Here is a 288358-nt window from a genome sequence, read left to right as displayed (position 1 = left end):
ATTTTTTCCGCCATTTAACCCTTTAATTTAATAGCTAGAACGGCCAAATTTTGCATATACACACTGCTAACATTAGTAGTGTGGAATATGCAAACAAATGGAGATATGAGATGGTTTACTGTATGTAAACCATGTCTCATATGTCGGGTTTAGGAAAGAGATAGCAAAAGCCGGCAATTGAATTACCGGCTTTAAAGCTATCTCGCGCTGTATGAAATATTAATATATATACATATATGTGTCTACTGACATATATATATATATATATATATATATATATATATATATATACACAATGCCTACAAGTAGTATTCAACCCCCTGCAGATTTAGCAGGTTTAATAAGATGCAAATAAGTTAGAGCCTTCAAACTTCAAACAAGAGCAGGATTTATTAACAGATGCATAAATCTTACAAACCAAAAAGTTTTGTTGCTCAGTTAAATTTTTATAAATTTTAAACATAAAAGTGTGGGTCAATTATTATTCAACCCCTAGGTTTAATATTTTGTGGAATAACCTTTTTTTGCAATTACAGCTAATAATCGTCTTTTATAAGACCTGATCAGGCCGGCACAGGTCTCTGGAGTTATCTTGGCCCACTCCTCCATGCAGATCTTCTCCAAGTTATCTAGGTTCTTTGGGTGTCTCATGTGGACTTTAATCTTGAGCTCCTTCCACAAGTTTTCAATTGGGTTAAGGTCAGGAGACTGACTAGGCCACTGCAACACCTTGATTTTTTGCCTCTTGAACCAGGCCTTGGTTTTCTTGGCTGTGTGCTTTGGGTCGTTGTCTTGTTGAAAGATGAAATGACGACCCATCTTAAGATCCTTGATGGAGGAGCGGAGGTTCTTGGCCAAAATCTCCAGGTAGGCCGTGCTATCCATCTTCCCATGGATGCGGACCAGATGGCCAGGCCCCTTGGCTGAGAAACAGCCCCACAGCATGATGCTGCCACCACCATGCTTGACTGTAGGGATGGTATTCTTGGGGTCGTATGCAGTGCCATCCAGTCTCCAAACGTCACGTGTGTGGTTGGCACCAAAGATCTCGATCTTGGTCTCATCAGACCAGAGAACCTTGAACCAGTAAGTCTCAGAGTCCTCCAAGTGATCATGAGCAAACTGTAGACGAGCCTTGACATGACGCTTTGAAAGTAAAGGTACGGGCTCATCTGGAACGGAGACCATTGCGGTGGAGTACGTTACTTATGGTATTGACTGAAACCAATGTCCCCACTGCCATGAGATCTTCCCGGAGCTCCTTCCTTGTTGTCCTTGGGTTAGCCTTGACTCTTCGGACAAGCCTGGCCTCGGCACGGGAGGAAACTTTCAAAGGCTGTCCAGGCCGTGGAAGGCTAACAGTAGTTCCATAAGCCTTCCACTTCCGGATGATACTCCCAACAGTGGAGACAGGTAGGCCCAACTCCTTGGAAAGGGTTTTGTACCCCTTGCCAGCCTTGTGACCCTCCACGATCTTGTCTCTGATGGCCTTGGAATGCTCCTTTGTGTTTCCCATGTTGACCATGTATGAGTGCTGTTCACAAGTTTGGGGAGGGTCTTAAATAGTCAGAAAAGGCTGGAAAAAGAGATAATTAATCCAAACATGTGAAGCTCATTGTTCTTTGTGCCTGAACTACTTCTTAACACTTTAGGGGAACCAAACAGAATTCTGGTGGGTTGAGGGGTTGAATAATAAATGACCCTCTGAAAAGACTTTTCACAATTTAAAAAAAAATAAACAAAGAAATAACATTCTTTTTTTGCTGCAGTGCATTTCACACTTCCAGGCTGATCTACAGTCCAAATGTCACAATGCCAAGTTAATTCCAAATGTGTAAACCTGCTAAATCTGCAGGGGGTTGAATACTACTTGTAGGCACTGTATATAGACAGTATATATGTTTTTATGTTTTTTTTTTTACACATGGATCCCTTGTACAGTGGGGCAAAAAAGTATTTAGTCAGTCAGCAATAGTGCAAGTTCCACCACTTAAAAAGATGAGAGGCGTCTGTAATTTACATCATAGGTAGACCTCAACTATGGGAGACAAACTGAGAAAAAAAAATCCAGAAAATCACATTGTCTGTTTTTTTATCATTTTATTTGCATATTATGGTGGAAAATAAGTATTTGGTCAGAAACAAACAATCAAGATTTCTGGCTCTCACAGACCTGTAACTTCTTCTTTAAGAGTCTCCTCTTTCCTCCACTCATTACCTGTAGTAATGGCACCTGTTTAAACTTGTTATCAGTATAAAAAGACACCTGTGAACACTCCCAAACAGTCTGACTCCAAACTCCACTATGGTGAAGACCAAAGAGCTGTCAAAAGACACCAGAAACAAAATTGTAGCCCTGCACCAGGCTGGGAAGACTGAATCTGCAATAGCCAACCAGCTTGGAGTGAAGAAATCAACAGTGGGAGCAATAATTAGAAAATGGAAGACATACAAGACCACTGATAATCTCCCTCGATCTGGGGCTCCTCGCAAAATCCCACCCCGTGGGGTCAGAATCATCACAAGAACGGTGAGCAAAAATCCCAGAACCACGCGGGGGGACCTAGTGAATGAACTGCAGAGAGCTGGGACCAATGTAACAAGGCCTACCATAAGTAACACACTACGCCACCATGGACTCAGATCCTGCAGTGCCAGACGTGTCCCACTGCTTAAGCCAGTACATGTCCGGGCCCGTCTGAAGTTTGCTAGAGAGCATTTGGATGATCCAGAGGAGTTTTGGGAGAATGTCCTATGGTCTGATGAAACCAAACTGGAACTGTTTGGTAGAAACACAACTTGTCGTGTTTGGAGGAAAAAGAATACTGAGTTGCATCCATCAAACACCATACCTACTGTAAAGCATGGTGGTGGAAACATCATGCTTTGGGGCTGTTTCTCTGCAAAGGGGCCAGGACGACTGATCCGGGTACATGAAAGAATGAATGGGGCCATGTATTGTGAGATTTTGAGTGCAAACCTCCTTCCATCAGCAAGGGCATTGAAGATGAAACGTGGCTGGGTCTTTCAACATGACAATGATCCAAAGCACACCGCCAGGGCAACGAAGGAGTGGCTTCGTAAGAAGCATTTCAAGGTCCTGGAGTGGCCTAGCCAGTCTCCAGATCTCAACCCTATAGAAAACCTTTGGAGGGAGTTGAAAGTCCGTGTTGCAAAGCGAAAAGCCAAAAACATCACTGCTCTAGAGGAGATCTGCATGGAGCAATGGGCCAACATACCAACAACAGTGTGTGGCAACCTTGTGAAGACTTACAGAAAACGTTTGACCTCTGTCATTGCCAACAAAGGATATATTACAAAGTATTGAGATGAAATTTTGTTTCTGACCAAATACTTATTTTCCACCATAATATGCAAATAAAATGATAAAAAAACAGACAATGTGATTTTCTGGATTTTTTTTTCTCAGTTTGTCTCCCATAGTTGAGGTCTAACTATGATGTAAATTACAGACGCCTCTCATCTTTTTAAGTGGTGGAACTTGCACTATTGCTGACTGACTAAATACTTTTTTGCCCCACTGTATATCCGTATGTCGGTTTTGCAAGCCTGCGAGAAAAACACGCAGTACGGATGCCATACGGATTACATACGGAGGATGCCATGGGCAAAATACGCTGACACACCCTGCCTACGGAGGAGCTACGGACCACTATTTTGGGGACTTTTCTGCGTATTACGGCCCTAATATACGGACCGTATTGTTTTACGCCGAGTGTGATGCCGGCCTTAGCCTTCTGATTGAGCACTCCTTGCCTTAGGTGTTGCAGCAGGGTTCTACTCCTCCACAGAGATATAGACTTCAGTCCAAGAGAGGATTCATATTAAGATGCTAGAGAGATGTAGACTGTCTAAGGCTTGTTTCACACTAGAGTTTGGCAGGGCTGCGGACTTCCTCCGTGAAGCCCCACCCACTGTCACACCTCTTCATTGAGCTTCGCCTACGGCTATCTTTAACATTGGGTACGCAGGCCATGCGGATGTATGCGGATGCCTCCACATGCGTTGTTTTGAAGCTGCGCCGACCGCAACAAAATTCTAACATGTTGCGTTTTATGCAGGTCAGCGCAGCGTCAAGATGACGCATGTGGAGGTATCCGCATACATCCGCATGGCCTGCGTACCCAATGTTAAAGATAGGGTACGCAGGACGCATACCGACGTAGGCGGAGCTGAATGAAGAGGAGCGGCAGTGCGCAGGGCTTAACGGAGGAACTACGCAGCCCTCCGCAAATGTGAAACCAGCCTAAGAGAGGATTGGCATTAAGTCCTGGCAACGAGAATCGCCTTAACAAGGCTGCCAGGTACACGTGAATTGGCCAATTTATGCGCTAAGCATTCTCAAGTTTTCATATTTCGAGTGTAGTAATGCAATTCAATTTTCATATTTTATGTTTGCATGCTATAGCGCTACAGAGTGCTACCTTATCTGTTTGATTGTATATGAGTTGGCGACTCTAGGTAAGCACCTGTTCAGACCTGATTTATGTTTCAATGTGATGGTCAGTTTTTTGATATTTATAAACTTCTGTGAAGCACAGTGCTTCAAAGTGCTCACCACACATCTAGATAAATTCCTTGGGGGGTCTAGTTTCCAAAATAATGTCACTTGTGGGGGGTTTCCACTGTTTAGGCACATCAGGGGCTCTCCAAATGCGACATGGCGTCCGATCTTAATTCCAGCCAATTTTGCATTGAAAAGGTCAAGCGGCGCTCCTTCCCTTCCGAGCTCTCCCATGCGCCTAAACAGTGGTTTACCTCCATATATGGGGTATCAGCGTACTCAGGACAAACTGCACAACAACTTATGGGGTTCAATTTCTCCTGTTACCCTTGGTAAAATGAAAAAAATTTGGATCTGAAGTAATTTTTTTTGTGAAAAAAAGTTAAATGTTCTTTTATTTTTAAACATCACAAGCCCCACGCGTATTGATGCTGTTAGAGCATCTCATCAGGGGAATACACAGGATGCGTTACATCCTTTGTGATAACTAATAGGTCAGTTGGTAGCAAATATGTGGTGGTAATATTAACATTCCTGCTGATTGATTATGGACCAATGTTTGTACATTTAATCGATGCCCTGTGTATATCAACATAAACTTATCGCCCTGCAGAGACTTTCTTATGGCTCCTTTAGCCGTTTTTTGGTGTTTTAAATGATTTCAACCGTGTGTTTTGCTTTGCCTTTTTTGTATTATTGTATTTAATAAAATTTATTATTGAAGGTCGATCCCATTAGTTTGCATATCTTTTTTTCTTTGTCTTTTTGTAGTGCTTGTCTATATGCAAATGGTTGATCCCTTATTTTGAATATTTATGTGGTGCCCGCTACTCCCTTTTTCTACTGTGATATTTTACATACTGAATATAAGTATTGAAAAAAAAAAAATCACCTGCGCTGCAGCATAATCAAATGTATAATATGCATTTAATTATTTTTTTGCTGTCAAATTTATTCAGAAATTTTTTTTTTCTCAAAATGGCGCCGGCCGCAACTGCACAGTAGCATTTATCAGATCACCGATAGATGGTACTGGGCAGGCGCGGCTGGCGCCATTTTGAGAGAATTTTTTTTCTGAATAAATCTATATCAGCAAATAATTAAATGCATGTTATACGTGCGATCATTTTGCAGTGCCAGCGCCGCCTCCAGCGCCTGGTGAATGTGTTTTACTTTTTATTATTCAATACATATTACATTCAGTATGTACAATAGGGGGCAAGTCCCCGAGGGATCAGTGACCTGTCAGCAGGCTGCATTATGAATACCTAAATTATCCTATCAAAAAAACTGGAGAACTCTATAAAATAGACAAATCTTTATTGGACACAATAGCAATTAAAACATACATTATAAGGTAGTACATGATTAGACAACACATGGTGCATTCAGGTGCGAAGTGGTATTAATAGTATAAAACATTTTTTAGATAATTTTTCTCAAAAAAGGCTGAACTCAGTGTGTAAATATAGAACAGTACATTATTCACCCACATGGATATATTGTTAAAATACTAATATAGAGAAAGAGGAAAATGTGCATTCGTAGGTCTCTAATTTCATAATTTATTCAAAATCATAGAAAAAAATGCATAAGATGGTCACATTTTTATTATACTGCCATCTACTGAAAAAAAAGGAATACGATCTTATTAATAATTCAGAACACACATCTTACTTCACAATCTTCCCTCTAGTTCCTTATATGCGTTTTGCAGAGACTTCGTACTTTTTGCCCAGCTATAGGATATTTATTATGAATACCTAATCTGAGCACCACATGAAGTCACCCCCCTTCACCCCCTTCCCCCCCACAGTCCCGTTCCAGAGCACAAGCATATAATTAATTGAAAATACAGATTAACCCCTTAGTGACAGAGCCAATTTGGTACTTAATGACCGAGCCAATTTTTGCAATTCTGACCACTGTGACTTTATGAGGTTATAACTCTGGAACGCTTCAACGGATCCCGCTGATTCTGAGATTGTTTTTTCGTGACATATTGTACTTCATGTTAGTGGTAACATTTCTTCGATATTACTTGCGATTATTTATGAAAAAAACGGAAATATGGCGAAAATTTTTAAAATTTTGCAATTTTCAAACTTTGTATTTTTATGCCCTTAAATCAGAGAGATATGTCACAAAAAATAGTTAATAAATAACATTTCCCACATGTCTACTTTACATCAGCACAATTTTGGAAACAAATTTTTTTTTGTTAGGGAGTTATAAGGGTTAAAAGTTGACCAGCAATTTCTCATTTTTACAACACCATTTTTTTTTAGGGACCACATCACATTTGAAGTCATTTTGAGGGGTCTATATGATAGAAAATAATGAAGTGTGACACCATTCTAAAAACTACACCCCTCAAGGTTCTCAAAACCACATTCAAGAAGTTTATTAACCCTTTACGTGCTTCACAGGAACTGAAACAATGTGGAAGGAAAAAAATGAACATTTAACTTTTTTTTGCAAACCTCTTAATTCAGAACCATTTTTTTAAATTTTCACAAGTGTAAAAACAGAAATGTAACCATAAATTTTGTTACGCAATTTCTCCTGAATACGCCAATACCCCATATGTGGGGGTAAACCACTTTTTGGGCGCACCGCAGAACTTAGAAGTGAAGGAGCGCCGTTTGACTTTTTCAATGCAGAATTGGCTGGAATTGAGATCGGACACCATGTCACGTTTAGAGAGCCCCTGATGTGCCTAAACAGTGGAAACTCCCCACAAGTGACACCATTTTGGAAACTAGACCCCTTAACGAAATTATCTAGATGTGTGGTGAGCACTTTGAACCCCCAAGTGCTTCACAGAAGTTTATAACGTAGAGCCGTGAAAATAAAAAATTGCTTTTGTTTACACAAAAATGATCTTTTCACCCACAAATTCTTATTTTCACAAGTGTAACAGGAGAAATTAGACCACAAAAGTTGTTGTGCGATTTCTCCTGAATACGTCGATACCCCATATGTGAGGGTAAACCACTGTTTGGGCGCACTGCAGAGCTTGGAAGTGAAGGAGTGCCGTTTTACTTTTTCAATGTAGAATTGGCTGGAATTGAGATTGGACGCCATGTCGCGTTTGGAGAGCGCCTGATGTGCCTAAACAGTGGAAACCCCCCACAAGTGACACCATTTTGGAAACTAGACCCCTTAAGGAACTTATCTAGATGTGTGGCGAGCACTTTGAACCCCCATGTGCTTCACAGAAGTTTATAACGTAGAGCCGTGAAAAAAAAAAATTGCATTTTTTCTACAAAAATGATCTTTTTGCCCACAAATTTTTATTTTCACAAGGGTAACAGGAGAAATTAGACCACTAAAGTTGTTGTGCAATTTCTCCTGAGTACGTTGATACCCAATATGTGGGGGTAAACCACTGTTTGGGCGCACCGCAGAGCTTGGAAGAGAAAGAGAGCCGTTTTACTTTTTCAATGTAGAATTGGCTGGAATTGAGATCGGACGCCATGTCGCGTTTGGAGAGCCCCTGATGTGCCTAAACTGTAGTAACCCCCCACAAGTGACCCCATTTTGGAAACTAGACCCCCCAAGGAACTTATCTAGATGTGTGATGAGAACTTTGAATGCCCAAGTGCTTCACAGAAGTTTAGAATGCAGAGTCGTGAAAATAAAAAATATTTTTTTTTCCACAAAAAAGATATTGTAGCCCCCAAGTTTTTATTTTCACAAGGGTAACAGGAGAAATTGGACTGCAATAGTTGTTGTCCAATTTATCCCGAGTACGCTGATGTGCCATATGTGGGGGTAAACCACTGTTTGGGCGCACGGCAGAGCTCGGAAGGGAAGGAGCGCCTTTTTGGAATGCAGACTTTGATAGAATGGTCTGTGGGCATTATGTTGCGATTGCAGAGCCCCTGATATACCTAAACTGTAGTAACCCCGCACAAGTGACCCCATTTTGGAAACTAGACCCCCCAAGGAACTTATCTAGATGTGTGGTGAGAACTTTGAATGCCCAAGTGCTTCACAGAAGTTTAGAATGCAGAGTCGTGAAAATAAAAAATATTTTTTTTTTTCACAAAAAAGATATTGTAGCCCCCAAGTTTTTATTTTCACAAGGGTAACAAGAGAAATTGGACCCCAGAAGTTGTTGTCCAATTTTACCGAGTACGCTGATTCCCCATATGTGGGGGTAACCCACTGTTTGGGCGCACGGCAGAGCTCAGAAGGGAGGGAGCACCATTTGACTTTTTGAGCGCAAAATTGGCTGTCGTGTTTGGAGACCCCCTGATGTACCTAAACAGTGGAAACCCCCCAATTCTAGCTCCAACCCTAACCCCAACACACCCCTAACCCTAATCCCAACCTGATCCATAATCCTAATCACTAACCCTAACCATAATCACAACCCTTACCCCAAAACAACCCTAATGTCAACCCTAACCATAACCCTAATCAAAACCCTAAATCCAACACACCCCTAATCCTAATCTCAACCCTAACCCTAATCCCAATACACCCCTAATCACAACCCTAACCTTAACCCTAATCCCAAACCTAACCCTAATCCCAAGCGTAACCCTAATGCCAACCCTAACCCTAATACCAACCCTAATCCAAACCCTAACCCTAATCCCAGCTCTAACCCTAACTTTAGCCCCAACCCTAGCCCTAACTTTAGCCCCAACCCTAACCCTAGCCCTAAGGCTACTTTCACACTTGCGTCGTTTGGCATTCCGTCGCAATCCGTCGTTTTGGAAAGAAACGGATCCTGCAAATGTGCCCGCAGGATGCGTTTTTTGCCCATAGACTTGTATTGCCGACGGATCGTGACGGATGGCCACACGTCACGTCCGTCGTGCACTGGATCAGTTGTGTTTTGGCGGAGCGTCGGCACAAAAAAACGTTCAATGAAACGGTTTTTTGTACGTCGCATCCGCCATTTCTGACCGCACATGCGTGGCCGTAACTCCGCCCCCTCCTCCCCAGGGCATAGATTGGGCAGCGGATGCGTTGAAAAACTACAGCTGCTGCCCACGTTGTGCACAATTTTCACAACGTGCGTCGGTATGTCGGGCCGACGCATTGCGACGGCCCCGTACCGACGTAAGTGTGAAAGAAGCCTAACCCTAAATTTAGCCCCAACCCAAACCCTATATTTAGCCCCAACCCTAGCCCTAACCCTACCCCTAACCTAACCCTACCCCTACTCCTAACCCTACCCCTAATTTTAGCCCCAACTGCTGTTCTCCTGCCGGCCGGCAGATGGAGACAGATGGCGGGCGCACTGGGCATGCGTCCGCCATGTTCTTCTGCCGGCGGCCAGGAGGAGCAGCAAGAGGATCCAGGGACACAGGTGAGTATTGTAGGGTCCCCGAATCCCCCTATTTCTCTGTCCTCTGATGTGCGATCACATCAGAGGACAGAGAATTACACTTTACTTTTTATTTTTTTTTTTGCGGTCGCCGGTAAACAGTTAATTACCGGCGATCGCAAAACGGGTTGGTAAAACCGACCCCGATCATGCTCTTTGGGGTCTCGGCTACCCCCGGCAGCCGAGACCCCAAAGACTCTCCCGGTGCCGGCCGGCGGACGCACTGCGCATGCGCCCGCCATTTTGAAGATGGCGGCGCCCACCGGGAGACACGAGGAGCATCGGGGGAGATAGGTGAGTATTGGGGGGCCACCTGGGACCCCTTTTCTCTGTCCTCCGATGTGCGATCACATCGGAGGACAGAGAAATTAAAAAGAGATCGCTTTTTCTTTTTTTTTTTCTGCGATCGCCGGTAAACGGTTAATTACCGGCGATCGCAAATGCGGGGTGGGTTAAACCCCCCCCGAATCATGTTCTCTGGGGTCTCGGCTACCCCCGGCAGCCGAGACCCCGGAGAAAATCGGCCTGTGGGGGGCGCTATTGACTTTTTCCACAGCGCCGTTAATTAACGGCGCTGTGGTTTAAGTACCCTTAGCGGCCGCCGTTAAAAGGCGTATCGGCGGTCGCTAAGGGGTTAAACAACCACCACATGACGGATTTCATCTCCAGGTATCATTGTAATCAGTATAAGACCGGTGTCACACTTGCAATTGCAATGTGAGAAATTTGCACGAGTCTCTCGCCTCAATACCTGGCACTGCCGCCAGCACTCGGGATCGGAACGTTCAGCTGCATAGAAATACAATGCTCAAAAAAATAAAGGGAACACTTAAACAGAATATAACAAATTAAATCAAACTTCTGTGAAATCAAACTGTCCACCTAGGAAGCAACACTGTTTGACAATCAATTTCACATGCTGTTGTGCAAATGGAATAGACAACAGAATGAAATTATTGGCAATTATCAAGACACACTCAAAGGAGTGGTTCGGCAGGTGGGGACCACAGACCACATCTCAATACCAATGCTTTCTGGCTGATGTTTTGGTCACTTTTGAATGTTGGTTGTGCTTTCACACTTGTGGTAGCATGAGACGGACTCTACAACCTACAGAAGTGACTCAGGTAGTGCAGCTCATCCAGGATGGCACATCAATGTGAGCTGTGGCAAGATTTGCTGTGTCTGTCAGCATAGTGTCCAGGGACTGGAGGCACTACCAGGAGACAGGCCAGTACACCAGGAGACGTGGAGGGGGCTGTAGGAGGGCAGCAACCCAGCAGCAGGACCGCTACCTCAGCCTTTGTGCAAGGAGGAACAGGAGCACTGCTAGAGCCCTGCAAAATGACCTCCAGCAGGCCACAAATGTTGATGTGTCTGCACAAATGGTTAGAAACCAACTCCATGATGATGGTCTGAGTGCCCGACATGCACAGATGCGGGTTGTGCTCACAGCCCGACACCGTGCAGGATGCTTGGCATTTGCCACAGAACACCAGGATTGGCAAATTTGCCACTGGCGCCCTGTGCTCTTCACAGATGAAAGCAGGTTCACACTGAGCACATGTGACAGACGTGACAGAGTCTGAAGACGCCATGGAGAGCCATCTGCTGCCTGCAACATCCTCCAGCATGACCGGTTTGGCAGTGGGTCAGTAATGTTGTGAGGTGGCATTCCTTTGGAGGGCCGCACAGCCCTCCATGTGCTCGCCAGAGGTAGCCTGACTGCCATTAAGTACCGTGATGAGATCCTCAGACCCCTTGTGAGACCATATGCTGATGTGGTTGGCCCTGGGTTCCTCCTAATGCAGAACAATGCCAGACCTCATGTGGCTAGAGTGTGTCAGCAGTTCCTGCAAGATGAAGGCATTGAAGCTATGGACTGGCCCGCCCGTTCTCCAGACCGGAATCCGATTGAACACATCTAGGACATCATGTCTCGCTCCATCCACCAACGTCACGTTGCACCACAGACTGTCCAGGAGTTGGCAAATGCTTTAGTCCATGTCTGGGAGGAGATCCCTCAGGAGACCATCCGCCGCCTCATCAGGAGCATGCCCTGGGGTGTAGGGAGGTCATACAGGAACGTGGAGGCCACACACCACATCCTTTTCTTGTCTTGAGGCATATCCACTGAAGTTGGATCAGCCTGTAATTTGATTTTCCACTTTGATTTTGAGTATCATTCCAAATCCAGACCTCCATGGGATATTCATTTTGATTTACATTGATCATTTTTAGGTTTTATTGTTCTCAACACATTCCACTTATGCAATGAAGAATGATTTGCAACTGGAATATTTCATTCAGTGATAGCTAGGATCTTGTATTTTAGTGTTCCCTTTATTTTTTTGAGCAGTGTACATGCAGCCACACACTCCGGTCCAGAGTGCCAGCGGCAGTGCCGGGTATTGATGGGCGAGTTTCTCGCATTGCACTAGCAAGTGTGACACCGGCTTTACAGCTTCCATTTCTGTACTCCGTTTTCTCTATCCTCCTTGCAGCTGTACATGCTTTATCCCCTCTCGTAATGTGTAGAATCCCCTTCATGCGTTAATCTCCATGACTTTATTTAGACATGCTTCTATTAGTCATACATGAAAATCAGGCCTATTCTTCCCTTATGCCCGATGTGCTGCATGCATTTTTGGTCTGTTTTTACAGTCAGTGTTAGGCCATGTTGACACAGTGCGTTTTTTACTGCGGAACCGCCGCGATTTTGCCGCTGCGGCTCCGCAGCTGTTTTCCATGCAGGGTACAGTACACTGTACCCTATGGAAAACAGGAACCACTGTGCACAAGCTGCGGGAATTAACTAAAAAAGCCGCGCTGAATAGCTGCGGTAAAAAAGAAGTACCATGTCACTTCTTTTTGCGGAACTGCAGCGGTTCTGCACCCATAGACCTCCATTGTGAGGTCAAACCCGCAGTAAAACCCGCAGATGAAAAAAATATCTGCGGGTTTTCTGCGGTTTGTGGTGCAGAACCGCTGCAGTGTGGCTGCCCCCCCCGTGCCCCAATCCCACCCCCCCATGCTCCGATGCCACCCCCCGTGCCCTCATCTCCCCCCCTTATACTTACCCGGCCTCCCGGTGTCCGTCCGTCCGTCTTCTCCCTGGGCGCCGCCATCTTCCAAAATGGCGGGCGCATGCGCAGTGCGCCCGCCGAATCTGCCGGCCGGCAGATTCGTTCCAAAGTGCATTTTGATCACTGAGATATAACCTCTCAGTGATCAAAAAAAAAAAAAAAAAAAGTAAATGACAACCCCCCCACGTCACCCCCATAGGTAGGGACAATAAAAAAAATAAAGAATTTTTTTTTTCCCACTAAGGTTAGAATAGGGGTAGGGGTTAGGGTATTTTCAGCCATTTTAACCCTAAAAAACTTCCTAGAAAACACAGACTCTGCATAGAAAACTGCATTAAAAAACGCACTAAAAAACGCATCAAAAAACGCACCAAAAAAAGGACCTGCGTTTTCTGCCAAGAGCTGCGGTTTTTAGTGCAGAAAAAACAGCAGGGAAATCAGGAACGTGTGAACATGGCCTTATAGGTTTGTTTGTTTTTTCTTTTAAAAGCTACCTTCTCACTGTATAGACGTAACCACAGTTTTCCATTAATACAGTGCCAGCCCAAATGCAGGAATATTACACCACCAGTATCTATATTTTCCTCTGATTTAGAACTTGTACCTCTCCAGCCTTCTTCAATCCAGCGCTCTTCCACCATAAGAACAGATGGCGGCATGACTGTGTGAAGCTGCCACCTGCTGGCCAATTTAATAATGTCTCCTTTAAAACAGTTTGGCTTAAAGAGAGTGTCCAGTTAGTAAAATATGCAAATGGTCTCTTCATAGAAGATTTGAACTGTAGTGCCACCTATTGGAAGTAGCGATCCTACAACTCATTATGGACCCTTTAACGAGCCTTGCAATGTGACTTAGGATAAAGGCCAAACCAGAATCCCAATTTGCAGACAATGTTTCAGGGGTATTGCCCCTTGTCAGTGCAAAGTAGGAGAACGGATTTGGCTAGGTGAGGGGCTGGGATCTAAGAGGTAAGGTTTCGAGGCCAACACCCCAGAACACGTGTCTGCACATGGACAACTTGGTGTGGCTTTTTATTCTAAGTTATGTGGCAAGACTAACAGGGTCAATATTGAGTTTTAGGATTTCTACCTCCAAAAAGGTGGCACTAGAGTCCAGTCCTTTTCTCTTCTGAAGATATTTGTGCATGGTGCACCATGCTTGTGTGTGATCGGCGCCCTATACAAGTCTTGTCCCTGTGTGTTCAGAATACTGGGCAACCCATCACGAATGGTCGGTGTACGAGTGGCTATTTTATCAGCATTTTGCACGTATTTGGGGCTTGCTGCATCCTGTAGTGCATTACTGTTGTGACCAGGTATTGGGAAGCGTGGCTGCCTTTTCTAATCAATGTCTTTAGATATGGCGTATTTTTCAGTAAATTACACTGTATCTTTAGCCACCAACACCACCATGTTCCATGATTGTTTGTACGGCTTCTCAGTTATTTCCCCCCCAAATGATTTAAGGCACAAGATCCAGGACTGGAAAGGGTTTATTTAAATAGAAACAAAAAAATCACAAGCTCAGAACGATACACCCTTCCAGAGGTCTTTCCCGCTGCATCTCATGTCAATAAGACGTTCATACATAATACTTTCTAAATCATTACTCCGCTAAGTGTGTTGTGTCTTGGTCATCTCTGTAGTTCTTCAGGCCCAACAAATTCTATTCAAGAATAACATTCTTCTGACAAAGCAAATGTGCATTAGAAACCTGCAACAAACAAAACAAAGTGTAAAGATGGAGACACGTATTTTTTATTTTTTTTTTTAAACATAAGGTTAAAGTGCAGTTAACTCATTAAAGGGCCACCGTCACCCCCTCCAGCCGTTATAAACTAAAAGAGCCACCTTGTGCAGCAGTAATGCTGCATTCTAACAAGGTGGCTCTTTTAGTTTTTGGTTAATGTATTCCCAAAATAAAGCGTTTTGAAACTTATCCAAAATACCTGTCTTTATCCATGGAGGCGGGTCCTCACTCCCCTGCTTGACCCACCACTCTGCCGTCACTCAAATCTTCAGGGGCTCTGTACACCGCCCCCTCCGCTCTGTTTTCGCTTGAAATCCAGCGCCTGCGCTGTGGTGTTCTTTCTTGTGCAGGCGCAGTAAGCTCTGGCCATCTGACGTCCCAGCCAGGCTTGCAGACTGCGCCTGTGCGGGCAGTGCGGCCACCCACCTTGGTAATCCCTGCCCCGCAGTGTGTTATGCATTATGCACAGTGCGGGGCTGGGATTCATAGGCAGGGCAGCCGCAGTCTGCAAGCCTGGCTGGGACGTCAGATGGCCAGAGCTTACTGCACCTGCACAAGAAAGAACGCCACAGCGCAGGCGCCGGATTTCAAGCAAAAACAGAGCGGAGGGGGCGGTGCACAGAGCCCCTGAAGATTTGAGTGACGGCAGAGTGGCGGGTCAAGCAGGGGGGTGAGGACCCACCTCCATGGATAAAGACAGGTATTTTGGATAAGTTTCAAAACGCTTTATTTTGGGAATACATTAACCAAAAACTAAAAAGCCACCTTGTTAGAATGCAGCATTACTGGCTCTTTTAGTTTATAACGGCTGGAGGGGGGTGACAGTGGCCCTTTAAATGGAATCGGCCCCCAGGTATTGCCAGCTAATGTAAAAGCTGCATGATGTAGGGGCAGAGACCCTGATTCCAGAGATGTATTGCTTAATGAGCTGCTTGCTGTAGTTTTTGATAAAATCACTATTTTATCAGCAGGATATTAGCATTAGAAGACTTGTAATACAGCTGCCATGAAGTTCCTAATATTTAAGAACTCTGTATAACCTCACCAACAAGGATAGCACCTTTTTGCCGAAGTGTACACAAAGCTTTTAGTGATGTGGTCCAGGGGTATACAGAGCTCAGCATTCAGAGTACAGGTAAATCTGCAGCACAGAAAGCAAGGATTATCAGATCTGCAGCATGCAGATACCTGAAATAACAGTCTCTGCCCTGCCATCATGCTGCTCTCAGATGGTGTAGCGAAAATCTGGTGACAGATGGGTTACATAGCTGGCATCTGCCTGCAACAACAGCGACAGGAGCTTGCTCTAACTGCTGTAGTTTAAGCATTTAAATGCCGCTGTCAATCTCTGAAAGAGGAATTCAAATTACATTACTTCCGAAGTGCGCGGACACAAGTTCCTATCAGTCTCACTGCACCTTCATCCATTACTCTGCAGTAGGTAGCGCAGACTGATTGGCAATGATATCATGGGGGCGTGTTCTTTCCCCTGTGTTGCTGCTTGCTTATGATTGGCCAGCATTACACAGAGGAAGAAATACATCATGCCACTAGTGAAATCTTATATATATATTTTTTTTTTTTTACTTATAAAAAGTAACAGTGCCAATTACTTTAATATCTGATATCTCTATATCTATTACTGGATGTGAAATCCAAAACAAAAGCAAGGTTTTCTTTAAACAATCGCAAAAGTTACAAGTCCCCTGAAAAATACTAAAAAAAACCCCAGTAAAAATATAAAGTGGTTAAAAAAATTAAAAAAAAGTTGAAATCGCTCCACACTACCCATCCCCCTACCCTCCCCCAAAAATTACAGAAACACAATTAAAATGTCATCCCAAAATGGTACCAATAAAAATGTCAGCTGAAGGCTCAATTAAACAAGATCATACACAACTAGAAATATAAACTATAACAGTACAGGTCAGAGAAAATGTTGTAAAAACAAAACCTAACAAATCAATGGCAGAATTGTGGGGGATTTTTTCCCACCATTTCATTTGGATTTTTTTCCCTTTTCCAGTATATTGAACTAGCTATTGAACCCGTTCTACGCCCGGGTGGCAAGCATTTATATTGGTATATGGTCTCCATCCTGCGCCCCCATCCTGTCATGAGCTGCTCCATCCTGCGTCCCCATCCTGTCATGTGCTGCACCCATCCTGCGCCCCCATTCTGTCATGTGCTGCTCCCATCCTGCGCCCCCATTCTGACATGTGCTGCACCCATCCTGCGCCTCCATTCTGTCATTTGCTGCTCCCATCCTGCGCCCCCGTTCTGTCATGTGCTGCTCCCATCCTGCGCCAGTGTTCTGTAATTTGCTGCTCCCATCTATATGCCCCATACGCTGCTCCATAAAGGTTTATGGCCCCCATAAGATGCTCCATAGTATATGCCTCGTACACTGCTCCATAAAGGTTTATGGCCCCCATAAGATGCTCCATATTATATGCCCCGTACACTGCTCCATAAAGGTTTATGGCCCCCATAAGATGCTCCATAAAGGTTTATGGCCCCCATAAGATGCTCCATAAAGGTTTATGGCCCCCATAAGATGCTCCATAGTATATGCCCCGTACACTGCTCCATTATGGTTGATGGCCCCATAAGATGCTCCATAGTATATGCCCCGTATGCTGCTGTGATATATATATAAAAAAAAAAATACCATACTCACCCATCGTCGCTGGGCACCGAGAGCTGGGGGGCCTGAGCAGGCGGGGACACCGGCGCGCTGTGGGGGTCAGGTGCCGGAGTCGCCGCTAGCTCAGGCCCCCGACACTTGCTATATTCACCTGGCCCTGATCCACCGCTGCGTGTCGCTTCTTCCGGGTCCTCTGGCTGTGACTGTTCAGTCAGAGGGCAGCGCGCATTAAGCGCGTCATCGCGCCCTCTGAACTGTGAACGTCACAGGCAGAGGACCCGGAGGACAGAGCGGCGGGCAGCGCTGGAACGGGACAGGTGAATATAGCTCATACTCACTCTCCTGGCGCATCCCTGCTTCTCCGTTGGAGATCGCGGTGTGCGTTCAGTGCTTATGCATACCGCGATCTCCTGGGAGCATCACTGTGGGATCCAGACTGCGCCGGCGCTTGCGCAGTCTATAAAGGCTTCGGACAGAGTGACGCTCCCAGCCTTATATTATAGATGGTAAACGGTGACATTCCAAACTCCAACTCATCCCACAACAAACAAGCTCACATACACCTAGATGCCAAAAGAAAAATACAATTATGGCACTTGAAACAAAATGAGGAAAAAGCACAAAAATAAAAATGTCCATGTCTATATGGGGTTATTATAGGATTAAAAAAAATATCTGTTGTCATCCCTGTCTGAGTTGTGTTTGATACCGTATCTCAGTTCCAATGAAATACACCAAGGTTACTTACTGGTAGCCGGTTTTCCCGGAGCCCATGACAGCACACCTGAGAGAGGGATCCGCCCAGTCGGGACAGGAAACCTACTGAAATAAAAGGGCGGTACCTCTCCCTCGTTTCAGTTGGTTTTCAGAGCATGAGAGGCCCCTTTGGTTAGTACACATGGCAATCTACCACCACATTATAATAACAAATAACACCCAGCTAAAAAAGTGCGCACCAAAAGGGTGAAAAAAGAAGGGAGGGAATATACAGGTGCTGTCATGGGCTCCGGAAAAAACGGCTACCAGTAAGTAACCTTGGTGTTTTCCCGTCCCCCATGACAGCACCCCTGAGAGATTTTTGGAGAAAGACACCTTAGGGAGGGAACACCGCTTGTAGCACCCTTCTACCAAAGGTAAGGTCAGTTGAAGAGGATAGATCTAGACGGTAGTGTCTAAAGAAGGTAGACGGTGAGGACCAGGTAGCGGCCTTACAAATTTGATCAATCGATACCTCTGCTTTTTCTGCCCAGGAAGTAGCCACAGCTCTGGTGGAGTGAGCCTTGATGCCTTCAGGGATCGGGGCACCACGAGAAGCATAGGATAAGGAAATGGCCTCCCTAATCCACCTAGCAATAGTACCCTTGGATACCCCATATCCCTTCCTACTACCCTGGAAAACTACAAATAAGAATTGATCTTTCCTCCACTGACTAGTCAAAGATATGTACTGAAAAATAGCTCTTCTTACATCCAGTGTATGAAATTTCTCTTCCCCTGGGTTCTTGGGATTATCACAAAAAGAGGGTAACAATTTCCTGGCTTCTATGGAACTTAAGTACCACCATCGGCAGATATGCCGGATCTGGTCTGAGTACTACTCTGTCATCAAATATCTGTGTGTAAGGAGGGGAGATAGACAGGGCTTGCAAGTCACTCACCCTACGGGCTGATGTTAACGCTACCAGAAGTACTGTTTTAAGAGTGAGTATTTTTATCGATGATTCCTGCAAAGGTTCAAATGGATCACTAGTCAGAGCCTCTAACACCAGATTCAAATCCCAAGGAGGAACCCTCTGAATTATTACCGGTCTAGACCTACTACAGGATTTTATAAAGCGGGACACCCATCTATTGGAGGCCAGATTACAATTATACAAGGCTCCTAATGCCGACACTTGTACTTTGAGCGTATTAGTTGCCAACCCTAGTTGTAAACTCGCCTGTAAAAACTCTAGAATAGTACCTACAGGAGCCTTGTCCCCCAAAGGTTGCCCTGAAAAATCCAGAAACTTTTTCCATGTTCTACCATATATCCTCTATGTTACTGGCTTTCTACTTTTCAAAAAGGTGGAGACTAACCCTGGCGAAAACCCCCGCCTACTCAATAATGCCCTCTCAAATCCAGGCTGCAAGATGGAAGCCCTTCACTTGAGAGTGGCATATTGGACCCCGAGTAAGCAGGTCCGGAATTTCTGGCAGAATCCATGGATCGGTTACTGACATTTGTCTCAGGAGGGAGAACCAAGGTCTTTTTGGCCAAAATGGAGCAATCAAAATTACTCTCGCCTGCTCCATTCTGATCTTCCTTACCACTGTCAGAATCATCGCTATCGGTGGAAACACATACGCGAGACTGAACTTCCATTGTATTTGAAGAGCATCCACCGCGAAGGGTTTCTCTCTCGGGTCTAATGAACAGAAACGCTCTACTTTCCTGTTGTTTAGGGTGGCAAATAAATCTATTACAGGTAAGCCCCAAGCCTGCACTCTCTGTTGAAACATATGGGGATTCAAAGACCACTCTCCTTGTCTCAGTGTCTTGCGACTTAGGTAATCTGCTTTCGTATTCTCGACTCCCTTTATGTGGAGAGCCGAGAGGGATAGTAGGTGGCGCTCTGCTAGCTGTAGGAGGACAGACGCTGAATTCATCAGGGAAGGGGATCTCGTCCCCCCTTGGTGGTTGATATACGCCACCACTGCGTGATTGTCTGACATGACCCTGGTATGGTTACCCTGAAGGATGGGAAGGAAATGTTTCACAGCTCTCTCTACAGCCCATAACTCTCTTAAATTTGACGCCTGTTGTGATTCTAGTTGGGACCAGGATCCCTGAACCGAGAGAGTCCCTAAATGAGCCCCCCATCCTATACTGCTTGCGTCTATGGTGATGATCTGCTCTATCGGAGTTATCCACTGGACTCCCGACGCCAAATGATCTCTTACAACCCACCATTTTAGGGAATCCGTTACATCTAATGAAAGGCATAGCATCCCTTCTAAATGCCCTTTTAACCACTTTTGTGCTGACAGGACCTCCCACTGTAACTGTCTTAGATGGAACTGTGCCCATCTTACTGCGGGTATACAGGACGTTAAAGAACCCAACAGGGACATTGCCTTTCTCAACGTCATTATAGGGTGCTGAATTGCTGACTCCACAAGATTTTGAATTTTGACAAGCTTGTTTTCTGGTAGGAGACAAAGCTGACGCCTGGAGTCCAGAACTAAACCCAGAAAGGACTGAACTAGCTCTGGCGTTAACCTCGACTTGGTGAGATTTATTTTCCACCCCAACCGCTCTAGCGTTGACATGACTTAGTAACATATATATGAATAGTATGGAGGGCACCATAGAAATATAAAAATATAGACAATGGGATCGATCCCACAGCGTACAAAAACAGTAAACCAATACGCAAAGAGAAAATAATACGCTGATAGGGAGATCACCAAACAATTACAAAATATGGCTTTTATTAGAAAAGTGCACACAGAAAAACAGTACAATAAAACCACTTAAAAAACACATACATGAAAACAATGCCCTGTAGATAGTAAGAAATCCCCCTCCTCCCCCCATCCAAACTGAACACTCCCGCTGATCTGGCAAAAGTTACAACCCAGGAAGGTATACATGCAGGTGCTGAGTGCATAAACACTAAACTAAAGCTCCTAACCCCAATATGCAGTAATCTAACATGAAGCGGTCAAACACATACCACCTGAGAGTCCGACGGACTAGTGAAATGTAAATAACCCTATCTAACACTGATAGTGTAATGTCTGCTACCTGCACACATAAATAATGAACAGTGAGCAATAAACAATGAACAGAGTAACTCTTTCTGCCCCTGACGAAGCTACCTGTGTGTAGCGATACGCGTTGGGCTTCGGCCCCCCTCCTCTCTCCTGACTGACACCCTGGCTTCAGCTCCGTCACACCTCCTGGCTGCCTGCGGCTCTGCAGCACCTGTGTAACGTATATACCCTCTGTATCTCTTATTTTGTCTCCCACTTGCTCTGATTTAGACATTGGTCGTGCTCACTGTTCATTATTTATGTGTGCAGGTAGCAGACATTACACTATCAGTGTTAGATAGGGTTATTTACATTTCACTAGTCCGTCGGACTCTCAGGTGGTATGTGTTTGACCGCTTCAGGTTAGATTACTGCATATTGGGGTTAGGAGCTTTAGTTTAGTGTTTATGCACTCAGCACCTGCATGTATACCTTCCTGGGTTGTAACTTTTGCCAGATCAGCGGGAGTGTTCAGTTTGGATGGGGGGAGGAGGGGGATTTCTTACTATCTACAGGGCATTGTTTTCATGTATGTGTTTTTTAAGTGGTTTTATTGTACTGTTTTTCTGTGTGCACTTTTCTAATAAAAGCCATATTTTGTAATTGTTTGGTGATCTCCCTATCAGCGTATTCTTCTCTCTTTGCGTATTGACTTCGTAACATAGTAACATAGTTAGTAAGGCCGAAAAAAGACATTTGTCCATCCAGTTCAGCCTATACTCCATCATAATAAATCCCCAGATCTACGTCCTTCTACAGAACCTAATAATTGTATGATACAATATTGTTCTGCTCCAGGAAGACATCCAATCCTCTCTTGAACCCCTCGACTGAGTTCGCCATCACCACCTCCTCAGGCAAGCAATTCCAGATTCTCACTGCCCTAACAGTAAAGAATCCTCTTCTATGTTGGTGGAAAAACCTTCTCTCCTCCAGACGCAAAGAATGCCCCCTTGTGCCCGTCACCTTCCTTGGTATAAACAGATCCTCAGCGAGATATTTGTATTGCCCCCTTATATACTTATACATGGTTATTAGATCGCCCCTCAGTCGTCTTTTTTCTAGACTAAATAATCCTAATTTCGCTAATCTATCTGGATATTGTAGTTCTCCCATCCCCTTTATTAATTTTGTTGCCCTCCTTTGTACTCTCTCTAGTTCCATTATAGCCTTCCTGAGCACCAGTGCCCAAAACTGGACACAGTACTCCATGTGCGGTCTAACTAGGGATTTGTACAGAGGCAGTATAATGCTCTCATCATGTGTATCCAGACCTCTTTTAATGCACCCCATGATCCTGTTTGCCTTGGCAGCTGCTGCCTGGCACTGGCTGCTCCAGGTAAGTTTATCATTAACTAGGATCCCCAAGTCCTTCTCCCTGTCAGATTTACCCAATGGTTTCCCGTTCAGTGTGTAATGGTGATATTGATTCCTTCTTCCCATGTGTATAACCTTACAGTTATCATTGTTAAACCTCATCTGCCACCTTTCAGCCCAAGTTTCCAACTTATCCAGATCCATCTGTAGCAGAATACTATCTTCTCTTGTATTAACTACTTTACATAGTTTTGTATCATCTGCAAATATCGATATTTTACTGTGTAAACCTTCTACCAGATCATTAATGAATATGTTGAAGAGAACAGGTCCCAATACCGACCCCTGCGGTACCCCACTGGTCACAGCAACCCAGTTAGAGACTATACCATTTATAACCACCCTCTGCTTTCTATCACTAAGCCAGTTACTAACCCATTTACACACATTTTCCCCCAGACCAAGCATTCTCCATTTTGTGTACCAACCTCTTGTGCGGCACGGTATCAAACGCTTTGGAAAAATCGAGATATACCACGTCCAATGACTCACCGTGGTCCAGCCTATGGCTTACCTCTTCATAAAAACTTATTAGATTGGTTTGACAGGAGCGATTTCTCGTAAACCCATGCTGATATGGAGTTAAACAGTTATTCTCATTGAGATAATCCAGAATAACATCCTTCAGAAACCCTTCAAATATTTTACCAACAATAGAGGTTAGATTTACTGGCCTATAATTTCCAGGTTCACTTTTAGAGCCCTTTTTGAATATTGGCACCACATTTGCTATGCGCCAGTCCTGCGGAACAGACCCCGTCGCTATAGAGTCCCTAAAAATAAGAAATAATGGTTTATCTATTACATTACTTAGTTCTCTTAGTACTCGTGGGTGTATGCCATCCGGACCCGGAGATTTATCTATTTTAATCTTATTTAGCCGGTTTCGCACCTCTTCTTGGGTTAGATTGGTGACCCTTAATATAGGGTTTTCATTGTTTCTTGGGCTTTCACCTAGCATTTCATTTTCCACCGTGAATACCGTGGAGAAGAAGGTGTTTAATATGTTAGCTTTTTCCTCGTCATCTACAACCATTCTTTCCTCACTATTTTTTAAGGGGCCTACATTTTCAGTTTTTATTCTTTTACTATTGATATAGTTGAAGTTGGGATTAGTTTTACTCTCCTTAGCAATGTGCTTCTCTGTTTCCTTTTTGGCAGCTTTAATTAGTTTAGATAAAGTATTCTTCTCCCTATTTTTAGAGCTTCAATGGTGCCATCCTGCTTTAGTAGTGCAAATGCTTTCTTTTTACTGTTAATTGCCTGTCTTACTTCTTTGTTTAGCCACATTGGGTTTTTCCTATTTCTAGTCCTTTTATTCCCACAAGGTATAAACCGCTTACACTGCCTATTTAGGATGTTCTTAAACATTTCCCATTTATTATCTGTATTCTTATTTCTGAGGATATTGTCCCAGTCTACCAGATTAAGGGCATCTCTAAGCTGGTCAAACTTTGCCTTCCTAAAGTTCAGTGTTTTTGTGACTCCCTGACAAGTCCCCCTAGTGAAAGACCGGTGAAACTGTACAATATTGTGGTCGCTATTTCCTAGATGCCCGACCACCTGCAGATTTGTTATTCTGTCAGGTCTATTAGATAGTATTAGGTCTAAAAGTGCTGCTCCTCTGGTTGGATTCTGCACCAATTGTGAAAGATAATTTTTCTTGGTTATTAGCAGAAACCTGTTGCCTTTATGGGTTTCACAGGTTTCTGTATCCCAGTTAATATCCGGGTAGTTAAAGTCCCCCATAACCAGGACCTCATTATGGGTTGCAGCTTCATCTATCTGCTTTAGAAGTAGACTTTCCATTTCTGTTATATTTGGGGGTTTGTAACAGACCCCAATGAGAATTTTGTTACCATTTTTCCCTCCATGAATTTCGACCCATATGGACTCGACATCCTCATTCCCTTCGCTAATATCCTCCCTTAAAGTGGACTTTAGACAAGACTTTACATAGAGACAAACCCCTCCTCCTCTCCGATTTTTACGATCCTTTCTAAACAGACTGTAACCCTGTAAGTTAACTGCCCAGTCATAGGTTTCATCTAACCATGTCTCGGTTATTCCCACTATGTCAAAGTTACCTGTAGATATTTCTGCTTCTAGTTCTTCCATCTTGTTTGTCAGGCTTCTGGCGTTTGCGAGCATGCAGTTTAGAGGATTTTGTTTTGTTCCAATCTCCTTGCTGTGGATTGTTTTAGAAATGTTCTTACCTCCCTTCTGAGTATGTTTTCCTGGGTCTTCTTTGTTCGAGTAATGTTTTTCTTCCCGTCCCCTCTTCTTCTAGTTTAACGCCCTACTTCATTTATTTGTCCCCGGCAATGTGCTGCTGAGTTCCCTATTATAAGGAAGTCGTCCAGATACGGAACTATAACCACGTTCTGAGAGCGGAGGAAGGACATGACCTCTGACATCAGCTTGGTGAATATTCTTGGCGCTATAGACAGGCCGAATGGGAGGGCAGCGTATTGATAGTGCCTGAGACAACATTGGACATAAACTGCTACCCTTAGGAATTTTTGATAGTCCCGATGTATTGGGACGTGGTAGTAGGCGTCCTTTAAGTCTATGGCTGCCATGAAGCAACCTGGGAACAAGAGTTTTATTGCTGAATTCACAGACTCCATTTTGAAGGAGCAGTTTACTACTGACTGGTTTAGATTTTTTAAATTGACAATGGTTCTCAGTGACCCGTCCGGTTTTCGTATTAAAAAAAAGAGGGGAGTAAAAACCTTTTCCCAGCTCTTCCCCCGGGACCTCCCTGTTCCAATACCTCTGCTTCCAAGGCTAGCTGCTCCTCCGGGGTTTTTCTTTGGGGCGTTAAAACAAAAGTTTGTCGCGGTGGAAAAACAAAATCTATTTTTAGGCCGTCTTTGATGACTTTCAGAGTCCAATGACTAGGGGAGATGTCTACCCAGGCTGGGAAATAAAGATGAAAGCCTTCCCCCCACCTCCGGCCTGGCGGAGGGCTTTTTTGCCGATGTAGAGGGACCTTTAAACATATATCCAGATCCCTTCCTGTCTCTGGAATCCCAATTCCTTCTGTTCCCCGGGGGGCGGCCCCTACTAAATTTGCCCCTCCGAAAATAAGGCCTTCTGAAGTCCACAGGAAAGCGAGGAAATCCCTTTTCCCTATCTCCTGCTTTCTCCAAAATATCTTCTAATTTTTGACCAAAGAGGAAATGGCCATCACATGGTATAGAACAAAGTCTATTTTTTGAAGGTAAATCGCCCGGGCACCCCTTCAACCAGAGAGCACGTCTAACCGCGTTGGATAAACTTGCCGCTCTAGCCGCCAGCCTTACGGATTCTGCCGAAGAATCTGCTATAAAGGCAGCTGCTCCTTTAGCCAAAGTTACATTTGTTAAAATTTCATCCCTTGGGGCTTTAGATTTCAGTTGCTCTTCTATCTGCTGCAGCCAGACGATAAGGGAGCGAGAGACACAGGTCCCTGCGATTGCTGGTTTTAACCCCCTGCGGTCCGCTTCCCAGGTGTGCCTTAGGAATGCATCCGCTTTTTTATCCAAGGGATCCCTTAACACACCAGAGTCTTCTAAGGGAAGGGATAACTTTTTAGACGATCTAGCTACCGCACCATCTATTTTCGGAACTTTATCCCATGTTTCCGAATCTTTCTCCTCAAAGGGGTAACGTCTTTTAGAAGCCGAGGGTAGATTACCCGATTTCTCCGGCTTCCTCCATTCCTTTTCTATAAGGGCCTTTACCCTGAGATTAACTGGAAAGGTGCGCTATCTCTTCTCCTCTAGACCCCCAAACATTATGTCCTCCAGGGACTTGGCCGCTTTCTCATCTTTTAGGCCCATTGAAGCTCTAACGGTTTTTACTAGTTTGTCCGTGTTCTCGGTTAGAAAGCACGGACAGCCTCCAACATCACTATCGGAAGAGGAGCCAGAGGATTTAGAGGAAGAGGAGCAGGGAGATAATGGTTCCTCCTGACATTCCTCGTCAGAAAGAGAAACCTCGGAAACCGAAATTGGTTCTGGGTTTTTACTACCTTTTTTCTTAAGGGATGCTTTTACAGAGCCTTGTACTTCTGCTCTAATTATTGCTCTAAGACTATAGGCAAAGTCAGGGGTCTCTTCCTGGATAGTCTTTTGGATACAATCTACACAAAGACTTTTCTGCCACAGGACTGCCAACGGAACTCTACAGAGGGCACATTCCTTATTCCTTGACTTGGAGCTAGCCTTCCTCGGCGCCTGCCAAGTAAACAGAAAATGTAGCCCATTACCACCAGGGTGACATTCATGTAGATCACTCACCATCCGCTGACCATAAAGGGTACCGGATTCCGAGGCGGACTAGGAGCACGGGGAACGTTCCTCCTGGAGGCTGAAGAGTCTTAAGATGTCCTACTAGGATGATTGCCACTCCTTCCACTCGAGCGGCTATTCTTCTTAGCACGTTGGTGAGCCGGTGCATCACCTGATAAGGGCTCTTGCTGCTGCTATAACTGCTGCTGCTGCTCCATATGATCCTCCATCTCTGGAATCTTGTATGAAGATGAGCGACGTTCTGTGCAGCCATCCCCCTAATAAGGGGTCTTCCACAGTGCTCCCCGCCTCTTCCGGTAACCATTTTGCTCCTCTCCCCCTCCTGTACACCGCCGGGAAGTGTATAACATTACCGGCGTTTCTTTCCATGGGCGCCGCCATCTTGGATCCGGTGCGCCTCTCTGACGTCACGCAGGCACGCCCATTCCCAGCGTGCCTTGCACTGAACGCCAGCCGCGCGCCCGGAAGATGCAGAATGGCCCCCAGAGTCCGGACTGCGCTGGACCGACACCTGCACAAGAGCCCGGAGGATCTGCGGACGGCGCTACCAGCATCCCGAAGGCCGGTATACAGGCGTCCTGCCTGCGCTTCCAGTACTGGGACGGGAGTGGGTAAGTGGATCTTCAATCAACAATCAAAAAATAAAATACCGCCGTGATTCCAGCACAAGGGTTCCCATCAGGACAGGAAACCCAACTGAAGCGAGGGAGAGGTACCGCCCTTTTATTTCAGTAGGTTTCCTGTCCCGACTGGGCGGATCCCTCTCAGGTGTGCTGTCATGGGAGACGGGAAAAAATGCAATACCATACACATTCTGTAGACAAGCATGGCACAGAATCTGTCAGTAGGCTCAACCCTCCTAAGCCGTCTATATGGGCATGTAGGTGATAGGAAGCGGAATAAAGGGGTACCTTGATATCTGCAATCTGATTCCAGAGAAAGCCATGTATTTCTTATATGTAACTGACCTCTTACAGGCTCTCGGGAGGATGCTGCCTGGAAGATAACTCTGCCTCTAGAGCTTACTTCACATTTAGGGGAGTTACTAGTGCGAGACAAGTCACTAACACAGAACAGCAGAAAGGAAATTTGTATCCTTACAAACACATTTTTTTAAGCTCTCTGAGCTCTGTTGTATTGTAATATTGGAACTCTGCCTATGAGGTGAAAGCTGAGAGGAACCTGCATGTGTGTTATTTATAATACACACAGCTCTGCAGTGAGATCAGAGCAGAAAGCAGCCATTACACATCACAGTGGTATCGCCCACTTCACGTAAAATAAGCACTGGAGGCAGAGTTATCTTTACAGGCACCCTCCTCCCCATATCCTGGAAGAGGTCATTGATATAAAGAGATAAAAGATGATTTATCCACAGCAAGGCATCTGATATGAGGCATACAGGTATTCATCATTCTATAACCTGTATGCCCACATTAATAGTTTATTAAAGGGAATCTGTCATCCCATTTTAGGCCTATAAACTAAGGCCACCGGCATCAGGGGCTTATCGACAGCATTCTGTAATGCTGTAGATAAGCCCCCGATGTATCCTGAAAGATAAGAAAAACAAGTTAGATTATACTCACCCAGGGGCATTCCCGATGCGGTTCGGTCCGATGGGTATCACGGTCCGGTCCGGGGTCTCCCATCTTCTTACGATGACGTCCTCTTCTTGTCTTCACTCTGCGTCTCCAGCGCAGGCGTACTCTGTCTGCCCTGTAGAGGGCAGAGCAAAGGCACTGCAGGGCGCCGGGCCTCTCTGACCTTTCCCAGGGCCTGCGCACTGCAGTACTTTACTCTGCCATCAACAGGGCAGAGAATTACGGCTGCGCAAGAGCTGCAACAGGAAGGAAGTGGACGTCATCGCATGAAGATAGGAGGCGCTGGACCGCGGCACTCATCGGACCGGACCGGGACCGCCCCTGGGTGAGTATAATCTAACCTCTTTCTCATCTTTTAGGATACATCGGGGGCTTATCTACAGCATTACAGAATGCTGTAGATAAGCCCCTGACGCCGGTGGCCTAAAGGTACCGTCACATTTAGCGACGCTGCAGCGATATAGACAACGAGCCGATCGCTGCAGCGTCGCTGTTTAGGTCGCTATAGAGACGTCAAACACCGGCAACAGCTGAGCGATGCAGGAGCGATCCAGTGACGTACTTATCGTTCTCACTGGTTGTTCGCTCCATTGAAAACCATTGCAGGCATCGTTGCTTTTGCTGTCAAACATGACGAATCACGCCGACCTGACGACCAAATAAAGTTCCGGACTTTCAGCAACGACCAGCGATGTCACAGCAGGATCCTGATCGCTGCCGTGTGTCAAACACAACGAGATCGCTATCCAGGACGCTGCAACGTCACAGATCATTGTCATTCTCGTTGGAAAATTGTTCAGTGTGAAGGTACCTTTAGCTTATAGGCATAAAATGGGGTGACAGATTCCATTTAAGATCAAATGGCTGGGCTAATGGCCATCCCTCATGCTGTAATTTAGGAACCTGAGACAGCGCACGGTTTGGATCTGCAATGCGACCATGCCACTGGACTGAACTGTCAATATTCAGGAGCAAAGTAGGAAGCCTGGGGCAGTGAGGTGATGAAGATAAAACATTAGAACAGCCTTTTATATATTTTGCCTAGCAGCATTAGATCAACGTATGAATTTTTGGAGGTGCAGTCCATGTCTTTTTTGGTGTATAATATGTTCTTTCCTCTTTCTTGGACCAGCACTCTTCCCATTTGGCACAGGTGATTTTAACCCTCCGTCACATACAACTGATCTGACAGGCGCTTCTCTTTTACTTTCATTTCTCCTTCCTCACCAGATTGTGAGGAAACCCCCTCCCTCCAGGTAGTCTCCTGTCTCTTGAAGGTCTGTGAAACGTGATATCAAAGTTGGATTTCAGAGCTTCAGGGGAGAGGATATAGCTGCACAGATCTCTCAGGCTCATTGTATGTGAATACGTCACATTCAGTAAGGTTGGTATTTTATGTTTTTATTCATCACAATAGTTTATTTAGCTTGTTTTATGAATGTATAGCACACAATGTGAGGATATTTCATAGAAATAAGGGAGATTTTATAAAAGAAAGTGTGCTGCTCAGGCATATACAGTAGTTCCCTAACATATTCCTTCTCTTGCTTCAGATTATCTGCTGAAATGGAGAGGAAAATGTACAATTTATCCAAACAACTTGATGTTGAGGAAGTAACAAACATGCTGTTAGATGATAGAGACCTCACACTGAATGAAGATTTAGGAGAGGAAAGTGGTTTACAAGTTGTGATCTGATTGATTATCTGAAAATTCAGAAGCTGTCATATGTGGGAACTGTAAGAAAAAACAAAAGGGAATTGCCGCCACAGTTTGTAAGTGTGAAAGAGAGACAACAGTACAGCAGTATGTTTGCATTCCATAATGGAAAGGCTTTAGTTTCCTATGTACCACATGCCAAAAAAATCGTACTTCTTCTATCAACACGTCATGATGATGCTGCCATCGATCCTGGGACTGGGGCAGAAAAAAAACCGGAGATAATTACATTTTACAATGCCACCAAAGGGGGTGTGGATACAGCAGATCAGATGTGCTCCACTTTCAACGTCAGCAGAAACATCAAACGCTGGCCAATGGTCATATTTTTTGCTATGTTGAATTTGGGTGGTATAAATTCACAAGTAATTTATCTTGAAAACAAGCTTGAACCACTCCGTAGACGATTGTATCTGAAAAAATTGGCCCATGAACTAGTACTTGGAGAGCTACGCAGGAGAAGCGTGAAAACAATCGGTATCCCCTCTCGCCTTCAAGTTCAGCTCAAAAGGTTCCGCCCAGAAGATGATGGTGAAAAGTCACCATCTGCACCACCTCACAAAAGAAGGAGATGCACCACCTGCCAAACGGAAAGCGGAACCAGAAGGCTTTCAAATTATGAATGTCTCAAATGTCATAAAGCAATTTGCCTGACACATGCAAAAATGGTGTGTAATTCTTGCTATTTGCTCTGCAAGTGTGACTTTTCTGGGGAAACCTCAGCATCTACTTCTGATTGAATATGTTTTTAATAGTACTTAAGGTATCTTAAAATTAAGTTTGTTCAAAAATTTTCTTTGTACATTTTTTTGAGAGAGTCGAACTGGGGACTATTTGGCGGGAGTTTTGAAAAGTTTGTATTTCATAGTTGTTAGTTTTATGTTAAGTAAATGTTTTTTTTTGCAACTGATTATGTGTAGTCCCTTTTATTACATCCCTATGAAGGTCACTGATCACTTTTAGAGCTCTGAAATTGCAAACATTAGATATTATAGGTATTTTTCCAGCAGGCGCCTGACAGGCACATTGTATGTGAACTCGTTAGTCCGAATATTGTATGTGACGGAGGGTTAAATTAGCAGGAGGCTGCAAAGAAACGGGTCTAGCCTATTTTTGCTCTCAGTTGAGGAAGGTGAGTTTCAATGCTCCTTTCATTTGGTGCTGGTGCTGTGTGGCGGCCATTGTTGCTGTGATTTTGTGCTGGTGGGGCGGTGCGGTCTGGAGTCGTGGGGACTCAGTCTTGCAGCATGCTGGTGCATTGTTGCTGCGGCCGTGATTGCCGCACGGCTCCGCTCCGTTAGGACCCACTACGAGGTTTGCCGTGACGTGGCAGTGGGCTTCATACAGTCTGATCGGATTGCTAAACTGAGAACCTCATGTTCAGTTGCCTAGCAGCATTAGATGAACGTATGAATTTTTAGAGGTGCGGTCCATGCTCTTTTTTGGTGTACAACCCTTTAACCTAGTGTGCGCGCTCTGGGCTCCTCCTTTGTACTTCCGATGGAGAAAGTTTGGGCTTTATATGTAAATTTCTGTATGCTATATACCAGTCATTTTTGAGTGGTTGTCTGACACTGGCCGTCCAGGCTCCCATCACAAAGATCTTCCCAAATATCCTCACTCACTGGAAAATGAAGTCGTATACTAGGTGCTCTTGCCACCCAATAATGTAATGCTTTATGAATGTATAATTAGGTTCGGATCACTTCTAAGTTTTTCTTTGTTCCTAGAGCAAACCAGAAAAAGTGACCAACACAGGTGTGAACAGAGCTTGTATTTTGTTCTGCTAAGTCTTACCATTTGCAAAGCGGCATTGTTTGAGCACCTCCGAGAAGCCCTCACACAGCTTCAGGTCACCCTGGTTCTGAGCACACTCCAAGAACTGCTTAAGCTCATACTGGCAAGGAGAGTACTGAGACTGCTGCTGCTGCTGCTGGTACGCTGGCTGGGGCGCGACAGGCTCCTAGAAAATAAAAGCACGGTTAAAGATGGCTACTAAGTTGGACAAAAACATCAAGGGATTTTCCGTGTTGTATAACCCCATTTTAGAATGCAAGTGTTTGCTGTCATGTTAAAAGGTTTTCAAGTTTTGGGAAAACTATCTCCTAGCGCAGTGTTTTAAATCGTGTTCTCCACTGGTGCTTCCAGTGTCTGTAGAGCAGTCATCACACCGACAGCACTGCAGCTAATCACGGAGAGCGGCTGTGAGCTTGTTGTGTACAGCTGCTGAACTTAATTACTGTCCGCAGTGCTGTCGACATGACATCTGCACTGCAATAAAAAAAAAGGTACATAAAGCAGAAGCGGAGACTGAGCTGGACCTGGGGTGGTTGATTAAAGCACAGTTGGTTTTTCAAACAAACAACAGCCAAGAGATAGTTTTTCTAAAACCGGACAAATCCTGGCAAACCAGACAGGCAACAGCATAATTATCCCTTTCACTACCAATGACTTATCAGAGTCTGGCATAGACAGGGTTAAAACATCATAAGCATTAGATTTCTCTCCCCCTTTTCACAAGATATTAAAAATTGATGTGGCTGATATTGTAGTTAGGGGTCCAATTAGATCTGCAGATAGTTGGGAAATGAGCGTTCCTAGGACTAGACCCTGATTATTGGGCCTGTCTAAACAGACCGGTAAAGATGCAATGATCAAGCAAAAAGCTAATGTCGGGTACGATAATTGTTAACCCCGAATGACCGAGCCAACTTTGGCATCCGTGACCAAGACATGAGTCACGTCACGTGGTAACTTTGGAAACTTTCTTCCGATCCCAACAATAGAGAATATTGTTTTCATGACACTTCGTACTTCGTGGTAAATGTTTGGAGTTTATGAAAATATCTGAAATTTGATGAAAATATCGAAAAATTGCCAATTTTCAAACTTAATTTTTATACCACAGCACCAGATCACTGAATTTTAGAACATTGGGCCGTAAAAAACCAAAAACACTTTTTTTTCTCCTAAAATGATGTTATAAGTACTTTTTTTTTTTTCAGAAGGGGTAATGGGAGAAAATGGCCCCAAAATCTGAAGAGCACACGGCAACACCCCATATGTGGTCATACACTACTGTTTGGGCACACTGCATGGCGTGAAAAAGACAACATAGTGCCATTTGACTTTTGAAATGCAAGGTTGGCTTGATTCGTTTGCAGGCACCATGAGCAGAGCCTCAGAGGTGGCAGATCATCAAAAAAAAACCAAAAGCGATCCCAAGTTGAAAATCACACCACTCTGGGAATCCTCTACGCCTGTTGGGACTACTAAGACTCCATCAGTGTTTTCCCAGAAATAATCAAGCAGTGGATATTGCTGAATGAGAATTGCAGATATGCCAGCTTAGTGCCCAGCTTGTGCTTTCAGGAGACACACACGCCCAGTAACTTGTAGGTGGGCTCTCCCCATTACCACAATGCCAAACATGGGGATGCTACCTGCATTGAGCGCACTTCAGGGTCTAGAGGGGAAGAGGTCCTTTGGCTTCAGGAGCAGATTTGGCAGGGCTGTTTTTTGGAGCCATGTCTCTTTTGAAGAGCCCTTGTGATACCACGAAACTGGACTTTTTATATTACTATAATGGAATAAAAAACCTGAGCACAAACTGCTAGTGTGAAGTGAGTCTAAGCAAACTTTCGGTTTATTAATATATTATATAAAGTCTAACTTTAACATGCACTTTAAAATACAAAATCCCACCAAAGTCCCAAGGCAGTTTACAAGCATTACCTGGTAGGTGATGTCTGCCCTCGCAGGCTCAGAATTGTTTCCGCCACCAAAGCCACCAGTCATGGCATGTCCTATGGTGTGACCAACCGCAGAACCAACTGCTACTCCAGCCGCTGTGGTTGCCATTTGTGCCATCAGGCCTGGCTGTCTAGGTGCTGCCGCCGGTCCGAGTGCAGAAGCAGCAGGTGCCACAGGGGCAAGAGGACGTGCTGCAGGTGGCGGAGGAGGCCTCATCACAGGTGCCCGGCTGAGAAACAAAGCAAGCATTTGAAACCTTACCAAACATCTAACGAATGTGGGCAACTTCTGACTGTATTGTTTCTTTACTGCAGTTTCACATGTATTTATTGCAGAAATCTCACCAAAATGTCACAGATTTTGTACAAATAATGGCAATAACTGCACTTATTCTTCTTAAAGTTTAGTCCCAGCAATTAGGAAGGTGTCCCAGATTTTATGGATAGGAGATAACTTCCATACTTGGTACAAATCGAGTGTACATGACGTCTAAGCTACACAAACAATAGTTTGGGTGTGCTCCATGGCTGGTATAAAGGTCATGGAGGTCAATAGAGACTTCACACAACAAACAAGCAGCTATCCAGTTTATAGCTAGATGTAACAAGCGGAGTGTGTACCCTGAGTTGCCTCATACCAAAGACATTTTTATTTTTTTTAACCCTTACCGGCATCGGACGTACTATACCGTCCGATGCCGGCTCCCCTGCTTTGATGCAGGGCTCCGCGGTGAGCCCGCATCAAAGCCGGGACATGTCAGCTGTTTTGAACAGCTGACATGTACCCGTAATAGGCGCGGGCAGAATCGCGATCTGCCCGCACCTATTAACTAGTTAAATGCCGCTGTCAAACGCAGACAGCGGCATTTAACTACCGCTTCCGGCCGGGCGGCCGGAAATGACGTCATCCCCGACCCCCGTCAGATGATCGGGGGTCGGCGATGCTTGTATATTGTAACCATAGAGGTCCTTGAGACCTCTATGGTTACTGATGACCGGTGGCTGTGAGCGCCACCCTGTGGTCGGCGCTCACAGCACACCTCCATTTCTGCTACATAGCAGCGATCAGCAGATCGCTGCTATGTAGCAGAGCCGATCGGGTTGTGCCTGCTTCTAGCCTCCCATGGAGGCTATTGAAGCATGGCAAAAGTTTAAAAAAAAAGTTTAAAAAAATGTGAAAAAAATAAAAAAAACATAAAAGTTTAAGTCACCCCCCTTTCGCCCCAATCAAAACAAATCAATAAAAAAAAAAATCAAATCTACGCATATTTGGTATCGCCGTGCTCAGAATCGCCCGATCTATCAATTAAAAAAAAGTATTAACCTGATCGCTAAACAGCGTAGCGGGAAAAAAATTCGAAACGCCAGAATTACGTTTTTTTGGTCGCCGCGACATTGCATTAAAATGCAATAACGGGCGATCAAAAGAACGTATCTGCACCAAAATGCTATCATTAAAAACGTCATCTCGGCACGCAAAAAATAAGCCCTCAACCGACCCCAGATCACGAAAAATGGAGACGCTACGAGTATCGGAAAATGGCGCAATTTTTTTTTTTTTTTAGCAAAGTTTGGAATTTTTTTTAGATAAAAAATAACCTAGTCATGTTAGGTGTCTATGAACTCGTACTGACCTGGAGAATCATAATGGCAGGTCAGTTTTAGCATTTAGTGAACCTAGCAAAAAAGCCAAACAAAAAACCAATGTGGGATTGCACTTTTTTTGCAATTTCACCGCACTTGGAGTTTGTTTCCCGTTTTCTAGTACACGACATGCTAAAACCAATGATGTCGTTCAAAAGTACAACTTGTCCCGCAAAAAATAAGCCCTCACATGGCCAAATTGATGGAAAAATAAAAAAGTTATGGCTCTGGGAAGGAGGGGAGCGAAAAACGAACACGGAAAAAAGAAAAATCCCCTGGTCAAACAGACAGGTTGTCAGGCCATGTTCCCATGTGCTTTCCTGCTCAGGCCTCCAAACAAATGCAGCGGACCTGTGTAGTTAAGATGGTGGAAACACCGGCGCAGCAATACCGATGAGACAACCACTCACAGCCTACCAATCCCAATGGCGAGGGTTACGAGCTTGCGTATTTTGTTCAAAATATCAACGAATACCTCACATTTTTTATGTGCTTTTTGCACTTTATTATTCAGGGTGCAGTTGGGCCCATTTGGCCTTGTAAACGGTGGTGCTCATTCACATGGGGTGCATTTGGATAGCGCTGGGCAGCCCGCCTGATCTAATAGAAGGGTGTCACTACTAGGCTGTTAGCCTGGATGCTGTGCATCTCCATTGTGTGAACAGCGCCACATACAAGTCTATTGTGCATTTATATACCAAGGAACCACCCCCCATTGGGACTGGTAGGCTGTAAGTGGTTGCCTCATCGGTATTTCTGCACCAGTGTTGCCTCCATCTTAACCACATGGGTCCACTGCATCCTGATAGTGCATTTGTTTGGGGGCCTGGGCAGGTAAGCATCGCTGTCTTTTTTTTTTTTTTTTTAATTTTTGGAGGTTCTCTGAAAACTCTTTGTGCTATATTTGTTTAATGTTCCCATGTGCAAAAACGTTGCTTCTTTTCCCACTGCATTTTATCTGCAGACATCCACACCAAAATACATAAGAGTAATCTGTTGCGACTATTGCATTTTTTGATGAGTTTTCCTCTTTTTTTTGTGCAAATTGGAAGACTTTTTGTAACATGTTGCCTAGAGCAGTAAACGCCAGGGTTCAGCTCTGCTCCGCCTACTGATAATGACCACGGACGGGTACTGCACATCCATGTCCTATTGATATGAATAGGGGGTGAATGGGCATTACTCAGCTGTGGCCACTATTAGCAGATGGAGCCGCCAGCACATAGAACAGCTGATCGGTGGGGGTGCCGCATGCTGCACCCCCACCAATCAGACATTGATGACCTATCCACAAGAATAGGTTATCAGTGTTATAGTAGTGAACAACCCTCTTTAAAGAAGCACTCCCATCGAACTTCTATCCTCTTAATATATTGCAATCATTATACGGCACGGTGTACTGACAATTGCTCATTTTGCCCTTCTACCCAGCTAATTCTTCTGTTTTCCATTAGGTTTATGACATTAATTTGATTAAAAGGAATCTGTCAGCAGGTTTTTGCTATGTAATCTGAAGGAGGCGATAGAGGCTGAAATACAGAATTCAGGGAAGAGTCACTTGTCAGTTCTTTACCAACTGTGAAAGATTAACACTGCAGCAACTAAGCACCTCACTGTCTATGGACTTTGCACACAGAAAACCTGGAGTGGGCGGGGCTAACTTTCTCAGCTCTGCTTCATTCTAAATCTAAAAGCTCGATTGTGTCAGAACTACTGCACCAGGTAATCTAAGTGATACATTGTTGGATTCAGGCTCTCTTTGCTCATACCATGCTGCTCTCAGATGAGAAAAACCTGCTGACAGATTCCCTTTAATAACTAACTAGCTGAATCCCCTTCTAAACTCTATGCAGAAACCAGAAGTCAATTTTGCCTGTAAGGCCTCTTTAACACTTGCGTCGTGTGGTCTCCGTCGCAATGCGTCTTTTTGGGAAAAAAACGCATCCTGCAAATGTGCCTGCAGGATGCGTTTTTTTCCCATAGACTTGTATGCCGACAGATCGCGACGTATGGCCATACATCGCGTCCATCGTGCACTGGATGCGTCGTGTTTTGGCTGACCATCGTCACAAAAAAAGTTCAATGTAACGTTTTTTCGTGCGTTGAAAAACTGCATCCGCTGCCCACGTTATGCCGAATTTGCACAACGTCCGTCGGTACGTCACGCCGACGGTTTGCGACAGCCGCATACCGACGCAAGTGTGAAAGTAGCCTAAGACTGATCAGTCACTACGAAAGTCCATGACAGAGGGGAGGGAGGAGCAACTGGATAAGGTGTTCAAGAGGAATAACTTCTGCAGAGACAAGAGACTTGATGTTTCTAAATAGAGCAGAGAAAAGAAGAATTAGCTGGGTAGAAGGGCAAAATGAGCAATTGTAAGTACACAGGGCTATATAATATGATTATTGCAATTCACTGGGAGGACAAAAACTGACTGGAGTGCTTCTTTAAAAATGCAACAGTTCTTTTTTTCTTCATGTTTCAGGCTCCCTACAGAGGCCAAAAATGCACCCAAAAATGGAGAGTTCAACAGCAGCTTTAAAGGCACAGGGGAGTGAGTTTTCATGAAATAACATCCCTTTTGCTTAAACAGTTACATTCAGCAGATTTTCTGTATAAAAAAAGCAGTGTTCATGTTATGCGGGAAAGTGACCTAAAGGTGTTTTGTAAGCGCTGTGTATAAAAAGGATCCAATATGGCCACATCAGCAGGCTGCAATACATGTTACCTATGTAGAGGGGATTGATGGGTATCCGACACTGACTTGCGTAATACACAGCCACTGCTCTCATGTCTGCACATGCTTCAAGAATAAGGGGAAATTAAGAAGCACTTGCACAAAACTTGTTATTGCCTAAGCCAGTGTAAGTGTATATGTAGTGTAAGTGTGTTAATGTACACCCAGAGCACAGTCTTCACAGGTTTCCAGTGCTGCTGCGGGCCTCTTCTCACTTACAGGACTTCTATTCCGACTCGCCAGATCACACTGGGATTTGTGTATGAGCCGGATGTCGCCGTTACAGTGTAGGTGTATGGAGCCTTTTCATATCACTTCATAGCCTTACAACCGAAAAAGAGATTTCTGGCTCACAGAGCCCAGTATGATCTGGTGAGTGGGAACAGAAGTCACGTGAGAGAGAAGAGGACCGGTGCTGGAAACCGAGGAAGACGGCGACCTCTAAGCAAACACAAGCCCTTCTTTGGATTTTTTGAGCTTTCTCTCCATTGGAATTGGAAGCAGTTGCGATTAATGTCACTGCATGCCATTCAGTCTAAATCGTACACATGTATAACCAGGGTACTATTGCCTTAGTCATCAGAGGGGTATCCCCAACCTGAACAACCATGACATGTCACAGGATATGCCATAAAGATTTGGTAAGTGTGGGCCCTAAGTGCAGATCTTAAGTGGTAAGTGAAAGGAAGGAGCTACGGAAATGTATACCCCTCCTCCATTTATCTGCCCCTTGGATGTGATACATCAGGTACAGGCCAGTAGCTTCTCACCATCAACTTCTGCCATCCGCTCCTTCATCCACAATGGCCCAGGGCAGGGGTCCCCAACTCCAGGTCTCGAGGGCCGCCAACAGTGCAGGTTTTCAGGATTTCTTTAGTATTGCATCGGTGGTAATGTGATCATCTGCACAGGTGATGATTCCAACCTCTGTGCAATACTAAGGAAATCCTGAAAACCTGCACTGTTGGCGGCCCTCGAGACCTGGAGTTGGGGACCCCTGGCCCAGGGTGTGAGCAGCAACAGGCAACATCCAAAGGACAAAAGACAACGGACACGGGTGTCTGATTACAGACTGATGAACTGCACAACCCAGAACACCAAGAAGCCAGGTAAAGCTGGGATCTGTAGTTCAACACCACTAGTGCTACAATGATAAATACTGGTCACTGAAGATGACAACAGTTTCTGCTGCTTTAGTTAGAAGCATGAATACAGCGGCCGAAGTCACTGACAATTAGGGTATGTGCACACGTTGCGGATTTTGCCACGGATTTTTCCGCAGCGGATTTGGAAAAACCGCAGTGCAAAATCTCTGCGGATTCCTCTGCGGATTCCACTGCGGGTTTTCAACTGTACTTTCCTATTGGTGCAGGTTGAAAACCGCTACGGAATCCGCAGAAAGAAGTGACATGCTACTTCTTTTTTTCCGCAGCGTTTCCGTGCGGCTTTTTCCGCAGCGTGTGCACAGCGGTTTTTGTTTTCCATAGGGTTACATGGTACTGCACACCGCATAGAAAACTGCTGCGGATCCGCAGCGTCAAAACCACTGCAGATCCACAGCAAAAACCACAACATGTGCACACAGCCTTATAGCCACACAGAAAGGGAAACCATCAATATCTGCGACCTGATCCACCCTGATGTCAGAGGGCTATTGGTCTGTCACCGATGGCACATTTAATATCCAGTCACCTCAGTAGTCCCCACAGACTTGGAATAAGGTGACCAATCACGGGAGCAATCACCACTCCACTGAAATGGGCTCGGAACTCAGTGATTCCTGTGTATACATGATTAATCGAGATTCTGAGAAATACTCAAAGGGAACCTGTCACCCCTAAAATGGCCTATAAACTAAGCCGACCGGCATCAGGCACTTATCTACAGCATTCTGGAATGCTTTAGATAAGCCCCTGATGTATCCTGAAAGATAAGAAAAACAGGTCATATTATACTCACACAGTTGCGGTCTGGGTCCGATGGGCGTCGCGGTCCAGCGCCTCCTATCTCATGTGATGATGTCCTCATGTTGCCGCGGCTCCGGCGCAGGCGTACTTTGTCTGTTCTGTTGAGGGCAGAGCAAAGTACTGCAGTGCGCAGGTGCAGGGAAAGGTCAGCGAGGTCCGATGCCCGCGCACTGCAGTACTTTGCTCTGCCCTCAACAGGACAAAGTACGCCTGCGCCGGAGCCGCGGCAGGAAGAGGATGTAATCGTATGAAGATGGGAGGCACCGGACCGGACCTGGACGCTCATCGGACCGGACCGCAGCGGGACCGCCTCTGGGTGAGTATAATATAACCTGTTTTTCTTATCTTTCAGGATACATCGGGGGCTTATCTACAGCATTACAGAATGCTGTAGATAAGCGCCTGATGCCGGTGGCCTTAGTTTATAGGTCATTTTTGGGGTGACAGATTCCCTTTAAAGGGACCCTATTGCATTGTACATGTAGTCCGATCTGTCGTACTCAGTGACCGACAGCTGTGTATGTACGAGTCCAGTGGGTGGTCCTACTCAGTGACTGACAGTTGTGTAAGTATGAGTCTGGTGGGCGGTCCTCAGTAATTGACAACTATGTCTGCAACCATAATCATACAGGGAAGATTGTCACACTGAATAGGACCACCCACTAGACTCACCTGCCTGTAAACACCAGGAATTTCAATTAATAAAATGCAAGGTTTACGAAATTTTTTCCAAAATCAAAAGCATCAGTCTGATCATTTCCTCCAGCCTACAGACTAGATTCTTTTTTCTCCCTATGGGGCCTTACCAGATATGGATCTCCGCAGGTGATTCTCCCGTTTCCTGTGACGTCATGTCAACAAAGCAATTCTCTCCTGCTCTGTGGATGAGGCGTCACTGCTGACCTCATGCTCATTGACAGCCGGCTACCTGCACTTAGGCTACGTTCAGACTAGCGTTGTGCTAGTGTGCGTTGGGTTAGCGTCGGGCGACGCAGCGGCGACGCAAGCGTCATGCGCCCCTATGTTTAACATGGGGGACGCATGCGTTTTTGTTTGTTGCGTTGTGCGACGCATGCGTCTTTTTTGCCGCAAGCGTCGGACCAAGAAAACGCAACAAGTTGCATTTTTCTTGCGTCCGATTTTCGGCAAAAAAGACGCACGCGTCGCAAAACGCAGCGTTTTTGCGTGCGTTTTGCCGCGTTTTTGCGTGCGTCGCCGACGCAGCGGCGCACAACGCTAGTCTGAACGTAGCCTTAGAGCAGAAAACAAGCTGCTCTGTCAACGTTACGGCCAAGGAAGCAGGAGCATCGCTGGCGGTCCATGCCCGCTCTGAGCTGCAGGAGACCATCGCCGGGCAGACCAGGCAGGTACTGCTGAGAGCCCCGGCGACTAGTTGCTCTGGGCACACCTGTATGACCAAAAGCCGGCGGCTCCCTGGAGAAATGAAGTTCACTTTCTCCCTGCTGTCACACAGAGGACTGCTAGCAGGCACCTCAACAATGTTATTAACCTTATAGCTACATGTTAGTAACATTATCGCACTTGACAGGTTCCCTCTGGGATGCTTTTAAGATATTACTATGGGCATCCAGGTAATAGAATGGTTAACAGGAACCTGTCACAAGGCTTGGCCGATATGACATGAGGCCACCGCCTTTCAGGGCTGATATACAGCATCCTATAATGCATCCTATAATGCTGTATATAAGCCCCCAAGCCGACCTGTAAGAGAAGAAAAATAACTTCTTACACTCACCTGGGGGCGGTCCGGTCCGATGAGTGTCGCTCTTCTTGGTCCAGCACCTCCCATCTTCTTATGATCAGTGTCCTCCTCCTTGCATCATTCACACACAGTTTCCCCGGCATTGCGCTCCTGCGCAGGCGTACTTATCTGCCCTGTCGAGGACAAAGTACTGCAGTGCACATGAGACAGGACTCTAACGTTTCCCGGCGCCTGCACACTGCAGGAGTGCGGTGCCGGGGAGACATCATCCACACGAAGCAGACAAGGAAAATGGTGTGCACTCAGGTCAGGGACAAGGAGGTGCTGGTAAACTGACCGTGAGGTCAAGTCAATCATTCAAAAAAGATTACCGCACACTCAAGACTGGTAAGATGCAAAAGGTGTATGCCAATTTTATTGAAGAAAACAAAACAAAAGAAGTGGTTGCCACATTCATATTCATTTGAAATAGACAAAAACCCGACGTTTCGACCCTCCCGGGTCTTACTCATGGGGTTACTTATAATAAAGCCAGTCCGGGCAGAAGTGTCCCGGGAGCACAGAATCTGGGTGGTGAGGGCCGTTAGACACCTAGTGGGTCTGAAAAGGGTCCCTGGGAGGATTAGCAGCGCCTTGCTGCGATGTGCTGGGGGGAGACCCGGAAAGACTTTCCGGGTCTCCCCCCAGGACATCGCAGCAAGGCGCGGGATGCGCTGCTAATCCTCCCAGGGACCCTTTTCAGACCCACTAGGTGTCTAACGGCCCTCACCACCCAGATTCTGTGCTCCCGGGACACTTCTGCCCGGACTGGCTTTATTATAAGTAACCCCATGAGTAAGACCCGGGAGGGTCGAAACGTCGGGTTTTTGTCCATTTCAAATGAATATGAATGTGGCAACCACTTCTTTTTTGTTTTCTTCAATAAAATTGGCATACACCTTTTGCATCTTACCAGTCTTGAGTGTGCGGTAATCTTTTTTGAATGATCCACACGAAGCAAGCAGGAGGGCGGCATTGCAAGAAGGGAGACCCTGGACTAAGAAAGATGAGGAGAAATGGAGTTTTATTCTTATGTTCACGATCTCTTCCAGGCCGCGGGGCATGCATTGTCTGGAAGAAATCCTGCCATCATTACCCATGTACGTCACACTGACCAGTGAGGTGCAGGTGTGGCGCTATAATCCCGCGCCCTGCACTCGCCCTAGCCCTTCTGTGGGCGGAGTCTTCATCCTGCTTCTGCGCAGAAGAGTCACAGCTACAGCACAGCGATTCACCAGGAGGAAGACTCCGCCCACAGAAGGGCAGATAAGGTACGGATAATAGGGCGAGTGCAGGGCGCGGGGTTATAGCGCCACAGCTGCCCCTCACAGGTCAGTGTGACTTACATGGCGGGCGCTATGGTAATGATGGCAGGATTCCTGGAAGAGATCATGAACATAAGAGTAAAACTCCACTTCTCCCCAACTACAACGCAGCTATGAGGAATACGGGTGACAAGATTTCTACCATTCTATTACCTGTATGCCCACAGTAATAGGTTAAAGGCGTCCCAGGGGGTGAGAGATCGCCTTTAATGTGAGCAGAATAAATTGGAGAGAACAGGAAGAAGGCTGCAGCCAATCATGCGGAGACCAGCGGGGGAGCATAGGATTGGTTTATTACAATACCCTGGCGCCATTAATAACAGCTTTTAAGGTAGTGGAAAATCCCTTTAATAGATGACACATACGGGGCTCAGTAACCAGCACAGAAGGGAGACCATGCTGCAGGCACACGTGACGCCAGAGAAGCCGGCGAACATGGAGTCCTCCCTCCCCCGTATCACCAGCTGAGACCCCGAGCCGTGCTGCCCCTGCCCCGCAGCACACGGTACCTGGCCGGTGGCGCCATCCGGGACGTGCGGCTGCGACTCCCTCTAGGCATAGCTGCGACCGCTCGGTGTCTGGATTCGGTGTCTCTACGTCCTTCACCGCTGCGCTTTCAGTGTGATTGCGTCAGAAGACGCGCCGGGCGCTTATATCACTTCTGACGCACAACGTAGCCACGCCCCCACGCACAGAGACGTGCGATTAACTCCGCCCAGTTAGCGTCTGCAGTGTCAGCCATGTGAAGGTCACAGCGTGACGCAGCAGTTGTGTAACGCGAACGCGTGACGTCATAAATCACATGAGCTTTATTAGTATAAGTGGACAGTATGGCGAGCACATCACATGATATAAAGGGCAGTATCGGGACACAGCCCAGGGTGACACGTCCTGTTCAAGGGGGGTTTCCAGCTACAGCATAGTCTGAAGCCTTAAAGGGACACTGTCACCTGAATTTGGAGGGAACAGTCTTCAGCCGTGGAGGCGGGGTTTTTGAGTTTTTGATTCACCCTTTCCTTACCCGCTGGCTGCATGCTGGCTGCAATATTGGATTGAAGTTCATTCTCTTTCCTCCATAGTACACGCCTGCGCAAGGCAAGATTGCACCTTGTGCAGGCATGTACTACGGAGGACAGAGAATGAACTTCAATCCAATATTGCAGCCAGCATGCAGCCAGCGGGCAAGGAAAGGGTGAATCAAAAACCCCGCCTCCATGGCTGAAGACTTTTCCCTCCAAATTCAGGTGACAGTGTCCCTTTAAAGAGGCATGCCAGTGACTGACGTTACTCCATTTATCCTCTAGGATGGGTGCCTACTCCTTCCTACTGGGATACTGCCATGTTCATGCAGTGATGCAACACCGAACTTTAAAAAAAAAACTTGAAAGACTTGTTTACCTTTTATAAGAACCTTTAAAAAAATGCTGCAATAAAAGTGCATGTTGCTGCTGTGAAGCCGAACCTGAGGGCCTCCGCTCCAACCAGGCATTTTTCTGTCGAAAGGCTGCAAAAATACTTCAGGAAAATAAGGGCATGCTCACACTGAGGGCCCGATTCCTCAGGGAAATTAAGGGTGTGCTCGCACTGAGGGCCCGATTCATCAGTAAAATAAGGGTGTGCTCACACTGAGGGCCCGATTCCTCAGGGAAAATAAGGGTGTGGTCGCACTGAGGGCCCGATTCCTCAGGGAAAATAAGGGTGTGCTCACACTGAGGGCCCGATTCCTCAGGGAAAATAAGGGCGTGCTCGCACTGAGGGCCCGATTCCTCAGGGAAAATAAGGGCGTGCTCGCACCGAGGGCCCGATTCCTCAGGGAAAATAAGGGTGTGGTCGCACTGAGGGCCCGATTCCTCAGGGAAAATAAGGGTGTGCTCACACTGAGGGCCCGATTCCTCAGGGAAAATAAGGGTGTGCTCACACTGAGGGCCCGATTCCTCAGGGAAAATAAGGGCGTGCTCGCACTGAGGGCCCGATTCCTCAGGGAAAATAAGGGCGTGCTCGCACCGAGGGCCCGATTCCTCAGGGAAAATAAGGGTGTGGTCGCACTGAGGGCCCGATTCCTCAGGGAAAATAAGGGTGTGCTCACACTGAGGGCCCGATTCATCAGTAAAATAAGGGTGTGCTCACACTGAGGGCCCGATTCCTCAGGGAAAATAAGGGCGTGCTCGCACTGAGGGCCCGATTACTCAGGGAAAATAAGGGCGTGCTCGCACTGAGGGCCCGATTACTCAGGGAAAATAAGGGCGTGCTCGCACTGAGGGCCCAATTACTCAGGGAAAATAAGGGCGTGCTCGCACTGAGGGCCCGATTACTCAGGGAAAATAAGGGTGTGCTCACACTGAGGGCCCGATTCATCAGTAAAATAAGGGTGTGCTCACACTGAGGGCCCGATTCCTCAGGGAAAATAAGGGTGTGCTCGCACTGAGGGCCCGATTCCTCAAGACTGCCATTGCCCATGCTGGAGTGAGTGGCTCCTGATCCATCGGGGTCTGGCATATGGTACTCATTACCTGGAGTAAGATCCTGGCCTAGGGATGAGCGGCCCCTGCAGGTTGGGGTTCTGGCACCCACACCAAACCTTAGTCCACAGTTCAGTGCAGATACCAGGCCTGTACCCGAACCAGAACCAAACCTCATTATATACAATGTGGACCCAGGCTTTTGAACCGGAAAATCCACTCTCTTTGCTACCGGGAAACGTCAGTTTCCGGCGTAAAGCACTAGACAGTAACTGTCCGATACAAACACTGTTCGGGTCCGTTCATCCTTACCCGTCATCAATTTGACAAGCGGCGGGTGCCCCACTCCAGCTTCTCCCATTATGTCAGAGCTCAGCAAAAATGACAAAATCACCACTTGCCACAAATTCAATTTCAACCCAGAACACTCGCGTAAAAGCTTTTATGATTTGGGCCTTATGTCTTTTTGCAGACCAAAAATTACAAATACCTTTTCAAAAACTTGGGAGTTTCCGCTCCAAAAACTCAGCAAAAAACTGTGTTAGGCCGGTTTCACACGTCAGTGGCTCCGGTACGTGAGGTGACAGTTTCCTCACTTACCGGAGCCACGAACACACGTAGACACATAAAAATCAATGCATCTGTTCAGATGTCATTGATTTTTTGCGGACCGTGTCTCTGTGTGCCAAACACGGAGACATGTCAGTGTTCGTGGGAGCGCACGTATTACACGGACCCATTAAAGTCAATGGGTCCGTGTTAAGCACGTACCGCACACGGACGTTGTCCGTGTGCAGTCCTTGTGCCGTGCAGGAGACAGCGCTACATTAAGCGCTGTCCCCCACACATGGTGCTGAAGCCACGATTCATATCTTCCCTGCAGCAGCGTTTGCTGTAGAGAAGATATGAATAAGTGTGTTTAAAATAAAGATCTATGTGCTCCCCGCCCTCCCACCCCCTGTGCGCCCGCCCACTGTTCTGAAAATACTCACCTGGCTCACTCCCTCGCCGGCGCTGCTTCCTCTCCTGGCCGCATCTTCTCCTGTATGCGGTCACGTGGGGCCGCTCATTTACAGTAATGAATATGCGGCTCCACCTCCCATAGGGGTGGAGCCGCATATTCATGACTGTAATCGGCGGCCCCACGTGACCGCATACAGGAGAAGATGCAGCCAGAACAGGAAGAAGCGACAGCCAACGAGGGAGCCGGGTGAGTATTTTCAGAACAGCGGGGGGGGGGGAAGGCACATAGATCTTTATTTTAAACACTATTATTCATATCTTCCCTGCAGCAAACGCTGCTGCAGGGAAGATATGAATCGCGGCTTCAGCACCAGATGCTGGTACGTGTGGTACCCAGCACGGTGCGTGTGGTACCCAGTGGGCACACGAGCGGCACACATGTGCCGCACGTGTGCCACACTGATGTGCCACAAAAACGTAGGGGCACACAGACACGGATAATTCCGCTACCGATTTTTTTCGGTAACGGAATTATCTGGACGTGTGAGACTGCCCTTACGCACCACCCTATGTGTACACGGAGGGCTGACTCCAGGTTTTTGTGGGCCCCTAAACACATACCACAATTCATGATGCACAGATACGGCAGAGAAATATAGATATAGTACAATGCCAAAGATTTCACTTCTTACATTACATGAGTGATATCTATTGTAAATTCTACAGCAGCTCAGAAACTGGTAAATCCTCACAGCGCACAGTGTATGTACTGTGGGGATTCAAAAGTCTGCAGTCAGAATGACCTGCAGACCTTTCATTTTAGACCGAACAGTATAGTCCTCCATACAGTATTATGGGCACCACATAGTCCTCCATACAGTATTTTGGGCACCACATAGTCCTCCATTCGGTATTATGGGCGCCACATAGTCCTCCATACGGTACTGTGGGCACCACATAGTCCTCAACTTAGTTTAGTCTTCAACTTAGTATTATGGGCATCGCATAGTCCTCCATTTAGTATTATGGGCACCACATAGTCCTCCATTCGGTATTATGGGCACCACAGTCCTCCATACAGTATTATGGGCACCACAGTGCTCCATACATTAGTATGGGCATTACATAGTTCTCTATACTGTAGTATGGGCACCACAAAGTCTTCCATACAGAATTTTGGGCACCACATAGTCCTCCATTCAGGATTATGGGCACCACATTGTCCTCCATACAGTATTTTGGGCATCACATAGTCCTCCATTCAGTATTATGGGCACCACATAGTCCTCCATACAATATTTTGGGCACCATATAGTTCTCTATTCAGTATTAGGGGCACCACATTGTCCTCAATACAGTATTAGGGGAACCACATAGTCCTCCATTTGTTATTATGGGCACTACATAGTCCTCCATTCGGTATTATGGGTGCCACATAGTCCTCCATACGGTACTGTGGGCACCACATAGTCCTCAACTTAGTTTAGTCCTCAACTTAGTATTATGTGTTGTGAATTCTGTTGTCGAGCTCCCTCCTGTGGTCGTGAGTGGTACTTCGGCGGGTTCTGTCCATGGACTCCCTCTGGTGGCTGTGAGTGAAGCTGCTGCTTCTGAGGTTCCTTACACAGGTGACTTGGTTTATCCTTTGGTTGGCTGCTCTATTTAACTCCACTCAGATCGTTACTCCATGCCAGCTGTCAATGTTCCTGCATTGGTTCAGTTAGCTCTTGGATCTTTCTGGTGACCTGTCTTCTCCAGCAGAAGCTAAGTTCCTGATAGTTATTATTTGTTCATTGTTTCCTTGTCCAGCTGGTTATCATGATTTTGTCTTGCTAGCTGGAAGCTCTGGGATGCAGAGTGGCATCTCCGCACCGTTAGTTGGTGCGGAGGTCTTTTTGCACACTCTGCGTGGTCTTTTTGTAGTTTTTTGTGCTGACCGCAAAGATACCTTTCCTATCCTCTGTCTCTTTAGTGAGTCTGGCCTCCCTTTGCTGAAACCTGTTTCATTTCTGCGTTTGTGACTTTCATCTTTACTCACAGTCAATATATGTGGGGGGCTGCCTTTTCCTTTGGGGAATTTCTCTGAGGCAAGGTAGGCTTTATTTTCTATCTCTAGGGCTAGCAAGCTCTTAGGCTGTGAAGAGGCGTCTAGGAAGTGTCAGGAACGCTCCACGGCTATTTCTAGTTGTTGTGATAGGATTAGGACCTGCGGTCAGCAGAGCTCCCACATCCCAGAGCTTGTCCTGTGTGAGTTTAACTATCAGGTCGTGCCGGTGCTCCTAACCACCAGGTCCATAACAGTACAGCTGGCCACTTTAGTTTCTCCTTTTTTTCTGTAATTCTGGTTTCCATCCTCGTTTCTCTTCAGGGCAGGTTGAGCCTTCGGACTGTCCTGGTGTGGAAACGGTGGTGGACAGGTTGCAGCAGATTTGGACTCATGTGGTGGACAATTTGACATTGTCCCAGGAGAAGGCTCAACGTTTCGCTAACCGCCGGCGCTGTGTTGGTCCCCGACTTCGTGTTGGGGATTTGGTTTGGTTGTCATCTCGTCATGTTCCTATGAAGGTTTCCTCTCCTAAGTTTAAGCCTCGTTTCATTGGGCCATATAAGATTTCTGAAGTTCTTAATCCGGTGTCATTTCGTTTGGACCTTCCAGCTTCCTTTGCCATCCATAATGTGTTCCATAGGTCGTTGTTGCGGAGATACGTGGCGCCTATGGTTCCCTCCGTTGATCCTCCTTCCCCCGGTGTTGGTCGAGGGGGAGTTGGAGTATGTGGTGGAGAAGATTTTGGATTCTCGTGTTTCGAGACGGAAACTCCAGTACCTGGTCAAGTGGAAGGGTTATGGTCAGGAAGATAATTCCTGGGTTTTTGCCTCTGATGTTCATGCTGCCGATCTAGTTCGTGCCTTTCATTTGGCTCATCCTGATCGGCCTGGGGGCTCTGGTGAGGGTTCGGTGACCCCTCCTCAAGGGGGGGGTACTGTTGTTAATTCTGTTGTCGAGCTCCCTCCTGTGGTCGTGAGTGGTACTTCGGCGGGTTTTGTCCATGGACTCCCTCTGGTGGCTGTGAGTGAAGCTGCTGCTTCTGAGGTTCCTTACACAGGTGACTTGGTTTATCGTTTGGTTGGCTGTTCTATTTAACTCCACTCAGATCGTTACTCCATGCCAGCTGTCAATGTTCCTGCATTGGTTCAGTTCGCTCTTGGATCTTTCTGGTGACCTGTCTTCTCCAGCAGAAGCTAAGTTCCTGATAGTTATTATTTGTTCATTGTTTCCTTGTCCAGCTGGTTATCTTGATTTTGTCTTGCTAGCTGGAAGCTCTGGGATGCAGAGTGGCATCTCCGCACCGTTAGTTGGTGCGGAGGTCTTTTTGCACACTCTGCGTGGTCTTTTTGTAGTTTTTTGTGCTGACCGCAAAGATACCTTTCCTATCCTCTGTCTCTTTAGTGAGTCTGGCCTCCCTTTGCTGAAACCTGTTTCATTTCTGCGTTTGTGACTTTCATCTTTACTCACAGTCAATATATGTGGGGGGCTGCCTTTTCCTTTGGGGAATTTCTCTGAGGCAAGGTAGGCTTTATTTTCTATCTCTAGGGCTAGCAAGCTCTTAGGCTGTGAAGAGGCGTCTAGGAAGTGTCAGGAACGCTCCACGGCTATTTCTAGTTGTTGTGATAGGATTAGGACCTGCGGTCAGCAGAGCTCCCACATCCCAGAGCTTGTCCTGTGTGAGTTTAACTATCAGGTCGTGCCGGTTCTCCTAATCACTAGGTCCATAACAATTATGGGCATCGCATAGTCCTCCATTTAGTATTATGGACACCACATAGTCCTCCATTCGGTATTATGGGCACCACAGTCCTCCATACAGTATTATGGGCACCACAGTGCTCCATACATTAGTATGGGCATTACATAGTTCTCTATACTGTACTAAGGGCACCACAAAGTCTTCCATACAGTATTATGCGCACCACATAGTGCTCCATACAGAATTGTGGGCACCACATAGTGCTCCATACAGTATAATGGGCCCCATATATTGCTCCATTCAGTATAATGAGCTCAATATATTGCTCCATACAGTATAATGAGCCCCAAATATTCTTCATACAGTATAATGATCCCCATATATTGCTCCATACAGTATAATAATCCCCATATATTGCTCCATACAGTATAATGTGCCTCATATAGTGCTCTATACTGTATAATGAGCCCCATATATTACTCCATACAGAATAATGGGCCTCAGAATGGGCCACATATAATGTACCATACAGAAAGAGCGCCATAAAATGCTCCATATAGAATGGGCCCCATATAATGCCCGATGCATTGAATAGCATATATAAGCCAACCTGAGAATAAGCCAAGGCACCTTATTTTGCCATGAAAAACTGGGAAAACTTATTCACTTGAGTATAAGCCAGGTATGCATTGTCCCCTCATCCCTATCCTTGTATGCATGGTCCGTCATCACCATCATTGTCTGCATGGCTCCTCATCCCTATCGTTGTATGCATGGTTCCTCATCCCTATCCTTGTATGCATGGTTCTTCATCCCTATCCTTGTCTGCATGGTTCCTCATCCCTATCCTTGTATGCATGGTTCCTCATCCCTATCTTTTTATGCATGGTTCCTCATCCCTATCCTTGTATGCATGACCCCCATGAGAAAAGCATTCAGAACAAAACAAAAAAACAACAACCTACTTACCTTCCCTGTGCGCCCTCACTGCATTTTGTTCTGATGCCCGCAGCCCGGCGATCACGTGTCCCTACTCATTAAGGTAATGAATATTCACACCACTCCATGCCTATGGTAGTGGAGAGAGGTGAATATTCATAACTCTCAAGTAGCACGCACCCGTAATAGACCGGTTGCTGCAGAAAACCGGCAGCTGCGGCTGCCACTGTGCGCGCTATTACAGAGAAATGAATATTCACTGCCAGCGCAGTGAATATTAATTTCTCTTTAGCAGCGGGCACAGGAGTTAGCCGCTTACAATAGGGTGGCCGATCAGCATTGCAATGCTGTTATCTTGCAGATTAACCATATATTTACAGGTTAACAGCATTTGGGGACGTGACAGGTTCCCTTTAAAGACATACTTAGGGTATGTGTACATGTTAAGTATTTACAGCACATATTTCTGCACCAAAATATTTGTGTTTTTACAACGATTTTGTTTGCGTTTTTCATGCATTTCTTCCCTATTTATTGGAATGGGTAAAAAACACTGAAAGAATTGATATGCTGCAGATTTGAAACGGCTTCAGATCTGCATGGAAAAAATAAGCAGCATGTGCATGAGATCTCAGAAACCTTAGACTTTGCAGGTACAACAGAAAGCTGTGTATTTTCATGGCAAAAAAAGTACAGAAAAAAAATGTGGAAAAATGCAACGTGTGGACAAGCCCTTACTCTTCCAAAAGTCCTCAATGACAATTCAGGATAAGAACGTTTGCTTCTGATTGAAAAATGTCCCTTTTCGGACAATTTAAAAAAACTCCAGACACGTTTCTTTTTAAGACACGTTTTATGTCTTGTGTTACCAGTTGCCATTTTTTTTTTTTACACCAAATTTTTTAGTTTCAGTAGGTTTTACTTAGATATTGAAAGTATACAACAGTTTGGGTACGTTCTCCCACGCAGGGTGGATGTAAATTGCAATAATAATGAAGAAATACAAAAATTAACATAGGGGGAGACAAGAAAAAGATGGTGGGGGGCAGTACAAAGGGAAGACAAACAGGTAATCCACAGTGAGTTGTACACCAGTTTACTATCTACTGTTGCACGCAATGCCATCAACATAAAGTAGTCAGAATTTCAGATTCAGATTGGGTCATACAAGGAGTGTTAACTTAAGGTAGAGAAAGAAAGAATATCATTTATGATAAGGTCTACTCAAGCGGAGACATGATTAAACCCCAAATATTTTCTTGGGACATCTTCCTTACGTGCTTCAGATCCTGTCTCATCAGGGTGACAGATGTAGGGAATGATTTAGCTGCGAGTTCGGATCTAGATGTATCCACGGGTTCCATATCTTAAAGAAGGGGTCCCACATGTCAGATCTGGTGGCTTGAGTACGCTCATATAGCATGATAGCATTCATTCTCTCTCTTACCAGAGAAATTCCACCAAATTTTTTAAGATGGTGCACGCGGTTCATGAATTTTACACAAGGGCAAAAATTAACTTTATTTTTGTCTTTGTCTTGCAACTATTTTGTGCAAAAAAAAAGCATGTTTTGCAACATAATCCGCACCAAAACACTTGGTATTCATAAAATCACTTCAAAGGGTAAATTCAGTACATTTGCAGAAATTTAGCAATTTTTTCAAAAGTTGCAATTGATGAATCAGCTGAAAATATCTGGAATTGCTAAACTCCCCTACAATGGTGAACATAATATAAATGTAGGCGAAGACATATAAAATCGACTTTGAAAAAGGTGTAAATTAAAAATTAGGTACAAATGAAAAATAACTCCTTAACTCTCCTGCCTACAGTGACACCGCTGTCACTTCACCACCACCGGAGCTGCCGCAACCCACCAACCCGTCTCCTTTCCCATTACCCTGCAGAATGTAAGTCCGCGAGGGCAGGGCTTCTCCCCATTGGTCAGTATATCAATGTTATCTTGTTCTCTGTAATTTTATATTTGGGTTTGTATGTAACCCTTTTTCACATGTACAGCACCATGGACTCAATGGTACCCTAAAAATAATAATAATAAGTTATCCCCTTAGTAACAGAGCCAATTTGGTACTTAACTTAAGGAAGTTATAAGGGTTAAAAGATAACCAGCGATTACTCATATTTACAACAAAATTTTCAAAGCCATTATTTTAGGGACGATCTCACATTTAAAGTCACATTGAGTGGTGTACATGACAGAAAATACCCAAAAGTGACACAATTCTAAAAACTACACCCCTCAAGGCGATCAAAACCACATCCAATAAGTTTATTAACCCTTTATGTGCTTCACAGGAACTGAAGCAACGTGGAAGGAGAAAATTAACATTTAACTTTTTTTTACAAACATATTACATGAAAACCAAATTTTTTTTTTTTCACAAGTGTAAAAATAGAAAATGATCCACAAAATTTGTTGTGCAATTTGTCCTGAGTATGCTGATACCCCATATGTGGGGGTAAACCACTGTTTGGGCGCACGACAGAGCTCGGAACGGAAGCAGTGCAGTTTGACTTTTTCAATGCAGAATTGGCTGGAATTAAGATCGGACGCCATGTCGCGTTTGCGGATCCCCTGATGTGCCTAAACAGTGGAAAACCCCCCACAAGTGACACTATTTTGGAAGCTAGACCCGTTAAGGAGCTTATCTAGATGTGTGGTGAGCACTTTGAACCCCCAAGTGCTTCACAGAAGTTTATAACATAGAGCCGTGAAAATAAAAAATCGGATTTTTTCCACAAAAAAATCTTTTCGCCCCAAAATTTTTATTTTCACAAGGGTAACAGGAGAAATTGGACCACAAAAGTTGTTGTCCAGTTTGTCCTGAGTACGCCGATACCCCATATGTGGGGGGGACCACTGTTTGGGCACACATCGGGGCTTGGAAGGGAAGTAGTGATGTCTTAAAATGTAGACTTTGATGGAATGGTCTGCGGGTGTCATGTTGCATTTGCAGAGCCCCGATGTACCTAAACAGTAGAAACCCCCCACAAGTGACCCCATTTTGGAAACTAGACCCCCCAAAGGAGCTTATCTAGATGTGTGGTGAGCACTATTAACTCCCAAGTGCTTCACAGAAGTTTATAACGTAGAGCCCTGAAAATAAAAAATCATATTTTTTCCACAAAAATGATCTTTTCACCCCAAAATTTTTACTTTCACAAGGGTAACAGGAGAAATTGGACCACAAAACTTATTGTGCAATTTGTCCTGAGTATACTGATACCCCATATGTGGGGGGGTACCACTGTTTAGGTGCATGATAGAGCTCGGAAGGGAAGGAGCGCCATTTTGGAATGCAAACTTTGATAGAATAGTATGCGGGTGTCATGTTGTGTTAGCAGAGCCCCTGACAGGGTCGGACTGGCCCACCGGAGAACCAGAGGATTCTCCGGTGGGCCCAGGCACGGACACCTGCTGGCATATTGGCCAGCAGCTGCCCAGTGCCCCCACTGCTCCAGGGGCCCCCAGCCAGTGGAGTGTCGCTAATAGCGGCTCACCCAGCTGCTTTGGGGCCCCTGAGTCAAGGGGGGCCCTTCTGGTGCCAGAGAGCAGCAGATGGACAGGAGCTTGTCCCCGCTGCTAAAGAGAAATGAATATTCACGCTTCCCCACGCCCCCATGGACGTGGAGAGGCGTGAATACCGTTTCACTTTAATGGCGGGCAGCATTAGCCACAGGCTGAGGCTAACACTGCCCGCCGCTGCTGCTGAATGGGGGGCCCTGGAGGTGGGCACCTAAAGAGCGGCGATCCTTGATTGCGATCCCTGCAGCTTGGGACCAGAGCGGAGCTGCAGGGATCCACGCCGTCCTCCTTCCTGCCCAGCACTTCCTGTCTGAATCAGCGCGGCTGGATGACATCATCATTCAGCGCAGCTGTTTCAGACAGAAAGTTGCCGGGATGTGCTGTGACTGCTGGGAACGTGCGGAGAGGTGAGTGGGTGCTGTGTGTGTGTGTGCGTGGCTATGTGTGTGTCTGCGTGTGTGCGTCTCTGCCTCCATGTGTGCCGCTGTGTGTGTGTGTGTGTGTGTGTGTGTGTGGAGGCAATGATTATGGTGCTGGAGGCAATGATGGTGGTGGGGGCAATGATGATGATGGTGGTGGGGAAATGATGATGATGGTGGTGGGGGCAATGATGATGATGCTGGAAGAAATGATGATGGTGCTGGAAGAAATGATGTTGATGATGATGGTGCTGGAGGCAGTGATGATGATGATGGTGCTGGAGGCAATGATGATGATGGTGCTGGAGGCAATGATGATGATGATGGTGCTGAGACAATGATGATGGTGCTGGAGGCGATGATGATGGTGGTGGGGGCAATGATGGTGCTGGTGGCAATGATGATGATGATGGTGGTGGGGGCAATGATGATGGTGGGGAAGAAAGCAATGATGGTTGTGGTGTAAAGGACAAAGATGGTAGTGGTGGAAAGGACAATGGTGGTGGGGAAGGAGGCAATGATGGAGGAGGTAATGAGTACAATGGTGGAGGGGGAGAAAAATGATGATGGTGGAGGGGGCTGCATTATACCCTTTCAGGGGGGCTGCATTATACCCTATGAAGGGGCTACATTTTAATTCTGTGGGGGCTGCATTATTCTCTGAGGGGGCTACAGCATACTATATGAGGGGAGCTGCATTATGCCCTATGAGGAGCTACAGTATATTTTATTGGGGGCTGCCTTATGAGGGGTTGGCATTATACTCTGAGGGGGCTACATTATATTCTGTGGAGGGGCTGCATTATATTATATGTGGGGGCTGCATTATTCTCTCAGGTGGCTACATCATACTATATGAAGGGAGCTGAATTATGCCCTATGAGGGGGCTACAGTATATTCTATGGGGGTTGCATTATACTCTGAGGGGCTACATTAAATTCTGTGGAGGGGCTGCGTTATGCCATATGAGGGAGCTGCATTATACCTTATGAGGGGGTTGCATTATATTTTGTGGGGTGCTGTATTATACCCTATGATGGGGGCTGCATTATATTCCATGAGGGAGGCTACATTATATTCTATGAGGGATCTGCATTATATTCTATGGGGGGCTGCATTATGTTCTGTGGGAGGCTACATTATATTCTATGACGGGGGCTACTTTATATTCTATGAGGGGGCTACCCCAACCCCTGCTACATAATTAAGACATGTACTACCTTATATTATGCCCTGATATTAGCGTGTTTTACCGCACAATTGATGGTCTTGAATGTATTTCTATGTAGCTACATAGTGGGCCCCAAGAATGATTTTCTCTGGTGGGCCCAAGGTGCTCAAGTCCGACGCTGGCCCCTGATGTGCCTAAGCAGTAGAAACTCCCCACATGTGACCCCATTTTGGAAACTAGACCCCCCAAGGAGCTTATCTAGATGTGTGGTGAGCACTTTGAACGCCCAAGTGCTTCACAGAAGCTTATAATGCAGAGCTGTGAAAATAAAAAATATTTTTTTTCCACAAAAATTATGTTTTAGGCCCCAATTTTTTATTTTCCCAAGGGTAACAGGAGAAATTTGACCCCAAAAGTTGTTGTCGAATTTGTCCTGAGTACGATGCTGCCCCATATGTGGGAGAAAACTACTGTTTGAGCACACGGGGCTCGGAAGGGAAGTAGTGATGTTTTGGAATGCAGACTTTGATGGAATGGACTGCGGCAGTCATGTTGCGTTTGCAGAGCCCCTGATGTACCTAAACAGTAGAAACACCCCACAAGTGATCCCATTTTAGAAACTTGATCCCCCCAAGGAGCTTATCTAGATGTGTGTTGAGCACTTTGAACTCCCAAGTGCGTCACAGAAGTTTATGATGCAGAGCTGTGAAAATAAAAAATCTCTTTCACAAAAATGATTTTTTAGCCCCCAATTTTTTATTTTCCCAAGAGTAACAGGAGAAACTGGACCCCAAAAGTTGTCCAATTTGTCCTGAGTACACTGATGCCCCATATGTGGGGGTAAATCACTGTTTGGGCGCACGGCAGAGCTCAGAATGGAGGGAGCACCATTTGACTTGTTGAACGCAAAATTGGCTGGAATCAATGGTGGAGCCATGTCGCATTTGAAGACCCCCTGATGTACCTTAACAGTGGAAATTATAACTCCAACACACCCCTAACCATAATCCCAACCCTATCCATAATCCTAATCACAACCCTAACTCCAACACACCCCTAACCCTAATCCCAACCCTAATCAAAACCCTAACCCCAACACACCCCTAACCCTAACCATAACCCTAACCACAAACCTAACCCTAATCCCAGCCCTAATCCCAATATTCCCTTAACCCTAATGCCAACCCTAACCATAACCCTAATCCCAAACCTAACCCTAATCCCAACCCTAACCCTAATCCCAACTCTAACCCTAACTTTAGCCCCAACCCTAACCCTAACTTCAGCCCAACTATCTTTAGCCCAACTGTAACCCTAATTGGAAAATGGAAATACATACATTTTCTTTATTTTATTATTTTTCTCCTAACTAAGGGGGTAATAAAGGGGGGGTTTAATTACTATTTTGTTTATTTTTTATCACTGTGATAGAGTCTATCACGGTGACCAAAATGAACCAATAGGAAAAATCTTCCTATTGTTGCCAGGTACCGGCCGGCAGATCTCGGCAGGCGCACTGTACGTGCGCCAACCATTTTCTCCCAGAAGAAGAAGCCGGAGGCACGGGGGACTTCAGGGGGTCATGGAGGGACAACGGAGATACGGGGGGGGGGGGGGGATTCGGGAACTCTATTTCTCTCTCCTCTGATGTGCGATCACATCAGGGGAAAGAGAAGTTAAATGGCACATCATACCTTTTTTTTTTCGGCTGCCATTACACATTTAGTGACGGCGATCGCAAAACAGGGGTCAGTTAAAACCGACCCCAATCATGTTCTTTGGGGTCTCGGCAGCCGAGACCTGCCGGGTGCCGGCCGGCAGATCCGGTGCACTGCCCATGCGCCCGCCATTTTCTTACCGGAGGAAGATGGCGACGCCCATGGGGGGATGCACATGGGCCGAGGAGCATCGGGAGGTACCAGGGGGGAATCAGAGACCCTATTTCTCTGTCCTCTGATGTGCGATCATATCGGAGGACAAAGAAATTAAATGGCAAATTGCACTTTTTTTTTTGCGGTCGCCGGTAAACGGTTAATTACCGGCAATCGCAACCCGGGGGTCAGTAAAAACCAACCCAAATCATGTTCTCTGGGGTCTCGGCTGGTCAGCCGAGACCACTGAGAAAATCCGACTCTGGGGGGCGCCATACACTTCTTCCACAGCGCCGTTAATTAACAGCGCTGTGGTTTAAGTGCCCTTTACTACCGCCGTTAAAAGGCGTATTGGCGGTCATTGAGGGCTTAAACTACATTGAAGAGGCAACCTAATATTTCATATATTGTAATATTTGGTCATAGATATAATAATTAGGCAGAAATATGTAATGTAAAAGACTATGGTGCTAACCACTCCTAGTGAAGAAAGTATATCACTGCATCAGCCTCCACCTCAGACCCCAAAATGCATTTTGACCAAACTCCATCCAGGGTTGACTATGAGTGGTTAATAGGTGAAACCTAATGAATAAATCTAAAACATAACCTTTAATAGTATCCTTTAAAATGATTTTTTATGGACAAAGCAGTGAAGAAGGTGCATATAGTGCTCAAAATAACCAGTGCTCAATAAAAAAATGGTTTTATCTCACCACATTAGTCGTTTCGCGGGAGCATCCTCCTGTATGTTCTAGGGGGAGGGGGAAATAAGCAAAAACTATGCTACCCAGTCGTGCCCCTGTGTTGCTCCCGCCCTGACAAGGGCAGTCCCCAAGTCAGGCTAAGTTGTTGTACCCACCACAACCAATTGGTTGTGGTGGGTACAACAACTTAGCCTGACTTGGGGACTGCCCTTGTCAGGGCGGGAGCAACACAGGGGCACGACTGGGTAGCATAGTTTTTGCTTATTTCCCCCTCCCCCTAGAACATACAGGAGGATGCTCCCGCGAAACGACTAATGTGGTGAGATAAAACCATTTTTTTATTGAGCACTGGTTATTTTGAGCACTATATGCACCTTCTTCACTGCTTTGTCCATAAAAAATCATTTTAAAGGATACTATTAAAGGTTATGCTTTAGATTTATTCATTAGGTTTCTCCTTGCTTCATACATACTCTCTATCAGAGGACCTTATAGGGGTACCACATGTGGATACACCTTATCATTTGGCTACTGTTCTGCTATGAGTGGTTAATAGCATATCCTTCTGAATGATATATATCTGCCTAATTAATATATCTATGACCAAATATAACACTATATGACATATTAGGTTGCCTTTGCAATGTATTTTAATATATTACTACAATGCTATAACTACAGAAGTATAACTCCGCCATCTAGTGACTATTTCTGGTAATATGCGACTTTTGTATCGGCCTTCTTCCTCATTTATTTTTAAAGGGAATCTGTCAGTAGCATCAACCATTCTACTAAGCCGTCTAAACTGGTACCTTGATATCTGCGATCTGATGTCTTATTACAGAGAAATCCACATTTTTCTTAATATATAAAAGACTGTTAACCCCTTTACCCCCAAGGGTGGTTTGCATGTTAACGACCGGACCAATTTTTACAGTTCTGACCACTGTCCATTTATGAGGTTATAACTCTGGAACGCTTCAACGGATCCCAGTGATTCTGACATTGTTTTCTCGTGACATATTGTACTTCATGACAGTGGTAAAATTTCTTTGATATTACCTGTGTTTATTTGTGAAAAAAAAAAACAGAAATTTGGCGAACATTTTGAAAATTTCGCAATTTTCCAACTTTGAATTTTTATGCAATTAAATATAACACAGAGATATGTCACACAAAATACTTAATAAGTAACATTTCCCACATGTCTACTTTACATAAGCACAATTTTGGAACCAAAATTTTTTTGGGTTAGGGAATTATAAGGGTTAAAAGTTGACCAGCAATTTCTCATTTTTACAACACCATTTTTTTTTAGGGAACACATCACATTTGAAGTCATTTTGAGGGGTCTATATGATAGAAAATAACCAAGTGTGACACCATTCTAAAAACTGCACCCCCCCCCCCCCAAGGTGCTCAAAACCACATTCAAGAAGTTTATTAACCCTTCAGGTGTTTCACAGGAATTTTTGGAATGTTTAAATAAAAATGAACATTTAACTTTTTTCACAAAAAATTTACTTCAGCTCCAATTTGTTTTATTTTACCAAGGGTAACAGGAGAAAATGGACTACCTAAACAGTAGAAACCCCCCACAAGTGACCCCATATTGGAAGCTAGACCACGCAAGGAACTTATCTAGATGTGTTGTGAGAACTTTGAACCCCCACGTGTTTCACTACAGTTTATAACGCAAAGCTGTGAAAATAAAAAATTTTCCACAAAAATTATTTTTTAGCCCCCAGTTTTGTATTTTCTCAAGAGTAACAGGAGAAATTGGACCCCAAAAGTTGTCCAATTTGTCCTGACTACGCTGATACCCCATATGTGGTGGGGAACCACTGTTTGAGCGCATGGGAGAGCTCGGAAGGGAAGGAGCGTCATTTGGAATGCAGACTTAGATGGAATGGTCTGCAGGCGTTGCATTTCATTTGCAGAGCCCCTGATGTAACTAAATAGTAGAAACCCCCCACAAGTGACCCCATATTGGAAACTAGACCCCCCAAGGAACTTCTCTAGATGTGTTGTGAGAACTTTGAACCCCCAAGTGTTTCACTACAGTTTATAACGCATAGCCGTGAAAATAAAAAATATTTTTTCCCACAAAAAATATTTTTTAGCCCCCAGTTTTGTATTCTCCCAAGGGTAACAGGAGAAATTGGACCCCAAAAGTTGTTGTCCAATGTGTCCTGAGTACACTGATACCCCTTATGTTGGGGTAAACCCCTGTTTGGGCGCATGGCAGAGCTCGGAAGGGAAGGAGCACTGTTTTACTTTTTCAACGCAAAATTGGCTGGAATTGAGATCGGACGCCATGCCGCGTTTGGAGAGCCCATGATGTGCCTAAACAGTGGAAACCCCCCAATTATAACTGAAACCCTAATCCAAACACACCCCTAACCCTAATCCCAACGGTAACCCTAACCACACCTCTAACCCTGACACACCCCTAACCCTAATCCCAACCCTATTCCCAACCGTAAATGTAATCCAAACCCTAACCCTAACTTTAGCCCCAACCCTAACCCTAACTTTAGCCCCAACCCTAACTCTAGCCTTAACCCTAGCCCTAACCCTAACCCTAGCCCTAACCCTAATGGGAAAAAGGAAATAAATATGGTACATTTTTTTAATTTTTTAATTTTTCCCTAACTAAGGGGGTGATGAAGGGGGGTTTGATTTACTTTTATAGCGGATTTTTATGATTGGCAGCCGTCACACACTGAAAGACGCTTTTTATTGCAAAAAATATTTTTTGCTTTACCACATTTTGAGGGCTATAAGTTTTCCATATTTTGGTCCACAGAGTCATGTGAGGTCTTGTTTTTTGCAGGATGAGTTGACGTTTTTATTGGTAACATTTTCGGGCATGTGACATTTTTTGATCGTATGTGACATTTTTATTCCGATTTTTGTGAGGCAGAATGACCAAAAACCAGCTATTCATGAATTTCTTTTGGGGGAGGCATTTATACCGTTCCGCGTTTGGTAAAATGGATAAAGCAGTTTTATTCTTCGGGTCAGTACGATTACAGCGATACCTCATTTATATAATTTTTTTATGTTTTGGCGCATTTATACGATAAAAACTTTTATTGAAAAAATAATTATTTTTGTGTCACTTTATTCTGAGGACTTTAACTTTTTTATTTTTTCGCTGATGACACTGTATGGCAGCTTGTTTTTTGCGGGACAAGATGACGTTTTCAGCGGTACCATGGTTATTTATATCCATCTTTTTGATCGCGTGTTATTCCACTTTTTGTTTGGCGGTATGATAATAAAGCGTTGTTTTTCGCCTCTTTTTTTATTTTTTTTACGGTGTTCACTGAAGGGGTTAACTAGTGGGACAGTTTTATAGGTCGGGTCGTTATGGACGCGGCGATACTAAATATGTTTACTTTTATTGTTTTTTTTTATTTAGATAAAGAAATGTATTTATAGGAACAATATATATGCCGCGGCCATTTTGGATCCGGGCCTGTTGCAGGGAGGAAGGAGGTAGGAGACCCTCGGAGCAACGCGATCACATCACGTTGCTCCGGGGATCTCAGGGAAGCCTGCAGGGAGCCCCCTCCCTGTGCGATGCTTCCCTATACCGCCGGAACACTGCGATCATGTTTGATCGCAGTGTGCCGGGGGTTAATGTGCCGAGGGCGGTCCGTGACCGCTCCTGGCACATAGTGCCGGATGTCAGCTGCAATAGTCAGCTGACACCCGGCCGCGCTCCCCCTGTGAAATGGGTCACTTCTGTCTGTTTGTCACGGAAATGCCAAGTTGCTGATTGGTCATGGCCGTTTTGCCACGACCAATCAGCGACGGGCACAGTCTGGCGGCGAAATGGACGCTCCTTACTCCCCTGCAGTCAGTGCCCCTTCCATACTCCCCTCCAGTCAGCGCTCACACAGGGTTAATGGCAGCGTTAACGGACCGCGTTATGCCGCGGTGTAAGGCACTCCATTAACGCTGCTATTAACCCTGTGTGCAGCATCAATAGTAAAAATATCTAATGTTAAAAATAATTAAAAAAAATAAATCATTATATACTCACCCTCCATCGGCCCCCCGGATCCAGCCCAGGCCTTTTCCGCTTCTCTCGATGCTCCAGTGACCGGTCAATGCATTGTGATCTCACAAGATGACGTAGCGGTCTCGCGAGACCGTAGTGCACTCTTGGGAGAGGAGCATCGGTGTTGTGAATTCTGCTCTTGGGTTCCCTCCAGTGGTTGTAGGTGTGAATGCAGTTGTCTCTGACTCGCAGTCCTGGCCAGGTGTATCGGATGATTACAATTCTGACTGGGATATTTAGGTGTGCAGGATCCTTTAGCCCTTGCCAGTAGTCAATGTTCCTTGTGAAGTGTTGGATCACTTTCTGGTTTGTCCTGCTGGCTGCCAAATTCAGCAAAGATAAGTGTTTGGTTTTTGTATCTGTGGCACACTGCTGTGTGCTTGTTTCAGTTTTATTCCTGCTCTGATTGTAGGATTCACTAAGGTTGCAGATGTACGCTCCTACATCTTTTAGTAGATGTAGGAAGTTTTTTTGTATATTCTGCTGTGTATGTTTTGAAGGGTTTTAATACTGACCTCACAGAACTCTATCCTATCCTGTCCTTTCTAGCTAGAGTGGCCTCCTGTGCTAAATCCTGTTTTTCTGCCTGTGTATGTTTTTTCCTCTCCGACTCACCGCCAATATTTGTGGGGGCTGTCTGTCCTTTGGGGATTTTCTCTGAGGCAAGATAGTATTCCAATTTCCATCTTTAGGGGTATTTAGTCCTCCGGCTGTGACGAGGTGTCTAGGTGTGTTAGGTACACTCCATGGCTACTTCTAGTTGCGGTGTTAAGTTCAGGATTGCGGTCAGTATAGTGGACACCTTCTCCAGTGAAAGTTCTCATGCAGCTCCTAAGTCACCGGATCATAACAGTACTACTGGCCAACAATGAGTTAAATGCATCTCAGAAGAAGGGAAGGAAGCTCTTGAGCCATTTTTTTTTCTCCAGTCTGTTTTGTGTTCTCTTCCCTCTTAATATCTGGGTGGCTGAAGAACCTGGTGCAAGCATGAATGTTCAGGTCTCGTGTAGACTAGCTTGCTGCTAGGGTGCAAGGTATTTCTGATTATATTGTTCAGACTCCTGCTTTAGAACCGAAGATTCCTACTCCTGATTTGTTTTCTGGTGACAGGTCTAAATTTTTGAGTTTTAAAAACAACTGTAAACTGTTTTTTGACCTGAGACCTCGATCCTCTGGTGATTCCATTCAGCAGGTAAAGATCGTAATCTCCCTGCTGCGTGGCGACCCGCAGGATTGGGCGTTTTCCCTGGAATCTGGGAATCCGGCTTTGCTTAATATTGATTCCTTTTTTCAGGCTTTAGGACTATTATATGATGAACCTAATTCTGTGGATCAAGCTGAGAAGACCTTGTTGGCCCTGTCACAGGGTCAAGAGGCGGCAGAATTGTATTGTCAGAAATTCAGAAAATGGTCTGTGTTGACTAAATGGAATAATGATGCTTTGGCGGCAATTTTCAGAAGGTGGCTTTCTGAATCCATTAAAGATGTTATGGTGGGGTTTCCCACGCCTTCCGGTCTGAGTGATTCTATGTCTCTGGCCATTCAGATTGACCGACGCCTGCGGGAGCGCAGAACTGTGCGCGCTGTGGCGTTATCCTCAGAGCAAATTTCTGAGCCTATGCAATGTGATAGAATTCTGTCTAGAACGGAACGACAAGGTTTCAGACGTCAAAATAGGTTGTGTTGGAGGACATTCCACACATACTTCGAGGTACACTATCACATATTCTAATAGCTGCCAGGTTATTAGTCGCCTCAAGATGGAAAGACACTAATCCTCCCAATATTAGTGAATTAATTAATAAACTTAATGCCCACTGCCAATATGAACTCGCTTTGGCTCACTCCATGACTGCCAAAACCAAAAGACAAAATATTTGGCACCCTTGGTTACATAGTGGTCATTCCTCTATTGACCCGCACCACCTTGTTTGATCGTTTACTTGAGTGGGAATAAGTAAGCATAATTGACATGTCTGTTTTTGTGTTTGTAATATTCTTAATCTGCCATAGTTTGCCAGGACCCCTTGTCTATAACTGAATTTCTAGATAATGTCTTGTGAATACCTATACTCCTTTCCTCCCCCCCCCCCTATTCCCCCTACTGTACCTATCCCTCCCCCCGCCTTTCTCCCCTACTTCTTCCTTTCTGATTGGTTTGGTTTTTCTCCTTACTTATTTCTGGTCATTTTTAGTTGACCTCTGTTACTGTTATTACTGTTTGATTGCACTGTATTGTTTTGGAAATCTTCAATAAACACTAATTGATAAAAAAAAAAAAATAGGTTGTGTTATTATTGTGGCGACGCTTCTCATGTCATTTCTGTCTGCCCTAAGCGGACAAAGAGGATCGCCAGTTCAATTACCATCAGTACTGTACAACCTAAATTTCTGTTATCTGTGTCATTGATCTGCTCATTGTCATCATTTTCTGTCATGGCGTTTGTGGATTCAGGCGCCGCCTTGAATTTAATGGATTTTGAATTTGCCAAGCGTTGTGGTTTTCCCTTGCAGCTTTTGCAGAACCCTATTCCTTTAAGGGGCATTGATGCTACACCCTTGGCTAAAAATAAGCTCCAGTTTTGGACACAGGTGACCATGCGCATGGCGCCAGCTCATCAGGAAGATTGTCGATTTCTGGTGTTGCATAACTTGCATGATGTTATCGTGCTGAGTTTTCCACGGTTGCAGGTACATAATCCTGTGTTGGACTGGAAGTCCATGTCTGTGACTAGTTGGGGTTGTCAGGGGGTTCATAATGATGTTCCTTTGATGTCAATCTCCTCTTCTTCACCTTCTGAAATTCCGGAGTTTTTGTCTGATTTTCAGGATGTATTCGATGAGCCCATGTCCAGTTTCCTTCCACCGCACAGGGACTGCGATTGTGCTTTTGACTTGATTCCAGGCTGTAAGTTTCCTAAGGGTCGACTTTTTAATCTATCTGTGCCTGAACATACCGCCATGCGGAGCTATATTAAGGAGTCTTTGGAGAAAGGGCATATTCGGCCATCTTCTTCACCGTTGGGAGCGGGGTTCTTTTTTGTTGCTAAAAAAGATGGTTCCTTGAGACCCTGTATAGATTATCGCCTCTTGAATAAAATCACGGTCAAGTTTCAATACCCTTTACATTTGCTTTCCGATTTGTTTGCTAGGATTAAGGGAGCTAGTTGGTTTACCAAGATTGACCTTCGAGGGGCATATAATCTTGTTCGTACTAAGCAGGGTGATGAATGGAAAACTGCGTTTAACACGCCCGAAGGCCATTTTGAATACCTTGTGATGCCATTCGGACTCTCTAATGCTCCATCTGTTTTTCAGTCCTTCATGCATGATATCTTCCGGACTTATCTTGATAAATTCTTGATTGTATATTTGGACGATATTTTGATTTTTTCCGATGATTGGGAGTCTCATGTGCAACAGGTCAGGATGGTATTTCAGATCCTTCGTGACAATGCCCTGTTTGTGAAAGGGTCTAAGTGTCTCTTTGGGGTGCAGAAAGTCTCTTTTTTGGGCTTCATTTTTTCTTTTTCGTCTATAGAGATGGATCCGGTTAAGGTTCAGGCCATTCATGATTGGATTCAGCCCACATCCGTGAAGAGCCTTCAGAAATTTTTGGGTTTTGCAAATTTTTATCGCCGTTTCATTGCTAATTTTTCCAGCGTGGTTAAACCCTTGACCGATTTGACGAAAAAAAGGCGCTGATGTGGCGAATTGGTCCTCCGCGGCTGTCTCTGCCTTTCAGGAGCTTAAACGTCGATTTACTTCTGCTCCAGTGTTGCGCCAACCGGATGTTTCTCTTCCGTTTCAGGTTGAGGTTGACGCTTCTGAGATTGGGGCAGGGGCTGTTTTGTCTCAGAGGGATCCTGTCGGTTCCTTAATGAAACCGTGTGCCTTCTTTTCCCGTAAGTTTTCGCCTGCTGAACGCAATTATGATGTCGGCAATCGGGAGTTGTTGGCTATGAAGTGGGCGTTTGAGGAGTGGCGACATTGGCTTGAGGGAGCTAAGCACCGTATTGTGGTCTTGACCGATCATAAGAATTTGATTTACCTCGAGTCTGCTAAACGGCTGAATCCTAGACAGGCTCGATGGTCCTTGTTTTTTTCCCGTTTTGATTTCATGGTCTCGTACCTTCCGGGTTCTAAGAATATTAAGGCTGATGCCCTCTCTAGGAGTTTTTTGCCTGATTCTCCTGAGGTCTTAGAGCCGGTCGGTATTCTGAAAGAGGGGGTGGTCCTTTCTGCCATTTCCCCTGATTTACGACGGGTTCTTCAGGAATTTCAGGCTGACAAACCTGACCGCTGTCCTGTGGGGAAATTGTTTGTTCCTGACAGATGGACTAGTAGAGTGATTTCTGAGGTTCACTGTTCCGTGTTGGCCGGTCATCCTGGCATTTTTGGTACCAGGGATTTGGTTGGTAGGTCCTTTTGGTGGCCTTCATTGTCACGTGATGTGCGTTCTTTTGTGCAGTCCTGTGGGACTTGTGCGCGGGCCAAGCCTTGTTGTTCCCGTGCTAGTGGGTTGCTTTTGCCATTGCCAGTCCCTGAGAGGCCCTGGACGCATATTTCGATGGATTTTATTTCTGATCTTCCGGTCTCCCAGAAGATGTCTGTTATCTGGGTTGTTTGTGACCGGTTCTCTAAGATGGTTCATTTGGTGCCCTTACCTAAATTGCCTTCCTCTTCTGATTTGGTTCCATTGTTCTTTCAGCATGTGGTTCCTTTGCATGGTATTCCAGAGAATATTGTGTCCGACAGAGGTTCCCAGTTTGTTTCTAGGTTTTGGAGGGCCTTTTGTGCTAGGCTGGGCATTGATTACAGATGCATGATACAGATAATAAATGGGAAATATTTAAGAACATCCTAACTAGGCAGTGTAAGCGGTTTATACCTTGTGGGAATAAAAGGACTAGAAATAGGAAAAACCCAATGTGGCTAAACAAAGAAGTAAGACAGGCAATTAACAGTAAAAGGAAAGCATTTGCACTACTAAAGCAGGATGGCACCATTGAAGCTCTAAAAAACTATAGGGAGAAAAATACTTTATCTAAAAAACTAATTAAAGCTGCCAAAAAGGAAACAGAGAAGCACATTGCTTAGGAGAGTAAAACTAATCCCAAACTGTTCTTCAACTATATCAATAGTAAAAGAATAAAAACTGAAAATGTAGGCCCCTTAAAAAATAGTGAGGAAAGAATGGTTGTAGATGACGAGGAAAAAGCTAACATATTAAACACCTTCTTCTCCACGGTATTCACGGTGGAAAATGAAATGCTAGGTGAAATCCCAAGAAACAATGAAAACCCTATATTAAGGGTCACCAATCTAACCCAAGAAGAGGTGCGAAATCGGCTAAATAAGATTAAAATAGATAAATCTCCGGGTCCGGACGGCATACACCCACGAGTACTAAGGGAACTAAGTAATGTAATAGATAAACCATTATTTCTTATTTTTAGGGACTCTATAGTGACAGGATCTGTTCCGCAGGACTGGCGCATAGCAAATGTGGTGCCAATATTCAAAAAGGGCTCTAAAAGTGAACCTGGAAATTATAGGCCAGTAAGTCTAACCTCTATTGTTGGTAAAATATTTGAAGGGTTTCTGAGGGATGTTATTCTGGATTATCTCAATGAGAATAACTGTTTAACTCCATATCAGCATGGGTTTATGAGAAATCGCTCCCGTCAAACCAATCTAATCAGTTTTTATGAAGAGGTAAGCTATAGGCTGGACCACGGTGAGTCATTGGACGTGGTATTTCTCGATTTTTCCAAAGCGTTTGATACCGTGCCGCACAAGAGGTTGGTACACAAAATGAGAATGCTTGGTCTGGGGGAAAATGTGTGTAAATGGGTTAGTAACTGGCTTAGTGATAGAAAGCAGAGGGTGGTTATAAATGGTATAGTCTCTAACTGGGTCGCTGTGACCAGTGGGGTACCGCAGGGGTCAGTATTGGGACCTGTTCTCTTCAACATATTCATTAATGATCTGGTAGAAGGTTTACACAGTAAAATATCGATATTTGCAGATGATACAAAACTATGTAAAGCAGTTAATACAAGAGAAGATAGTATTCTGCTACAGATGGATCTGGATAAGTTGGAAACTTGGGCTGAAAGGTGGCAGATGAGGTTTAACAATGATAAATGTAAGGTTATACACATGGGAAGAAGGAATCAATATCACCATTACACACTGAATGGGAAACCACTGGGTAAATCTGACAGGGAGAAGGACTTGGGGATCCTAGTTAATGATAAACTTACCTGGAGCAGCCAGTGCCAGGCAGCAGCTGCCAAGGCAAACAGGATCATGGGGTGCATTAAAAGAGGTCTGGATACACATGATGAGAGCATTATACTGCCTCTGTACAAATCCCTAGTTAGACCGCACATGGAGTACTGTGTCCAGTTTTGGGCACCGGTGCTCAGGAAGGATATAATGGAACTAGAGAGAGTACAAAGGAGGGCAACAAAATTAATAAAGGGGATGGGAGAACTACAATACCCAGATAGATTAGCGAAATTAGGATTATTTAGTCTAGAAAAAAGACGACTGAGGGGCGATCTAATAACCATGTATAAGTATATAAGGGGACAATACAAATATCTCGCTGAGGATCTGTTTATACCAAGGAAGGTGACGGGCACAAGGGGGCATTCTTTGCGTCTGGAGGAGAGAAGGTTTTTCCACCAACATAGAAGAGGATTCTTTACTGTTAGGGCAGTGAGAATCTGGAATTGCTTGCCTGAGGAGGTGGTGATGGCGAACTCAGTCGAGGGGTTCAAGAGAGGCCTGGATGTCTTCCTGGAGCAGAACAATATTGTATCATACAATTATTAGGTTCTGTAGAAGGACGTAGATCTGGGGATTTATTATGATGGAATATAGGCTGAACTGGATGGACAAATGTCTTTTTTCGGCCTTACTAACTATGTTACTATGATTTGTCTTTTCCTTCTGCATTGCATCCTCAGACAAATGGCCAGACCAAGCAAACTAATCAGACCTTGGAGACTTAAGGTACCTTCACACTAAACGATATCGCTAGCGATCCGTGACGTTGCAGCGTCCTCGCTAGCGATATCGTTCAGTTTGACACGCAGCAGCGATCAGAATCCTGCTGTGATGTCGTTGGTCGGGGCTAGAGGGCCAGCACTTTCTTTGGTCGCTGGCTCTCCCGCTGACATCGCTGAATCGGTGTGTGTGACACCGATTCAGCGATGTCTTCGCTGGTAACCAGGGTAAACATCGGGTTACTAAGCGCAGGGCCGCGCTTAGTAACCCGATGTTTACCCTGGATACCATCCTAAAAGTAAAAAAAAACAAACGCTTCATACTTACCTTCGGCTGTCTGTCCCCGGCGCTGTGCTTTCCTGCACTCACTGTGAGCACAGCGGCCGGAAAGCAGAGCGGTGACGTCACCGCTCTGCTTTCCGGCCGCTGTGCTCACAGCCAGTACAGAGAAGCACAGCGCCGAGGACAGACAGCGGAAGGTAAGTATGAAGCGTTTGTTTTTTTTTTACTTTTAGGATGGTAACCAGGGTAAACATCGGATTACTAAGCGCGGCCCTGCGCTTAGTAACCCGATGTTTACCCTGGTTACCGGCATCGTTGGTCGCTGGAGAGCTGTCTGTGTGACAGCTCTCCAGCGACCAAACAGCGACGCTGCAGCGATCCGGATCGTTGTCTGGATCGCTGCAGCGTCGTTTAGTGTGAAGGTACCTTTATTAGAGATGCTTTGTGTCTGCTGATCAGGATGATTGGGTGGCCTTCTTGCCATTGGCCGAGTTTGCCCTAAATAATCAGGCTAGTTCTGCTACCTTGGTTTCGCCTTTCTTTTGTAATTTTGGTTTTCATCCTCGTTTTTCTTCTGGGCAGGTTGAGCCTTCTGACTGTCCTGGTGTGGATTCTGTGGTGGACAGGTTGCAGCAGATTTGGGCTCATGTGGTGGACAAGTTGGTGTTGTCTCAAGAGGAGGCTCAACGTTTTGCTAATCATCGTCGGTGTGTTGGTTCCCGGCTTCGGGTTGGGGATCTGGTCTGGTTGTCTTCCCGTCATGTTCCTATGAAGGTTTCTTCTCCTAAGTTTAAGCCTCGGTTTATTGGTCCTTATAGGATTTCTGAGATTATTAATCCGGTGTCTTTTCGACTGGCGCTTCCGGCCTCTTTTGCTATCCATAATGTCTTCCATAGATCTTTGTTGCGGAAATATGTAGAGCCCGTTGTTCCCTCTATTGATCCTCCGGCCCCTGTGTTGGTCGATGGGGAGTTGGAATATGTTGTTGAGAAGATTTTGGATTCCCGTTTTTCGAGGCGGAAGCTTCAGTACCTGGTCAAATGGAAGGGTTATGGCCAGGAGGATAATTCTTGGATTTTTGCCTCTGATGTCCATGCTGCTTATTTGGTCCGTGCCTTTCATCTGGCTTGTCCTGGGGGCCCTGGTGAGGGTTCGGTGACCCCTCCTCAAGGGGGGGTACTGTTGTGAATTCTGCTCCTCGCGATGCTCTGGTGACTGGTCAATGCATTGTGGTCTCACAAGATGACGTAGCGGTCTCGCGAGACCGTAATGCACTCTTGGGAGAGGAGCATCGGTGTTGTGAATTCTGCTCTTGGGTTCCCCCTAGTAGTTGTAGGTGGGAATGCAGTTGTCTCTGACTCGCAGTCCTGGCCAGGTGTATCGGATGATTACAATTCTGACTGGGATATTTAGGTGTGCAGGATCCTTTAGCCCTTGCCAGTAGTCAATGTTCCTTGTGAAGTGTTGGATCACTTTCTGGCTTCTCCTGCTGGCTGCCAAATTCAGCAAAGATAAGTGTTTGGTTTTTGTATCTGTGGCACACTGCTGTGTGCTTGTTTCAGTTTTATTCCTGCTCTGATTGTAGGATTCACTGGAGTTGCAGATTTACTCTCCTACATCTTTTAGTAGATGTAGGAAGTTTTTTGTATATTCTGCTGTGTATGTTTTGAAGGGTTTTAATACTGACCGCACAGAACTCTGTCCTATTCTGTCCTATCTAGCTAGAGTGGCCTCCTGTGCTAAATCCTGTTTTTCTGCCTGTGTATGTTTTTTCCTCTCCGACTCACCGCCAATATTTGTGGGGGGCTGTCTGTCCTTTGGGGATTTTCTCTGAGGCAAGATAGTATTCCAATTTCCATCTTTAGAGGTATTTAGTCCTCCGGCTGTGACGAGGTGTCTAGGTGTGTTAGGTACACTCCACGGCTACTTCTAGTTGTGGTTTTAAGTTCTGGATTGCGGTCAGTATAGTGGACACCTTCTCCAGTGAAAGTTCTCATGCAGCTCCTAAGTCACCGGATCATAACACATCGGTAAACGCCTGGGCTGGATCCGGGGGCCAACGGAGGGTGAGTATATAAGTTTTTTTTTTTTTTTTTTTAACAGGGATATGGTGCCCACATTGCTATATACTATGTGGGCCAATATACTACGTGGCTGTGCTATATACTACGTGGCTGTGCTATATACTGTACTACGTGGGCTGTGTTATACGCTACGTGGCTGTGCTATATACTACGTTGCTGTGCTATATACTACGTGAGCTGTGTTATACGCTACGTAGCTGTGCTATATACTACGTGGGCTAAGTTATATGCTACGTGGCTGTGCTATATACTATGTGGGCTGTGTTATACTCTACTTGGCTGTGCTATATTTCTCTGCTGCATCTGTGCATCATGAATCGTGGTATGTGTTAAAGAGGGGGGCCCACTGAGACTCTTTCGCCCGGGGCCCTCAAAAACCTGGAGCCGGCCCTGGCTTCACTGATTGGTCACGGCCGGGCGTGACCAATCAGCGACAGGCGCAGTCCGCCCGTGAATTGGCGCGGAATTTGATCCACGCTTCGCTAATTGGGTGCGGCCGGCCGAATCCTGTGTATAAATTGCATTATTCTGAAAACTTCATAAATAAACTACAGTGGGGCAAAAAAGTATTTAGTCAGTCAGCAATAGTGCAAGTTCCACCACTTAAAAAGATGAGAGGCGTCTGTAATTTACATCATAGGTAGACCTCAACTATGGGAGACAAACTGAGAAAAAAAAATCCAGAAAATCACATTGTCTGTTTTTTTAACATGTTATTTGCATACTATGGTGGAAAATAAGTATTTGGTCAGAAACAAAATTTCATCTCAATACTTTGTAATATATCCTTTGTTGGCAATGACAGAGGTCAAACGTTTTCTGTAAGTCTTCACAAGGTTGCCACACACTGTTGTTGGTATGTTGGCCCATTCCTCCATGCAGATCTCCTCTAGAGCAGGGGTCCCCAACTCCAGTCCTCAAGGCCCACCAACAGGTCATGTTTTCAGGATTTCCTTTGCATTGCACAGGTGATGCAATTATTACCTGGGCAAGACTAAGGAAATCCTGAAAACATGACATGTTGGTGGGCCTTGAGGACTGGAGTTGGGGACCCCTGCTCTAGAGCAGTGATGTTTTTGGCTTTTCGCTTGGCAACTCGGACTTTCAACTCCCTCCAAAGGTTTTCTATAGGGTTGAGATCTGGAGACTGGCTAGGCCACTCCAGGACCTTGAAATGCTTCTTACGAAGCCACTCCTTCGTTGCCCTGGCGGTGTGCTTTGGATCATTGTCATGTTGAAAGACCCAGCCACGTTTCATCTTCAATGCCCTTGCTGATGGAAGGAGGTTTGCACTCAAAATCTCACGATACATGGCCCCATTCATTCTTTCATGTACCCGGATCAGTCGTCCTGGCCCCTTTGCGGAGAAACAGCCCCAAAGCATGATGTTTCCACCTCCATGCTTTACAGTAGGTATGGTGTTTGATGGATGCAACTCAGAATTCTTTTTCCTCCAAACACGACAAGTTGTGTTTCTACCAAACAGTTCCAGTTTGGTTTCATCAGACCATAGGACATTCTCCCCAAACTCCTCTGGATCATCCAAATGCTCTCTAGCAAACTTCAGACGGGCCCAGACATGTACTGGCTTAGGCAGTGGGACACGTCTGGCACTGCAGGATCTGAGTCCATGGTGGCGTAGTGTGTTACTTATGGTAGGCCTTGTTACATTGGTCCCAGCTCTCTGCAGTTCATTCACTAGGTCCCCCCGCATGGTTCTGGGATTTTTGCTCACCGTTCTTGTGATCATTCTGACCCCACGGGGTGGGATTTTGCGTGGAGCCCCAGATCGAGGGAGATTATCAGTGGTCTTGTATGTCTTCCATTTTCTAATCATTGCTCCCACTGTTGATTTCTTCACTCCAAGCTGGTTGGCTATTGCAGATTCAGTCTTCCCAGCCTGGTGCAGGGCTACAATTTTGTTTCTGGTGTCCTTTGACAGCTCTTTGGTGTTCACCATAGTGGAGTTTGGAGTCAGACTGTTTGAGGGTGTGCACAGGTGTCTTTTTATACTGATAACAAGTTTAAACAGGTGACATTACTACAGGTAATGAGTGGAGGAAAGAGGAGACTCTTAAAGAAGAAGTTACAGGTCTGTGAGAGCCAGACATCTTGATTGTTTGTTTCTGACCAAATACTTATTTTCCACCATAATATGCAAAAAAAATGATAAAAAAACAGACAATGTGATTTTCTGGATTTTTTTTTTCTCAGTTTGTCTCCCATAGTTGAGGTCTACCTATGATGTAAATTAGACGCCTCTCATCTTTTTAAGTGGTGGAACTTGCACTATTGCTGACTGACTAAATACTTTTTTGCCCCACTGTACATACATATTCTAGAATACCCAATACGTTAGAATCGGGCCACAATCTAGTAAAATCATAAATCCCAAGACTTGTGCAGGCGCTAATTAAACACAACCAGCCCAGGATACTCATAAACGGCTGAGCTAGCCCCAGATTGGTCACACAAAACACCTATTGTCCATAGCAGCCACTGATACTTGTGGTTCTCTCCACACAGCCTGTGCAGACTATTTTCAGGGCTTCTGCTACATCCAGCAGAGGGACTGACTCCGCAGTCACTTCATTCAGAGAGAGACCCTGGCATGTCTCTCCCTCAGCTACAGCTGGCATTTTGGCTGGACACTCACCTGCAGCCCACTCAACTCTGCTTCATCCATGAAGTTACTGGTTCTCAGCAAACAGGTGTATCTAATCAAGACCCTGCAGAGCTGAACTTTAACTCTCTCCTTCCCAACTATGCTACACCATGATATACAAAATTTTTCTGATAAGCCTTACCTGTTATCAGAAAACAGATTGCTAGGAGGAAGAAGTCAGAACAACTTTTATTTAAATGGGTTATCCAGCTTAGAATGGTGTAAAACATTTGGGTAAGGCTACTTTCACACTAGCGTCGTTTGGCCTCCGTCGCAATGCGTCGTTTTGGAGAAAAAACGCATCCTGCAAAGTTGCCCGCAGGATGCGTTTTTTTTGTCCATAGACTTTCATTAGCGACGCATTGCGATGGATGCGTCGTGTTTTGGCGGACCGTCGGCACAAAAAAACGCTGCATGTAACGTTTTTTTTTGTGTGTCGTGTCTGCCATTTCCGACCGCAACTCTGCCCCCTCCTCCCCGGACCTTACAATGGGGCAGCGGATGCGTTGTAAAACTGCATCCACTTCCCCATTGTGCTTTTACTTCACAGCATGCGTCGGTACGTCGGCCCGACGCACTGCGACGGGCTCGTACCGACACTAGTGTGAAAGTAGCCTTAATGTAATATCTTAATAATGCTCAGTTGCTACTATTTTGCCACTTCCCAGGCGCTCTGCTGGACTTTGTACATCTCGCTGTTGGTGACTTCAGCAGCCAATCTCTATCCAAGTGTTGTTTTATGTGCATTAATGAATAAGCCAAAAATATCAATAAGCTATAATAGAGCAGACATATAGTATATGCCAAAGGCACCCTATTGCTATATATTTTTTAACGCTATTGAAAAGTATATTACAGCTGTATTTTTCAAGGAATCCAACTAAAAAACTGATACAGACAGCACAGCACGAGTTTTACTTTTGGAGTCAATGGACCATGAACCACTATATGATATAAGTCGAGCGAATACAATTGATGAATACTTGGGGTATATTTCTTGCATTTTATTATATGGTATGAAGAAAGCCTTAGCTATGTTAAAGTGGTTGTCCAGTAAGGATAGCAATCTTTAAAGTATGTTCAACAATGTTAAACTGATTCTAGATTCTGCTGATGCTGGAAAGTCCGAGAGAGGATAGATCTCCTGGAGTTCTGGATCGCCGAGCAAATCATACAGCTCTACCTGCACTTCCTTGTGCTTCTTGGCGGCATCGCTGGCGGCAGAATCCTGAGACATTGTCTGCCCAGAGGATAGGGGCAGAGATTTCAGCAGAAAGAGACATTGTAGAAGAATTACCATATATACTCGAGTATAAGCCGACCCAAGTATAAGGCTCAGGGCCGGACTGGCCATTGGGCAATTCTGGCAAATGCCAGAAGGGCCTGTCTGGCTGTGGGCTGCCTTGTCTGCTACATTGTTAACAGAATCGATGTTTTCAGGACACCCATACTGTTAACAGTTGTAATGAAGCACAAGGCCACTGACTCCGTCACTTACCCCAGCAGCCACGGGTATCATTAGAAATATTGGTCTTGTAGTAAATCTTGCTTTCCTCCATCCAGGGTAATATTAGTGATATATCCCATCTAGTGCTTGGGGACGGGGACAACATGGGCCTGTGTGGTTTCAAATGCCAGGGCTGAATTTCATCCCCAGTCCGTACCTGATAAGGCTTCTTTCACACTTCCGTTTTTACTATCTGCGCAGGATCCGTCAAAATGTTGAAAAGATGGATTCTGTGCAGATTGTAAAAAAATGTGTACACTGGGCCCGTCTTTCTGACGGACCCGTCGAGGCTATGTGCACCTGTTGTGTATGCGTCTTTGCAGTGGTTATCCGCTGCGAAAATGCATACACAACACAAACCAGGTTAAAAAAACAAACAAAATCGCAGTATTTTCACCTACCGGGGCGTCCCGAGCAGCGATGCTCCCGGCAGCTAGCGTTCCTAGTAATACATTGCGGAATCTCACGAGAAGTCGCGGTCTTGGGAGATTTTGCAATGTATTACTAGGAACGCTAGCTGCCGGGAGCATCGGTGACGCACACTGCACGGGACGCCGGTAGGTGAGAATATTGCGATTTTTTATTTTTTTATTTTTAACATTATATCTTGTTACTATTGATGCTGCCTAGGCAGCATCAATAGTAAAAAGAGAAAGAGAGCGAGCGAGAATTTCACTGACGGGAAATTCTTCCACGCATGCTCAGTTTGAAAAGACGGGACCCATCGCCGGATTCCTGCTTTTCACAGTTAGTGACGCATCCTGCACCCATAGGCTACTATTGTAGCCAATGACGGGCAGTGCAGGATGCGTCGTTGACCGATTTTCTGACGTGCAGAAAAAACGTTCCTCTGAACGTTTTCTGTGCCCGACGGACCGTTTTTTTTACGCAGGATCCAGTGCACGACGGATGAAATGTGTGGCCATCCGTCACATGTCTATGAGAAAATGCAGGATCCTGCATTCTCAAAAATCGACAGATTGTAACGGGAGCTGAAAGACGGAAGTGTGAAAGAGGCCTAAGCCAACCCCCTAATTTTGCCACAAAAAAATGGGAAAAATTAATGACTCGAGTATAAGCCTAGGGTGGAAAATGCAGCAGCTACTGGTAAATTTCAAAAATAAAAATAGATACCAATAAAAGTAAAATTAATTGAGACATCAGTAGGTTAAGTGTTTTTGAATATCCATATTGAATCAGAAGCCCCATATAATGCTCCATACAGTTCATGATGGGCTCCATATAATGCTCCATACAAAATACGCCCCATATAATGCTCCGTACAGTTTATCATGGGCTCCATAAGATGCTCCATATTAAAATATGCCCTATATAATGCTGCACAAATGCTGATTATGGCCCCATAAGATGCTCCATACAGATTTTTGCCCCATATAATGCTGCACATGGCCCCATAAGATGCTCCATACAGATATTTGTCCCATATAATGCTGCACATGGCCCCATACAGATATTTGCCCCATATAATGCTGAACATGGCCCCATAAGATGCTTCATACAGATATTTGCCCCATATAATGCTGCACATGGCCCCATAAGATGCTCCATACAGATATTTGCCCCATATAACGCTGCACATGACCCCATAAGATGCTTCAAACAGACATTTGCCCCATATGCTGTTGCTGCGATTAAAAAAAATAAAAAGTCACATACTCACCTCTCTTCGCTCAGGCCACCGGCACTTGCTATATTCACCTTTCCCGTTCCACCGCCGACCACTGCTGTGTCTTCCCCGTCCTCCGCACTGATGTTCAGGAAGAGGGTGGGGAGCACTAATCATGACCTGAGCGTCTCTGCAGAGGACGCGGAAGACGCAGCGGCGCCGACGGTGGAACGGGGAGCAGGTGAATATCGCGCACTGCCCCCATACTCACCTGCTCCTGGCGCGGTCCCTGCATGTCTGTTCCCCGGCAGCTTCTTCCTGTAGTGAGCGGTCACATGGTACCGCTCATTACAGTAATGAATATGCTGCCCTATGGGAGTGGAGTTGGGTCCATATTCATTACTGTAATCAGCGGAACCATGTGACCGCTCACTACAGGAAGAAGCTGCTGGCACCGGGGAACAGACATGCAGGGACTGCGCCAGGAGCAGGTATTATTAGACAGCTCTGCTCCCCCTCCCCTGCCGACCCCTGGGCATGACTCGAGTATCAGCCGAGAGGGTTATTTTCAGTCCCAAAAAGTGGGCTGAAATTCTCGGCTTATACTCGAGTATATACGGTAACTGTTTTACGTGGGACTTACAGCAACCACTATCTGCATCAGCGCAACATTGAGGAAAAGTGAACGACATACACAACAATGGGATCAGACAATGCAGTCATAAAACACCAAACTTTTTTCTTACTTCAGCAATGGAGTGTCTGTTATGATCAGGTGGCCTTGGAGCAGCATGAAAACCTTCACTGGAGTAGGTGGTAACTATACTGACCGCAAACCCTGATCTTATCACCGCAACTAGAAGTAGCCGTGGGGTATGCCTAACAAAACCTAGACACCTCGACACAGCCGGAGGACTAAATACCCCTATAGATGGAAATAGGAATTTCTACCTTGCCTCAGAGCAGCCCCCCACAAATATTGACTGTGAGTTGTAGAGGAAAAGACACATGTAGGCAGGAAATAGGATTTAGCAAATGAGGCACACACTAGCTAAATAGGAAAGGATAGGACAGGATACTAAGCGGTCAGTATTAAAAATCCTTCCAAAAAAATCCACAGCAGAAAATACAAAAACTCCACCATCTAACTAAAGATGTGGAGCGTATATCTGCATCTCCAGAGAATCCAACAAGACTGAGAAAACACTGACACAGTCTAAGCTGGACAAGAGAAAAACAAATGAATAGCACAGAATATAAGCACACTGCATGTGTGCCACAGAAACAAAAACCAGACACTTATCTTTGCTGAATTGACAGCTGAGCAGGAGAAGCCAGAAAGAGATCCAACACTTCAGAAGAAACATTGACAACTGGCAAAGACTAATGAATCCTGCACACCTAAATATCCCAGTCAGAACTGCAATCAGCAGATACACCTGGCCAGGACTGCGAGTCAGAGACAACTGCATTCCCACCTACAACCACTGGAGGGGACCCAAGAGCAGAATTCACAACAAGTGTGGTCACTAATGTAAGGTCCCTGACCCCAGTATTATACTTGCCAGCCTCCATCTTAAGCTGTTTTCGATGCTACTCCAGTTGCGATCCGCCATCTCATTACTGCAATTTCTGACTGACCGGAAGTCAGAGGTAATGGTCACAAGCGCTCAATATAAGTCTACGATATCCTTGTTCTGGCTCCCATAGTGTCATGGGTGTGTCAGATGTGATAGACAGTCATCCTGGATCCGGCTGTAGAAGGTAATTGAGATTAGCTCTACAACCATCTTCTTGATTTTTACATCTGTTATGAAGCGTTAACCTACTCCCTCTAGGAGCCAACAGTTACCTCCATCTTTTGCTGCTAATTAACTCACCCTTGCTGAAGGTTTAAATACCTTTGGTCTCTTCAGCCAGATGCTGGTGTTTGCTCAATTCCTCTGTCTGGTTGGAAGTACCAGCAGTCAGCTAGTGTCTTCTTGGTAGTACTCTTGGAGGACTGCTGGCGTGATATCTCAGTGGTGGTCTTCTCAAGCAAAGTGTATCCCCTCATTTGTCCACCCTCTCTGTCTTTAGCTGTAGTGGGGGCTGAGTAGCATCACCACATCCCCTCCCAATCCATTGCCTATCGCTAGGGTCAGGCAGGGATTAGATTCCTGTTTGGCGATGGGTGCGGAACCTATTTAGGGATGTCAGGCGAGACAGGGTGTTGTTAGATCTGCCTTGTTGTCTCCACTCCCCCCTTCCCTAGTGTTTGGGCTTCCCCTCATTCTCCCAGTAATTGTGCACCTTGCTTCTCCCTCACCCAGTGTGACACAGACTTACATTGAACACTTTACGCCCAACAAACACTGGAACAATGCGCCAGGTCACAACCTGCAGAAGACGATTGGATAACAGATGAGGACAGTGGATGAGTTTTAGTGGTGGTTTAACAAACTATCAATAAACACAGTCACTCTGGCATAAGCCTGCAGCTGCGGTATACTCCGACACCCCTTTTCAAAGGTTAAAGGGAACCTGTCACCCCCAAAATTGAAGGTCAGCTAAGCCCACCAGCCTCAGGGGCTTATCTATAGCATTCTGTAATGCTGTAGATAAGCCCCCGATGTATCCTGAAAGATGAGAAAAAGAGGTTAGATTATACTCACCCAGGGGCGGTCCCGGTCCGATGAGATGCCCCAGACCGGACCGCAACCCCCATCTTCTTACGATGACGTCCTCTTCTTGTTTTCATGCTGCGGCTCCTGTGCAGTCATACTTTGGCTGCCCTGTTGAGGGCAGAGCAAAGTACTGCAGTGCGCAGGCGCCGGAAAAGGTCAGAGAGCCCCAGCACCTGCGCACTGCAGTACCATGCTCTGCCCTCAACAGGGCAGACAAAGTACGCCTGCGCCGGAGCGTGACAAGAAGAGGACGTCATCGTAAGAAGATGGGAGGCCCCGGACCGCGATGCCCAGCGTACTGAGACCACCCCTGAGTGAGTATAATCTAACCTCTTTTTCTCATCTTTTAGGATACAGCGAGGGCTTAACTACAGCATTCCAGAATGCTGTAGATAAGCCCCTGATGCTGGTGGGCTTAGCTCACCTTCGATTTTGGGGGTGACAGGTTCCCTTTAAAGAGTCACACACCCTTGTGACCTGAGAGAATGGACAGATTTTCTCCATATGTGTAATGCTAGTTGAATCATTTTTTGTTATCCCTTTTTTCCATTGACCATTAGACGGTCTAAACTTTTTTTTTTACTAATTGACTAACAATCAGTGAAAAAAGTAATTTAACTAGGAAGGAACTCTGAAGTACAAAAGTATCCGAAGTTTACGGATGCTCATAGATTTTAATGGCAGAGTCTGATATGCAAAACTTGAGACTAGGAAGTGTGCACAAAAACAGTGTGAGTGGTTTCTTACCTCAACACATCGGCCATTTCCAGTATTGGATCAAATTGACATAGTGGACTGCAGTGTGATCATCCTCTTACCTCAGCATCTCTGTATCTGCAGTATTGGATGAGAAAGAAAGCGGACAGCAGTGTGAACAGCCTCTTACCTCAGCACCCCTTTATTCTATATATATATATATATATATATATATATATATATTAGTATACTTCCCAGTAGGGTTGAGCGACTTTTGTTTTTATAGGATCGGGTCGGATTTCACGAAACCCGACTTTTTCAAAAGTCGGGTCGAGTGAAATCGGCCGATCCTTTAGAAAAGTCGGGGTCGGCCGAAACACGAAACCCAATGCAGTGCATTGGGTTTCTAATGGTTCCCAGGGTCTGAAGGAGAGGAAACTCTCCTTCAGGCCCTGCGATCCATATTAATGTGTAAAATAAAGAATAAAAATAAAAAATATTGTGATTGGTCGCGTGAGCGGTCACATGGGCGTCACGCGACCAATCAGAAGCCGTGACGTCATCAAAAGGCCCTTCAAGCGCTGATTCTTAGGAAGGAAGGCTCCCGGTTACAACCAGGGCGCGTCCGAGGGTGAGTATATACCTATTAGGAATATACTCACCCTCGGACGCGCCCTGGTTATAACCCGCAGCCTTCCTTCCTAAGAATCAGCGCTTGAAGGACCTTTCGATGACGTCACGGCTTCTGATTGGTCGCGTGAGCGGTCACATGGGCGTCACGCGACCAATCAGAAGCCGTGACGTCATCGAAAGGTCCTTCAAGCACTGATTCTTAGGAAGGAAGGCTCCCGGTTACAACCAGGGCGCGTCCGAGGGTGAGTATAGCAATATTTTTTATTTTTATTCTTTATTTTACACTTAAATCTGAATTCCGATACAAATTCCCGATATCTTAAACATATCGGGTATCGGAATTCCAATTCCAGATTCAAAAGATCGCCGACTTCATGGCCGACCCCACACAGGGGTCGGGTCGGGTTTCATGAAACCCGACTTTGCCAAAAGTCGGCGACTTCTGAAAATGGCCGACCCGTTTCGCTCAACCCTACTTCCCAGTATTGGAAAATTAGAAAAAATTCAAAATTCAAAGTGTGGTGAAATTGCAAAAAAAGTGCAATTCCACAATTGTTTCACCATGTTCACTAAATGCTGAAGCTGACCTGCTATTATAATTCTCATCATTCCGAGTTTGTAGATACCAAACAGATAAGTTGTTTTTTTATTTAAGTGGTGAAAAAAATCCAAAGTTTGTAAAAAAAAAAAAAAAAAAAAAGTTGCCAGTTTGAGACCCGCTGCGTCTTTATTTTTCGGGATCTGGGGCTAGGTGATGGCTTATCTTTTGCGTGCTGAACTGACGTTTTTATTGATACCATTTTGGTGTAGATACGATAGTTTGATCGCCTGTTATTGCAATTTAATGTAATGTTGTGGAGACCAAAACAAAAAAATGTAATTCTGGTGTTTTAACCCCTTTACCCCCAAGGGTGGTTTGCACGTTAATGACCAGGCCATTTTTTACAATTCTGACCACTGTCCCTTTATGAGGTTATAACTCTGGAACGCTTCAACGGATCTTGGCGATTCTGACTGGTTTCTCGTGACATATTGTACTTCATGATAGTGGTAAAATTTATTTGATATTACCTGCGTTTATTTGTGAAAAAAAATGGAAATTTGGCGAAAATTTTGCAATTTTCCAACTTAGAATTTTTATGCAATTAAATCACAGAGACATGTCACACAAAATACTTAATAAGTAACATTTCCCACATGTCTACTTTACATCAGCACAATTTTGTAACCAAAATTTTTTTGTTAGGGAGTTAAGGGTTAAAAGTTGACCAGCAATTTCTCATTTTTACAACACCATTTTTTTTTTTTTTTGGGACCACATGTCATTTGAAGTCATTTCGAGGGGTCTATATGATAGAAAATAACCAAGTGTGACGCCATTCTAAAAACTGCACCCCTCAAGGTGCTCAAAACCACATTCAAAAAGTTTATTAACCCTTCAGGTGTTTCACAGGAATTTTTGGAATGTTTAAATAAAAATGAACATTTAACTTTTTTCACAAAAAATTTACTTCAGCTTTAATTTGTTTTATTTTCCCCAAGGGTAAGAGAAGAAATTGGACCCCAAAAGTTGTGGTATAATTTGTCCCGAGTATGCTGATACCCCATATGTGGGGGTAAACCACTGTTTGGGCGCTTGGGAGAGCTCGGAAGGGAAGGAGCGCCGTTTGACTTTTCAATGCAGAATTGACAGGAATTGAGATGGGACGCCATGTTGCGTTTGGAGAGCCACTGATGTGCCTAAACATTGAAACCCCCCACAAGTGACACCATTTTGGAAAGTAGACCCCCTAAGGAACTTATCTAGATGTGTGGTCAGCACTTTGACCCACCTAGGGCTACACAGAAGTTTATAATGCAGAGCCGTAAAAATAAAAAAATAAAAATTTTCCCACAAAAATTATTTTTTAGCCCCCAGTTTTGTATTTTTCCAAGGGTAATAGTTGAAATTTGACCCTAAAAGTTGTCCAATTTGTCCTGAGTACGCTGATAACCCATATGTTGGGGTAAACCCGTTTGGGCACACGGGAGAGCTTGGAAGGGAAGAAGCACTGTTTTACTTTTTCAACGCAGAATTGGCTGGAATTGAGATCGGACGCCATGTCGCGTTTGGAGAGCCCCTGATGTGCCTAAACAGTGGAAACCCCCAATTATAACTGAAACCCTAATCCAAACACACCCCTAGCCCTAATCCCAACCGTAAATGTAATCCTAACCCTAACCTTAGCCCCAACCCTAACCTTAGCCCCAACCCTAACTGTGGCCTTAACCCTAGCCCTAACCCGAACGGGTTTTTTAGCTGATTTTTATGATTGGCAGCAGTCACACACTGAAAGACGCTTTTTATTGCAAAAAATATTTTTTGTGTTACCACATTCTGAGAGCTATAATTTTTCCATATTTTGGTCCACAGAGTCATGTGAGGTCTTGTTTTTTGCGGGACGAGTTGACGTGGTTATTGGTAACATTTTCGGGCACGTGACATTTTTTGATCGCTTTTTATTCCGATTTTTGTGAGGCAGAATGACCAAAAACCAGCTATTCATGAATTTCTTTTGGGGGAGGCGTTTATACTGTTCCGCTTTTGGTAAAATTGATAAAGCAGTTTTATTCTTCGGGTCAGTACGTTTACAGCGATACCTCATTTATATCATTTTTTTATGTTTTGGCGCTTTTATACGATAAAAACTATTTTATAGAAAAAAATAATTATTTATGCATCGCTTTATTCTGAGGACTATAACTTTTTTATTTTTTCGCTGATGATGCTGTATGGCGGCTTTTTTTTTGTAGGACAAGATGCTGTTTCCAGCGGTACCATAGTTATTTATATCAGCCTTTTTGATCGCGTGTTATTCCACTTTTTGTTTGGCGGTATGAGAATAAAGTGTTGTTTTTTGCCTCTTTTTTTTACGGTGTTCACTGAAGGGGTTAACTAGTGATATAGTTTTATAGGTGGGGTTGTTACAGACGCGGCGATACTAAATGTGTACTTTTATTGTTTTTTTATTTAGATAAAGAAATGTATTTATAGGAAGAATTTTTTTTTTTGGAATAAAAAAAAAAATTATTATTTTTTTTTTTTTACACGTGAATTTTTTTTTTACACTATAACATTGCCCTACAGGGGGGTGGGCATCATGTTATAGTGTAAGATCGCTGATCTGACACTTTGCTGTGCACTGTATCAGATCAGCGATCTGACGTGCATTTCTCCTGGCTTCCCGGCGCCTGCTCTGAGCAGTCTCAGTGAAGCCACCTCCCTGCAGGACTCGGATGCCGCGGCCATCTTGGATCCGGGCCTGCAAGGAGGAAGAGGTGGTAAGAGACCCTCGCAGCAACGCGATCATATCGCGTTGCTGTGTGGATCTCAGGGAAGCCCGCAGAGAGCCCCCAACCTGCGCGATGCTTCCCTATACCGCAGGCACACCGCGATCATGTTTGATCGCAGTGTGGCGGGGGTTAATGTGCCGGGGGCGGTCCATGACCGCTCCTGGCACATAATGCCGGATGTCAGCTGCGATAGTCAGCTGACACGCGGCCGATCGCTATGACGTACTATCCCGTCGGTGGTCATACGGGCCCACCCCACCTCGACAGGATAGTACGTCATATGTCAGAAAGGGGTTAATTTTTTCTCCTCATCATGCCGTTTACAGATTGAATTCTTTTTATAGATTGATAGATCGGGCGTTTCTGAACACTGCGATACAAAATACGTGTATTTTTTTTTTTAATTTGTTCTATTTTGAATGGGGCAAAAGAAGGTTGAGTTAAACATTTGTATTAAAAAAAAAAAAAATTAGTTTAACCTTTTTAGGCTACGTTCACATTAGCGTTTTGCGTGTTTGCGTCGGGCGACGCATGCGTCATGTGCCCCTATATTTAACATGGGGGACGCATGCGTTTTTTTAATGCCGCAAGCGTCGGGCGCAGAAAACGCAACAAGTTGCATTTTTCTTGCGTCCAAATTTCGGCAAAAAAGGACGCATGCGTCGCAAAACGCGTTTTTATTTGCGTTGCCGACGCAGCGGCGCACAACGCAAATGTGAACGTAGCCTTACTTGCTTCAATAGTTGGGGCTGCAGCTCATAGCCATTCAGCAATGCCAACCCATCGGCGACTTGCAGTCATGTGACACAGGCGCTGATGGGTGGGGTTTGTGACGTTTCCGTTGCGATCATAGCAAATGCTATTGTCAGATTGCCAGTGGCATTTAACTTGTTAAAAGCTGCAGGTGGATTGCGATTCCACCCACGGCTGTTAGGGTCACGTCAGCTGATTAAATCAGCTGACATGTGCAGGAAAAGTTGCGGGCTCATCGCTGGAGCCACGGCAAACAGGGCGAGGTGACCTTGGGTTAAGCATGGTTAGCTGGAGACCGGTTGATGCAGTCAGAGTAGGTGCTTGGAGCTGGATGATGGTGTGGGAGCGATTGATGCGAGAATACTGAATGGAGGTATTGTGGGAACCTCTGGATCTTGGTATACTGCCTTGGTGTGATTTCTGTGGAAAATCTTAGGCTGTCATCATACCAGCAATGGGGGCTCTGTGTGTTGCTACGGCGAGATGGGTGGGAGCTGGATGTGGCTCGCAACTTAAGGTACCGTTACACTAAGCGACGCTGCAGCGATATAGACAACGAGCCGATCGCTGCAGCGTCGCTGTTTAGGTCGCTATAGAGATGTCAAACACTGCAACAGCAGAACAATGCAGGAGCGATCCAGTGACGTACTTATCGTTCTCGCTGGTTGTTAGCTCCATGAAAAACCATTTCAGGCATCGTTGCTTTTGCTGTCAAACATGACGAATCACGCCGACCTGACGACCAAATAAAGTTCTGGACTTCTAGCTCCGACCAGCGATATCACAGCGAGATCCTGATCGCTGCTACGTGTCAAACTCAACAAGATCGCTATCCAGGATGCTGCAACGTCACGGATCGCTGTCGTTCTTGTTCTAAAGTTGCTCAGTGTGAAGGTACCTTTAGACCTAAAAGTGTCTCGCGAGTTGCGACCCTCTCTCAAAGCTGAATGTGGCTCTCAAGGTCAGAAAGGTTGCGGACCACTGATCTAGACTGTAGCCATTGGCAGTCCTATACATTCTGAACGAAAGCTCCCGTGGCCACAAACTTTATATGCATTTAATCCTAATGCCATTACCTTATATAATCCAATTTATTTTATATTCTTCAAATTATAGTTTAAAAATGAAACTAAAAACTTATTTTCATTCTATATTTATGGAGGCCAGAAGAATGGATTGCTCAATGCTTGACACCCATGTTGGAGTGCAGAGCCTGTCCGGTAGAAGTATGGGTAACACTTCGTGCCGGATTCTTGTATGAACAGACACAGAACTTTGACAATGTAAAATGCTTTATTTTTACGCCAAGCAGAAATATAAAAAACACTGTTTTATACAACCACCTTTCGGCTTCTAAAAGCACCACCATTATGGTACAGTATAATTTGCAGCACTAAAGTCATTATTGCACGGGCGATGTCAGGCACAACAGACATTTCCACATCGAGCCGTAAGCGCAGATCATTTCCTCACGTCCTACAGATCCGGGCAGGTGGCACAGCTATCACCCGGCGGTGCCATCTTCTATGAGGCAGGGCTGCGTCTCTTAATTCACAAAACCGCAAAACACGTCAGAAACAGAAGTCAGAGTCCGATACCTAAAGGACAGATATGGAAGGAGGACATGTTACTTGCCACAACATCACAGCTTGTGCAATGAAGAAGACAGGTTCCCCAGTAACTCTGAGGCTATGTGCACACATGGAGTAACATTCCTACAACATTTATTGGCAGGAAAAATGCAGCTGCAAAAATGGGAGTTGTTTGCCTGCGGTTTGGATTGATTTGAGCGAGGTCAGAGAATTGACATGCTTAGGCCATGTTCACACAGTGCGTTTTTTACTGCGGAACCGCAGCGGTTTTGCCGCTGCGGTTCCGCAGCTGTTTTCCATGCAGGGTACATAACAATGTAACCCTATGGAAAACAGTCACTGCTGTGCACATGATCCGGAATTTCGTTTAAAAAGCCGCGCAGAATAGCTGCGGCAAAAAAGAAGGAGCATGTCACTTCTTTTTCCTGAACCGCAGCGGTTCTGCACCCATAGACCTCCATTGTGAGGTCAAAATCGCAGTAAAACCCGCAGATCAAAAATATATCTGCGGGTTTTACTGCGATTTGATGTGCAGAACCGCTGCAGCAGGAAGTGCGGGGGAGCGGGCGGAAGTGCGTGGGCGGAGTGTGGCTGCCCCCCCGTGCTCCGATCCCTTCCCCCGTGCTCCGATGCCCCCCCCCGTGCTCCGATGCCCCCCCCCAGTGCTCCGATGCCCCCCCCCGTGCCCTAATCTCCCCCCCTTATACTTACCCGGCGTCCCGGTGTCCGTCCGGCCGTCTTCTCCCTGGGCGCCGCCATCTTGCAAAATGGCGGGCGCATGCGCAGTGCGCCCGCCGAATCTGCCGGCCGGCAGATTCGCTCCAAAGTGCATTTTGATCACTGAGATATAACCTATCTCAGTGATCAAAATAAAAAAATAGTAAATGACACCCCCCCCACTTTGTCACCCCCATTGGTAGGGACAATAAAAAAAATTAAGAATTTTTTTTTTTTTTTTTCACTAAGGTTAGAATAGGGGTAGGGGTAGGGTTAGGGGTAGGGTTAGGGGTAGGGTTAGGGGTAGGGTTAGGGGTAGGGTTAGGGTATTTTCAGCCATTTTAGCCCTAAAAAGCTTCCTAGGAAACACACAGTCTCTGCATAGAAAACTGCATAAAAAAAGGATAAAAAAACGCATCAAAAAACGCATCAAAAAAGGACAAAAAAAGGACCAAAAAAAGGACCTGCGTTTTCTGCCAAGAGCTGCAGTTTTTTAAAAAAAACTGTCCTGAAAAAAAAAGGATGGAAATCCTGAACGTGTGAACATACCCTTAAGGTTATTTTTTGCACCAAATCTGCAGGTCAAAATACTAACAAAAGAAAAAAAACTCAACGTGTGCATGACACTTCAGGTTTTCATTCACTTTGCTGGCATCAGGTCGTCACAAATTGAAGCAAAAAAACGCACCAACACAGCAATGTGCGCACACCGCCTCAAGAGGATCGGCCAGCTGGCTAGGTTACCCTATATACATATTACAGCCACAGTTCCATATGAATAATGTGAGGCAGTGGAAGCAAACATTACAGTGATGGGTGCACTGTATATAGCAGCACCCGCACCTCTTACCAGCGACTGGGTGCCAACGTATACACTGCGGCAGGCACGTCACCCTAAGGAATACAGCTTGGGATCTAGACCTAGGAATCCAATGCGTTGGTCGAGTTATGTTAGAGGATCCTTGAATCTGGACTTTCTCTACATTCTAATCTGAGACATTGCATGTAAAGGACCAACATAAAAGTCTATGGCAACAATGTCATGTGTGACGGGCCTTTATAGCGCTTGTCAGTGTCGCAGTCAGATCCCATGCTGGTCCGTGCACTCCGCCGCCGTGATGTAGCGCTGTATGCTCAGGTGTCAGATCCGAGGAGGCCGGGCGGTGAATGACGAGTGCTGCGCCCCTATGGGGACGTCGTGGTGCGGACGAGTCTCACCAGAACCCATCCTCATGACTTTGGCGGTGTGACCTTGGCGATTCGTGCTCGCTGGCGCTAACCTTGCCCAGTGTCTGCCGCCCGAGGACGCCTCCAATGTTTCCAGTGTGTAAGGGTTACAAATTCGCAGTCACTCGATGCGGCTGCAGACTTGTGAGTCCTCACATCTCGCACACGGCACACTGTGAGGATTCTGCGGACACGTGACGGCAGATATGTGGTTAGCTTTCCTGCAGTGTGTGAAGGCCAGGGAGTCTGCTGTGCTCCATAGTCCTGGATAGCCCCATTAGTACATCTGCCGCCTCAGTCTGTACAGCCCCATGTCTGACGGCTACTGGAGACCACCTGGCCGGGCAGCAGCCCCCACAGTACTAGTAGTGGCACCGTGCCTGCAGCTCCCCCCTACACACCATTCCTGGAGGCGCCCCCTGCCGGCCGCCACTCACCTGAGGGAGGCTCCCGTCTAGCTGGACGAGCTGCGGCTTCTCCGCCGCTTCACTTCGCTATTGTGCAGCTTCTCCTCAATCTTCCGTTCGTGGCCGGCAGGAACATGGCGGTTGCCATTCTGGCCGATCTCTCTCTTGGTCCTGCCTTTCCCGCCGGCCCCACAGCTGTACTCCCGCAGGTTGTAGTAGTCGTACTCGTCGTAGTGATCGTGCTCGAACACGACCAAGCTTTCCACGTCCGCAGCCATGACAGAACCTACAGACACCACACCGACAACAACAAGCACCGACGCCAGCGGCCGCCTCTGTAGTAAACACGCACTCTGCGCTGTGATTGGCCGGGAGCGTGCCTGGCCTGGGGGGCGGGGATTACCACACTCTTGGTCAATCAGGAGGCAGCGTTCTTGGTCACACCCCCTTAAACTGTAAACATGGAAGGCGATTGGCTGCTGTACTGACATGTAAAGTACTAGCTATAGGCAGAGAACTTCACCCAGATACAGCCAGCTAGGCATACACACTGCAGCCAGGGGAGAGGGTCGCTACAGGGCATGGCCACTAGTGTCAGTACTACAACGCTCAGCAAGCCCTCACACCTGTCATGGCTCAGTGAGATGATCCCAGGACACTGCCTAATTGCAATCATGCCATGGTGTAGCTAGTGTGATCGATTCTTCATTTCTTAGGGGGCACAAACACCCTGTACACTGTATCTACTATATAATTGTCTAAGGGTCACTTCCGTCTGTCTGTCCTTCTGTCTGTCACAGATATTCATTGGTCACGGCCTCTATCTGTCATGTAATCCAAGTCACTGATTGGTCTCACCAGCTGCCTGTCATGGCTGCCGCGACCAATCAGCGACGGCCACAGTCCGATTAGTCCCTCCCTACTACCCTGCAGTCAGCGCCCGGCGCCTGCTCCATACTCCCGCAGTCACCGCTCACACAGGGTTAATGCCAGCGGTAACGGACTGCGTTATGCCGCGGGTAACTCACTCCGTTACTGCCACTATTAACCCTGTGTGACCAAGTTTTTACTATTGATGCTGCCTATGCAGCGTCAATAGTAAAAAGATCTAATGTTAAAGGGAACCTGTCACCCCGTTTTTTCAAGAAGAGCTAAAAATAGCGTTAAATAGGGGCAGAGCTGTGCTTTACATTAGTGTATTTTTGAGCCTTTATTCCCCACCTATGCTGCCGAAATACCTTTGTAAAGTCGCCGTTTTGGGCTGTCACTCACGCTGGTCAGGTCATATGGGCGTGGTGACAGCGCTGTTTCTCCCCCAGATCTCCGTTGGTGGCGTAGTGGTGTGCGCATGTCCAAGTGGCGAATCCACTGCGCAGCTTGATGGAAAATAGCGCAATCTGCGCTATTCAGCCGTTTATCGGTGGGCGCGGCCATCTTTGTGAGGCCGCGCGTGCGCAGATGGTTCTTCTCGGCTTCCCGGGGCTTCAGGAAAATGGCCGCCGAGATCGCCATCTGCACATGCGCAGCATCCCGCGGCCATTTTCCTGAAGCCCCGGGAAGCCGAGAAGAACCATCTGCGCACGCGCGGCCTCACAAAGATGGCCGCGCCCACCGATAAACGGCTGAATAGCGCAGATCGCGCTATTTTCCTTCAAGCTGCGCAGTGGATTCGCCACTTGGACATGCGCACACCACTACGCCACCAACGGAGATCTGGGGGAGAAACAGCGCTGTCACCACGCCCATATGACCTGACCAGCGTGAGTGACAGCCAAAAACGGCGACTTTACAAAGGTATTTCGGCAGCATAGGTGGGGAATAAAGGCTCAAAAATACACTAATGTAAAGCACAGCTCTGCCCCTATTTAACGCTATTTTTAGCTCTTCTTGAAAAAACGGGGGTGACAGGTTCCCTTTAAAAATAATAGAAAAAATAATAAAAAATCATCATATACTAACCCTCTGGCGCCTTTCCCGCTCCACCGGTGCTAAAGATAGTATGCGACAAGGACCTTCCATGACGTCACGGTCATGTGACCGCGACGTCATCACAGGTTCTGCGCGCCTGCGCGAGAAGGACCTGCCATGACATCACGGTCATGTGACCGCGACGTCATCACACCCTGGGACCGGAAGCTGGCGAACAGGCGACAGAACTACAAGGGGCCCTCGGATCGGAAGGTGAGTATGTTTATTTTTTATTTTTTAACCTGTGACATACGTAGCTGGGCAATATACTACGTGGCTCTGTGCTGTCTACTACGTGACTGGGCAATATACTACGTGGCTCTGTGCTGTATACTACGTCACTGGGCAATATACTACGTAGCTCTGTGTTGTACGTCACTGGGCAATATACTACGTAACTGGGCAATATACTACATAACTGGACAATATACTACGTGGCTGGGCAATATGCTCTGTGCTGTATACTACGTGGCTGGGCAATATAGTACGTGACTGGGCAATATACTACGTGGGCTGTGCAATATACTACGTGGGCTGTGCAATATACTACGTGGGCTGTGCAATATACTACGTGGCTGGGCAATATACTACGTGACTGGGCAATATACTACATAGCTGGGCAATATAGTACGTGACTGGGCAATATACTATGTGGCTCTGTGCTGTATACTACGTCGCTGGGCAATATACTACGTCGCTGGGCAATATACTACGTGACTGCAATATACTACGTGGGCTGTGCAATATACTACGTGACTGGGCAATATACTACGTGGGCTGTGCAATATACTACGTGGCTGGGCAATATACTACGTAGCTGGGCAATATACTGTGTGGCTGGGCAATATAGTACGTGACTGGGCAATATACTACGTGGCTGTGCAATATACTATGTGGCTCTGTGCTGTATACTACGTCGCTGGGCAATATACTACGTGACTGGGCAATATACTACGTGGCTCTGTGCTGTATACTACGTCGCTGGGCAATATACCAATATACTACGTCGCTGGGCAATATACTACATGGCTGGGCAATATATACCATGTGGACATGCATATTCCAAAATACCCGATGCGTTAGAATCGGGCCACCATCTAGTGTATAATAAGAAAGCATTCACCTGAGATCAACCCAACGAATCACCCATTATGAGCGCTCCGTGGCCACTTTTCATATGAATGTGTATTAGTGATGAGCGAATATACTCGTTACTCGAGATTTCCCGAGCACGCTAGGGTGACCTCTGAGTATTTTTTAGTGCTCGGAGATTTAGTTTTCATCGCCGGAGCTGAATGATTTACATCTGTTAGCCAGCATAAGTACATGTGGGGGTTGCCTGGTTGCTAGGGAATCCCCACATGTAATCAAGCTGGCTAACAGATGTATATCATTCAGCTGCGGCGATAAAAACTAAATCTCCGAGCACTAAAAAATACTCAGAGGTCACCCGAGCGTGCTCGAGAAATCTCAAGTAACGAGTATATTTGCTCATCACTAATGTGTATGTAAGGAGGTGGACCAGCCTAACGGTCCCTCCTGGGTGTCTGGGCTGGAACTGTCGGGACTGTCATCATTGTTACGGTGGGGCGGGGGGGGGGGGGGAGATTTCTGACTGGAGTAGGCCAGGACTCCTGACTGGTGGGGGTGGGTCCGAGATAAATAACTGTGTGCACGGGAAGACGGGGCTTTTGTGGGGAACGAACGTGTGAGCGCTGAGACGGTTGACTCCCTCTAGACTTACCCACATCCTCTATCAATGCTGCCATACATGGTTAGCAAATCCGTCCTGATGACTGACGACACACAGACCAGAGAGACCTCCGCACTGTAGAGTGACCAGTACGGACTGCATAGCATTGTTCCGCTGATCACCGCGGAGGCGCCGCTCAGCCATATCCCTGCGGTGTCCCTTGAGAACCAGACCGCCTGTGACCGCTGGACTGTGTACGTCTTCTGTGGCCTTGCCTGCTGAACTGTTTGCTTCGTCCGCTGTGCTGCGGACATACACCCCTACATCTTGTGTCTGTACCAGGAGACCATGTGCCGAAGGACTCGGAGGATTCACCACGGTGAGGAGACAGTGAATCGCCTTTCTGCAGGACCGGATCGGAGACATCTCGCGCCGCCTGCGGCGCCACCAAAGGATCTTCCAGCCACCTTCCACCAAGGCCCAGAGACTGATAAGTTAAGCTGTTGTAACCTATTTACTACTATTCCTCCCCTGCTTGTCCCACTACTGTTTTATAGAAAAAGAACCAGTTAACCCTGGCTCTGCCTCTTGTGTGTCACTGCATCCTACGCACCTGCTAGCATCCTACACTTGGCGTAGTCAGCAGGATGCAGTCTAATAGCACACAGTCAGTAGATCAAGCAGCGGGGGGAAGGGGGGGGGGGTTACCCCAGGACCAGCATTTCATTGGGTGGGGAGCAACACTATGGTATGGAGCTGGACTGAACGCATTAGTGGCATGATGAGAATGCACCCCATGACCCGTGCTCTGGAGGCTGAGGTGGCTATCATGGCACTGGACGGGGAAGTGTTGTGAATTCCGCTCTTGGGCTCCCTCCGGTGGTTGTAAGTAGCATTTTGGTGAGTTCTGCTCTTTGGCTCCCTCCTGTGGTTTTGAGTGGTATGGCTGCTTCTTGGATTTAGCTTCAGCAGCTGTTTTCACTGATCGTCTTTCTGGCTCGGCTATATTAGTCTGGCCTTATCCCTCATTCAATGCCAGTTGTCAATTGTTCCTGCCTGGAGTCATTGCTCTTAGGTCTTTCCTGACACTCTGACCAGTTCATCAAAGCTAAGTCCTTGCTTGTCTTTTTGCGGTTCTCTTGTTGTGGACTTGTTGTTCAGCACTTTCTTTGTTTTTGTTCATTTGTCCAGCTTTTCAGTATGGATCTATTCAGTTAAGCTGGAAGCTCTGGGCAGCAGAGTTTGCCCTCCACACCTTTAGTCAGGTGTGGAGATTTTTGCATTTCTCTGCGGTGGACTTTTTCTAGTGTTTTTTACTGACCGCACAGCGTTCTGTTCTGTACTATTTCTATTTAGCTAGAAGTGGCCTCCTGTGCTAAATCTTGTTTCATACTACGTATGTCATTTCCTTCTCCTCTCACAGTCATTATTTGTGGGGGGCTAATCTATCCTTTGGGGATTTTTCTCTGAGGCAAGATAGTTTTCCTGCTTCTATCTTTAGGGGTAGTTAGCTCTTAGGCTGTGACGAGATGCCTAGGCCGAGTTAGGAGCATTCCACGGCTACTTCTAGTGTTGTGTTGAGCTTAGGGACTGCGGTCAGTATAGTGCCACCTGCTCAGAGCTAGACGCATGTCGCTCCCTAATCACCAGATCATAACAGGGAAGCCAGGGATTCAGTGATGTTGCAGACCCCCAGAGACCGAGATACTTTTAATAAGGTGTTGTGGCTCTTGGAGGAGACTCATGGAGACCCCACAGGCGTAGGGGAACTGAGGACACGTCTCTTTAGCAGAATGCAAAGGGAGGGGGAGACCGTAACCCAATATATGAATGCATTGCAGGAATTACACACTGTGATCGCTAGAATGGATGGTATGGGGGTAGGTCCCACAGACATAATGTAACGAGACCTCTTAGTGACTGGTTTACAAGACGTGCTGACAAAACAAGCCCTGCGAGAGCGTGTGCGAATAAACCCTCGAATGACTTTCCCTGAGGAAGGGAGCGAGGCACGCATATATGAACAGGAGCAGGGGGCGACAGTCCCAGTGGGGAAGGTCCAGAGCGTGGGGGTGTCTGTAAATGCCATTGCTGAACCCCATTGGGTGGAAGTACTCAGGAGAGAACTTGTGAGTGTGAATTAGGAACTGGCCGACATAAAGAAGAAAACGGAGGCTACTAGTAATCCAGCAGAGGGCAGGGACGGCCTGGAACTTCACCGTGACTCCAGAATGCTTCGTCAGCCGAGGCTCATTACTTGTGTCAACTGCAGAGAGAGTGGACACATCGTGCGGGAGTGCACACGCCGAGGATGAGTGGCATCTCGCCGCCTGTTAAACTAGAGGGCTCCGAGCCGGAGCCAGAACAGGTGAGGAAGAGTAGTGGAAGTCCCGCAAGTTTAGAGTCAACATGCCCCCTGATATGGGCAGAGATGGACGGATGTGCAGTGCGATGCCTGTTGGACACGGGTTCGCAGGTGACGATAATGCCAGAGGCTTACTTCCGGCAACATTTTCCCGAAGCAAAACGGCCTGAATGGGGCTCTGTGATAAAGTTAATGGCGGCTAACCAGCTGCCCATCCCAGTCGCAGGGGTGGTATGGATGCAAGTTTCTATCTGTGGGAAAGACCTGGGTCGGAAAGGCGTGATACTCACCCAGGGAGAAGTGAGTAACGGACCCACTTTCACCTTGGGGATGAATGTGTTGAAGGAGTTCAGAAGCCTTCTCATCGGGGAGCCCTCTAACGAGATTCTAAAACAGTGGAACACACATATTCCTCAAAGAAGAGTTTTTCAACAACTAGCACGAGTGGCACAAGTACAAGAGTCTAGCTGTGAGGGAGGAGTGTTGGAAAAGTGATCATCCCTGCTTCTACTAAACTTGTTGTTCCACCAGGACAAACAGTACTCTCTCTGCCCATCCATGCTTGTGTCCCCTTGGAGAGGGTTGAGGTCCAAATTGAACCTTCTTCAGAACAACTACCTACGGGACTCCTAGTGGTGCATACATTAGCCACTGTACGAGAAGGGACTATTCCTGTATGGTGCATTAATTTAGGAGACCAGGACATTACTATTGTTCCCAGAAGTGTAGTGGCCCGAGTAATGAATCCACCTGCAGAAATAATACCCCCCAAACAGTACAACTGGAATTACAACCTGGGGACCCCTGGACTGTGTCAGTAAACTCTATTTCAGTACCAGAACCTCATTACATGAAAGAGTGCCGACCCATACTGGAACGAATACGGGCTGAGTTGACCGAACTCACACACATAGAGGTGCAACAGGTAGAAGCTCTGTTGGGGAGGTATAAAGATGTTTTTGCCCAATATGAAGATGATTTTTCCTGCACCACAGCCATTACACACAAAATACCAACTGGGAGCACCGCGCCCATAAGAGAGCGTTACCGACAAATTCCCCCACAGTTATATCAGGAAGTAAAGAGCATATTGAACCAGATGTTGCAGGCCGGCATGACTAGGGAGAGCCGGAGTCCGTGGGCTGCCCCAATTGTGTTAGTGTGAAAGTTGAGAGACTCATCCCATTACCCCGGATCGAAGAGTCCCTTTCCGCTCTGTTAAAAGCCAGGTTCTTCTCTACATTAGACCTTGCCAGCGGCTACTGGCAAGTACCAATGTCTGAACAAGATCGAGCAAAGACTGCCTTTATTCTTCCCATGGGCTTGTACGAGTTCAATCGAATGCCATTCGGCTTAGCCAACGCTCCCGGAACTTTTCAACGTATCATGGAGAGGTGCCTGGGAGATTTGAATTTTGAATCCACGCTCATCTACCTGGATGACATAATAGTCTATGTGGCTTCATATGAGAAACACCTGAAGCGTTTAGAACAAGTATTGGCCCGCCTTCACAGACACGGACTAAAAGTGAAGCCCCAAAAATGCCGTTTCACAAGCAGATTGAATACTTGGGCCATGTCGTTTCCGCTGAAGGAGTGGAGCCCTCCAGAGAAAAGGTCGCCGTGATTCAAGACTGGCCCACTCCAGAGACTGTGAAGGATGTCCGGGCATTCCTGGGACTGACTGGATATTACAGGCGCTTTGTGAAGAACTTCGCTCGACGGGCAAAGCCTTTACTGGAGCTGTTGAAAAAGGTACTTTCGGGTGCCATGAACTGTAAGATCTGCTGGAAGAAGTCCCAGGAAGAGGCCTTTCAGGATCTCAAGAGAGCACTCACAGAGGCTCCTGTCTTGGCTTATGCAGATTTCTCGCAACCGTTCATTCTCCACACCGACGGAAGTCTGCTGGGATTTGTGTTGCCGCAGATGCAGGATGGAAGCGAGAGGGTGATCACTTACATGAACCGGTCCCTTCACGATTCTGAATGCAATCTGGACAACTACTGCTCCTTTAAGTTGGAGCTGCTGGCGTTGGTGTGGGCTATGACGGAGAAATTTGCAGAGTACTTGTCCGGCTCTGAAGTATTGGTGCACACTGACAACAACCCACTAGCACACATGGAAAATGTGAGGCAGGGAGCTCTGGAGCAGCGATGGGTGGCCAGAATGGCGAAGTTATGCTATAAGAGTGCCTATAGGAGGGGGGCAGAATACTCATGCCGATGCCCTGTCCAGGAGGAGGAGTGCCAAGCCAGAGTGGGATAGGGATGAAGAACTGGAAGATGACGAAATCCCTAAATTGCTGAGACCTACCAGGATGGTGGTGGCAACACAGGAGCAAATACACAGATCAGCCCAGGAAAGCGTACTGGGATGAACCCGGGATGAGTGGGTTCAGCCCCAACAGGAAGATAGTGATCTGGCCTTGTTGAGACGGTGTGCGGCTTCCCAGAGACTCCCCAGCTCGACAGAAAGAGGTACTTTGTCTCCAGAGGTGTTACGGATCCTTTGACAGTGGGAACAACTTTGGATGAAGAACGGCTTACTGGAGAGTAATGGATGAGCTACATCATATGTACCAGATTGACAAGTCCCGCACCACACCTTACCACCCTCAAGGTAATGGCGCCTGTGAACGATTTAACTGCACACTAATTCAAATGCTGAGAACTCTAGAAGAAGATCGAAAGGCCCGGTGGCCAGAATATGTTTCTGAACTGGTGTGGATATATAATAATTGAGTACATCGGACCACGGGATATACGCCTTACTCCCTTCTGTTTGGCAGATATGGAAAGGGAATCTCTGAGTTGGCATTGGATCCAGAAGAGGACTACCCATGGACGGGGGTATCCTCCTGGGTTTGGGAACATCGACATCGCCTGCAAACCTTACATCGGTTGGTCCAGACTAGACTACAAGAGTTAGAATATGCAGAGAAGACCTCACCCGGAAAAACAGAGTTTCAAGTAGGAGACTGTGTCTTAATGAAGGAGAAGCGTCCTCGGGACAAGCTAGAAAATCGTTGGGAAAAAGACCTGTATCGGGTGAAGAGAAGAGTTAGTCCTGAGGGACCTCTATACGAAGTCCAGCCTGAGGGAAAAGAGAATGCCCCCACTCAAACTTCACCGGAATATGCTCCGACCCTGCCTATCTAAAAAGCCTGTCTGAGTAGAAGAGGAATCCCAGGCCCCTGAGACGATCCATACGCCAGTAGAAGAGGACGAAGAAGGGGGTGAAGGATTGAGTTCCGGGGGTTCTGAGAGGTTAGAAACAGAGAATACAGGCTCACTCATGGCTTCTCCTTCGCAGCCGGATTCTGCCCCACAAGAGAACTCCACTACTTCTCCTAATTTGAGATGCTGCTAACGAACAATGGCTGGCAAGCCCCCCAATGGCTATGATCAAGAACATTTTGTCTGGCAACAAACCACACAGAAAAAGAGACAGTCACGCACACCTCGAAGAGTCTCGCCGGTGAAATGGCGAGCAAAAAGTGGGGGAGTATAAGGAGGTGGACCAGGCTAATGGTCCCTCATGCGTGTCTGGGCTAGAACTGTCGGTACTGTCATCATATTACGGGGGGAAGAGATTTCTGACCGGAGCAGGTCAAGACACCTGACTGATGGGGACAGATCCAAGATAAATAGCTGTGTGCACGGGAAGACGAGGCTTTCGGCGGGGAACTAGCGTGTGAGTACTGAGACGGTTGACTCCCTCTCGACTTACCCACGCTTGCTATCTGTGCTGCCATACCCAGTTAGCAAATCTGTCCAGACTGATTACACACAGCCCAGAGAGACCTCTGCACTGTACAGTGACCGGTACAGAGTGCATAGCATCGTTCCGCTGACCACCGCGGAGGCACCGTTGAGTCATAGCCCTGCGGTGCACATTGAGCACCGAACTGTGCTTGTGACCGCTGGATTGTGTACTTCTTCTGCGGCCTTGTCTACTGAACTGATTGCATCGTCTGCTGTGTCGCGGACATACACCCCTACATTTCGTGCCCGCACCAGGAGACCACGTGCTGAATGACCCCCGACGATTCACCACTGCGAGGAGACAGTGCATCGTTTTTCTGTGGCAGCAGATCGGAGACGTCTTGTGCCGCCTGCGGCGCCACCGAGGGATCTTCCAGCCACCTTCCACCAACACATGTATAGTAAAGCAGATACCAACACAGAACAAGGGGTAAGAAATGTCCTGAGAGGGATATGGGAAAATAACCAAAAGGGGTGACCCCATACTATAATCCCTCTCTCACATGCCACAACATTTTACTTTTGTTGATTACAGCATATTTAAAATGCATATGGGGCATTAAAATATTGTCCCTAATCTGTCTGTGATTTATTAATTTCAAGGTCTTCACCTAGATTATTCCAATTGCTGACACCCAGAGGCGTAGCTAGGGTTTTGGTACAGGGGGGGCGAAGCTTCTGAGTGGGCCTCTAACCAGGTAACCTTGATTACAACTCGATGACGCCCCCTAATAGTGGAGGAGAACCTCAGCAGATGACAACGCTGTTACTGAAGATAATCTCTATATAAAGACCAACATGGATATTACCGCCATATGGTCAGTGGTAGATACCAGCCCTACAGAACATATAAGAGATCACAGAACAGTTATAGATAATGACTTACCGTTGACGTTCTTTATGATGGAATCGTCACTTTTCCCGTCTTTTCCATCTGGCCCAGACCGACATGACAACTTCTTCCAGGTAAAACTCGTCTGCAGAGAAAACAAAGACACGTTTCACTTCTCACATTCCAGCCATCACCATCTATTCCCAACCTGCACAAACCCCTCATCCTGCTGATACCCCAATACTGAGCCCCTGCTGCCGAATGTGTCCCTATTACTACACCTTATACCCCAATACTGAGCCGCTGCTGCCGTATGTGTCCCTATTACTGCACCTGATATCCCAATTCTGAGCCGCTGCTGCCGTATGTGTCCCTATTACTGCACCTGATACCCCAATACTGAGCCTCTGCTGCCTTATGTGACACGTGACCCTATTACTGCACCTGATACCCCGATACTGAGCCGCTGCTGCCGTATGTGTCCCTATTACTCCACCTGATACCCCGATACTGAGCCGCTGCTGCCATATGTGTCCCTATTACTCCACCTGATACCCCGATACTGAGCCGCTGCTGCCGTATGTGTCCCTATTACTCCACCTGATACCCCAATACTGAGCCGCTGCTGCCGTATGTGTCCCTATTATTGCACCTACTCTGTGATTCTCTGTACCCTCTAAATTCTTAAGCACTCTATAATATAGTAATGCCGGGTGCAAGTGCCCTAGAAAACAGGGCCCACATTTTGCCCCCTAGAAAGTAATAATGCCCTCTGTGTGCCCCTTTGATAGTCACAGTAACCTGAGTTCCCCTATTACAATAATTGCCCACTTTAGATTTAATAATGTCCAGATAGTCCTCAATATAGCACAAGGCAGCACCCCTATAGGCAGACCCTGTAGTTTAAAGCAGCACCCCCATAGGCAGACCCTGTGGTATAAGGCAGCACCCCCCATAGGCAGATCCTGTAGAATAAGGCAGCACCCCCCCCATAGGCAGATCCTGTAGAATAAGGCAGCACTCCCCCCCCACAGGCAGATTCTGTAGAATAAGGCAGCACTCCCCCCCCAATAGGCAGATACTGTAGAATAAGGCAGCACTCCCCCCCATAGGCAGATACTGTAGAATAAGGCAGCACTCTCCCCCTATAGGCAGATACTGTAGAATAAGGCAGCACTCCCCCCTCCTTATAAGCAGATCCTATTATTATTATTATTTATTTATATAGCACCATTGATTCCATGGTGCTGTACATGAGAAGGGGTTACATACAAGTTACAAATATCACATACAGTAAACAAACTAACAATGACAGACTGATACAGAGGGGCGAGGACCCTGCCCTTGCGGGCTTACATTCTACAGGATTATGGGGAAGGAGACAGTAGGTTGAGGGTTGCAGGAGCTCCGGTGTTGGTGAGGCGGTAGCTCCGGTGTTGGTGAGGCGGTAGCTCCGGTGTTGGTGAGGCGGTAGCTTCAATAGTGATGAGGCGGCAGCTCCGGTGTTGGGGAGGTGGTAGCTCCGGTGTTGGTGAGGCGGTAGCTCCGGTGTTGGTGAGGCGGTAGCTCCGGTGTTGGTGAGGCGGTAGCTCCGGTGTTGGTGAGGCGGTAGCTCCGGTGTTGGTGAGGCGGTAGCTCCGGTGTTGGTGAGGCGGTAGCTTCGTTGGTGATGAGGCAGCAGCGGTGTCAGTGCAGGCTGTAGGCTTTCCTGAAGAGATGAGTTTTCAGGTTCCGTCTGAAGGATCCGACTGTGGTTGATAGTCGGACGTGTTGGGGCAGAGAGTTCCAGAGGATGGGGGATATTCGGGAGAAGTCTTGGAGGCGATTGGATGAGGAGCGAATAAGTGTGGAGGAGAGAAGGAGGTCTTGGGAGGACCGGAGGTCACGTGAGGGAAGATATCGAGAGATAAGTTCAGAGATATATGGAGGAGACAGGTTGTGGATGGCTTTGTAGGTCAGTATTAGCAATTTGAACTGGATACGCTGGGGGAATGGGAGCCAGTGAAGAGATTTGCAGAGGGGGGAAGCGGAGGAGTAGCGAGGAGAGAGATGGATTAGTCGGGTAGCAGAGTTAAGGATGGACTGGAGAGGTGCAAGGGTGTTAGCAGGGAGGCCACAGAAAAGGATGTTGCAGTAGTCAAGGCGGGAAATGATGAGGGCGTGCACAAGCATTTTAGTAGATTGGGGGTTGAGGAAAGGACGGATCCTGGAGATATTTTTGAGCTGGAGGCGACAGGAGGTGGAAAGAGCTTGGATGTGTGGTTTGAAGGACAGGGCAGAGTCGAAGGTTACTCCGAGGCAGCGGACTTCGGGTACAGGGGAAAGCATGATGTCATTGACTGCGATAGATAGGTCAAGTAAGGAAGATTTGTGGGATGGAGGAAAGATGATGAGTTCAGATTTGTCCACATTGAGTTTGAGGAAGCGAGAGGAGAAGAAGGAGGATATGGCTGATAGGCACTCTGGGATTCTGGACAGCAGAGCGGTGACGTCTGGGCCAGAGAGGTAGATCTGAGTGTCGTCAGCATAGAGGTGGTACTGGAATCCATGGGACTTTATGAGTTGTCCCAAGCCAAGTGTATAGATTGAGAAGAGTAGGGGTCCTAGAACAGAGCCTTGGGGGACTCCAACAGAGAGAGGGTGGGATGAGGAGGTAGTGTGGGAGTGGGAGACGCTGAATGTGCGGTTGGAAAGGTACGAGGCGATCCAGGAAAGGGCGAGGTCTTTGATGCCAAATCCTATAGAATAAGGCGTCTCTCCCCCCATAGTCATATACTGTAGAATAAGGCAGCACCCCCCCCCCTCTATAGGCAGATCCTATAGAATAAGGCATCACTCCCCCCATAGGCAGATACTGTAGAATAAGGCATCACTCCCCCCCTATAGGCAGATCCTATAGAATAAGGCAGCACTCCCCCCTATAGGCAGATCCTGTAGAATAAGGCAGCACCCCCCTACAAGCAGATACTGTAGAATAAGGCATCACTCCCACCTATAGGCAGATACTGTAGAATAAGGCAACACTCCCCCCATAGGTAGAGCCTATAGAATAAGGCAGCACTCCCCCCCCATAGGCAGATCCTGTAGAATAAGGCAGCACTCCCCCCATAGGCAGATCCTGTACAATAAGGCAGCACCCCCTATAGGCAGATCTTGTATATAAGGCAGCACTTCCCCCATAGGCAGACCCTGTAGAGTAAGGCAGCACTCCCCCCCCATAGGCAGATCCTGTAGAATAAGGCAGCACTCCCCCCATAGGTAGATACTGTAGAATAAGGCAGCACTCCCCCCTATAGGCATATACTGTAGAATAAGGCAGCACTCCCCCCTCCCTATAGGCAGATCCTATAGAATAAGGCATCACTCCCCCCCATAGGCAGATACTGTATAATAAGGCAGCACTCCCCCCCTCCCTATAGGCAGATCCTATAGAATAAGGCATCACTCCCCCTCATAGGCAGATACTGTAGAATAAGGCAGCACTCCCCCTCCCTATTGGCAGATCCTACAGAATAAGGCATCACTCCACAGGTCTCATGTTATCTATCTGCGGTAAATATGTTTGGAGGTTTTTCCATAGCTGCTAATTAACCCGCTATTTTCAGGCACTTTTATTTAGGTGCTTTTATTAGGATATTCGGTACCAGTGCTAGGGTAATACCCTTGGTACTATTACCTTTAGCCCTCTTTATACCTGACCTGTATGCGTGGTTGTTCATATCTATGCACTTTAGCACTTTTTCATATGGGTGTTCCCCTCTTAGTTTTCCTCATACATACTTCCCATTACCTGTTGTGAATTCTGCTCTTGGGTTCCCTCCAGTGGTTGTTGGTGGGAATACAGTTGTCTCTGACTCGCAGTCCTGGCCAGGTGTATCGGATAATTACAATTCTGACTGGGATATTTAGGTGTGCAGGATCCTTTAGCCCTTGCCAGTTGTCAATGTTTCTTTGGAAGTATTGGATCTCTGCCTGGCCTCTCCTTATCTGCCAGTTCAGCAAAGATAAGTGTCTGTTTCTTTTCCTGTGGCACACACGCAGTGTGCTTATTTTCAGTACTGTTCGTTTGTTTGTCTTTTGTCCAGATTAGACTGTGTCTGTGTTTTCTCAGTCTGGTTGGTTTCCCTGGAGTTGCAGATATACGCTCCTACATCTTTAGTTAGATGTAGGAAGTTTTTTGAATATTCTGCTGTGGATTTTTGAAGGGTTTTATACTGACCGCACAAAACTCTGTCCTATCCTGTCCTATCCAGCTAGAGTGGCCTCCTGTGCTAAATCCTGTTTTTTCTGCCTGTGTATGTTTTTGCCTCTCCGACTCACCGCCAATATTTGTGGGGGACTGTCTATCCTTTGGGGATTTTCTCTGAGGCAAGACAGTATTCCGATTTCTATCTTTAGGGGTATTTAGTCCTCCGGCTGTGACGAGGTGTCTTTTCTTTTCTCGGAAGTTTTCGCCTGCGGAACGCAATTATGATGTCGGCAATCGGGAGTTGTTGGCTATGAAGTGGGCATTTGAGGAGTGGCGACATTGGCTTGAGGGGGCCAAGCACCGTATTGTGGTCCTTACCAATCATAAGAATCTGATTTACCTTGAGTCTGCCAAACGGCTGAATCCTAGACAGGCTCGATGGTCCCTGTTTTTCTCCCGTTTTGATTTTGTGGTCTCGTACATTCCTGGTACTAAGAATGTTAAGGCGGATGCCCTCTCTAGGAGTTTTTTTCCTGATTCCCCTGGGGTTCTTGAGCTGGTTGGCATTCTGAAGGAAGGGGTGGTTCTTTCTGCCATCTCCCCTGATTTACGACGGGTTCTTCAGGAATTTCAGGCTGATAAACCTGACCGCTGTCCAGTGGGGAAACTGTTTGTTCCTGATAGATGGACTAGTAAAGTGATTTCTGAGGTTCATTGTTCTGTGTTGGCTGGCCATCCTGGGATTTTTGGTACCAGAGATTTGGTTGGTAGGTCCTTTTGGTGGCCTTCTTTGTCGCGGGATGTGCGTTCTTTTGTGCAGTCCTGTGGGATTTGCGCGCGGGCTAAGCCTTGCTGTTCCCGCGCTAGTGGGTTGCTTCTGCCTTTGCCGGTCCCTGAGAGACCTTGGACGCATATTTCTATGGATTTTATTTCAGATCTTCCGGTTTCCCAGAAGATGTCGGTTATCTGGGTGGTTTGTGACCGGTTTTCTAAGATGGTTCATTTGGTACCTTTGCCTAAATTGCCTTCCTCTTCTGATTTGGTTCCGTTGTTTTTTCAGCATGTGGTTCGTTTGCATGGCATTCCGGAGAATATTGTGTCCGATAGAGGTTTCCAGTTTGTTTCTAGGTTTTGGCGGGCCTTTTGTGCTAGGCTGGGCATTGATTTGTCTTTTTCTTCCGCATTTCATCCTCAGACAAATGGCCAGACCGAGCGAACTAATCAGACTTTGGAAACTTATTTGAGATGCTTTGTGTCTGCTGATCAGGATGATTGGGTGGCTTTCTTGCCATTGGCCGAGTTTGCCCTTAATAATCGGGCTAGTTCTGCTACCTTGGTTTCGCCTTTTTTTGTAATTTTGGTTGACCAAAAAAGGGGGGGGTAAACCTCAGCGTCCCTCTGCTCTGGGGCAGAGGGACGCCGAGGTTTACCCCCCTTATTTGGTCAACGATCAGGTATATTTTATCATCTTTCGGTTGTCCATGCCTTTTCTTGGGGGTGCATGGCTTATCTGGGAAACTAGGAATACTAGCGTTTAGCTATCTAGTTTTACACATTATTATAGCCAGGTGGGCATGTGCACCACATAGCACATACAGGCATGTCATCCTTGTGAGATATCATTCTTACTTTTGTGATAGTCCATACAATATTTGTGGGTAACCTATGGTAGAAAAGTCCCTCTTTCTGTGGTTCCAGTACCCTTGTTTGTCACTTATATATGTTGTTTTTAATTACTTTAATAAATGTGATTTTATATTGTACCATGGTGAGGTCAATTTATTTGGTTGTGATCACACCTCTAGTGATATAGCTTAATGTGTATGGTACAGTGTCTCCCTTTTTTGAGGGACATTTAGTAACACTATAGAGCAAATTTTGTGAATACATCTCTTGATACTGTGCCAAGCTGCTCCCTCTCTATACTACCCCCTCCACACTACTCAAACTCTATACTAAACTGTGCCCACTCACTTTTCTCCCCTCTATACTGTGTCCTCACACATTTCCCACTCCTTGATGTCTCGACAAACATCCACACTCCACATACTGTCTCCTCACTCATAGCCCCTGTCCCCCATAATATATCCTCACACATCCCCCTGCCCCTATACTGTCTTCTCACATATTCCCCCACAGGCTCATATACTGTCTCCCATACTGTTTCCTCACACATCCTCCTGCCCCCATCCTGTATCATCACACTTCACCCCTTGCCCCCATCCTGTATTGTCACACATCCTCCTGCCCCCATACTGTATCATCACTCTTGCTCCCCATACTGTCTCCTCACACATCCCCTTTGCCCCCATACTGTCTCTTCACACATCCCCCTTGCCCCCATACTGTCTCTTCACACATCCCCCTTGCCCCCATACTGTCTCTTCACATATCCCCCTTGCCCCCATACTGTCTCTTCACACATCCCCTCTGCTCTTCACACATTCCCACCTGCTCTCTATACGTTCTCCTAAAATATTACCTCCCCTTCCACTCGCGATACTGTTTCTTCACATATTTACCCCTACCCATACTTCAAACTGTGTCCCCTCCAAATACTGTCCCCTCACAAAAATGCCCATTACAACAGCGGTGTCAAACTGCATTCCTCGAGGGACGCAAACCATGCGGGTTTTCAAGATTTCCTTAGCATTGCACAAGGTGCTGTAATCATGATGTGTGTAGGTGATTAAATTATCACCTGTGCAGTACAAGGAAATCCTGAAAACATGACCTGTTTGCAGCCCTTGAGGAATGCAGTTTGACACCCCTGCATTACAATAAATCTTCTTTCTTCAGCTCCATTGCAACGCTTCCCCTACTAACGTTGGTTCTTGCCGCCTATGCGGCTGTGACTTATGTTAGGGCAGAGACTGCCGTATTTCTCGTGCGAGAATCGCATTGTAAACCTCGTACTGGCTGATGGCTCTATAGACCTGAGCTTGACGGCTGCATAGTAATACCTCATACTGTCTCGCTCAGGTCAGGAGAGGTGCCGGCCAGTCCGTGCAGTGCGATGCTATCCTCGCACGAGTTATACGGCAGTCTGTCTCTGCCCTTAGTAGTGCGCTCAGAGACCCAGAAGTGCCAGCGGGAAGGGCTTCAATTGTACGCACATCTGAAAGACACCTGTATGACTGAATGCTGAGCGCCGGCATGTTACGCTTTCTGAATCCCACTCCGGGAGCAGCAGACGGCAGCCGCCTAGCAGGTCCCACTAAACGTCTAATCAGGGGTCTCAATGCACCCCCATGCCCGCTGTGCCCTGGGCAAATGCCCGGCTGCTCCCCCTGGACACGCTCCTGGCACGGTATAAAGTGTCCCATATGGTTACATGCCATAATAACCCCACAACAGGGCAGCGTGTACATAACAGGACTTGTGGCTCTCACAGAAGCCTCCTGGGCTATGTGCAGTCCCACCACACGGGAGCCTCACTGCGCACTCACGGCCGCCCGTAGACAAACCTGTGCGTACGTCATAGAGTGAGGGAGACCTGACTAATGCCACAAGTCACGTGATTTCAGCTAGAAGATGAGAAGAGGCGTGGTCGACCAGCGTAGCCCTTCCCATGAAAGGCGTGGTTACAAGTGAGCGTTCTTTTGCTATTGGTCTAGCGCCCAGTGGGGGGCGTCGCTTGGGGCCGCCCACGTTCAGCCACTGCTCGGCTCTTCCTGCTGACTTGTGGTGGGAGCATGCCGCTGCTGGGACCCGTACGGCTGTGTGAGTGGTCGCGCTGCGGGCAGTGACGGGCTGCTGTGCCCCCGGCATCTACTCCGGTACGTACCCGGACACCCACCTGTGCGCTCTGCCACACTGCTGCGGGCGCCATAGGGAGCAGTGAGAGCAGGAAGCGCAGTGTGGACTTCACTCTGCTCGGGGCATAGACAGCTGGGACTAGTGGCCCTCACCCCATGGGCTCTCCAGCTCTTACATTCTGCTTCATTATTTGTAACTTCTGCCAAACTGAATTTTGTTTCTTGAAAACTTGCAATGTTGTGGGAAGGAGCGCCATGGCGGTGCCAGCGCGTGTGGCATCTGGTATTGGAGCTGGTGCGGCTCCTCTGCTGTTCTTCCTGGGAATGGCTGACTAAATTGTCATGTGGGTGTCCCCACACTCCCAGTGCTGTCCCTGACCCAGGGGGTTGTAGGCGCGCGCGCAGAGTGTCGTGGGGGCGCGTCGGTGACACCCAGGGTCCTCCTATTTGAGTTGGGTTCACACCAGCGTATTTCATGGTCCGTTAAGTGACCGCAGTGCCAGTACTGACCGTGCGTCGGCTGAGCTCCCAGTCTCGTATGCGTCAGTCTGGGCTTTGCGGTCTGTATATGGACGGTGAGATCTGCGCGTGTGAACACGGCCTGATCCTGGAGGAGGAACGTCACTATGCAGGTTTCTATAATCTGATGCTCCAGAATGATTATTTTAAGACACAAATGTTTCCTAAGATTGATGTGTCGGAAGAGCGAACAAGTCCTCTAAGGCCGCATTCAGACGTGCCGGACTCCATCTGTGCTTTTCGTTTTTCTTACTCTGAGTCACAGATCCTGATCACCCAAGACTGTGAGAACTATGGGCAGCGCACAGATGACAGCAGAGTGTTGTCTGTGATTACAGGGGATAGCCGGGACTTTGTTAAAGCCTACGCACTGACAGGCAGGTAATTGCACCGTACCTACCTACCTACCTGCCTGTTGTGCCCCGAATGCTCCAGCTGCCTCTGCTGACGTCATGTCCACACAGCAGTGGCTTCTTTTCACCCCTGCTCCGTAGACGTGGCGCGACAGCTGACGTCATGTCCACACAGCAGTGGCTTCTTTTCACCCCTGCTCCGTAGACGTGGCGCGACAGCTGACGTCATGTCCACACAGCAGTGGCTTCTTTTCACCCCTGCTCCGTAGACGTGGCGCGACAGCTGACGTCATGTCCACACAGCAGTGGCTTCTTTTCACCCCTGCTCCGTAGACGTGGCGCGACAGCTGACGTCATGTCCACACAGCAGTGGCTTCTTTTCACCCCTGCTCTGTAGACGTGGCGCGACAGCTGACGTCATGCTGGTTGACAGCCAGCTCCCCCAAATAGACAGTGGGGCTCCAGCTGTCAATCAACACGATGTTGGCAATCGCACTCCATCTACAGAAGAGGGCGGAAAAGAGGACGGCAGACGCAGCGTAGCTGCCAGCAGGAGAGGTATGTGCCGATGAACGGCATCGGGCACAAGAAGCGGCAGTGTTAGTGCTTACACACTCTTATTTTTTACAAAGTCCCCAGTATCCCCTTTACCATCACAATGGATAGGAGAAGCTGAGTAATTTATTTTATAGAAGAAAGTCACTGATGGTAACAAGTGACACGCGGAGGACGCACTGAGGAGCATCAGACCACAACACCGATGACAGTTGGGCCGTCCGGTAACTGCCGTCTGAGCGAGGCCTTACAGTTCGGACTTGTGACACTGGGAGGACGTGGGTTGTCACTGTCGTCATAGTACATAGTACGGCTGCTCTGTCATGCTGTAAAACGACAGCTCAGTTTCCATTCATTGCAGCAGACCTTTCCGACAAGTGATCTTTATGCTGCCGGTCATATACTTACACCAGGCACTAGGGACGCCTTTCTAGAAGCCATGTTATGCAACCAGGTCAGGTACTGTTTCCATTGCTCTCTGATTTCGAGATCTCGTTATTGTCAGTAAATGGTGCAATTCTTTCTATCCAGAAAGTCCGACCAGATCAATAACAATTACCGTCCGAGAGACACGGAAGGATTTTCTTTTCTCAGGTGTCACCCTAGTTGCTTCAGTTTTTCAGTAGATTATCAGAACCTTTCATTTATCCAATGACTCTAGGGTGCGTTCACTCATCCATTATTGGACAGCACTCATAGTCTCACAGGTCCATTCACACACCCATGAAAATGACGGGTCCGAAGATGGAATCGGTGAAACTCGGGGCATGCCCCGTTCTGATCCAATAGTGAGGATAGGACATACTTAGCGGTCTGTGTGCTCTTTGGTAAAAAAAAATCGTGCGGCACACGGTGTGAGACTGCACCCTCGGTAATGTATCAGTTAATAACAAATGAAGCTAGGAATGATCTCTGAAGTAAAAAGTATGTCCTCAAAGTTTCCTGAAGCTCCCTAGTCTAGTCCGCTAAAAAGATGAGAATAGGACATGCCATGAGTCTCCGGATTGGATACACAGGTCTGATTTTAAAACTGATGTGTGTACAAATCAATGAAACTCTGTGTTCATGTGCTGTTCTGACACAGGTACGGTCAACAAATAGATTTTCAGTGTCCACTCACTGACTGGATAACGAGATGTCGAGAATAGTGTACTCGTTATATTCAAGATGTCTCTGTCCGTGAACGGAAGCTGACAAAGGCTCGTGCACACCACGGATTGTTGGACGAGTGTTTTCCATGGTTTTCATGGATACCTCTGATATTCTGTGCACACTTTTGATTTTTCTTTTTTTCCCTTGGAGTGAGTGGTCCAAGGTAAAAATCAGAGACCGATTTTGATCCGAGAATCTGATGGCACTCGCCCATTCAAGTCTATGGTTCCCTGAAAAAAAAAAACGGAACCGCACTCTGATGACATCTTGAATATAATGATTACACTATTTTCAATATCTCTTTTTCCAGGACGTCCCTCCTGACAGCACCCCGGAGGACGTCCTCCTCGCAGGGACAGGAAACACACGAGAGTTCAAATATCCGGTTCCATCCACCGATCCTCAGTGTTTTTCCTGTCCCTGCACGGAGGGACACACGCAGAGAAGCCGCAGGCTTACCGGGCTCAGGAGGATCGGGTGGGTCCTCCAAACCTTTCTCGTGTTAAGCGGCCCAGGGTCGAAACTCCCCGGAGGGGAGTCCCTCTACCCCAAAGGCCCGGAGCGGACGAGGCTCCAGGATCGAACCGCTCCTCCCGGTGGGAGGCTCTGGGTTCAGGACGCGGCAACGATCCATCAGCGTCTCCCTTTGGCAGCGAGCGCAGGTTTGGAGACGCTACAGCGGCGGCACTTCCGCGTATGGGGAGTCGCGTCACTTCCGGTCTCATCGGAGACGGCAGAACATCACTTCCGGTGGCGTTCTATGAGCAGTAAAGCAGACGCTCCAGCGGGAGAAAGCCAACAGAGCGGTCGCTACTGCGCTAGCGTCCAGCACCTGAGGAGGAGGCTTCACCATCTGCTACATGCTATGGAAGAAAGAAACGTCGAGGAGGGGGTAAGTCTGCCCTGGGCAGTATACCCCTTGTATCCAGGAGATCCCTCGTTCCATCTAGCCTATTCTCCCTATCTTATGTTGTCTAGGATAAGGGAAACCCCGCTGCTCCCCCGGTCGCGACTAAAAAATCTGGGGGTCAGGGTCGGTCCAGCAGAGGATCCTACAGAGGCTCCCGGGGACAGAGTAGTAGGAACAGAGGTTCTTTCTTTAACCCTGCCTATAAGAACAAGTTTTCATGACGCCACTTGTATCGGGGGGAGGCTTCGGAAGTTTGCAGGAAATTGGGCGCAAATTACGCAAAATCAGTGGGTTCTCAGTACTGTATCCGAGGGTTACAGTATAGAACTTTATTCCCCTCCCCCAGAAAGGTACATTACTCCTACGCTAATCGTGGCAGATTCGGCCATATTAAAAGACTTACAGGAAATGATCAGGACAGAGGTAATAATTCCTGTCCCTCAGTCAGAGTTGGGGAAAGGTCACTACTCTTCCCTTTTTACTATCGCTCGGCCATCTGGCGACACCCGCACCATAATAAATTTAAAACCTTTGAACCATTGGGTGAGATACAAAAGGTTCCGCATGGAATCCATTCGTTCTGCAATCCCTCTTATACAGGTCCTTCTCAAAAAATTAGCATATAGTGTTAAATTTCATTATTTACCATAATGTAATGATTACAATTAAACTTTCATATATTATAGATTCATTATCCACCAACTGAAATTTGTCAGGTCTTTTATTCTTTTAATACTGATGATTTTGGCATACAACTCCTGATAACCCAAAAAACCTGTCTCAATAAATTAGCATATTTCACCCATCCAATCAAATAAAAGTGTTTTTTAATAACAAACAAAAAAACCATCAAATAATAATGTTCAGTTATGCACTCAATACTTGGTCGGGAATCCTTTGGCAGAAATGACTGCTTCAATGCGGCGTGGCATGGAGGCAATCAGCCTGTGACACTGCTGAGATGTTATGGAGGCCCAGGATGCTTCAATAGCGGCCTTAAGCTCATCCAGAGTGTTGGGTCTTGCGTCTCTCAACTTTCTCTTCACAATATCCCACAGATTCTCTATGGGGTTCAGGTCAGGAGAGTTGGCAGGCCAATTGAGCACAGTAATACCATGGTCAGTAAACCATTTACCAGTGGTTTTGGCACTGTGAGCAGGTGCCAGGTCGTGCTGAAAAATGAAATCTTCATCTCCATAAAGCATTTCAGCCGATGGAAGCATGAAGTGCTCCAAAATCTCCTGATAGCTAGCTGCATTGACCCTGCCCTTGATGAAACACAGTGGACCAACACCAGCAGCTGACATGGCACCCCACACCATCACTGACTGTGGGTACTTGACACTGGACTTCAGGCATTTTGGCATTTCCTTCTCCCCAGTCTTCCTCCAGACTCTGGCACCTTGATTTCCGAATGACATGCAAAGTTTGCTTTCATCAGAAAAAAGTACTTGGGACCACTTAGCAACAGTCCAGTGCTGCTTCTCTGTAGCCCATTTCGGCACCTGTAGCCCATTTCCTGCACACGCCTGTGCACGGTGGCTCTGGATGTTTCCACACCAGACTCAGTCCACTGCTTCCTCAGGTTCCCCAAGGTCTGGAATCGGTCCTTCTCCACAATCTTCCTCAGGGTCCGGTCTCCTCTTCTCATTGTACAGCGTTTTCTGCCACATTGTTTCCTTCCAACAGACTTACCATTGAGGTGCCTTGATACAGCACTCTGGGAACAGCCTATTTGTTGAGAAATTTCTTTCTGGGTCTTACCCTCTTGCTTGAGGGTGTCAATGATGGCCTTCTTGACATCTGTCAGGTCGCTAGTCTTACCCATGATGGGGGTTTTGAGTAATGAACCAGGCAGGGAGTTTATAAAAGCCTCAGGTATCTTGCATGTGTTTAGAGTTACCGTAATTAGTTGATTCAGAAGATTAGGGTAATAGGTCGTTTAGAGAACCTTTTCTTGATATGCTAATTTATTGAGACAGGTTTTTTGGGTTATCAGGAGGTGTATGCCAAAATCATCAGTATTAAAACAATAAAAGACGTGACAAATTTCAGTTGGTGGATAATGAATCTATAATATATGAAAGTTTAATTGTAATCATTACATTATGGTAAATAATGAAATTTAACACTATATGCTAATTTTTTGAGAAGGACCTGTAAATCAAAACGCGGTCATGTGCACTATCGACCTAAAAAGGGCCTACTACCAGGTCCCAGTACATCCTTTATCTCAGAACCTGCTGAGATTTGCAGTAGCTCTGCCATCTCGGATCTGCCATTTTCAATTTCAAGGCCTCCCCTTCGGTCTGGCTTCCGCTCCTCGTATTTTTACCAAGCTTGTATCCAGGGGCGGATTATAAGAGGGTCAATCTGGGCGGTAGCCCAGGGCCCAGTGGTGTGGGGGGGCCCTGGGCTGCCGCACAGATTGACCGCCGGCCGCCGCCATCATTCAGGGCATTACTCGCATGATTGATTCGCATCATATGACAGCACAGTGAGTCACGGTCAGTGACACACAGTGGCACCCCCGGCCGTGAGTCACCAGCCGCCCGCCCCTGTCAGACTGCTGTTGTTGCCGGCGCCGCAGTGGCGACGCGCACGCGCCGACGCGTTAACCTCCTCCTCCTTATGTGCCGGGCCCGTGCGGCCGGCCGCCGTGCCCCTGCCGTGCCGTCACTCTCACTGCCATTCCGTGCCGGGAGCCCCCCCGGACCCGGTGGGCAGAGAGGGGGCCCGCATCGGCCCCGTCTCATCTGCTCACCGGGCCCCTGGCGGCGCTGCTGGAGGGAGCTCACCGCCTGGATCGCTGGTAAGGTGAGGACTGGAGAATTTTCTTTTTTTTTTTTTTTTTTATAACCTAACGGTGGAGGCGGAGCGGAGGAGGCGGACACTGGGGATGGATGGGGGGGGGGGGGGGGCAGAATGCTGGGAGCAGGAGGACACAGTCTGGGACTGGGGCAGTCTGATTTCTGGACACACTGGGTCTGGGGGGGCAGCAATGATGCTGGAGGAGGACACAGTCGGGACTGGGGACCTCAAATGATTGCATTTGCTATTGCTGGACACACTGGGGGGGGCAATGCAGGAGACACTGGGGGGGGGCAATGCAGGAGACACTGGGGGGGCAATGCAGGAGACACTGGGGGGGGCAATGCAGGAGACACTGGGGGGGGGCAATGCAGGAGACACTGGGGGGGGGCAATGCAGGAGACACTGGGGGGGGCAATGCAGGAGACACTGGGGGGGCAATGCAGGAGACACTGGGGGGGCAATGCAGGAGACACTGGGGGGGCAATGCAGGAGACACTGGGGGGGCAATGCAGGAGACACTGGGGGGGGGGAATGCAGGAGACACTGGGGGGGGCAATGCAGGAGACACTGGGGGGGGCAATGCAGGAGACACTGGGGGGGCAATGCAGGAGACACTGGGGGGGCAATGCAGGAGACACTGGGGGGGCAATGCAGGAGACACTGGGGGGGCAATGCAGGAGACACTGGGGGGGGGCAATGCAGGAGACACTGGGGGGGGGCAATGCAGGAGACACTGGGGGGGGCAATGCAGGAGACACTGGGGGGGGCAATGCAGGAGACACTGGGGGGGGCAATGCAGGAGACACTGGGGGGGCAATGCAGGAGACACTGGGGGGGCAATGCAGGAGACACTGGGGGGGGGGGGCAATGCAGGAGACACTGGGGGGGCAATGCAGGAGACACTGGGGGGGGCAATGCAGGAGACACTGGGGGGGGCAATGCAGGAGACACTGGGGGGGGCAATGCAGGAGACACTGGGGGGGCAATGCAGGAGACACTGGGGGGGCAATGCAGGAGACACTGGGGGGGCAATGCAGGAGACACTAGGGGGGGGCAATGCGGAAGGACACAGTCTCTGGGGACTGGCTGGGCAGATGATTGCTGTACAATGGACATACTGGGGCAATGATGCTGGAGGAGGACACAGTCGGGACTGGGGGCCCCAAAGATTGCATTTGCTATTGCTGGACACACTGGGGGGGGGGGGGAAATGCTGGAGGACACAGTCTGGGGACTGGCTGGGCAGATGATTGCTGGACACACTGGGGCAATGATGCTGGAGGAGGACACAGTCGGGACTGGGGGCCTCAAATGATTGCATTTGCTATTGCTGGACACACTGGGGGGGGCAATGTAGGAGACACTGGGGGGGGAGCAATGCAGGAGACACTGGGGCAGATTGCTGGAGACACTGGGGCAGATTGCTGGAGACACTGGGGCAATGCTGGAGACACTGGGGCAGATTGCTGGACACACTGGGGGTAATATGCTGGACACACTGGGGGAGATGATTGCTGGAGACACTGGGGCAATGCTGGAGACACTGGGGCAATGCTGGAGACACTGGGGCAATGCTGGAGACACTGGGGCAATGCTGGAGACACTGGGGCAATGCTGGAGACACTGGGGCAATGCTGGAGACACTGGGGCAATGCTGGAGACACTGAGCCAGATTGCTGGACACACTGGTGGTAATATGCTGGACACACTGTCTGGGGGAAATATGCTTGACATACTGGGGCAGATTGCTGGACACACTGGGGGTAATATGCTGGACACACTGGGGGTAATATGCTGGACACACTGGGGGTAATATGCTGGACACACTGGGGGTAATATGCTGGACACACTGGGGGTAATATGCTGGACACACTGGGGGTAATATGCTGGACACACTGGGGGTAATATGCTGGACACACTGGGGTAATATGCTGGACACACTGGGGCAGATTGCTGGACACACTGGGGGCAGGACTGGAGGCATGGGCAGAATAGACACGGGGCATGATTGGAGACACGGGGTAGAATGAAAGACATGGGGCAGGATTGGATCATGGGGCAGGATTGGATCATGGGGCAGGATGGATACTCATGAGTGCAGGATGGGAGAACATTTGGCTGGAGCCAGGAATGAGACAGGATGGGGGATATTATTACCATAGAGGCTAATTAAGGGATATTATTACTGCAGTGCTGTGTTTTTCTTTTATTTTTTGAGTATACTGTTTTAAATGGGGGGGTGGTCCTGTTACTGTGCAGAGTGACACTATATCGCCTTTTTTTCTTCATGTGGTGTAATGTAGAAGTTGTGAAAAATTAAGTAATGTGTTCTGCAAGCGGAGCTCGAGATAACTGTGTTATTTCCTGCAGAAACGAGAAATGATGGCGGTCTGTGCTGGATGAAAGATGAAGGACTTCACCTAGAGACGTCACTGGTGAGTCAGTGTTACCTATACACTGACACTATACACTGTATACTATATACAGAGGTCCTGTGTACACTGTCACCAGTGATCACTGTATTACCTCTACACAGACACTGCATACTAAGTACAGATCTCCTGTGAATACTGGCACTTATGGTGATAGTATTGTGTTTTTTTTTTTTTAATTTTTTTATTACTGATCAGTATTGTAGTATTCAGTCACTATGTGGTGGTAATATGTGGTCTGGAAATGGTGTTGTGGTATTTGTCCCTTGTATGTGCTATTTGGTCACCAAGTGGTAATATGTAGTCTTGACATGGTGCGGTGGTATTTGTCCCTTGTATGTGCTATTTGGTCACCAAGTGGTAATATGTGGTCTTGACATGGTGCGGTGGTATTTGTTCCTTGTATGTGATATTATTCGATCACTGTGGTTGTAATTTGTAGTCTGGTCATGCTGCGGTGGTATTTGTGCCTTGTATGTGGTGATATTGGTCAAGATATACCTAAATTGTATTGCAGATTTTAACAAATATTTAATAGGTTACAGTAGAGTAGGGCCCGGCCATTTTTCTGGAATAATCTGGTTCGGGTATATCATGACCCCCGTCACATGACCGGGGGGGCCCCACAGTGTGTGAACAGCCCGGGGCCCTGGCTACCCTTAATCCACCCCTGCTTGTATCAGAGATGGTGGCCTTTCTAAGGAATCAAGGCATCATAATAATTCCGTATTTAGACGATTTCCTTCTCGTGGCAGATTCCGTAAAGCTTCTAGAAGATCACACAGAGCAGACTATTGCTCTAATGAGACATCTCGGATGGGTGATAAACTGGCAGAAATCCGATCTCGTACCAGAACAGAGGAAAACCTTCCTGGGGGTGCTTCTGGACTCCAGACGCAGAATATCTTTATTACCCGACTTCAAGAGAATGATAATTCAGACTCGAGTCCGATACCTGTTGGAACATCGAATTTCCATAAGGACAGCTATGAAGGTTCTAGGCCTAATGACTGCCTGTATACCATGCGTCAGATGGGCACAGGCGCATTCAAGACAGCTACAAAAGCAGATCTTGACCACCTGGGATTGACGTCAGTCATCACTAGAGGCTCCATTAAGGCTGACGGGTCCAACTCGAAGATCTCTCATCTGGTGGATGCGATCAAAAAATCTAAAGGTGGGAGTTCTGTGGATCACTTCCCCTTACGTAGTGATTACTACGGACGCCAGCGCATGGGGCTGGGGAGCTCATCTACAAGGCAGAATTTTGCAAGGCAGGTGGCCAGAAAGTATTAAAAAACAGATCGTCCAATTTCAGAGAACTCTACGCCGTATGGCAAGCATTAAAACACAATCAGCTCAGTCTCTCAGATTGTCACGTAAGAATATTCTCAGACAACGTAACAACAGTCTCATTCCTGAACCATCAGGGAGGACCAAGATATCAACCACTGCAGGACCTAGCAGAGATGATCTTCAGCTGGGCAGAAGACACAGTGCTATCCATAACAGCGATGTTGTAGCAGATTACCTAAGCAGGCGGAACCTGTGTCCAACAGAGTGGGAATTGGAGCAGAGCATATTTCGAAGATTGTCTCAGATGGGGAACTCCCAACATCGACTTATTTGCAAGCAGGAGGAACGCGAAGACCCCAAGATTCTTCTCCCTGAACCCCTCGGATTTACCAGAAGGGGTAGATGCTCAGAGCCAGCGATGGGATCAACCTCTGTCATACGCATTTCCACCACTGGCGTTAATTCCCGCTGTACTACGAAAGATCAAGGAAGATCAGGCGGCAGTCATACTGATCGTACCGCATTGGCCAAGAAGGAGCTGGTTTCCAGTGCTGGGGACTCTAGCAATCGACAATCCAGTCGAATTGCCCATCAGAGGGAAGGTCATTCACCAGGGTCCAGTGTATCACCCAGACCCAAGCAAACTCCGTCTTTCAGCCTGGATCCTGAAAGGGACATCCTGAAGTCAAAAGGCTAGTCAGACCAGGTCATATCTACTATCCAGGGTAGTAGAAAACCAGTTACCTCAGCCATCTACAGTAAGATCTGGAAACGCTTTTGTCTAGAGAGAGGCAGGTCTGACGTTGTATCAGACTCGCCGGACATCCCGGGTATCTTAGACTTTCTACAGAATGGGTTTAATTTGGGTCTTCGTCCCAGCACATTGAAGGTCCAGGTGTCCGCGCTGAGTTCATTCCTGGATTACCCTTTGGCATCTCACCCATGGATAATAAGGTTCATTAGGGCCACTCAGAGAATGCGTCCCTCCATTAGACAGCTGTCTCCATCCGGGGACCTTAACTTGGTTCTTAGGGCCCTATGCAAGGGCGTCTACTCTTCGGGGGATAATATGCCTATTCCTATTCTCACTCGTAAAATAGCTTTTTTAGTGGCGATCACTACGGCTAAGAGGGTTGGAGAGATTCAGGCTCTTTGTATCAGAGATCCTTGCCTACAGATCAGGGAAGACTGCCTAATCCTGAAACTAGATCCAGCCTTTATCCCGAAGGTAGCCTCTACTAAAAATAGAAATCAGGAAATTATTCTCCCTTCATTTTGCAGTAATCCAGCTAACGACAAAGAAAGGGCCCTCCATTCTCTGGATGTTAGGCAAGGGGTATTAGACTACTTAAAAGCCACAGAATCTTGGCGTTTAGATCCAAACCTTTTCATTCTGTTCGGGGAAAGAATAAGGGTAAGAAGGCCTCTAAGGCCTCTATCACACGTTGGATCACTAATGTGATCTCAGACGCTTATAGGTCAGAAAGTATCTCTCCCCCTTCAGGTTTAAAAGCTCATTCTACCCGTGGTGTTTCTGCCTCCTGGGCGGAGCGTGCGGGAGCTTCGGTAGAACAGATCTGTAAGGCCGCAACGTGGGCCAGGGCTGACACTTTCTGTAGACATTATAAACTTGATGTAACTTCCGGTCAGCACACGGCTTTTGGGAGGAAGGTCCTCCAAGCGGTAATCCCACCCTGAGGAGGTCCTTTGGTACTCTCCGGGGTGCTGTCAGGAGGGACGTCCTGGAAAATAGGTATTAGTCATACCGGTAATTATGTTTCCAGGAGTCCATACTGACAGCTCCGGTAGTTCCCCCCCATGTATGTAATAAACTCCGGTATATTCAGAATTGTGCCTATATATTATTTTGTAATGTAATTAAGTCATTAAAATTTTATTTGCATTATTCCATGTTTTGGTTCTTGTTACAACACTGAGGATCGGTGGGTGGAACCGGATATTTGAACTCTCGTGTGTTTCCTGTCCCTGCGAGGAGGAGGAGGACGTCCTCCGGGGTGCTGTCAGTATGGACTCCTGGAAACATAATTACCGGTATGACTAATACCTATTATCCTGTCGGTGAGTGGACACTGACTGAGAATCTGCTTGTTGACTTCTCCAGAGCTCTCTTTTAGGCTGCTCTGACACAGCCATGACTCCATCCAGGTTCTCGGACAGCACACTTAGCCATAGTGCTTCATTGATCTGTACACACATCAGCCAGAGACGGATCTGTGTTTCCAATCCCAGAGACTTCCAACATGTCCCATTCCCACCCGTTCTGCAGATCAGACTAGGCCACTAAAGTCTGTGGGGAATCGTGGAACTTTGAGGACATACTTTGACCTTCAGAGCTCCTACCTAGTTTCATCTGTTTTTAACTGATACAAAATAGAGGTGTAGAAATTTTTTTTTTTTAATACAGTTTCTTGTCTTGATAAATCGCTATATGGTCTTGGCCACCATGCTGAAGCTCAGTTTCAGGGTGTCGGCAATCTTCTTACGATGGGCGGCACGGTGGCGCAGTGGTTAGCACAGCAGCCTTGCAGCGCTGGAGTCCTGGGTTCAAACCCCACCAAGGACAACATCTGCAAAGAGTTTGTATGTTCTCTCCGTGTTTGCGTGGGTTTCCTCCGGGCACTCCGGTTTCCTCCCACATTCCAAAGACATACTGATAGGGAATTTAGATTGTGAGCCCCATCGGGGACAGCAATGATAATGTGTGCAAAATGTAAAGCGCTGCGGAATATGTTAGCGCTATATAAAAATAAAGATTATTATTATTACAGCCTAGACTATATGTAGAGGAACAATTCTATTTTGTCACATCCTCAGAGAGTCCTTGGCCATGTTGAACTTCCAGTGACCAGTATGAGGGAATGTGAGAGCGATAACGCCAAATTCACCACACCTGTTCCCCATTCACATCTGACACCTTGTAACAGTAATGAGTCACATAACACCTGGAAGGGAAAATGGCTTATTGGGCACAATTTGGCCATTTTTACTTAGGGTGTACTCACTTTTGTTGCCAGCAGTTTAGACATTAATGGCTTTTTGCTGAGTTATTTAGAGGACACACCAAATTTACACTATTATGAAAGTTGTACACTGACTAATGTACCTTATATCAAAGGTCATATCTTCAGTATTGTCCCATGAAAAGATACAATAAAATGTTTAAAAAAAAATTGAGGGGTGTACTCACTTTTATGATATACTGTAACTCTCCACCTCTGAGAAAAACTGATGCCACTGTGATCAGAATAATTGGACCATTTTTCTTAAATGGAGAGAAAACAGCCGTGTGCATCTCCCATAAATCATAAAGTATATCAGAAAATTGCTGAACTTCATGCTCTGCTCTGGATCATACAAGGTCCAGCACAAGGTTCTTTTCCCCTCTAACATAATTTAAATGTGCCACTTTATTCATATGTTCTAATATATACATGTATCGTATATATTGACATTCTCATGAGTATAAAATTTGGTGCTGCTAAAGTGGTGTTCCATAGCAATCATTCAGATTACTTCATGAGAAAGTCTGGTGCCCCCATGCTCATAGGTTGTCTGGTCACTTCAAGATTGGCTGGTTTAGCCGACTTTCATCTCATGTCTATGGCCATTTTACACCCTGTGTAGAGGATGATCGATTTCAACCACAACGCGTTCTAGTTCTATTCTGTGATGTTACTGACAAGGCCACTGTTGTAATGTGACTCGCTAAGACCCTTTTACATGGGTTAATAGGGCACAATAGTGTTAGTATGAACACTCATTCCAAATCATTGCAAACATGGCAACAATCAGCCGCTACACGCTCGGTCATCAGTCAATCACGTCTTTTGTCATCGTTATCAGCATCTTCCCTGAAACAATATGACAATATACAGTCATGTCTGAAATGTTGCCACCCTTGAAATTCTTCCAGAAAATGAAATATTTCTCAAAGAAAATTATTACAATTATACATGTTTTGTTATATAAATGATTATTTCTTGTGTGTATTGAAACAACAGAAAAAAAGGCAAATTATACAAAATGTCAGACAAAACCCCCAAAATTAGCCTAACAAAAATTGATGGCACCTGTGCAAAATTGTGGGTAAACAACTTTTTCAAGCATGTGAAAAACTTTAGTTCAAACTCACCTGTGGCGACAAAACAACTGTGAGCAAAAAGAAAATCTCACCTGAAATCAGATAAGGGGATAAATTAAATCAATCTTTGCATTATTTGTCTGTGTTAGGCTGGTTTCACATTTGCGTTTTTTGCCGTTGCGTTTGTAACGCATTTAAACGCATGCGTTCAATTTTCCTATATTTAAAATTAAAAACGCATGCGTTTTTCTCTGATCGCCCATGACGGCACCACGGAGAGAGGGGATCCGCCCACCAAGGACAGGAAACCTACGGTTAAAAAGGCGGTACCACTCTCCTGCATCAGTTGGTTTCCTGTCCTTGATGGGAGACCTACGGACTTACCAGTTCGACGTTGGAATTCCGGGGCCAACCAGTCCGATTCAGGCAGCTGGGGTCCCTCTGCCTCGGCTAGGGTGGTGACCCGAAGCGCCACCGCTGGGAGCCAGTGGGCCGACAGGGTGTGCTGGGGAGGTGACAAGGAGTTCGCGGTCACCTCCCCAGGTAAGATGCAGCAGCGGCAACATCCAGGGGGGTCCCTCTGTGGTTGTGGGAGGTGCAGCGCGACCCTCCCTAAAACAAGCATAAGTCTGCACGCTGCACCGCCATCGGGCGTGCAGAGTAACGCGCTATAGGGACTGCATAGGACCGGGGGCGCCGGTCAGCAGCGCCATATCTGCTTCCCGGGCGCCATCTTGAAAGTTCGGCGCATGCCCGGGATCTAAGCTGGTCTCGCAAGGTTAGGACGCTTCCGCGCAGGCGCCGGCGGATCGCCGCTCGAGCGCTGGGCGCGGTCTGCGCAGGCGCCGGCGGGGCTTCCACTTGGGCGCTTAGCGCGGTTTGCGCAGGCGCCGGTGGGGCTTCCGCTCGGGCGCCTGGCGCGATCTGCGCAGGCGCCGGCGGAGTTACCGCTAGGGCGCTTGGCGCGGTATGTGGGCTCATGCGGGCGCCGGGCTTAATGCGCAGGCGCCGGCGTTCGGCGCTCCTCTCCGTGGAGCAGGCGCTACTGCGCAAGTGCAAAAAAAAAAAAAAAAAAAAAAAAAGCAAAGCGGCGGGAGGGTTTAAATAGAGGAATCCACATCCTCCCAGTGGCTCTGCAGTAATAAGCAGGAGCCTCAAGAGCTAATAGTGCCGCAGCGCCAGCTCAGCCGAGTGTTAAGGCAGCATCCGCAGACCAGCAGCAGTATGAGCGACCCAACATCACCTCAGCCCGAGTCACCTCCACCTGTAGCGTCGCCACAGCAGCAGCAGCAGCAAAAAAGGCGACAGCAGAAAGGGCACCAGGACACCAGCAAAGAACGCCAAAGGTCCCAACACAGTAAGGAGTCCAGTACGGCATCGGGGAAAAAGCCAGAGGCAGAGAATCCCCAACCGGTATTTATGGGTCCTGGAGGTGGTAAGTGGATCTTCGTGAATGTCAGAGACAGTAAGATTGTTATTTGTCTCTTTTAGGGGAGGAAAAGCGTAGGCAAAACTAAGCACAAAAGTTGTGCCATCTGTAGAGAGGATCTTCCACCTACATGGGATAAGAGACTATGCAATACTTGCATTCAGCAGACTGTATCTGAAAACCTTCCTGGGTTTGCAACAGATCTTAAAAGCCTGATTAAGGAGCAAGTGGAGGACACCTTCAGATCACTAAAAAGTGGGAAAAAAAGGAGAAAGACCAGACACAGGTCCCCATCTCCAGTCTCAAAATCCGAAAGCGATAGTGAGAGTTCAGTGTCCTCCAACTCCTCCACCTCATCTTCATCGTCTACTTCTTCCTCGGGGGGACATAACTGTTTCCCTCTAGAGGATACTGATGGCCTCATAAAAGCCGTGAGAAGTACCATGGGTTTGGTAGACTCCCACCCTAAAAAATCGGTACAAGACATCATGTTTGGGGGCCTGGAACAGAAAAAGAGAAGAGCTTTTCCTCTTAACGAAGCAATAGCAGCCTTAATTAAGAAAGAATGGAAGAAGCCCATGAGAAAGACTCTTTTAACTCCAAAAAGGAAATACCCCTTCGAGGAGGAATCCTGCTCCTTTTGGGAGAAGGCCCCCAAATTAGACGTAGCAATTGCTAAAGCCTCAAAAAAATTTGCCCTCCCGTTTGAGGACATGGGGGTCCTAAAAGACCCTATGGACAAGAAGGCAGATGCCTTTCTCAAAGGCTCCTGGGAGGCAGCGGGAGGAGGCCTGAAGCCGGCAGTAGCAGCAGCATGTACTTCACGCTCCCTGATGATTTGGCTGAACCAACTAGAGGGTCAATTAAAGGGGAAAACTTCCCGGGACTCAATGCTGAACATATTACCAGTAATGAGAGGGGCCGCGGCTTTCCTAGCTGATGCCTCGGCCGACTCCATCAGGCTATCCGCCAGAGCAGCAGTGTTTGCTAATGCGGCCAGGCGCGCCCTCTGGCTTAAGAATTGGCCAGGCGACCTGCAAACAAAAACAAAACTGTGTACCATCCCCTGCGAAGGAGAATTTCTGTTCGGTTCCACCCTAGATGACATCTTGGAAAAAGCAGAGGACAAGAAAAAGTCCTTCCCCTCTCTGGGTCTCCCCTCTTATAGGAAGCCCTTTCGGAACAAGAGGTTTTTCCGTAAGAACCCAGGGAGAGGCCAGGGGAAATGGGAAGATAAGAAGAACAAAAATAAGGGGTTTATCTTTAACAAAAACCTCAACGACAACAAAAAACCTTCACAATGAAGGTTCGCCCCAGGTGGGAGGGAGATTCTCTTTCTCCCAGCCTGGGAAAAGATTACCTCAAGTCGATGGATACTAAACATCATAGAATCAGGACTGAGGTTAACATTCAAGAGGTGCCCTCGTCCCTCGTTCAAGATAACATCCACAAGATCCTCGGCAGAAGAGCAGTTGACGCTAGAAAACGAGGTTGTCGGGTTAGTAAAAAAAGGAGTACTCCTGGAAGTTCCCCCTCAAGAAAGAGGGCAAGGGTACTATTCCCCTCAATTCCTGAGAAAGAAGCCAGATGGTTCCTTCAGGACCATTATCAATTTGAAAAACCTAAACAACTACCTAGAGGTTCAAGCATTCAAGATGGAAACGATAAAATCATCTATCAAAATGCTGTTTCCTCAATGCTTCATGGTGGTCCTGGACCTCAAGGACGCATATTATCACATCCCAATACACAAGGATCACCAAAGATTCCTCAGAATGGCGGTCCACATCAAGGGAGTCCTAAGCCACTTCCAGTTCTCAGCTCTACCATTTGGCCTAGCAATAGCCCCGAGGGTTTTTACAAAGCTGGTCGCGGAGGTAATGGCTCACCTCAGGGAAGAAAACACCCTGATCGTACCATATCTGGACGATTTCCTGGTGATAGGCTCCTCCCCGCAACATTGCAAGAGTCAACTAGACTTAGTGATTCATTCTCTAAAGGATCTGGGTTGGCTAATAAACCTAGAAAAATCCAGACTGGTGCCTTCTCAGGTTCAGGAGTACCTAGGGCTCACTCTAGACTCCAAAAAAATGGAATGTCGGCTCCCAGAGAGCAAAATACAAAAGATAAAAAGTTTAGTGTTAAGAGTACAATCTCTTCCCTCCATAACACTCCGTCAGGGCATGTCCCTATTAGGCTCTATGACCTCTTGCATCCCGGCGGTCCAGTGGGCCCAACTACATTCAAGAGATCTCCAATGGCAGCTACTGTCAGAGCAAATCCTTCTAGGAGAGCATTTAGACGGGCGGTTAACATTGTCTCCTCGCACCAATCACTCTGACTTGGTGGACGTTGCAGGAAAATCTTTCCCAGGGAGTCCCATGGGTAATCCCGATCTCGAAGGTCCTAACTACGGACGCAAGCCCCTCAGGGTGGGGGGCTCATCTGGGCGACCTAGTAGCCCAGGGCATTTGGTCCCCGTCCCTTGCAAACAATTCCTCCAATATGAAGGAACTCCTGGCAGTAAAATTTGCCCTTCAGGATTTCTTGGGAGTCCTTCAATCTCACCATGTAAGGGTGATGTCGGACAATCGGGAGGTAGTATCTTACCTAAATCATCAGGGGGGTACCCGTTCCAAAAATCTAATGGAAGTGACCAACTCGATCCTTCAAATAGCTGAGAGCAACCTTCTATCCCTGACAAGCCTACACATAAAGGGAGTAGACAATTACAAGGCAGACTTCCTCAGTCGATCCAGCCTAAAACAGGGGGAATGGGAACTAAATCCAGTGATATTTACCCAGATCACACAAAAATGGGGTGTTCCCAAAATAGATCTCTTCGCGAGCCATTTAAACAAAAAAAGTAGCCTCCTTTTGCTCCCTATCTCCCCTGGGGAACCCAGTAGCTGTGGACGCTTTCCTGATTTCTTGGGGTCACCATCTGGTCTATGCCTTCGCTCCTCTCATTCTGATTCCAGCAGTGCTGAGGAAGATTCGGGAGGACGGGGCGTTGGTCATCTTAATTGCCCCGTTCTGGCCGAAGAGACCTTGGTTCTCATGGATGAGGAAGATGTCAATATCCAACCCTTGGGTATTACCAGACCTCCAGGATCTGTTGTCACAGGGCCCAGTATGTCATCCACGAGTCAAGAACTTGCACTTGACAGCCTGGCTCTTGAGAGGAAAATATTAGAAAGCAGAGGGTTCTCTTCGGGGTTAATCTCAACTCTGTTAAAAAGTAGGAAGCCGGTTACAACAAAACAGTACGGCAAAATATGGAAAAAGTTTGTCTTCTTCAGGTGCAAAAATAGGGAAAGAGATTCCCCTTAATTCCATATTGGAGTTCCTACAAAAAGGCTTGGAGATGGGGTTAGCCACTAGTACCCTAAAAGTTCACGTGGCGGCATTGGGAGCATTATTCAATTTTGACTTGGCTTCAAATAGGTGGGTCTCTAGATTCATCAGAGCAGCAGGAAGATCGAGGCCTCTGCCAGTAAAAGTGGTTCCACAATGGGACTTAAACTTGGTCCTTAAAGCCCTGACTAATCCTCCATTCGAACCATTACACGAATCTACAATAAAAACGCTATCTCTCAAAACAGCTCTATTAGTCGCCCTCACTTCGGCCCGCAGGGTTAGCGACTTACAGGCTCTCTCAGCCAACCCTCCTCACACACAATTTCTAGAGGATAGGGTCGTTTTAAAAACAGACCCAGCATATCTCCCGAAAATGGCTTCAAAATTTCACAGGTCTCAAGAGATATCTCTCCCCTCCTTCTGTCCCAATCCTAAAAATAAGGAGGAACAAACATTACATACACTAGATTTAAGAAGGTGTCTCTTACATTACCTAGAAGTCACTAGAGAGAGTAGGGAGGATTCCTCTCTGTGTGTTTTCAGGGTCCCCGGAAGGGGAAAAAAGCATCTAAAGCCACCATAGCAAGATGGATCACAGACGCCATCAGTCTCTCATACTCGGCAAGTGGGATGTCCGCTCCCGGGGAGGTTAAGGCTCACTCAACAAGGGCAGTAGCAACTTCCTGGGCGGAGAAGGCCGGAGCTTCCATTGACCAGATATGTAGAGCTGCTACCTGGTCCTCACCATCCACATTCTATAGGCACTATAGACTGGACCTAATCTCCTCTTCAGACCTTACTTTCGGTAAAAGGGTTCTAGAGGCGGTGGTCCCTCCCTGAATGTACTATCTATGCAATTCTCTCCGTGGTGCCGTCATGGGCGATCAGAGAAAAATATAGTTCTTACCGATAACGGTATTTCTCTGAGCCCATGACGGCACCCGTACATTCCCTCCCTTCACTTATGGGTGCGCACATTTAAAGAGTGCCATAGTCTATTCATAATCTATTTGTAGTTAAAGTCACGCGGTATCTTATTAGGCTAAACAGTTAAAATTTGCAAATGCCTTAGTAGTCTCCCATCGTTCTCTATGTAAACAAACTGATGCAGGAGAGTGGTACCGCCTTTTTATCCGTAGGTTTCCTGTCCTTGGTGGGCGGATCCCCTCTTTCCGTGGTGCCGTCATGGGCTCAGAGAAATACCGTTATCGGTAAGAACTATATTTTTTGTACGCGTTTTGCTGCGTTTGACGACGCATGCGTCATTTCGATGCTTGTCTTGGCGCAGAAATGCAACATGTAGTAATTTCTTGAGGCTTTTTTTGCCGCAAAAAAACGCATGCGTTCAATTGCGTAAAAAAAAACGTATTGCTGTCTATGTAAACGCATGCGTTTTTAACACATGCTTTTGGTTGCGTTTTTGAACGCATGCGTTTCTATAGAGAAAAACAAGTCTAGACACTGATAAGCCACCCCCCACCATCAAGGTGATAAAGGGATCTTAACCCTAGCCCTAACCCTAAGCCACCATCAAGATGAAAAAGGGATCCTAACCCCAAAGGGATCCACACCCTAACCCCAAAGGGATCCAAGCCCTAACCCTAACCCCAAAGGAATCCAAACCCTAACCCTAGCCCTAACCCTAATGGGAAAATGGAAATAAAAACATTTTTTAAATTTTTCCCTAACTAAGGAGTTGATGAAGGGCGTTTGATTTCTATTTATAAGGGGTTTTCTAGTGGATTTTTATGATTGGCAGCTGTCACACACTGAAAGACGCTTTTTATTTAAAAAAATATTTTTTGCGTTACCACATTTTGAGAGCTACAATTTTTCCATATTTTGGTCCACAGAGTCATGTGAGGTCTTGTTTTTTGCGGGACATTTTTATTGGTAACATTTTCGGGCACATGACATTTTTGATTGCTTTTTATTCCATTTTTTGTCAAGCAGAATGAACAAAAACCAGCTTGTGAAATTTCTCATCATGCGTACCAAAAGCGCAAACGCAGGAAAAAATGCATGTAAACGCGTACAAGCGTGGCGGTTTTTAACCGCATGCGTCTAAAAAAACGCAGCGTTTGTATGCGTTTACATGCGTTTTTTTCACCACTTGCGGATGCGTTTAAAACACTGCGGCTTTAAACGCAAATGTGAAACCAGCCTTAGCCACACTAAAGGTACCTTCACACTGAACGATATCGCTAGCGATCCGTGACGTTGCAGCGTCCTGGCTAGCGATATTGTTCAGTTTGACACGCAGCAGCGATCAGGATCCTGCTGTGATGTCGTTGGTCGCTGCAGAAAGTCCAGAACTTTATTTCGTCTCTGGACTTCCTGCAGACATCGCTGAATCGGCGTGTGTGACGCCGATTCAGTGATGTCTTCACTGGTAACCAGGGTAAACATCGGGTTACTAAGCGCAGGGCCACGCTTAGTAACCCGATGTTTACCCTGGTTACCAGCGTAAACGTAAAAAAAACAAACACTACATACTTACCTTCTGCTGTCTGTCCTCCGGCGCTGTGCTTCTCTGCACTGGCTGTGAGCGCCGGCCAGCCGGAAAGCACAGCGGTGACGTCACCGCTCTGCTTTACGGCCGCTGTGCTCACAGTCAGTGCAGGAAAGCAGAACGCCGGGGACAGACAGCAGAAGGTAAGTATGTAGTGTGTTTTGTTTTTTTTTACGTTTACGCTGGTAACCAGGGTAAACATCGGGTTACTAAGCGCGGCCCTGCGCTTAGTAACCCTATGTTTACCCTGGTTACCAGGGGACTTCGGGATCGTTGGTCGCTGGAGAGCTGTCTGTGTGACAGCTCTCCAGCGACCAAACAGCGACGCTGCAGCGATAGACATCGTTGTCGGTATCGCTGCAGCGTCGTTGAGTGTGAAGGTACCTTAAGTTTGGAGAATTGTCTGAGGACTTGAGAACCAAAATTGTAACCTTGAGATTGTTGATATTGTTCAACAAGTCCATCTCCAGAGATCTTGATGTTCCTTTGTCCACTGTGCGCAATCTAATCAAGAAGTTTACAACCCATAACACTGTAGCTGATCTCCCTGGACAGCAAAGAAAAATTGATTAAAGGTTGCAAGGCAGGATAGGCTGGATGGTGGATAAGCAGCCTCAATCAGCTTCCAAAGAAATTCAAGCTGTCCTGCAGGCTCAGGTTGCATCAGTTTCAGCGCAAACTATTCGTCCACATTTGAATGAAATGCTATGGCAGGAGACCCAGGTGGACCCCACTGCCGACACTGAGACATAAAAAAGCTAGACTGCAGTTTGCTAAAATGTACAGGATTAAGCCAAAAACCTTCTGGGAAATCATCTTGTGGACAGATGAGACCAAGATAGAGCTTTTTAATAAAGCGCATCATTCTGCTGTGTAGAGAAAAATAAATGAAACCTACAACGAGAACACAGTACCTACTGTCAAAGATTGTGGAAGTTCAAATATGTTTTGGGGTTGTTTTGCTGCCTCTGGCACTGGGTGCCTTGACTATTTGCACGGCATCATGAAATCTGAAGATTATCAAAGGATTTTGGGTTACAATGTATTGGCCAGTGTAAAAAGCTGGGTTTCTGTCCTATGTCATGGCTTTTCCAGCAGGACAATGACCCCAAACATACTTCAAGAAGCACGCAGTAATGGATGGAAGCAAAGGGCTGGAGAGTTCTGAAGTGGCCAGCAATGAGGCCTGATCTAAATCTCATTTAACACCAATGAAGGATGACACTGGAGAGATCAGGCAGACACCCCCTGTCCACATTGGGAGTGAAAGAAGGTGGCCCACAGAGCCACTGACGGGGCTCCACACTTGCTCACAACCCTGACAGGTGAGAGGCCCCATCCAATAACAAAAGTGAAACAGAGCTTTGCCAGCCCAGTAGGACTGCTACGAGTTCCTCACTAGCTATAAGCTTGGTCCATAAAAGGGATATTGGGCCAGAAACCAGCCCCGGTAGCATGGGAAGTTAAAACTGAGAACATGGATGTGTGGTTTGAGATAAAAGAGCAGCCCAAGGTTAAATAATATATTTAGTCACCTTAAGCGCACACCAGACAAATATATATATACATACAGTTATATGAAAAAGTTTGGGCACCCCTGTTTAATATTAAGCTTAATGTTTTATAAAAAGTTTTTTTTTTTTTTTTTTTTGCAACAGCTATTTCAGTTTCATATATCTAATAACTGTTGGACACAGTAATGTTTCTGCCTTGAAATGAGGTTTATTGTACTAACAGAAAATGTGCTATCTGCATTCAAACAAAATTTGACAGGTGCATAAGTATGGGCACCCTTATCATCTTCTTGTTTTAAATACTCCTACCTACTTTTTACTGACTTACTAAAGCACTTTTTTTGGTTTTCTAACCTCATTAAGCTTTGAACTTCATAGCCAGGTGTATGCAATCATGAGAAAAGCTACTTAAAGTGGGGCCACTTGCAAGTTGTTCTCCTGTTTGAATCTCCTCTGAAGAGTGGCATCATGGGCTCCTCAAAACAACTGTCTAATGATCTGAAAACCAAGATTATTCAACATAGTTGTTCAGGGGAAGGATACAAAAAGCTGTCTCAGAGATTTAACCTGTCAATTTCCACTGTGAGGAACATGGTAAGGAAATGGAAGAACACAGGTACAGTTCTTGTTAAGGCCAGAAGTGGCAGGCCAAGAAAAACATCAGAAAGGCAGAAAAGAAGAATGGTGAGATCAGTCAAGGACAATCCTCAGACCACCTCCAGAGAGCTGCAGCATCAACTTGCTGCAGATGGTGTCACTGTGCATCGGTCAACTATACAACGCACTTTGCACAAGGAGAAGCTGTGTGGGAGAGTGATGCGAAAGAAGCAGTTTCTGCAAGCACGCCACAAACCGAGTCGGCTGAGGTATGCAAAAGCACATTTGGAGAAGCCAATTTCTTTTTGGAAGAAGGTCCTGTGGACTGATGAAACCAAGATTGAGTTGTTTGGTCATACAAAAAGGCGTTATGCATGGTGGCCAAAAAAACACAGCATTCCAAGAAAAACACTTGCTACCCACAGTAAAATTTGGTGGAGGTTCCATCATGCTTTGGGGCTGTGTGGCCAATGCCGGCACCGTGAATCTTGTTAAAGGTGAGGGACGCATGGATTCCTCTCAGTATCAGCAGATTCTTGACAATAGTGTTCATGAATCAGTGACAAAGTTGAAGTTACGCAGTGGATGGATCTTTCAGCAAGACAATGATCCAAAACACCGCTCCAAATCTACTCAGGCATTCATGCAGAGGAACATTTACACTGTTCTGGAATGGCCATCCCAGTCCCCAGACCTGAATCTCATTGAACATCTGTGGGATCATTTGAAGAGGGCTGTCCATGCTCGGCGACCATCAAACTTACCTGAACTGGAATTGTTTTGTAAAGAGAAATGGTCAAAAATACCTTCATCCAGGATCCAGGAACTCATTAAAAGCTACAGGAAGCGACTAGAGGCTGTTACTTTTGCAAAAGGAGGATCTACTAAATATTAATGTCACTTTTCTGGTGGGGTGCCCATACTTATGCACCTGTCAAATTTTGTTTGAATGCAGATTGCACATTTTCTGTTTGTACAATAAACCTCATTTCAAGGCAGAAATATTACTGTGTCCAACAGTTATTAGATATATGAAACTGAAATAGCTGTTGCAAAAATTTTTTTTTATAAAACATTAAGCTTAAGATTAATAGGGGTGCCCAAACTTTTACATATAACTGTATGTATATGTATGTGTATATATATGTATATATGTGTGTGTGTGTGTATGTGTGTATATATATATATATATATATATATATATATATATATATATATATATATATATATATAATATATACATACACACATACACACATACGCACATACGCACATACACACATACACACATACACACATACACACACACACACACACACCAGTGTTCCCCAACTTCGGTCCTCAAGAGCCACCAACAGGTCATGTTTTCAAGATTTTCTTAGTATTGCTCAGGTGATCACTGCATCACCTTCAGACTCCTGTAGAAGGTCATATGGCTGGGGTTTTGGCGCCATCGGATCTGGCTGGGCCCCTGTTACCCTTGCAGACCAAACACTGTTTTCCTTCCCGGCTTGTACTGGCCGTTCTGCGAATCTTCCTACTCCTGGGTGCTAGAACAGGTCGAGACCACGGTGCAAAATTTGTCCTGTTCCTGAGATCTCCAAAATGTAACCGGTGTACAGCTGGGACGTATGATAAGTCCATAACTCCTTATGAAATTGCGGCACCCCCTATCTGGGGGAATTCTTTTCTGAGGTAATTAGATTTGATCTCCTCAGTAGGAATCCTCCTGCCAGGCATAGCTTGGTCCCAGCTATCTGCTGGAGGTGTGAATTGAGCTCTGCCACCTACTGAGATTTTTTTTGTTTGTCTCCGTTTCACACTTTATAAGAGGAATATAATATTGCACTGGATATGATAGTTGATTGGAAAGAAATTTATAGACCCCATATTCTCCAACACCTGTAGATAGAGCTTAAAATTTCTTTCGAGAGAAGGCACACTTCAAAAAGAGAGACCGGGAGCAGTTTGCAAATGGAGTGCTCCAGTTGTGAGGTGTAAGAAGTTGTTGATGGTTATAGGAAGTTATTGTTTGCAGTTATTTATTCCAAATTGTGTGCAATCAAATATTAAGTTGTGGGTGCGAAATTACAACCCCTGGCAAAAATTATGTTATCACCGGCCTTTGAGGATATTCAATCAGTTGTTTAATTTTGTATAAAAAAATCAGATAAAAGATATGGCACAAAACTAAAGTCATTTCAAATGCCAACTTTCTGGCTTTAAGAAACACTAATGGCTTTAAGAAACACTAAAAGAAATCAAGAACACAAAATATGGTAGTCAGTAATGGTTGTTTTTTTTTTTTAAACCTAGGATAGGGTAAAAATGATGGAATCACTCAATTATGAGGGAAATATTATGGAATCACCCTGTAAATTTTCATTCCCAAAACTAACGCATGCATAAAATTAGATCTGATCGTTAGTCTGCATCTAAAAAGGAGTGATCACACCTTGGAGAGCTGTTGCACCAAGTGGACTGACATGAATCATGGCTCCAACACGAGAGATGTCAATTGAAACAAAGGAGAGGATTATCAAACTTTTAAGAGGGTAAATCATCACGCAATGTTGCAAAAGATATTGTTTGTTCACAATCAGCTGTGTTGAAAATCTGGACCAAATACAAACACCATGGGAAGGTTGTTAAAGGCAAACATACTGGTAGACCAAGGAAGACATCAAAGCGTCAAGAGTCTCAAGACCGGAAACTTAAAGCAATATGTCTCCAAAACAGGAAATGCACAACAAAACAAATGAGGAACGAATGGGTGGAAACTGGAGTCAACGCCTGACTGAACTGTAAGAAACCGCCTAAAGGAAATGGGATTTACATTCAGAAAAGCTAAACGAAATGCTATATACTGCGTGGGCTGTGTTATATACTGCGTGGGCTGTTGTATACTGCGTGGGCTGTGTTATATGCTGCGTGGGCTTTTACACTCTTTCGCCTTGGCCCCCCAGAAACCTGCAGCTGGCCCTGGCTTCACTGATTGGTCGCGACCGGCCACGAATAATCAGCGACAATCGCAGTCCGGCCACGAATTGGCACGGGACTTGAACCACGCTTCGCTAATTGGTCGCGGCTGGCTGGCCGAATCCTGTGTTTTCATTGCATTATTCTGAAATCTTCATAAATAAACTAAATACATATTCTAGAATACCCGATGCGTTGGAATCAGGCCACCATCTAGTCTAAAATAAATACACAAGTTTATGTTGCTATTTTGGACAATTTTCTTATCCCATCAATTGAAAGTCCAAACAGGAAGAAAATAGCAGAACCACACAAGTCTTCCAGTAAAAAAAAACCTTTGTCCTTTATTTTAACAACGTGCTGTGGACATGGTTACAGAGGGCAGGATAATTGCAAGACTGACTGGTTAGGTTAATGTCTACTAACCTAACCAGTTCGTCTTGCAGTTATCCTGCCCTCTGTAACCATGTCCACAGCACGCTGTTAAAATAAAGGACAAAGATTTTTTTTTTACTGGAAGACTTGTGTGGTGCTGCTATTTTCTTCATGTTTGGATTTCCACTCATGTTTTTTCAAGCAAGCACGCCTTATTCCAGTGGATTACCGTTTGGTGGGGTTGTCGACTCCGCTCATCCTACTGGACTCTGCTAAGACTGCTCAAACAGTGAGTACTCACCTGTTTCTTAGTGCCATTCAGCTTTTTTCTTGTTCTTGTTGAAAATCTTTGGTGGAAGTTGAAGAAAATGGTCCATGACAAGGCTCCAACCTGCAAAGCTGATCTGGCAACAGCAATCAGAGAAAGTTGGAGCCAGATTGATGAAGAATACTGTTTGAGGGCAGTCCCACACGTCGAGATAATTCCGGTCCCGGAAAAATCGGTACCGGAATTATCCGTTTCTGTGGCACATCAGTGTGGCACACGTGTGCCGCCCATGTGCCGACTGGGTACCACACGCACCGTGCAGGAGACAGCGCTAAAGTTTAGCGCTGTCCCTTGCATCTGGTGCTGAAGCCGCCATTCATATCTTCTCTGCAGCAGCGTTTGCTGTAGAAAAGATATTAATATTCCTTTTTTTTTTTTTTTTTTTTTTGTTTCTCGTGTTTAAAATAAAAATCCATGTCTCCACCCCCCTCCCACCCCCTGTGCGCCCGCCCGCTGTTATTAAAATACTCACCTGGCTCCCTCGCTGGCGCTGCTTCCTGTCCTGGCCGCACCTTCTACTGTATGAGCGGTCACGTGGGGCCGCTCATTTACAGTAATGAATATGCGGCTCCACCCAATGGGCAGAAAACTGCAGTCTGGAGGGGTGTTTAACATTTAAACTTTCCAATGGTTGGGTGTCTGACCGGTGTGGCCCCGACCTAATTGAGAAAACGTGGCTCTAAAAAGCCCCGGATGAATGGAGCAGAGGTCGATCATGCAGTCTACCGTTCCATTCATTCGTCTTGGGAGCGCCTGAGACTCAGATCTTTGGTGCTCTTATTAGGATGAATGGAATGACAGTGTGCATGATCGATCTCTGCTTCATTCGTTGGGCTCTTCTTGGCCCTGGTCAACGAGATAGGCGAGAGCCACGGCAGTCGCACGCCCATCTTTTGGATAGTCGATAACTTTTAAACTTTTGACCTCTTTCACATTGCATTTTTATTATGTAGATGTAGACACATTATAGTGTACGGTGCTTTTCTTATGTATCTGGCACTTTATAGTCACTGTATGGGGGAGCTGATGAGGTGACAGAGGGAGCCCCCTTCTACTTGACCACTTGGTGCCTGCGGTTGCTATTGAGGTGGGTATCACCTGTATAATACAGCCAGAACCAGCCTTACATGAAGTTTCGCACAGCTCCTGAGCCTGACTTGTACATGCAGATCTGATATGTGGTGGATATTGGAAATGTGATATCAGAAAATTAATTATTGTTTAAATCCTCTTTTTATGTTAAATGTATTTTTTAAAAATGTTTCATATCAAAATCTAATGGCCACTAATTATTACTCCACTATCCCTTCCTTTCTGTGATTCATTTTCTCCAATCTGTTTGAGGGCTGTGGATGGCAAACACATTCGGATTCTGAAATCTGCTAGAAGTGGATCCAAGTATTTCAATTATAAAAAATTTGTTGCGCAGGAAAGCTTTCTGGACAAAGGTCATTGTGAAGAGAAGGGCAGGAGGTGTGCTTTGACCGTCACCTGTTGTGAATGGTGGAGTCTGTATTATCTACTGTATATAAAGGTGTAACTTTTAATCATGATCCTGTCTGTCATAGAGAGTTAAGGCCCCCCATACACATTGGGCTAATGTCAGCTGAACTCGACTGGTTTGGTCGACAGTCTACTGAGTATGGGGGTCACCAGCCGACTAGTCGGGAGAGATGCTGACTGTGAGTTTTCAGATTTATGATCAGATTGTTCTTCCTGGGATATGCTGCCGGCTGACATGTCTGCGGCTCTCACAGAATACGTGAGCGGTTTGTCGAGTGAGCTCTCCTGTATACAGCAGTCTGCTGAATTATTAGCCGAAGCATCGTTAGGGCCTACAGCCATATTATGTGTATGGCTAGTCTTAGATTCCAGCTGAGCTAGTCATATGGCTAATCAAAAAGAAAATCATTTAAAATAAATGAACTATAAAAACCTGAATTACACAGTAGGTAATTGTTTGATTTCACAAGGGGTTGTCCAGTCTCAGTAGAAAAGTCTCCAGTTACTCTCTGTGACTGCTGAATTGTGCCAGTCCTCGTTGCACACAGACGGGGTTCCCCCGTATGCCCTGTGCAGGTGGGCGGTTATGTGACCACATGTATGTATTTGCATAGTTTCCATTATGTGCCAAGTGGTCTCATCCTTCTATCATTTCTCTCATATTGGAGGACGTCTGTCACGTGACTGCCCACCCACGTGGGAATTCCAGGGAAATCCTGAGTGTGCGAATCACTCACTGTCTTGATTCGGCAGTGGCTGGCAAAGATCGTCTGGTTTCTGACTGTGACGCTAATGACTTGTCTATGTAATCCACATAACTATCATCTGTATGTTCCGTGTTCTGTGCGGTGTAGTCACAGAATGTTTATTGTTGCCTAGCAATGTAATGGATGGTCACTAGTGAAGTGAAGCACATACATAGCCTCTGTTTTTGTATGACCGATGCAGATTTATCCTGTTGGATTAATAAATGTCTTTGTTACTGCTTCCTTTAAAGAATTGTCGGGGACTGTGATCTTGATGACTAATTCTTTACCACTTGTTGGCCTCAGCTGATGCCTAGTGCAGGGGCGGATTATAAGAGGGTCAATCTGAGCGGTAGCCCAGGGCCCAGTGGTGTGGGGGGGCCCTGGGCTGCCGCACAGATTGGCCGCCGCCATCATTCAGGGCATTACTCGCATGATCGATTCGCATCATATGACAGCACAGTGAGTCACTGTCAGTGACACACAGTGGCACCCCCGGCCGTGAGTCACCAGCCGCCCGCCCCTGTCAGACTGCTGTTGTTGCCGGCGCCGCAGTGGCGACGCGCACGCGCTGACGCGTTAACCTCCTCCTCCTTATGTGCCGGGCCCGTGCGGCCGGCCGCCGTGCCCCTGCCGTGCCGTCACTCTCACTGCCATGCCGTGCCGGGAGCCCCCCCGGACCTGGTGGGCAGAGAGAGGGGGCCCGCATCGGCCCCGTCTCATCTGCTCACCGGGCCCCTGGCGGCGCTGCCTGCGGCGGTTTCCTATGGCCGCAGGCGCGCAGCGCACACGTCGCCGGCGTCTGACGTCATTGTCAGTCTCTGGCGAGTGCGCGCTGCTGGAGGGAGCTCACCGCCTGGATCGCTGGTAAGGTGAGGACTGGAGAATTTTTTTTTTATTTTTTATAACCTAACGGTGGAGGCGGAGCGGAGGAGTCGGACACTGGGGATGGGGGGGCCAGGGGCAGAATGCTGGGAGCAGGAGGACACAGTCTGGGACTGGGGCAGTCTGATTTCTGGACACACTGGGTCTGGGGGGGCAGCAATGATGCTGGAGGAGGACACAGTCGGGACTGGGGGCCTCAGATGATTGCATTTGCTATTGCTGGACACACTGGGGGGGGCAATGCAGGAGACACTGGGGGGGGCAATGCAGGAGACACTGGGGGGGGGGCAATGCAGGAGACACTGGGGGGGCAATGCAGGAGACACTGGGGGGGCAATACAGGAGACACTGGGGGGGGGGCAATGCAGGAGACACTGGGGGGGCAATGCAGGAGACACTGGGGGGGGGCAATGTGGAAGGACACAGTCTGGGGACTGGCTGGGCAGATGATTGCTGGACACACTGGGGCAATGATGCTGGAGGAGGGCACAGTCGGGACTGGGGGCCTCAAATGATTGCATTTGCTATTGCTGGACACACTGGGGGGGGAGCAATGCAGGAGACACTGGGGGGGGGGCAATGCAGGAGACACTGGGGGGGGAAATGCTGGAGGACACAGTCTGGGGACTGGCTGGGCAGATGATTGCTGGACACACTAGGGCAATGATGCTGGAGGAGGGCACAGTCGGGACTGGGGGCCTCAAATGATTGCATTTGCTATTGCTGGACACACTGGGGTGGGGCAATGCAGGAGACACTAAGGGGGGCAATGCTGGAGACACTGGGGCAATGCTGGAGACACTGGTGCAGATTGCTGGAGACACTGGTGCAGATTGCTGGAGACACTGGTGCAGATTGCTGGAGACACTGGTGCAGATTGCTGGAGACACTGGTGCAGATTGCTGGAGACACTGGGGCAATGCTGGAGACACTGAGGCAGATTGCTGGACACACTGGGGGTAATATGCTGGACACACTGGGGCAGATGATTGCTGGAGACACTGGGGCAATGCTGGAGACACTGGGGCAATGCTGGAGACACTGGGGCAATGCTGGAGACACTGGGGCAATGCTGGAGACACTGGGGCAATGCTGGAGACACTGGGGCAATGCTGGAGACACTGGGGCAATGCTGGAGACACTGGGGCAATGCTGGAGACACTGAGCCAGATTGCTGGACACACTGGTGGTAATATGCTGGACACACTGTCTGGGGGAAATATGCTGGACATACTGGGGCAGATTGCTGGACACACTGGGGGTAATATGCTGGACACACTGGGGGTAATATGCTGGACACACTGGGGGTAATATGCTGGACACACTGGGGCAGATGAATGTTGGAGACACTGGGGCAATGCTGGAGACACTGGGGCAATGCTGGAGACACTGGGGCAATGCTGGAGACACTGAGCCAGATTGCTGGACACACTGGTGGTAATATGCTGGACACACTGTCTGGGGGAAATATGCTGGACATACTGGGGCAGATTGCTGGACACACTGGGGGTAATATGCTGGACACACTGGGGGTAATATGCTGGACACACTGGGGGTAATATGCTGGACACACTGGGGGTAATATGCTGGACACACTGGGGTAATATGCTGGACACACTGGGGCAGATTGCTCGACACACTGGGGGCAGGACTGGAGGCATGGGCAGAATAGACACGGGCATAATTGGAGACACGGGGTAGAATGAAAGACATGGGGCAGGATTGGATCATGGGGCAGGATTGGATCATGGGGCAGGATGGATACTCATGAGTGCAGGATGGGAGAACATATGGCTGGAGCCAGGAATGAGACACACGGGGCCAGGATGGGGGATATTATTACCATAGAGGCTAATTAAGGGATATTATTACTGCAGTGCTGTGTTTTTCTTTTATTTTTTGAGTATACTGTTTTAAATGGGGGGGTGGTCCTGTTACTGTGCAGAGTGACACTATATCGCCTTTTTTTCTTCATGTGGTGTAATGTAGAAGTTGTGAAAAATTAAGTAATGTGTTCTGCAAGCGGAGCTCGAGATAACTGTGTTATTTCCTGCAGAAACGAGAAATGATGGCGGTCTGTGCTGGATGAAAGATGAAGGACTTCACCTAGAGACGTCACTGGTGAGTCAGTGTTATCTATACACTGACACTATACACTGTATACTATATACAGAGGTCCTGTGTACAATGTCACCAGTGATCACTGTATTACCTCTACACAGACACTGCATACTAAGTACAGATCTCCTGTGAATACTGGCACTTATGGTGATAGTATTGTTTTTTTATTTTTTAATTTTTTTTATTACTGATCAGTATTGTAGTTATTCAGTCACTATGTGGTGGTAATATGTGGTCTGGAAATGGTGTTGTGGTATTTGTCCCTTGTATGTGCTATTTGGTCACCAAGTGGTAATATGTGGTCTTGACATGGTGCGGTGGTATTTGTTCCTTGTATGTGATATTATTCGATCACTGTGGTTGTAATTTGTAGTCTGGTCATGCTGCGGTGGTATTTGTGCCTTGTATGTGGTGATATTGGTCAAGATACACCTAAATTGTATTGCAGATTTTAACAAATATTTAATAGGTTACAGTAGAGTAGGGCCCGGCCATTTTTCTGGAATAATCTGGGTCGGGTATATCATGACCCCTGTCACATGACCCCCGTCACATGACCCCCGTCACATGACCCCCGTCACATGACCCCCGTCACATGACCCCCGTCACATGACCCCCGTCACATGACCCCCGTCACATGACCCCCGTCACATGACCCCCGTCACATGACCCCCGTCACATGACCCCCGTCACATGACCCCCGTCACATGACCCCCGTCACATGACCCCCGTCACATGACCGGGGGGGGGGCCACAGTGTGTGAACAGCCCGGGGCCCTGGCTACCCTTAATCCACCCCTGGCCTAGTGCCATGGCCGCCAGAAGTACACATTGCCAGGCGCTATGAACAGCACAAGCGGCCGGGTTGCAGCGTATCTCACATTCTCTTCAATACTTCCAGTTTGAAATCAAATATCCACAAATAGGTCATCAATATTACAATCACAGACAACCCCTTTTAAGTTTTTTTCTCTCTCTAAAATGGCCACGGTGTGAACATGGTTTTTACAATTTGCACGTATAGCAGCTTAAAGTTCAGTCCAGTTTTTTTTTTTTTGTTTTTTCCTTTATGGTTTCCGCCACATGTTTCGGCACTTACTGGAAGATGAAAACTTCAGTATAGAAGCGCTCCGTGCAGCGGTCTGCCCCTCCGTTACCATGCCTGGCCCATTCCCCCCCCCCCCCCATGTAGATTGGCCGGAGTGAGCGCTGCCTGAAAAAGAAATGTTTGATGTGCAAGCGCAGTGTAAAGGTACCGTCACACTAAGCGACGCTGCAGCGATACCGACAACGATCCGGATCGCTCCAGCGACCAACGATCCCGAGGTCCCCGGTAACCAGGGTAAACATCGGGTTACTAAGCGCAGGGCCGCGCTTAGTAACCCGATGTTTACCCTGGTTACCATCCTAAAAGTAAAAAAACAAACGCTACATACTTACCTACCGCTGTCTGTCCTCGGCGCTCTGCTTCTCTGGTCTGGCTGTGAGCGCCGGGCAGCCGGAAAGCAGAGCGGTGATGTCACCGCTCTGCTTTCCGGCCGCTGTGCTCACAGCCAGAGCAGAGAAGCAGAGCGCCGAGGACAGACAGCGGTAGGTAAGTATGTAGCGTTTGTTTTTTTACTTTTAGGATGGTAACCAGGGTAAACATCGGGTTACTAAGCGTGGCCCTGCGCTTAGTAACCCGATGTTTACCCTGGTTACCAGCGAAGACATCGCTGAATCGGTGTCACACACGCCGATTCAGCGATGTCTACGGGGAGTCCAGCGACGAAACAAAGTTCTGGACTTTCTTCCCCGACCAGCGACAGCACAGCAGGGGCCTGATCGCTGCTGCATGTCACACTGGACGATATCGCTAGCGAGGACGCTGCAACGTCACGGATCGCTAGTGATATCGTCTAGTGTGACGGTACCTTAAGGCTTGTTCACATTAACATATCTGTGTACAGTGTATCATCTGCAGGCGCAAACGCATGCCAAAACGCATTCAAACGCATGCTTACACTGCTTTTTTTATCTGCATCTGCTTTCGCATGACACCAAAAAACGCTGCGTGTGCATGTTTGTATGCGTTTTTGTATGCGTGTTCGCTTTTTTTTCTGCGCATGTGTTCAAATTTTCAATATGCGGCAAATGCTGTTCCAGGAGAATTTCCTTGACAAAAGCCACACCCAATGGGCGTTTCTCATGGGGATTCTGTGTGTGTGTATATCTATCTATCTATCTATCTATCTATCTATCTATCTATCTATCTATCTCCTACACAGATGAAATCCTCATAGATTTTGCTGCTGCATCCAGCTGCTGCAAGATGGATCTTAGCGTTGAGAGCTTCTATTGTAATCTGGATTTGGAAATGAAATTGTCTTTTGCCTTTTGCTGTGGCTTGTAAAGTAGAGCAAGACGTAGAAGACATTGTTGTCACTACTGGCTACACCCCATCGTTGAAGTCCCAGAGAGCCGTGGAGCCTACCACTCGTTGTACACTGAGCTACGTGAAAATCAGGAGAAGTTTTTCGAATACAAGAGGATGTCGGAACAGAGCTTCAATGAACTGCTGCATCGTGTGCGAGGATCCATCACCAGGCAGGACACGCAACTACGTAGAGCAATTTCTGCTGAGGAATGTCTGTTGATGAGCCTGAGGTACGTAATTTTGAAAAATGAACACGTCGTTTATATTATTGTTTATAATAGCCACGTACTGATTTTTTTTTTTTTTTCCCATATCTGTTCTGCAGATTCCTGGCTACCGAAGAGACCTTAAGATCTCTACATTTTCAATTCAGGATTAGTGTTTTACCCTTTCTGGGATTGTTGGAGACACCTGCCGTGCTTTGTGACGTTCTGCATGCAGAATTCCTCCCACAACTGAACTCTAGCTGAAAAATGCAGCAAAATTCAATGAAATTTGTTATTTTCCAAAATGTTTGAGGGCTGTGGACGGCAAACTCATTCGGATTCTGAAACCTGCTGGAAGTGGATCTGAGTATTTCAATGATAAAAAATACTTTTCTATTGTTCTCATGGCAATTGCAGATGCTGAGTGTCGATTTGTTGACATTGGCTCATTTGGACAAGGAAATGACTCGCAGACTTTCAAAAACTCTGTCAAGGGCAAATGTTTGTATGGTAATAATTTTAATTTTCCACCGCCACAACCTCTTCCGAACACTGAAGGACCGCCATTGCCGTTTGTTGTGGTTGAGGATGAGGAGTTTCAAATGTGTGCCAACCTCATAAAACCGTACTTGAGTCGAGACTTGAATCACACCAAAAGGATTTTCAACTACCGACTGACAAGGGCACGAAGAACTGTGGAGTGTGCCTTTGGTTTCCTTGCATCTAAATGGTGCATTTTGGGAACACCAATCAATCTAAAAACTGAGACAATTGATGATGTGGTCAAAGCGTGTGTTATGCACAATTACATCCTGGCAAAAGAGCGACAACAAATAGAACTTGACGAACCTGTTGCTAGCACTTTGCTGGATTACCGTGATCACCCTCTGAGGACTACAGTGGAAGTTGCCCAGATGAAGGATAAGTTCGCTGCTTACTTTGTTTCGGACATTGGACATCTTGCATGGCAAGACGATATGGTTTAATACACTTTAAGTTAATGTTATATGTTTGCTGACTTTACTACTAATAAAACACCTCCAGTTAAACACCCATTACAACTTGACTCAACAATACAATACACACGTGTGTGTTTTCACATAAAAGCACAAAGAAAAAACAGGGATTGTGCAAACAAGATAAAACATTTTATTTAACAACCATAGCCATCTGTTTATTTTGCATTAAACAATTGGTTTTATGTTTTGGGGTCTGTATGATGGTGAGATATTGTGGACCTTGGGGGTGTTGAGCTGTGCTGATTGGGTAACATTCGATGCTGAAAGGGTTACAGGGGAAGGGGCAATAAATTGAAGGATTGGCTCCTGGATGGGACACATTGAGAGTAGACGACACATTAGGAAATGAACTGTGGGAATGGATAGACAAATTGGAAGGGCGAGAACCAAGGGAAGGTACTGACATACTAGACAACAGAGATACATTGGGAGGTGAGGGTGGAGGTTGTAGGACCATTTTTGGCTGACATTTCTTGCTCCGGGTCTTCATTTTACTGTGTGGTGCCGAGTCACTAGTGGGAGTCTTTCAGAGTTTCTTTGTTGGATGAGTGGAAGTTTTGGCTTCTGTAGCAGTGAGTGGTGCTGGACTGTACAGCATGGTGGATGCTGCTTGCTGCAGGCCTGCTGCACTCTGGAGCGTGTTGTAGCTATGAACTGGGGGAACAGGCCAGCGATGCTGTGCTTGTTGATGCTGGTAAAATCTGGCCTGTGGCTGATAGCTTCAGGACTGCTGCTGTAATGCCTGGCTGTAAGCAGCCTGGCAGGCCTGCATGGCGTTCATCTGCAGTTTATGCGTAAGGTTTTTCGACACGCCCTGCTCTATTGCTGAAAAAAAAAAATGTCTCGCCGATCTCTGAAGGTCGGCTTCCAGGTGGTCAAGGCATCTGTGGACTTCCTGGAAAAGTGTATTCACCTGAGTGAACCCACTGTCCAGTCTATCTCCAATCACCTTCATCCCATCCTGGAAGACCGAGCTTAAGTGAATAAACTCGAGCATGACTGACCTCTCCCAGACCCTCTGCCGCTGATAAGTCCCAACAAACCAGTGGCAGAGGGCTGGGAGAGGGGAACACCTGATGGACCAGCTGCCTGTTTCCCAGCCTGTGAAGCCTGCCTGGTTGCTCCATTGCTGGTGGAGACAGTTCGTTGGCTGGTCGATGAGGGGCCGCTCCAACAGAGGAAGATCCCGGTTGTGTTGTGCTGCTCCAGGTTCTGTGTGGAAAATAAAAGAAAAACAAAAGATACTCCCATTCGCTGAGCAACCACAGGCCTCAGAGAAGAAAGCATATGGTTGTATTTATATTTCGAGAGCTTTGGAGCAGCACTACTTTTAACCCGAATTTCCTCTTATATCCTTGTTAAAGCGATCCTTCATCGAACGCCAACAAACTTTTACTCTCTGCACTGTGAAGGGGGAAGAAAAAAAAATTAATTGTAAGAAAGGGCACCAACATTTACAGCAAAACAGAGACCACATTGCAATACTTACGAAAATCATTTCTGACTTGTGGCCTTGCATGGTCCCAATTATCCAACAGCGATCAGGCCACTTCTTCCTAGAGTCGTCGAATCAATACTGAGTGGGAATGATTACAATCACGGGGGTCCCACAACGCTACACTCTCTTGAACCAGTGTAATGAGCAGGTCATTGTCAATGACATGTTGACCTTCCTCACGTTGTTGAACCTATAGAGCAAATAAAATAAGAAAATAAGTCATACAGTTTTAAATATTCAAACCTGAATAAAAATCCAATTACAAGTCTGATAATGAAAAGAATACTTACACCCCATCTTTACTCCTCAGGAATTTGAGTTTGATGGCCCTGGGAAGATTCATTTCCACTTGACTGCTCATGCTCTTCCACACTGGAAGGTTCCTGTAAAGAAAATACATGATTTACCACATGTGTAGTATTGCCAGTCAATACTTATCAATCAGTATATCAAATGTGAATACATAATCCGTGTCATGTCCACCCTGGGAAGCAGTCAGGTCTTCACTGGAGGACATGTTTGAAAAGCAGGCAGCAGTCAAGTGAATCCCTACAGAAAACAACAGATAAGAAAAATTGAACTTGTTTAAAAGAGCCAAACACAATGTAGCCAAAGCAAAAAAAAAATAAAAAAAATTGAAGGCCAACACTTAAATTACAGGCAGTAGTCCAACAGCACAGCAGGCAGCACAGAAGTGTTACAGCAGCACATCACCAGGACACCAGCACAGCATTGGAACAGCAGCACAACATGGGGACAGCAGCATCACACCAGAACAGCAGCCCTGCACAGTCTACAAGGGAAAAAAAGGAAAACCTAAAGGTACCTTCACACTCAGCGACGCTGCAGCGATACCGACAACGATGTCGATCGCTGCAGCGTCGCTGTTTGGTCGCTGAAGAGCTGTCACACAGACAGCTCTCCAGCGACCAGCGATCCCGAGGTCCCCGGGTAACCAGGGTAAACATCGGGTTACTAAGCGCAGGGCCGCGCTTAGTAACCCGATGTTTACCCTGGTTACCAGCGTAAAAGTAAAAAAAACAAACACTAAATACTTACCTACCGCTGTCTGTCCCAGGCGCTCAGCTTCTCTGCACTCCTCCTGCACTGACTGTGAGCACAGCGGCCGGAAAGCAGAGCGGTAACGTCACCGCTCTGCTTTCCGGCTGACCGACGCTCACAGCCAGTGCAGGAGGAGTGCAGAGAAGCTGAGCGCCGGGGACAGACAGCGGTAGGTAAGTTTGTAGTGTTTGTTTTTTTTACTTTTACGCTGGTAACCAGGGTAAACATCGGGTTACGAAGCGCGGCCCTGCGCTTAGTAACCCGATGTTTACCCTGGTTACCAGTGAAGACATCGCTGGATCGGTGTCACACACGCCGATCCAGCGATGTCTGCAGGGAGTCCAGCGACGAAATAAAGTTCTGGACTTTCCTCAGCGACCAACAATCTCCCAGCAGGGGCCTGATCGTTGGTCGCTGTCACACAGAACGATTTCCTTAACGATATCGTTGCTACGTCACAAAAAGCAACGATATCGTTAACGATATCGTTATGTGTGAAGGTACCTTTAGACACAAAGTGACGAAGGGTGTGAAACTGGGCAGTGTGAGAGACTGGGCAGAGCAGCATAGTAATTGAAAAGTACACATACTCATACTTACACAGGGCCACAGGAGCAATCCAGGACAGGAAAACCACACAGTCTAGAAGGAGCAGAAAACAAAACATAAGTACAGAATGCAGTGTAAGACAGACATTTTCATAGCTTCTATAGTTACATCCCGAGTGTTGTGCTCGCATCCCGAGTGTTGTGCTCGCATCCCGAGTGTTGTGCTCGCATCCCGAGTGTTGTGCGTAATGGACTTCCTGTCTCCAGACCCCTTTTATACAGCAGTGATTTTGCAGGTGGTGAAATCATTTCCTGGACGTTAGTGTGAAGTACGCATGTACTTGTGCACCAATGCGTTCCCATGTTTTGTTTTGACGCACTCCTCCGCATGTGCATGTCTGCGCTAAAATTGATGCCTCAAAAAATGCAACATATTGCATTCGCCTTACACCGTGAAATAACGCATGCGTATGCATGTTAAATATGTGTATGCAAGATGCATGCAGATCGGTACGCAGGTGTACGCTGCATACGCTAATGTGAACCCGGCCTTACTGCAGGGACGATCGCAGCACTCCCTCCTGTCGGCTGTGGCCGCTCGCTGCACTGACCGGTGTGTGAACCAGCTGCAGCAGAGATGAGCACTGCAGTAACGCTGTATTCACACACTGACACTCTTTGCAGTCAGCGCTCTCTCTGGCCAAGAGAGCGCTGTCAATCTACATAAGGGGAGGCAGACAGGCATGGTAAATGAGGGGCGGAGTGGTGCCCTGAGCACTTGTGGCCATATTAAGGGTGCACCAAACACGCTCATTTGCATATCAGACAAACCGCTTTTTATTCGTGATGTTCATTACACCAGAGGTCTGATTTTTTTTTTTTTTTTTTAAAGGAACCAATTCCTCAATTTGACCATGTCATTAGTTTAAAGGGCCACTGTCACCCCCCTCCAGCCATTATCAACTAAAAGAGCCACCTTGTGCAGCAGTAATGCTGCATTCTAACAAGGTGGCTCTTTTAGTTTTAGGTTCAAGTATACCCCAAATAAAGCGTTTTTATACTTGGCCACAATTCTGGTCTCTAGCCAGGGAGGCGGGTCCTCACTCACCAGCTCTAACCGCTCCTCTGCCGTCACTCCAATCTTCCTGCGCTTTTGGCGCCGCCCCCTCAGCGCTGTGTACATTTCAAAACCGGCGCCTGCGCAGTGTACTGCTGTGCTGCGCAGACGCAGTAAGCTCTGGCCGTCTGACGTCCCAGCCAGGCTTGCAGACTGAGCCTGCGTGGGCATTGCGGCCAGCCACCTTTGGAATCCCCGCCCCGCACTGTTATGCATTATGCACAGTGCGGGGCAGGGATTCCAAAAGTGGCTGGCCGCAATGCCCGAGCAGGCGCAGTCTGCAAGCCTGGCTGGGACGTCAGACGGCCAGAGCTTACTGCGTCTGCGCAGCACAGCAGTACACTGCGCAGGCGCCGGTTTTGAAACATACACAGCGCTGACGGGGCGGCGCCGAAAGCGCAGGAGGATTGGAGTGACGGCAGAGGAGCGGTTAGAGCTGGGGAGTGAGGACCCGCCTCCCTGGCTAGAGACAGGAATTGTGGCTAAGTATAAAAACGCTTTATTTGGGGTATACTTGAACCTAAAACTAAAAGAGCCACCTTGTTAGAATGCAGCATTACTGCTGCACAAGGTGGCTCTTTTAGTTTATAACGGATGGAGGGGGGTGACAGTGGCCCTTTAAACAGTGTTTTTGAGATGACCGACTCCCTTTAAGGTAAAAAAAATACACAGAAGAGAAAGTTAATTCTGTCCCTTGTACACCCACCTGTGACGTTGGCAGAAAAATCTTATCAAACAAGTTTGACCGGTCTGGAAACCATACTGTATCTAGTCAAGATTTCTAATTCACTTGGGTTAGAGAACCTTCTACTTGCCTCCATGTAACAATGGTAACGAAGAGCGAGCACACAAGGAGTATCTTACTATAGACCCTGTAATGTATATTTAAGAACAAACAGAATTGCTAATGGTCATTGGAATGATAAAGGCAGAACAGAAGTAAATGGGAATAGGCGAGCAGCGAGCACTCCTCCACTCCACCTGTGCCCTGATGAAATATTCAGCACAACCTTGTCTGTAGTGTACTGGGAACTAGAAACAATGGACCTGCTGCAGCCATTACTATGCAGCACCCTCCTCCCATTCATACAGTGCCTTCTGCCCAACTGCTCCATGTAAGAACAAAATGGGCAAATGCCCTGTAAAAGCGAGTAGTAATAGTACAGTCGGGGCCCGGACTGCTCTGACACCCACTGTGGGTAAAATAAGTATTTGATACACGGCCGATTTTTGTAAGTTTTCCCACCTACAAAGAATGGAGAGGTCTGTAATTTATATCATAGGTACACTTCAACTGTGAGACACAATCTAAGAAGAAAAAAACCCCAGAAAATCACATTGTATGATTTTTTACATATTAATTAGAATTGAGACTCTTAATTCTAAATATTTTTCTATCAACTGGCTAACACGGTACCAAGATATACAGTACAGACCAAACGTTTGGACACACCTTCTCATTTAAAGATTTTTCTGTATTTTCATGACTATGTAAATTGTACATTCACACCGAAGGCATCAAAACTATGAATTAACACGTGTGGAATTATATACTTAACAAAAGTGTTAAACAACTGAAAATATGTCTTATATTCTAGGTTCTTCAAAGTAGCCACCTTTTGCTTTGATGACTGCTTTGCACACTCTTGGCATTCTCTTGATGAGCTTCAAGAGGTAGTCACCGGGAATGGTTTTCACTTGTGTGCCCTGTAAGGTTTAATGAGTGGGATTTCTTGCCTTATAAATGGTGTTGGGACGATCAGTTGTGTTGAGCAGAAGTCTGCTGGATACACAGCTGATAGTCCTACTGAATAGACTGTTAGAATTTGTATTATGTCAAGAAAAAAGCAGCTAAGGAAAGAAAAAAGAGTGTCCATCGTTACTTTAAGAAATGAAGGTCAGTCAGTCCAAAAATTGGGAAAACTTTGAAAGTGTCCCCAAGTGCAGTGGCAAAAACCATCAAGCGCTACAAAGAAACTGGCTCACATCAGGACCACCCCAGGAAAGGAAGACCAAGAGTCACCTCTGCTTCTGAGGATAAGTTTATCCGAGTCACCAGCCTCAGAAATCACAGGTTAAGAGCAGCTCAGATTAGAGACCAGGTCAATGCCACACAGAGTTCTAGCAGCAGACACATCTCTACAACAACTGTTAAGAGGAGACTTTGTGCAGCAGGCCTTCATGGTAAAATAGCTGCTAGGAAACCACTGCTAAGGACGGGCAACAAGCAGAAGAGGTTGTTTGGGCGAAAGAACACAAGGAATGGACATTAGACCAGTGGAAATCTGTGCTTTAGTCTGAAGAATCCAAATTTGAGATCTGTGGTTCCAACCACCGTGTCTTTGTGCGACGCAGAAAAGGTGAACGGATGGACTCTGCATGCCTGGTTCCCACCGTGAAGCATGGAGGAGGAAGTGTGATGGTGTGGGGGGGCTTTGCTGGTGACACTGTTGGGGATTTATTCAAAATTGAAGGCATACTGAACCAGCATGGCTACCACACCATCTTGCAGCGGCTTGCTGTTCCATCCGGTTTGCGTTTAGTTGGACCATCGTTTATTTTTCAACAGGATAATGACCCCAAACACACCTCCAGGCTATGTAAGGGCTATTTGACCAAGAAGGAGAGTGATTGGGTGCTACGCCAGATGACCTGGCCTCCACAGTCACCAGACCTGAACCCAATCGAGATGGTTTGGGGTGAGCTGGACCGCAGAGTGAGGGCAAAAGGGCCAACAAGTGCTAAGCATCTCTGGGAACTCCTTCAATATTGTTGGAAGACCATTCCCGTGACTACCTCATTAAGAGAATGCCAAGAGTGTGCAAAGTAGTCATCAAAGCAAAAGGTGGCTACTTTGAAGAACCTAGAATATAAGACATAATTTCAGTTGTTTCACACTTTTTTGTTAAGCATATAATTCCACATGTGTTAATTCATAGTTTTGATGCCTTCAGTGTGAATGTACAATTTACATAGTCATGAAAATACAGAAAAATCTTTAAATGAGGTGTCCAAACTTTTGGTCTGTACTGTATCTTTCCTGTACATAATTAATTAGCATTTTATTGTATGAAATACGTTTTTGATATAATAGAAAAACAGAACTTAATATTTGGTACAGAAACCTTTATTTGCAGAGGTCAGACGTTTCCTGTAGTTCTTGACCAAATTTGCATACGCTGCAGCAGGGATTTTGGCCCCCTCCAGATCTTCTACAGATCTTTCAGGTTTTGAGGCTGTTGCTTGTCATCATTGAGTTTCAGCTCCCTCCAAAGACTTTCTTTTGGGTTCAGGTCTAGAGACTGGCTAGGCCACTCCAGGACCTTGAAATTCTTCTTACGGAGCCATTCCTTAGTTGCCCTGGCTGTGTTTTTCGGGTCATTGTCATACTTGAAGACCCAGCCACGATGCATCTTCAATGCTCTTATTGAGGGAAAGAGGTTGCTGGCCAAAATCTTGCAATACATGAAGCCCATCCATTCTCTCTTTAATACGATACAGTTGTCCTGTCCCCTTTGCAGAAAAGCACCCCGAAGTACAAAGCTTCCCCCACCATGCTTCACAGGTGGGATGGTGTTCTTGGGGTTGTACTCATGCTTCTTCTTTCTCCAAACACAGGGAGTAGAGTTGATAATAAAAAGTTCTATTTTGATCTCATCTGACCACATGACCTTCTCCCATGCCTCGTCTCGATCATCCACATGGTCATGAGCGAACTTTAAACAGGTCTGCTCATGTACCGGCGTGAGCAGGGGGACCTTGCATGCCCTTTAGGATTTAAATCCTTGACTGTAATGTGTTACGAACAGTAATGTTTGAGACTGTGGCCCCAGCTCTCTTCAAGTCATTGACCAGGTCTTTCAGTGTATTTTTTTGGTTAATTCCTGACTATTCCCAGAATCATCCTTACCCCACGAGGTGAGATTTTGCATGGAGCCAACAGTTGTTGCCTTCGCACCAAGCTGCTTACCTATTGTCCTGTAGCCCATCCCAGCCTTGTTCTGGTCTACAATTTTGTCCTTGGTGTCCTTAGACAGCTCTTTGGTTTTGGCCATGGTGGAGAGGTTGGAGTGTGATTCATTGTGTGGACAGGTGTCTTTTATTCAGGTAACAAGTTCCAACATGTGCAATTAATACATGTAATGAGGGCAGAGTAGGAGGACTTCTTAAAGAAAAAACTAACAGGTTTCTGAGAGCCAGAATCCTTGCTGGTTGGTAGGTGATCAAATACTTATTTAATGCAATACATAAAATTGAATTATTTAAAAATCATACAAATTTTTTTTTTTTAGATTCTGCCTCTCACTGTTGAAGTGTACCTACAATAAAAATTACAGACCTCCCCTCTCTTTGTAGGTGGGAAAACTTATACTTACCGTATATACTCGAGTATAAGCCGAGAATTTCAGCCCATTTTTTTAGGCTGAAATTGCCCCTCGGCTTATACTCGAGTAATTCATAGGGGTCGGCAGGGGAGGGGGAACGGCAGCTGTCTATTGATACTCACCTGGTCCTGGTGCGGTCCCTGCAGGTCCCTGGTTTTCCGGGCTCTTACAGCTTCTTCCTGTACTGAGCGGTCACATGGTACCGCTCATTACATTAATGAATATGGACCCAACTCCACTCCCATAGGGGTGGAGCCGCATATTCATTACTGTAATGAGCAGTACCATGTGACCGCTCAATACAGGAAGAAGCTGTCAGCGCCCGGAGAACCAGGGACCTGCATGGACCACGCCAGGAGCAGGTGAGTATAACGGGGGCATATTCACCTGTCCCACGTTCCACCGTCAGTGCCGCGCCGTCTTCCGCGTCCTCTGCAGTGACGCTCGGGTCAGAAGGCGCGATGACGTGATTAGTGTGCATGCCACCCTTTGCCTGAACAGTCAGTGCAGAGGAAGCGGAAGACGCAGCGGCGCTCAGCGGTGGAACGTGGGAGAGGTGAATATAGCAAGTGCCGGGGGCCTGAGAGACGAGAGGTGAGTATGTGTTTTGTTTTTTGTTTTTTTTAATCGCAGCAACAGCATATGGGGCAAATATGTCTATGGAGCATCTTATGGGGCCATGTGCAGCGTTATATGGGGCAAATATGTCTATGGAGCTTCTTATGGGGCCATGTGCAGCGTTATATGGGGCAAATATCTCTGGGGCATCTTATGGGGCCATGTACAGCGTTATGTGGGGCAAATATCTCTGGAGCATCTTATGGGGCCATGTGCAGCATTATATGGGGCAAATATCTCTATGGAGCATTATATGGGGGCAAATATCTCTATGGAGCATCTTATGGGGCAAATATTTCTATGGAGCATCTTATGGGACCATAATCAACATTTGTGCAGCATTATATGGGGCAAATGTCTCTTTGGAGCATCTTATGGGGGTCATAATCAACATTTGTGCAGCATTATATGGGGCAAATGTGTATGGAGCATCTTATGGGACCATTATTAACCTTTGTGCAGCATTGTATGGGGCATATTTTAATATGGAGCATCTTATGGGGCCCATCACAAACTTTATGGAGCATTATATTGGGCGTATTTTGTATGGAGCATCTTATGGGGCCCATCCTGAACTGTATGGAGCATCTTATGGGGCCCATCATGAACTGTATGGAGCATTATATGGGGCTCCTGATTCAATATGGATTTTCAAAAACACTTAACCTACTGATATCTCAATTAATTTTACTTTTATTGGTACATATTTTTATTTTTGACATTTACCGGTAGCTGCTGCATTTTCCACCCTAGGCTTAAATTCGAGTCATTAAGTTTTCCCATTTTTTTGTGGCAAAATTAGGGGGGTCGGCCTATACTCGGGTCGGCTTATACTCGAGTATATACGGTATTATCCCCACTGTATTGTAATAAATTACAAGCGATAGGACCATCCTGACTGGATACACATGGTCGCCATAGGATGGCTTTTGATCTTTTTTTTTTTTTTTTTTTAAATGAAAATAGTGTTTACTATTTACCCTATTTTATTTCCATGTATTATTACGATTTACTTATTACTGGGTATTTAGCTCATTTTATTTTTATCTTCGGTTCTGTCGTTAAACGACTGCATTGCACTTATCCCATGTGATCTTGCTCATTTTTTTTTTGTTTTTCTCTATGTAGAAGTTATTAAAGGCTTTTAATGATTGATTGTGATCCAAGGGTCTGTTTACGATACAACAGCCGATCATTAAATTTAGTGCACATCATTTACTTTGATCTGCATGTGTAAGCAGACCTTTAAATGACCAATTGAGTGATCTATACTAGATCGCTCAGTGCGCATAGGCTGCCGTAATCCTCTGCAGTATCAAACCTATTTACACAGGACGGACAATACACTGCCGAAAAATTGCACTGCTCAATAGATCATTTCACGCGTTTTGCTCATTGATCAGGTGATAGGCAGCCTGTTTACATGACAAACGTTTTTAGCAGCCTGTCCACGATTATCTTGCAGTTCAGGATTATTTTAACACTTTTTGCTGTGTACGTTTCGCATATGCACCGAGAAAAATGTCTCAATTCATTTTCTCCCATTGCAGAACAAATGTTAGCCTTAGTATATGCACTTTTACATAAGAAATGGCTAACAGATTAATTTCGACCCGTTCATAAATGCTTGATGCCTGAGGTGAAAAGCCATTAAGAAATCTTGGCTACAGGTAGACAAGGTGGTCTCACCTAGCCTGATTAACATACTCCTCAATGTCACTCCTCCCTGCTGCTGAATCCCCTCTGATCCAGCCAGATTGCTAAGTAGCTCAGTGTCTCCACCCTGCTAAGATCTCACACTCCTCAGTACAAGTTGCGGTTGTCAGGCCGGGTGGGATGAGAGTGAATACACGTAGACTCATGAAGTCTCTCACTGTTCAGCTGGTCTCATATTATGCTCATCGTATTATACAGACATAATGACATGGATTTTCAAAGTGTACCAGCTTGATTAGGCTTGAAAGAGTTACCGTATTTAAAAATGTAGCTAATCTACTCCTTCTAGATTGCAGAAGCATTAATGTGAAAGATGAAGATGAACGAACGTGCTTGATGATACTCTGATATTAGTCGAGTATCTGGGTGCTCAAATATACTCGTTATTCGGCGAGTGTTAGCACCTGTTACACAGCCAATAAGCATGCAGGGATCACCTGTGCGTCACTGTAATGCCGTAGCCATCTTGGTAGTGGAATTACTGTGATTGACTGGCCATATGACATAATCAGGTGTTATAAAAGGACAGGCGCCGCCCGGCTCGGCACATTGACGCTATTGCACAGCTCTGATCCACTTCGTATTGGAGGGAGAGGGTGCTTGTCCAAGCCTGTGTGCACAGTATAACGAATCCGAGTCCTGTAGTGTTGATACAGGTGCTGAAGCTGAGCCATCATTCTAACAGCCCTTATAAGGGCTAATTTTGTGCTTTTCTGTTTGTATCAAATACAATCTTCATTTAGCCTAGTGAAGGACAGAGAGTCACAAGAACAGGGAGAGTGCCTGACTACAGTCTCTAGGCAGGAATTAGGGCTTTGCAGTCTGTTGTTAGATATATAGCTGCAGCAGTTGACCACATTTTTATTTTTTGGGTGAAAAAATTGACAGTCATCCATAGAGTATTATCTGCTTTGTGATACATTTCTGTGCTATATCACACTCTCAAAAAGTGTTTGAAAATGTTTTCTGTATTCAGTTACTCATCCACAGAGTATTACGTGCTCTGTGGGCAACATAGATGGCAGAATCACACGAGACTCCCGAGGAAATGACCGGAGAATTTTTGGAACCAAAAGAAGTTGGCGCAACAGTGGAAGTGACAAGAACTTGTGGTCCGGAACTGCTGGTTCCCCAGAACCACTAAGGCCCGAACCCAAGCCGCAGCCTTCACTTCTGGGGTTCTTGTGGATTGTAGATGGACGAACCATGATCCAAGAACAGCTGTGCGGACTGAGGAGCCTAGGCTGCCCAGAAGAGACAAAGAGGCGAGCCAGGACCAGGGCTGGAGAAATGCTAGCGGGCCCGCTAGCCACAATGTATCGACAGTTGGCATGCCGGGAGGAGATTGTTTCGTACGACTGGCATTGGAGATAGGGATCCATAGAGTTTGGAATGATGGCTGGAACCAAGGTCATGCTCCTCCAAAATGGAGGGTCAACATGCAGTGGGTGTGATTCGAGAAGGAAGGGAGCAGGATAAACCCTTCCTGACTAATGAATGGGCCTGCAAGAGGCTCTTTGATGCGGCTTGAGATGGGGCGATCACTAGGAGAGATCTTTGATGTTCCCCACCACCTTGGAGCAGGCAATGGTGCAAATGACACTAGGAGACTATTGCTCATTTCTACATATTGGGGCCTCCAGTACTACCTGAAGTCGGTTCACTTACAGACCAGGCACCTGGAAATCGGGCTCCAGGATGCATGTTTATAGTCAGTCCCCCCGAGCTTCCCAAAAAATTTAGAAGAAGCAGAAACTTGAAGAGGATTACTATATTTACCCACCTTTTATAATTTTCTTTCATAGTTTTTCACCTTCTGCAAAGCGTTTGAGTGAAGGAGTCCATCAACTACACTTTCAAAATATTTACTTCCAAAATTTTATTGTGGATTGAATTAGTCATCCATACAGTTTAATGTATGTTTTGTGTAAAATTACGGTGGGTTAAACTTTTAAAAACTGCCTGGCCTGGCACTGTTCACAAAATATTTTTGTTCCAAAAATTGACAATTGTCATATACTGTAGATCCTGCTGTTTGTGAAATTTCATTGGTTTGAAATAAAAACCAAAATTGGCCTGCTAGATATGTAAAAAATTGGTTGTTCAAAAATTGACTATTGTCATATGTAATCTAGAATGCTAGGGGCAGGGGGCAAGTTTTCTTGCACAACCAAGGAGAAGAGGCGAGGGAGACAACACCAGGAACAGCAGAGGCAGGGTTACACGGTCAATGGCCTTGGCCAATTTCATTACATCCTCCTAGTATCTATGCCCTGATGACTGGATATTTTTGACAAGGAGGGGAAAGTTCTTCTCAGCATTACCAGGCTGACAAAACCAGTGTACTCTTTAATTCCTCTGCAACTATTGGGTCTCATGGCTGGACACCTGGCATGAACTTTCAACCTATGCCTTGGAAGTGTTGTGCTGCCCTGCCGGTAGCATTTTGTCTGAGCAGGTTTTTAGTGATATCAGAAGAGGTCAGAACAGACAGGTGCTGTCACCTGTCAACAGAAATGCTCACTTTGATAACAGTGGACAAAGCCTGCATTAGACACTTCCACACCACCTGATAACAACAGCACAAACAGTGTTTTTAATGTTCAATATTTGAATGAGGCCCACCAGTTGTTGCCTTCTAAGGTCTATGAATGACCCTACTTATATTTTTTCCCTGGCTTTGCACTTTATGCAAATCTATTTGAGTGTAGAAGTACCCTAAATATGCCTTAATTTTTTTTTTATGAGGCACTCCAGTTGGTGCCTTCAAGGGTGTACGGATGACCCTGCTTGTAATTTTTTATAAGATTTGCATGTAGTGCTTAGCCTTTGAGTCTAGCACTAGAAGTCCCAGAAATTTTGAGCTCCAAAAGTTCCAAAGGTAGAAATGTTAAAGGACCCCTCTCTGGGACTTCTAGTGTTAAGAGTACTACTGCATTACAATTTGAACAGAATTTGTCAAATACAGGAAGTATCTGGGTCCCTAATTTTTGGCACTTCTTGTTTCCTTTATAAATTATACTCAAATGTTCAGTTTATTTTTTGTATTAAATTTTGATATACACAAATTATAATTTTTTTTCTTAGATTTTTTTTGCCTTACATACAAGTCATTATACATGAAAAAATGTTGAACTTTTTTTTTCTGCGAACTCCGATTTCTCTCCGATTTTGAATATCTCATTGTCAGTCCTTAAAGTGGAGTAGAAGTGTGACACCATTGTTCTCATCAGCGAACTGGGAGTCAGATGCTTCCACAGGTCTTCCCCATGTTTTTTTTCCATTCAGCACTTTTTCCATCCATTCAATATTTCACTGCCCCCCTAGACCTCTTTGCAGGGTTTGCCAGAAAAATTCTCGGTTTTGCCATTGACTCCCATTATACTTGTTATTTGAAAGGGGCATTCGTTCTTCAGGAATTGCTCGGTTCTGCGCGTTTTTTTCCGCAGCATGGGCACAGCTTTTTCTGTTTTCCATAGGTTTACAGCAAAATCCGCAACGTGTGCATATAGCCATAATTATACACAGGTGGACTTGATTTACTAATTATGTGACTTCTGGAGTCAATTGGTCACTCAACATTTTATGTAGGGGTATCAGAAAAAAATGTGGAAAAGTTTGAGGGGTATGAATACATTTTCAAGTCACTGTGCAAAGAGGTCACTTTGTCATTGTCAGACAGGCTCTCACAATTTGATCGAACTGTGCATTATGATCGTACATTTTATAAGTATATCTATAATATAACGCTGGGAGCGTCACTCTGTCCGAAGCCCCTATAGACTGCGCAAGCGCAAGCGCCGGCGCAGTCTGGGCCTCACAGAGCGACGCTCCCGGGAGATCGCGGTATGCGTAAGCACTGAACGCATACCGCGATCTCCACCGGAGAGTCAGGGACCGCCAGGAGGGAGGGTAAGTATACTCACCTTTCCCGGTTCCAGCGCTGCTTGCGGCTCCGTCTCCCGGCTCCTCTGCTCCCGGCTCCGGAGGGCGCGGACTGCGCAGGCGCCGATTCCTGCTGCCGGAATCGGCGCCTGCGCAGTCCGCGCTTTCCGGCGCCATTTTCTTGAAGACACACTCCGGCTCCACTGCAGGTGTGTCTTCAAGAAAATGGCGCCGGAAAGCGCGGACTGCGCAGGCGCCGATTCCTGCTGCCGGAATCGGCGCCTGCGCAGTCCCCGCTTTCCGGCGCCATTTTCTTGAAGACATACCTGTAGTGGAGCCGGACGATAGGTGAGTATGGTATTTATTTTTTTTTTTATATGGCAGCAGCATTCGGGGGCATACACACTGGAGCGGGGGGCATATAATACAATGGTGGCGCAGGATGGGAGCAGCACATGACAGAACGGGCGCAGGATGGCAGCAGCACATGACAGAACGGGCGCAGGATGGCCGCAGCACATGACAGAACGGGCGCAGGATGGCCGCAGCACATGACAGAACGGGCGCAGGATGGCAGCAGCACATGACAGAACGGGCGCAGGATGGCAGCAGCACATGACAGAACGGGCGCAGGATGGGAGCAGCACATGACAGAACGGGCGCAGGATGGGAGCAGCACATGACAGAACGGGCGCAGGATGGCAGCAGCACATGACAGAACGGGCTCAGGATGGCCGCAGCACATGACAGAACGGCCGCAGGATGGCCGCAGCACATGACAGAACGGGCGCAGGATGGCCGCAGCACATGACAGAACGGGCGCAGGATGGCCGCAGCACAAGACAGAACGGGCGCAGGATGGCCGCAGCACATGACAGAACGGGCGCAGGATGGCCGCAGCACATGACAGAACGGGCGCAGGATGGGAGCAGCACATGACAGAACGGGCGCAGGATGGGAGCAGCACATGACAGAACGGGCGCAGGATGGCCGCAGCACATGACAGAACGGGCGCAGGATGGCAGCAGCACATGACAGAACGGGCGCAGGATGGCCGCAGCACATGTCAGAACGGGCGCAGGATGGCCGCAGCACATGACAGAACGGGCGCAGGATGGCAGCAGCACATGACAGAACGGGCGCAGGATGGCCGCAGCACATGACAGAACGGGCGCAGGATGGCAGCAGCACATGACAGAACGGGCGCAGGATGGCCGCAACACATGACAGAACGGGCGCAGGATGGCCGCAGCACATGTCAGAACGGGCGCAGGATGGCCGCAGCACATGACAGAACGGGCGCAGGATGGCAGCAGCACATGACAGAACGGGCGCAGGATGGCCGCAGCACATGACAGAACGGGCGCAGGATGGCCGCAGCACATGACAGAACGGGCGCAGGATGGCAGCAGCACATGACAGAACGGGCGCAGGATGGCCGCAGCACATGACAGAACGGGCGCAGGATGGCAGCAGCACATGACAGAACGGGCGCAGGATGGCAGCAGCACATGACAGAACGGGCGCAGGATGGCAGCAGCACATGACAGAACGGGCGCAGGATGGCAGCAGCACATGACAGAACGGGCGCAGGATGGCAGCAGCACATGACAGAACGGGGACGCAGGATGGGAGCAGCAAATGACAGAACGGGTGCAGGATGGGAGCAGCAAATGACAGGATGGGAGCAGCAAATGACAGAATGGAGGCGCAGGATGGGAGCAGCACATGACAGAACGGGGGCGCAGGATGGGAGCAGCACATACCAGGATGGAGACCATATACCAATATAAATGCTCGCCACCCGGGCGTAGAACGGGTTCAATAGCTAGTTCTATATAGCAGTAGTGTAGTTCTAAATTCATATACTCAATGAAACAAACTCCTTAGTGTGATCATAGTGCGGTTGTTTTTGTTTGTATGCTATAGCAATGCAGTCACAGCAACCTGCACTTGTATGTTTATTTTATCTTGTTAGGAGGTGCTTATCAGTTTTTCGTAGGCTTGTTAGTATAAGCCATCAATATTGTGATCCCGGAAAACAACCTTTTAAAGGTGAGTATAGGTATTCTTCTTATCCCTCCAAATTTGCTACTGGTGAGCTAGTTTTGAACTCGGAGATACATTCTTGCACTTCTTGATGACTTTAGGGTTGTACTTCACTGCAGCGAGTTAATGGAATTTGCTTTGAGGATTGATTGCAGGTCATGAACACTAGCCAAGTTTCATTAACATGGAAGCGTCCTGTGCTTAGAGGATGAATCGGGCATTATATAAAAGGTGTCCGTTACCAGGATTACTGGGCTGAATGGGTTATCATTTTTCTTTCTGTAGCTTCATAACCCAGATCTACAGTAAAGCTCAGACCTTTCTTGGTCAGTTTGTCCTTTCTGCAGACAGGTCACCGTTTAAAAGGAACCTGTCACCCCCAAAATCGATGGTGAGGTAAGCACACCGCCATCAGGGGCTTATCTACAGCATTCTGTAATGCTGTAGATAAACCCCCGATGTATTCTGAAAGAGGAGAAAAAGACGTTAGATTATACTCACCCAGGGGCGGTCCCGCTGCTGGTCCGGTCAAATAGGTGTCTCGGGTCCGCTCCGGCGCCTCCTATCTTCATTCCATGACGTTCTCTTCTGGTCTTCATGCCGCGGCTCCGGCGCAGACGTACTTTGCCCTGTGGAGGGCAGAGCAAAGTACTGCAGTGCGCAGGCGCCGGGCCTCTCTGACCTTGCCGGCGCACTGCAGTACTTTGCTCTGCCCTCAACAGGGCAGACAAAGTACGCCTGCGCCATAGCCGCGGCGTGAAGACCAGAAGAGGACATCATGGAATCAAGATGGGAGGTGCTGTACCGGACCTGAGACGCCCATCGGAGCGGGACCGCCCCTGGGTGAGTATAATCTAACCTCTTTTTCTCCTCTTTCAGGTAACATTGGCGGCTTATCTACAGCATTACGTGTGTCTTCCAGCTAGCACTTCACTATAAGGATTTAAGTAGTACACACAAAAAGGAAACCAGTGATGTAGGATCTCTGCCAATACAAAATGTGATGCAATGGTGAATTAACAGGTGTCAATTAATGGGTCCATTTGCATGTATGCAGTGGGTTATGGTGTTATCTATGAAAAAATTATGTGATGTAGAGCAGTAAGAGGCCATACACATTAGGTATATGTTAGTGATCTGCAGTGTATGGGCGCAAATGGACTATCCTGTAGGGAGAAGTATAGTGAATGACCATGCGTGTTGGGCAGCATGTTTTATCCATTGCTCCCATTGTTAAGCACTGCAAAAGGCTATGTTTGGAGGATCAGAAAACAGATCTCGTACACGTTAAGGGCGCTTTCAGACGTCTGTGTGTTCGGTACGTATGGTGACAGTTTTCGCACATACCGGAGACACTTTATTTTTATTGTCTTTATTTACAATATAACTGTAGAATTAGTAATGGATGGGTGTCTTATAGACGCCTCTCCATTACTAACCCGTGGGCTTGATGTCACCGGACAATACTAAGGTGACATCAACACCACAAACATGAACCCTACTTTCCACTGCTACAGGGCAAGTGGGAAGAGCTGGGCAAATTGCCAGAATTAGGGCATCTTATAAATGTGCTTTTTCTGGGTGGCTGCGGGCTACTATTTTTTTTAGGCTGGGGGGGCTATATCCATGGCCCCTTACCAGCCTGAGAATACCAACCCCCAGCTGTCTGCTTTAGCAATACTGGTTATCAAAAATACAGGGTAACCCATGCTGTTTTTTAAATTTATTTATTTATAGCGCCAGCTGATGAATACTTCCACCAGCTGCCACCTGCTCTCACTGTTGTCACTTAAATATACTGTAACTCTCATCATTTTCCCCTGCTCGCGTTGATCGCTGACAGAGCAGGGAACACTGATGTGAGCAGTCCTCAGCACCCAGCACCAGGAAACAGCGCTAACTGTACGGCTGCTTCCCTGGCAGCCGTGCGTGTGCCCCACGGTTGCCACACGTTTTACACATGGACACTGATATCTGCGGTACCATAAATATCAAGACGTGTGAAACGTAGCTTTATTTATTTATTTTTTTGGAAGAAGTACAGGGACTAAAAAATTGGCAATTCTGGAATTTCATTTTTTTCCTTTTTACTGTCTTTTAACGTACAATTTTTAAATTTTATAGTTTGATGGAAGAAGATTTAAACTTTTTTTTTATTATTTATTTTTTAAAATCTTTTTATTTTTTTCATTTTAAATTTTTACGAGCATCATGTGTCATTTCACCGCATCAAATCCCGGGGACCACGAATGCCGACACCACTGGAACGGAGCCTGCACGGGAGGGGAGTATAGGTTTATTTTATCCGGGCCCGAACATTTAGTTTATGATGGGGTTGTCCTAGTAGTGGACAACCCCATTAAGTTAAGGAACTAATGTAATAATATGAAATGTCTGAACCCTCAGAAAATGGCTAAACAGCAAGATGGTAGTACTGCTTGGTGGACAGGGAATGCCGCTCAAAGCTTAAAACAAGAAAACATCTAGCACTTTTAACATCAAGATGTTTGTAACCTGCATGGCTTTCTAATGATTAGTGAGGAATTGTAGGTTTTTAAGTATTACCTGATAATGAAGGATTGTAAACTGATGCCTGGAGATTCTGAATGTGTATCTAATGTGGGTCTGTTGTCCTAAACGCAACAAAAAGGCTAATTGTCTGTCGGGAACAGAAAGACCTGTAATAAGCTGGATCCTATAGGGATGAAGGGATTAGAATGGATTGTGTAATTTAGAAATGTGGCGATCTGATGGTGGCCTCAAGAGACTTTATTCTATTCTTCTCATACTATATTGTTTACAAAGGGAATCTGTCAACTGAATTTCACCTTCCAAATTATTTATATGAGCGAGCATGTAGCTCTTTTAAAGGCACGTCCAGGAATACCTTTACATGGTCAGCCTATTCCCTCTGTCAGTGTTTGAATTGATATGCAAGTGAGGCTATAGGTCTGAAGCTTCTGTCATTCCAGCTCTATTCCCCGCCTAGTACTGTCTCTTCTTGCTTGACTGACAATTCCTTTGTCTGACGTTATACAGCATAGAGGCTCCTTCATCGTTCTCGTCCTCCTCCTCTTCGGCCTCCTCGTCGTCCTCCTCCTCCTCGTCGTCCTCCTCCTCCTCTTTGTCCTTCTCCTCCTCCTCTTTGTCCTCCTCCTCCTCTTCGTCCTCCTCCTCCTCTTCGTCTTCGTTCTCCTCGTCGTCGTCGTCGTCGTCATCCTCCTCCTCCTCCTCCTCCTCCTCCTTCTTCTCTTCGTCCTCTTCGTCGTCCTCCTCCTCCTCCTCCTCTACGTCCTCCTCCTCTTCGTCCTCCTCCTCCTCCTCTTCGTCCTCCTCTTCGTCCTCCTCCTCCTCCTCTTCGTCCTCCTCCTCCTCCTCCTCCTCCTCCTCTTCCTCTTCGTCCTCCTCCTCCTCCTCCTCCTCCTCCTCCTCCTCTTCCTCTTCGTCGTCGTCCTCCTCCTCTTCGTCCTCCTCTTCCTCGTCGTCGTCGTCCTCCTCCTCCTCCTCCTCCTCCTCCTCCTCTTCGTCCTCCTCTTCGTCGTCCTCCTCCTCCTCCTCCTCCTCCTCCTCCTCCTCCTCCTCCTCCTCCTCCTCCTCTTCCTCCTCCTCTTCGTCCTCCTCTTCATCATCCTCCTCCTCCTCCTCGTCGTCGTCGTCGTCCTACTCCTCCTCCTCCTCCTCCTCCTCCTCCTCGTCCTCCTCCTCCTCCTCCTCCTCCTCCTCCTCCTCCGCCCTCCTCCTCCTCTTCTTCGTCGTCCTCCTCCTCTTCTTCGTCGTCCTCCTCCTCTTCTTCGTCGTCCTCCTCCTCTTCTTCGTCGTCCTCCTCCTCTTCTTCGTCGTCCTTCTCCTCTTCTTCGTCCTCCTCCTCTTCATCTTTTTAAACAGACAGATTGTACTTCAGATGTGCACAGAACGTTCAGCATTACATTGTTCAGTGAATGTAGGCTGCCATTGTTCTCGGCAGCACATGTCCTTTCTATACAGTATGATGTGCTACTGAGAACAATGATCTCTTGACTAAGCCAAATTGCATTTCACCCGACGAATGAGCATTGTGCTCCCTTATCGGGATATCAGAAGACTAAGAACGTTCATTCCAGATTACCCTGCTGTGTAATTGCAATTTAGCTTTTTGTATGATATTCTGTAAGGATCTAACAATAACGACCCATCATTCACAATAATTTTGTCATGTGATTGGATTGAGCGACTGAATGGTCTGTCCATAAAAAGCTCGTACATCGTGCATGAAATCATTTAGGTAGCAGAAAAATTCTCATTCAACTTTTGAAAATTGTAATGTAAATGGAGATTGTTCGCTCTTTCAACAATTTTACCAACAAGAAAGGAGGAAATTCAAGTCCTAAATAAGGTTTATCATGTTGCAATGCAACAAATAGTTCAGTAGCTGTTGGAGCACTGGAAAAAAAATATTCAATTTTTCGAAAAAAATTAAATTCTTTTTGTACAGTATCAATGCAAACTTTTGTATTATACTGTACAAATTCATGTATACAATGTAGTCTCACTTATGGGATTTGAACGTTGAACACCCCTACTCTTGATTATCTGGCTATGTGATCACAGTACACTATGTTCCATGTTACAGTCACTACTTAACCATTTCATTCATAATTTTTGTCTTGAATAAGGACTTGATAATCATCATTTGCTTACTTGGAGTTACGATCGCATCATTTATATGATTATCTGCTCGTGTGAACATTACACTGCAGACAAAAACGCAAGTGTGAAACCACCCTTATACACACCCACGACCAGTGGGCGCAGCCTCGTTCTCCATACACTTGTAGACAACATGCAAGCGTAGGGTCATCTACGATTAAACAAAAGTGATGATGAAAAGAAATGCAGAAATCATCACAATATGGACCTTTAGGATAGAGCCACTTGTTCACATCCCTCTTGGCTAGTAAAACTACTAGATGTTTCTAGTGCTCGGCACTAGGCATCTTATTTTGAGAACTTGCTTGTAAGAATCTTACAAGATTACGGTGGCCTTGTCGTTAAATCACCTTGGCTGTGATTAGGTGATAAGATGACTTTCAGACATCTCCCGCAGCACAGGAGAACTACAATTTCTTCCTCATTTCGGCCATCATAAGATCTGTGATCATGTAAGGTACTGTACGTTGTTGTTGTTTTCTTCTCTGCTCAACTGGTTTAACCTGAATTCCACTCCCAATGGAGGATTTGTGGGACATTAGCTGCTATCATCTGACAGTGTCACAGGCGTTGTGTGTAACCGGATCTCGCCGTACAGTTATAGCGCCGTACAGTAAATGAAAGGCGAAGCTTTGGGCACTGCGATATGGAGACAAGGAGCATTCTGTCTTGGGAAATGTACAGTTTGTTGCAGAATTATCTGGTTACTAAAGGAATGCATGAATTGTGGACACTTTGTTTTTTATAGAAATATCTCGGTTTTGCTTGGAACCATTCTTTTTATATAGCGTTAAGCACAATTCTTGTCTTTATGATGACTTTTCATACTATGAAATAGAAGATCAAATTGATTGTGTAGGGTCATTTACAACACGGCAGCTATTCATTTAAGAGACGATAGCATTATTTACTGCCCTCTCCAACTATGTGCTACACTCGCTTTGGTCACAGTTCCTTAAGATTTTTATTAACCAGCTGCCCCTTTTGAGGAGTAGAGGGTGATTAATGAAGGGAATCTTCACACCAACGTGTAGAAAATTTTCCACAAGTCCAATGTTTGTTATAGCAAAAAAATAAAAAATTGAACAATTTTGCTATCCTGGTAGGAAATGGAGAAAATTCAACCTTGTTGGAGATTTTCATGAATCTCATGGGTTTCCATGGTTGAGCAGCTACATAACTTACATCACCAAGCACAATACCAGGCATCGGATATAGTGATATAAAGCTTGCCGCCACTGGACTCTGGATCAATGGAAAGGTGTTCTGTGGAGTGACACTTCTGTATCTGACATTTTGATGGACCAGTCTTGGTTTGGTAAATTCCAGGAGAACATTTCCTGCCTGACTGTACTGTGCCATCTGTAGAGTTTGGTGGAACTAGTATAATGCCATGGAGTTGTCTTCCAGGTATCAGGCTAGACCCCTTAGTTCCAGTCAAGAGGAATGTTAATGTTTCAGCCAGAGGCGTCGCTAGGGCTTTTGTTCTGGGGTGGGGTGGGAAACGTGAAACTTATGATTGGGCCCCTAACCAGGTAACCCTGATTACAACTATGGTGGTGCATCCCAATAGTGGATGTAGGAGAGCCTCAGCAGATGACTGTGCTGTTCCTGAAAATAATCTCTATACAAAGACCAACATTGATATTACCGCTATATGGTGACCAAATAGTGTTAGATATCAGGCCTGCAGAACATGTAATAGATTACAGTACAGTTAAAGATGGTGACTTGCAGTTTGTTCTTTCTGATGGGATCATTCACTTTTTTTCGTCTTTTCCATCTGGCCCAGACCGACACAAGTACTCCAGCCAGGACTCAGCTGCAGAGATTACAACAAAGACACTTTTGACTAATCACATTTCCTGCACCATTATCATCTATCCCTAATCTACACAAACTCCTCATCCTGCTGATACCCCAATGCTGAGCCGCTGCTGCCATATGTGTCCCTATTACTGCACCTACTTTGTGGTACTGTCTGCCCTCTAAATGGTAAAACGACCCTCTAGAATATAGTAATGTCGCGTGCACGTACTCTAGAAAAGTGCCCACATTTTGCCCCCTAGAAAGTAGTAATGTCCTCTGTGTGCTTCTTTGACAGTCACAGTAACCTACCCTCTCTGTATACTATACCCCCGCATTATAATGACCCCTTAGCAGCCCCCAATGCACTCGCCATAGGCAGACTCTATATAGTTTAATACACCCCCATAGGCCTGTACAGTATAATGCCCTCCTCATAGGTAGACTCTATATAGTATAATACATCCCCATAGGCCGGTATAGCATAATGCTCCCCATAGGCTTGTATAGTATAATGCATTCCTCATAGGCCTGTATTAGTGATGAGCGAATATACTCGTTACTCGAGATTTCCTGAGCACACTCGGGTGTCCTCCGAGTATTTTTTAGTGCTCGGAGATTTAGTTTTCATCACCGCAGCTGAATGATTTACATCTGTTAGCCAGCATAAGTACATGTGGGGGTTGCCTGGTTGCTAAGGAATCCCCACATGTAATCAAGCTGGCTAACAGATGTAAATCATTCAGCTGTGGTGATGAAAACTAAATCTCCGAGCACTAAAAAATACTCGGTTACCCGAGCGTGCTCGAGACATCTCGAGTGACGAGTATATTTGCTCATCACTAGCCTGTATAGTATAATGCTCCCCCATAGGCTTGTATAGTATAATGCATTCCTCATAGGCCTGTATAGTAAAATGCGCCCCCATAGGCTTGTATATTATAATGCATTCCCCATAGGCCTGTATAGTATAATGCATTCTCCATAGGCCTGCATAGTATAATGCACCCCCATAGGCCTGCATAGTATAATGCACCCCCATAGGCAGACTTTATATAGTATAATGCCCTCCCCGTAGGTAGACTCTATATAGTATAATACATCCCCCATAGGCCGGTATAGTATAACTAGATTGTGGCCCGATTCTAACGCATCGGGTATTCTAGAATATGCATGTTCCTGTAGTATATGGACGATGATGATTCCAGAATTTGCGGCAGACTGTGCCCGTCGCTGATTGGTCGAGGCAACTTTATGACATCTTCGTCGCCATGGCAACCATTATGACATCTACGTCGATACTGTGCCCGTTGCGGATTGGTCGAGGCCTGGCGGCCTCGACCAATCAGACGCGGGATGTCTACGTCCTTTATGACATCATCGTCGCTGTGCCCGTCACTGATTGGTCGAGGCCTGGCGGCCTCGACCAATCAGAGACACGGGTTTCTACGTCGATACTGTGCCCATCGCTGATTGGTCGAAGCCTGGCGGCCTCGACCAATCAGAGACGCGGGATTTCCAGGACAGACAGACAGACGGAAAAACCCTTAGACAATTATATATATAGATGCTCCCCCATAGGCTTGTATAGTATAATGCATTCCCCATAGGCCTGCATAGTATAATGTATTCCCCATAGGCCTGCATAGTATAATGCACTACCCATAGGAAGACTCGCTATACCGTATATACTCGAGTATAAGCTGACCCAAGTTTAAGCCGAGGCACCTAATTTTGCCACGGAAAACTGGGTAAGGTCATTGACTTGAGTATAAGCCGAGTATGTCTTGTCCCCTCATTCCTGTCCTGCTCTGTGAGGCTCCCCCTGTTGTATGTATGGCTCCCCCGGTCCCCTCGTTTGTATGCTTGGCTCCCCCGTCCCATCCTTGTATGCATGGCACCCCCGTCCCATCTTGTATGCATGGCTGGGCTCCCCATCCTGCCCCTTGTATGCATGGCTCGTCATGCTCCCCTATCATACTCGCCCTCCTCGCGCCGTCGCTGAACGTCCCTGCATCTCCATTGTCCCGGGGCGGCAGCTTCTTCCTGTGCTGAGCGGTCACATGGTACCGCTCATTAAGGTCATGAATATGCGCTCCACGCCTATGGGAGTGGAGTCGCGTGCATACTCATTACCTTAATGAACGGTACCACCTGACCGCTGAGCACAGGAAAAGGAAAGAGCTGCCGGGACAGAGATGCAGCGACGGAGGGTGAGTATTGATGTCTTCTGTGCTACAGCTGCCGGCACCCCCCTTCCCCACCAGCTTTCTGGACCATGACTCGTGTATAAGCCCAGGTTTTTTTTTTTTTTCTTTCAGCACAAAAAAATGTGCTGAAAATCTCGGCTTATACGCGAGTATATAAGGTAGTACAATGCACTCCTCATAGGCAGACTCTATATAGTATAATGCACTCCCCATATGCAGACATTATTATTATTATTATTATTATTATTATTATTTATATAGCACCATTGATTCCATGGTGCTGTACATGAGAAGGGGTTACATACAAATTGCAGATGTCACTTACAGTAAGCAAAGTAACAATGACACACTGATACAGAGGGGCGAGGACCCTGCCCTTGCGCGCTGACATTCTACAGGATGGTGGGAAAGGAATTGATGAATAATAAATGCTCACACGAAAATTGAATAAACAAAAATGAATTTACTTAATAAAAGATAATACAGTCACTCAAATAACACATAATCAATGGAGTCATACTTTACATTAGTATGGTAGAAGTCACCAAGCTGTCACTGTATCTCCCATCTCTCTTCCATGTGTGTTTCTCATCTCTGTTGCATGTCTGTGTCTGTATCTTCACTAAGGTTCCCGTCATCTTTTTATATCTTATACTGTCCAGTGTATCTCAATAAAAAAACTTTGGTGGTCATTGGAATGCCAGGAAGAAATCCCCTCAAATCTGTTAGTTACTGACAACAAATATCTGGTCAGTTACTAACAACAAATACATTTACTAATAGCAAATAACTGGTCATTTACTAAACAACATATGACCTTCTGCTAGATGGGTCATCTGGTTGGACATTTAAACTTCAATGACCTTATGCAAACTCCATACAGTAAGAATATACTGAATATTATAACTGATTGAAACCATATCAATAATTAGTATTAATTAATTGGAGTGTTTGAAACCATTAAAGATAACTTCCTACACAAGGAGACAATAGGTTGAGGGTTGCAGCAGCTCCGGAAGTGATGAGGAGGCAGCGGGGTCAGTGCAGGCTGTTGGCTTTCCATTATGTAGTGTAATTCACTCTTTATAGTCCTCCATACAGTATAATGCACTCCCCATAATATAAAAATTAAATGCAGTACTCCTCTCCTCCAAGTTCCCCGCTGCTCCGAGGGCCCTCACATCTCAGGACAGCGGGGCCCCCTGTCAGTGTCTGCATCAGTGACGTCAAACGCACAAGGTGAATGATTGGTGAGGGAGTGTGCCTCTTACTTTCTCATAGTTGCTTTCAACTGTATGCCGATACAGTTGAATTTGCAATAACAGGCGGGGCCCAGTGCTGGCACCGCCCCCTGACTCATGAGCCCCATATCGGCGCACGCCCATACAGTTAGCAGTAGCATATCTTCGGGTGAGCCCCTCAGAGTGCAGGACCTGGGTCAAACTCTGCTCCCCTCTGCTACACTACTGGCTTTCAGCATGCCAACAGATTTTGGACAATTAATTCACATATATATGTAAAAACATTATATAAAGAAATTTGCGTTGATAGGAGCCACTGATTGTAATATATGCAAACAGGAGTGACCAGTGTGGGATGGCTAGTGCAGAAGCGATATGATATACCAGTGAATAATGAACAAAAAGGGCCCCAGGTAACAGTCCCTAAGAAGCACCGTCAAATAAGTCTTACCCCAGTCCAGAGGTGGGAGCAGTAAGTAGTCCACAGTAAGAAGGGTTAAAATCAAGAAGATAGTCCAGGTTATTCAGATAGCTGCCCCGGCCAGTGGCAGCATATCCCTCCAGTGTAAACAGCGTGCGGCAGGGTCCAAATGAACGAGCGTCTCACAATGTGCAAGCGGTGAGAGCGGCGCACACGGAGGACCTGTGTGACGAGGTGGGCAACGTGACCGCACACGTGACCGGAAGGAGGACGGATAGCGGTAAGGACCAAAAAACTGACGCGTTTCGGAGACGTCTGTCTCCTTCCTCAGGGATGGTCCTTACCCCCAGGTAGTAGTCCTTATATACCATCCATCCATCGGATCAATTATTGAAAGCCAAACAATTCCACATCGCTATTCAATTCTCTAGGGATAATGGTGTCCAGCCAGAAAATCCACTTAGTCTCTGCTCTTGATATAAAGTACCTTCACACTGAACAACTTTCCAATGAGAACGACAACGATCCGTGACGTTGCAGCGTCCTGGATAGCCATCTCATTGTGTTTGACACGCAGCAGCGATCAGGATCCTGCTGTGACATCGCTGGTCGTCGCTGAAAGTCCGGAACTTTATTTGGTTGTCAGGTGGGCGTGATTCGTCATGTTTGACAGCAAAAGCATGGATGCCTGCAATGTTTTTTCATGGAGCAAGAACCAGCGAAAACGATAAGTACGTCACTGGATCGCTCCTGCATCGTTCTGCTGTTGCCGGTGTTTGACGTCTCCTAGCGACCTAAACAGCGACGCTGCAGCCATCGGCTCGTCTATATCGCTGCAGCGTCGCTTAATGTGATGGTACCTTTAGTCTTAATGTAATTCCCACCTCTCCAATGTTGATGTACTTTTTCAATTCCCAGTACCTCCATATGTTGCACCATTCCATTATGATGTTTAATAAAATGTTTTGACAGCGGGTGGCCCAATAAATTATTTTTTACATTTCTCATATGCTCATTGATTCTCACTCTCAGGGGCCTTTTAGTTCGCCCGACATACAATTTGTTGCACGGGCATTTTATAATATACTAGATTGTGGCCTGATTCTAACGCATCGGGTATTCTAGAATATGCATGTCCCCGTAGTATATGGACAATGATGATTCCAGAATTCGCGGCAGACTGTGCCCGTCGCTGATTGGTCGAGGCAACCTTTATGACATCATCGTTGCCATGGCAACCATTATGACATCTACGTCGATACTGTGCCCGTCGCTGAATCAGAAACGTGAGATGTCTACGTCCTTTATGACATCATCGTCGCTGTGCCCGTTGCTGATTGGTCAATCAGAGACGCGGGATTTCCAGGACAGACAGACAGACAGACAGACAGACGACGGAAAAACCCTTAGACAATTATATATATAGATATGACACCTGTGGTGGAGCATGTAATTCATTAATCTTGAACTCTGTGTCCCCTTTTTCAATGTTCATTTATTTTTGTATAATGGTCTGCTTGCACATATTACATTTATGGCAGGGAAAAAAACCTTTTAAGATGTTCTGAAAAAAAGTAATTTGTGTGGAACAAGGTTTATTCTGTACAGTGGGGGCAATGAGATTGCCCAGATTACGGCATTTTTATAAAGGAAACGAGGATGATTAGACTTTTTTCCCCCCAAAATGTTGTCATCCTTAAGTAGATGCCAGTGTTTTTTTTTTTTTACTATTTTGCAAAGGATGGTAGAATTTCCATTGTACTGTGTTATGATTGGGATAGAATCCATTATATTCTTTGGTTTGGAGGTAGGATTAATGAGCTCCTGACGTTATTTAGACAATGCTGCTGCTTTTGATATTCCCAGCAGGTCTTCACTATAACACTTTTCCCAAAATTTTTGTCAATACTTGTGCCTCTCAATCAAAATCTTGAGACCTGGAACAGTTTCTATGAATTCTTGTAAACTGGCTTTTAGGGATATTCAATATCCAGCTGGGGAGATGGCAACTATTTAGCGGAATATAACTGTATCCGTGGGTTTACTAAAAGTATGGGTCTGGATGCTACCATTCTCAATAAAAATGTTGAGATCTAAAAAATTGATTTCTTGTGTACTGGTGGTGGAGGTAAAATAAAAAAAAATCAATTTTATTAATATCCATTAAAAGCTGATTACGAGTCTCCTGACCACCAGACCAAATAAAAATTATATCCTCTATAAAACGTTGCCAGAGGACCAGGTTCGCACGTAGAGATGTACCAGAGTATATATAAATTTCCTCCCATCTTCCCACATACAGATTTGCCTAGGCGCGAACCTGGTCCCCATAGCAGTACCCCATTGCTGGGAGTAGTAGTCCTTCTGGAATAAAAAATAATAATTATGTGTTAAAATAAACTTCATATATTCACATAAAAAAATATCAATTTGTACACTGGGGACCGGGGAAAGTTTATTTAAGAAATATTTAGCGGCGTCACATCCTTTGGTGTGATCAATGACAGTATATAAAGAAGTGATATCAAGGGTGCCAAGTATGTAGTGGTTCTGCCATTTGATAGTGCTCAATAAGACTTCTACGGACTATCTTTAAGATATGCTGGTAGCAGCGGTACAATCTTCTGAAGGTGGCAGTCCACAAATTTAGACATATTGGCTGTCTAGCATTGGATCCCTGATATAATTGGTCTCCCCGGTGGATTCCTTATATCCTTATGTATTTTTGGTAGGTAATAGAAAACCGCCAACCGTGGAGACACATTGTACATAAACTCAAACTCATGATAATTAATAAACCCCATGTTTAACCCTTTAGTGGTTAACCGTTTAATTTCCCTAATAAATCCTTCCGTGGGATCCTTCCTTAGTTTTTTATAAGTTTGGGAATCACTCAGTAGACGCATCGCTTCCTTGTTGTAAGTTTCTTGATCTTAAAGATAGTGCACAATAAGACTTCTACAGACTATCAAATGGCAGAACCACTACATACTTGGTACCCTTGATATCACTTCTTTATATACTGTCATTGATCACACCAAAGGATGTGACGCCGCTAAATATTTCTTAAATAAACTTTCCCCGGTCCCCAGTGTACAAATTGATATTTTTTTATGTGAATATATGAAGTTTATTTTAACACATAATTATCATTTTTTATTCCAGAAGGACTACTACTCCCAGCAATGGGGTACTGCTATGGGGACCAGGTTCGCGCCTAGTTACGCAAATCTGTATGTGGGAAGATGGGAGGAAATTTATATATACTCCGGTACATCTCTACGCGCGAACCTGGTCTCTGGCAACGTTTTATAGATGATACCATTTTTATTTGGTCTGGTGGTCAGGAGACTCACAAATCAGTTTTTAATGGATATTAATAAAAATGAATTTTTTAAAAATTTTACCTCCACCACCAGTACACAAGAAATCAATTTTTTAGATCTCAACATTTTTATTGAGAATGGTAGCATCCAGACCCGTACTTTTAGTAAACCCACGGATACAGTTATATTCCGCTAAATAGTTGCCATCTCCCCAGCTGGCTACTGAATATCCCTAAAAGCCAGTTCACAAGAATTCATAGAAACTGTTCCAGGCCTCAAGATTTTGATAGAGAGGCACAAGTATTGTTTTGTTTATAAAAAATGCCGCAATCTGGGCAATCTCATTGCCCCCACTGTACAGAATAAACCTTGTTCCACGCAAATTACTTTTTTTCAGAACATCTTAAAAGGTTTTTTTCCCTGCCATAAATGTAATATGTGCAAGCAGACCATTATACAAAAATAAATACACAGAGTTCAAGATTAATGAATTTATTACATGCTCCACCACAGGGGTCATATACAGTGGGGCAAAAAAGTATTTAGTCAGTCAGCAATAGTGCAAGTTCCACCACTTAAAAAGATGAGAGGCGTCTGAAATTTACATCATAGGTAGACCTCAACTATGGGAGACAAACTGAGAAAAAAAAATCCAGAAAATCACATTGTCTGTTTTTTTAACAATTTATTTGCATATTATGGTGGAAAATAAGTATTTGGTCAGAAACAAACAATCAAGATTTCTGGCTCTCACAGACCTGTAACTTCTTCTTTAAGAGTCTCCTCTTTCCTCCACTCATTACCTGTAGTAATGGCACCTGTTTAAACTTGTTATCAGTATAAAAAGACACCTGTGCACACCCTCAAACAGTCTGACTCCAAACTCCACTATGGTGAAGACCAAAGAGCTGTGGAAGGACACCAGAAACAAAATTGTAGCCCTGCACCAGGCTGGGAAGACTGAATCTGCAATAGCCAACCAGCTTGGAGTGAAGAAATCAACAGTGGGAGCAATAATTAGAAAATGGAAGACATACAAGACCACTGATAATCTCCCTCGATCTGGGGCTCCACGCAAAATCCCACCCCGTGGGGTCAGAATGATCACAAGAATGGTGAGCAAAAATCCCAGAACCACGCGGGGGGACCTAGTGAATGAACTGCAGAGAGCTGGGACCAATGTAACAAGGCCTACCATAAGTAACACACTACGCCACCATGGACTCAGATCCTGCAGTGCCAGACATGTCCCACTGCTTAAGCCAGTACATGTCCGGGCCCGTCTGAAGTTTGCTAGAGAGCATTTGGATGATCCAGAGGAGTTTTGGGAGAATGTCCTATGGTCTGATGAAACCAAACTGGAACTGTTTGGTAGAAACACAACTTGTCGTGTTTGGAGGAAAAAGAATACTGAGTTGCATCCATCAAACACCATACCTACTGTAAAGCATGGTGGTGGAAACATCAGGCTTTGGGGCTGTTTCTCTGCAAAGGGGCCAGGACGACTGATCCGGGTACATGAAAGAATGAATGGGGCCATGTATCGTGAGATTTTGAGTGCAAACCTCCTTCCATCAGCAAGGGCATTGAAGATGAAACGTGGCTGGGTCTTTCAACATGACAATGATCCAAAGCACACCGCCAGGGCAACGAAGGAATGGCTTCGTAAGAAGCATTTCAAGGTCCTGGAGTGGCCTAGCCAGTCTCCAGATCTCAACCCTATAGAAAACCTTTGGAGGGAGTTGAAAGTCCGTGTTGCCAAGCGAAAAGCCAAAAACATCACTGTTCTAGAGGAGATCTGCATGGAGGAATGGGCCAACATACCAACAACAGTGTGTGGCAACCTTGTGAAGACTTACAGAAAACGTTTGACCTGTCATTGCCAACAAAGGATATATTACAAAGTATTGAGATGAAATTTTGTTTCTGACCAAATACTTATTTTCCACCATAATATGCAAATAAATTGTTAAAAAAACAGACAATGTGATTTTCTGGATTTTTTTTCTCAGTTTGTCTCCCATAGTTGAGGTCTACCTATGATGTAAATTACAGACGCCTCTCATCTTTTTAAGTGGTGGAACTTGCACTATTGCTGACTGACTAAATACTTTTTTGCCCCACTGTATATTACAATTTGTTGCACGGGCATTTTATATGTCGGGCGAACTAAAAGGCCCCTGAAAGTGAGAATCAATGACCAAATGAGAAATGTAAAAAATAATTTATTGGGCCACCCGCTGTCAAAACATTTTATTAAACATCATAATGGAATGGTGCAACATATGGAGGTACTGGGAATTGAAAAAGTACATCAACATTGGAGAGGTGGGAATTACATTAAGACTATGTCAAGAGCAGAGACTAAGTGGATTTTCTGGCTGGACACCATTATCCCTAGAGGATTGAATAGCGGTGTGGAATTGTTTGGCTTTCAATAATTGATCCGATGGATGGATGGTATATAAGGACTACTACCTGGGGGTAAGGACCATCCCTGAGGAAGGAGACAGACGTCTCCGAAACGCGTCGGTTTTTTGGTCCTTACCGCTATCCGTACTCCCTCCGGTCACGTGTGCGGTCACGTTGATCAACTCGTCACACAGGTTCTCCATGTGCACCGCTCTCACCGCTTGCATATTGTGAGACGCTCGTTCATTTGGACCCTGCCGCACGCTGTTTACACTGGAGGGATATGCTGCCACAGGCCGGGGCAGCTATCTGAATAACCTGGACTATTTTCTTGATTTTAACCCTTCTTACTGTGGACTACTTACTGCTCCCACCTCTAGACTGGGGTAAGACTTATTTGACGGTGCTTCTTAGGGACTGTTACCTGGGGCCCTTTTTGTTCATTATTGACTGGTATATCATATCGCTTCTGCACTAGCCATCCCACACTGGTCACTCCTGTTTGCATATATTACAATCAGTGGCTACTATCAGCGCAAATTTCTTTATATATGTTTTTACATATATATATATATGTGAATTAAGTTTCTATGTTTCTACAATTTTTTGTGGTAATTGTTTGAATTCGCAGTCGTACTATAGCCGCTACTGAAGCACTTTGCTCCACTCTCAATTTTGTTTCCATTTTGGACAATTGTAGACTTGTGGGAACCATTTATGAAAGGCTTCTTTCCAGTATGTTCCTCTGGACAACGCACCAGGTGGTAGTCCTTCCTTGACCTATGACGGAACGGTATCACTGTGAGGTTAACACCCTCCAGTATATTTCCTGACTGGATGGTCGCATGAGAGGCGCTTCTAGTGTGAAGAGATCTTATCCTGTGGAGCTTCATTGTACAGACTCCACGGCAATTGGGGGGTCCTGGCCTCCCCGTCCCTGCCAAGCAGCAGTCCGGGGCTGTCATCTCTCTTGAGTATTAGTCCCTCAGCCATCAGTCTCTGTATCAGAGTACGGACTCTGGGGGAATTGGGGAGTCTCTGCCTTCGCTTCCCCCTGTCAAGTGTTCAGGGCCGACTCCCCCCTATGGATCAATGGGTAAAAATTACCAGTCACATTTCAAAATCTTACGGAAAGCCTTTCAAGAAGTGTGACAGCTGTGGCCCAACTCTATATTCCATAGTAATACCTATAATGGGAGGTTATAAAAGCTCTTGTGGTTGTGATGTGTAGGTGTCACAATACATTGGTCCATATAGTATAGTTGTCATTTAAGTCTGTGCCTATATGGGTTCTGGTTAGAAGATGAATAGACAGATATTTTGATTGGATTCCACATCAGGGAAGAAAATGAATGTTACGTATGCCATTGCACGTAGTAATGATTACTTCCCTGGACTGAACAATACAATTGTTAATTATTGCTACAAGTGGTCACTGTTCCTTGCTCTTTCCCTCCCCGTTAGGTTATATGATAAAGTAATTACATTGATTGCTAGTTAATAGTCTAGTCTAACTGCATTAAATACATCCAATCGAGCGTCTGTGGCCTCAGGGTATGCTCACTACTTAGTGTCTGATTAATATTGATGGCTTGTATTTGTCATATTCGATTTGGAGCTTGTAGATCTGTGGTTAGTTTATATGGAGACAGTTTTACAATTTTAGTCTCCGTCCTGATTACATCTGTACACACACACATACTCAGATATAATTCAATTTCACTTGTTTAATTCTTCTATAAAGCGCCACCTCCAGCATAATATTGTTTAATTTCAACACTGGAGTGGCATCACTAATCTATGCTCCCTGCCCCTAATATTATACTTACCAGCCCCAGCTTCTCGCGTACTGGAAGTCAGAGGGAATGTTCAAAATTAGAGATGTCTTCCGTAATGGCTTTATTTAGTAATTGTCTTAGACCTAGTATTTCTAAGTAAGTTTCTTGAGATTTAGTGTTTGAATCATCAAAGCTCTTTTCTTTTGCACGAATTTGTTCTTGGATATTCTTTACTTTTTCCCTTTTTTTTTGCGTTGTATTTGGCTGAGATTTGGATTAATTTCACCCTTATGATTGCTTTATGAGCGTTCCAGACCACAAACTGATCGGTTTCCCCATTGTCATTTTCTTTAAAATAATGTAGTAGTGAGGTACTAATTTCTTTTTTGTAGTCTGGAATGCCCAAGAGGAAGCCGTTGCATTTCCATAAAGCTGAATTTTTAAAAGAGGGTCCAATCATCACTTCAGTAATAACTGGGGAGTGATCGGAAATTGATTTGTCCAAATTGGAAGATTTTTTTATTTTTGTTATGGCAAAAATGTCTGTAAAGGTACCTTCACAATGAGCAACTTTAGAACGATAACGATAGCGATCCGTGACGTTGCAGCGTCCTGGTTAGCGATATCGTTGTGTTTGACACGCAGCAGCGATCAGGATCCTGCTGTGACATCGCTGGTCGGAGCGAGAAGGCCAGAACTTATCACCCGCTGACATCGCTGAATCGGCGTGTGTGACGCCGATCCAGCAATGTGTTCACTTGTAATCAGGGTAAACATCGGGTTACTAAGCGCAGGGCCGCGCTTAGTAACCCGATATTTACCCTGGTTACCATTGTAAATGTAAAAAAAAAAAAACACACAACATACTCACATTCCGGTGTTTGTCACGTCCCTCCCCGTCACCTTCCCGCACTGACACCGGAATGTGAGTATGTTGTGTGTTTTTTTTTTTTTTTTACATTTACAATGGTAACCAGGGTAAACATCGGGTTACTAAGCGTGGCCCTGTGCTTAGTAACATGATGTTTACCCTGGTTACCCGGGGACTTCGGCATCGTTGGTCACTGGAGAGCTGTCTGTGTGACAGCTCTCCAGCGACCACACAACGAATAAACAGCGACGCTGCAGCGATCGGCATCGTTGTCTATATCGCTGCAGCGTCGCTTAATGTGACAGTACCTTAAGAAACAGGTCAATCCTAGATGAGGATTTGTGAACTGAAGAGAAGTGTGTGAACTCCCTAGAGGAAGAGTTCACACACCTGAAGGTGTCGTATAACTCGTTATTAGTGATCCAGGTGTCAAGGCCATTTGAAAAGTAGCGTGTGACGGATGTAGAGTCCAGTTTGCCATTTGGGACCATATTGAAGTCACCTAGGATATATAGATCTCCTTTTTTGTGTTTTTGGATCTTCCTAATAACTTTATTAAGAAAATGTATTTGTTTCGTGTTTGGGGCATATAAGTTCATTATTGTGCATATTGATGTATTAATTTGGCATATCAAAATGTGATATCTACCGTTTGGGTCTTTAATTTCATCCATAAACTGGAAAGGAACTGTATTTTTGATAAGTGTATAAGTGTGATCACTCCTGCTTTCCTCCTTTTTGTCAAAGATGAAAAGCAGTGTGGGAAATTTTTGTTTGAAAATGTGGGGTGATTACCTTCACAAAATTTTGTCTCTTGTAGGCATACGACATCTGCTTGCAAGTTGCAACTGTTTGATCTCCTTCCATAAAATATACCTTTTCCATGGACTATTGAGTCCTCTAACATTGTATGACAGGAGCTTCAGCTGCATGTCTGGGCCTGTTGACGATACTGTAAAAACACTATAAACAAATTCAAAAGTTTAAATACAGCAAAATTGAACAAGAATAATAACAATTTGTTATATCTGGCAGCACACTGCAGCGCTAAAACATGCAAATATGAAACACGAAAATTGAACTGCATTACTGCACTAGAAATATGAAAAATGAGAGCGTTTAGCGCATAAAAATGGCCAATTTTATGTGTACCTGGTAGCCACATTAGGGCATCTCTCTTATACCAGGTCCTAAACTTGCCTTTCATCGCTGAGAATAAATGTCTCCATCTGAATGGGTACATGTGAGACCTCTTCTTAGACTAAAATTCTCTCTTTATGTGGAGGGGTATTGGACCTGCTGTAAATAAAACACATGTGGCTAGGAGGCAGGAGTGCTCAATCAGAAGGCTGAAGAATGCATTTCAAAAACCTGACCGTCACATCCAAACATAGACTAAGTGTGAACAGGTGCAGTAATGCAGTTCAATTTTCGTGTTTCATATTTGCATGTTTTAGCGCTGCAGTGTGCTGCCTTATTTACTTGACTATGTATGAGTTGGCGACTCTAGGTTCAGCACCTGTTCACACTTAGTCTATATTTGGATGTGACGGTCAGGTTTTTGAAATAAATTTGTTATATCTAATATATAAAGCTGAATGTGTGTGTGTGTGTGTGTGTGTATATCCAGGATTGGCATCTGCACCATCGCAGCTACAGCCACAAGGTTTTGCACAGTCACACGTCTGGACCACGAGAGCATCATAGGCTATGTTGTGAGGCAAAATTTTAACCCCGCGCGTTCCAATTCACCAAACAATTTTGCCCCTATCTACATAATGGGGAAAAGTGAAAGGAAAAGTGTTGGAGGCGAATTGACAGCCAGGAGGAGATGGTATACAGGTATATACTATATACAGGGGAGATGACATACAGGTATATACTATATACAGGGGAGATGACATACACATATATACAGGAGGAGATGACATGCAGCTATATATTATATACAGGAGGAGATGACACACAGATATATACTATATACAGGGGAGATGACATACAGGTATATACTATATACAGGGGAGATGACTTACAGGTATATCTAATATATAAAGCTGAGTGTGTGTGTGTGTATGTCTGGGATTGGCATCTGCACCGTCGCAGCTACAGCCACAAAATTTTGCACAGTCACACGTCTGGACCCTGAGAGCGTCATAGGCTATGTTGTGAGGCAAAATTTTAACCCTGCACGTTCCAATTCACCAAACAATTTTGCCTTATCTACATAATGGGGAAAAAGTGAAAAAAAAAATGTTGGAGGCAAATTGACAGCTGCCAGATGTGAACAAGGGGGACTTAAAGAGTGAGAGCGATGGCGCCAAAGAGTATATACCGGGTCCGTACAGTTGCTAAGGTGGGGCCCCGACATGGGATACTCACCACACACGGGGACATGAACACACACACACAAAATGCGCCACACACAATCACGTGCTTGAACACATACCACCCTCAGCACACATTTCATCACACATACACCAACCTCGCCACATAAAAGTCGAAACACAAAAGTCACCGCTCAAAACTCGCCACGCACAAAACTCGCCACATGCAAAACTTGCACACGTGGAAAAATTGCCACATGCAAAAAAGTTGCAACACATGCAAAAGTTGCCTCACACAAAACTTGCACATACTCAAAACGCACCACACATAAAACTCGCCACGCGCAAAACTTGCTGCACACAACTTGCTACTCTAACCTGTCACATGCAACTCGACACACAAAAAATTGCTACACGCATGCTGCCACACAAAACTCATCTCACAAAAGTCGCTACATGTATGTCGCCACACGCAACTCAACACACACAACTTGACACATGAAACTCGCCCTAAAACACACACAAGTCTGGTATTATCCTTCAAAGATAAAAATCTGATTAATAAGCAGACAAACTACAAGGGCAACAACTGTACCATATAGGAAATACGGCAGCTGTCAGTCACATGACCTGTCTATTATGTGTAAGCTAATATATAATGCCAGGGGGGAGGGCTTCCTGTTGGCTGGGGATTTATCAGGCTGCCAATTTAGCTTACAAATACTGAGGTAAAAATACTGAGCAAATAACGTGTGAACGAGGTCTAATACAGGAGGAGATGACACACAGGTATATACTATATACAGGGGAGATGACACACATATTTACTATATACAGGGGAGATGAAACACCGGTATATACTATATACAGGAGGAGATGACATACAGGTATATACTATATACAGGAGGAGATGACACATATATACTATATATAGGGGAGATGGCATACAGGTACATACTGTATACAGGAGGAGATGACAGACAGGTATATACTATATACAGGAGAAGACACCGGTATATACTATATACAGGGGAGATGACACGCGTATATACTATATACAGGAGGAGATGACATACAGGTATATATATATACAGGAGGAGATGACACACAGGTATATACTATATACAGGAGCAGATGACACACAGGTATATACTATATACAGGAGGAGATGACACAGATGTCTTTCACTAGGGGGACTTGTCAGGGAGTCACAAAAACATTGAACTTTAGGAAGGCAAAGTTTGAACAGCTTAGAGATGCCCTTAATCTGGTAGACTGGGACAATATCCTCAGAAATGAGAATACAGATAATAAATGGGAAATGTTTAAGAACATCCTAAATAGGCAGTGTAAGCGGTTTATACCTTGTGGGAATAAAAGGACTAGAAATAGGAAAAACCCAATGTGGCTAAACAAAGAAGTAAGACAGGCAATTAACAGTAAAAAGAAAGCATTTGCACTACTAAAGCAGGATGGCACCATTGAAGCTCTAAAAAACTATAGGGAGAAAAATACTTTATCTAAAAAACTAATTAAAGCTGCCAAAAAGGAAACAGAGAAGCACATTGCTAAGGAGAGTAAAACTAATCCCAAACTGTTCTTCAACTATATCAATAGTAAAAGAATAAAAACTGAAAATGTAGGCCCCTTAAAAAATACTGAGGAAAGAATGGTTGTAGATGACGAGGAAAAAGCTAACATATTAAACACCTTCTTCTCCACGGTATTCACGGTGGAAAATGAAATGCTAGGTGAAATCCCAAGAAACAATGAAAACCCTATATTAAGGGTCACCAATCTAACCCAAGAAGAGGTGCGAAACCGGCTAAATAAGATTAAAATAGATAAATCTCCGGGTCCGGATGGCATACACCCACGAGTACTAAGAGAACTAAGTAATGTAATAGATAAACCATTATTTCTTATTTTTAGGGACTCTATAGCGACAGGGTCTGTTCCGCAGGACTGGCGCATAGCAAATGTGGTGCCAATATTCAAAAAGGGCTCTAAAAGTGAACCTGGAAATTATAGGCCAGTAAGTCTAACCTCTATTGTTGGTAAAATATTTGAAGGGTTTCTGAGGGATGTTATTCTGGATTATCTCAATGAGAATAACTGTTTAACTCCATATCAGCATGGGTTTATGAGAAATCGCTCCTGTCAAACCAATCTAATCAGTTTTTATGAAGAGGTAAGCTATAGACTGGACCACGGTGAGTCATTGGACGTGGTATATCTCGATTTTTCCAAAGCGTTTGATACCGTGCCGCACAAGAGGTTGGTACACAAAATGAGAATGCTTGGTCTGGGGGAAAATGTGTGTAAATGGGTTAGTAACTGGCTTAGTGATAGAAAGCAGAGGGTGGTTATAAATGGTATAGTCTCTAACTGGGTCGCTGTGACCAGTGGGGTACCGCAGGGGTCAGTATTGGGACCTGTTCTCTTCAACATATTCATTAATGATCTGGTAGAAGGTTTACACAGTAAAATATCGATATTTGCAGATGATACAAAACTATGTAAAGCAGTTAATACAAGAGAAGATAGTATTCTGCTACAGATGGATCTGGATAAGTTGGAAACTTGGGCTGAAAGGTGGCAGATGAGGTTTAACAATGATAAATGTAAGGTTATACACATGGGAAGAAGGAATCAATATCACCATTACACACTGAATGGGAAACCACTGGGTAAATCTGACAGGGAGAAGGACTTGGGGATCCTAGTTAATGATAAACTTACCTGGAGCAGCCAGTGCCAGGCAGCAGCTGCCAAGGCAAACAGGATCATGGGGTGCATTAAAAGAGGTCTGGATACACATGATGAGAGCATTATACTGCCTCTGTACAAATCCCTAGTTAGACCGCACATGGAGTACTGTGTCCAGTTTTGGGCACCGGTGCTCAGGAAGGATATAATGGAACTAGAGAGAGTACAAAGGAGGGCAACAAAATTAATAAAGGGGATGGGAGAACTACAATACCCAGATAGATTAGCGAAATTAGGATTATTTAGTCTAGAAAAAAGACGACTGAGGGGCGATCTAATAACCATGTATAAGTATATAAGGGGACAATACAAATATCTCGCTGAGGATCTGTTTATACCAAGGAAGGTGACGGGCACAAGGGGGCATTCTTTGCGTCTGGAGGAGAGAAGGTTTTTCCACCAACATAGAAGAGGATTCTTTACTGTTAGGGCAGTGAGAATCTGGAATTGCTTGCCTGAGGAGGTGGTGATGGCGAACTCAGTCGAGGGGTTCAAGAGAGGCCTGGATGTCTTCCTGGAGCAGAACAATATTGTATCATACAATTATTAGGTTCTGTAGAAGGACGTAGATCTGGGTATTTATTATAATGGAATATAGGCTGAACTGGATGGACAAATGTCTTTTTTCGGCCTTACTAACTATGTTACTATGTTACTATGTTACTATATACTATATAAAAGAGGAGATGACACATGGGTATATAGAAGAGGAGATGACATACAGCAGGTATATACTATATACAGGGGAGATGACATACAGGTATATACTATATACAGGAGATGACATACAGGTATATACTATATATAGGAGGAGATGACATACAGGTATATACAGAAAAGATGACATACAGGTATATACTATATACTGGAGGAGATGACACATAAGTATATACAATATACAGGAGGAGATGACATACAGCAGGTATATACTATTTACAGGGGAGATGACATACAGGTATATACTATATACAGGAGATGACATACAGGTGTATACTATATATAAGGGAGATGACAAACATGTATATACTGAGGTGAAAATGAGAGGTGTGAGGTGAAAATGAGGGGTGTGAGGTGAAAATGAGGGGTGTGAGGTGAAAATGAGGGGTGTGAGGTGAAAATGAGGGGTGTGAGGTGAAAATGAAAAGGTGTGAGGGGAAAATAGTGGAGTGATCTGAAAATGACAGATGTGAGGTTCGAAATGACAAGTGTTAGGGGGGAATGAGAGGAGTGAGGGGGAAAATGAGAGGTGTAATGTTGTGAATTCCGCTCTTGGGCTCCCTCCGGTGGTTGTAAGTGGCACTTTTGTGAGTTCTGCTCTTGGGCTCCCTCTTGTGGTTTCAAGTGGTATGGCTGCTCCTTGGAGTTAGCTGTCATCAGCTGCCTCCACTTATCGTTTCTTCTGCTCTGCTATTTAGGCCTGGCTCTTTCCTTCAGCCAGTGCCACTTGTAAATGGTTCCTGGTTGGATTCACATCTCTTTGGATTTCCCTGTTATCCTGACCAGTTCAGCAAAGCTAAGTTTTTGCTTGCTCTTTTCTGTCCATAGTTTGTGGACTTATCCGTTCTGTGCTTTCTATGTTTTGTCCAGCTTATCAGTATGAATTAATTCTGTCTTGCTGGAAGCTCTGGGAAGCAGATTTACCCTCCACACCTTTAGTCAGGTGTGGAGATTTTTGTAAACTCTGAGTGGATTTTTTGTAGTGTTTTATACCGACCGCACAGTATTCCATCCTGTCCTATCTATTTAGCTAGACTGGCCTCCTGTGCTCATCCTGGTTTCATTCTGTGTATGTCTTTTCCCTCTCCACTCACAGTCATTATTTGTGGGGGGCTAATCTATCCTTTGGGGATTTTCTGAGGCAAGATAGCTTTCCTGCTTCTATCTTTAGGGGTAGTTAACTCTTAGGCTGTGACGAGGTGCATAGAGAGAGTTAGGAGCATCCCACGGCTACTTCTAGTGTTGTGTTGAGCTTAGGGACTGCGGTCAGTACAGTTACCACTTCCTTCAGAGCTTGTTCCATGTTGCTCCTAGACCACCGCATCATAACAGTGTAAGGGAGAAAATGAGATGTGAGGGGGAAAATGAGAGGCGTGATGGGAAAATAAGGGAAGTGAGGTGCTATAACTAACCACAGATATTTACTATGCACAGGCAACGCCGGGCTCTTCAGCTAGTAACTACATAAAATTCAATCTTCAGGTCTACTTCCTAAATGGGATTGTTGACCTAGTGGGGGAAAACTTTGTGTATAAAATACTCCGTAGTACCCCGGATTTTTTTGAGACCAATTATTGTCTGAAATTTATTTCAGAGGGGGTAAATCAAGTTTTAGATTTGAAAAGATTGTCCCTCTTCCATGGAGTTGATGATCATAAATTTTTCTTTGTAGTGAAGCATCAGTTTCGTGGGGAAACCCAACCTGTATTGAATATGTTTCTCCCTAAGAATGTCAGTTAAAGGCTTGAATGACTTGCACATATCCAAGGTGTGTTTAGAGAGATCATTGAACACTTTCAGACAGTTGTAGGGCTCTGGCAAAGATCCCTTATTTTTATAATTTTGTATTTTCTCCTTCGTACCATAAAAATGTAACCTGAGGATAGTATCTCTAGGTTTTTCTGCTGGAATGCTTTTTGGTTTCGGTAGTCTATGAATTCTGTCAATGCAGAGCTCAAGGCTTGTAATATTAGGTAGAGTTTTTTTGAAGATAGTTTTGACAAAATCGGGTAGATCAGATTGTTTTACCTCCTCTGGAATTCCTCTAATTTTTAAGTTGTTCCTTCGGTTTCTGTCCTCTATCTGCCATTTTAGATCTAAGGTCATTGATTTCCTTTTTTAGGATAGTATTTTGGTTAGTTAAAGAATCTGTTTTTTGTTCCAATTCAATTATTTTGGATTCGTTTAGTTCCAATTTTTGGGTAATACCTCTGCACACTTCTTCAAATGAAGAGTTGTGCTTTGCAAAACCAGTGTTTACCTTATCGATTAGTGATATAATTTTTAAAAAAAATTCTTCCTCATGACTAGTGTTGAGCGTTACCGTCCGATATTTGAAAGTATCGATATCGGATGGTATCGGCCGATATCCAAAAAATATCGGATATCGCCGATACCGATATCCGATACCAATACAAGTCAATGGGACACAAATATCGGAAGGTATCCTCTATGGTTCCCAGGGTCTGAAGGAGAGGAAACTCTCCTTCAGGCCCTGGGATCCATATTCATGTGTAAAATAAAGAATAAAAATAAAAATATTGATATACTTACCCTCGGACGCGCCCTGGTTGTCACCGCTGCAACCGCCATGCTTCCCTTTCTAAGAATGAGCGCGCTAATGACCTTCGATGACGTCGCGGCTTGTGATTGGTCGCGTGAGCGGTCACATGACTGCTCAGCGACCAATCACAAGCCGCGACGTCATCGAAAGTCCTTAACGCGCTCATTCTTAGGAACGCAAGCATGGCGGTTGCAGCGGTGACAAATAGGGCGCGTCCGAGGGTAAGTATATCAATGTTTTTATTTTTATTCTTTATTTTACACATGAATCTTAATCCCGATACCGATTCCCGATATCACAAAAATATCGGAACTCGGTATCGGAATTCCGATTCCGCAAATATCGGCCGATACCTGATACTTGCGGTATCTGAATGCTCAACACTACTCATGACTTGTTTTTGACAGTTTTTGTTCAGAGTCTTGGCGGTCTCTTTTATTTTTGCTGTCAGATTCCTGTGTCTCATCTGGCGCACTTCTTTTTGTTGAAACAGATGTGTCCATCATCAGTGTCCAAGGTGGGTTGACAGCAGTTGAGGAAGTGTTTTTACTTTTCGTATCTGTTTGTTTTTGTGCTATTAGATCGTTGTGCAGAGGCATTTTTTTGTGGGGTCATTTTGGTACTACTTGGTTGTGTTATTGTTGTTTTATTTGTTTTGTGGTCATCCCCTTTTTGAGGGGGATCTAGATTTATTTGGGCTTAACAGGTTAGGAATATCCACATATGATCTAGAGGTGGATTTTTTTGGATTCAGATCTTTGATCCATTTGGGTAAGATCTATTAGTTATATAATAGTAGTTGCCCCTTTAAATGTTATTCACGTGGCTTTGGCTCACAGAGACACTAATAGGAGAGAGTTTCTAGTATGAAAGAATTGTTCCATAGCTTAATCCGCTGCTCCAGCTCCCAGCCCTTAGTATAGGAAGGCTATTAATAATAATAATAATTATTATTATTATTATAAATTATAATTTATTAATAATAAAACTGTTCCACAGCGCTGCTTCCCGCTTTATTGTGATCAACTGCCCGCTATTTCTTAAAGACTGTTTCTTTAAGAGATATTATTTTAGTTTTAATTAGCACGTTGGTAATACAACTCTGAGATCATTTATTGTTCAATATTCAAACCCTTAAACTCTATTGCTGATAGAGGAAATAGCTGTAACATCTCCCTTATTGCAGTTTTCAAAACAAGCTATTTTCCCAGTAGTCTCTGGTATCCGATATTGTAATGAGGCTTAAAAGGGTTTGAAAAGATTATGCAGTGCTTGGATTATGACTGAGATCAGTAGTGACCAATCTTTCTTGTTATTGGCAGCAGATATTAGCACTTTGTGCTATAGTATGAATTTTTAATGGCAGATCTAGTTTGGCTCTTTGCACCGCACTGTAAGCAGCTCATATATAGCCAAAACAGTTCCACAACATCGCTTCCCGCCTTTTTTTATGTCTCTATGATATCTTATCAGCCGCCTCAGACATTTGTTCCACAGCGTTGGGCCCCTTTAATAAAGTCAGATTTTTTGTGCCACAGCGTCAGCTCCCAGATTATGTGGACCTTAATAAGTATATTTGTTCCACAGCGATGGTCTCCCGACGCTCGGTCAGCACGCTCTTTAGTGCTAGGGGGAGTCTCTGCGACAGGCTTGCCTCCATAGCTCGGCTGGGAAAATGGCGTCGCTGCAGTGATCCGGGCTGCTGGCTTCTTCAGTGATTGCTTTGGTCTGGCGGTGGCGTGCAGGAACGCAGTAGCGATGTCTTGACTTGTGTCCTGGACAGTTGCAGGTCCGGCGGATGGGCAGCTCCTCCAACGGCGGCGGCGGTAACTCCCTCAGCTCCGGTCCACAGGATGTCCTCACTTCGTCACCAGGGACCCGCGCTGCACCACTCCAAGAGGGGATGAGGGGGAAGCCCCTCGATCCGAAATCCCCGCAGCTGTTGGCGGCAAAGCTGCTCACCTGTGTCCCAGTGCTTGTCAGTAGTGTTATGGGTCTCTCCCGGCGGCTGCTGCTATGTCGTCTGTCTGTTGGGGGGAGGGAGATTCCCTCCACTGCTCGGATCTCACGGTCAGAGACACAGTACTTGTAAAATTTAAATAATAAAAAAGAAAAACAAATCCTTAACTCTGCAGTGATTTTTACAGAGTCTGATGAGGTTCAATTCTGGTGGCAATTTCTTCCTTTTATAATATATATTTAGGTGCCAATGCAGAAGCTGTATTTTCCCATAAAGCTTCACAAAATGGCGGCTCCGTCTTGCTGAGAGGAGGAGAACAGTGTAATAATACCTCAGATTTCAGCGTCGCATATCTCAAGTTTCCTTTGTCCTAGAGATCTAATTTTGGTCTCTTTTTGATCCTTAGGACATATTCTTTGTTGTGAAGGTGGTTTTGGGTCTCAATAGTCGCTTTTAGTAGCTGTATGAAGGGGTATATGCGGGAGCTCCAAGCTCCTGTGTGCTCACATGCCAAGAGCTAGGCCACGCCCAAAAATTACAAATCTGTGGAACCAAGTATCCAGATACATAGGCACACTTCTAAACAGGGACTATGTCCTTACACCTCAAACAGCACTCCTTTCCATAGATACTGAAAAACTGCCTCATTCAATAAGGTTTGTTACAATTCACCTCTCGTTGATAGTTAAGAACAAAATCGCAGCTATGTGGAAGAGATCAGAAGTTCCGAGTTTCTCTAACATTGTGGAAAATCTAAATTTACACAATTCATTAGACTTTAAATTCTCAATAGCGAATGGATATTTACACAAATACAATAAAAAGTGGAACAAATGGAACATTAAATTCCAAAACAAACAGAATAATTAATAGACTGCAGGAGCTGTTGACCACTTAAATAAATTGATAAATATTAGTTTATAATTACAGTTAAAGAAATTTTTTGGGCTCTCAATTATTTAATCTCTTTTACCTATTTAGGTCAGTGGCCAAAAATTCAAGGTTTAAATTTATGGTTTCTCCTAGGTATGGTATTTACATACCTATTTTACTCTTCCTCTCCCAGCACCTCTTCCTCACCCCTCCCTTCCTATTCCCTCCCCAATTTTCCTCAGATATGAAGCATATTACAATCTACTGAAAAATGCTTTGTTAAAGAATTTCAAAATGTTAATAAAATATTTGGAAAACAAAATTAGAGATGTGCACCCAAACAGTAAAGTTCGGCATCCGTACCGAACACCTACTGTTCGGGCACGGACACCAAATAAGGGCTTTACCAGGAAATCCATGTTAGGGTATGTGCACACGTATCTGTGAGGGCTGCGGATTTTTCCTGCAGATTTATCGCGGTTTCTATTGCGGATTCCGCTGCGGTTTTACACCTGCAGTTTTCTATTGGAACAGGTGTAAACCCGCAGCGGAATCCGCACAAAGAATTGACATGCTGCGGAATGTAAACCGCTGCGTTTCCGCGCATTTTTTTCCACAGCATGTGCACTGCAGATTCCGTTTCCCATAGGTTTACATTATACTGTAAACGCATGGGAAACAGCTGCGGATCCGCAGCAAAATCCGCAGCGTGTGCACATACCCTTACTGTTCGGGTTTGCCTCCCCAAACACCGGGTGTTTGTCACGCTGTCATGTGCATGACATGCCTGCTGAGAGCTCTTGGACTCTCGATCAGTGCAGCCACCTCTTGAATGTAGTGGGATCTGCCCATGCTCTCACTCTGCTCCATTCATTGCCTATTATTATTATTTAGTTATACAGCACCATTGATTCCATGGTGCTGTACATGAGAATGGGTTACATACAAGTTACATATATCACTTACAGTAAATAAACTAACAATGACAGACTGATACAGAGGGGCGAGGACCCTGCCCTTGCGGGCTTACATTCTACAGGATTATGGGGAAGGAGACAGTAGGTTGAGGGTTGCAGGAGCTCCGGTGTTGGTGAAACGGTAGCTTCGGTAGTGATGAGGCAGCGGGGTCAGTGCAGGCTGTAGGCTTTCCTGAAGAGATGGGTTTTCAGGTTCCGTCTGAAGGATCCGAATGTGGTTGATAGTCGGATGTGTTGGGGCAGAGAATTCGAGAGGATGGGGGATATTCGGGAGAAGTCTTGGAGGCGATTGGATGAGGAGCGAATAAGTGTAGAGGAGAGAAGGAGGTCTTGGGAGGCCCGGAGATTGCGTGAGGGAAGATATCGGGAGATTAGTTCAGAGATATATGGAGGCGACAGTTTATGAATGGCTTTGTAGGTCAGTATTAGTAATTTGAACTGGATACGCTGAGGGAATGGGAGCCAGTGAAGAGATTTGCAGAGGGGGGAAGCGGAGGAGTAGCGAGGAGAGAGATGAATTAGTCAGGCAGCAGAGTTAAGGATGGACTGGAGAGGTGCAAGGGTGTTAGCAGGGTGGCTGCAGAAAAGGATGTTGCAGTAGTTAAGGCAGGAGATGATGAGGGCATGCACAAGCATTTTAGTAGATTGACGGTTGAGGAAAGGACGGATTCTGGAGATATTTTTGAGCTGGAGGCGACAGGAGGTGGAAAGCTTGGATGTGCAGTTTGAAGGACAGGGCAGAGTCGAAGGTTACTCCGAGGCAGTGGACTTCCGGTACGGAGGAAAGCATGATGTCATTGATTGCGATAGATAGGTCAGGTAAGGAAGATCTATGGGATGGAGGAAAGATGATGAGTTCAGACACATTGAGAAAGAGGATATGGCTGATAGACACTCTGGGATCCTGGACAGCAGAGCGGTGACGTCTGGGCCAGAGAGGTAGATCTGAGTGTCATCAGCATAGAGGTGGTACTGGAATCCATGGGACTTTGAGTTGTCCCAAGCCAAGTGTATAGATTGAGAGGAGTAGGGGTCCAAGAACAGAGCCCTGGGGGACTCCAACAGAGAGAGGGTGGGATGAGGAGGTAGTGTGGGAGACGCTGAATGTGCGATTGGAAAGGTGCGAGGAGATCCAGGATAGGGCGAGGTCTTTGATGCCAAAGGAGGAGAGGATCTGTAGTAGGAGGCAGTGGTCAACTGTGTCGAAAGTAGGGGACAGGTCTAGAAGGAGGAGTACAGAGTATTGTCCATTAGGTTTGGCAGTAAGTAGGGCGTTAGTGATTTTGGTCAGGGCTGTCTCAGTTGAGTGATGGAAGCCAGATTGTAGATTGTCAAAGAGCAAGTTAGATGAGAGGTGGGAGGAAATTTCAGCGTGGACGTGCTGCTCCAGGAGTTTGGAAGCGAAAGGGGAGCAGCCATATTGGGCGATAGCTGGACATAGCAGTTGGATCTACGATTGGCTTTTTAAGGATAGGAGTGATTGTGGCATGTTTGAAAGCAGAAGGGAAGGTGCCAGAAGTTAGTGATAGGTTGAAGAGGTGGGTTAGGGATGAGATAAGTGTGGTGGTGAAGTTGGGGAGGAAGTGGGATGGGATGGGGTCGGGCGCACAGGTGCTGAGGTGCGATTTGGAGAGGAGACTATTAAGCCTCCCTTCAGTGATGTTGGATAGGGAGGTTATGGGGTTTGGGCATTGGTCTGGTATACAAAGCGGTTGTGGTGGTTGGAACAATGAAGACTTGCCTTGTCTGGTCGATCTTATTTTTAAAGTGTGTGGCAAAGTCCTCAGCAGAAATGAGGGTGGTTGGAGGGGGCAGTGGGAGGCGGAGGAGGTAGTTAAAGGTTTTGAATAACTGGGGTTGTAGGATAGGGAAGATATGAGGGTTGTGAAGTAGGCCTGTTTAGCAGAGGTGAGAGCAGATTTAAAAGCGAGTGTTGCTTGTTTGAATACAGTGAAGTCGTCTTGCGAGTGTGTTTCTTTTCCAACGCTGCTCCGCAACCCTGGACACTTGCCGGAGCTTTTTAGTGGTGTTATTGTGCCAAGGTTGTCTATTGATACGTCGCACTCTGCCATGGACGAGAGGGGCAACCGTGTCAATAGCAGATGCAAGAGTGGCATTGTAGAAAGCAGTGGCAGTGTCTGTCGTTGAGTGGGGATATGAATGCCAGTGGAAGGATGGAGTCAGAGAGTGTGTGGGTGTCTAGGTGTGCAAGGTTTCTGCGGGGGTGCGCATGTTGCTGGACATGGGTGACCGGTGAGGAGGACAGGGATGAGAAGGTGAGCAGATGGTGGTCGGATAGAGAGAGAGGGGAGGTGGTGAAGTTAGATAGAGAGAGAGAGAGCCTATGGGACTGTTTGACAAAGCCGAGCACTGTACTTGATTTTCTCCAGCAGATCCATTAACAATTAATGAGATGAACATGCACAAGACCGTTTCAGGATCTTGTCTTCAGTGACTGCTGCCATGAGCAGGGAAGAAGGGGGTCTTGTTTATAGTCTTTCTGCCTCAGCCTACTTGAAGTATGTGAGGTGGGGAAAGGAAGCTGAGAGAAAGAGGCAAGTGTGCTCTTCACCATGCCATTTACTGGTTCAGGAATAAGATATTTTTTGAGACTTCAGGATTAGACAAAGATCAGATTAGGATCAAACATGAGATAGTGTGTATCTGTGCTTTCAGCTGATTTTCTTGAATGAGCTCTCATGTATGTATGTGAGGCAGGTGTGTCCACCTAAGGGTACCGTCACACTATACGATTTACCTACGATCACGACCAGCGATATGACCTGGCCGTGATCGTAGGTAAATCGTAGTGTGGTCGCTGGGGAGCTGTCACACAGACAGCTCTCCAGCGACCAACGATGCCGAGGTACCCGGGTAACCAGGGTAAACATCGGGTTACTAAGCGCTGGACCGCGCTTAGTAACCCGATGTTTACCCTGGTTACAAGCGTAAAACTAAAAAAAAAAACAAACAGCACATACTTACATTCTGGTGTCCGTCAGGTCCCTTGCCGTCTGCTTCCCGCACTGTGACTGCCGGCCGTAAAGTGAAAGTGAAAGCACGTCACCGCTGTGCTCTGCTTTCACTTTACGACCGGCAGTCACAGTGCGGGAAGCAGATGGCAAGGGACCTGACGGACACCAGAATGTAAGTATGTGCTGTTTGTTTTTTTTTAGTTTTACGCTTGTAACCAGGGTAAACATCGGGTTACTAAGCGCGGCCCTGCGCTTAGTAACCCGATGTTTACCCTGGTTACAAGCGAACGCATCGCTAGATCGCATCGCTAGATCGGTGTCACACACACCGATCTAGCGATGCCAGCGGGAGATCCAGCGACAAAAGAAAGTTCTAAACGATCTGCTACGACGTACGATTCTCAGCAGGATCCCTGATCGCTGCTGCGTGTCAGACACAGCGATATCGTAACGATATCGCTGGAACGTCACAAATCGTACCGTCGTAGCGATCGAAATGGCAGTGTGTGACGGTACCCTAAGGGTGGACAAGAGCAGAGAGAGGCAAATAGAGAAGATTTATTTATTCTGCTGTCACAGCCCTTTTCCTTGGTTCAAAGAGGTATGTGTGTTCATGATACAGCTCCTCTGTCAGTTGAGACACAGGTCTCAGGAGCTGTGTTTTTTTCAGTCTGCAGCCTGTCCTCATGTGTGACTAGGAGGAGTTGACAATTGATTTATGTGACTGAGGCTATTTTACTACATTCTTGGAGAACCACTTTAAATCTAATGGCTTTAACAGTCTGACTAGGCTTATGCAAATTATAGAGACACTGTAATGTTCCCTCACTTTGGACTTAGTTGCCAAAATCACATTTTGATAGCTAATCATTGTAGAAAAACTGTAATGATTTCAGAGGTATGTATTGACTGGGAGGTGGAGAAGACACAGCTAGCTCGGATTATAAGCTCTTTTCTATAAACAGATGGTTGATTACTATCCAGAAGATAAGCACATACTGTAGATGTAAAGCTGGTCTTGTGAACTTGCCCGCTCAACCGACCCCCAGTGGTAAATGTTGGGAAATTGTCTGCTATCTAATGTTTATTGCCAGTATAAGTGTGAACAGGTTACTAGGATGCAACCACGCAGACAGATAGCGATGATGCGGAAGTAGTCAATTAAAGCAATTTATTTTCTTACTAGTTACTACAGAATGAAAGTTAAACTATAGGAACAGATGGTTATTTAAGCATACAGAAACAAGTATCACAATCTTAGCAATAATGACAATAACAACTGTATCTAGAGTTATGATTTTCTACTGTTTTACCTAGTTATGTCAGTTAAACGACTATTAGGCTATGTGCACACGTCCAGGATTTTTCACGTTTTTTTCGCTAAAAAAACGCATACATTAAGCATCAGCAATTTTTATGGCCTCTGTCAGGTTAATGTAACTCCTATAGACAAATTTAGCGAGTAATGGAGCTTTCCTGCTGCTGAACGTATCTCACTGACCACTGGTGGACACAGACATAATAGGGCCCCTGTGCAAGAACAGTATATGGGCTCTTTTCAGTTTAATAGCTCATCATAATGCATAAGTGCATAGTGCTTTGATGCTGTAAATGAGCCCCATTACCTCTTGGGCCCCTTTTCGGCCACAAAGGTTGCACCAATGATACAGATATAAGCATATACCTTTCTAATTACTGATAGATTTAAGCTGGTGTCATGACTTTTCATGTTTTTTGCACCTCTATTTTATGTGTTCAATACATTTTCCCTGCACCATTTCTTTTTATTACACATATATAGTGATGAGCAAGTGTACTTGTTGCTTGGGTTTTCCCAAGCACGCTCGGGTGGTCTCCGAGTATTTGTTAGTGTTCGGAGATTAGGTTTTCATCGCCGCAGCTGAATGATTTACAGCTATTAGCCAGCTTGATTACATGTGGGGGTTCCCTAGCAACCATGCAACACCCACATGTACTCAGCCTGGCTAATAGCTGTAAATCATTCAGCTAATGTGATGAAAACTAAATCTCCGAACACTAACAAATCCTCGGAGATCACCCGAGCGTGCTCGGGAAAAGCTGAGCAACGACAACACTCGCTCATCACTACACATAATAACTTAATTTATGGACAATTATGGCTTGATTTTTGCCTGTGGATTGGATGGGCAGTTACTTGCATCTGGTGAGAATTTCATGTCAATTGCACCATTAGGCATCATACACGTCTGCGAAAAAAAACGGACAAGTGCAATCCGATAAAAAATTGGATTGCACTCTGACCAATGTTAATCTGAGTTACAGCTCCTCTACATTTTTTTTTTCTCAGCTGAAATGGTACTGAGAAAAAAAAATGGCAGCATACTGCGATTTACCACATATATCGGACAGACTGGCCAATACAAGTCAATGGGTGTGATTAAAAAAAAAAATTGCAACGCACTCAGACCATGCAACTACTGTCCGGTATTTTTTTTTTTACACACCATGTCCTTTGAAAAGCCGGCAATTCATCTGCCGCGTACAGTAAAATCACAGCGTGACCCGACAGAATAGCGTAGATAGAATATATAGCTATAAAGATGTCATTCACACATAGAATTAGTACAGTGCGTGTGCAGCTTACTGTACATGTATTTAATTAATAAATCATTATTTTTCTGAAAAAATGGCATAGGCTCCTGTGTAATTTTCCAAACTAGCAGAGGGAAAGCCTATGGCTGGGGACAGATATTTATAGCCTGGGAAGGGCGTAATACCAATGAAGCTTCCCAGACTATTAATATCAGCTCACAGCTGTATACTTAGCCTTTACTGGTTAATAAAATGGAGGACTCCCAAAAAATGACTTTGGGGGGGGGGGGGACTGTAATTAATAACTAGCAAAGGCTAGGTTGACCGCTGCTGACTGATATTAATAGCCTAGGAAAGGGTCATGGATATTGGCCTCCGCAGGGTAAAAAAAAAATCCGGTCTCAGACGCCCCAGAAGAGGCGCATCTATAAGATGTACCAACTCTGGCACTTACCCTCACTCTTCCCACTTGCACTGGTACATTGGCAAGTGGGGTAATAGGTGCGGGGGTTGATGTCACCTTTGTATTGTCAGGTGACCTCAATCCTTGAGGTTAATAACGGAGAGGCGTCTATAAGATGCCCCCATTACTAACCCCATAGTCATATTGTATAAAAACACACACACGCCTAGAATAGAATAAAGTCCTTTAATTGATAGAATGACACAGACTTTTAGTCAATCTTGATTAAACCATACTTACAGCATTGCCCATTCCAGTGAAGCCATTGTCCCCTGTCAGAGAATTAAATCTCAACAACCATATTAGTAACCTGTCCACTGAGAAGATAATCTATTTGTCCTGTGATTGGTCTAGCTCTGCTACATCTAGATGGCAGGCTGCATTGTTGCGTGATGTGATTGACGCGCTCACAGGGCAGTGGGGTACTCTGTACCGGGTCCGGTCGCAAGAGGGGGGGGGATGTCACGGTGGGTGCGACCCAGTCCATGGCCCTGGGCATCAACGTTAAAGGGGGTTAAATGTTCAAAATTTTTCTTGACGCCACCTGTGGTGTTCGGTCAGTAGTGGGACCGACGCTGCATTAAAAGGGTCCCCTGAGGGATGTTGCGGCAGCCCAGATGTTACAATTTCCACAGGCAAATTAGAGTTCTCTTTTACCAGTAGAGGTCCATGAGCCTTTTCTACTTGCACCTTTCTAAGTGAGGTCCCTGCTGCTTTACGCTTCCTACAAGGTCCTCCAGTTTCCCCCTGTCCTGGGACAGGTACCTGCACGACTGGCAGCTTGAGCCTTTTTACAGGGACTCTCAGATGCCCCTGGCTTCTCAGGTGCTGCTTCTGCGTTTCAGGTGTGGTGCGGACAGGTGACGTGTAGTGTTGTTCCCTCCGGTTCTGCTCCGTGTCCTAGAGTCCACGAAACTGTCGGGCTCCTGGTTCCCGGCTACTGCACTTCAGCTCCGAGGGTGCCCTGCCACAATTTACCTCTGAGCTCTGTTCCTCTTCTGTGCACCTTCCCTTCCGGCTATTCCACATACAACAACCCTTCCAGGTTCATCACTCCTTCCAGAGGCTGCAGCTCCCTCGTGGCTGCCAGGCCTCTCTGTCTGCACTCCGTTCCAGACTTCCTTCTTCTAGCTCTCCCTCCTGGAGACTAACTATTCTGCTTGGTTTCCCAGGACCAACTGACTAGCTCCTCCTCCAGGTCAGGATCTTTATACAGGGAAGCTCTCCTGAATCCGGGTCCTGAGCTCCCCCTCCTGGCCTGTATTCAGAATGTGTTGCATGTGTGCCTCTTACCTGGTGAAGAGAACTCCATTGCCTCTGAGCATGACATCACCTTCCCCGAAGGAAAAGCAACATCACTGCAGAAACCGGTGACCTGGGGTGCTACATGATCATACAGCCTTTCATCCAGCAGAAACGCTGAACATTGTGTGCTACCACTGCTTACTGTCTCATGGTGAACTTCTTTGACTTGATTGATGCCATCGTGAGCTTGAGAAAGTTCACACGCTCGCGGTGCTGTCAGAAAGGTCTTGGGAGTTTGCAGCCAATGAAGTCGCTTCACCAAACTGACATCAGTGCGATCGCTGTTCTGTTAGACATTTTCCCACTGCGCTTGCGCTGACATTAGAGAGTTGAGCTGAGTTCATTGGCCCCCAGCAGAAGAGATGCCCGCTGACTGCCTGTGTAAGCAATGGAGCCTGCGGCTCTGTGCTCCATCAGAATTAATAGCAGGAGATGCGACCCATGACCGGACCGGCCCATCTGGCATTTGCCAGAACTGCCAGATGACTAGTCTGGCTCTGTGCCCGCCTCTTTCACAAATGTAAAATTAGACTAGGTAGTTGCTACAGTCTACAGCAACATGCCTGAAGTATAAGTTGTATTTGCCGAGTCATTTGACAATGTAGGTTTTACTTCTCTTTCGGTTATGTGTCATGACCAGTCATTCTACAAACACCGCAGGGAAATTCCTGTGCTTGGCACTGCCTGAATCCACGGCTTTTGTTAACTGGTCATCGCCCTTAAAATACACTGTAATAAAAGATCATGAGAGGCAAATGGAAAAGTGAAAGTAGGGAATGACGTTTCTATTTTATTTCCGCCTTACAGCTTCACTCTACAAGGATGCATAAGTCATAGGATCAGAAATAAGTGATCATAAATAGACCTTGGGCGAAGCAGTGAATAGTGTGTAAGGGCAATAATAATCGGTCTACTTCCGTCTGTCTGTCACGGAAATCCCGTGCCGCTGATTGGTCGCAGCCAGCCAGGCGCAACCAATCAGCGATATTGGGGTGGGATTTAATCACCGCTTCACTTTTTACTATTGATGATGCCTATGCAGCATCAATAGTAAAAAGATATAATGTTAAAAATAATAAAAAAATTAAAAAAAAAACATTGTATTCACACTTTCCGGCGTCTGCGCCAGCCTTTCCTGCTCCTCGCGATGCTCCGGTCCCAAGAATGCATCGGGGCAATGACCCCAAATCACGTAGCGGTCTCCGCTATATCATCACGGGTTATTGCCGCAAGGCATTACTGGGAACAGAGCGCCGCAAGGAGCATCGCTAAAGGCCTGGGCTGGATCCGGGGGCCGCCGGAAGGCGAGTATATAACTAATTTTTATTTTAATTATTTTTTTCATAGGGATATGGTGCCCACATTGCTATATACTGCGTGGGCTGTTATTATATACTACCTCGCTGTGCTATATACTACGTGGACTGTGCTATATACTATGTGGGCTGTGCTATATACTATGTGGGCTGTGCTATATACCAAGTGGCTGTGCAATATACCAAGTGGCTGTGCAATATACCAAGTGGCTGTGCAATATACCAAGTGGCTGTGCAATATACCAAGTGGCTGTGCAATATACCAAGTGGCTGTGCAATATACCAAGTGGCTGTGCAATATACCAAGTGGCTGTGCAATATACCAAGTGGCTGTGCAATATACCAAGTGGCTGTGCAATATACCAAGTGGCTGTGCAATATACCAAGTGGCTGTGCAATATACCAAGTGGCTGTGCAATATACCAAGTGGCTGTGCAATATACCAAGTGGCTGTGCAATATACCAAGTGGCTGTGCAATATACCAAGTGGCTGTGCAATATACCAAGTGGCTGTGCAATATACCAAGTGGCTGTGCAATATACCAAGTGGCTGTGCAATATACCAAGTGGCTGTGCAATATACCAAGTGGCTGTGCAATATACCAAGTGGCTGTGCAATATACCAAGTGGCTGTGCAATATACCAAGTGGCTGTGCAATATACCAAGTGGCTGTGCAATATACCAAGTGGCTGTGCAATACTGCGTGGGTTGTGCTATATGCTGCGTGGGTTGTGCTATATGCTGCGTGGGTTGTGCTATATGCTGCGTGGGTTGTGCTATATGCTGCGTGGGTTGTGCTATATGCTGCGTGGGTTGTGCTATATGCTGCGTGGGTTGTGCTATATGCTGCGTGGGTTGTGCTATATGCTGCGTGGGTTGTGCTATATGCTGCGTGGGTTGTGCTATATGCTGCGTGGGTTGTGCTATATGCTGCGTGGGTTGTGCTATATGCTGCGTGGGTTGTGCTATATGCTATGTGGGCTGTCTGACTCTTTCGCCCGGGGCCCTCAAAAACCTGGAGCTGGCCCTGGCTTCACTAATTGGTCACGCCTGGCCGGTCGCGAATAATCCGCGACAGACGCAGTCCGGCAGCAAATAGATGCGGGATTTGAACCACGCTTCACTGATTGGTCGCGCCCGGCCAGCCGATTCCTTGCATTATTCTAAAATCTTCATAAATAAACTACATACATATTCTAGAATACCCGATGCGTTAGAATCAGGCCACCATCTAGTAATAATAATATTTATTTATATAGCGCCAACATATTCCGCAGCGCTTTACATTTTAACAGTTTCAAACACAACAGTCATAAGTAACAATGTTAACAATACAATAATTAAAGCAAAATAAGACAACCCTGCTCGTGAGAGCTTACAATCTACAATGAGGTGGGGGAGATACGAAGTACAGGTGTATTTACAATCATGCATTTACAATGATGGTCCAGCCATCTTCAGGGGGTGGGGGATAGAAGGAAGTAGTGAATGGGCTATACACACAAACATAAAATGACTTTGATTAGGGAATGTGATTGGCCGCTCTGAACAAATGTGTTTTGAGGGAGTGCCTAAAACTATGCAAATTGTGGATGGTCTTAATATCTTGAGGTAGAGCATTCCAGAGGATTGGTGCAGCATGGGAGAAGTCTTGGAGTTGGGAGTGGGAGGTACGGATTAGTGCAGAGGCTAGTCGAAACTCGTTTGCAGAGCGCAGTGGTCTTTTAGGCTGATAGACCAAAATGAGGGAGGAGATGTAAGGGGGTGCTACACTGTGGAGAGCTTTGAGGGTGAGAACAAGTACTGTATTGTATCCTGTAATGAATGGGCAGCCAGTATAATGACTGGCGAAGAGCGGAGGCGTCCGAGTACCGATTGGCTAGATGGACAACCCTGGCTGCTGCATTAAGGATTGACTGGAGAGGGGAAAGTCGAGTAAGGGGGAGGCCAATTAATAGAGCATTGCAGTAATCCAGTGGATCAGGGCGACAGTGAGGGTTTTTGTTGTTTCCTTAGTGAGAAAAGGGCGGATTCTAGAGATGTTTTTTAGGCGTAAGCGGCAAGAGCGGGCAAGAGATTGTATATGGGATGTGAAGGAGAGATCGGAGTCAAACATAACACCCAGACAGCGCGCCTGCTGCCGGGGTGTTATTATGGTGCCGCCCACAGAAAGGGAAATGTCAGATTTAGGGAGGATGGTAGATAGCGAGAGCAGAACAAGTTCAGTTTTGGAGAGCTTGAGTCTCAGAGAGCGGACATGATGTTGGAGACTGCGGACAGTCACTGGCGTTCTGTAGTACAGCGGGGATGATACTGAAAGCCAAATCTGGTACTGAAAGCCAAATCTGCTGATGGTCTGTCCAATTGGGGCCTTGTAGAGCGAGAAGATAAGGGGGCCAAGGACTGAGCCCTGAGGTACCCTGACAGTGAGAGGAAGAGGAGACAAAGTGGAGCCAGGGAACGGAACACTGAAGGAGCGTCAGAAAGATGGGTTGAGAAGGTTGAGAAGAATGAGCAGAGAGTGGTCACCGTTAGATTTTGCTGTCAGGTCATTGGTCACTTTTGATGAGTGCAGTTTCTGTCGAATATAGGGGGCGGAAGCCGGACTGTGAAGGCTCTAGGAGGGAGTGAGGGGAGAGGTAATGGGTAAGGCGGGAGTAGACTAGGCGCTCCAAGAGTTTAGAGATGAGGGGGAGGTTGGAGACCGGTCTTTAGTTATTTGTGCAGGTTGGGTCGAGGGCGGGTTTCTTTAATAGTGGAGTAGTGATAGTGTTTGAAGGAAGATGGGGAAAATTCCTGAGGAGAGGGAGAGATTAAAGATTGTAGTTAGGTGAGTTGTGACGACTGGAGAGAGAGACTGGAGGAGATGAGAGGGAATGGGGTCAGTAGTGCATGTAGTCAGATGAGAAGAAGAAAGGAGCTTGGAGACTTCTTCTGTGATGGGATCGAATGTGGAGAGTGAGCCAGGGGAAATGCAGGGAGGGATGGGAGTCACTGCACTTGTTGGCTGGAAGCGGTTTTCCTGACAAATATTGTCTATTTTCTCTATAACGTGGGAGGCCATGTCATCAGCACAAATGTCTGAGATGGGGGCTTTTGCTTTGGGCCTAAGGAGGGAGTGAAAGGTGTCAAAAAGTTTCTTGGGGTTGTTGAATAGTGAGATCAGGGTGTGGTGTAGGTCTGTTTGGCGAGGTGAAGAGCAGAGTTATAGGTTCTTAACATAAATTTGAAGTGGATGAAGTCTTCAGTTGTGCGAGTTTTCCTCCATAAGCGTTCAGCACTTCTAGAGCATCGCTGGAGAAGTCGAGTTTGAGATGTGAGCCAGGGCTATTTTACTCTGTGTTTGGAGGTTCTGAGGGTGAGGGGCACAACTTGGTCCAGTGTGCTTCTAAGAGTGTCATTGTAGTGATGTACAGCAAGATCAGGACAGAAAAAAGTGGAGATTGGGGACAGTGAGTGTAAGGAGTCTGAAAGTGTATGAGTTAATGGTGTGTAGATTTCTGAATGTGTAGTAGGTAGGAGTGTGCTGGTGTGGGCGAGGGATTGTGAGTGCGAAGGAGAGAATGCTGTGGTCTGAGAGGGGAAGCAGTGAGTTATCTAGGTGGGAGACTGAGCAGAGATGGGCGAAGACCAGGTCAAGGGTGTTACCGTCTTTGTGTGTTTCAGAGGTTGAGAGCTGTGAGAGGCTGAGAGAAGTGGTTAGTGATAGAGGCTGGGATGCAGATGTGGAAGTGGGACTGTTAATGGGGATGTTGAAGTCTCCCAGGATAAGGGTTGGGAGTTCTGAGGACATGAAGTGCGGCAACCAGGCTGAGAAATGGACCAAGAAGTGGGTGGGTGAGCCTGGGGGCCGATATATGACCGCTACTCTGAGGGGGAGGAGATGAAAAAGCCTGATGGTGTGGACCTCAAAAGAAGGGAATGAGAGTGATGGAACTGGGGGGATGACCTGGACAGGAGTATGCCAAATGGGAGAATTGTAAGCCACCATGAGAAATGGCAGCAGGGAAGACAGTGTCAGAGTCCTGGATTCAGGTTTGTGAGGGCCAACAGATTTAGTGAGTTGTTCAGAAAGTAGTTGCAGGAAAGGAAGCTTGTTACATACTGACCATGGATTCCAAAGGGCACAATTGAACGAGAGAGATGAGGGAGTGCAAGTAATATTAATAAGGTTACAATGGTTTTGATATGAGGTAGGGTAGTGGTTGAGGTTGTGGGATGGTGGACCGGGGTTTGGGGAGATGTCCCCCTAAATCAGTAGGAGCAGGAAGATAAAAAGCAAGACATTTTTTAAATTGTACGAAGATTTTTTTTGTGCAGTGTGTTTGGGCAAGATGGACTGAAAGAGCTGTACATGGGAGAGGGAAGTATAGAGGGGCTGATGTATATGAGTCGTGATGAAGGGGGGATTGGGCGGTGAATTTGGATGGCAAGGGAATATAGGAGGATAGGAATAAAGCACATGGATAGAAGGGAGAGCAGAGTGTGGGTTACCTGACTTCTGCCCTGACTGTCATGGAATAGCTGCCCTTTAGCTTGATGCTTAGCTAATGTGATGCTTTGCTGAATGCATGCGACCCCACACATGCGTGCACCCCTAAGAATGAATCTAAATGTATAGGTCCCCAGTACAGGGAGAGGAGAGCGGGATTATGGGAGCTGGTTAGTTATAAATTAACGACAGCTGCTCAACACATCCTGGTGTGGATAGATGATAAAAGACGCAGTCCTGATTACATCTCTATACTATAGCACCTCTCCTGGAATAAACCTCTACAGAGATCCCCCCCCTCTGGAGCTACAACAATAAGTACTGGGAACCATGTAACTGATGAATTTTAGCAAAGGAGTTGAATTGACATGATTACCATTCAGGCTGCTTGCTGACATTGAATGGAGTACAAAGACATGCAAGGTAGTTCAGTTCAGGGGTTGAATGACATGATTACCATTCAGGGTACATAACTACTGCACGATGCGTAGCGTTAAACAGCCACCAGAGAGCTTGCTGGTTTGCAGACAGATCATAGACTGCCATTGTTCCCGGCAGCACAAGTTCTATTTACACTGGACAATGTTCTGCCAAGAACAGTGATTTTTCTGTGCAGCCCAAAAGATAATTTCACCCAACGAACAAGCGTTTTTCTCATTTGATTGTCGACCTGTTTAGACTGCAGAATTTCTATGAGCTCTTCTAGAAGCTCGTTCACCATAATCTTGCAATATAAATTCCCCGTCAGTGAGGTGGACATCAACCTTTGTGCTTCACATCCCGTGTATGTAACGTCTCTATGTATTTACTGAGCTTTTCCAGTACGTCACTTCTGCTATCAGCTGAAGGCCTCTTCCTGTTTCTTAGACTTATGACCATGACCAGGCTGTTTTGTAACTTGGCAAACTGTGCCTTGTCACTGTGACTTGAATGTCACCTGGCTTTGTCTTTTGTCATACCCTATGTTATATCATATGTAACCCTATGTTATATCATATGTATTAGTTTGGTTACACTTGTGCTCCTGTGAGATTGGCACCTTGGTATTGGAGCGGGTGTACAAGCATTGACCATACAAACAATTTAGTAGTTTCTGAATCATTTGGAGAGAAGATTACAATAATTTTAACTTAGGAAGACTGAGGCAATTAGCTCAGCTCCGAGCCACAGAGCTCACTGATTGGCTGCAGCGCTGTCAATGTAACATGAATGCTGCAGACAATAACAGGAAAGATATATATCTTGGTACCGTGTTAGCCAGTGGATAGAAAAATAGCCCTGATTCAAAAAGGTCTTTGTGGTGACCAAGGTGTTCATCCCTATCCATTGGGTTGGGACATATACGATTGTATCTGATGGCTTGGCTGTAGACAATAGAGTTTTTTATGTGTTTTGGATGGAAACTGTCCCATTTAAGGTATGTTGGACGGTCGATTGGCTTCTGATACAGGGATGTCTCTATTTTATTGTTCTGCAGCTTAATGATGGTGTCCAAATAGTAAATTTCAGTGCAGGAGTAGTTGAGTGTCAAGTTGATGGTAGGATGAAATTGATTAACTGTTCATGGAACGTCTTCAGCTGCGGATCAGACTCCGTCCAGATGATTAAAATATCATCAATGTAGCGGTAGTACGCCAGAGGCCTGATGGGACATGAGGACAAAAAGTCGCTTTCAAGCTTGGCCATGATGAGATTTGCATACTGTGGGGCCATTTTACTTCCCATTGCTGTGCCAGTCTCCTGTAGATAGATCTTCTTGTCAAATTCAAAGTAATTGTGGGTGAGGATGAATTTTATAAGTTTCACCACAGAATTTGCATCAGTCCCTGCATTTTCCAGGAAGAATTTGCAGGCATTTAATCCATCCTGGTGTGGGATACTGCAGTACAAAGATTCCACTTCCATGGTGGCCAGGATGGTTCCTTCTGGTAGAGGACCTGTTGCTGATAGTTTATTCAATGGGTCAGTTGTGTCCTGAATGAAGCTGGGTGTATCCTTTACCAGGGGTTTAAGAATACCCTCTACCCATCCAGATACCTGCTCAGTGAGTGTGCCCACACATGAAATACCAGAGAATAACAGACACCAGTGGCATTATCTGAGACACAGTGCTGCACCCAGGTAGCTTGAATAAAGCACCGTTTGGGTATGTGCACACGTTCAGGATTTCTTGCAGAAATTTCCTGACAAAAACGGACATTTCTGCCAGAAATCCGCATGCGGTTTTTGCGAGTTTTTTTTCACTTTGTTTTTCTGGAGCTTCCCCAATGCATTAAATAGCGGGAAAAGCGCAAAAATCTGCAAAATTAATGAACATGCTGCTTTTTTTTTTTTAATCGCAATGCTTTTTTTTTCGCGGGAAAAAAAACGCATCATGTGCACAAAAATTGCAGAATGCATTCTAAATGATAGGATGCATATCTGTTTTTTCTGCGTTTTTATCGCGAAAAATCCTGAACGTGTGCACATAGCCTTTCTGTGTTTTTTTGTTTCTGTTTATTTAAAGTAGTATGTGCCTGGAGATGGGGCTTTTCAATACCAGAAAACCCCTTTAATGATGATCCTGATATTTTTGTACCTCCAGTGATTTTTTGCGGACTTTCCAAACCATAACTCGTTAAAGGGGTTGTCCGCTACTGAACAACACCTTATCAAAGAAAAAATCTGTACAAAATTTCAGCCTTGTATCCCCTCCCATTGTTCATCTGCTTGGACAAAATTGCTTAGGCTGCAGAGGTAATATGACATTTTTGTTATGTCAGAGGATTAGTGAGGAGACACAGAACTGAGAGCTTGTTCCGAAGGTAAATATATAATTTTTTTCTTACACTGGCGTCATTAATAACACATCCCCTTTAAATGTACAGTGGCATGTAAGCGTTTGGGCACCCCTGGTTAAAATTACTGTAATGGTGAACAGTTAAGCAAGTTGAAGATGAAATACTCTCTAAAAGGCCTAAAGATAAAGATGACACATTGCCTTTATATTTTAGGCTAAAAATATGTATACCGGTATATATTTTCATCTCCTACATTTTAAAAATTAGAAAAAAAAATGGGTTGATGCAAAAGTTTGGGCACCCTGTATGGTTAGTACCTAGTAGCACCCCATTTTGAAAGTATCACAGCTTGTAAACACTTTTTTTTATAGCAATACAAGTCTTTAAATTCTTGTTTGAGGGATTTTCATCCATTCTTCCTTGGAAAAGAAAGTCTTCTAGTTCTGTGAGATTCCTGGGTTGACCTGTATGCACTGTTACTTTGAGATCTAGCCACAGATTTTCAATGATATTCAGATCAGGAGACTATGAGGGCCATTGTAAAATCTTGTGGATTGTGAATTTTGATGTGTGTTTTGGGATCATTATCCATTTGTAGAAGCCATCTGTTTGCATCAAGAATTTGTTGAAATTTCATTGAATCCATTCTTCCCTCTACCTGTGAAATGTTTACTGTTCCATTGGCTGCAACACAACCCCAAAGAATGAGTCATCTGCCGCCATGCCTAATGGTTGGCAATATGTTCCTTTCCTGTAATTATCTTGTGGCCAAATAGTTCTATTTTAACATCTTTGGTCCACAGTACTTGTCTCCAAAGTGCATCAGGCTTGTTTAAATATTCTTTTGCATACTTTCGATGTTGCATTTTACGGTTAGAATGCAGAAGAGGCTTTCCTCTGATGACTCTTCCATGAAGCCCATATTTGTACAGGTGTCTCTGAACTTTAAAACAATGTTCCATAACTCCAGAGTCTGCTAATTCTTTCTGAAGGTCTTTTGCAGTCAAGTGGGGGTTCTGATTTGCCTCTCTAGTAATCCTATGAGCAGCTCTCGCTGAAATTTTGCTTGGTCTTCCAGACTTTATCTTAAAAATGGTGTTTGGAAAAGAGAAATGTTTTACAAAGGGATGGGAATAGGATCTAAATGAAGGGAAGATGTATGGGTAATCTTTAAACTTTAAGAATAAACTAGACAGTTTATTGTTAACGTTCTAAGCTAACACTGAGTAAGCGAGGTACAATGGGATATTTCTGCTCTAAAGCTTTGCTTGTAAAGATAGCTTATAAAAACTGTAACCGAGACAGTAACCCAGGAGAAGACACCTAGAGAGGACATGAGGACCTCCTCCGAATGAGGCTTTTCCACAGAGTTTTGGAACAGTTTTTGTTTTTCTTCTGATCCCCTTCGTTCCAAAATTATACCCTTTGTTAATAATGGTGCAAATTTTCCATCCAGCCATCTCCGTGTATACCGCTCTGATCACAACCATGTTTTGATTGGTCCGACAAAAAGCAAACACCCACATAAGTTCTGTGGTATACTCCCAGTTGGTTGCACCATTATAAGTAGGGCATAACTTTGGAATGGAGGGGCACAGAGGAACAAGAAAAGCTGTTCCAGAATCAGTGGAGAAGCACCCTACGGAGGAGGTCCTCAGTGTTAACTAAAAAATATTGAAAGCCCCTTTTTTTTCTAGTTTAAGCAGAATGATCTTATATGCTCATACTGTAAACGGTAGCGCATTCACCTGTATGTTGACCTTCAAACACTTATTTGTTGTGTCACTTGTAGTATATCACAAGGAATATTTTCCCCCTTTAAAGAGGAGAAACTTTGGGGATTTCTGTTAGGGACAGTCTTGCCATAGAACTGTTTCCGTATTTGTAATAAAACTGGTTCTATCCTTGCCCTGTTAGTGTGCGCTCGCTTTCTTAGCCGTGCTCTCAAGCTTTCATTTTGCTTTCTAGCAGGTGTGATTATGTGGGCAGCTTGCTGTAACTGGTTCTGCATCGATGCTGAGGCTGAAGGGGTCTCCCAGAATGCAAGAACACCGGATCACCCCAATGAAAACATCAGAACATCATCTCCAGTGTCAGAAACTACCTGTGCAGCTTGTGGTATCAGGATGCAAAGCACCAGTCGAAAAGTAAGCACTTCCATATCCTGTATTTATTAATGCTCAATGTACAGGCTGGGTAGAACTCGGGTGTACGGAAACGGGTCACTCTGATTCAGGCAAGAGGGCCATTTGTTAGAGGAGCCCTGCATGTATGCTAACCAAAGGGTGTCCAACTGGTGAACCCTCGAGAGGTCATGATTTCAAGAGCCAACACTTTTACTGTCGGACAAATACAAATTCTACAATCAAATTGTTCCACTCATGGACACCTTCATTCAATTTTTAAAACTACGTTGTCATACATGTCGCTTATATCTACATGTAGATACGTGCACATCAGAATGTAGAAACAAAATATGTCCAAATTCTCTGCAATCCAGATGTCAATAAACATCCGAGTTTAGTAGCTAGCAAATGTTGTAATTAGATGCAGGAGGTGATTACTTTGGAAACTGATCTTTTCAGTCCTCTATTAGAACCCTCTACTCCCTAAAGGGAATATGTCAGTAAGAGCAAACCCCCAAACTGCATATATTGGCTGACAAGTCTTTGAAATCTAAATCCAATGACACCTTTTCTATCTCCTATCTGTTGCTGCATTCCAGAGAAATCATTTCTTTAATGCATATGCAATTGAGGCTAGAAGTTCTTTGGGCATGTTAGAGCACTTCCAGAGCCTCTGCCTAGCACCAACCTGCTTTAGCCTCTGCCTCTCGAGGTTCTGCTTAGCACCAACCTGCTTAGCTTCTGCCTCCTCTTACCCTCTTTATTTTGATTGAAAGTTCACTGTCTGCTTTCCTGACATCACACAGCGATCAGTCAAGCCAAAGAGGCTAGTTCTGGGCAGGAAAACAGCCTCAGAAGGGAAAGGCTCTGGAAGTGCTCTGTCACACTCAGAGCACTTAATGCCTCATTTGCATATTAAGTAAAAAACACTGATTTCTTGGGAATGACCCAACAAATAGAAAATTGTCAGTGGAGTTTCATTGACCCGAATGCCCATATATATGGTTTAGGGCAGTATTTCCTAAACTCCTGTCCTCACGAACCCCAACAGGTCATGCTTTCAGGATTTCCATAGTGCTGCACAAGTGAGAGAACTCCTGATACTTCCATCACCTGTGCAATACTAAGGAAATCCTGAAAACATGACCTATTGGGGTCCGTGAGGACTGGAGTTTGGGAAACCCTGATTTAGGGGTTGATCTTACTGTCACTCTCTCTGAGTAATATTCAGGGGGATACATCCTCTCTGATTGGTGGAGTTTGTGTTGGCATGCAGGTCCTGTACTCTTTACATCCGAACCAAGCCCACTCTTACAACAAGGCCTAACTTGGAATATTATGCCTATCATAGGTAGGTATCATTTACACACAAAGGATTCTGGGATTGAACATGCCATTACTGAAACTTTAGCCCTATATTCTAAGCACAGTAAGCTTTAATGACAAGTCAGTGTCCATGAAAGGAAAACAAATTGTTCCTGAAATGCTAAAATGCCATAATTATGCCACTACAGCAGTTACATGATGTGGTCTTAAAGGGGTTGTCCACTACAACCCCTGATTGATCAATTCAATCAATAAAAACAATGGATACTTTGCTCCCACAATAGCACTCTTCCTGCAGTGTCGGTGCGGCAAGTCCCAGCAGGTGACCTGACATTCTTACTGTATGTTGCGTGTGCACTGCAGCCTTTACTATACTGTCAGCGGAGCTCCGCCCTGACGGAACAGTGATGAACTGCAGCTAAACAGGGGCTGCTGATTGGCTGAGGTGGACATGTGACACATCTGGGAACGGCGCTGCTGAGGGAGGGGGAGTATTCATTGTTTTTGGGGATCCTGAATTGATGAATCTGGGGTTGTCCAGTAGTGGACAGTGCCTTTTTAATAGATGATTAATTATTACGGAGACATGTAAATAGAGATGTAGTGGGACACCAGAACACTAAGAGTGAGGAAACACTAAGGAATTCTACCGGAAAGTATTTTAAGACATTATTTCTATATTCCAAGGAAACCTTTTAAAAATTGGATGATGGGTCATTAAGAGGTGCACATTTATGCCAGTATTTTTTTATTTTTTATTTTGTGAAATCTTCTCTCCATGGATAGAAATTGCTAATAAACCTGACTGTTAGACAGATTAATTGTATTAGACCATGTTCACACCATCCTTTTTTTAATGCGGAACCGCCACGATTTTCCCGCTGCGGGTCCGCAGCTGTTTTCCATGCAGGGTACATTACAATGTACCCTATGGAAAACAGTAACTGCTGTGCCCACATTGCGGAAAATCGCGAAAAAAGCCGCGCTGAATAGCTGCGGTAAAAAAGAAGGACCATGTCACTTCTTTTTGCGGAACTGCAGCGGTTCTGCACCCATAGACCTCCATTGTGAGGTCAAACCCGCAGTAAAACCCGCAGATGAAAAAAATATCTGCGGGTTTTCTGCGGTTTGTGGTGCAGAACCGCTGCAGTGTGGCTGCCCCCCCGTGCCCCAATCCCACCCCCCCATGCTCCGATGCCACCCCCCCGTGCTCCGACGCCCCCCCGTGCCCTCATCTCCCCCCCTTATACTTACCCGGCCTCCCGGTGTCCGTCCGGCCGTCTTCTCCCTGGGCGCCGCCATCTTGCAAAATGGCGGGCGCATGCGCAGTGCGCCCGCCGAATCTGCCGGCCGGCAGATTCGTTCCAAAGTGCATTTTGATCACTGAGATAGGTTATATCTCAGTGATCAAAATAAAAATTTTTTTTTTTTTTTTCTCCACTAAGGTTTGAATAGGGGTAGGGTTAGGGGTAGGGGTAGGGTTAGGGTATTTTCAGCCATTTTAACCCTAAAAAACTTCCTAGAAAACACACAGACTCTGCATAGAAAACTGCATAAAAAAACGCACTAAAAACGCATAAAAAAACGCATCAAAAAACGCATAAAAAAAAGCACCAAAAAAAGGACCTGCGTTTTCTGCCAAGAGCTGCGGTTTTTAGTGCAGAAAAAACAGCAGGGAAATCAGGAACGTGTGAACATGGCCTTATTATGTTTTGCTTATATAGTGCCATTGCTCTACGCAGCACTTTACAGACGTTATCATCACTGTCCTCATTGGGGATCACTATCTATATTTTTTATCACATGTCTTTGGAGTGTGGGAGGAAACCCGTACAAACTCCTTGCAGATGTTGTCCTTGGTGGGATTTGAGCCCAGGACCCCAGCGCTGCAAGGCTGCAGTGCTAACCACTGAGCCACCATGCTGCTTTTAGTAATTTAACTTTAATTATTTTATTAATGAATACAGGACACAGGCCCCTATATGGTAAATCTGGAAATTGTATTTATGGCTCAAATAATAATGATTGTTACTTCATTCTACTCTGTTTATTCTAGGACTCCGTCCCCCATACATTTACTTACTGTATCTTGGCCTGGCTAAACAAAAACCCTTTGTCCCCTGAAAATAAAATCTATGTGAAAACAATTGTCTGTGCTGTATGCCTGGGTCTACAGCGTTCTCCACAGAAACACGTCTTTGTTGGTTTTGTGATCTGCTGACCCAAGTAGTCGCTCCGACCATGCATTGTTCAGACAAAGTGATGTCACTGTAACACTCGGATTACCGTTGTGCGTCCTCAGCCTTGTTAAACAGTGCATGGTGTCGGCTTGTAGCTGGTAATTGTGTGGAGTTTCACATGCTTTGTTGGAACAATATCCTAGTAAAGTCGCTCCATACAATGAGACCGCCCGAATGTATTGCTCTTCTCACGTCTGCCCCATATTGCACCAGCTTCTAAATATATGGTTAATTTTCCTCTAATGTCTTCTTTAGATCCCGTGCTTGGATTGTAGGAATAACTTCTGCACCACGTGTGTAGCACAGTTACACGACGGCCTCTGTGAGCTGTGCCGGAGGATACGCTCCACTTCTTTCACCCGAGAAGAGTTACTCAAACTCAAAGTAAAGGATCTTCGGGACTATTTATCGATGAGAGATGTTCCCACAGACTTGTGCCGGGAGAAAGAAGACCTGGTGCAGCTTGTATTGACTCTAAGGCCTGCTTCCTATCCAGACGTGACGAATATTCCATCATTTCCATCCAATCAGAACAGCCAAATGACGGGTTCAACGGAAATGCAGACAAATCAAGACATTCCAATAGTAAGTGGTAAAAGTGCTTGATGTGCTCCCAAGACCCTGGTTTGGTCACCACAATGGATTCCATTATGCCTCGCGGCCATAGTGCATACGTGAACGCTACGCTGTATCGCAGTCCTCATTCAGATGTTTTTCTTATATGTTGTGTTCTCTCTGTGATTTTCATGGATGGAACATGTACCCATTACAAACTATGGAGTTCATATCTCCATGGGTTTTTTTTTTTCAGACCGAATGCCTGCAAAAATCTCAGAGACATGTCCGTTCTTGATCAAAATTACACATACAAGTCTGTGTCCGTGACTGCGCATGTGGTCACCCGTGTGCTGTCTGCTTTTAATATTGGATAGAAAAAAACCCCCAAAAGTATGAACTGGGATATTATTATTATTATTATTATTTATTATTATAGCGCCATTTATTCCATGGCGCTTTACATGTGAGGAGGGGTATACATAATAAAACAAGTACAATAATCTTGAAAAATACAAGTCACAACTGGTACAGGAGGAGAGAGGACCCTGCCCGCGAGGGCTCACAATCTACAAGGGATGGGTGAGGATACAGTAGGTGAGGGTAGAGCTGGCCGTGCAGCGGTTTGGTCAATCGGTGGTTACTGCAGGTTGTAGGCTTGTCGGAAGAGGTGGGTCTTCAGGTTCTTTTTGAAGGTTTCGATGGTAGGCGAGAGTCTGATATGTTGTGGTAGAGCATTCCAGAGTAGGGGGGATGCACGAGAGAAATCTTGTATGCGATTGTGGGAAGAGGAGATAATAGGGGAGTAGAGAAGGAGATCTTGTGAGGATCGGAGGTTGCGTGCAGGAAAGTACCGGGAGACGAGGTCACAGATGTATGGAGGAGACAGGTTGTGGATGGCTTTATATGTCATGGTTATACATAGTGGATGCTTTCCTGAAACGGAAAGTACTTGCAAGCAGCATAATACAAAGAATAGCTGGTTTACCCAGAATCCTTTGCAGTAGGCGGAGCTATGCAAATCATCTCTTTCCACCCCAGTCTAATCCACAGCGCTTGGAACCGCCAAGCGTGCAATGCTGCGGATTAGTTTCTAAATTTACACAGCCAACCAATTCCTACCTGTGGACACGTGTTTCGGGCTTTAGGCCCTCATCAGCACAGGGCTGGAATTGGTTGGCTGTATGGAGTGGGGCTCGGTGAGCAAGCGATACACACATGCTAGCCACCTTAGGGAGAGACCCAAGTTGGGCTAAATGTAGCGGGACGAAAGAGACCGAAAAGCCCTCTACTTAAAGGAAATACATAGTGGATGCTTTCCTGAAACGGAAAGTACTTGCAAGCAGCATAATACAAAGAATAGCTGGTTTACCCAGAATCCTTTGCAGTAGGCGGAGCTATGCAAATCATCTCTTTCCACCCCAGTCTAATCCACAGCGCTTGGAACCGCCAAGCGTGCAATGCTGCGGATTAGTTTCTAAATTTACACAGCCAACCAATTCCTACCTGTGGACACGTGTTTCGGGCTTTAGGCCCTCATCAGCACAGGGCTGGAATTGGTTGGCTGTATGGAGTGGGGCTCGGTGAGCAAACGATACACACATGCTAGCCACCTTAGGGAGAGACCCAAGTTGGGCTAAATGTAGCGGGACGAAAGAGACCGAAAAGCCCTCTACTTAAAGGAAATACATAGTGGATGCTTTCCTGAAACGGAAAGTACTTGCAAGCAGCATAATACAAAGAATAGCTGGTTTACCCAGAATCCTTTGCAGTAGGCGGAGCTATGCAAATCATCTCTTTCCACCCCAGTCTAATCCACAGCGCTTGGAACCGCCAAGCGTGCAATGCTGCGGATTAGTTTCTAAATTTACACAGCCAACCAATTCCTACCTGTGGACACGTGTTTCGGGCTTTAGGCCCTCATCAGCACAGGGCTGGAATTGGTTGGCTGTATGGAGTGGGGCTCGGTGAGCAAACGATACACACATGCTAGCCACCTTAGGGAGAGACCCAAGTTGGGCTAAATGTAGCGGGACGAAAGAGACCGAAAAGCCCTCTACTTAAAGGAAATACATAGTGGATGCTTTCCTGAAACGGAAAGTACTTGCAAGCAGCATAATACAAAGAATAGCTGGTTTACCCAGAATCCTTTGCAGTAGGCGGAGCTATGCAAATCATCTCTTTCCACCCCAGTCTAATCCACAGCGCTTGGAACCGCCAAGCGTGCAATGCTGCGGATTAGTTTCTAAATTTACACAGCCAACCAATTCCTACCTGTGGACACGTGTTTCGGGCTTTAGGCCCTCATCAGCACAGGGCTGGAATTGGTTGGCTGTATGGAGTGGGGCTCGGTGAGCAAGCGATACACACATGCTAGCCACCTTAGGGAGAGACCCAAGTTGGGCTAAATGTAGCGGGACGAAAGAGACCGAAAAGCCCTCTACTTAAAGGAAATACATAGTGGATGCTTTCCTGAAACGGAAAGTACTTGCAAGCAGCATAATACAAAGAATAGCTGGTTTACCCAGAATCCTTTGCAGTAGGCGGAGCTATGCAAATCATCTCTTTCCACCCCAGTCTAATCCACAGCGCTTGGAACCGCCAAGCGTGCAATGCTGCGGATTAGTTTCTAAATTTACACAGCCAACCAATTCCTACCTGTGGACACGTGTTTCGGGCTTTAGGCCCTCATCAGCACAGGGCTGGAATTGGTTGGCTGTATGGAGTGGGGCTCGGTGAGCAAGCGATACACACATGCTAGCCACCTTAGGGAGAGACCCAAGTTGGGCTAAATGTAGCGGGACGAAAGAGACCGAAAAGCCCTCTACTTAAAGGAAATACATAGTGGATGCTTTCCTGAAACGGAAAGTACTTGCAAGCAGCATAATACAAAGAATAGCTGGTTTACCCAGAATCCTTTGCAGTAGGCGGAGCTATGCAAATCATCTCTTTCCACCCCAGTCTAATCCACAGCGCTTGGAACCGCCAAGCGTGCAATGCTGCGGATTAGTTTCTAAATTTACACAGCCAACCAATTCCTACCTGTGGACACGTGTTTCGGGCTTTAGGCCCTCATCAGCACAGGGCTGGAATTGGTTGGCTGTATGGAGTGGGGCTCGGTGAGCAAGCGATACACACATGCTAGCCACCTTAGGGAGAGACCCAAGTTGGGCTAAATGTAGCGGGACGAAAGAGACCGAAAAGCCCTCTACTTAAAGGAAATACATAGTGGATGCTTTCCTGAAACGGAAAGTACTTGCAAGCAGCATAATACAAAGAATAGCTGGTTTACCCAGAATCCTTTGCAGTAGGCGGAGCTATGCAAATCATCTCTTTCCACCCCAGTCTAATCCACAGCGCTTGGAACCGCCAAGCGTGCAATGCTGCGGATTAGTTTCTAAATTTACACAGCCAACCAATTCCTACCTGTGGACACGTGTTTCGGGCTTTAGGCCCTCATCAGCACAGGGCTGGAATTGGTTGGCTGTATGGAGTGGGGCTCGGTGAGCAAGCGATACACACATGCTAGCCACCTTAGGGAGAGACCCAAGTTGGGCTAAATGTAGCGGGACGAAAGAGACCGAAAAGCCCTCTACTTAAAGGAAATACATAGTGGATGCTTTCCTGAAACGGAAAGTACTTGCAAGCAGCATAATACAAAGAATAGCTGGTTTACCCAGAATCCTTTGCAGTAGGCGGAGCTATGCAAATCATCTCTTTCCACCCCAGTCTAATCCACAGCGCTTGGAACCGCCAAGCGTGCAATGCTGCGGATTAGTTTCTAAATTTACACAGCCAACCAATTCCTACCTGTGGACACGTTGGCTGTGTAAATTTAGAAACTAATCCGCAGCATTGCACGCTTGGCGGTTCCAAGCGCTGTGGATTAGACTGGGGTGGAAAGAGATGATTTGCATAGCTCCGCCTACTGCAAAGGATTCTGGGTAAACCAGCTATTCTTTGTATTATGCTGCTTGCAAGTACTTTCCGTTTCAGGAAAGCATCCACTATGTATTTCCTTTAAGTAGAGGGCTTTTCGGTCTCTTTCGTCCCGCTACATTTAGCCCAACTTGGGTCTCTCCCTAAGGTGGCTAGCATGTGTGTATGTCATGGTTAGGCTTTTGTACTGGAGTCTCTGGGTGATGGGGAGCCAGTGCAGGGATTGACAGAGGGGAGAGGCCGGGGAATAGCGGGGGGACAGGTGGATTAGTCGGGCAGCAGAGTTTAGAATAGATTGGAGGGGTGCAAGAGTGTTAGAGGGGAGGCCACAGAGCAGGAGGTTACAGTAGTCAAGGCGAGAGATGATGAGGGCATGGACTAGGGTTTTTGCAGATTCTTGGTTTAGGAATGTGTGGATCCGTGAAATATTTTTGAGTTGGAGGCGGCAGGAAGTGGAAAGGGTTTGGATATGTGGTTTAAAGGAGAGATCAGTGTCAAGGATTACCCCAAGACAGCGGGCTTGTGGGACTGGGGAGAGTGGGCAGCCGTTTACTGTAATGGATAGGTTCGTTGGGGAGATCGCGTGAGATGGGGGAAAGATGATGAATTCTGTTTTGTCCATGTTAAGTTTTAGAAATCTAGTGGAGAAGAAGGATGAAATAGCAGACAGACATTGAGGGATTCTGGTTAGTAGGGAGGTGATATCTGGTCCAGAGATGTAGATCTGTGTGTCGTCAGCATAGAGATGATACTGAAAGCCGTGAGATTCTATGAGCTGTCCCAGGCCAAAGGTGTAGATGGAGAAGAGCAGGGGTCCTAGAACTGAACCTTGCGGGACTCCGACAGATAGGGGGCGAGGTGAGGAGGTGGTGTGTGAGTGGGAGACGCTGAATGTACGGTCAGTTAGGTATGATGAGATCCAGGATAGGGCCAATTCTGTGATGCCAAGGGATGAGAGGGTCTGCAGCAGCAGGGAATGGTCCACTGTGTCAAAGGCAGAGGACAGGTCCAGGAGGAGGAGGACAGAGTAGTGTCGCTTGCTCTTGGCGGTTAATAGGTCATTGGTGACCTTAGTTAGGGCAGTTTCAGTGGAGTGGTGTGACCGGAAGCCTGATTGAAAGCGGTCGAAGAAGGAGCAGGAAGATAGATGGGAGGACAGTTCAATATGGACATGTTGTTCCAGTAGTTTTGAGGCAAAGGGGAGAAGTGATATAGGGCGATAGCTAGATACAGAGGATGGGTCAAGAGAGGGCTTTTTGAGGATAGGTGTGATTGTGGCATGTTTAAAGCTTGAGGGGAAAATGCCAGTTGTTAGTGATAGGTTAAAGAGATGGGTTAGGGTTGGGATGAAGACTGTGGTGAGGTTTGGGATGAAGTGGGATGGGAGTGGGTCAAGTGCACAGGTGGTGAGATGCGATCTTGAGAGTAGAGTGGAGAGTCCGTCTTCTGTAATGGTGGATTAGTTGGTTTTGGAGGTGGAGGGCTGGGTAGTTGGGAGGAAGGGTTCTGGGGGTTGTTTACTAAAATTGTCTCTGATGTTCTCAATTTTCTGCTTGAAAAATGAGGCGAAGTCTTCAGCTGAGATGAGTGGGGAGGGAGGAGGTGCTGGGGGACGGAGGAGAGAGTTGAAGGTGTTGAATAACTGTTTGGGGTTGTGAGACAGGGAGGATATGAGAGATGAGAAGTAGGTTTGTTTTGCTGTGGCGAGCATGGTTTTGAAAGCAGTGAGGGACTGTTTGAATGCGATGAAGTGCTCGATGGAGTGGGATCTTTTCCATCTGCGCTCAGCAGCTCTGGAAGCTCGCCTCAGTTCTTTTGTCATGCTGGTGTGCCAGGGTTGTCTGTTGATTTTGCGAGCTTTGGTATGTGTGAGAGGGGCAAGAGATTCCAAAGCTGCAGCTATTGTGGTGTTATATAGAGTGGCAGCATCATCCGCATTGTGTAGGGAGCTTATGTCTGTGAGAGGGAGGAGGGATTCAGAGAGTGAGTGAAGATCAAGGTGTTTAAGATTTCTGCGAGGGTGTGAGAGTTTGTGGGGTGGGGGTTGTAGACAAGGAGTGGAAAGGGAAGAGAATGTAAGTAGGTTGTGGTCAGAAAGAGGAAGAGGTGAGTTTGAGAGGTTAGATAGGGAGCAGAGGCGGGTGAGAATGAGGTCCAGTGTGTGACCATCTTTGTGGGTGGCTGTAGAAGACCATTGAGTGAGGCCAAAGGAGGAAGTGAGAGATAGAAGTTTAGTGGCAGCTGAGAGGGAAGTGTCAATGGGGATGTTGAAGTCGCCCATGATGATAGTGGGGATGTCGGCGGCGAGGAAGTGGAGTAGCCAGGTGGTGAAGTGGTCGAAGAAGGTGGTGGCTGGCCCTGGGGGACGGTAGATGACAGCCAGTTGGAGGTTGGAGGGGGAGTAGATGCGCACAGAGTGCACCTCAAAGGAAGGGAGGATAACAGAGGGTGGCAGTGGGATTGGGGTGAAGGAGCAGTTATCTGACAGGAGAAAACCAACTCCTCCGCCATGCTTGCTGCTGGGGCGGGGTGTGTGAGAAAGGTGGAAGCCACCGTAAGAGAGTGCCGCAGGGGAGGCTGTGTCAGAAGGGGTGAGCCAGGTTTCAGTGATATAAACTGGTGTGTATGCAGTGTGTAAGCGCATGTTCACACTAGCCACTGAACTGGAAAAAACAGACCGAAACATAATGATTAAATACCCTCCAGTAAATAAATAAAGCGCAAAGTGCATGAAAAAAATGTACGGTACTTAGTTCACATGTGTTTTGATAAAAAAAAATTTGAAAGCCATCCCACCACCCCACGATGACCGTAATTGGGTAAGTCCTAACTCCAGTATTAAAAACCTTCCCGTTGGTCAGTGAAATGCATGTGGATAAGAGCTGAGAAGGACTGAGCCCAACTAGTGGATAGAAGAAGCGTTTCAATTTATGTAATTTTTCATATGAGAAAATCACTGCTAAAAATCTTTTCCAAAACAATGATGAAAATCGGACCTGTTTTGGGTATCAAAAATATCACTGATGTCCAAATGATTCTTTAAAGGGAACCTGTCAGCAGGATTGTGGTCAGTAACCTACAGACAATGTCAGGTCGGCGCTGTTATACTGATTAAAATGATACCTGGGTTGATGAAATCCGTCTTGTGGTTGTTGTTTAATCTTTATTTGTAGTTTTCAGTTAGTGAGATTCTCGTGCTCTGAGGTGGGGCTGTCGGGGGTCTTCATGTGGTGCTCTGATTAGCTATTCATACTGATGGCTTCTGACAGGTCACTGATCCCTCACTGACCTGCCCCTTATTTTACATACTGAATATTATATGTATTAAAAAAAAAAATTACATTCAGCAGGCGCTGGCAGCGGCGCCTGCCTTGCAGCATTATCCAGCCTTGCTGAAGCATCCGCAGATCATCCCTGATCCTCCACCAAATTTCACAGTGGGTGCAAGACACTGTGGCTTGTACTCCTCTCCAGGTCTCGTCTAACCATTAGATGACCAGGTGTTGATCTGGAGATGCTTCAGCAAGGCTGGAATTGGGCAGGTTAATCTTTGCGAACAACGTATGAATGAAGCTACATACAAGGTTATCCTGGAAAAACAGTTGATTCCTTCTGCTCAGGCAATGTTCCCCAACTCTGAGGACAGGTTTTTCCAGCAGGACAATGCACCATGCCACACAGCTACGTCAATCAATGTGTGAATAAAGGACCACCACATCAATTCGCTGTCATGGCCAGCCCAATCTCCAGACCTGAACCCCACTGAAAACCTCTGGAATGTGATCAAGAGGAAGATGGATAGTCACAAGCCATCAAACAAAGAACTGCTTAAAGGGAACCTGTCACCCCGTTTTTTCAGATTGAGCTATAAATACTGTTAAATAGGGCCTGCGCTGTGTTACTATAGTGTATGTAGTGTACCCCGATTCCCCATGTATGCTGAGAAATACATTACCAAAGTCGCCGTTTTCGCCTGTCAATCAGGCTGGTCTGGTCAGGTGGGCGTGTTCACAGCGCTCTTTTCTTCCCCAGCTTTCCGTTGGTGGCGTAGTGGTGTGCGCATGTCCAAGGTCCGAATTCCCTGCGCCCACGTGAAGACACAGCGCGCGATCTGCGCTGTCATCCCTTTCATCGGTGGGGGCGGCCATCTTCCTGGGGCCGCGCGTGCGCAGATGGAGTGCTCTGCTGCACGGGGCTTCAGGAAAATGGCCGCGGGATGCCGCGCGTGCGCAGAAGAGATCGCGGCGGCCATTTTCCCAAAGCCGAGATGCAAACTCTAAATGATTATAAACTTGCTTTTTTTTTTTGCATTATTTGAGGTCTGAAAGCACGGCATTTTTTTATTATTTTGACCATTTCTCATTTTCAGAAAATAAATACAAAATTTATTGCTTGGAACTTTGGAGACATGTCAGTAGTTTATAGAATAAAAGAACAATTTACATTTTACTCAAAAATATACCTATAAAGAGAAAAATCAGACAAACTGAACATTTAGCAGTGGTCTCTTAATTTTTGCCAGAGCTGTATAATGATCAGCATGTAAAATAAGGGGCAAATCAGTGAGGGATCAGTGACCTGTCAGAAGCCATCAGTATGAATACCTAAGCAGAGCACCACATGAAGACTCACCTGCAGTACGAGAATCTTGTTAACTGAAAACTACAAATAAAGATTAAACGACAACCACAAGACTGATTTCATCACCCCTGGTATCATTTTAATCACTATATCGGCACCGACCTGACACTGTCTGTAGGTTACTGTGCCCAATCCTGCTGATGTTTTTTAGACGATGATGTACCCGCTGAGATTTTCAATGCGAATGAACTAAAGGAAAATTGTAAGCAGTGTCTTATTTCGGCGTTTGTTGCAGCAGCTAGGCTGCTGGTATCTGTTGTGTTTTCTCTATCCCCATGATGGCACCACGGAGAGAGAGGGGTCCGCCCCCAGGGACAGGAAACCTACAGATGAAAAAGGGCGTACCTCTCTCCCACATCAGTTGGTTTCCTGTCCCTGACGGGGAACCTACAGCGACGTACCTGAAGGATTCTTCGTGGGATTCCAGGGTGCTGGCCGGTCGGTTCCTGACAGGGGGCGCCCTGTCACGGCTGTGTCCAGCAGGTTTTCTCCCCCCTTTTCTTCCGACCCTGAGGCACCACCACGGGGGTCGGCGGGCCCTACGGGTGAGTGTTGCAGGGGAAGGCAGTGAAGAGGTTCGAGCCTGCCTTCCCCAGGAAAAAAAAAAAAGGGGGAGGAAAGAGGCAGGTGACGGCGGTCACCATTACAGCCTCTGCACCGCTAATCGGTGCATGGGGGTAGCGGCGGCTACGCTACCATCATCAGGAGCGCTAGAGCACGCATAAGCGCCGCAGGTCACCGCTGAACCGCCGCCCAAACCGGAAGTACGGGCGGGGGCGGAACGTTAGAACGCGCGCACAGGCTTCCCCAATAATATCTTCCCTATAGGACGCCTGTGCCGCGAACCGGAAGTGACGCGCGCGCATGCGCAGATGACCGCTTCTACCGGCGGCAAGTTTAAAAAACAGCGTTCTCTGTAGAGGAAACGTGGAAAACCCTCTCTTTTGGCAAACGCAGTGCGGAGCCACTATGAGCGGTAAAGAACCACAAGAGGCACAGGAATGTGCACAATCATCACCTGAGCAAGTACTGCATCCGCGCTCACAACATCAGCGCAAGGGGAACGCTTCATCCCAGCAACGCAGCAGCAGCGGACGCTCAGGGTCACAACGCAGCCGAGTCTCTGGGGGAAATACACGGCCGGCGACGAATCCAGTGGATACAGTCCCGAGGCCAGAGACGGTATCTCTTAGTCGTAAGGGGTGAGTGATCTACGTGAAAGTAGTAATGTAATACGAGATTACTTTTTCTCCTAGGGAAGGAAATGTACAGGCAAATCAAAGCACAAAGTGTGTGCGATATGTTTGGAAGAGCTACCTTCCTCAGGGGAAAAAAAGCTATGCGGGTCCTGCATAGAAAAAACCATCCAGGAGGAATCTCCGGCGTTCGCGTCAGACCTTAAAACTCTAATAAAAAATCAAGTGGAAAGTGCCCTCAAAGGCATTAAAATTCCGAAGAAAAAACATAGGTCAGGTCATAAGTCTCCCGAGTCCAGTATAGACGAATCAGAAAACGAGACATCTGACTCTAATGATTCATCGACATCCGAGACCTCCTCACTATCATCAGAGGGGGGACGCAGTTGCTTCCCCATCGAGGAGACAGACGCATTGGTAAAGGCCATCAGAACAACTATGGGTCTGGTAGACGAACGCCCTAAAAGAACAGCACAGGACATAATGTTCAGCGGACTAGAACAACAGAAAAGAAGAGTATTTCCAATAAATGAGAAAATTCATTCTTTGATCAAGAAAGAATGGAAGAAACCGGATAAAAAAGTTCTCTTGACCCCCAAGAGAAAGTACCCGTTCGATGACCCAGCCTGCTCATCCTGGAGCAAGGCACCCAAACTGGATGTGGCCATAGCAAAGGCCTCTAAAAAGTTCGCTCTGCCCTTCGAGGACATGGGCACTCTAAAGGATCCAATGGACAAAAAGGCAGACACCTTCTTAAAAAAAACTCCTGGGAAGCGGCAGGAGGGGGTCTAAAGCCAGCCATCGCAGCCACCTGCACGGCCCGTGCTCTAATGGTATGGCTTGAGCATTTGGATTCTCAACTAAAAGAGAAAGTCTCAAGAGAGACAATACAAAAGTCAGTGTCCATGATGAAAGGGGCAGCAGCTTTTCTGGCGGACGCTTCGGTGGACTCAGCAAGATTATCAGCCAGGTCGGCTTCTTTCTCAAACGCCGCAAGACGCGCCCTGTGGCTAAAATGCTGGCCGGGGGACCTGCAGACAAAGACCAAGCTTTGCTCAATACCTTGCGAAGGTGAATTCCTGTTTGGGTCAACGTTGGACGACATCCTCGACAAAGCAGGAGATAAAAAGAAATCTTTTCCCGGGTTCCCCAACCAGTCATATAGGCGTTCCTTTCGGAACAGAAAGTTCATGCGCAGAAGACCTCCAAAAGGAAATAAAGACGGATGGGAAGACAGAAGAAACAAAAACAGGGGCTTCTTGTTCAACAAACCGCCCCCTCCAGATAATAAAAAATCCCAATGAAGGTACTCCCCGGGTCGGAGGGAGACTAGCCGAGTTTCTTCCAGCCTGGGAAAGAATTTCAAACAGTCCTTGGATTCTAGGTATTATACGAGAAGGCCTCAAATTCAAATTTCGTGTTCCTCCCGGCAACTCCTTCATGGTAACGCCTCAAAAACAATCACTCGAACAGTCAGCGCTCCAGAAGGAGATTCTGAGCCTAATCCAGAAAGACGTATTGCAAGAAGTTCCATACCAGGAAAGAGGCACGGGTTTCTATTCTCCTCTCTTCCTCCGCAAAAAACCGGACGGATCGTACAGAACGATCATAAATCTCAAAAAACTAAACAGTTTACTGGAGATACAACATTTCAAAATGGAGACCATAAAATCTTGCGTGAGAATACTCTTTCCTTTGTGTTTCATGACTGTTCTAGATTTACGAGACGCATATTACCATGTGCCCATCCACAGAGATTACCAAAAATATCTCAGACTGGCAGTGAATATCCAAGGGGAAGTAAAACACTTCCAATTCCGGGCTCTCCCCTTCGGGATAGCTATCGCTCCTCGGGTATTCACGAAAATAATGTCAGAGGTAATGGCCCACATACGGGAACAGAATATCTTAATAGTTCCCTATCTAGACGACCTACTCGTGGTAGGGAACTCATTTCAACACTGCGAACAACAGTTGAATCTGGCCATTGCTTCTCTGTCGAGTCTAGGGTGGCTGCTAAACATACCCAAGTCCAAAATGGTGCCATCCCGGGTACAGGAGTACTTGGGGATAGTCCTAGACTCGATCACGCAGACATGCTATCTTCCTCAGGAGAAGGTACAAAAAATGACAGTCCGTGTTACAGCTGACGGTATCCCCAGTCACCACTCCGAGGAGAGCAATGTCCCTCCTGGGCTCTATGACTGCCTGCATTTCGGCAGTTCAGTGGGCACAACTTCATTCCCGGGATCTACAATGAGAGACTTTAAATTTAGGCATATCTCTGCACGGAAATTTAGACGGGCAGTTAAGTATTTCTCCAAACACGATACACTCCCTAGCATGGTGGGCAGACCCAGGGAATCTAACCAAAGGGGTTCCTTGGGCGCTACCGACGGAGAAGATTCTAACGACGGATGCAAGCCCCTGGGGCTGGGGAGCACATATAGGCGATCAAGTGGCACAGGGGAGTTGGAACAAAAGTCAAGAGCTAGACTCTTCCAACATGAAAGAACTGCTAGCGGTAAAACTGGCCCTAACACACTTCCTATATCTCCTGCACGGTCATCACGTAAAAGTCTTTTCGGACAACCAGGTAGTGGTTGCAAATCTAAACCACCAAGGGGGAACCAGGTGTCGAGCTCTGATGGAGGTAACCCAATCCATCTTCCACATAGCGGAATACAGTCTAAAGTCCTTGACAGCTCTCCACTTAAAAGGCTCCGAAAACCAAACTGCAGACTTCCTGAGCAGAACATGCTTAAAGCAGGGAGAGTGGGAGCTAAACCAATCGGTCTTCGATCAGATCGTGAATCTCTGGGGCCTACCAGTAATAGACCTATTCGCGAACAGTCAAAACCGCAAAGTAAAAACATTCTGCTCAATCGATCCCCGGGGGAACCCTGTAGCTCTAGACGCATTGACAATTCCTTGGAACTATCACCTTGCCTATGCGTTCCCTCCAATGTCACTTATCCCCTTAGTGCTGAGGAAAATTCGGGAGGAGGGGACTACAGTGATACTAATAGCGCCATTCTGGCCCCGCAGAATATGGTTTTCTTGGCTAAGAAAAATGTCCATATCAAGTCCATGGGTTCTACCAGACACTCTGAAACTTCTGTCCCAGGGTCCAGTATTTCACCCCAATGTAAAAAATTTACACATGACAGCGTGGCTTTTGACAGGAGGTTACTAAGGGACAAAGGATTCTCTCCTAACTTGGTGTCCACTCTATTACAGAGTAGAAAACCCGTAACCACTAGATTATATGGAAAAGTGTGGAAAAAATTCATATCAGTATCAGGGGCAGACCCGTCCGGGGAAATTCCTATAGGGAAAGTCCTTGAATTTTTACAGAAAGGTCTGGAAAGAGGTTTGGCTACAAGCACTCTAAAGATTCAGGTAGCAGCCTTGGCAGCACTGTATAATTATGATCTGGCCAGAAATCGTTGGGTCATGCGATTTATTAAAGCCTCATCTAGGTCCAGACCAATTCCCCTCCACAACTCTCCCCCATGGGATCTAAACCTCATACTAAACGCTCTAACCAAACCTCCCTTCGAGCCCCTGACAGAAGTTCCTTTAAAGATCTTATCTCTAAAAACCACACTCCTAGTGGCCCTAACCTCAGCTCGTCGTGTCAGCGATATACAAGCGTTATCTTCATGCCCGCCCTTTACTCAGATACTTGATGACAGAGTCATTCTAAAAACTGACCCGGCTTATCTCCCTAAAATAGCGTCACAGTTTCACAGAACGCAAGAAATTTCTTTACCCTCCTTTTTTCCCAACCCTAAAAATGAGGGGGAAAAAACACTGCATACCCTAGACGTAAAAAGATGTCTGGTCCCATATCTATCAGCCACTAGGGAGTGCAGGAAGGATAGGGCTCTGTTTGTCTGCTTCCAGGGTCCACGCAAAGGACAAAAAGCGTCGAAAGCCACGTTAGCAAGATGGATAAGAGACGCCATCGCCCTATCCTACTCATCCTGTGGGACAGCCATTCCAGAGAACATAAAAGCTCATTCGACCAGAGCAGTGGCATCATCCTGGGCGGAGAGAGCTGGCGCTTCAATACAACAGATATGTAGAGCGGCCACTTGGTCTTCCCAGTCTACATTTTTCAAGCATTACCGCTTAGACTTGACCTCCTCTGATCCTACCTTTGGGCGAAGGGTTCTAGAGGCAGTGGTCCCTCTCTAATAGCTCTATCTATTTAAATCTCTCCGTGGTGCCATCATGGGGATAGAGAAAATGGTAGTTACCTGCCGATAACGGTATTTCTCTGATCCCATGATGGCACCCGTATATTCCCTCCCTTTTCACACACAGGTGTGCACTTGATAATGTACTAGTAATTAATTTTAGTCATGGTGCCTCTGTTAAGTTAAATAGGTTAAGTTTAATTTGTGCAAATATTGAGTTGCAGCTGAAGTTCTGTATAAAGCTCTGTAATCCAACTGATGTGGGAGAGAGGTACGCCCTTTTTCATCTGTAGGTTTCCTGTCCCTGGGGGCGGACCCCTCTCTCTCCGTGGTGCCATCATGGGATCAGAGAAATACCGTTATCGGCAGGTAACTACCATTTTTTTTTTGTAATTTTAAATAGTGAGTGGTTTCTGAGCGGCAGCCCCCCAAAGAATGAACATGGACTGAACACATGCACATTGCTGTGCATTGCGTTCATTCTTTGTAGCGGTTACTCAGAGCTTTTTCAGGTGGGTTCCGCCTGACCGAGTGCTAAAGAAACATATGCTCATATCCTAAGATGGCCTTAAAGGGAACCTGTCACCCGCTAAATCGATGATGAGCTCAGCCCGCCAGCATCAGGGGCTTATCTACAGCATTCTGTAATGCTGTAGATAAGCCCCCGATGTATCCTGAAAGGTAAGAAAAAGAGGTTAGATTGTATTCACCCAGAGGCGGTCCCGGTCCTGTTCGGGTCCAATAGGCGTCCAGTCCGGGGCCTCCTATCTTCTTACAATGACGTCCTCTTGTTGTCTTCACGCTGCGGCTCCGGCGCAAGCGTACTTTGTCTGCCCTGTTGAGGGCAAAGCAAAGTACTGCAGTGCGCAGGTTCCGGGGAAGGTCAGAGAGGCCCAGCGCCTGCACACTGCAGTACTTTGCTCTGCCCTCAATAGGGCAGACAAAGTACGCCTGCGCCAGAGCCACAGCGTGAAGACAAGAAGAGGACGTCATCGTAAGAAGATGGGAGGCCCCGCACCGGACTACGATGCCCATCAGATCGGACCGCCCCTGGGTGAGTATAATATAACCTCTTTTCCTATCGCCACGACAGCACCCCTACGAGAGAGGGGATCCGCCCACCTTCCGGACAGGAACCTACAGGATTTAAAGGGGCGGTCCCCCTCATCACTCCAGTTTAGGTTCCTGTCCGGACGGCGGGAGCCTGCAGGGAAAATCAGCAGTCTTACCCGGGCCTCCATGCCTCTGCGCGGTGTCTTTAGGAATGGCAGAATCGTGGGCTCTGAAGCAGCGTCGGGTGTGTCCTGCTTGCAGACCTCCCCCTCGTCTGGCCATGCGGAGTGCGTCCCAGGAGTCGGGCAATGCCGTCCTGGTCCGCAGTTGAGCGCGGTGCAGCGTTCACACCGGCGCTGGTGAACCCGGAAGTAGTTCTTACACTTCCGGGGTAAGCCGGGGGAGGAGCGCTGCAGCGTTGTAAAAGAGCGGCGCCTATGGAATGATGTGTGCAGCTATGTCCTCAGTAGGGGAAGCCGAGCACCCTCATGGAGAGGGAACGGAGCAGCACAGTAAGAGCGGTAGCGGCCGCTCAAGGAGAAGCAGCAGCAGCGTGGTACGGGGGCAGCAGCGTGCGAGCGCCCCAGCGTCACATTTGGATCCTACTCCTCCAGAACCGGTATTCACAGATTCAGCCTTATGGTGAGTGTTAACAAAACACCTGGTGCTGATATGGTCTGTTATTTGTGCTTTGTTTTAGGGGAAAAAAACAGCTAAATCTAAGCACAAGCAATGTGCTCTATGCACGACTCTAATGCTTGACAGTTATACTAAAAGGCTTTGTCAGGCTTGCATCTGTCAGACCTTAGAAGAGGAAGCCACCCTTCGGTCATCAGACCTTAGAGCGGTCATCAGGGAGGAAATAAGCTATTCCCTTAGAGGCAGCTGCCAGGAAAGGTCGGGCAGGGACATATCTCCAGGATCTAGCCTGTCCCTGCAAGAAGGTGAATGTTCCCGCTCCTCATCTCCATCATCCTCAGATGAAGAGGGAAGGCCTTGTTTCTCAGTGGATAACATGGACATGGTAGTTAAAGGAGTCCGAGCTACCATGGGTGTTGCAGAGAGCAAGGAACCAAGGTCCGCACAGGACATAATGTTTGCGGGCTTGTGCCAGAGGAGTCGTAAGGCATTCCCGGTTGTGGATACAGTTAAGTCCCTTATAAAACGGGAATGGGATAAACAGGATAAAGGTTTCCTGCCATCATCAGCCAAAAGAAGGTATCCCTTTGACGACAATGATCTGGCAGAATGGATGAAAGTCCCGAAAGTGGATGCAGCGGTGGCTTCTACGTCTAAAGCCGGTGCTTTGCCGCTGGAAGACGTGGGCCTTCTGAAAGATCCGTCGGATAGGAAGGCGGACATGTTTTTGAAAAAAGTATGGGAATCATCTGCGGGGGCGTTCAAACCTGCTATCTCTAGCACGTGTACGTGTGCCCAGAGACAAGATGCTGAACTCCCTTTCGCAAATACGGGAAGGGGTGGCGTATTTAGCGGATGCATCGGTGGATTCTTTAAAATTAGCAGCAAGATCAGCAGGTCTCTCAAACGCTGCTCGCCGGGCCTTATGGCTTAAGACCTGGAAAGGAGATGCCCAGGCGAGAGCTAAACTGTGTACAATACAGTGTAGGGGTGAGTACCTGTTTGGCCCAGTATTGGATGATATCCTAGCTAAAGCTGAGGATAGGAAGGAAGGTTTTCCCAAAGCTTTCAATCCTACCTTTAGGAATACCTTCAGGAGACGCTTCCAATACCGAAGACCTTACCACAACCGAGACTGGGAACCAACAGACCCGAAAAAGAAAGGTTCGGACTTTAATGCCTCATCATCTTCCTCAAGAAGAAGAAGAAATTATCGCTAATAAAGATCTTCCGGTAGGGGGCAGGTTAAAATATTTCAGTGGGCTAAAATAACTGCGAGCAATTGGGTTTTAGGTATAATTAATTCAGGGTTAAAATTAGAGTTCCGGCAAAAACCTTCTGATTTTTATATCTTAACTGCCCCTGATTCCTTAGACCAACAAAAGGCCCTTGAAAAAGAGGTCCAAATGTTAAGACGGAAGGAAGTTATAGTGGAGGTTCCAAAACATCAGCAGGGGAAAGGGTTTTATTCCCCTTTATTTTTAATCTCCAAACCAGATGGATCCTATTGAACCATCATAAATTTACGGAGATTGAACAAACCTCTAAATTACCATGCCTTTAAAATGGAATCTATTAAAACGGCGACTAAACTTCTTTTTCCCAGATGTTATATGATAGTCCTGGATTTAAAAGATGCGTATTACCATCTGCCCATTCACCAGGATCATCAACAATTCCTCAGAATGGCGGTGCGCTTAAACGACCAGGTCAGACACTTTCAGTTTACTGCAATGCCATTTGGTCTATCTATGGCACCGAGGGTGTTTACTAAAGTCATGGCGGAAATAATGGCCCATGTCAGAGAACATGATACGTTAATTATACCCTACTTGGATGACTTCCTGGTAGTGGGAAATTCGTTTTTTCAGTGTAGTACTCGCCTAAATCATGTAATATCTTCCTTACAGGACTTGGGTTGGATAGTCAATATGGAAAAATCAAGATTGGAACCATCAACGACTCAAACCTTCCTGGGTATTCTGCTAGATTCGGAAGAGCAACTATGTTTCCTTCCGGAAGAGAAAAAGCAGAAAATTGTGCACAAAGTCAGTACGGTAACAAGAAGGCCAGATCTGACTTTGAGAGACGCTATGTCCCTTCTGGGATCTCTAGCGTCTTGCATACCCAGCCGTTCAGTGGGCTCAATTCCACACTTGGGTTTTGCAGGCCCAGGTCTTGGATGCAGAGAGGAGTCTTCAAGGGCAATTAGGTGGAAGACTCAGGCTGTTCGCCGCCACTCTACACAGTTTGAGATGGTGGTTAAACAGGGGACATGTAGAAAAAGGAGTACGCTGGAGTATAGTTCCAGACAACATGGTTACAACCGATGCCAGTCCGATAGGATGGGGAGCTCATATAGGAGATGTTTGGACTCAAGGGCAATGGTCTCTCTTAGAGGCTCAAGAGTCCTCGAATTGGAAAGAGCTCACGGCTGTAAAAAAAAGGCCCTACTCGTGTTGCTATCATCTCTGCAGGATTCACATGTAAGAGTCCAGTCAGACAACACAACAGTAGTGGCGTATCTCAACCATCAAGGAGGTACAAGGTCAAGATCTCTAATGAACACCACCATGGACATACTCAACATAGCCGAAGCTCACTTTCGCTCTCTGTCAGCCGTTCACATTCGGGGAGAGCTCAACACAGAGGCAGATTACCTCAGCCGTCATTCTCTACGTCAGGGAGAATGGGTTCTAAATCGACGGGTGTTCAAACAGATAGTAGACCTATGGGGGTTGCCTGTTATAGATCTATTTGCAACGAGAGAGAACAGACAGACCAGGAGGTTCGCTTCTCTTCAGTTGGCGGACAAGCCCTGTATAATAGACTCCCTTCAAATACTCTGGGATTTCCCTCTGGCTTATGTGTTCCCCCCAATCTGTCTGATCCCTATAGTACTCAGGAAGATCAGGGAGGAGAGGGCGAGAGTGATCCTGATTGCCCCCTTTTGGCCCAGGAGGGCATGGTTCTCGTTACTCAGGGCAATGTCTGTGTCTGACCCCTGGGTACTGCCTATCAGTCCGGAGCTTCTTTCTCAGGGTCCGTTCAGTCACCCCAATGTGGAATCCCTGCATCTGACGGCGTGGAATTTGAGAGGGAGTTATTGAAGAGAAGAGGGTTTTCAGAGGCTCTCATATCTACCCTTTTAAATAGCCGAAAAGAGCTTACTACTAAGATCTATGCTAAAACTTGGAAAAAGTTCCTTGCCTTCTACCAAAATCCCTTTTCAGGCAAGGTTCCAATTCCGGCTATTCTGGAATTTTTACAGAGGGGCCGAGAATTGGGCTTGGCGGTAAATACCCTTAGAGTCCAAGTATCAGCTTTGGGGGCATTATATAACAGCGATGTGGCGGGAAATAGATGGGTTTCCCGATTTATTAGGGCCACTGAACGTAGTAACCCAGTGTATATTCCTAGATTACCACCATGGGATTTAAATTTGGTTTTAGACGCCTTAACAGAACCCCCCTTTGAGCCATTAGATTCTGTCTCCATAAAAAATTTAACTTTAAAAACAGCCTTCCTAGTAGCCCTGACCTCTGCTAGAAGAGTGAGTGATTTACAAGCATTGTCGATAGATCCTCCTTATTTAATGGTCTTTCAGGATAGGGTAGTATTAAAACCAGACCCAGCATACCTACCAAAGGTAGCTTCCAAATTTCATAGAAGTCAAGAAATAATTTTACCATCTTTCTGTGACAATCCAAATTCAGCTGATGAGCAGAAATATCACATGTTAGATGTTAGAAGAGCTCTATTAGAATACCTACACAAGACAGAACCATGGAGGTAGAGTAGGGCTCTGTTTGTTTCCTTTCAGAATCCAAGGAAAGGGGCGAGTGTAACTAAGGCGTCTATCGCCAGATGGATAAGAGATGCAATATACGAGGGGCGATCCAAAAGTAATGATAATCAATACTAAACACAATGAATATAGTCAAAAAATAAATTTATTTTTCTACATAGTCTCCTAACAAGTCTATACATTTAGTCCATCTCTTTTCTAAACTTAGAATTCCCTTCGAAAAAAATTCTTGATCTTGACCCTCTCTTCGATCTGCCAATACAACTTCTTCAACTTTTTTCACGTTTTCTTCATTGAGGGATGTGGATGGGCGTCCTTCACGATGGTTATTTTCCGTCGATGTTCTTCCCAGCTTAAATTCCTTGGCCCAGCATGCAACTGTGGAATATGGAGGAGAAGAGTCCCCCAATGTTTCCACCAATTCGCTGTGTATGTCTTTGGTAGTCACTTTTTTCAAGCAGAGGTATTTGATGACAGCTCTGAGCTCGTTTTTTTCCATTTTGATGTTCACTCCTCGGCAGTTCATATTCAAATGAATGTAGCTCCCGGGAATCGTGGTCTATTTAAGTAATTTTTTTTTCCTGGACTAGTGGGTACCTAAGAGAGAAGAAAACATTTTATTTTAATTTATGTGTGCAATAGAAATAACTGATTATCATTACTTTTGGATCGCCCCTCGTATCTTGCTTATACTGCTTAAGGCCAGACACCACCAGATGGCATCAGGGCCCACTCCACTCGAGCCATGGCCTCATCCTGGGCGGAAAGAGCGGACGTCTCCATAGACATAATATGTAAGGCGGCAACGTGGTCATCTCCTTCCACCTTTTATAGACATTATCGTCTTGACTTATCTTCAGAGGCCAATTTAGTTTTTGGCCGTACAGTACTTAGTGCTGTAGTCCCCCCCCAGGTGATTGATCTTTGAAAATCTCTCGTAGGGGTGCTGTCGTGGCGATAGGAAAATCAGTTATTACGTACCGGTAATAGGATTTTACGGAGCCACGACAGCACCCGCACATTTCCCCCCCGTAGTTGATCACTGGTTTCTGCACCCCTTTGGGGAAAGTGTGCTTTTTAAAAAAAAAATCACTCTTTAGAAGGTGATGGTATTTAGTAATGTTTAAGTATATATGTTTATGTACTAACTCAATGGCGGTGTCCCTTCTGCTCTGAAACACAAACTGGAGTGATGAGGGGGACCGCCCCTTTAAATCTTGTAGGTTCCTGTCCGGAAGGTGGGCGAATCCCCTCTCTCGTAGGGGTGCTGTCGTGGCTCCGTAAAATCCTATTACCGGTACGTAAAAACCGGTTTTTCTTCTCTTTCAGGATACATCGGGGGCTTATCTACAGCATTACAGAATGCTGTAGATAAGCCCCTGATGCCGATGGGCTTAGCTCACCTTCGATTTTGGGGGTGACAGGTTCCCTTTAAGATGACCAGTAAATGGTCGAAAAGGTGATATACACTGCTACACAAAGAAGAAGAAACTTGTATAGTGCATCTCAATTTTCCAAGTGTTTTTTTTCAAAGGGGTTTACTTTGCTCTTCCAATTAGCCCAAGAACAAGAAATCCTAGAAACCCCTTTCATCAGTGTTTTGTGTCAGCACCATCCACTTCTATTCCAACATAACCAATGATAGAATGAGATCCTTCATTTTCATCTTTTGTATATGATATTGTATTTTTTTTATATAATCGTAAATATATCGTGTTTCCTGCTGAGTTGTCACTTTCCCAATTGAACTCCATATAATGCATGTATGTCTGTTGTCCCATGGATTTCCCAAATCTTGGATTAACCTCTTAAGGACCAGGCCTTGAGGCCTTAATGACCAAACTTTTATTTTCCGTTATTTTATTGTTGCATTCCAGAAGTTTTTTTTTCTATGTACGTATTGCTATTTGCAATAAATCAAGCAAAACAAAAAGTAGTTTCTCCCACACCAAATGCCATTCTTACAGAGGACCTTTCACCAGTTTGAGCATGTTATACTGGCTTCATCATGATAGAGTGACTGCAGAAGTGAAACGTAATAAAATATAGATGTTTAGGTTGTAATTAAGTTCAATAGCGTATTACTTGAGATTTTTCATTGGAGCTGAGTACTTCTTGCATGCATGGGGTTGACCAATATGCCAGCACTTTGAGAAGAGAGTTGCAGCTGCAGACTTGTTTGTAATGAGGCAGCATTCAGCTCTTCTGTACTGCCCTTCCCCCCTCACTGACTGCAGTGATGAAAGGTGTATATAATCACACATCTTTGCTCAGCTTCTGCTCTTTGTGATCATCCCCAGCTTTGCAGTAAGATCAGGGAGGAGACCAGACTGTCAGTCATCACATAACTTACACTGAGAAACCTGCTCTAAACTTTTCTTGGCGTGTTCTTTTTTTTTTTTTTTTTTCCCCCAGTATGTTGCTGCTGGCTTATGATTGACCAGTGTAAAATAGGGGAAAAAGTACATTTCAACAGAGACAAATCACTAGTAACAGCCTTTTGGAATTCTAATATTTAATTTTTTTTTGCAATGGAGAGGAGAACTTCATAAATGAAAAAGGAAATGTTATTCAGTTTGGCAGCCCAAACCATTTTTTTAGGGACCACATCACATTTGAAGTGACTTTGAGGGGTCTATATGATAGAAAATACCCAAAAGTGACAGCATTCTAAAAACTGTACTCCTTAAAGTTCTCAAAATCACATTCAAGAACTTTATTAACCTTTCAGGTGCTTCACAGCAATTAATGTAATCTGGAAGGAAAAAATGGACATTTTTTACACACAAATTTTGTTTTAGCCACAAATTGTTTACATTCACAAGGGTAACAGGAGAAATTGCACAACAAATTTTGTGCTTCATTTTCTCCTGAGTACTCCGATACCGTATATGTGGGGGAAAACAACGATTTGGGCACATGGCAGTGCTCGGAAGGGAAGGCGCGCCATTTGACTTTTTGACTGCAAAAATGGTTGGAATAGAGAGCAGATGCCATATTGTGTTTAGAGAGCCCCTCATGTGCATAAACAGTGAAAACTTCCCACAAGTGACCTCATTTTGGAAACTACACACCTCAAGGAATTTATCCAGGAGTATAGTGAGGATTTTTAACCCACAGGTACGACACAGAATTCGATAACATTAGGTCTTCATATTGCACATGTCATCATTAGTGTTGAGATCAACGTGCTCGCTACTCGAGTTTGCATCAGGATGCTCGGGTATGCGCCAAGTATCGTGGGTGCTCAAGCGACACCGATGCAAACTTGAGTAGTGAGCACTTGTGCTCAACACTAGAGTTGAGTGAATATGTTCGGAATCGGTCGCCAAATCTGAATTTGCCATATTCGTGCCATAATGTCACCCTATTCGTGCCGAATTTTATGTTCGATTGCTTCCGAACATATTCGGTCATTTCTACTCCCAATGACTCCAATGACGTTTGGCTGTGTTTGGTGAATATTGCAAAAACAATATTCGCAGCAGATCATAATTGGAACCGAATTTGGAAAAATTTGCTCAACTCTACTCAAAACTAGCTGTTATATATAATTTTTTTAACTTTTGAAAAAACCCTAGCCTAACTTCAACCCTAACCCTAATGGCAAAGAATAAAAAATATAAAATAATTTATAAAATAAGTGGATGCAGCTAGAGCGACGGGGAATGGCGGAGGTACCAAAGAGGCTTGGGGACCTAATTTCTCTCTCCTGTGGCATTTAATTCTGGCACACTTTTATTTTTACGTGATCGCCGTTATTTATTGAATAATGGTGATCATGTGATCGGGGACTGAGAAAACGTCCCTGATCATGTTCTCCAGGGTCTCGCCTACTCCTGGTAACTAAAACCCTAGAGAATTTCCAATGCTGGGGGGCGCTTTAACCATTTCCCGATTGCTGTTTTAAAACTGCAATGAGGGAATAAGGGCCCTTAACGAACGCCGTTTTAACGCGTATCGATTGTTGTTAAGGGGTTAAAGGAACATTGACTAGGTAGGTGATCAAGAAACACTAGCGTGATTGCAAAAGACCTGGTGGCAGGAGGCAAAAGGTTTCCGTTTTCACAATTAGGCGCATTCTAAACACTAAAGGTCTCCGTGACGGATCTCTAAGATGTGCACATTTACTGATCAAAATGCACAAAAAAATGTTGTCTTTGTTAATGATCACAAACCTACAGTACTTCATTGTCCACCAATATTGGGTTTCAGAAGAGGTCCTGGAAGAATATGGTGCAGCCCCATAAACATTTTTTGAAGAAGGCCGTTGCAGCATGTAAACATAAGAATATTAGTGAACTGGAGGCAATTGCTGATGAGGAATGACCAAGAATCCTCAGTTTCTGCCAGAAGCTAGTGCCCAGCTATGCATCATGTTTGATGCAGGTTATGTCAGCAGGAGGTGCTCTACTAAGTACCAAAGACACTTGTCCTGAAGGGGTTGAAAAATACTGGGAGTGCAGTAGTCTGCAGTGGAATTTTGTTTAGAATGTTGAGAAACCACCTGTAATATTAGTTGTGTTGAGCTATTAGAATTGTTCTTGATGGATAGGTTTATTGGAAGCAGAAAGTTTTAAAATTTTGTGAATAACTAATTTAGAATTATAATTTTGATTCTAAATGCATAATAGTTATGCCCCAAGGTATTTACCCTTCACCTCTAGAATTCAAATTGATTGTTTTGTACAGATCAGTAAATGATATCTGATGATAAACTTTACAGTTTAAAGGGCATCTATAAGTAGGATCAACACTCCTAAGCCATCTATATGGGCATGTAGGTCTTAGAAAGTTGAATAACATGATGACTTGATAACGTGTCTTACAGAGAAATCCACATTTATCTTAATATTATAAGTAATACAATATAATGTAATAAAATGAACTGTTAAGATCTACAGTGGCATGTAAAAGTTTGTGCACCCCTGGTCAAAATTACTGTTGTGAACAGGTAAGCAAGTCAAAGATGAAATTATCTCTAAAAGGGCTTTTCTGTGTAATTTGTGTGTATCTAGGATGCAGAATTCTGACAAGTTTGTAATATACTCCCTGTCAGCATTCTGCATGGTGTCCTAGATGGCACAAATAGGCATGTGAGCAGCTGTCTCCTGATTCTAGAGGAGCTGCTCACATCCAGACTAGAGTATTCATATCTGGCAGAGGCTGGTGTAACCGTCCCCAGTCTCTGCCAGACCCTCGCCCTCCTGCTCCAGTCTCCCTGTCTAGCACACACTGTGAGGCAGCAGGAGGACGAACCAGGAAGGAAAAGGCTTATACATAGGTGAGTATAATGTGCATCCATCCCTCCACGTGATGTTGGGACATGTGAAGCTCTATCACCACTGTGGATGTGATGTGGAGACATGTGAGGCCCTATCAGCACTGTGGATGTGATGTGGGGGACATTTGACGCTCTATCACCACTGTGGATGTGATTTGGAGACATGTGAGGCTCTATCACCACTGTGGATGTGATGTGGGGACATGTGGAGCTCTATCACCACTAGATGTGATGTGGGGACATGTGAAGCTCTATCACCACTAGATGTGATGTGGGGACATGTGAAGCTCTATCACCACTGTGGATGTGATGTGGAGACATGTGAGGCTCTATCACCACTGTGGATGTGATGTGGAGACATGTGAAGCTCTATCACCACTGTAGATGTGATGTGGGGGACATGTGAAGCTCTATCACCACTGTGGATGTGATGTGGGGGACATGTGAGGCTCTATCACCACTGTGGATGTGATGTGGAGACATGTGAAGCTCTATCACCACTGTGGATGTGATGTGGGGGACATGTGAAGCTCTATCACCACTGTGGATGTGATGTGGAGACATGTGATGCTCTATCACCACTGTGGATGTGATGTGGGGGACATGTGAAGCTCTATCACCACTGTGGATGTAATGTGGGGGACATGTGAGGCTCTATCACCACTGTGGATGTGATGTGGGGGACATGTGAGGCTCTATCACCACTGTGGATGTGATGTAGAGTGTAGTAATTGTGCAGCTTTGCACACACAGGACACTGCTCAGTTATTATTTCCAATACTGCAGTGATTAGGTCAGCGCAGGGGCAGATTACTGACAGTCAATGAGTGTGGCTAGGGCTGTGCTGGACCCTGAGACCAGGGCGGTGCCAGCTCTGGATGTGTGCTTAGATGAAGTCCAGGGAGCTGTCAAGTTTGGTAGAGCCGCAGGTGAACTAAGTGTTTTGCAGGGCATGAAGTGAAATGAAGAAACAAAAAAACAAAATGTATAGAGGTGTTGTATATTACAGGTTGGACAACCTCTTTAACCATAATAGTACCTCTTCGAAGTACTATTACGCTTATGTCGGTACCCCCCGCTTTGATGTGGGCTCTGGCGGTGAGCCAACATCTTTTAAGGGACATGTCAGCTGTTTTGAACAGCTGACATGTGCCAGCAATAGCCGCGTGTGGAATCATGATCCACCCATGGCTATTAACTAGTTAAATGCCACTGTCAAACCCTAACAGCAGCATTGAAATCGCATTTCCAGCCATCGGACCGTAAATACACACATCGGTGACAACCGTCATGTGATCAGTTGTCATCGGTTCGTCGGCATGACAACCAGAGGTCACCTTGAGACCTCTATGGTTCAGTGCCGGATTTCTATTAGCGCCACCCAGTGGTCAGCACTCATAGCAAGTCAGCAATTTGGCTACATAGAGGTGAACTGATCATCGGATCTATGTAGCAGAGCTGATCGAGTTGTCCCAGCTTCTAGCCTCCTATGTGACTATTGAAGCATGGCAAAAGTAAAAAAAAGTTTTTAAAAATATAAAAAAATATAGAAGCTCAAATCACCCCCCTTTCGCCCCATTCAAAATAAAACAATGAAAAAAATCAAACCTACATATATTTGGTATCAGAATCGCCCGATCTATCAATAAAATAAGGATTAACCTGATCGCTAAACGGCTTAGCGAAAAAAAAGTAAAAATTCCAGAATTAAGTTTTTTTGGTCGCCGCGACATTGCATTAAAATGCAATAACAGGTGATCAAACGTATCTGCACCAAAATGGTATCGATAAAAACTTCAGCTCGATGCGCAAAAAATAAGCCCTCACTCGACCCAAGATCCCAAAAAATGGAGACGCTACGGGTATCGGAAAATTGCGCAATTTATTTAGCAAAGTTTGGAATTTATTTTTCACCACTTACAGTACATAAAAAAGAACCTAGACATGTTAGGTGTCTATGAACTCGTAATGACCTGGAGAATAATAATGGCAGGTCAGTTTTGGCATTTAGTGAACCTAGCAAAAAAGCCAAACAAAAAAACAAGTGTGGGATTGCACTTTTTTTGCAATTTCACCGCACTTGGAATTTTTTTCCTGTTTTCTAGTACACGACATGGTAAAACCAATGATGTGGTTCAAAAGTACAACTCGTCTGCCCTTGGCCCCCCTCTGGGGTAATACCCAGTTTCTCCCGGGTGTAGAATCTCTCAGAAATTTTCGCTTATGGGTTGTGGCGGGAATAACAAAAGTTCACCATCTTTTCAATATAGATGGGATTATCCCGTTTTCAGCCCTGAGCGAAAAACATCATCTCCCTCCGGGAGAAATATTTCGCTATTTACAACTTAAAAATTTTGTCCAATCACTCTTAAATTCTATACCCCCTTATTCTTTTACTCCCTTTGAACAGAGATGCCGTCAAAATCCACATGCTCCAGGCATTATAACTCCTTTATTTGCATATTAACTCACCCTCTCATAGGTGAAGCCTAGGCTACACATCTCGCTGGGAGTCCGATATTGGTTCTACCCTGTCAGACTCAGAGTGGACCCAAATATGGTCCTCCACTGGAGGTATGCTAAACACTCTCATGCTAGAGACCAATTGTAAAGTGCTAACTAGATGGTACTTGACCCCAGCCAGAGTTGCTAGAGCAGTCGCTAATTACTCCCCAAACTGTTTTAGAGGTTGGAACTCTACAGGGGATGTGATGCACATCTGGTGGCTATGCCCAATAGTACGCAGGTTTTGGACCAGGATATACTTCCTGATCCTCTCTATAACTATAACAAATGTCAATCTCCGCAAAAACCCTTGGGAAGCCCTCTTAAATCAGCGTATTCCCAATATTTCCAAATATTCCCGAGTCCTCATCACATTTATATTTCTAGCAGCCAAACAAACTATAGCAGCGGCATGGAAAAAACCAAACTTAGAGCTATCTGAGGTTAAATCACGCCTCTCTTGGTACATGATAAATGGTTATCGGCCATACTCACGGACAAAGTGGGCAAATTTGAGCTTACTTGGCTTCCATGGGCAGAATATGCAAACCATACCCCGTTCGCCATACCGACATCTCGGATGACGTACTCTAATTCTCAGAATTCCGATTGAACTGGCCAACTGTGTATGGACATAATACAATTTCCTCTCAGGTCTTTCCTACCCCCCCCCCTCCCCTATTATGTCGTTTGTGTTTGTATGTTAACTGGGTATACTTTCCTGTTCTTCGATTGTATACTGTAATATAATATCCCACAGTTTTCTTTTTTTTCTGTACCAAATTTGAAAATTCCAATAAAAACTTCATGAAAAAAAAAAAGTACAACTCGTCCCGCAAAAAATAAGCCCTCACATGGCCATATTCACGGAAAAATAAAAAAGTTATTACTCTGGGAAAGAGGGGACCAAAAAACGAAAACGCTAATACCGAAAAAAGCTCTGGGGTGAAGGGGTTAAAGATGACACATTTCCTTTGTATTTGGGGCAAAATTATATATTTTCATCTTTTACATTTTTAAAATAACAAAAAGGAAAAGTTATTTATTGTTGTTTTTGCACTAAAGAGTACAGTAGTTAAGACGAGTTTATCAACGCAATGGACTCCCCCTTTTAAATGGGTTGCTTTTTTTTTTTTAGAATTCTATTATTCTGCACATGTTGGTAATGGCTTCTCCTTCTTTTTCTTTATCTAGGCAAACCAGAACGTATCTTCAACAGCAGAAGACCAGCCACAAGTAGTGACAAATGACCCGCCTGAGGATGAGGACGAGGTAGTGCGCTACAGCTACGCTATAGCTTTGTTTTCTAGCCAAAATTAGGTTGTGAGATTGCATAAAGAGAAGGGAGCCACGGGCATGTGACTGTAATTGGTAATTAATTCTCCTGTTCCTAGTCCACGGACTCGGAGGAGCTGCTGGTGCCTGGAAGAAGGAGAGCCTCCCTCTCTGATATCCGCAGCCTGAGTGACATTGAGGCCTTGTCTGTGCGGCAGCTGAAGGAGATTTTAGCCAGAAACTTTGTAAATTACAAGGGCTGCTGTGAAAAGTGGGAATTAATGGAACGAGTGACCAGGCTATATCATGACCAAAGAGATCTTCAACAGAAAGGTACAACGAAGCTTAAATATCTACTTGGTTTTCGTTTTATGCACTAGAGGGGTTCTCAGAGATTGGATAAACATGACTACTTTTAGCAAGAAACAGTGGCACTCTTGTCCTTGGGCTGTATTGGAAATGACCGCTAAGGTCCAATTCATTGGTCACTAATACGCTGTTTAGCTCAATAAAAATCCGAGAAATATACTTCCACTTATTAGCTACTTCTTTTAAGTCCGCTACCTCCTAAAACTCCATTCATTCTGAAAAATAGCTAAAATCCATCTTGGTTAAAAAAAAAAAAAAAAAAAAGATGGAATGTCCCCTCGCTGAGGGATCAGATTACAGCTACCTGTTGAGAGGAGAAAGGGGCGTAGACTGAGAATCAGGGTGAAAGATGCACATATGTCGGTCTTCCTGCTTTCTAGTAAGTGCGTATTCAGAGTGCTGGATTCACAGCTACACTGCTCTATAATGTAATCCAGACAGGAAAGCTGAAATCACTCATGACTGTGTACAGCGTGTGGGAGATATTACAGCAGTCAATGTCCACTCAATATTTCAGCGATAGCTGAAATTTGAGATTAAATTTACAGGAGAACTGGTGTAAAATTAGTTGTATAAATATTGTTATTCCTTATGTACACACATGAAAACTAATTCTGAAAAGTTACCTAACATGACCGGCTCACTTTTAAAGGGAATCTGTCAACCGGTTTTTGCAACCCCACCTGAGAGCAGCATGATGTTGCAGCAGAGACCCCGATTCCAGCGACGTGTCACTTACTGGGCTATGTGGTGTATTTTTTATAAAATCTGTTTTATTTTATGTAAATCAAACAGTTATCTGACTTCTAAGTTTTGTATAAACCCACCCACACCATTGATTGGCAGCTTTTTGCCTATGCAGTGTACGCAGAAAGCTGCCAATCAATGGTGGGGGCGCTGTTATACAGAGCTCATGAATGTGGAGGACTACATGGCAGCAGGTATATTGGTCCTCTAGTGATTTACTGCTGATTAAAACCGATTTTATCAAAATTACAACAAGCAGTCAAGCAAGTGACACATTGCTGGAATTAGGGTTCCTGTCTCTATATTATATTGCTCTCAGATTAGGTGGCAAAAACCTTGAATCCTTTCAAGTGACGGGCTGACCTACAATACTAGATACAACCTTTGGACATAAATGTCCGTTTCTTTAAGAAATCAACTACAGTGGCTTGCGAAAGTATTCACCCCCTTGGCAATTTTTGTGTTTTAATACCTCACAACCTCTAATTTGTTTTAATTTTTTTTTGAGGGTTTGCGTCAGCTCATGTAAAGAACATGCCTACAACTGTGAACATTTGGTTTTCTTTTTATTGTAAACCAAACAACCAATAAGACACATTAAATGTGAACTTCAGTGTGCCTAACTTTTCACCCCCCTAAAGTTAGTACTTTGTAGAACCTCCTTTTGCGGCAATTACAGCTGCAAGTCACTTTGGATAAGTCTCTGAGCTTTCCACATCTTGCCACTGGGATTCCTTGAGGAAAACCTGCTCCAGCTCCTTCAAGTTAGATGGTTTTCTCTGGTGAACAGCAATCTTCAAGTCTGACCACAAATCCTGAACTTGATTAATGTTTTTTTACTAGGCCACTCCAAAACATTTACACGTTTCCCCTTAAAGCACGCGAGTGTTGCTTTAGCAGGATGCTTTGGGTCACTTCTTGTTGGAGGGTGAACCTCTGTCAAAGACTCAAATCACTGGCAGACTGAAGCAGGCATTGCTCAAGAATATCCCTGTATTTCGCACCGTCCATCTTCTCCTCGACCGCGCTGCCGAAAAACGTCCCCACAGCATGATGCTGCCACCACCATGTTTCACTAAGCTGTGTTGGTTTGGCGCCAGACATAGCGTTTACCTTCAGTTTTTGTCGCCTCTGACTACAGTAGCTTCCTCTATATATTTGGGGAGTTTCCCATATGTTTTTTGGCAAACACTAAATGAACCTTACAATTTTTGTGGGTAAGTTTTTCTGCCCACTGTTCCATGAAGGCCACCTCTATGGCGTGTACGGCTTATTGTGGTCGTATGGACCGTTTCTCCAGTCTCTGCTTGGGAACTCTGCAGTTTCGGTGGGCAGCCCTTTCTCTTGGCAGGATTGCTGTGGTGCCATGTTCTTTCCATTTGATGATAATGAATTTGATGGTGATTTTGAGGAATCAACAGAGATTGTGATATTTTTTATACCCTATCCCTGACTTGTACTTCTCAACAAATTTGCCCCTGACTTTTTTGGAGATCTCCTTGGTCTTCATGGTGTTTTTTGGTCAGTGGTGCCTCTTGCTTAAAGGGACACTGTCACCTGAATTTGGAGGGAACAATCTTCAGCCATGGAGGCGGGGTTTTGGGGTGTTTGATTCACCCTTTCTTTACCCGCTGGCTGCAATATTGGATTGAAGTTCATTCTCTGTCCTCCATAGTACACGCCTGCGCAAGGCAATCTTGCCTTGTGCAGGCATGTACTACGGAGGACAGAGAATGAACTTCAATCCAATATTGCAGCCAGCATGCAGCCAGCGGGTAAGGAAAGGGTGAATCAAACACCCCAAAACCCCGCCTCCATGGCTGAAGATTGTTCCCTCCAAATTCAGGTGACAGTGTCCCTTTAATGGTGTTGCCTGCTCTGTGACCTTTCAGAAAAGGTAAATTGTATATACTGACAGACCATGTGACTCTTACATTGCACACAGGTGGACTTCCATTCACTAAGCAAGTGACTTAGGTAATTGCTTGCACTAGAATTTTTTTAGGGGCTTCATAGCAAAAGGATTGAATACATATACACATGCCAATTTTTAGTTACTTGATGCCATAAATTTAATTTATGCCTATATTTTTCTCCCTTCACTAACTTAGACTATTTAGTGCTGATGCATCACACACAAATTGGATTACAAAAGTATATCAACACAGGTTGTAATGTAACAAAATAGGTGCAAAGCTAAGGGGGTGAATACTTGCGCAAGCCACTGTAGGTCTAATCTCCTACCACAATTTTCTCTAGAAGAGCAGTGAAAAATAGTTACAGATCTCTGTGTAGCAATTCTGTATTCATATTCCGTGCAGCAAGAAGTTACTCATGGTAATGTTCTTTGCAATTACCTTGGTGTTCAATCACATGGTGTTATAGTTTCTCTGATTTTGGCCCAATATCTACTTTTCTGTAATTTCATTGATTTGTATGACCCATAGAGTAATTTTCCCACCACGACCCAGTTACAATGGGAGCATGCCATGCGTCCTAATTACTGAGCTCATCTGCTCTTCAGAACTGTAAATTGCACATTGAATTATTACGTGCCCTAATTTAGTCATTCTGCTAATAGTGTACTATTTGTGTGTTTTCTTTTTTATCTTTGCAGTCACCGTGGGAGAAGAAGGTAAGATTCTGGCCGCACCTGATCTGCAGCGCCATTGTCACCCTTTGATCTAACCCTGTATACCTTAGTGAGAAGGATTAAACAACTGAGTGTCATGGATAGCTGGATCGTATAGCGGATGCTGAGGTGCGGAGCCGCCAGGACATTGCTTGCAGGTCATTCTCGGGAATGTATTTCAGGAAGATTAAAAGGACAGAAAGAGATTAGCCTAAAAAGAATCTTTCAAATGGTTTATGTAGTCATGTTGCTTTTAGAAAGCTAATGTCATCCACACCTTTTGGGCTGGGTTCTGTCAGTCAGCCATATTAGAATTAGAAATAAGGCCAGTCGCATCCGCATTGCTAACGGGTGTCAGAGCTTCCTTTTTATATTGCATGCATTATTCGGTTTGCTTGGAAAATCAACCACATCCAGGGGCTATACTGTAGCTGTGTGACATCCATGAACAGACTAGGGCGACCGATTATACGCTCTGAACGAGCTTTTACTTCCCAATCTGTTGCACCTTGAGTGAAAAAAAAAAATGCTGTTTTCATTCATATGCAAATTAAGTTTAAGTGCTCTGGGAGTGTCAAAGCACTTCCCAAGCCTTTGCCTCCTTGGCTCTATTTCCCACTTTGTCCCACTGTCCTCTGCTTGATTGACAGCTTACTGAATGTGCAGTCTAGCCTACTAATTTAACATCATGATGGTGACGTTCATCACCCTGACCACTTTTGCAATTACAAGAGGCCTTGCTACTATCATGATTACGGAGAGCATAGCATCAGGAAAGTCTTTTTGAAGACTGTAAATAGAAATAGATTTAAGTTTTCATATATTTGTGGCTTGGGCCAATTGTAGCTTTTCTGCCACGAGGTGAAAATTGAAACGTTGCTCCTCCCACATAAAATTGTCCAATACAACCCCTTCTTGAAGTGGTGAGGTAAATTGAATAGCGTATCATTGAATGTTTTTCTGATGATGCAATGTTCAAATCGCCTGACTACTGCACCCAATCACTGGCCGCAGTGGTTCTGTTGGGCAACAGTGATGGGATCTCATTTAGTTCCGGATGAATCCAGGCAATGGCAGCAGTTGTGTATCATTGATTTTTGTGAATCAAAGCCAGAGGGTTTTAATAAACCCCTACAGAGTTCCTATCAGCTAATATTAGCTTGAACAATGGGCAGCGACTAATAGAATGGTATTTAACAGGGAGAATTGCATATTCTACATCTGGGCAAGAAAAGAAAATTACATCTACAGAATGGGAGGAATAGAACTAAGCCACAGCTAGTCTAAAAAGACTTGGGTATACTAATAGATCACAGACTGCACATGAGTCAACTGTGTGATGCACCAGCAAAAAAGGTAAACATAGTTTTGGAATGTATTAAGGGAAGGATAGAGTCTAGATCACGTGACGTAATTATTAGTGATGAGCGAATATATTCGTTAATCAAGATTTCCCGAGCATGCTCGGGTGACCTCCGAGTATTTTTTTAGTGCTTGGAGATTTAGTTTTCCTTACCTCAGCTGAATGATTTACATCTCTTAGCCAGCTTGATTACATGTGGGGAATCCTAGCAACCAGGCAACCCCCACATGTACTTATGCTGGCTAAAAGATGTAAATCATTCAGCTGCGGTGATAAAAACTAAATCTCCGAACACTAAAAAAATACTCGGAGGTCACCCGAGCGTGCTCAAGATATCTCGAGTAACGAGTATATTCGCTCATCACTAGTAATTATCCTCCTCTACTCTTCCTTGGTCAGGCCTCATCTGGAACACTGTCCAGTTCTCTGCAACACATTTTAAAAAGACACCGAAAAACTGGAGCAAGTTCAGAGAAGAGCTACCAGGATGGTGAGCGGATTGCAAAGTATATCCTACGAGGAACGGTTAAAGGATCTGGGAATGCTTAACTTGCAAAAAAGAAGGTTAAGAGGAGACTTAATAGCTGTCAACAAATATCTGAAGGGTTGTCACTGTGTAGAGAGATCATCCTTATACTCATTTGCAAATGGAAATACGAGAAGCAATGGAATGAAACGGAAAGGGAGAAGATACAGATTAGATATTGGAAAAAACTTTGATAGTGAGGGTGATCAGTGAGTGGGACAGGCTGCCACAAGAGGTGCTGAGTTCTCCTTCAATGGACGTCTTCAAACAGAGGCTGGACCGACCTCTACACTGTGTGCAGAATTATTAGGCAAGTTGTATTTTAGAGGATTTTTTTTAGTATTGATCAACAGCTATGTTCTCAATCAACCCAAAAGACTCAAATATCAAAGCATAATATTTTTGGAAGTTGGAGTGGTTTTTTATTAGATTTGGCTATCTTAGGAGGATATCTGTTTGTGCAGGAAACTATTACTGTGCAGAATTATTAGACAACTTAATAAAAACCAAATGTATTCCCATCTCACTTGTTTATTTTCACCAGGTAAACCAATATAACTGCACAAAATTTAGAAATAAACATTTCTGATATGCAAAAGCAAAACCCCCCAAAATTAGTGACCAATATAGCCACCTTTCTTTATGATGACACTAACAGCCTTCCATCCATAGATTCTGTCAGTTGCTTGATCTTTTTACGATCGACATTGCGTGTAGCAGCCACCACAGCCTCCCAGACACTGTTCCGAGAGGTGTACTGTTTTCCCTCCCTGTAGATCTCAAATTTTATGAGGGACCACACGTTCTCTATGGGGTTAAGATCAGGTGAACAAGGGGGCCATGTCATTATTTTTTCTTCTTTGAGACCTTTACTGGCCAGCCAAGCTGTGGAGTAGTTGGAGGCATGTGATGGAGCATTGTCCTGCATGAAAATCATGTTTTTCTTGAATGATACTGACTTCTTCCTGTAACTTCTTGAAGAAGTTGTCTTCCAGAAACTGGCAGTAGGTCTGGGAGTTGAACTTTACTCCATCCTCAACCCGAAAAGGTCCCACAAGTTCATCTTTGATGATACCAGTCCATACCAGTACCCCACCTCCACCTTGCTGGCATCTGAGCCGGAGTAGAGCTCTCTGCCCTTTACTGATCCAGCCTCTGGCCCATCCATGTGGTCCATCAAAAGTCACTCTCATTTCATCAGTCCATAAAACCCTTGAAATGTCAGTCTTAAGATATTTCTTAGCTCAGTCTTGACGTTTTATCTTATGTTTCTTGTTCAAAGGTGGTCGTTTTTCAGCCTTCCTTACCTTGGCCATGTCCCTGAGTATCGCACACCTTGTGCGTTTTGTTACTCCAGCTCTGAAATATGGCAAAACTGGTGGCAAATGGCATCTTGGCAGCTTCATGCTTGATTTTCCTCAATTCATGGGCAGTTATTTTGCGCCTTTTTTTTGCCCAACACGCTTCTTGCGACCCTGTTAGCTATTTGCCATGAAATACTTGATTGTTCGGTGATCACACTTCAAAAGTTTGGCAATTTCAAGACTGCTGCATCCCTCTGCAAGACATCTCACAATTTTGGACTTTTCAGAGCCCGTTAAATCTCTCTTCTGACCCATTTTGCCAAAGGAAAGAAATTTGCCCAATAATTAAGCACACCGTATATAGGGTTTTGATGTCATTAGACAACACCCCTCCTCATTACAGAAATGCACATCACCTGATTTACTTAATTGGTAGTTGGCTCTCAAGCCTGAACAGCTTGGAGTAGGACAACATGTATAAAAAGTATCATGTGATCCAAATACAACTTGCCTAATAATTCTGCACACAGTGTATATGAGATGGTTTAGTGAATTCTGCATTGAGCAGGGGGTTGGACACACTGACCATGAAGGTCCCTTCCAGCTCAAACATTCTATGATTGTATATCATATTAGCCCCTACTACTGAAATCACATCAGCTTTACAGAAGCCTGATGTAGATAAAGCATTGCAGCAATCATCCGTCACCTTCAACCAGTGTAGTATAATAGTTAATCACTTCCTCCAGTTTACAATTGCATATTACCTTTCCGTAATTATCTCCCTCCCACACTCCTCCATTGTGTAATAAATATTACAATCAGTAAAATTAATTTAATTCACACACTTCTGATACATATGGTTATGACCAAAAGTTTTGGCACCCTTGAAATTGTTCCAGAAAGTGAAGTATTTCTCCCAGAAAATTAATGCAGGCGCACATGTTTTGTTATACACGTTTATTTCCTTTGTGTGTGTTGGAATAACACTACTACACACTACTGTTTACCGAAAATGGAATGAGGCCTATAAAGAAAAACACAACATATCTACAGTCAAATATGGTGGCGGTACAAAGATGCATTGGGGTTGTTTTCCTGCCTTGGGCACAGGGTGACTGGCTTGTGTTCAAGGCATCATGAAATCTAAAGATTACCAATGGATTTTAAGTCAGTATAGTGCCCAGTGTCAGAAAGCTGGGCTTGTGTCCTAGATCATGGGTCTTCCAGCAGAATAATGACCCAGAAATGGATGTAAACAAAGCGCTGGTGAGTTCTGAAGTGGCCAGCATTGAGGCCGGATCTGAATCCCATTGAACGCCTGTGGAGAGATCTTAAAATTGCTGTTGGGAGAAGGTACCCTTCAAATATGTTTGCAAAAGAAGAGTGGTTCAAAACTCCAATTGAAAGACCAGTTGAGAGGTGTAAGAAGCTTGTTGATGGTTATAGGAAGCAATTGATTGCAGTTATTTATTCCAAAGTGCGTGCAACTAAATAATTTGAGGGTGCCAACAATTTTGTCTGGCCCAATTTTGGGGTTTTGTGTGACATTATGTCCAATTTCCCTCTCTTTCCTGTCTTTTTGTGTTGTTCCAATACACACAAAGAAAATAAACATGTGTAATTGCAATAATGTTTGGGGACACAATTATGGCACAATTTCAAGGGTTCCAACACTTTCGGCCTTGACTGTAGGTATATTTATACACCCTGGACTCAGAAATCACCACCCTCTGTCCCACCTCAAGATCCAGAGCGAGTCAGCAGCACTCAACAACCTTTGTTGTGTCAATCACAGGAATTCTCCTACCTATTCAATCTCAGGCACTGCATCAGTCACGTATATACAGTATGCACATGATAATTTACACATTACAAACACTAGGCGTTGCAGAATTGCCGTGGAAATTTCCTCGGCAATTCTGCGCCTCCTGCCGCAGGTATATCGCATGCGGAATTGGCATGCATATTCCCGCAGAAAACTAGCGTTTTGCAAGCATAATTAGCTTGCAGAATGCTAGCGTTTTCCAAGCGATCTGTAGCATCGCTTGGAAAATTGATTGACAGGTTGGTCACACTTGTCAAACAGTGTTTGACAAGTGTGAACAACTTTTTACTATTGATGCAGCCTATGCCGCATCAATAGTAAAAAGATCTATTGTAAAAAATAATATAAAAAAGAAATGGTTATACTCACCTACCGCAAACAGCCGATCTCCTCAGCGGCTTCCGTTCCTATAGATGGTGTGTGTGCAGGACCTTCGATGATGTCACGTGACCGCGACATCATCGCAGGTCCTTCACACACCATCTACAGGAACGGAAGCGGCCGCGTGCAGCGCTGAGGGGCAGGAAGACTCCGGGGGCCATCGAAGGTGAGTATATCACGATTTTTTTATTTTAATTCTTCTTTTTTTTAACAATTATATGGTGCCCAGTCCGTGGAGGAGAGTCTCCTCTCCTCCACCCTGAGTACCAACCGCACATGATCTGCTTACTTCCCGCATGGTTGGCATAGCCCCATGCGGGAAGTAAGCAAATCAATGCATTCTTAGGTGTGCGGAATCCCCACGATTCCGCAAATTTAATGAACATGCTGCGTTTTTTTCTGGAATGCAAATCCGCTGAGGAAAGAAATGCAGCATGTGCACAAAAAATGCGGATTGCATTCTATTAAATAGGATGTTTAATGTGAGCGTTTTTTTCGCGGTTTTATAGCGTTTTTATAGTGAAAAAACGCGAAAAAAACTTGAAAAATATGCTACGTGTGCACACAGCCATACATAGTTCTCACACAGACACAGGCAGATATAAAATCTGCAAATATACATAACACATATCTACACACTGACATTATTGTGATGCACTTGTTCAGGTGATTTATTTTCTTTGCTCATTCACAGATGTAATAGCAATAACTTTTTTTACTTGAACTTCACTATATAAAGTCTTGCTTTTTTGTAAGACAAGCTTTAGTTTAAGTTTCATTTTGCTAAACACACCTGCATTTTTGTCTAATGCCAAAAACACACACAATAAAACCAATCACACCTTATGTAATTTACCTATCACCATAAAAAGAATCTGCTTACTGTATCCTATGTCTACTTGCGATTACAAGGATACCAAATAAGTCAGTTATTTTCTTAATTCTGACTTGTTTTTTTAAATGCATTAAAATATTATTATTTTTTTAAAATTATCTTTATAGGAAAAAGTCTGACTTTTTTACCTCTAATGTGCAAGGATAGCTACTATAGAGATACAGTATATAGAGATGTACTGGTATATTGAGATACATCTTTATGTACCAGTACAATATTCCTGTAAAGAATAAGAATACTGTTCAGATATTTAGAGAGTAAATTCTCCTGTGTGGCTTAATGTTAAAGCCGCTGCATGCCATGGTTCCAAAGGTTGTGGGTTTGAATCACGGGAATACCACACTTCAAGAAAATCAAATAAATAACTACAGTATGTATGAATGTATCTACAAAGCACAAACAGCTGCCAGGGCCTCTCTCCCGAAGTGCAGAGTCAGAGAAACAGAACAATGTCAGTAGTGTCCTTACTAAGAAACATGCAGTGAGATTAAACCCATGTCCCCCATACGTCAGACTAAAGGTACCGTCACACTTAGCGACGCTGCAGCGATACCGACAACGATCCGGATCGCTGCAGCGTCACTGTTTGGTCGCTGGAGAGCTGTCACACAGACAGCTCTCCAGCGACCAACGATCCCGAGGTCCCCGGTAACCAGGGTAAACATCGGGTAACTAAGCGCAGGGCCGCGCTTAGTAACCCGATGTTTACCCTGGTTACCAGCGTAAAAAAACAAACAGTACATACTTACATTCAGCTGTCTGTCCCTTGCCGTCTGGTTCCTGCACTGACTGCTGGCCGTAAAGTGAAAGCACAGCACAGCGGTGAGTCACACAGCGGTGACTCACCGCTGTGGCTGTGCTCTGCTTTCACTTTACGGCCAGCACTCAGTGCAGGAACCAGACGGCAAGGGACAGACAGCTGAATGTAAGTATGTACTGTTTGTTTTTTTACGCTGGTAACCAGGGTAAACATCGGGTTACTAAGCGCGGCCCTGCGCTTAGTTACCCGATGTTTACCCTGGTTACCAGTGAAGACATCGCTGAATCGGTGTCACACACGCCGATTCAGCGATGTCTACGGGGAGTCCAGCGACGAAATAAAGTTCTGGACTTTCTTCCCCGACCAGCGATCTCCCAGCAGGGGCCTGATCGCTGCTGCCTGTCACACTGGACGATATCGCTAGCGAGGACGCTGCAACGTCACGGATCGCTAGCGATATCGTCTAGTGTGACAGTACCTTAAGTGTTACATATTTACACCGTGTCCTGAAGCAGGACAACAGGAGGTCTGTTACGGAGACATCGCTGTGCTAAAGTAAGTAACAGGGGGCTGCATCTGCCATGAGGCGGGATCTCGACTCAGGCGATTGTCTTTCTTTAGTATAGCCACGTGTAACCTGTTTAGATGGCACAGGCTAACATCAATCCACCGGTTATTATATGACGCATCAACCTGATCATATTGTTTAAATAATGTATTGTGGTTGCAGATTCTACGCCCCTGGCGCAGATTGTTACAAATAAACCCATGGGCACATTTAATTGTCACCTACTTCCAGCACATCACTGTCACTTGTTTATGTATAAGTGACATTTACAGTTTTCACACCATCAACCAATGGTCGATTGGATGTCTTAGTACAATCATTGCACAAACAGTGGCTTGCAAAAGTATTTACCTCCTCATCATTTTTCATGTTTTGCTACATAAGAACCTGGAATTTCACGGTTGTTTTTTGTTTGTTTGCATCAGTTCATGTAGACAACATGTCTACAACTGTGAACATTTGGTTTTCTTTTCATTGTGAATCAAACAACAAATAGGAGAAAATAACTGAAAACTTCAGTGTGCATAACTACTCACCCCCCTAAATTCAGTACTTTGTAGTTTGTAGAGCCTCCTTTTGTGGCAATTACAGCTGCAAGTTGTTTTGGATAAGTCTCTGAACTTTCCACACCTTGCCACTGGGATTTTTGCCCATTCCTCAACGCAAAAATGCTCCAGCTCCTTCAAGTTAGAAGTTTCCTCTGGTGAACAGCAATCTTCACGTCTGACCACAGATTCGCAATTTGATTGAGATGTGGGCTTTGACTGGGCAACTCCAAAAGACAGGTTTCCCTTTAAACCACTTGTGTTGCTTTAGAAAAGTGAAACCAGTTTGGCTCAAGAATATCCCTGTATTTCGCACCATCCATCCTCCCCCTCAACTAAGGCCATTTTCCCTATCCCTGCTGCCAAAAACATCCCCACAGCATGATGTTGCCACCATCATGTTTAATTATGGGGATGGTGTTCTTGGGGTGATGAGCTGTGTTGGTTTGGTGCCAGACATCACATTTATCTTGGTGGCTAAAAAGTTACATTTTGGTCTCATCTTACCACAGCAGCTTCTTCCATATATTTGGGGAGTCTCCCACATTTATTTTGGCAAACTGAAAATGAACCCTACAATTTTTGTAAGTAAAGGCTTCTTTTTCCCATCCCACTCTTCCATAAAGATGACCTGTATGGAGTGTACGGCTTATTGTGGTCATATGGACAGATTCTGCAGTCTCTGAAGCTCCTTCAGGGTTACCTTTTGTGGGCAGCCCTCTTTTGGCAGGTTTATTGTGATATTGTGTTCTTTCCATTTGATGATAATGGATTTGATGGTGCTTCGGGGATCATCAGAGATTAGGATATTTATTTATAACCTAATCTAGACTTGTTGTACTTCTCAACAACTTTGTCCCTGACTTGTTTGGAGAACTCCTTGGTCTTCATGGTGGTGTTTGGTTTAGTGATGCCTCTTACTTAATGGTGTTGCAGCCCTTGTGGCCTTTCAGAAATGGTATGTATATGCGGACAGACCATGTAACACTTACATTTCACACAGGTGGACTTTCTTTCACTAAGCATGTGACTTATGAATGTAACTGCTTGCACCAGAAATTTTTAGGGGTATCATCGCAAAAGGGATGAGTAGATCTGCACATGCCAATTTTTACTTATATGATCCCATACATTTAACCCCTTCAAGTCGCTGCTATTTTTCGTTTTTGCGTTTTCATTTTTCACTTCCCTCCTTCCCAGAGCCATAACTTTTTTATTTTTCCGTCAATATGGTTATGTGAGGGCTTATTTTTTGCGGGACGAGTTGTACTTTTGAACGACATCATTGGTTTTACCATGTCTTTTACTAGAAAACGGGAAAAAAATTCCAAGTGCGGTGAAATTGCAAAAAAAGTGCAATCCCACACTTGTTTTTTGTTTGGCTTTTTTGCTAGGTTCATTAAATGCTAAAACTAACCTGCCATTATGATTCTCCAGGTCAGTACGAGTTCATAGACATCTAACATGTCTAGGTTATTTTTTATCCAAGTGGTGAAAAAAAATTCAAAACTTTGCTTAAAAAAAGTGCCATTTTCCGATACCCGAAGCATATCCATTTTTCATGATCTGGGGTCAGGTGAGGGCTTATTTTTTGCGTGCTGAGCTGACGTTTTTAATGATACCATTTCAGTGCAGATACGTTCTTTTGATTGCCCGTTATTGCATTTTAATGCAATGTCACGGCGACCAAAAAAACGTAATTCTGGCGTTTCAGATTTTTTTTCTCGCTACGCTGTTTAGCGATCAGGTTAATGCTTTTTTTTTTATTGATAGCAAATATGTGTAGGTTTTTTTTTAAAATTGTTTTATTTAGGATGGGGCGAAAGGGGGGTGATTTAAACTTTTATATTTTTTTCATATTTTTAAAAATTTTTTTTTTTTTTACTTGTGCAATGCTTCAATATCCTCCATAGGAGGCTAGAAGCTGGCATAGCCTGATCGGCTCTGCTACATAGCAGCGATCATTAGATCGCTGCTATGTAGCTGAAATGCAGGTGTGCTATGAGCGCCGACCACAGGGTGGTGCTCACAGCAGGCCGGCATCAGTAACCATATAGGTCTCTAGGACCTCTATGGTTACCATCCTGATGCATCGCCGACCCCCGGTCATGTTACGGGGTCGGCGATGACATCATTTCTGGCCACCCGGCCGGAAGCGCCGGTTAAATGCCGCTGTCTGCATTTGACAGTGGCATTTAACAGGTTAATAGCGGCGGGTGAATAGCGATTTCACCCGCCGCTATTGCGCGCACATGTCAGCTGTACAAAACAGCTGACATGTCGCGACTTTGATGTGGGCTCACCGCCGGAGCCCACATCAAAGGGGGTGACACGGCATGCGCAGTACTAGTACGGCGCATGTCGTGAAAGGGTTAATGTATGCCTTTGTTTTTCTCCCTTCACTTTACCAACTTTACAAAAATTACTAAAATATTTAAACACAGGTTGTAATGTAACAAATAGTTAAAAATCCAGGAGGGTGAATACCTTGGGAAGCCACTGTAGGTTGCTAGCGAAGCCATTTTGCCTTTGACTGAAAAACGTCAATCAATGGGGGTGGGCTTTGTTGGCCTATCAGCTCGTGAATGCTGAGGCCACCACAATGTTTGCAGCCTATTATTGTATGGTCCATATTTTAGTTTTTCTCTTATTCAGAGCTCTTACTTGCATTTCTGATTATGGAACTCAAATCTGTATCATGTGATAAGTCTGTGTTCTTGATGTTCTTTTTTTCCTTTCGTAATGTAATGATGACTGTGCTTGTATTTCAGGCAAGGGTGGCCCTGCCGCTGATGAAAACCTATGCAAGGTCTGCATGGACTCCCCCATCGACTGTGTACTTCTAGAATGTGGTCACATGGTGACCTGCACAAAGTGCGGCATGCGTATGAGTGAATGCCCTATTTGTCGACAGTATGTAGTCAGGGCTGTACACGTCTTCCGGTCTTGACTCAGGAGAACCTGAGCTATAATACATGCTATACCAAATACTGGACGAAACAAGAGTTAATAAAGCACCAGCATACGTGGAAACCTCATTTTGGAATGTCTTTCCCCCTCCTGAATCTCACTATTTGGCACATATACCCGTATGCGCTGATCAACAATTACGGTACTAGTTAAATATGCAACTCCGATTTTGACTACATCAATAGTTAGTGCCTTGACATGATTGCCTTAGTTACTTTGTTGTTGGCTGAGCTTTTGTACAGAGAAGAGTGTAGGTTTTATTGCTAAAATAAAAAAAAAATATATATATATATATTTTATAGACCAAATTTGGCTATAAACTGTAGAATGAAGAATGGACACTTGTGATGACGTTTTTGGATGCAAAAAGTTATCAAAGTGGAATGTTGCTTTGCGGCTGTACTGAACTTGGCTCAGTCTGACTTTCCTTCTAATTAGGAGAATAATCGCTGATAAGAGTCTAAATCTCTTTTAATTACTTCTTTTTACCTTGTATTTGCACTGCAAGATGAAATATGCCCTTCATGCTGAAGTGTACTTTTTCATAATTGTGAAGCCAAGAATACTTACCATTTGTGGTGCTTTGTATCAGTTCGAGGTATTTATCCAAAAGGACTGCATCAAACGCTATACAGCGGAAAGGCCTTCCATACCATGGACTCGTGAATCCTAACCTTCCTGCCTTTATATGCTGCTTTATCTGTAATGTTCAAGATGTTTCAATGCTAAGCACAAACCTAGGAGAAAATTACTTTCAAACTGAGCTGATATTTTAATATGTTTCAAATTGATAATTTTGTGAATAGATTTAACACCGATTTTGCAGAAGCAATAATGTGCCTTTACAAATAAGTCAACTCTGTTGGCATCACCATGTATAATCACCATCAGCCTTAGTCTCCTTTTGTGATGGGTCCAAAAGCAAGATAATGGTCATTATACACAGAAACCATGTACTTGGTCCTTTAGGAGGAGGCTGGTAAGCCTGGGAACATCAGGACTGTCAAATGGGAGGACTGTATTAAACATTTCCTATAAAACACATAGCAGTCTTATGTCAGTAAAGCTCATTTTGAGTGTTCTGTTCTCAAAGTATGGGTATTTCTTCTTTTTGTAGGGCACGACCCAATCTTGTATTTTATTGCAAGCATTGATTTCAGTTTGCTCTCAACCACATTTATATACAAGAGATGTAGGCCCCGATCCAAGTGACTTTTCATTGTCAGTCTTATATGATTTGTTGCAATCTTTTGCAAAAATTCAAAGTTGCTTTTTTTTATGCCTTTTTAGAGCAAGAAGTAGTATGATCCTTTAAAATGTCACATGTTCTCCACGTGTTTGCATGGGTTTTTTACAAGTATTCCGGTTTCCTTCCACACTGCAAAGACCTACTGAGAGGGAATCTGGAGTGTGAGCCACCAAAGGAGACAGTGATGATAGTCTGCAAAGCGCTGTATAAACCATGCATAATAATTAGTGATTTAATGATGAGCGAGCACGCTGGGGTGGCATCTGAGTATAGCGGGGGCTCCAGAAATATGTTTGAGTCCCCATGGCTGTATGTTTCACGACTGTTAAACAGCCGCAACACATGCGGGGATTGCCTGTTTGTTCTTGAATCATACAGTCACAGAGACTCTAACATATTACTTGAGCCCCCGCTATACTCAGACGCCACCCGAGTGTGCTCTGATAACGCTATATTCGAGCACGCTCGCTCATGACTAAAATAATAATAGACTGCGCAAAAATGCTATTTTGAACTCCACTAGGTTACTGGACTACAATTGGGCAAAAGTGCTGCCACATTTCGAAAAGTAGTAAATAATTATTTTGGCTAAAATATGGATAAGGAAAATCACGTCCAATATGCCAAATAAAAAACAAACAAACAAACAAACCGGTGAAACCACGTAAAGTTAACTTTAAAAAAAAAAAAAAGTGGAGAAAAAATAAGAAGTGCTAACCTAAAAGTCAATATTAAAAACATATTTACGCCAGAAAAAAAGGCGCAAAGATGAATCTGGGCCTTACAATTACATTTACCGTATTTGGCTGCTTAGGGCTATGGTGCAGCATGATGTATCACCAGCATTGGGTAGGACAATAGACCTCATAGCTAAACAATCTAAAGTCAACCTGTCTGTTAACAAGTCCATGTACAAGTGGCATTGTTTTATCAGTAGATCAGAGATGTGCCGGTGACTTTGATGTTCTCGGTGATGCTGGTGATACGCATTGAAAGAGGTACACAGCGTAACTGGACTAACGTGTGCTGTCTTTATGACTCTCACAACTTACCGGTAAATGTAATCGGTCTGTTTGATCCATTCCAAAACTGTTAAGATGGTGGTCATGTTGGTCTTTTAAAAATAAGGTCATCTCTAGTTTTATTTATGAAATGTTCCTGCTTGATTGAAAAATCTGTTTTAATCTTTTGCAAATTAGTCTTTAGTGCTCTGGGCATGTCGAAGCACTTCCCAAGCCTCTGGCTCCATTCCCTGCCCATCCCCACCCTCCTCAGTTTTATGCACAGCTCATTTGCAGTGTCAGTAAGCCAGTGAGCTGTGGGTCAAACAGAGGAAGGCGTGGAAATCAGCCAGGGAAGCGGAGGCTTGGGAAATACTTTGTCCCGCCCAGAGCGCTAAAGCCGAATTTGAATATTAACATTGCAGTTTTTCAAACATGGAGAAATAGACTGCGTAAGAAGAGGTATTTGTGACATTTACCGTTCAGAGAAGCAACATGACCATAGTAAAAGTTTCAAGGGTGGACTGTTCTGACAGATTCCCTTTAAAACGAATATGTTATCATGATCGCCTTTAACTACTGTAATCGTCAAATGAAAACACACAGATAATATATGTACTTTTTAGGTTTCAACTCCCTCGCAGTAAGCTGGCAAACAGTCCGGTCTCTGATTTTTATATATCGTTAAAGCTCTAACATGTACTTCAAGGTACTTCATCAACATACAAAGCACTGACCGTGAGCTAAGAAATCCAAAATACATCCAGTATGTGGATCCTCAGTGTGTTAATATTTCCATACATTACGGCAGTTCATGACGACCGATTCATATCATAATTGCACTTCAGGCTGTGCCGTAATTTTGCATAGAACTTGTTTGTTCTTTGTTGTTGTTTTTGTTTTGTTTTTTTAATAAAGTTATGTGATTTGTCAAGAATATGTAGTCGTTTTATTTTGGTCAATTAAGAACCTATATTTTTGACTTTCATGACCAAGTCTCATTTTTCACTCTGAAATGCTGGTACATATCCCAGGGATTCTGAGATTTTGTTTTTTCGTGATGCATTGTGTTTTGTTAGTGGAAAATTTAAATCTATTTTGTTTTCCATGAAAATATCTGAAATTTGACGAACTTATAACAATTTGCAACTTTCACACTTTGAATGTTTACAACCTTAATCTAAATAGTCACACCACTCAAAATAGTTAAAGGAGATTTATTTATTTTACTCATTTATATAGCTCCATTAATTCCACAGCGCTTTACAGACATTATTGATATCCGGGGATTTAAAAAAAAAATAAAATAAAATGGGCCTAAGCACTAACAGGAATGTAATTGTTAACAGAACCAACTAACTACCTGTCTGTTGTACCTGGCACCTGTTATTGACCGCTCCTGCCAGAGATTCAGCTGCTCACTGTCAACACTGTCTCTTCCTGTTAAAAAGTGGGAGTACTGGTGTCATGCTGATTGACAGCTGGCTTCCCCCAGTTAGGCAGCGGTAGCTGGCTGTCAATCAGCAAGACACAAGTAGTCCCACCCTGTCAACAGGAAAAGAAACAGCCACTCTGTTAACATGCCATCAGCTGATGTCTGAGACTGCTGTGAGCTGGCGGAAAATGGCGCTAGGCACAACAGGCACATAGGTAGCGACTACCTGACTGTTATTGCTTATACAGAATTTTAATTTAAAAAAAATGTGCCTATATTGTTTTAATAAATTACAATTTTTTAAGTCTACCCTATATCGGTGGCATTTTTCAACCATCCTTCTATTTTGTTAGGATGTTAAAGGGTTTCAAATTTAGGATCAAATTTTCAAGGAAATTTACAAAGCATATTTTTGCACACACTTATTCAGTTTTGAAGTGACGTCAGTGGCCTAAATGTCAGAAACCCCCAAAGCATTACTATTTAAAAAGAAAAAGAAAAAAAAAGTAACCCTCAACCCCTCCAGGTGCTTTCCAGGAATTAATGAAAAAAAGTGAATTAATTTTTTTCCATTAAAATATTTAGCCTCAAATGTTATTTTCACATGGGGTAATAGAAAATGGAACCCAAATTGTTAAGCAAATTGTGGCAGACGTGGTGATATCTCATATGTGGTCGATAAATACTGTTTGGTCACTTAGCAGGGCTCAGAAGGGAAGGAGCACTATTTGATTTTTGGAGTGCAAATTTGCCTGGAATAGGCGGCGGGCACCATGTTGCATTTACAGAATTATTGTGGTGCCAATCGCAGAACCCACCCCCTCAATTGAACCCTTTTTGGATACTAAATCCCTTAAGAATTTCAAATATGCGTGTGTTGAGCAGTTTTAACCCATATGTGCTTCACAGAAACTTGGAAACTACTTTTTTTTCCCCAGTAAAATGGAAATTTAGCTCTTCAAATTTTGGGGGTAACCATAGAACATGGACCCCAAAATTTGTAATGCAATTTCTATTGAGCTGTTTGAACACATAACAGGGCTCAGGAGAGGAGCATGATTATCTTTTTTAGAATGCAAATTTTGCTTGAATCAAATGAGGGTGCCATTTGCAGAGCTCCTGAAGTGCAGTGAGTACCGTATATGCTCGAGTATAAGCCGACCCAAGTATAAGCCGAGACCCCTATTTTTGCCACAAAAAAATGGGAATACTTAATGACTTGAGTATAAGCCTAGGGTGGGAAATGCAGCAGCTACTGGTAAATTTCAAAAATAAAAATTGATACCAATAAAAGTAAAATTAATTGAGACATCAGTAGGATACGTGTTTTTGAATATCCATATTGAATCAGGAGCCCCATATAATGCTCCATACAGTTCATGATGGGCCCCATAAGATGCTCTATACAAAAAAATATGCCCCATATAATGCTGCACATAGGTTAATAATGGCCCCATAAGCTGCTCCATAGAATAATATGCCGCTCCATAAAAGTTGATGGCCCCATAAGATACTCCATAGAATAATATGCCCCATATGCTGCTGCTGTGATTAAAAAAAAAAAAAAAAAAAAAATGACATACTCACCTCTCGTTGCTGGGTGCCAGGTGTAGGAGTCGCCGCTGACTCAGGCCCCTAACACTTGCGATATTCACCTGTCCCCGTTCCACTGCCACACGACGCTGTCTTCCGGGTTTCTGTAGTGACTGTTCAGGCAGAGGGCGTGCACAAACCACGTCATCGTCCTCTGACCTGAACGTCACAGCCAGAGGACCCGGAAAACAGAACGTGGCAGTGGAACGGGGACAGGTGAACCCTCCCCCATCATACTTGCCCCCTCCTTGCGTGGTCTGCACGTCTCTGCTTCTCTGATGGTCTGTTATGCGCTGGCAGCTTGTTCCTGTGTTCAGCGGTCACATGGTACCGCTGATTAAAGTAATGAATATGCGCTCCATGCCTATGGGAGTGGAGTTGCATTCATATTCACTACTTTAATGAGCGGTACCACACGACCGCTGAACACAGGAAGAGTTGCGGGCGCCAGAGACCATCTGAGAAGCAGGGACGTGCAGAGACGCGCTGGGAGCAGGTGAGTATGGTGTGATAGCTGCCACTCCCCCGCCGACCCTCTGGGACAATGACTCCTTATAAGCCGAGAGGGGCACTTTCAGCCAAAAAAAAATGGGCTGAAATTCTCGGCTTACACTCAGTATATATGGTATTATTTAACCGCTTCATGACCCAGCCTATTTTGACCTTAATGACCTGGCCGTTTTTTGCAATTCTGACCAGTGTCCCTTCATGAGGTAATAACTCAGGAACGCTTCAACGGATCCTAGCGATTGTGAGATTGTTTTTTTTGTGACATATTGGGTTTAATGTTAGTGGTAAATTTAGGTCGATAATTTTTGCGTTTATTTGTGAAAAAAATGGAAATTTGGTGAAAATTTTGCAATTTTCAATTTTTTTTTATTTTTATTCTGTTAAACCAGAAAGTTATGTGACACAAAATACTTAATAAATAACCTTATCCACATGTCTACTTTACATCAGCACAATTTTGGAAACAAATTTTTTTTTGCTAGAAAGTTATGAGTTAAAAAAAAAACTTTAGGGATCACCTCACATTTGAATTCAGTTTGAGGGGTCTATATGGCTGAAAATAACCCAAAAGTGACACCGTTCAAAAACTGCACCCCTTAAGGTGCTCAAAACCACATTCAAGAAGTTTATTAACCCTTCAGGTGTTTCACAGCAGCAGAAGCAACATGGAAGGAAAAAATGAACATTTAACTTTTGAATCCCAAAAATGATCTTTGGCAACAATTTTTCTTATTTTCCGAAGGGTAAAAGGAGAAACTGGACCCCGAAAGGTATTGTACAATTTGTCCTGAGTACGCCGATACCCCATATGGGGGGGGGGACCCCTGTGTAAGACAGGGCTCGGAAGGGAAGGAGCGCCATTTGACTTTTTGAATGAAAAATTGGCTCCAATCTTTAACGGACACCATGTCGCGTTTAGAGAGCCACTGTGTGCCTAAACATTGGAGATCAACCACATGTGACCCCATTTTGGAAACTAGACCTCCCAAGGAACTAATCTAGATGTGCGGTGAGCACTTTGAACCCCCAAGTGCTTCACAGAAGTTTATAACGCAGAGCCGTGAAAATAAAAAAATTTTTAGCCCCTGTTTTTTTATTTTCCCAAGGGTAACAGGAGAAATTAGACCCCCAAAGTTATTGTGTAATTTTTCCTGAGTACGCTTATGCCCCATATGTTTGGGTAAACCACTGGGCGCATGTCGGGACTCGGAAGGGAGGGAGCACCATTTGACTGTTTGAAAGCAAGATTTTCTGGAATCAATGGTGGTGCCATGTTGCATTTGGAGACCCCTGATGTGCCTAAACAGTGGAAATCCCTCAATTCTAACTCCAACACACCCCAAACCCTAATCTCAACTCTAACCATAACCCCAACACAACCCCAACACACCCCTAACCCTAACCCCAACACACCCCTAAACCCTAATCTTAACCCTAATTCCAACCCTGAGGCTATGTGCCCACGTTGCGGATTCATGTGCTAGTTTTTCCGCACCGTTTTTGAAAAATCCGCAGGTAAAATGCACTGCCTTTTTACCTGCGGATTTTTGTGCGGATTTCACCTGCGGATTCCTATTGAGGAACAGGTGTAAAACGCTGTGGAATCCGCACAAAGAATTGACATGCTGCAGAAAATACAACACAGAGTTTCCGCGTGGTATTTTCCGCACCATGGGCACAGCGGATTTGGTTTTCCATAGGATTACATGGTACTGTAAACATAATGGGAAAACTGCTACGAATCTGCAGCAGAGGACGGAGGGGAGGAGATCAGTGGCAGGGACAGATCGCGGTCTCCAGTCATAGCCGATGATATTGCAGCGTTGGCCATGGCTGGATTCTAATATTTCACCAATTTTCATTGGTGAAATATTACGATTGCTGAGTGAAAGTGAAACAGTTACTATCAACAGCCAATCAGAGTGATTGTAGCCACTCCCCCGGACTCAAGTATAACATTGAGCCTGAAGATTAAAAATTTTTTTTGCAACTAACATGTTATTAGCAACAAATATTTTATTTTCACAAGAGGGCATAGCAGAATATGGACACCACAGATTATTACGCAATTTTTCATAAATGTGTTGATACTCAATATTTCATCGGAAACTACTATTTGGCCACAAGGCAGGGCTCAGAAGGAAGAAATGCAAATTTTCTGAAATAATTTGCTGGTGCCAGAAGACCAGAACCGTCCCCCAACCCCATCCAAAGTGACCCCGTTTTGTCAACAAGACCCCTTGATCAATTCCTCTACGGGATACCGTGGTTGTAGTAGAGTCTGGAGAGCCGCTGGCCAGGCCGAGTAATATGTTGCGATCCCCGTCTGAGTTATACAGCCACATGACTTTTCCTTTTATCTTGGATAGGTTGCATAATAATTGATTAACCCCCCCATAACAGTAACATATGCCCTGCAGTAATCATTCCCCTCCCCGTGGGGTTATAACCACACATCTCCTGTAGTATAGTAATTAATGAGTTATTTCCAAAAGAGGAAGTTATACTTCAGACATAAGGACACAGGATAACATGCTGATCTCGGGGTCTGACCACTTAGGTTCTTCAAAACATCATCCTCAATAGGGCGTATTTGCATATGTGCTTCACTCATTGTCTCTGTAAGATTGGTGAGGACAGTGCTTGGCTGTTTCTGCCAGTCCTATAGACCAGGGGTCCCCAACTCCAGTCCTCAAGGCCCACCAACAGGTCATGTTTTCAGGATTTCCTTAGTCTTGCCCAGGTAATAATTGCATCACCTGTGCAATGCAAAGGAAATCCTGACCTGTTGGTGGGCCTTGAGGACTGGAGTTGGGGACCTCTGCTATAGACAATGAATGGAGCGGAGGCCTCTTATGAGCGTTATATTCATGAGGAGGCTGCAGAGAACTGCTTTCCGGATTGCTAGGGGTCCCAATGGTCAGACCCACAGCAATCAGCAATTTCTTCCATTCATTGAATATTTTCATTTTTTAGGATTAACCCTTTAATTACGCTCCACCACGGATAGAAAAATATATAAAATACTCCGTACAGTGTATACACTTAACTAAAATCAATTCCCAAATTTCCCATCCGAAAGATCCAGAGCAGCGTTTCCACTTTGCCAAAATTAAATACAGCCAGTTCTGAGCTGCCACCAATGTGACACAACCAGATGAGAGAGAGGCTGCAGAACGCCAGGACCAGGCGGAGAGAGAGAGGCTGCAGAACGCCGGGAGGATAGAGCTTTCCAGCTTTAGGTGGCTCAAATAGAGAGGGGTATCAGTCCTCAGTTAACCCCCCTCCCAGGACATAAATCCAAGGAGACCACATCTGGAAAACTTCCCTGTGATGGAGAAGGATACAGACTTAGATTCTTTCCTTCGGGGGTTTGAAAAAACCTGCAGGCAATACCATGTGCCCCGTGAGCAGTGGGCACAGTATCTAACCCCAGGGTTGAGAGGCAAAGCCCTGGAAGTTTTTGCTGGCCTCCCATCAGAGCTAGATGGGAACTATGAGGCCATAAGAGGCCCTGATCAGGAAATACAACCTAACACCAGAAGGGTATCAGAGAAAGTTCCGGAACCTACAACGTGGATCAACTGACAGCTATGTGGATGTTGTAAGCACCTTGAGGACCACGTTCCACCAATGGATCAGGGGACTTTCTGTTAACAGTTTTGAGGACTTAACAGATCTTATGGTCAAAGATGAATTTCTTCACATGTGCCCCACGGATGTACGACAATTTGTGCGTGATTGGGAGCCACAAACTGTGGATCAGGCTGCGAAGATTGCGGACTGCTATGTGGCTAACAGGATGCCTGAGGTGCGGAAGCCATCGGGATTCAGCTGGAGGGGAAGTAAACGAAATGGGGAACCTTCTCCCTCTGCCGGCCGATCACTAGTGCTGTCCAAGCCCACCTTCTATGGGGCCCCGGAGAATAGACATTCTCTAGGCGATGCACGCTGGTGCTTCTCCTGCAACAAAGTGGGACATGTAGCGCTGTCTGCCCAGAAAGGGAGAAATGCCCAACCACAACCACAAAGCCGTCCATCCCCATCATCTGTCCTCTTTGTGGCCGGCTCTGATGCGAGGGCTAATGAGAACTGTCAATGTTGGTAAAAAAGTCACCATTGGTCTGAGGGATACTGGGGCAGAGGTGACCCTGATTCATCCAGCCATGATAACCCCTGCTGATATCATACCAGGAAAGACTGTCTATAACCGGGATTGGAGGGATCAACCCTGCCGTGCCCATGGCCCGTTTTGTACCTGGACTGGGGAGCAGGGAAAGGACTGAGAGATGTGGGAGTATCAGAGGCTATTCCCACCAATGTGTTGTTAGCCACGGACCTGGTGAGGATGGTGTCCCACTATGTTCCTCGCAAGTAAATGATACAGAGAAGGAAGAAAGTGACCCACCTGAGATCCCATGCGAGGAGGGAAAATGTCCCAATGCACAGGACTGTAAATATGTGGCAGCTGTGACCCGGAGTCAGGCTGCGGCTCAGACTCACGCCCAGAGATTAGAGGATGAGTTTTAGACAGAACTGCCAGGACAGGAGGCCCATACTGTGGTCCCGAAGCCTCCTTACATGGCAGGCCCACCAAGGTCCCTGATAAGACACTGAAGACTCAGCTTCAGACCAGAGCCTGGCAGTCACACTAGGCCAGGGCCTGCAAGCTGACTGAGTTTCCAGGAGGCCCTGCGGACAGATGTCAGTCTGGAAGATGATGTTAATTATGTGGTGACACTAGAAGAGCATGCAAAGCGTCAAAGTATTTCATGTGAATATGCTGAAGGCTCATAATGACAGGGTGACCTGTCTCTTACCTGGCTGTAGCCCACCTGAAGAGGGGGAGGCTGATCTGTTACTAGATGTGGGGGCTGGGACTCAGTACATGGAGTCCCTGGAGTCAGCAGAGTTTAACCCTGAGCTATCCCACAGTCAGAGGTCTGAGCTGATGGGGGCGCTCAGTGAGTTCACCGAAGTCTTTACAGGGGAGCCTGGGAGGACGCAGTTAGCAGCTCACCATGTGGACACTGGTACTAATCCCCCCAGTATGGCAGTCTGCATACCGTGTGTCAGCAGAGATGAAGGCACACATGAGGGAACAGATAGAGGAGATACTGAACCTCAAGGTGCTACAAAAATCACAGAGTGCCTGGGCCTCGCCTGTGGTTCTTATCCCAAAAAAGGACCGTACTACCCGGTTCTGTGTAGACTACAGGAAATTAAATCTACTGACTACATGAGAGGTCTACCCCATGCCGAGGATAGACGAGCTGTTAGAGCAGCTTGCAAAAGCATCGTACCTCACCATCATGGACCTGAGTAGGGGATATACGCAGGTACCCCAGCCCAGAAAAGTGGCTTATGCCACCATTAAAAAGGAATGTTTGGCAATTGTGTGGGTTCTGCAAAAACTGCAACCATACCTCTATAGTTGCAACTTCACAGTGATCACAGATCATAACCCATTGAGTTGGCTCAATAGAGTAGTTGGGGACAAAGGGAAATTGCTTAGATGGAGTCTGATATTACAGCAATGATTTCACAATTCAGCATAAGAAGGGAGTCGATCATGGCAATGCTGATGGCCTATCTCGCCAAGGTGGGGCGGAACCAGATACGTGCTCGGGAACTGACCTGTAAGTCAACCCCCATGCACGCTCATAAGGAGGGAGGTGTGGTGAAATGTGTGTGTATGTGTATATATACACTAGATGGTGGCCCGATTCTAACGTATCGGGTATTCTAGAATATGCATATCAACGTAGTATATTGCACAGCCCACTTAGTATATTGCCCAGTCACGTAGTATATTGTCCAGCCACGCAGTATATTGCCCAGTTATGTAGTATATTGCCCAGTGACGTAGTATACAGCACAGAGCCACATAGTATATTGCACAGCTATGTAGTATTCAGCACAGAGCCACAGAGTATATTGCCCAGCCACGTATTATATTGCCCAGCTACGTAGTATATTGCCCAGCCACGTATGTCACAGGTTAAAAAATAAACATATACTCACCTTCCGAGGGCCCCTTGTAGTTCGGTCACATGACCGTGACATCATGGCAGGTGCTTCTCGCGCAGGACCTGTGATGACATCGCGGTCACAAGACCGTGACGTCATGGCAAGTCATTCTCGTGCAGGGCCTGTGATGACGTCGCGGTCACATGACCGTGACGTCATGGCATGTCCTTCTCGCGTAGGGCCTGTGATGACGTCGCGGTCACATGACCGTGACGTCATGGCAGGTCCTCCCATACCATCCTTGCCACCGGAACCTGCCGCTTGCATGGAGCGGTCACCGGAGTGTCATGAAAGGTGAGTATATAATGATTTTTTATTTTTTTTATTATTTTTAACATTAGATGTTTTTACTATTGATGCTGCATAGGTAGCATCAATAGTAAAAACTGGGTCACACAGGGTTAATAGCAGCGGTAACGGAGTGAGTTACCCGCGGCATAACGCGGTCCGTTACCGCTGGCATTAACCCTGTGTGAGCAGTGACTGCGGGGAGTATGGAGCGGGCGCCAGGCGCTGACTGCAGGGGAGTAGGGAGGGACTAATCGGACTGTGGCCGTCGCTGATTCGTCGCGGCAGCCATGACAGGCAGCTGGTGAGACCAATCAGTGACTTGGATTCCATGACAGACAGAGGCCGCGACCAATGAATATCCGTGACAGAAAGACGGAAGTGACCCTTAGACAATTATATAGCAGATATATATATATATATATATATATATATTATATAGTAGAATATATATATATATATATATATATTGTGCAGTGGACTATGTGTAGATTTATTGTGTCACTGGCAATTATGTAACATCTGGTTTGAAAAGCTGCAGGTCGCTCCCAGGTGCTAATATGTATTTTCCTGAGACAAGTAGACTTCTGTCTCCAATCTCACCAGGGGGTCCTGCTGGAAGCCAAGAAGAAAGGTAACATTTGACACCTCCTAGCTCTTGGAAGAGAGATGTTAATTACAGCCTGATAGTATCTCTGTGAGAACTTTTCACTAAGGATCTCAAGAGAAAATAATATATTCATTGGGGGGCGCAGCCGTGGTCCAATCAAAAAACAAGCAATTATGATATTAATCTGAGGGGCTGTTCTAGAATCCTGACCTCCAGACCAAAGCTAAAAATTAGGGCTGTATATAGAGAAATGTGTTCACATGTCAGGGCAGCCTGAGACGCTGATGTGTTCCACCGACTCCATTCACCCCCTCAGTGAGCAGAAAGCAAACTACCAGTTAGATGATTTCTGTAAGTTTTCTCCTATTTATTTTTATACTGTTTTGCAAAAGTTGTATGTCTTTATCATATTTTCTTACTGTAAGCACTGAACCTTTTTGTATTGAAATAAAACTTTAACAAGTTGAACCTTGAATGTTCTAAAAGAATCCATAGCCTAAGGTGTGTGAGCCATATGAGTGGTAGACATTATTAGTATTCATATTTCCGGGACTCATCACCCGTGTGTTCGATGAGTGGTGGCAGCGTGTATGAGCGGGTGTGTGGCCTGGGTCGGTATGTGATTTATGCTCCCATTACAGCATAGGACAGGTTGAATGCTGGACTGAGAGTGGGGAGATAGATTAACCCTTGCAGGCACAACCCAAGTCACGTGCTGAGAGCGGGCATGTGACGAATTAGTTACACCATGGAGAAGGGATCCGTGACAAGGTGTCTTGTTGTGTAGCTGCGTGATAAAGGTTGTGATGTAGCTTCTACATACAATTCCACCTTGCAGGACATCACTCCTCTATACACCGCATCCATCTGCAGTACATCGCTCGTCAGCTCCTCTATACACAGCCTCCTTTTGCAGTACATCGCTTCTCAGCATCTGTATATACAGCCTCCACCTGCAGTACATCACTCTTCAACCCATGTATACAGCCTCCATCTGCAGTACATTGCTCCTTAGCCCCTGTATTCACAGCCTCCTTCTGCAGTACATCACTCCTCAGCTCCTGTGTACACAGCCTCCATCTGCAGTACATCGCTCCTCAGCCCCTGTATAAACAGCCTCCAACTGCAGTACATCGCTTCTCAGCCCATATACACAGCATCCATCTGTAGTAACTTGCTCCCCAGCCCATGTATACAGCCTCCATCTGCAGTACCTTGCTACTCAGCCCTTGTATACATAGCCTCCATCTGGAGTACTTCGCTCCTCAGCCCCTGTATACAGCCTCCACTGCAGTACATCTCTCCCCAGTCTTTGTATACATTCTCCATCTGCAGCACATCGCTCTTCAGCGCCTGTATACACAGCCTCCATCTACAGTACATCGCTCTTCAGCCCCTGTATACACAGCCTCCAGCTGATGCAGACGGAAATTTAACCCCTTAGTGATAGAGCCAATTTTGTACTCAATGACCGAGCCAATTTTTGCAATTCTGACCACTGTCACTTTATGAGGTTATAACTCTGGAACGCTTCAACGGATCCCGCTGATTCTGAGATTGTTTTTTCGTGACATATTGTATTTCATGTTAGTGGTAACATTTCTTCGATATTACTTGCGATTATTTATGAAAAAAACAGAAATATGGCGAAAATTTTTAAAATTTTGCAATTTTCAAACTTTGTATTTTTATGCCCTTAAATCAGAGAGAGATGTCACGAAAAATAGTTAATAAATAACATTTCCCACATGTCTACTTTACATCAGCACAATTTTGGAAACAAAATTTTTTTTTTGTTAGGGAGTTAAGGGTTAAAAGTTCACCAGCAATTTCTCATTTTTACAACACCTTTTTTTTTTTAGGGACCACATCACATTTGAAGTAATTTTGAGGGGTCTATATGATAGAAAATAACAAAGTGTGACACCATTCTAAAAACTACACCCCTCAAGGTGCTCAAAACCACATTCGAGAAGTTTATTAACCCTTTACGTGCTTCACAGGAACTGAAACAATGTGGAAGGAAAAAAATGAACATTTAACTTTTTTTTGCAAACATTTTAATTCAGAACCATTTTTTTTTATTTTCACAAGTGTAAAAACAGAAATGTAATCATAAATTTTGTTATGCAATTTCTCCTGAATACGCCAATACCCCATATGTGGGGGTAAACCACTGTTTGGGCGCACCGCAGAACTTGGAAGTGAAGGAGCGCCGTTTTACTTTTTCAATGTAGAATTGGCAGGAATTGAGATCGGACGCCATGTCGCGTTTGGAGAGCCCCTGATGTGCCGAAACAGTAGAGACCCTCCACAAGTGACCCCATTTTGGAAACTAGACCCCCCAAGGAACTTATTTAGATGTGTGGTGAGAACTTTGAATGCCCAAGTGCTTCACAGAAGTTTAGAATGCAGAGTCGTGAAAATAAAAAAAAAAATTTTTTTCCACAAAAAAGATTTTGTAGCCCAAGTTTTTATTTTCACAAGGGTAACAGGAGAAATTGGACCCCAAAAGTTGTTGTCCAATTTATCCCGAGTACGCTGATGCCCCATATGTGGGGGTAACCCACTGTTTGGGCGCACAGCAGAGCTCAGAAGGGAGGGAGCACCATTTGACTTTTTGAGCGCAAAATTGGCTGTCGTGTTTGGAGACCCCCTGATGTACCTAAACAGTGGAAACCCCCCAATTCTAGCTCCAACCCTAACCCCAACACACCCCTAACCCTAATCTCAACCTGATCCATAATCCTAATCACTAACCCTAACCATAATCACAACCCTTACCCCAAAACAACCCTAATGTCAACCCTAACCATAACCCTAATCAAAACCCTAAATCCAACACACCCCTAATCCTAATCTCAACCCTAACCTCAAACCTAACCCTAATCCCAATACACCCCTAATCACAACCCTAACCATAACCCTAATCAAAACCCTAAATCCAACACACCCCTAATCCTAATCTCAACCCTAATCCCAACCCTAATCCCAAACCTAACCCTAATCCCAAGCATAATCCTAATGCCAACCCTAACCCTAATACCAACCCTAATCCAAACCCTAACCCTAATCCCAACTCTAACCCTAACTTTAGCCCCAACCCTAAGGTTACTTTCACACTTGCGTCATTTGGCATTCGTCGCAATTCATCGTTTTGGACAAAAAACGGATCCTGCAAATGTGCCCGCAGGATGCGTTTTTTGCCCATAGACTTGTATTGCCGACGGATCGTGACGGATGGCCACATGTCGCGTCCGTCGTGCACTGGATCAGTTGTGTTTTGGCGTACCATTGGCACAAAAAATGTTCAATGTAACGTTTTTTTGTACGTCGCGTCCGCCATTTCTGACCGCGCATGCGTGGCCGTAGCTCCGCCGCCTCCTCCCCAGGACATAGATTGGGCAGCGGATGCGTTGAAAAACTACAGCTGCTGCCCACGTTGTGCACAATTTTCACAACGGGCGTCGGTATGTCGGGCCGACGCATTGCGACGGCCCCGTACCGACATAAGTGTGAAAGAAGCCTAACCCTAAATTTAGCCCCAACCCTAACCCTAAATTTAGCCCCAACCCTAACCCTAAATTTAGCCCGAACCCTAATTTTAGCCCCAACTGCTCTTCTCCTGCCGGCAGATGGCGACAGATGGCAGGCGCACTGCGCATGCGCCCGCCATTTTCTTTTCCCCGGCAGCCAGGAGGAGCAGCAGGAGGACCCAGGGACACCGGTGAGCATGATAGGGTCCCCGAATCCCCCTATTTCTCTGTCCTCTGATGTGCGATCACATCAGAGGACAGAGAATTACACTTAGAGTTTTTTTTTTTTTTTTTGCGGTCGCCGGTAAACAGTTAATTACCGGCGATCGCAAAATAGGGGTCGGTAAAACAGACCCCGATCATGTTCTTTGGGGTCTCGGCTACCCCCGGCAGCCGAGACCCCAAAGATTCTCCCGGCGCCGGCCGGCGGGCGCACTGCGCATGCGCCCGCCATTTTGAAGATGGCGGCGCCCATCGGGAGCCACGAGGAGCACCGGGGTAGATAGCCCCCCAATACTTACCTATCTGGGACCCCATTTCTCTTTCCTCTGATGTGCGATCACATCGGAGGACAGAGAAATTAAAAAGAAATCGTTGTTTTTTTGCGATCGCCGGTAAACGGTTAATTACCGGCGATCGCAAATGCGGGGTCGGTAAAAAAAAACCCGAATCATGTTCTCTGGGGTCTCGGCTACCCCCAGCAGCCGAGACCCCGGAGAAAATCTGACTCTGGGGGGCGCTATTTACTTTTTCCACAGCGCCGTTAATTAACGGCGCTGTGGTTTAAGTACCCTTAGCGGCCGCCGTTAAAAGGCGTATCGGCGGTCGTTAACGGTACATCATCCCAGAGGCCTGCTGGGTGCCTCAACAGAGCTTGCATTAATTCACTTGTGGTCGCACAGTAGCACCATATAAATTGTGATGTGATTGTACATGCTGTTAAGACATTGGTCAGCCGGATGGGCCTTGAATGATCTCTAGGTGACCCGCCCGGGGGCATCTGCCACACCCAGCCAGGCCTGCCCCTACCGACATATGAAGTACAAGTACATCCTATGTTGAGTACCAGTTGGGCACAGGAGGCTTGGGTTTAGGAGCTGACCCTGCTCTACACAGCATTATTTAAGGGGTGTGATCTCGGGGATGCAGTTTCGTTCCTATTAGTCCTCCCCTGTGCCGTGATTGCAGGATGCTATGGATTGCCATGCTGAAGCCCTCCAGAGCTTCCCTGGTTCCCATTGCGTTATGGGACCGCGTTTAACGGACAGCGTTGCACGGCGAAATTAACGCCGTGCAACGCGTCCATTAACGCGCCCATTGAAGGCAATGGGAACGCGCTTCACTAGCGCGTGCCATATTCGGCACGCGCTAGCGACGCGCCGGTGATTCCTGGCGCGCCGCGGACGCTGCTTGCAGCGTCCGAGGTGCGCCCGCGGTCCGTTCCCCGCTCTCGCAGATCGGGGATCTGCGAGAGCGGGGACGTTACCGCGACCCCGACCGCAGCCCCATAGAAAACATTGCGTTAGCGCAATCCGCTAGCGCTAAACGGATTGCACTAACGCAATGTGACCCTAGTACTCCTATGAAGCTCAGCCACCATCATCTTTCTATATACTGCAATTTTGTTGTATAGCTTAAATAATCAAATGATCACGGGTGCCAGTCTGCAAAGGGGGAAAAAGTTGTTTTTTTTTAAAGCCTATTTTCAGAATATAAAGTATAAACAGTTGAATGAAAAATACATATTATCATAGCGTCTGTTAAATTCCAATTTACAAAAAATTATTTTTTTTAAATCAGGCCCTCGTCCAGTTCTGTTTACGGGAAAATAAAAACGGTATGGATTGCAGAAAATGGTGACAGAAACAAACTTTTAATACACTTGAGTTTTCTTCACTACTTAAATAAAGAAAATCATTACTGGCTTGGTATTGCCATTGTCATACTGACCTGAAGAATAACCGCAGGTCATATTTACCACACAATGAATAATTGCTCTCTTTTGTCTTTCATCACCTTCACTACAGGATACCATAATGCTTTTCAAGCCACTACTCAGGTATAGTGCCCTCATAACTGTAAGGCCACATGCACACATTCAGTATTTGGTCAGTATTTTACCTCAGTATCTGTAAGTCAAAACCAGGAGTGGGTGATAAATGCAGAAGTGGTGCATATGTTTCTATTATACTTTTCCTCCGATTGTTCCACTCCTGGTTTTGGCTACAAATACTGAGGTAAAATACTGACCACATACTAATACTGTGAACGTGGTCTAATAATCAGTTTTAATTTGCACTTTTAATTTATGTAGATCACTGCCCAAGCAGACTAGCTCCTTTTCAGCTGGGCACATGCGGTGACAGAGTGCATAGAGCTGATGGCTGCCGAGTTTTGAGCAGTTTTCTCCAAATGGTGGAGACATCTGTCAAACACTGTGTATAACAGCTTTACTCATGGTGCAGTAGATTTGGCGTGCCGCTCACACATGCCTCATGATCATGAATTATGAAGGAAATCTGGCCACTTGCAGCCACAATTCAGCATCTACTGTCCATGTGAATATAAGATGGCAGGCAGTGACCTGCACTTATCCATAACTCCCAACCGTCCCGGATCCAGCGGGACAGTCCCGATTTTGAGACTCTGTCCCAGCCGGGATCCTCCTTTTCCCGCATGGCCTCAGACCAAGTGTACCGCCGCTTCTTTAAACTACTAGAGTGATCGCTAGCTGTGTCAGATCGGAGCAGATATTGCTACTCGCTTCGAGACTGACTGTCACAGGAGACATGGAGAGGCGTCTTTATCAGTGGTGTACCGGAGCTGCAGCGATGTGAGCAGTCAGCAGCACAGCGTAGTTGGATGACAAAATTCAGCGCTACGGGAGAGAAAGCTGCTGCGAGGGAGTGCGGTGCGCGTGTCTGTAGGTGTGTGTAGTGAGGGAGAAGGCAATGATGGGGTGTGAGGGCAAAAATGGGGTAGGGTAACTGTGTAGCCATTATACTGTACGCAGCATCATATGGGGCCATTATACAGTATGCAGCATCATGTGGGGCCATTATAGTGTACACATCATGTGGGGCCATTATACTGTACCCAGCATCATGTAGGGCCATTATACTGTACCCAGCATCATGTAGGGCCATTATACTGTACGCAGCATCATATGGGGCCATTATACAGTTTGCATCATGTGGGGCCATTATACTGTACGCAGCATCATGTGGGGCCATTATACTGTACACAGCATCATGTGTGGCATGTGTGGCCATTATACTGTACTCAGCTGTTATGGCTGGTAATTCAGAACCACAATGGACAGAGGTCAGTGCACATACAGTGACCTGGTAATAACCCAAAAAATAAGAACGAGCTCTGAGACGTGGGAACTCTATTGACCGCAATCCCTAATCCTCTCCAACACAACTAGAGGCAGCCGTGGATTGCGCCTAACGCTACCTATGCAACTCGGCACGGCCTGAGAAACTAGCTAGCCTGAAGACAGAAAATAAGCCTACCTTGCCTCAGAGAAATACCCCAAAGGAAAAGGCAGCCCCCACATATAATGACTGTGAGTAAGATGAAAAGACAAACGTAGAGATGAAATAGATTTAGCAAAGTGAGGCCCAACTTCCTGAACAGAGCGAGGATAGAAAAGGCAACTTAGCGGTCAACACAAAACCCTACAAAATCCACGCAAAGGGGGCAAAAAGACCCTCCGTACCGAACTAACGGCACGGAGGTACACCCTCTGCGTCCCAGAGCTTCCAGCCAGCAGAAAAAACAAACTGACAAGCTGGAATAGAAAAAACAGCAAACAAATAGCAAGGAGGAACTTAGCTATGCAGATCAGCAGGCCACAGGAACACTCCAGGAGGAAACAGGTCCAACACTAGAACATTGACTGGAAGCAAGGATCCAAGCACCAGGTGGAGTTAAATAGGGTAGCACCTAACGACTTCACCATATCACCTGAGGAAGGAAACTCAGAAGCCGCAGTACAACTTTTTTCCACCAACGGAAGATCACAGAGAGAATCAGCCGAAGTACCACTTGTGACCACAAGAGGGAGCTCTGCGACAGAATTCACAACACTCAGCATCATGTGGGGCCATTATACTGTACGCAGCATCATGTGGTCATTATACTGTACGCAGCATCATGTAGGGCTATTATATTATACGCAGCCTCATGTGGGGCCATTATACTGTACAAAGCATCATGTGGGACCATTATACTGTATGCAGCATCATGTAGGGCCATTATACTGTACGGAGCATCATGTGGGACCATTATAATATTTATTTTTATATAGCGCTAACATATTCCGCAGCGCTTTACAGGTTGCACACATTATCATCACTGTCACCGTTGGGGCTTACAATCTGAATTCCCTATCAGTATGTCTTTGGAATGTGGGGGGGGAAGCCGGAGTACCCGGAGGAAACCCACACAAACACAGAGAGAACATACAAACTATATGCAGATGTTGTCCTTGGTGGGGTTTGAACCCAGGACTCCAGCGCTGCAAGGCTGCAGTGCTATCCACTGAGCCACCTTGCTGCCCCGACCATTATACAGTATGGAGCACTGTGTGGCCATTATACAGTATTGAGCATCATGTGTGGCCATTACACAGTATGGAGCACTTTGCGGCCATATTTTTTTGTTTATAATTATTGTTTACGAAACAGTGTGATCAGCAGTGCTAAATGGGTGTTGTTGGGGTGTTGATAGTTGTGTAATGGGTGTGGTCAGAGGCATGGTCTAAAATTTGCCGCACCGAAACCTTTGTCCCGCTTTGCCTTCTTCAAAAGTTGGGAGGTATGCTTATCCACCACTGCTGGTTTACACCTCCTGGTGACATCCTCTATCTAGGCTGATGCTGGCAGTAGTAGTGGAAGCGGATGGCTCCCATACTCAGCTGCAGTTTCTATATCCATGTCCAGAGGACCTAATTATTTTGACTTCCCCTTTTGCAGTTAAAACAGCCTGAACTTTTCCAGGAGGCAAGTAAGATTTTGGATTGTTTCTGTAGAAATTCAAGCCCCTTTAGTGAGGTACTGATGTTAGACCAAAAAGGTCAGGCTCGCATTTGCAGTTCCAATTGATCCCAAAAGGTATTTGATAATCTTAAAAGGAACCTGTCATGTCCTTTGTAGCATCTAAACTGTCCCCAGTGCGTTGATGCAATATGCATAATACTTTTTTTTTCCCATTAAAAATGGGATGTTATGTGCAAAAAGCACTTTATATAGTTACATTGCATCTGCTGATTAAGGCATAGGGGTGTGCTTAATTTCATTCAGTCATGGTTGTCGCTGCTCACGCAGTTTAAATGATGTTCCTGGGGTTGCGCCAACGTCGCTCAAATCAGCTTTGAAAAATCTCACACTTGCACATTGTCGATCAAAGAGCTGTGCATGCACAGAGACGAGCGGCAATGGCCGCACAGTCAGTAACGCTAGGTACTTCACCCAACTTCAGTGCACACACACGGGGAGACAATCGTCACTGCACAAGTGCGAGATTTTTTTCAAAGTGGATTTGAGCATCGTCATCGCAAACCTGGGAACATCATACAAATTGTGTGGGCAGCGACAACAGTGAGTGAAGCACACCCCTATGAAATGAGCAGGTGCGATAGTGCAGCGCCCCAGGGTCCTGGTCATTGCAGTAATATCATTCTCCCACCAGGGAGAGTGGTGTTACGTTTGGGGGCAATAAAGGAGAACGCTGTCAGATAACACAATGCATGCAAAATGTTCACACTCCAGACCAGAAGGGGGAGCTCTAAGCCTGTTTTAAGGTGAACTCCCCTGTAAGAACATACTGATCTGGAGGGAAAGGGTTCAGTTCCTGTCAGGAAGACAGAGGGAGATGAGCCCTGTGGCATGAAGTGCTACAGCTTCTGGGAAGAGACATAGAAAGCAGAACATATTGCAGCAAGCGTGAAGGAAAGGATATAAGAGGGAGATCAGCCAGGAGCAGGCTGCATCCTTCTGAGGCGCAGAAATCCGGTAGCCAGAATACCGAGGGAGTAAGGATCTCTACGCTTTACTTCAGAGACTGGCAGGTCAGCTAATTGCAAGTTACCTGTCCGCACCTACACCCAGGAGGCACGGTGGCTCCTCTCAGAGGCCAGGGCATGCTTGAGTCCCTACAAACAGTCTCAAGCCACCAGTCATACGGGTTTGTCCTATCCATCTGGGGGACAGAGACACAACATCTACAACAGTTATGAGAGGCTCAGCAATAAGGTACTACAACACCCAGGCGCTAGAGGAAGGCAACTGATTTCCACCTGGAAAAGGGGACTCTGGATTTGCCTCCAAACTGGCCGAACTCTGTCTGCCCTGTGATCTGGTGCTCTGGACTGTGGATGCTGAACCTTCAGTAAAAAGGTAAAGAGACTGCAAACTTGTGTCCTCGTTCTTCACTGCGCCTTTCACCATCCACCATCTTACACACCTGGAAGCCCTGGGCACACACACTTCACCTGTGGAAAGGTATACCATCTAGCTGCCATAACATCACCCCAGCGGACCCTAAGCAGCGTCGATAACCCTGACAGAATACCACAGGTGGCGTCACAAACATTTCCCCTTTAAAGACCTTTCCCCCTTTTATCAACGGACCTCCCGAGGGCCACGGACCGGGTCAGCCACCGTGACATTCCCATGAGAACCGAAGGGCCGGGTACAGAGAACCCAACTGCCCTACGGGGGCGCTCCAATATAACTATATAAAGTGCTTTAATCCAGTATACACACTCCAGAGGCCCTTTAGGTGGGAATTGGGTTACAATATTTGCTGTCTTTATTATTATTATTTTGTTGGTTGTGGGAGGGGGCGCTGGACAATTCCTTGCATTTGTAGAACACTGTTCTCTGTATCATTTCTTTATGGGCCTTGCTTTACACAAGAACAGTGTCATGCTGAAACAATTAAAAAGGGACAGTCAGCACAGAATGATTGACAAAGTACAGACTCGCAGTGCTTGATGGAGGAGCCAGTCCTTTAGGCAGGAGTCACACTACAGCGAGATACGGCCGAGTCTCGCAGGTTAAAAACAAGCTCTGGTACCGGCACTCCGGAGCAGAGCGTGCGGCTCCATGTATTGCTAAGCGGCCGCATGCTCTGCTCTGGAGTGCCGGTGCCAGAGCTTGTTTTTAACCTGCGAGACTCGGCTGTATCTCGCTGTGTGTGTGATCCCGGTCTTATATACACCTTCCCCCTGCTTGTTTTCCACCTTTCTTCCCCCTTCTCTGGCGCTATGAAGCCAGAGCTGTCAATCAAAGAGGGGAGTTGAGTTACAGAGACAATCAGGTGGGAAGGGTATATGTAAGGGATTGGTCCCACCTTGCAGCACCAAGACTTAATTCTAACATATATCATGCACAATATTCACATGAACAGTTATGAGATTATTATGGGTATATGAGAAACCCAAATTTATCCAGAACAATCAAATAGTGAAACAGATTTTATTACTCCAGGCGAGAAGTTTCCATCATGTCACCTTTGTAGATGATGGAAATGGCGCTAGGCAAATTTTTACCTGCCACCTCTCACTAGTCATGCTCCAACTCTCCCAAGTGTTTCAACTTAATAACGGAGCTCAATATTTACTTGGTCGTTTAAATGCACTGTATAACATTGGCCAAACAATATGTACTAAGCTCCCTCTAGTGGTGTCATATCCATATAACAGCCAGACAAGGAGCGTACTCCTACAGACACAGGGAACTGTACCAATTGTCTGTAAGCAGGAAGCATACAGGCCTGGGGCACAACTTTGGGGGAAAATGGTCAACCTCCCCACCTGAAGTAACAGCTGCCTCACGCATCTTCAGTTGATTTTTTATTACATTAGTACCCACCAAATACAAGATTTCTCTTCACAGACAATCCCCACACACTTGGCAGTGAGCACGTTTTAATTGGGAGAGAGGAATAAAGGATCAAGCATGTCGAGAGAACTGACCCCTGTACACATGTTCAGCAGGCGCACCAAGCAAGCACAATGGGAATGTTTGAGTAGTGTCTAATTTGTATACAGCATTTTAATGAGAGCCAGTAATATAAAAAAGTTGAAAAAAAAAAAAAGGATGATGATGAAAGGCGCTATGGCCTGACAACTCTAATAAGGCTATGTTCACAGTTTGCGGATTTTGCTGCGGATCTGCAGCGGATTTGACTGCTGCGGATCCGCAGCAGTTTCCCATGAGTTTACAGTACAATGTAAACCTATGGGAAACAAAAAACGCTGTGCACATGCTGCGGAAAAAACGGCACGGAAACGCTGCGGATTACATTCCGCAGCATGTCACTTCTTATCTGCGGATTTTCACCTGCTCCAATAGGAAACTGCAGATGAAAATCCACATAAGAATCCGCAGTAAAAACCACGATAAATCCGCAGTAAAAACCGCAACGGGTTTTCACTGCGGATTTTGGAATTCCGCTGAGAAAAATCCACAGTGGAATCCGCAAAGTGTGAACTTAGCCTAAAAAAGAGAGAACCAGTCGTGGCATAATGGCTTGTAACCTCTGAGGTGGCTGGTGAGCTGCGGCCTTCACGCTTTCCTCTTCTGTACAAAGGGAAGTGTGAAGGCTACATCTGGTCAGCGGTCACCCTCATGTGCTGGAATGTCACCCAGGTAGGTACAGCCCTGACATCACTGGTCAGAAAGGCATGTTTTGATTTTTTTCCACCCTCCCACTTATGTCCAAGTGGCATTGGCTTGATTGCTCAAATTGCGAAGCTAGACCTCAGTAGATAAGAGTGCCTGAGCTACAACGAAGTCTCTGCATGATAACAGAACTTGTAACCAAGAGCGCTGCTAGCAGCAAATTAAAAGGATTTTTGTCCTGCCAGCTCCAAAAGCAGGTACCACAGGTTGAGGAGTTTTGTTTTAAACCAGGAGTAGGCAATTAATTTTCCTAAGCAATCATACGAGACACAGTGACTGTTGCAGAGGGCCAAACCAATAGGGTGAAATTAATTATGCTCAAAATATTAAATCGGATAACTTAATATTGAGCAGAAGTATGCTGACATCCCCCTATATACAACGTGAGCTCTCTACATAGCCTACTATATACAGTGGGTACAGAAAGTATTCACACGCTTTTAAATTATTCACTCTCATTGCAACCATTTGGTAAATTCAAAAAAGTTCATTTTTTTCTCATTAATGTACACTCTGCACCCCCAACAAATGAAGTAATTTTTGCAAATTTAATAAAGAAAAATGAATTATCACATGGTCATAAGTATTCAGACCTTTTGCTCAGACACTCATATTTAAGTCACATGCTGTCCATTTCCTTGTGATCCTCATCAAGATGGTTCTACTCCTTCATTGGAGGCCAGCTCTGTTTAATTAAACAGGACTTGATTTGGAAAGGCACAAACCTGTCTATATAAGACCTCACAGCTCACATTGCATGTCAGACCAAATGAGAATCATGAGGTCAAAGGAGCTGGCCAAGAAGCTCAGAGACAGAATTGTGGCAAGGCACAGATCTGGCCGAGGTTACGAAAGAATTTCTGCAGTACTCAAGGTTCCTAAGAGCATAGTGGCCTCCATACTCTTTAAATGGAAGCAGTTTGGGACCACAAGAAGTCTTCCTAGACCTGGCCGTCCAGCCAATCTGAGTAATCATGGGAGAGGAGCCTTGGTGAGAGAGGTAAAGAATGACCCCAAGATCACTGTGGATGAGCTCCAGAGATGCAGTAGGGAGATGGGAGAAAGTTCCACAAAGTCAACTATCACTGCACTGGACCTCAGACTTGGCCGAAGGTTCACCTTCCAACAAGACAATGACCCTAAGGGCACAGCTAAAATAACAAAGGAGTGGCTTCAGAACAACTCTGTGACCATTCTTGACTGGCCCAGCCAGAGCCCTGACCTAAACCCAATTGAGCATCTCTGGAGAGACCTGAAAATGGCTGTTCATCAACGTTCACCATCCAACCTGATGGAACTGGAGAAGATCTGCAAGGAAGAATGGCAGAGGATCCCCAAATCCAGGCATGAAAACTTGTTGCATCATTCCCAAGAAGACTCATGGCTGTACTAGCTCAAAAGGTGCTTCTACTCAATACTGAGCAAAGGCTCTGAATACTTATCACTAGGGTTGAGCGACTTACTTTTATAGGATCGGGTCGAGTGAAATCGGCCGATCCTATAGAAAAGTCAGGGTCGGCCGAAACACGAAACCCAATGCAGTGCAATGGGATACTATGGTTCCCAGGGTCTGAAGGAGAGGAAACTCTCCTTCAGGCCCTGGGATCCATATTTAAGTGTAAAATAAAGAATTAAAATAAAAAATATTGCTATACTTACCCTCTGACGCGCCCTGGTACCTGGTAGAATCAGCGCGTGAAGGACCTTAGATGACGTCGCGGCTTGTGATTGGTCGCGCAACCGTCCATGTGACCGCTCACGCAACCAATCACAAGCCGCGACGTCACCAAAGGTCCTTCAAGCGCTGATTCTTAGGAAGGAAGGCTGCTGGAAAGAAGCAGGGCGCGTCTGAGGGTGAGTATATTCCTATTAGGTATATACTCACCCTCGGACGCGCCCTGCTTCTTTCCGGCAGCCTTCCTTCCAATCACAAGCCGCGACGTCATCTAAGGTCCTTCATGTGCTGATTCTAAGGAAGGAAGGCTGCCGGTTAGTACCAGGGCGCGTCAGAGGGTAAGTATAGCAATATTTTTTATTTTAATTCTTTATTTTACACTTAAATATGGATTCCGATACCGATTTCCGATATTGCAAATATATCGGAACTCGGTATCGGAATTCCGATACCAGATTCAGAAGATCGCCGACCTCATGGCCGGGATGAAGAGGGGACGGGAAGAAAAACATTAGACTCGAACAAAGACGACCCAGGAAAACATACTCAGAAGGGAGGTAAGAACATTTCTAAAACAATCCACAGTGAGGAGATTGGAACAAAACAAAATCCTCTAAACTGCATGCTCGCAAACGCCAGAAGCCTGACAAACAAGATGGAAGAACTAGAAGCAGAAATATCTACAGGTAACTTTGACATAGTGGGAATAACCGAGACATGGTTAGATGAAAGCTATGACTGGGCAGTTAACTTACAGGGTTACAGTCTGTTCAGAAAGGATCGTAAAAATCGGAGAGGAGGAGGGGTTTGTCTCTATGTAAAGTCTTGTCTAAAGTCCACTTTAAGGGAGGATATTAGCGAAGGGAATGAGGATGTCGAGTCCATATGGGTTGAAATTCATGGAGGGAAAAATGGTAACAAAATTCTCATTGGGGTCTGTTACAAACCCCCAAATATAACAGAAAGCATTGAAAGTCTACTTCTAAAGCAGATAGATGAAGCTGCAACCCATAATGAGGTCGTGGTTATGGGGGACTTTAACTACCCGGATATTAACTGGGAAACAGAAACCTGTGAAACCCATAAAGGCAACAGGTTTCTGCTAATAACCAAGAAAAATTATCTTTCACAATTGGTGCAGAATCCAACCAGAGGAGCAGCACTTTTAGACCTAATACTATCTAATAGACCTGACAGAATAACAAATCTGCAGGTGGTTGGGCATTTAGGAAATAGCGACCACAATATTGTGCAGTTTCACCTGTCTTTCACTAGGGGGACTTGTCAGGGAGTCACAAAAACATTGAACTTTAGGAAGGCAAAGTTTGACCAGCTTAGAGATGCCCTTAATCTGGTAGACTGGGACAATATCCTCAGAAATGAGAATACAGATAATAAATGGGAAATGTTTAAGAACATCCTAAATAGGCAGTGTAAGCGGTTTATACCTTGTGGGAATAAAAGGACTAGAAATAGGAAAAACCCAATGTGGCTAAACAAAGAAGTAAGACAGGCAATTAACAGTAAAAAGAAAGCATTTGCACTACTAAAGCAGGATGGCACCATTGAAGCTCTAAAAAACTATAGGGAGAAAAATACTTTATCTAAAAAACTAATTAAAGCTGCCAAAAAGGAAACAGAGAAGCACATTGCTAAGGAGAGTAAAACTAATCCCAAACTGTTCTTCAACTATATCAATAGTAAAAGAATAAAAACTGAAAATGTAGGCCCCTTAAAAAATAGTGAGGAAAGAATGGTTGTAGATGACGAGGAAAAAGCTAACATATTAAACACCTTCTTCTCCACGGTATTCACGGTGGAAAATGAAATGCTAGGTGAAATCCCAAGAAACAATGAAAACCCTATATTAAGGGTCACCAATCTAACCCAAGAAGAGGTGCGAAAACGGCTAAATAAGATTAAAATAGATAAATCTCCGGGTCCGGATGGCATACACCCACGAGTACTAAGAGAACTAAGTAATGTAATAGATAAACCATTATTTCTTATTTTTAGTGACTCTATAGCGACAGGGTCTGTTCCGCAGGACTGGCGCATAGCAAATGTGGTGCCAATATTCAAAAAGGGCTCTAAAAGTGAACCTGGAAATTATAGGCCAGTAAGTCTAACCTCTATTGTTGGTAAAATATTTGAAGGGTTTCTGAGGGATGTTATTCTGGATTATCTCAATGAGAATAACTGTTTAACTCCATATCAGCATGGGTTTATGAGAAATCGCTCCTGTCAAACCAATCTAATCAGTTTTTATGAAGAGGTAAGCTATAGACTGGACCACGGTGAGTCATTGGACGTGGTATATCTCGATTTTTCCAAAGCGTTTGATACCGTGCCGCACAAGAGGTTGGTACACAAAATGAGAATGCTTGGTCTGGGGGAAAATGTGTGTAAATGGGTTAGTAACTGGCTTAGTGATAGAAAGCAGAGGGTGGTTATAAATGGTATAGTCTCTAACTGGGTCGCTGTGACCAGTGGGGTACCGCAGGGGTCAGTATTGGGACCTGTTCTCTTCAACATATTCATTAATGATCTGGTAGAAGGTTTACACAGTAAAATATCGATATTTGCAGATGATACAAAACTATGTAAAGCAGTTAATACAAGAGAAGATAGTATTCTGCTACAGATGGATCTGGATAAGTTGGAAACTTGGGCTGAAAGGTGGCAGATGAGGTTTAACAATGATAAATGTAAGGTTATACACATGGGAAGAGGGAATCAATATCACCATTACACACTGAACGGGAAACCACTGGGTAAATCTGACAGGGAGAAGGACTTGGGGATCCTAGTTAATGATAAACTTACCTGGAGCAGCCAGTGCCAGGCAGCAGCTGCCAAGGCAAACAGGATCATGGGGTGCATTAAAAGAGGTCTGGATACACATGATGAGAGCATTATACTGCCTCTGTACAAATCCCTAGTTAGACCGCACATGGAGTACTGTGTCCAGTTTTGGGCACCGGTGCTCAGGAAGGATATAATGGAACTAGAGAGAGTACAAAGGAGGGCAACAAAATTAATAAAGGGGATGGGAGAACTACAATACCCAGATAGATTAGCGAAATTAGGATTATTTAGTCTAGAAAAAAGACGACTGAGGGGCGATCTAATAACCATGTATAAGTATATAAGGGGACAATACAAATATCTCGCTGAGGATCTGTTTATACCAAGGAAGGTGAC

General features: G+C 45.5%; 3 protein-coding genes across 6 annotated transcripts; 1 reads left to right on the top strand and 2 right to left on the bottom strand.

The window, feature by feature from the left end:
* Positions 1-14432: 14432 nt before the first annotated feature.
* Positions 14433-44005, bottom strand: CHCHD2 (coiled-coil-helix-coiled-coil-helix domain containing 2). 3 transcript variants are annotated; one of them, XM_069757398.1, is made up of 4 exons: positions 43848-44005; positions 33886-34132; positions 31948-32113; positions 14433-14671 (listed from the first exon to the last, which is right to left on the bottom strand). In XM_069757398.1, exons 1-4 carry the CDS (start codon positions 43895-43897, stop codon positions 14664-14666), a joined length of 471 nt encoding a protein of 156 aa, XP_069613499.1. In that variant the 5' UTR covers positions 43898-44005; the 3' UTR covers positions 14433-14663. The 3 variants fall into 3 exon arrangements, with proteins under 3 accessions (XP_069613499.1, XP_069613497.1, XP_069613498.1); XM_069757396.1 differs by lacking the exon at positions 43848-44005 and adding an exon at positions 42008-42143; XM_069757397.1 differs by lacking the exon at positions 14433-14671 and having other exon boundaries at positions 31937-32113.
* Positions 44006-87773: 43768 nt separating this feature from the next.
* Positions 87774-90807, bottom strand: NUPR2 (nuclear protein 2, transcriptional regulator). Its single transcript, XM_069757395.1, has 2 exons — positions 90473-90807; positions 87774-88097 (listed from the first exon to the last, which is right to left on the bottom strand). Exon 1 carries the CDS (start codon positions 90718-90720, stop codon positions 90490-90492), a length of 231 nt encoding a protein of 76 aa, XP_069613496.1. The 5' UTR covers positions 90721-90807; the 3' UTR covers positions 87774-88097; positions 90473-90489.
* An 18084-nt stretch (positions 90808-108891) lies between these two features.
* Positions 108892-261718, top strand: RFFL (ring finger and FYVE like domain containing E3 ubiquitin protein ligase). Of its 2 annotated transcripts, none has more exons than XM_069757394.1 (7): positions 108892-109031; positions 210823-210998; positions 214799-215128; positions 243563-243640; positions 243763-243976; positions 247377-247394; positions 258333-261718. In XM_069757394.1, exons 2-7 carry the CDS (start codon positions 210831-210833, stop codon positions 258509-258511), a joined length of 987 nt encoding a protein of 328 aa, XP_069613495.1. In that variant the 5' UTR covers positions 108892-109031; positions 210823-210830; the 3' UTR covers positions 258512-261718. The 2 variants fall into 2 exon arrangements, with proteins under 2 accessions (XP_069613495.1, XP_069613494.1); XM_069757393.1 differs by having other exon boundaries at positions 108903-109031; positions 210820-210998.
* Positions 261719-288358: the final 26640 nt, after the last annotated feature.

This window comes from Ranitomeya imitator, chromosome 3 (assembly GCF_032444005.1).
Source record: "Ranitomeya imitator isolate aRanImi1 chromosome 3, aRanImi1.pri, whole genome shotgun sequence".
NCBI classification, from domain to species: domain Eukaryota; kingdom Metazoa; phylum Chordata; class Amphibia; order Anura; family Dendrobatidae; genus Ranitomeya; species Ranitomeya imitator.
This window is presented reverse-complemented; position numbering and strand designations above follow the sequence as displayed.

Excerpts from the sequence above, each read along its gene's own strand:
- NUPR2 (XM_069757395.1), bottom strand. The coding sequence starts at position 90,720 with ATGGCTGCGGACGTGGAAAGCTTGGTCGTGTTCGAGCACGATCACTAC.
- RFFL (XM_069757394.1), top strand. The coding sequence starts at position 210,831 with ATGTGGGCAGCTTGCTGTAACTGGTTCTGCATCGATGCTGAGGCTGAA. Across the intron at positions 210,999-214,798 it reads TGCAAAGCACCAGTCGAAAA|ATCCCGTGCTTGGATTGTAG; the intron begins GTAAGCACTTCC and ends TGTCTTCTTTAG. Across the intron at positions 243,641-243,762 it reads CGCCTGAGGATGAGGACGAG|TCCACGGACTCGGAGGAGCT; the intron begins GTAGTGCGCTAC and ends TCCTGTTCCTAG.
- CHCHD2 (XM_069757396.1), bottom strand. The coding sequence starts at position 42,117 with ATGCCGGGGAAACTGTGTGTGAATGATGCAAGGAGGAGGACACTGATC. Across the intron at positions 34,133-42,007 it reads TCGGACCGGACCGCCCCCAG|CCGGGCACCTGTGATGAGGC; the intron begins GTGAGTGTAAGA and ends TTTGTTTCTCAG. Across the intron at positions 32,114-33,885 it reads GGGCAGACATCACCTACCAG|GAGCCTGTCGCGCCCCAGCC; the intron begins GTAATGCTTGTA and ends TTTATTTTCTAG.